Source organism: Macaca thibetana, chromosome 15, assembly GCF_024542745.1.
Source record: "Macaca thibetana thibetana isolate TM-01 chromosome 15, ASM2454274v1, whole genome shotgun sequence".
Taxonomy (NCBI): Eukaryota; Metazoa; Chordata; class Mammalia; order Primates; family Cercopithecidae; genus Macaca; species Macaca thibetana.
The window spans coordinates 31,441,716-31,730,073 of record NC_065592.1 but is presented as its reverse complement, the minus strand read 5'-3'; the positions used below and the strand labels follow the sequence as shown (position 1 = coordinate 31,730,073).

At 39.2% G+C, this 288,358-nt stretch overlaps 1 long non-coding RNA gene across 1 annotated transcript; it reads right to left on the bottom strand.

Moving 5' to 3' along the window:
• Positions 1-147,925: 147,925 nt before the first annotated feature.
• Positions 147,926-286,303, bottom strand: LOC126936806 (uncharacterized). The gene is made up of 4 exons (XR_007719578.1): positions 285,898-286,303; positions 213,282-213,536; positions 155,012-155,111; positions 147,926-150,562 (listed from the first exon to the last, which is right to left on the bottom strand). It is a non-coding gene; the product is annotated as an uncharacterized LOC126936806 (long non-coding RNA).
• Between the last annotated feature and the right edge of the window lie 2,055 nt (positions 286,304-288,358).

The following is a 288,358-nucleotide window of genomic DNA, read 5'->3' as shown; positions in this document are numbered from 1 at the left end:
CAAGCTTCTTAAGTAAAATGGCACATTCACAGAATTTTTGCTTTGTTGAATCCGAATGACCCAATGAAGCAGCAGTCCAGAGTGAGGCAGGAAGAGGCAGAGTTCCAGGCACGTCCAGTGACCCAACATCACCTCTATCCCAACCAGGACCTGCTGCTGCCAGGGCTACAGATGAGTCAGTCTCCTTCCAAACCAAATGGTAATTAAGAGGGGATGCATTTTTAGACTGCTGTGGTCTGGTATTCTTCTGGCAACTTTTGAAGGCTGTCAAAGCTCTGCAAAGATAAAGAGAAGGAACTCCTATTTATTGGTTGAGTGGCTATGATGAACTGGGCACTCTGCTAAGTGATCTACATACATGGTGACATTCAATCTTAACAATATTGCTGCAAAATAGGACCTTCTAGCCTCATTTTTTTAGGATGATGATATTATAATAGAGTTTGGAGATAAGAACTGAATTGCTCAAGGTCATCCACCTAGGACACACAGCTTTTGGAATTTAATTCTAGATCTGCCTAGCTTCATAACCTATTCTAATTCTACCACCACATCAATTCTTGTCAGCCCATGGAATTTTAATGCCCATGGAATTTCTCATGTGCTCTACGTGCTGGTTCCTTAAGAAAAGACATGGAAACAACAGAGGCCCAGGCATTCTAAATTAACAATGCTAACTCTTGTTTGTTCTTCAAAATTCAACATGTGCCTGCTCCTTTAGGATAGTACCCCTCAGTATGTAATTTATGGATGGTGCTGTCTGTAAAATGTTACTGATTGATATAGTCTGGCTGTGTCCCCACCCAAATCTCATCTTGAATTGCAACTCCCACAATTCCCACCCATTGTGGGAGGAATAGGGTGGGAGGTGATTGAATTATGGGAGTGGGTCTTTCCTGCACTGTTCTTGTGATAGTGAATGAGTCTCACGAGATCTGATAAAAGGGGAGTTTCCCTGTACAAGCTCTCTCTTTGCCTGCTGCCATCCACGTAAGATGTGACTTGCTCCTCCTTGCCTTCTGCCATGATTGTGAGGCCTCTCCAGCCATGTGGAACTGTTAGTCCAGTGAATCTCTTTCTTTTGTAAATTGCCCAGTCTCAGGTATGTCTTTATCAGCAGAGTGAAAACAGACTAATACACTGATCCATTATGATATAGGAACAGAGATTGAAAGTACATAAACTGGCTCACGCCTGTAATCCCAGCACTTTGGGAGGCCGAGGCGGGCGGATCACAAGGTCAGGAGATCGAGACCACGGTGAAACCCCATCTCTACTAAAAATATAAAAAATTAGCCGGGCGCGGTTGTGGGCGCCTGTAGTCCCAGCTACTCGGGAGGCTGAGGCAGGAGAATGGCGTGAACCCGGGAGGCGGAGCTTGCAGTGAGCCGAGATCACGCCACTGCACTCCAGCCTGGGCGACAGAACGAGACTCCGTCTCAAAAAAAAAAAAAAAAAAAAAAAAAAGAAAGTACATAAACATTTATAGCTATTGACAGAGCAATTATTTTTGTAATCAATCAAATAACAAAATATTTGGGTTTATACTATGTATGTTTTTAAAATTTTCCTTTTCTAGTAATTTATTTTTATTGTGATTTACAAAAGCGTCAGTATGTAACACACTGGAAATTAAAAAAATAAAAACTGATTCTTCAAGTTTGAGATGCACTGTACCCAAGTGTGAGAGATCTTTGAAAGCAGGGGCCATCTTTTAGTGTCTGGATAAGTGAGAAATATTCCATGCAAGGGATGAATTTTTGCTGAAAACAATTTCTGACCTATACCACTAGCTGCCTCTAGCATTTCTGATCTGAAGGGACACAAACCAGGGAGGCAATTAAAAATATGGACACTGGAGTCAGCAGGAAGTGGATTTGAATCTTGTGTCTGCAACTTAGCAACTACATGATCTTGAGTAAGTTACCTAGTTTTGCTGTGACTTAGTCTCCTCCTCCATGAAAAAAGAAACATACATTAGGGAAATGCAAATCATAACTACAGTGAGATACCACTTCCCACCCATTAGAATGGCTACTACTTTTTTTAATGGAAAATAATATGTGTGGGTGAGAGTTTGGAGAAAATGAAACCCTGATGTATTGCTGGGGGGAATGTAAAATGATGTAGCTATTATGGAAAACAGTATGGTGATTCCTCAAAAAGTTAAACATGGAATTATCATATATCTAGAAATTCTACTCTTAGGTATATACTCAAAGAATTTGAAAGCAGAAACTCAAACAGATATAGACACTTCCAAACTGATGATAGTTTAACTTTACCATGGTGCAAAAGTGGTACACATATCATCCTGCAAATATCCATACAACCATTCTTGTACACAATCTTCCATACACGTATGGAAACTGTACACATTTCCTCATCTTCCATTGAAATATGAAGAGATCTGGGTGGTACCAGAGACTAACTATGTCAGACACTTCTCTTGAACCATTACAAACCTGTTTGGGCCCACCACTTGCTCTAGCTGCTACTGTGGATTTTTTCTCTTTCAGTACAGTATTCAATAAATCACATGAGATATTCAACACTTTATTATACAACAGGCTTCATGTTAGATGATTTTTGTCAACTATAGGCTAATATAAGTGGTCTGAACACACTTAAGGAAGGTGAGGCTAAGCTATGATGTCCTATACGCAACATGTATTAAATGCAGTTTTGACTTATGATTTTTTGAACTTATGGTGGGTTGAAACCCCATCGTGAATCAAGGAGTATCTGTATTTTTACACCAATTTATCTTTATACCAGCACTATGTATCATAACCCAAAAGTAAAAACAGCCCCAGGGTCCTTCAACAGATGAATTAATTTTAAAAAGTGATATACCCATACAATGGAATATTATTCAGCATTAAAAAGTAATGAAATTCTGGCATACTCTATTAAATGTCACAAAGATTATGCTACGTGAAATAAGCCAGACACAAAAGGACAAACATTGTATGATCTCACTTATATGAAGCACCTAGAATAGGTAAATTCATAGACATAGAAAGTAGAATAAAAGTGACCAGGAGTTTGAGGGAGAAAGAAATAGGAGGCTATAGTTTAATGGATGTAGAATTTCAGTTTAGGATGATGAAAAAGTTCTAGAAACGGATATTGGTGGGACTGGTTGCACAACATCATGAATGTACTTAACGCCCCTGAATTGTACACTTAAAAAAAGTTAAAATGCTAACTTTTATGTTATATGTTTTGTTTTTCTTTTTGTTTTTCTATTTTTATTTTTATTTTTTCCACAATGAAGGGGAAGGAAGGGACGGAGAGAGAAAGAGTACAAGACTACCTTATAAGTTGTGAAGATAAAATGAGAAGGTGTATGCAAAATGGTTAGCTAAAAGAACACATTTTATACATATGTAAAATTTTATTATTAAATTTAAAGTCAGAATTTACTTCTTACAGGTAGTGAATTTATTTTTTATTTCAATAGGTTTTGAGAGAACAGGCGGTGTTTGATTATACAGGTAAGTTCTTTAGTGGTGATTTCTGAGATTTTGGTGTACCTATCACCTGAGCAGTGGAACTTTACCCAATGTGTAGTCTTTTATCCCTCACCCCCTCCCACCCTTTGCCCCAAGTCCCCAAAGTCCATTGTATCATTCTTCTGCCTTTGCATCCTCATAACTGAGCTCCCATTTATAAGAACATACGAAAGTTTGGTTTTCCATTCCTGAGTTACTTTATTTAGAATAATAGTCTCCTTCTCCACCTGGGTTGCTGCAAATACCATTATTTCATTCCTTTTTATGGCTGAGTAGTATTTCATGGTATGTGTGTGTATTTATATCTATATCTATATCTATCTGACATTTTCTTTATCCACTCATTGATAGATGGGCATTTGGGTTGGTTTCATATTTTTGCAATTGGGAATTGTGCTGCTATAAATATGTGTCTGCAAATGTCTTTTGTGTAATGACTTCTTTTCCTCTGGGTAGATGCCCAATAGTGGGATTGCTGGATCAAATGGTAGATATACTTTTAGTTCTTTAAGGAAACCCCATACTGTTTTCCATAGTGGTTGCACTAGCTTACATTCCCATCAGCAGTGTAAAAGTGTTCCATTTTCACCACATCTATGCCAACATCTATTATTTTTTTATTTTTTAAACTGTAGCTGTTCCTGCAGGAGTAAGGTGGTATCGTATTGTGGTTTCGATTTGCATTTTCCTGATTATTAGTGATGTGGAGTATTTTTTTATACATTTGCTGGCCTTTTGTATGTCTTCTTTTGAGAATTGTGTATTCATATCCTTAGCCCACTTTTTGATGGGATTATTTGTTTTTGTCTTACTGATTTGTAAGTGTTCCTTATAGATTCTGGATATTAGTTCTTTGTTGGATGCATAGTTTGAGAACATTTTTTTCCCACTCTGTGGATTATTTGTTTACTCTGCTGATTATTTCTTTTGCTGTGCAGAAGGTCTTTTAGTTTAATTAAGTCCCATCTATTTATCTTTGTTTTCATTGCATTTGCTTTTGGATTCTTGGTCATGAAGTCTTTGCCTAAGCCAATGTCTAGAAGGGTTTTTCCAATGTTATCTTCTAGAATTGTTATGGTTTCAGGTCTTAGATTTAAGTCTTTGATCCATCCTGAGTTGATTTTTATATAAGGTGAGAGATGAGAATCCAGTTTCATTCTTCTACATGTGACTTGCCAATTATCCCAGCACCATTTGTTGAATAGGGTGTCATTTCCCCACTTTATGTTTTTGTTTTCTTTGTCAAAGATCAGTCGGCTATAAGTATTTGGCTTTATTTCTGGGCTTTCTGTTCTGTTCCATTGGTCTATGTGCCTATTTTAATACCAGTACCATGCTGTTTGTGTGACTATAGTGTTATAGCACAGTTTGAAGTAGGGTAATGTGATGCCTCCAGATTTGTTCTTTTTCCTTAGTCTTGGTATAGCTATGCAGATTCTTTTTTGGTTCCATATGAATTTTATAATTTTTTTTCTAGTTCTGTGAAGATTGATGGTGGTATTCTGATGGGAATTGCATTGAATTTGTAGATTGCTTTTAGCAGTATGGTCATTTTCACAATATTGATTCTACCCATCCAGGGGCATGGGGTGTGTTTCCAAATATTTGTGTCATCTGTGATTTCTTTCAGCAGTGTTTCGTAGTTTTCCTTGTAGAGGTCTTTTCCTCCTTGGTTAGGTGTATTCGAAAGTATTTTGGGTTTTTTTTTGCAGCTATTATAAAAGGGGTTGAGCTCTTGATTTTATTCTCAGCTTGGTCACTATTGGCGTATAGCAGTGGTACTGATTTGTGTACATTGATTTTGTATCCTGAAACTTTGCCAAATTCATTTATCAGTTCTAGGAACTTTTTGGAAGACTCTTTTTTTTTTTTTTTTTTTTTTTTTTTGAGGCAGAGTCTCGCTCTGTCGCCCAGGCAGGAGTGCAGTGGCCTGATCTTGGCTCACTGCAAGCTCCGCCTAACAGGTTCACGCCATTCTCCTGCCTCAGCCTCCCGAGTAGCTGGGACTACAGGCGCCTGCTGGCCGCTACGCCCGGCTAATTTTTTGTATTTTTTTAAATAGAGACGGGGTTTCACTGTGTTAGCCAGGATGATCTCGATCCTGACCTTGTGATCTGCCTGCCTCGGCCGGGCCTCCCAAAGGGCTGGGATTAGAGGCGTGAGCCACCGTGCCTGGCCTGGAGGAGTCTTTAGGATTTTCTGGGTATATGATCATATAATCAGTGAATAGAGACAGTTTGATTACTCTTTACCAGTTTGACTGCCCTTTATCTCTTTCTCTTCTCTGATTGTTCTGGCTAGGACTTCCAGGTAGTGCATTTATTATTCAATCTGATATTGATCATATCAAAGGTGAAGGTAAAAGTTTGTGGTAAGGAGAAAAGGTGAATATAGGTTGGGGGAATAATGCCATTCACCAAGAGGCAGAGTGATTCATTTGAAGAAACTAAGCTAGTGTCTTGCACTTCCGTATGCCCTTATCTCCAATGTGCTCCCTTAGGCATAGGGAAGCCTCAGTTTTCTCATCAGTAAAATGGACAGAAGAGCCATGTTTTCAAAGAAAGCACCAAGCTCTGGAATTTTTTCTTTCAATTGTTTTGAAGACAATGGAGAGAACAGATGGAGCAGTAGCAGGAGCCAGCTATTTATTGAGTCCATGGAATATGAAAACTGCTCTTATTTTCTAATCTTCCACTGGAATAAGAAGAGATCTGGGTGGTACCAGAAATGGACTGTGTCAGAAACTTCCTGTGCACCATTTCAAGCCTGTTTGGGCCTACCACTTCTTTCAGCTGCAACTGTGATCAGCTCTGACAGGTGTCTACTAGCTTAGTTCAGCTGCAACCAGTCTGCAATACACCCAGGGCTTTTCAGTTCCCTCACTTCCTTCCCTGGAACTCCCATAGTACCATAACATGTGATGCTATAGGCACCCACCTGGCCTTCACACATGAACATCTGGGAAGTAGAGAAGCACTAATATGTGCAGGTTTGCCTTTAACCCCTGGGAAATGGGGTTGATGGATCAATGGCTTCCTCTTTCATTCCCCAGGAAGACCTGAGACTTATTTTATAACACTCCTCAGAAGCTCCCAGAGGCATCTCATCAGTGATCATCAGTAGTTGTGACCTACTGATGATAGTAGATGTGTAAAGTTTTATGCAATTTTAATCTAAATTTTGGTTGGAAATTGCCACATTTATTTTGATTTCAGTGACCAAATTGCTCACATATACCAAGATGCTCTACTTAACCCAGCATTGTTAGGGGACTCCTATCTGCCTTGGATACTTGAAAGTCGACATGGATCTTCTTTCTGCATATTTCTTATCTGTGTATTTCTGATCTAATATCATGGAATCTCACCCAGGCTGGATATTTAAGACTCACGTTCACTCTAGTCTATAGTCATGGAATTCTCCCTTCAGGTATATGTGGAATAGGAGGTCATTAGGGGAGGATGTGTGCACCAAAGGTGAGAGGATTCATTCTCAGCAGGCCCCCTTCTCTCTGACCCCCAAAGCTGAATTAGAGGTCTCTCATCCTCCCTCCTATCTGCCCCTATGATTGTGGTAAAATATAACAACATTAAATTTATCATCTTGACAATTTTTAGTGCACAGTTCAGTGGTAAGTTCTAATGTTGTCCAATCTCCAGAACTTTTCTCATCTTGCAAAACTAAAACTCTACAGAGTGAGCTCTTCACATACATGGACTCCACATTCCCAGAATCAACCAACCATGAATCAAAGACACTAGAAAATATTGTTTTTAAATACAAGAAAAATAATACCAACAAAAAACCAATAGAATATAACAACTTCCTACATAGCATCCACATTCTATTAGGTATTCTAAGTAATCTAGAGATTATTTAAAGTGTACAGGAGGATGAGTTATATGCAAATATTATATCATTTTATATAAAGGGCTTGCTTATCCTTAAATTACGGTAGCCCCTGAGGGTGTTAGAACCAATTCCCCCTGGTTACCAAAGGACAGCTATACCTATTAAACAACAACTCCTCATTCCCCTCTACCCTGACACCCTGTCAACTACCATTCTACTGTCTCTGTAAACTTGACTACCCTAGGAACTTCATATATACATAATCATACACTATTTGTCCTTTGGTGACTGGCTCATTTCCCTTAGCATCATGTTTTCAAGGTTTTCCATATGTCAGAATTCTCTTCCTTTTTAAGGTTGATAATATTCCACTGTATGTGTAGACCACATTTCTTTTATCTATTCATCCACTGAGGGACATTTAGGTTGCTCTGACTTCTTGGCTATTGTGAATAATGGGGCAATGAATATGGGTATGCAAATATCTCTTCATGTCCCTGCTTTCAATTCTTTGGGGTATAAACCCAGAAGTGGTATTGTTAATGCTAATTCTATTTTTAATTTTTGAGGAAGCACCACACTGTTTTTTGAATTGGTTGCACCATTTTATATTTCCACCCACAGTACACAAACGTTCTAATAGTTCTCTACATCCTCACAAACACTTGTAGCTTCTGCACAGCAAAAGAAACTACCATCAGAGTGAACAGGCAACCTACAGAATGGGAGAAAATTTTTGCAATCTACTCATCTGACAAAGGGCTAATATCCAGAACCTACAAAGAACTCAAACAAATTTACAAGAAAAAAACAAACAACCCCATCAAAAAGTGGGCGAAGGATATGAACAGACATTTCTCAAAAGAAGACATTCATACAGCCAACAGACACATGAAAAAATGCTCATCATCACCGGCCATCAGAGAAATGCAAATCAAAACCACAATGAGATACCATCTCACATCAGTTAGAATGGCAATCATTAAAAAGTCAGGAAACAACAGGTGCTGGAGAGGATGTGGAGAAATAGGAACACTTTTACACTGTTGGTGGGATTGTAAACTAGTTAAACCATTATGGAAAACAGTACGGCGATTCCTCAAGGATCTAGAACTAGATATACCATATGACCCAGCCATCCCATTACTGGGTATATACCCAAAGGATTATAAATTATGCTGCTATAAAGACACATGCACATGTATGTTTATTGCAGCACTATTCACAATAGCAAAGACTTGGAATCAACCCAAATGTCCATCAGTGACAGATTGGATTAAGAAAATGTGGCACATATACACCATGGAATACTATGCAGCCATAAAAAAGGATGAGTTTGAGTCCTTTGTAGGGACTTGGATGCAGCTGGAATCCATCATTCTTAGCAAACTATCACAAGAACAGAAAACCAAACACCGCATGTTCTCACTCATAGGTGGGAACTGAACAATGAGATCACTCGGACTCAGGAAGGGGAACATCACACACCGGGGCCTATCATGGGGAGGGGGGAGGGGGGAGGGATTGCATTGGGAGTTATACCTGATGTAAATGACGAGTTGATGGGTGCAGCACAGCAACATGGCACAAGTATACATATGTAACAAACCTGCACGTTATGCACATGTACCCTACAACTTAAAGTATAATAATAATAAATAAATTTTAAAAAAAAACTAAAAAAAAAAAAGAAAAAAAAAAAAAAAAAAAAACACTTGTTATTTTCTGGATTTTTGATAGTAGATATCCTAATGGCTGTAAAACCCTTATGCTTTTGTTCTGTTGATGATAAAAGCTGGAAATAGCCCAGGGCCTGGCACCAGTTATATGCCCAGCACAGGATCACTAAATGAATAAAAAAGACAACCAGGTATGGCCTGACTCTGACTGTGGGCAAGTCACTTTCCCGTTCCCAATCTCAGCATCCTCATTCCTCAGGTGAAGGAATATATCAGGTCATCTCTGATGACTCTGCCTGACCTCAGAAGGTCAGTATTTCTAAGACATAGAGCAGAAGGCAGACTTTGACCACTTCATTCTTTTTGCCAAGGCTCAGTCTCTCTCAAGGGTAAGACACTACAGGAAACAAAATAATCGTTGCACTATGTTGCTTTCTAGTTCACAAAACCCTGCCACAAAATTTTCCCAGCGAGCACTCACCATATGCACAAGTGACCAAAGCTCTACTTTGGTGAGATGATGTCCTTGCACCAGTTGGACTTTTTTTTTGTGGCATATCCTGAAGATTTAAGTAATCTTAAACATTTATTTAAATAAATAATTTAAATTATTATTATTTAAATAATTTTCTTAAGCACATATCTTCACAGATTTTCACATTTGAATACATTGATATAACCATGGCACAGATCAACACACAATATTTCTAGCATCCCCAGAGATTCCCTCATGCATTTTCCTAGGCAGAAATCATCCCACATCTACCCATGAGGAACCACTATTCTGATTACTACCATAATCAGTTTTATATGTTCTTTCATAAAAGTGGAGTCATACAGTCTTCATCCTTTTGAGTCTTGATTTTTTTTGCTTCATATAATTTCTGAGTGATCTATTCATTTTATTGTACATAGCAACAGTTTATTCTTTTTAACTATGGAGTGTCTTAGTCCACTCAGGTTGCTATAATAAAATATTATAGCAATCTGTAAACTGGGTAGCTTACAATGTAAACTGGATGGCTTATAAACAAGGTACCTTTTTGCTGTGTTCTCATATGGCAGAAGGTGTGAAGGAGCCCTCTGGGCATCTTTTATAAGGACACTGATCCCACTCATGGGGGACTCTGCCCTCATGACCTAATCTCCTCCCAAAAGTCCTACCTCCTAACACCATTACATTGGTTATTAGATCTTAACATATAAATTTTGGGAAGACACAAATATTCACACCATAGCATGTACTATTCTATTATATTAATATACCATAATTTAATTATTCATTCTTCTATTGTTGGCATTTGGGTTGTTTCCACTTTGAGGCTACTGTGAATAAAACCATGAAAACTCTTGTGCATGTTTTTTTGTACACATATGAACTATATTCTCTTGGGTTTAGATCTTGGAGTAGTTTGCTGAGTCACAGAGTAAGCTTGTGTTTAATTTAGTAGATACTGCCAAACAGTTTTCCAAAGCAGTTGTATGAATTAAACTCCTGTTGAGACTTTAAAGATTATATACTTGAACATACAGCTATATATATATAGAGAGAGACAGATAGATATAGATATATAAATACGTAGCTATAAATGCAGATGTGGATTTTCCTCCTTTTCCTAAAATGAGAACTTGAAACTCAACAAAATTTGTATCTAAGATATTGGTCACAACATTTGTATTTACAGTTGTGAAAATTTTGAAATGCCAAACAATTTAAAAATTATTAAATATTCTCCATCCAGAAAATGTGACTGAATCATTGGTAACATTCACTAACATAAGGTTTTTAAAATATGGGTGAAATGTTTTTGATGTAGAAATTAAGGGAAAATAATTTTTATTTTTATTTTTATTTTATTTTTTTTTTTTGAGATGGAGTCTCGCTCTGTCGCCCAGGCTGGAGTGCAGTGGCGGGATCTCAGCTCACTGCAAGCTCCGCCTCCCGGGTTCACGCCATTCTCCTGCCTCAGCCTCCTGTGTAGCTGGGACCACAGGTGCCCGCCACCACGCCCAGTTAATTTTTTTAATGTATTTTTAGTAGGGACGGGGTTTCACCGTGTTAGCCAGGATGGTCTTGATCTCCTGACCTCGTGATCCGCCCGTCTCGGCCTCCCAAAGTGCTGGGATTACAGGCGTGAGCCACCGCGATCGGCCGGGAAAATAATTTTTTAGAATGCAGCATTGCCTATCCAGTGAGATCTCCCTGATATTTCTTTGCCTAGAAAACAGGCCCAAGACACGTGCATCAGAACATTAACAGAGTATCTTTTAGGGGTTGGATTATGGGTGACAGGCATTTTTTTCCTATCTTTTCCAAAATTAGAATATTTTGTTTTCATAATCAGAAAAAAGTAAAAATATATGCAAAAAGGCAAGGCTCTCTTCTCAGAGTCTGGAGGGCTACTTTGATAATTCTCTGTATAAAAAGTAACGGCAAAACGACTGCATTTTCCCGCTCTTCTACTTCTTCCTAACTCTGCTGTTAGCATGAGTTGGATTGAGAGACTAGAAGGAAATATGCCAAAACATTCGAAGATGCTCTTTGCAATTTTCTGTACTTTCCAAATGTTCTCTAGTAAGCCAGTATTCATTTCATGATTGGAAAATAAAGAACATGTAAAAAAAGAGTTTTTTGTTTTTTTTTTAAGTAGGATTGAAAAAGTGATTTTTCCCCCCCTCTATCAGATCAGAACTGAGAGGGCTTTGTCTTCCCTTTGGGATCAGACCATAGAGCAGCTATTTTTATCCATTGACATCACCACAACCAGCTAAACCTAGCCCACATTTTGTGTATGTTCGGTGTGTTATGGACTATTTTTCAGAAGTCTAGATGATTGGAGTAACCCCAAAGGCGCTTATCTGGAAGATGTTTGCCCTTAATTCCTAACGTAAATTTAATGCACATGTATTAACCATCTCCCTCTAGTCCTCTCCCTTTGAAGTGGGCTTGCCACTGAACTCAACTTCAAGGTTTCCCGTGACGCTTCCTTGGTCTCCCTAATTCACTTAATGCGGGTGGCTGGTGGCAGAAATGCAGACAGCATTTGGAGAGTGCAACTAGATGTACTCATTCAACAAATTCCAGCGAATGAGCCATGCTGTCCCAGGCTCTAGGGATGCGCGGAGCACTGAGGGAGGGTTTCTTCTGAGGAAGAGCTCCCAGTTGACCAGGGGAGACAGAGGAATAAACAAATAAATAAGTGAAACAGGACTGCCTTAATTTTAGAGCTAGCAGAGAGATGTGAGATTACAGCCAGAGACTGAACAACTCAGGAGACCCCCCTGTAGCTACTCGAATGAATGTGTAAGTGTCTGGCAGCCCAGCCCTCTCTTTTTCTCCCACACCCTTCTGTCCTTGAATGTCACATCACCTTATATAACATCCTTCACTGCTAAAGCTTAAACCAGCCATCTTGTTTAGTTGTTACTTACACTGTGATGGCAGCTCCAGGAGCTAGGACGCCTTGTTTCTCCTAGTCACTGTGATGTCCCCTATCAGAATCGAGGTTAGCACTGGACAGTGACACTTCCAGAATTCCTGTCCAGGTGCTGTTTAGAGATAGCAACCTGAGCAGAATGAGAGTAGTACTGAAGCTCCATTTTCACAGCAAGTCCTGTGTTGCTTGTTTTGACCCTCGCAAGTTTATTTGGCATGGCATTGGTAGGAAGAGTGTCAGAAATTAGGGAAAAGCAGCTCGAAACACTCCTAGCCACCCCTTGAGACACCTCTGTCCCGTAGCCCCTTAGAAGTTCAGAGAGGCCCATTTTCACTTATTTTAAACTTGTAATGTAATTTTAAGATGAAGCAGTGCCAGAAAGAGATTACAAAAAATCATGCTGTTTTAAATATTTGCACATACAAATTAACATCTTAAACAGAACGCAATTTTATCTTTTTAATCACAGGATAATTCCAATATTTAAAAAAAACTGAATTACAGTGCACCTTGGACAGTATGTTCCAGTAACGAGACACAAATTTAAAATTGTAAAATAAATGACTTGTCTTAATTTCCTCTCTCTCTCTCTGTTTCTCTCTTCCCACGTGAGATGCTTTGCCTTCTGCCCTTCTACCCTTGGACGTTAGACACCAGGTTTTTCAGCCTTTGGACTCTGGGACTCGCACCAGCAGCCTCCTGGGGGCTCTCAGGCCTTCAGCCTTAGACTGGATGCTGCACTGCTGGCTTCCCTGGTTTTGAGGCTTTGGGACTTGGATTGAGCCACAATACCTGCTTTTCTCATTCTTTACCTTGCACATGCCCTGTCAAGGGACCTTTGTAATTGTGTGAGCCAATGATATAAACATTTATATAAACATATACCCTATTTGGTTCCGTCCCTCTGGAGAACCCTGACTAATATAGATTTTGGTACTGAAAGTGGGGTCTACCTATCCACGTGAAGTCCAGCCAAGCAATCCCCATGTCCCATCCTCATCTCGCCATTCTCTGTATAAACTCTTTCTGACACATAGTAAGTGCTTACCAAGTGGCTTATGCATAAATACTGAACAAATCCGCAAATAAAGGAATGAATGAATAAAGTTGGAAAAGAAGGGCACAAGAGTTGAGGCTACAAAGATGAACAGTAGCCCCAGAAACTTCGTGGTGGGAAGATAAACAGCCTGCTAAGCCCAGGAGACAGGTGTGCCTACGGATGGGATTGACAAGTAGAACCATGTGTTCTGGGAACTGCAAACAAGACAGAGCTGCAAAGGCTGCTGGGGACATAGTGCAATCTTCAGTGTGAGAGGTGGCAAGGAGCCAGATCCCACAGGGCTTTGAGAAGAGCTTGGAGGTGATGGGGAGGCACTGAAGGCCTTTAAGCAAGAAAGGAGTTGTGACTTGACTTGCCTGTTAGAAAGATTACTTTGGCCCTGGTGTAGATCAGGAGACGTGAACCTTGGTCTGTGGAACAAGTCTGGCCCTCTAACAGGTTTTGTGAATAAAAGTCTTGTTGGAACAGAGTCACACTCATCCATTTGTGTATTGTCTGTGGCTGCTTTTTCACCACAACAGCAGAGCTAAGTAGTTGTGATGGAGCCCATCAGCAGGCAAAGCTGATAATATTCACCACCTGGCCCTTTAGAGAAAAACTGTTGACTGCTGGTCTACAGGAAAAGGGAGAAGAATTCAGAGACAAGGAGATCAGTTACAGCTTGCCAGTAGCCAGTAGAGAGAGAATGGAGAGGAGGGGGAGACAGGAGAGATGCTAAGAGGTAGAATCATCAAGACTTAGGGCTTGGCGGGAGATAGGGGAAGGGTGTTCAGGATGACTCCCTGTTTCTCTCTTGCATTACCGGGTACATGTTGTATCATTTATTAATATAAGAAAGAAAACCAGGTTTAGGGATGGGGAAGGAAGAATTTGTCTTTCAATATGTTGAATTTGAGGCTCCTTAAGGATATTCAGCTGGAGCTGTCCTCCAGGTAATAGAATAACCAACACTGGAGCATCTTGGAGACACAACTCTCAAGTCGTCAGTGTGTCAGAGGAGGTGATTAAAGAGGCAGGAGAAAGGATATGCAAAGAGAAGAGCTGTGGACTGAGTATAGGGCTCTGGGAACTTTCCAGAGCTCAACTAGGGGCAGATAGAAGCCTGAGGAGCCCAGGGCTCTAGGGAAGTCTGTTTCCTACACAGGAGCCCAGAACCCTATGTTCTTCCTCTCCTACCAAGACAGAGCAGGGCTGGCAGCTGAGGGGACACCCCTCTCTGCCTCCACTCTGGGAGCTATGGGGAGTTGTAGGGAGCTCCCATCTGCCTCTCTGTTCTAGGGAACTCACCATTCCCACCTAATAATTGCCCCATTCTGAGAGATCCACAGGATCTTATCATTTTTCATATAACAACCTGAGCATTGCCGCCAGGTCACATCAAAGTGATGCCAAATGCCAGAATGAAAAGTGGACTATCTTGGTAGCCTGCAATGCCAGATCGACTTTCTCTCTTTTTATATTATATTAAATGTTAGCAGCAAAATATTATCAGTGGGCTTTTGCTCTATCTAAGGAACAGTCTACCCACTTTTTTTCAGGAACATTTCAGTTGGCTTTTCTCCCCAAGATCATCACCTTAGCTTTGGGCTTAGAAGAATTATATATATGAGACATATATACATATACACATATGAGCTATGTATTATATGCACATATATATGATATATATGACACATATACACACATTTTTTTTTTGGCTCAACTGACAAACTGATGACCAAAAGAAGTAGCTCCCAAGAAGCTCAACAAGCTTATGACAAAGCTGAAAATATCCCATGTCTTTTCACTCTAAACTTGATGCTCACTTTCCCCCTAACTCCTCATCCATGTTCCACCAAAGGCCTCCACCACCCCAATGTGGCTTTTGAAGGCTGTTTTTCTCTTCTTTCCCCATTTTGCACTCAGGCCCTCCCTTGCCCAGAATAGTGTCATGTACACACACAGGTAGGCATAATGTTAAGGTTTCAAGGGGTGGAAAGCTTATTCTCCACACCTCTGAATTTCCTTGGGCATTTTGGCATCCGGCCCTTCTCTGACTCCTCCCTTCGGTTCCCTCTGGGTGTCTTCATCAGAAACCCTGAGCCTGGGGGTTTGCTTGACTTCTCACCTCCAACCCCACACGGGATGAGGCAATGATGATAGCTTAGTGGGTCTGCTCTGCAAACTTGAACTTTCTCACCATTTAACCGCTCTGAGATCAGATGCATTTGACTCTAAACACCATGCATTTCAACAAGGTTTTATGGTATTGAAAGTCATATTTTGATATCCATCTTACTCCTTTGTCTACCTTTCAATTTGTTCCACCCATAGGTGGAAATCAGGGAGGGTATCCACTTTTCAGAAAACAAAACAAAACAGGGAAGCAGAGATTTTCAAAACAAAAACTGTGTCCATGTAAGGTGTGGAGAGAAGGGAGGTTGGCTCTGACATTTCATCTTCGTGGTAATTTATGTGACTTTCACATGCTTTGTCCCTCCAAGAAAGAGGAAGTCCAAAGCTGAGGCTCTTCTATTTTGTTGGGAATGAGTCACAATCTGGCCCTGGACTACCTATCTAGACTCATTCACCATGACTGGCTGTCCTGCAACCAGACTCATTTTTTCCCTAAACGTGATCCCATCCTTCCAGCCACCAGGCCTTGGCTCACACGGGGCTTCCCACATCTCCACTCTCAGTCTCAGTATGAGACTCGGTGCAGCAGGGCTTGACCCTGGTCTGCAGGAGACATAAAGAAGAATGGGCCATCACAAGACACAAACTCTCTGATCCTAGTTTTCTAGGACTGCCAGGACAAAGTGCCACAAACTGGATGGCTTACAACAAGAGAAATGTACTTTCACATAATTCTGGCGGACAGAAGTCTGAAATCGAGGTGTCTGCTGAACCATGCTCCCTCTGAGGGGTAGAATCCTTTCTTGCCCCTTTCGAGCCTCTGGTGGTGGCCGGTAATCCTCGGTGTTCCTTGTGCAGCAGCATCGCTCCCATCTCTGCCTCCATCATATCGTGGTGCTCTCCCTTTATAGGTCTGTGTATCTCTGTCTTCATGTGGCATTCTCCTTTTGTTATAAAGACACCAGTCACATTGGATTAAGGACCCACCCTAATGACCTCATCACAACTTGATTACATCTGCAAAGACCCTATTTCCAAATACAGTAGTCCCATCTTATACATGGGGGACACATTCCAAGACCCCCAGTGGATACTGAAACCATGGATAGTACTGAATCTGATTGCGATCAATTGGAACATCTTTCTGTTTATGTCTTCCACTCACAAATGCAATGCCTTTTTCATCTTAACTAAACACATCACATTCTGTGGCCATGACTTCTGCAGTTTGAGTTATGACGTAAAACCAGTGTGAATTTCTTTTTTCTTCCTCATGATTTCACTAATGCATTGGTTCTTACCATAGAGTTTAGCGATCTCAGGGTACAATTTTCTTTCTCTCTTTAACAAGTCAAGAACTTTCACTTTTTGGCTTCTGTTTGGCATATCCAAATTGCCAGCCTCATTACTCTTCCCCACTGGGGCCATGATTAAGTAAAGTAAGGGTTACTTGAACACAAGCACTGCAATACCATGACAGTCAATCTGATCTCCAAGATGGCTAATAAGTGACTCATGGGCAGGTAGCTTACGCAGTGTGGATATGCTGGATAAAAAGACAATTCATGTCCCAGGTAGGGCAGAGCAGGATGGTGCAAAATTTCATGAAGCTACTCAGAACGATAAACAATTTAAAACTTAGGAATTCTTTATTTCTGGATTTTCTGTTTCATGTTTTTAGATCGTTGTCGCCTGAAAGTAAAGGAAACCACAGAAATCAAAATCATGGAAAGGGAAATCTCAGACAAAAGGGAACCCCTGTAGGGTCATATTCATGTGTACCAAGAGTTGGGACTTCTGCATATCATTTCAGAAGATAGAATTCAACTCCTAATGGCTCTCATTTACTTTTCAAGGCTCAGACTCCTAACAGTGGGAAATGCTCCCAGAGGCTGCAACCAGGTAGGACCTTTCCTTCCTCTACTGTCCCAGGCATTGGTCTCCATCTTTTGATATTTGTACCGTGTTCCCTCATAGATGTGGTAATTTGAAAGACATGACAGAGAAATGAGGTGTGCAGGGAGAAAAAAATGTTACTTTGGGTCCATAAATACTCTTTTGTGCTTTGCATAGCCTCTCACAGATTACGGTTTCTGTCATCATTCTTTGGCCTGACCTGAAACTGTGGAGGGATCTGGCCCCAGGAAGCCTCTCACAGAATTCAGGATTGAATGAAAGCACTGGCACAAACTCACCACAGTTGGCCAGGAAAGCCCTGACCAATGGGCGTCCCCAGGTCCCTCTGTGGTGTGTGCCTCAGCCTGCTGCCAGCCGAGGAGTGTCCCCCCACTGATTTCTCCGGATAGAGCTGAATCCAGAAAGCAGGCTGTTCAAGAGAGGCATGTGGCTTGGCTGAGTCAGGCCCGCTTCCTTTCCCTACTCTGGTATTTATGGCTCCCTGCAGCAGCCTAGTTGGCAGGCCTGGACTGCTTCTCCACCTACATTCCTAAGCCACACTGCTTGGCCAAGATGCATACCTGCAGCCTTGCCTCCAGTGTTGGACGGTGTTTGTGGGAGTCTTGCTGCTCCTTTGGAGATCAGCACCTGGTGGCTGGGGGTGAATTTTGGACACCCACAAAGCCTCCAAGTTGCAGCCAATATTTTAGCCCAGGCCAGAGGGCAGGAGGACTTCATGCATCAGAATGAATACATTGGTGTTCCAGATCCCAGCTCTGTCCTTTAGGGAAGGCTGTGGCCTCAAACAGGTCATATGCCTCTCTAACCCACTGTGATCGATCTCATATTGAAAATGGGTTCATTGGCAATTTCCTTGCAGCATTACTGGAAGGCAGCTTGGTGGTAAAGGACAAGTGTTCTAGGATCAAGTAGTCTCAATTCAAACTCAGGCCACAAACTTGGAGCAAATCACTTACTCCATCCAGCTTTAGTCTCCTCAGTTGGAAAACTGTATTTGTTTCCTACGGCCATGCTAATAAATTGTCATAAGTTTGGTGGCTTAAAATATGCAAACTTATTTGCTTACAGTTATGGAGGCCAGAAGCCGGACGTCAGCTTTTTACTAGGCTGAAACCAAGGCGTTGGCAGGGCTGTGCTCCCTCCAGAGGCTCTAGGGAGAATCCATTTCCTGGTCTTTTTCAGCTTCTAGAGCTGCATTGCTCGAATTATGGCCATTTCATCCATCTTCGAAGCCAGGAGTGTAGCATAGCATGTTCAGATCTCTCTCTGCTTCCATCATCACAGCATCTTCAGCCTTCTGTGTCAAATCTCCCTCAGTCTCCCTTTTTTTTTTTTTTTTTTGAGACGGAGTTTCACTCTTGTTGTCCAGGCTGGAGGGCAATGGTGCAATCTCAGCTCACTGCAACCACTGCCTCCCAGGTTCAAGCGATTCTCCCGCTTTAGCCTCCCAAGTAGCTGGGATTATAGGCATGCACCACCACACCCAGCTAATTTTTTGTATTTAGTAGAGACAGGGTTTTACCATGTTGGTCAGGCTGGTCTCAAACTCCTGACCTCAGGTGATCCACCTGCTTCGGCCTCCCAAAGCGCTGGGATTACAGGTGTGAGCCACCATGCCTGGCCTCTGCCTCCCTCTTCTAAGGACACCTGTGATTGCACTTACGGCTCACCAGCATAATCTCTCCATCTCCAAATCCTTCACTTAATCACATCTGTGAAGTCTCTTTTGCCACCTAAAGTGACATTTACAAATTCCAGGAATTAGAACCTGGCTGTCTTTGAGGACCATTATTAGGTCTATAACAACGACATTAAAAATATGTATCAACCAGTATAGCATGACACAGATCCCTCAGCATGGTTCTCTGCTTTCCTGCCTCATGAGAGGGCAGAGACCACTTAGGGAGCTCACATTAGCAGCATTTACTAACCAGGTTTGAACTATTTCAATATTTTAACACCCAGGCATACCAGCTAATTATGAACACTGCTATTAGTAAATGCCTCAGAGAGCAATTTAACATGATTAGATGCCACAATCCATGTCAAGAATACTAAACACAATGCCTGGCATACAGTAAATACTTAAGAAATGCTAGCTATTAACATGGTTATCAATAGTGAGCTGGTGCCTCCCAGGGGCCTGAACTCTGTTCCGAGTGGATTAATTTCACTGAAAGATGAGAGCTCCCCTTCCTCCAGCTGCGTCTCCACTGTCCCTTCAGGCAGCATAGATATTCCCGCATGCCTGGGCCTTGCCCTCCTGGGTACCAGTCCTACTCATTCTTCTCTATTTCCTCCACCTTCTCCCTGGATATGCTGTCACTCTCAGCTCCCCCAGATTCAGGACGCAATCTGTCTTCTGCACTTGGCATTCTAATCAGAAAGTTGGGTCAACACACCCATTCACCAGCCCCCAGTTTGCCCGAAGAATAAATTATGCTTCCCACTTCCTCATCTACATAAGATGTGCTGTGGCCAAGAATGCACTGGATGCTTCCAGCAGCCTGGGAGGTGGCCAAGTATCCTGAGCCTGGAGTGTGTGCACTGGAGCCAGGCTTTGACAGCTGCAAGAAATCCCCTGCTGGAATATCCATTACTCGGAGCTGATTGGCCAAGCCCGGATGACGGCGCCAGGCCATACCCATTCCTGCGAGCTGACTATAAAGTTAGTACTCTAAAGCAACAGTCTTCTCTTGAAGTCAAGTAGATGAGGGCCTATTGGAATCCTCTGTACAAGGAGGAAGGTTCCAGGCCACCCTCAGTACCGATGGCTAATTAATCTTTGAAGTTTGGCTGTCCAATCACCCTCTCCAATTGTATTTTTCCACCTTTAATTTAAGAGTGTCAGTCCTGGGTCAGAAACCCGGCCAGGCTCTAGAAATTCAAACTCAATGATAATAGCTATTGCTTATTAAGTGCTTATTCTGTGCTAAAGAAGGGGCTTACATCAACCTTCCAATTGTAATAAGATGCAGAAAATGATGCTTAACATAGGTTAAGTGACTTGTAAATGATGCTGCCAAGTCTTTAACTCAGGATGTCAAAGTCTTACTGTTGTTGTTTTTTTCCCCCATGATGCCATACTTCCTGTGAATGAAAAGCAATCCTGACTCTCAGAAGGTTCAGTCCAGTGGGAACATGCTCCATAATGAAATAACTGCAACCTCCTATACCCTAAGCAAGATGGTAGGAGCAAAAAGAAAAAAACAACCTCTTTCCTATGCCAGTGAAGTCCTTGGAGACTATCTGATTCAACCCCTTACTGTGCAGATGGGGAAACTGAGTCAAAGGCCTCACAGTGAATATGTAGAACAGCTAGGACCAGAACCCAGCCTCCTGCTGCCAGGACCACACTACCCTCCCCAGTGGCCCTTCCTGCTACCTGGGCCCCCAAGGAAGGAAAGAGTTGGGATTAGGGTTGTTAGATTCAGCAAAAACTAAAACAGATGCCCAGCTCAATTTGGATTTCAAATAAACAACAAATAAAGGATTTTTTTTGTACTTATGTATGTGTGTGTGTATATATATGTATATATACATACATAAGCTAATATAATAAGCAGTAGCTATCACCATTTACAAGTGCGTCCCAAATATACTTGTAATGTCTCATATACACACACACACATATATATCCCCACAAATATTTGGGACATACTTATACCAACAAAATATTTATTGTATATATGACTATTTTCTTCATGTGACAATTCTGGTTGATCTGGATCCCGGGCATTCAGGGCTCTAGGAAGGGGGTTAAGCTAAGCAGGCCTGGGTTGTGGGGGAGTGGCATCCACTCTTTGGTTGACTTATGGCTGATTAGGTGAAATTCAAACAAATGGTCTATAAAGCCAATGCAAGAGGAAGACAAGAGAGAGACTCCTGTTATGTACAATAGGAACCTGCAGACTCCAGCCAGTCAAAAGGGCCATATTCACATAAGAACCATTCCAGGAAGGGAGAGGGGAAGGGATGTAGGAATGACTGACAAAGCAGCTACAGGAGCCCAATGAGGGCAGCACAGAGAAGGCAGAGAAGGACTCCGCCTGGGCAGAAAACTTCTAGAAGTGGAGCTTCTCCAAGAAGTGGTGATCACCAGAAGGATAGGGTAGTAGTAGCAAGGGGACATTCTACATGTTTTTATGCCTGCCCTAGCCTTCTTCATGTCTGGTAGCTTGGGATAGTACAAAAAATGCCTAAGATTTGGCTTCAGAATTTCAAGTCACATTAGCCCATGTCCCAGCTATGTGACCTGGACACATTTACAGAGCATTTCTGAGTTCAAATTTTTCCTTTATAAAATGGGATTCACTGGGCTATTGTTCAAATCAGACAAGAAAATGAGGATATGACTTTATAAAGTGCTTCTATAAATACTGGCACTTATTGCAGTAAATGCTCAGTGTCTACTGAATGAATGTTGTTTTTGTATTTTCTCTCTCTCTCCTCATCAAAAACACGTCAGGATCTTAAAACAAATCCCATTTGTGAATTCAGTCCTCTGTGCTTTATCATTCCCTTGCCCTTCCAGTTGGAGAAGAGGATAATTGAATGATCTGAAGCTGTGAAGGGGCCAGATTCCCCTGGCTTCGGGTTTCCATCGTCATTTGGGGGAGTTGCTTTGGCTCTCAGCAGCACACTGGGCACTATTAAATAATTTCCTATAGCAGGAGCTTGTATGAGATGGTCCCTTAGTGCATAATAGTTTTGAGGATGAGGTCAAGCAAGTATTATGGGTGTTAAAAAGTAATTATGTGGAGCCACAGAGGTGGAGGCCTAGACAGTGGGGAGCCAAGATAGGAGGAGGAGGGTAGGAGGGAGAAGGGGAATGGGAGGAAAGAGGAAAAAGAGATAGGCTGTTGCAGGATCTGGTTACTCTCTGCTTGCAAGTTCACCTTTGGGGATTAAAGCAAATCATTTGAACTTCCTGAATCATTTTCCTGATGTATAAAAAGAATAGACCCTGCTTACAGATGGGTTGAACTGATAATTAGCAGAAAGCACTGGACATTTTACTATATGTATGTAATAATGTCTTACGGTACTATAGCATCCTACTTGAATCTCAAATGACTCTGAAGTGGGCAGAGGAAAAAGCACAGCTGAAAGCCCTAAGATACAAAACTGCAAGGGCTCTAGTGTGGCCTGTATTTTTTCAAGTGGGGGGAGGTATTGTGAGATTAGATGGAGCATCACACAGAAAGCAGCTTGGTGGCCCTCAATACTGGCTTCACCTAAAAATCACCCAGCAGGGTTCTGGGTAAGGGGTGGTTGGAAAAGGATCAGTGTCCAGTACTCACAGGTAGAGATCAGAGTAGTTGGTCTAAAGTGGGTTATGGACAAAAGAATTTTGAAAAATTCTGTCCCCTCTAGATGATTTTTTTTTGAGACAGAGTCTTGCTTTGTTGCCCAAGCTGGAGTGCAGTGGCGTGATCTCGGCTCACTGCAACCTCCATCTCCCGGGTTCAAGCAATTCTCGTGCCTCAGCCTCCCGAGTAGCTGGGACTATAGGCACCCGCCACCATGCCCAACTTATTATTATTATTTTTTATTTTTAGTAGAGATGGGGTTTCACCATGTTGTCCAGGTTGGTCTTGAACTCCTGACCTCAAGCGATCCACCTGCCTCAGCCTCCCAAAATGCTGGGATTACAGGAATGAGCCACCATGCCTGGTCCCCTCTAGATGATTCTAATGTACAACCGTGGTTAAGACCCACTGGGCTAAACCTTTTAGAACAGGATAAGTTGTGTCAATTTATTCTAATGGGAGCGTATTGAACATTTTAAAGCAAGAGGTGGAGCGATACCTGATTTGCATTTTTAAGTGTCACTTAGGATGCTGTGTAAAGATCAAAAGTGGGGAGGCAAGTGAGCAAGCTTGCAATAGCCCACGTGAGAGATGTGGAGGCTAGGACTGGGGCTTCAGTGGATGGAGGTGAAGAAAAATGAAAGGAGTCATGATGTATTTGGGAGGTAGACTGGAGAGGTGATGGGTTTGTGTGAGAATCTTGGAGACATGATTTTCAAAATTATGGTATTTCTGAGATAATCATCTGGATGGATGGCAGCACCATTTATTGAGGTGGAGAGAATTGGAGAAGGAGCATGTCTGGCATGGTTTTGAATCTAAGTTTAAGATGCCTGCGAGACATTCAAGTGGCGCTGTCAAAGGCACAGTTTGATGTCCAATCCTAGAGCTCCAAAGAGGTCTGGGCTGGAGAGGTGAACTTCAGAGTTGTCGGTAGGTAAATAATCTTTAACGATCCACATAAGTGAATGAGATTACTTAGTGATTCTAAGAAGAACGAGAAGAGATCTTGGAACTGCATCTCCTAGGATCTCTAGTGTTTGGTGTTAACATGTAGGAAGACCTAGGAATGCTGACTGGTGGAACTAAGAAGAGGGAGAGGGGACATATCTGTGGGAATGTGGTACAACCAGAAGCAAAGGACAGGAGTGTTTGAGGAAGGAGGCGTCTAAGGCTGCTGGGATGGCAAGCTGGATAGCAGGCTCCATCCAACACATTCCACTGGATGCTGTAGCCAGGAGAGTTTCAACGACTTTTAAAGGAGCTGTTTTGGAGAAGTGAGGGGCCAAAAATCAGTGTGCAGTGGATAGGAGAGTGAATGGCACCCTGTGACTCAGCATGGCCACTCATAGTCTATGGGAAACCCTTGCCCACGAGCACAAAGACCTATGTAGAAGTATGTTTATCAAAGCAGTGCTTGTAACCAACTTAAACACCCATCTAGAGTAGAATGGAAAATTAAGCCAAGGCAAGAGAGGCAGCTAGAGAGTGCAGTGGTGAATGGCAAAGACTCTGGAGCCAGATTACTTGGTTTGAATCTTACATGTTCTTCTTACTTGCTGTGTGCCCAGGAGCAAGTTACTGGATCTCTCTGTGCTTTAATTTTCTCCTCTGTAAAATGGGGGTAATAATACCTATATATCTCATAAGGATGTTGTGAGGATTAAAATAAGTTAAAAATATAAAATTAGTTAACATAAGCATCTTGGGCCAGGTGCAGTGGCTCACACCTGTAATCTTAGTACTTTGGGAGGCTGAGGTGGGCAGATCACTTGAAGTCAGGAGTTCAAGATCAGCCTGGCCAATAAGGGGAAACTCCATTGCTCCTCAAAATACAAAAATTGGCCGGGTGTGGTGGCACATGCCTGTAACCCCAGCTACTCAGGAGGCTAAGGCAGGAGAATTGCTTAAACCCAGGAGATGGAGGTTGCAGTGAGCTGAGATCGTGCCACTGCACTCCAGCCTAGGTGACAGAGTGAGATTCCATCTCAAAAACAAAACAAAACAAAACAAAAAATCTAGAATTACTAAATACCATGGCATAACGCAAAGGGTCTCAAGATAATTTTTTTACCTCCCCATTTTACAGATGAGTGAAAGACAGTTATACAAGGGGAAAGTGGCTGGTTTAAATCATTGAAAGCGAGGAGGAGGCTTTTCCCCAGGTGCTTTCAGTACCCAGCCCCTTCACCACACCACTCTGCCCCCAGACTGCAGATTCGCGTCTTATGAGTCTTGTTCAATGCCTTGGTAAGGCAAAATGCTAAGGAGGCCACACAAATATGGCAAAAAAGTCTTAGTCTGAAAACACGATTTTTTTTTTTTGTCCTTTGTAGTTATTTAAGCTTGAGAGCATTTACTTTGGTGGCCCACTTGCTTGCTTGTTGGTTAAAGTCATCTGGGTTCAGCCTAAATTAAAGTGAGTTCATCCCCTCTTTCTTCATCTGCCTTTTACATTGCAGTGGTCCATTCTACTTCCAGATTCTCTCCCCACGCTTAGAGCCTCAGTTTGCCTATTTTGGAGCCTAGTAGCCTCCTATCCTTTCTTCCTTTCCCCAGACTCTGCCTTTTAATGCACCCTCCACACGGAGCACAGATAAATCTTTGTAAACACAAATCTGCCCATACCTCTTGTCTGCTTACTCCCTTCAGAGGTACTCTATGGTCCTCAACATGAAGTTCTTAGCTTGGCTGCTAAGACCTTCTGTGACTCCGCTTCTAGCTACCTCTTGGGTTCACACTTCACTTGTTGCTGTGATCCTCACCTCCATCACACCTTATGCTCCCACCACACAGAGGGACTCACCATTTCTTCACTAGGCTCTTTCTCACCTCCAGCCCATATACAGGTTTCTGTCTGTTTTTCCCCTGTCTTCACATGTGTAACTCCAGCTTATCTTTCAATCACGCCTCCCATCTTCAAGGAAGCCTTTCGTGGGACCCTAGCTGGTACACCTCACCCACCCCTCCAGGAGCTGGCTGCCCCCATGAGGCTCCCATAGCAGCATCCTGAGTTTGCATCTATCTTTAGCACTTACCACACTCAATTATCAGTGGTCTGTTTGTATGTCTCTCTTTCTCTAATAGCTTAGGAGCTCCTTAAGGCTGAGACCCTTTCTTATTTCTTTTTAATGTCTCTAGTAGGTCTGGAATGTGCTATGCACAGACATCATAGACTAGATACACAACTGAACTTTATTACAGAACGGAGGAATTTGCTTTGTAACTGGGAAGAGACCTGCAAAAGTCATGGCTTCCTGCTTTTCAAAGATTTCTGATTATACCAGTTACGCACCGCACTTATACTTGCTAGACATTGTGGAGGTGCTAAGAAATTTGTTTTGCCTATAACTGCATTTTTTTAAAAAGCCTGTGTTTATGTTTTCTAAGTAAGATAATTAGAAAGGCTTCACATGGTATAATTCCATAGATATTATGCTGCTCGCTAGTTATAAAAATAATCAAGTATGTCTCATAAAGATGACTTAATTTCATGAATGAGTTGTACTCAAGTAAATATTTACTTCTAAATGCAATTTTGTTGAAACTCCTTTCAGAACACTTTCATTAAACTTGTATGATGCATAGGCTGTGTAGTTATTAAGTCATTATTCGAAAGGATGATAATTTTTAAATAAAAAGAAACACACGCTGTCAATGCATCAAACACTTATTTAGAGCTACTTACATGCCAAACCTTGAGGTGACCACAATTCCTTTGATTTCTGGCATTAGTCTTTATTTTACACACACACATAAACACAAACACACACACACTCCATAAGCAAATCCAAAACAGAGCAATGATCTCTTCCTTCTCTCCATTTTATTGCTCCAACTCTGATCAATTACTACTTAGATAGATCTTTGAAGATTTCAATATTTCCTAATTCAATTTTTGTCATCTTTCAATTCATTTTCTGCATAATAGCCAAGTCAACTTTGTAAAAATTAAACCATATTATGACACTCACTTGCTTCATACCTCCCAGTGACTTCCCAAGATATAATTTGTTGTATAAGGTAACTTGGACACACCACTAATCCCTGAAGCTCTCTGTTTTTCAATTGCACTGGGCATTTCTTTATGCCTTCATCATCCAAGCCGGTTCTTACCCCAGCAATTCTGCAATCACTATTCCTCCTCTCTAGAATACCCCTTCCACAGATCTTTGCATGGCTGCCTCCCTATCATTTGGGCCTCTGAGAGTTTCCTTTCCTCCACTCACTGTCTTCATCACATAACCCCATTTCATTTCCTTCAGAACAACCACTTTTCACTGTCTGCAGTTAGCTCGCTTCTTTGTTAACTTTTTATTGTTTGACTCCCTCCCTCCACCCCTTTGAATAAATATTTCCATAAGAAGAAGGATCTGGCTTGGCTTGTTCATAGCAGTACCTCCAGAGTTTAGAAAGGTCCTTGGTCTATCACAGATGTTCAATAAAGTTTCTTGAATGAATAACTTAAGACATGATCCCTGCCTGAAAGATCATTCACTTTTAAAATTAAATTGAAAAGAAGGCAATCTGGGACTAGTGCTGGAATGGGGGTGAAAAAGCCCTGGAGCCTGTGTCTTCTCAATGTTCCTTCTCCTCCCTTGTTTGTTATGAGGTCCTCTGACAGCCTCCCTGCCTCCAGTCCTGCCTCCTCCAGCTCATTCTCTGCAATACAGTGGGTACTCCAAACTATGCTCATGGTCCTTAAGGATAAAGTATAATCTCATTAGCACCTAAATAAGGTATCTCAAGTTCTGGTTTCAACTGAGCTCCATTGTTTTCATTTTTCATCCCCTCCTTAAACATGTCCCTCAGTCTTCTGAAAACCCAGCACTAGCAGATGACAATCACCCTCTGTTATAAACAAATCACTTTTTGTTTATAACAAATCACCTTTTGCTATAAACATGCTGTTCTCTCTACTTTCAATTCCATTCTCCATGTCTTAACCTGGCTCACCCCTATTCCTTGTTCGAGGCTGAGCCCAGATGATTTCACTTCTAGAAAATCTTTACTGTTTCCTCACTTCTCCTCCTCTTTTCTTTAAAACTCCTGGTTCACCTCACCTCCATCCCCATTCCAGGACTCAACCTGCCTCTTTTTTTTTTTTTTTTTTTGCCTTTTTGTGGCTCAGTTTTAACCACCAGACTGGAAACTACAGGAGGCAATTTGATTTATCTGATTTATCACAGTATCATCCATGTCTAACACAATATACAATAAATATTTACAGATTAAGTATTTGAATCAATGAATGGGTAAAATAAAATTCTCAAGGGCAAAGAAGGAGAAAGCACTGGAAAGAGAAGAGGCCAACTCGGGGAGGCTTCCAGAAACAAGCAGAGCAGGTCTCTAGTCATTTATAAGTGATTCCAAATTCAACAGCTCTAAAAACCAAAAGTCTTTCTTCTCCCATTAGGTGGTAAAGCCTCACTTGGCCTACTGTGTCTTTACTTATTCCGCTTAGTGTGAGTACTTATATGTTTTGCTGCAAAACATTAGTACCCATTATTGCAAGGTTGCCCTGGAGTACATTGAATATATTTTGTAATATACAGTATATGAATTCTATTACCTTTCTTAAATCCAAAAAGATTCTGGGCTCCAAAACATGTCTGGCCCCAAGGGTTTCACATAAAGAATGATGGCCCAGGATTTGAACTGTCTTAGAGGATGAATAGGATCCCAATAGGCAGAACTGTACAGGAACAGAATGTGCAAGGGCAAAGCAGCCAGTGTAACAAGGAGTAGTAATTTGTCTGAAGTCATCAGGAGGCAGAATCTTTAAATTTACAGGAAATTCATGCTGGAAAGATGTTTTGAGTCTGATGGGGTCTTGAACATCAGGCTAAGGTGGCTAAACTTTATTCTGCAGGTGATGGGAAACTAGCAAATTGATTTTCTTTTTTTTTTTTTTTTTGAGGCAGGGTCTTGCTCTGTTGCCCAGGCTGGAGTGCAGTGGCATGATCACGGCTCACTGCAGCCTTAACCTTTTGGGTTCATGTCATCCTCCTGCCTCAGCCTCCTGAGTAGCTGGGACTACGGGTGTTCATTACCACTTCTGTTTACTTCTTTAAATTTTTTTTTTCGTAGGGATGAGGTTTTCCTGTGTTGCCCAGGCTAGTCTCAACCTCCTGGGCTCAAGCCGTCCTCCCACATGAGCCTCCCAAAGTGCTGGGATTACAGGTGTGAGCCACCGCCCCCAGTCAGCAAAGGGTTTTTAACAGACAAATGAGAGCAGGTAAAGCAGATGTGATGAATGGGAAGCAATCTGTACTCAGCTTCTTAGTTATGTGACATTTAATTGCTCTGAGCCTCAATTGCTTCATTTGAAAAGTGAGGATAATTTAAAATGAAAATCAAATGAAAAACGCATGTGAAAATTTTTTCTAAAATGTACAATTGTTTTAAGATATAAAGTGTAATTATTAACTGATAATGAAAACCGAAGAGTAGGGAGTGGGGCAGGGTTTAGGAGTTGAATGTTCCCCGTGCTGAGTTTGTGCGATATCTAAGAGGCAATGTTCAATAGCCAGGTGGCAATGTAGTTCTGGAAATAGGTGAGAGCCAGAGTGATAAGAATTGGCAGCTGTGTGCATAGAGGAACGAGTGGAGGGTACAAGAGTCGATGCATTGAGCCTTAAAGTAACTGGGATTAGTCATAAAAAGGCCCCTCCTAAATATCAAAAAGAAATGAAGTGTCCCTTTTTTCATTTACATGAACTGTGACATTTGTGTTTCCAAATTTTAGTTTCTTTTGAGAAATGGGTAAGGAAGTAATAACTTAAAAATATAAAATCTTTGAAAGGATATACTATGAAAAAGCTGGAACATTGAACAGGGCAAGCCCTTCATGCAGAGCATTTGTTGCTAAGTCATTTGCATTTTATTGAAAAAATATATTACAGGAAGTCACTGGATAATAAAGTCACTGTTGGAATTTGTATCTGTATTTTTTTCCCCTAAGTGAAAGTACTGAGGGTTTGGTTTGCTTCTGAACTCTTTTCTTTCAACTTCTTTTAAATTTTTTCTTCCAAACTACATTTGCAAGAACACATTGAAATGTAACAGATTGTGATAACTGGAAGGACTCTTACATATCAAATCCCAGCCATTTTATAGATGGCGATCAAGGTCTAGAGCTGGGGTGTAACTTGCCCATTATCACACCATTAGTCAGTATAAGAAAATGGTCTCATAGCCAACTAAAGCCTTTTCCATTTACAACAGTGCCAGAATCTATTGCACAGCTGGAGAGGAAGGCATGAGTTTGGATAAAAAGAAACAGATGATGTCAATCATCCTCTTCCCCAAACCAATGAGGAGGCAGGTGTTTCCCTTTTTTCCCCTGCATCTTCCAGCCTCACCTGGCACGTCGCATGACCACGCTTCTAATTGATTCTTTTCAGCCTAGTTGTTGCTTTCTTCTGAACAGCTTCTCCATGTTCAGGTGCCCACCCCTCCCAGATCCAACACAACCACCTGCTAGCTACAATGATGTCCTAGAGGGGACAGCTAGGAAAATCCTAGTGCATCATCATTTCCTGCTATCAAAAGATGTATGCTTAACGGCGACTCATTCTGTCCTGCACTGTTCTGATGTGAATATTGGAGGCTCGGGGTTCCACATGCATGATGATAACAAGTTCAACCAGCGTCCCTGAGGTTGGATACAGAGAGATTTGGGGTGTCTGGTAGGATGAATGAATGTGCCTGTGAGAGACCCACCCTGGTGGGAGAGACTGGGCTGATCCTAATCAGGGGAGCATGTGACAGCTGGTGTGCAGTCATGACAGGCAAATCTCAAAGATCCATGATCATGCAGGGAGGCATAGCACGATGGTGGAACAGAAGGCTCCACTGGTCATCCCCCTCCCCCAACCCTGACAAGGACACCAAGTTAACACCTATCTACAAAGAAACAACAGCTTCATAAGAACCCAAAATCAGGTGAGGACTCATAATACCTGGTTTTAATTTCATGTAGCTGAAAGAGGCAAAAAAAAAAAAAATACAGAAAAAAACATTGTGAATCACCAATGCCATCCCCTGCCCCACACACCAGCAGCAATGGTATGGTGCTAAGAGCTTGTCTCTGGGCACTGAGGAAGGGAGAACACAGCAATTATGAGGAATTGAACTCCGTGCTGTACTGTTAAAGCAGAACAGAGAACAGAACCAAACTCAGCTAACACCCACCCATAGAGGGAACATTTAAACCAGCCCTAGTCAGATGGGAATCGCTGATCCTAGTGGTCCAAACTTGAGTGCCCACACACCTCGCCACTGAGCTACAGTGCTCTGTGTCTCCAAGAAAACTTGAAAGGCAGTCTAGGCCATAAGAACTGCAACTCTTAGGTGAGTCCTAGCACTGAACTAGGCCCAGAGACAGTGGACTGGGGTGGACACACAACATACTAAGACACGAGCTTGAGCAGCCAAGGGAGTGCTGGTATCAACCCTCCCCTAACCCCAGGCCTCACAGCTCACAGCTCCAAAAGAGACCCCTTCTTTTTGCTTAAGGAGAGGAGAGGAAAGAGTAGGGAGGTCTTTGAGCTGCCGCAGCAGGATAGGGCACCAGGTAGAGTTGTGAGCCCCTAGCTCTGAGGGGACATTTCTAAACACATCCTGGGCCAGAAGGGAACCCACTGCCTTGAAGAAAAGAACCCAGCCCTGCCAGCATTCATCACCTGCTAACTGAAGAGCTCTTGGACCCTGAATAACCAGCAGCAGTGATATCCAAGTACTACATCAAGGACTTTAGTTGAGCCTCTGAGAGATGCTGGCTTCAGGTGAGACTCAGTACATAATTAGCTGTGGTGGCTACAGGGCAAAATTCCCTTTGTTTGAGAAAAACAGAGGAAAAGTAAAGGAGACTTTGTCTTGTACCTTAGGTACCATCACAGCCACAGGAGAGGCAGAATACTAACTGGGCTCTTGTTGTCCCCAATTCCAGGGCTTGACTTTCAGATGGCATTTCTGGACTTTCCCTGTGCCAAAGTGGAGCCCACTGCCCTGAATGGTGAGTCCTAGGCCAGGCAGCATTCACAACAACCTGACTTAGAGCCCTTGGGCCTTATGAGAGTTTGGCTGGTAGTCTGGAAGTACTCCTCACAGCCTTGGGTGGCAGTGGCTAGAGGGAGAGGCTCCTCTGCCTTACGAAAGGGGAGGGAAGAGTAGGAAGGACAGCATCTTATGGTTTGTGTGCTAGCTTAGCCATAGTACAACAGAACACTAGGTAGACTTCTAAGATTTTTGACTCTAGTCCCTGGCTCCTGGACAACACCTGTGGACCAGCCTAGGTCCTGGGGGTACTTGCCACCCTGAAGGAAAAGACATAGTCCTAGCTGGTTTTCCCACCTGCTGATTGTAGAGCCCCAGGGCCTTAAGCAAACATAGGTAGTACCAAGGGAGTGGTTACAGCAGGCCCTGGGCAAGACCCAGCACTGTGCTGGCTTCAGTTCTGACCCAGCACAATCATAGTGGTGATGGCCGCAAAGGTGCTGCGTCATTCTCCCCCCAGCTTTAAGTGGCTTAGAACAGAGAGACGACTGTTTGTTTGAGAGGGAGTAAGGGAAGAGAACAATAGTCTATGCCTGGTAATCCAGAAAATTCTCCCAGATCTTGTCCAAGATCATCAAGGTGGTACCTCTACAAATCTGCAAGAATCACAGTGTTACTGGACTTGGGGTGCCCTGCAAAGCAGATACAGCTTAGATCACAACACCCAAGTCCTTTCAAATATCTGGAAAGCCTTCCCAATAAGGACTACTACAAATAAGTCCAGGCAGTGAAGACACCAATAAATACCTAAGCCTTCAATGCCCAGATACTGAAGAACATCTACTAGCATCAACAACAAACAGGAAAACATGGCCTCACCAAATGAACTAAATAAGACACTAAGGACCAATCTGAGAGAAACAGAGATATGTGACCTTTCAGACAGAGAATTCAAAATAGCTGTGTTGAGGAAACTCAGAGAAATTCAAGATAACACAGAGAAGGAATTCAGAATTCTATCATGTAAATTTAACAAAGACATTGAAATAATTAAAAATAATCAAGCAGAAATTCTGGAGCTGAAAAATAAAATTGGCATACCGAAGAATGAATTATAACACAGAGAAGGAATTCAGAATTCTATCAGGTAAATTTAACAAAGACATTGAAATAATTAAAAATAATCAAGCAGAAATTCTGGAGCTGAAAAATAAAATTGGCATACTGAAGAATGCACCAGAGTCCTTTAATAGAATTAATCAAGGAGAATAAAGAATTAGTGAGCTTAAAGACAGGCTAATTGAAAATACACAGTCAGAGGAGACAAAAGAAAAAAAAAAAAAACCATGAAGCACACCTACAGGATTGGCATTGAAAATGGCATTGAAAATGGCAAATCTAAGAGTATTGGCCTTAAAGAGAAGGTAGAGAAAGAGATAAGGGTGGGAAGTTTATTCAAAGGGATAATAACAGAGAACTTCCTAAACCTAGAGAAAGATACAAATATCAAAGTACAAGAAGGTTATAGAACACCAAGCAGATTTAACCCCAAAAAGACTACTTTAAGGAATTTAATAATCAAATTATCAAAGGTCAAGGATAAAGAAAAGATTCTAAAAACAGCAAGAGAAAAGAAACTAATAACATACAATGGAATTTCAATACATCTGGCAGCAGACTTTTCAGTGGAAACCTTACAGGCCAGGAGAGAGTGACATGACATATTCAAAGGGTTGAAGGGAAAAAAATTTCATCCTAGAATAGTATGTCCAGTGAAAATATCCTTCAAACATGAAGGAGAAATACTTTCCCAAACAAAAGCTGAGGGATTTCATTAATACTAGAAATGTCCTACAAATGTTAAAGTTATTTCTTGTAGGACAGGTCAGAAATAAAACGACATTAATGAGCAATAAATAATCACCTGGAGGAACAAAACTCACTGGTAATGGTAGGTACACAGAAAAACACAGAATATTATAACACTGTAACTGTGGTGTGTAAACTACTCTTATTCTAAGTAGACTAAACAATGAACCAATAAAAAATAATAACTACAGCAATTATCTAAGACATAATACAATAAGATATAATTATACACAACAAAAAGTTAAAAAGCAGGGGGACAAAATTAAGGTATAGAGTTTTTATTAGTTTTACTTTTGCTTGTTTGCTTATGCAAATAGTGTCATTATCAGGTTAAAAGAATGGTTTATAGGATAGTATTTGCAAGTCTCTTGGTAACCTCAAACCAGTAAACAGAATGGATACACAAAAAATATAAAGCAAAAAACTAAATCATACCACCAGAGAAAATCACCTTCACTAAATGAAGACAGGAAGGAAAGAAGGAGGGAAGAGAAGATTACTAAATAATTAGAAAACAAATAACAAAATGGTAGGAGTAAGTCCTTACTTATCTATAATACACTGAATGTCAATGAACTAAACTCTCCAATCAAAAGACATAGACTGAGTGGATGAAAGACAAGACCTATTAATTTGTTGCCTACAAGAAACACACTTTACCTAGAAAGACACACATAGACTGAAAATAAAGAATGGGAAAAGATATTCCATGCCAATGGAAACCAAAAAAGAGCAGGAGTAGCTACACTTGTATCAGATAAAATAGACTTCAAGACAAAACCTATGGAAAAAGACAAAGAAAGTCACTATATAATGATAAAGGAGTCAATTCAGCAAGAGGATATAACAATTTTGAATATAAATGCACTCAACACTGAAGCGGCCAGACTTACAAGGGAAATATTATTAGAGCTACAGAGAGAGCTAGGCTCTGATAAAATAATAGCTGGAGACTTCAACACCCCATTTTCAGCATTAGACAGATCTTCCAGACCAAAAATCAACAAAGAAACATCAGACTTAATCTGCTTTAAAGACCAAATGGATCCAATAGATATTTACAGAACATTTCATCCAATGGTTGCAGAATGCACAATCTTTTTCTCAGCATATGGATCATTCTCAAGGACAGAACATATGTTAGGTCGTAAAACAACCCTTAAAACATTCAAAAAATTGAAATAAGGTCAAGTGTCTTCTCTGACCGCAATGGAATAAAACTACAAATTAATAACAAGAGGAACTTTGGAAACTATACAAATACATGGAAATCAAACAATATGCTCCTGAATGACCAGTGGATCAATAAATAAATAAAGAAGAAAATTGAAAATTTGCTTGAAAAAAATGATAATAGAAACACAACGTATCAAAACCTATGAGATACAGCAAAACCAGTACTAAGAGGGAAGTGTATAGCTATAAGTACTTACATCAGAAAAGAGGAAAAACTTCAAATAAACAATCTAATGATGCATCTTAAAGAACTAGAAAAGCAACAGCAAACCAAACCCAAAATTAGTAGAAGAAATATAAAACTCAGAGCAGAAATAAATGAAATTGAAATAAAAAACCAAAAAAAGTTGTTTTTTTAAGGTTAAACAAAATTGTTAAACCTTTGCTGGAGGCATCACGCTACCTGACTTCAAACTATACTACAAGGCTACAGTAACCAAAACAGCATGGTACTGGTACCAAAACAGAGATATAGACCAATGGAACAGAACAGAGTCCTCAGAAATAATACCACACATCTACAGCCATCTGATCTTTGACAAACCTCAGAAAAACAAGAAATGGGGAAACGATTCCCTATTTAATAAATGGTGCTGGGAAAATTGGCTAGCCATAAGTAGAAAGCTGAAACTGGATCCTTTCCTTACTCCTTATACGAAAATTAATTCAAGATGGATTAGAGACTTAAATGTTAGACCTAATAACATAAAAACCCTAGAAGAAAACCTAGGTAATACCATTCAGGACATAGGCATGAGCAAGGACTTCATGTCTAAAACACCAAAAGCAATGACAACAAAAGCCAAAATTGACAAATGGGATCTAATTAAACGAAAGAGCTTCTGCACAGCCAAAGAAACTACCATCAGAGTGAACAGGCAACCTACAGAATGGGAGAAAATTTTTGCAATCTACTCATCTGACAAAGGGCTAATATCCAGAACCTACAAAGAACTCAAACAAATTTACAAGAAAAAAACAAACAACCCCATCAAAAAGTGGGCGAAGGATATGAACAGACATTTCTCAAAAGAAGATATTCATACAGCCAACAGACACATGAAAATATGCTCATCATCACTGGCCATCAGAGAAATGCAAATCAAAACCACAATGAGATACCATCTCACACCAGTTAGAATGGCAATCATTAAAAAGTCAGGAAACAACAGGTGCTGGAGAGGATGTGGAGAAATAGGAACACTTTTACACTGTTGGTGGGACTGCAAACTAGTTCAACCATTATAGAAAACAGTATGGCAATTCCTCAAGGATCTAGAACTAGAAGTACCATATGACCCAGCCATCCCATTACTGGGTATATACCCAAAGGATTATAAGTCATGCTGCTATAAAGACACATGCACACGTATGTTCATTGCAGCACTATTCACAATAGCAAAGACTTGGAATCAACCCAAATGTCCATCAGTGACAGACTGGATTAAGAAAATGTGGCACATATACACCATGGAATACTATGCAGCCATCAAAAAGGATGAGTTTGTGTCCTTTGTAGGGACATGGATGCAGCTGGAAACCATCATTCTCAGCAAACTATCACAAGAACAGAAAACCAAACACCGCATGTTCTCACTCATAGGCGGGAACTGAACAATGAGATCACTTGGACTCGGGAAGGGGAACATCATACACTGGGGCCTATCACGGGGAGGGGGGAGGGGGAGGGATTGCATTGGGAGTTATACCTGATGTAAATGACGAGTTGATGGGTGCTGACGAGTTGACGGGTGCAGCACGCCAACATGGCACAAGTATACATATGTAACAAACCTGCACGTTATGCACATGTACCCTAGAACTTAAAGTATAATAATAAAAAAAATAAATAAAATAAAATAAAAAAGAAAAAAAGAGAAAAGATCCAAATAAATAAAATCAGAAATGAAAAAGGAGACATTACAACTGATACTGCAGAAATTCAAAAGATCATTAGTGGCAACTATGAGCAACTATATGCCAATAAATTGGAAAATCTAGGAGAAATGGTCAAATTCCTAGACACATACAATCTATTAAGATTGAGCCAGGAAGAAATCCAAAACCTGAACAGACAAATAACATTGAGGTTGTAATAAAAAATGTCCCAGTAAAGAAAAGCCTGGGACCATTTCACTTCACTGCTGAATTCTACCAGACATTTGAAGAAGAACTAATACAAATCCTATTCAAATTATTCTGAAAAATAGAGAAGGGAATACTTCCAAACTCATTCTATGAGGCTAATATTACCCTGATACCAAAAGCAGACAAATATACGTTAAAAAAACTATAGGACAATATTCCTGAAAAATATTGAGGCAAAAATCCTCAACAAAATACTAGCAAACAAAACTCAACAACATATTAGAAAGATCATTCATTATGACCAAGTGGGATCCATCCCTCAGATGCAAGAATGGTTCAACATACACAAATCAATCAATATGGTACTCATATAAACAACATGAAGGATAAAAACGTTATGATCATTTCAATTGACACTGAAAAAGTATTTGATAAAATTCAACATTGCTTTATAATAAAAACTCTCAAAAAACTGTGGATAGAAGGAATACATACCTCAACATAATAAGAGCCATATATGACAGACACACAGCCAGTATCATATTGAATGGGAAAAACTGAAAGCCTTTCATCTAAGATCTGGAACATGCCAAGGATGTCCATTGTCACCACTGTTATTCAATATAGTACTGCAAGTCCTAAGTAGAGCAATTAGGCAAGAGAAAGATATAAAGAACATCCAAATTGGAAAGAAATATGTCAAAGTATCCTTGTTTGCTGATTATATGATATTATATTTGGAAAAATCCAAAGATTCCACAATAAAACTATTAGAACTAATCAATTTAGTAAAGTTGCAGGATATAAAATCAACATGTAAAAATCAATAGCATTTCTTTTTTTTTTATTTTTTATTTTTTTATTTTTTGAGATGGAGTCTCGCTCTGTCCCCCAGGCTGGAGTGCAGTGGCCGGATCTCAGCTCACGGCAAGCTCCGCCTCCTGGGTTCAGGCCATTCTCCTGCCTCAGCCTCCTGAGTAGCTGGGACTATAGGCGCCCGCCACCTTGCCCGGCTAGTTTTTTGTATTTTTTTTTTTTTATTAGAGACGGGGTTTCACTGTGTTAGCCAGGCCGGTCTTGATCTCCTGACCTCATGATCCGCCCGTCTCGGCCTCCCAAAGTGCTGGGAGCCACCGCGCCTGGCCCATCAATAGCATTTCTATATGACTATAGTCAACAACATAAAAAAGAAATAAAAAAGTAATCCCATTTACAATAGCCATACATAAAATTAAATACCTAGGCATTAACTTAAAAAAGTGAAAGATCTCTATAATGAAAACTATAAGTCACTGATTAAAGTAATTGAAGAGGACACCATAAAATGGAAACATATTCCATGTTTCATAGATTGGAAGAATCAATGTTGTTTAAATGCCTAACTACCCAAAGCAATCTACAGATTCAATGCAGTCTCTATCAAAATGCCAATGACATTGTTCACAAAAATAGAAAAAAGAATCCTAAAATTTATACGGAATCACAAAAGACCTAGAATAGCCCAAGCTATCCCAGGCAAAAAGAACACAACTGGATGAATCAATTACCTGGCTTCAAATTATACTACAGAGCTATGTAATCAAAACAGCATGGAACTAGCATAAAAACAGACACATAGGCCAATGTAACAGAATACAGAACCCAGAAGCAAATCTATCACCTACAATAAACTCATTTTTGACAACGGTGCCAAGAACATACACTGAGGAAAAGACAGTCTCCTCAGTGCTGGGAGAACTGAATATCCATATGAAGAAGAATGAAACCAGACCCTTATCTCTCACCATATAAAAAATCAAATAAAAATGGGTTAAAGGCTTAAATCTAAGACCTCAAACTATGAATTCTCTACAACAAAACAGCATAGAAAATCTCTAGGACATTGATGTGGGCAAAAATTTCTTGAGAAATACCCCAAGCAACCAAAGCAAAAATGAACAAATGAAATCACATCAAGTTAAAAAGCTCCTGTACCGCAAAGGATACAATCAGCAAATTAAAGAGACAATCAAAAGAATGAGAGGGAATATTTGCAAACTACCCATCTGACAAGCGATTAATAACCAGAATATGTAAGTAGCCTAAACAACTCTATAGGGAAAAAAATCTAATAATCCAATTTTTTTAAATGGGCAAAATATTTGAATAGATGTTTCTCAAAAGAAGACGTACAAATGGCAAACAGACATACGAAAATGTGCTCAACATTCATAATCAGAGAAATGAAAATCAAAACTACACTGAGGTATCATCTCACCCCAGTTAAATGGCTTATATACAAAAGACAGATAATAACAAATGCTGGCAAGGATATGGAGAAAAGGAAACCCTTGTATACTATTGATGAGAATGTAAATTAGTACAACCACTACGGAGAACAGTTTGAAGGTTCCTCAAAAAACTAAAAATTGAGCTACTATATGATCCATCAATCCCACTCCTGGGTATATACCCAAAAGAAAGCGAATCAGTATTTTGAAGACACACCTGCATTCCTATATCTATTGCAGCATTGTTTACAATAGCTAAGATTTGGAAGCAACCTAACTGTCCATCAACAGATGAATGGATAAGGAAAATGTGGTACATATACATAATGAAGTACTATTCAACCATAAGAAAGAATGAGATCCAGTCATTTGCAACAATATAGATGGAACTGGAGATCATGATATTAAGTGAAATAAGTCAGGCACCAGAAAGACAAACACTGCATATTCTCACTTACTTGTGGGATCTAAAAATCAAATCAATTGAACTTGTGGACATAGAGAGTAGATGGATGGTTGCCAGAGGCAGTGAAGGGTAGTTGGGGGCTGGGAGCGAGGTAAGGATGGTTAATGGGTATGAAAAACAGAAAAAATGAATAAGACCTACTATCAGGTAACAAGAGAGGGTAACTATAGTAAATAATAATTTAATTGTACATGTTAAAATAACTTAAAGATTGTAACTGGATTGCTTTTAACTCAAAGGATAAATTCTTGAGGCGATGGATTAAAAAAAGATCCATGATCAAATGCCACTGCAAGGAGAGAGAGGACACAGCCTACACTAATACAGCAGGATGGGCAAAACTTCTGGAGTTACCTTCAATGTGGTCACCAAAGACATTTAGAACATATTTAGTCAGAACTCTGGAGGAACACAGTGAAGGCCTGGCTGAGTGGCCAAAGGAAGACAGAGGTATGAGCAATTGAAAGATGGCTCAGAAATAGAGCTCCTGACTTTAATTTGCTATCTTGAGGACTTGCTATCTTTTATGGACTTTGGGACTATTCTTAATGCAGCGAACCATGTGGAAGAAAGTGAACAGAAACCTGTTGTATCAGTCAGGGTTCTCTAGAGGGACAGAACTAATAGGATAGATGTATACATAAAGTGGAGTTTATTCAGGAGTATTAACTCACACAATCACAAGGTCCCACAATAGGCCATCTGCAAGCTGAGAAGCAAGGAAGCCAGTCCAAATCCCAAAACTGAAGAATTTGGAGTCCAATGTTCAAGGCCAGGTAGCATCCTGCATGGGAGAAAGATGTAGGCTGGGAGGCTAAGCCAGTCTAAACTTTTCATGTTCTGCCTGCTTTTTATTCAGCCTTCACTGGCACCTGATTAGATTGTGCCCACCTAGATTAAGGGTGGGTCTGCCTTTCCCAGCCCACTGACTCAAATGTTAATCTCCTTTGGCAACACTCTCACAGACACACCCAGGATCAATATTTGGCAACCCTCAATCTAATCAAATTGACACTCAGTATTAACCATCACACCTATCAAGGTAGTCTACCACAGGTGGCTGGGGTGGATGGAGTTTACTCTTCAGGTTACACAAAAATCAGTGCTGAAAGTAAGCCACTATTAGTATCATGCTTCCAACTGCTAGGCCAAGTAGAGCAGACCCTCTCTGCAACTATGTTCATTTCCACATATTATACACATGACACCTACCCCCACATACTTTTTACATATGCATATACATGTATTTTCAGGTCATATAATAAATCATTCATTCATTCACTTCATCAATATGTATTTAGAAGCCAAGTGTGGTGGCTCATACCTGTAAATCCCAGTGCCTGAGGTGGGAGGATTGCTTGAGCCCAGGAGTTCATGACCAGACTGGGAAACATGGAGAGACCTTGCATCTACAAAAAATATAAATTAAAAAAAAAATAGCCGGGCATGGTGGTGCACACCTATAGTCCTAGTTACTTGGGAGGCTGAGGGGAAAGGACCACTCGAGCCCAGGAATTCAAGGCTGCCATGAGCTGTGATTACATGGCTGCACTCCAGCCTGGGCAACACAGCAAAAGCAAGACTGTCTCAAAATGTATGTGCATATGTGTGTGTGTATGTGTGTGTGTGTGTGTGTGTGTGTGTGTGTGTATATATATATATATATTTTTTTTTTTTAGTGAAATATACTGGATGCTCAGAATACAAAAATGAAGAAGTCCTAGTTGAATATTTACTATGCTGTATTTCTTTTTTCTTTTTTTTTTTTTGAGACGGAGTCTCGCTCTGTCGCCCAGGCTGGAGTGCAGTGGCCGGATCTCAGCTCACTGCAAGCTCCGCCTCCCAAGCTTACGCCATTCTCCTGCCTCAGCCTCCCTGAGTAGCTGGGACTACAGGCGCCTGCCACCACGCCCGGCTAGTTTTTTGTATTTTTTTTGTAGAGACGGGGTTTCACCGGATTAGCCAGGATGGTCTCGATCTCCTGACCTCGTGATCCGCCCGTCTCGGCCTCCCAAAGTGCTGGGATTACAGGCTTGAGCCACCGCGCCCGGCCTACTATGCTGTATTTCAATCTTAAAGAAACTTAGAGGGTTTTTGTTGTTGTTCTTTGTTGTTTTTTGTTTTGTTTTTAATTACTTTGATGGGCTAATGGAATTAAGCTCTTAATTACCTACTGCTCTTTATTTAACTAAGAGTGTCCTTTGTCACATTTCACAATTTCAGGTAGGCCCCTTACTTTGTCCAAAGTTGGTTTAGTTTTGCATTTTCCAAATTGCTTTGTCAGTGCTGTAATGAATTTTCCTTCCTTCATAGAAATATCAGTCTCTGTAAAACTTTCCCTGCTTTTGCCCATCTCAATATTAATGACCTCAATATTATTTCTCACTAGGAATTTCTTCCTCAATGCCCCATAAATACCCCAGATATTGCATTTCACTCACTTGATTGACATGCATTTGCTTCCATGTCAATTGTGAAAATTAATTTCCCTCTAAGCTTCAGTGCCTATTCCAGGGTTTGTCAGACAGTGGGTCCCCAGTTACTGTGGTCCTGAATAAATTTAATCAGGGACAAATGTACTTGCTCTATTGAAGTCATTGCTGAATTCAAAAGAGCAAATCAGGTTGTCTTGGGAACAGACTTGTGCCAGCTTGTTCATCACCTCCAAGTGTGGGAAGGTCCTGAGCCTTGGTATAAGAACCTCGAAGAGATATAAGACCTAGCAGCTATTGATGTTTTGAGCCTCAGTCTTAGTCATCATGGGAAGGACCCTAAATGAGCCCCAGACCACAGTGAGTGGAACGAGAGGATGTTAATGAGTAGCCTGGATGAATTAGGCAGGTCTGGTTTGCTTCATATTCAGCCTGATCCAGTTTCCATCATCTTAGAAAAATAGGACAAATATTTAGGCAATGTTGCAATCCAAATAAAACAAAAATGTTTTGTGATGTATGTGGGGTCAGCGAAGGAGCATATAGAGTGCATACCAAATGCCCATCTGGGGGATTATTCGCAGGACTAGCAAGATGTCTTGGAAGACTTGGCAAGAAGACAGCTAAGAGCCGTGTGCAGCCCATCCATGCACCACGATTCTGTTTCTCAGCTTATGTAACACAGTGGAAACAAGGTCCTCGCCTTCCTCACAGAGGAGAGCAAGGCTGAAAGGCAGAGTAGGAATCACTTTGGCACTACTTAGTATTCCTGCCACTCCTTACTGCTTCTAATAAAATCCACAAGCTGGCAGTTTGTTTGCCATCTCACAAAAGGCGATCTCACCAGAGGAGAACAGCACATGGCCAATCTAACATTTCCTTTGCTTTAACTTGGTAAATATTAGGAACCTGAAATGAATCAGAGAAGCAAGAGCTTAATTAGACACATATTGTTCCACCAACTCATTGTTTATTCAATGTGGCTCATTCAAATGCAGGGAGAAAAATACTGAAAGGCAACCAAACAAAAGCGATCCTCCCTCTCCGCTCCCTCATTCATTCCATTGTACTTCTACAGAAGCCATGAGTGAAACAGAAGAGGGGCAAGAAGTGTGTTTTCTTGACTGCAAGGAAATGCACTGAGGTGTTTTCAACAGTAGAGTTGAGCAGTAGGCACATGGCGCTTTATTTTTCTTCTCCTAACTGTTATCCTTTGTGTTTTTTAAAAGATTTATTTATTGTGAGATGATATATGCACATAGATAAAGTGATTTAAACTTATACAGTATTTAGTGTTGTTGAAGGAATAACCACTACCCAGACCAAGAGGCCATCACCGGCATCTCAGAAGTACCTTTCTGAATTCCAACGGCTGTCTCTACAAGCAGCAGCCCTCTGGCTCTCAGGGTCATAATTTCATGTTTACTGCTTTACCACTTTTCCATACCTCCTAGAACAACATGCTCTTTGTCTATTTTATTGTTTTTTTGTTTTCATTTTTGTTTTTTGAAATGGAGTGTCACTCTGTCACCCAGTTGGAGTACAGTGGCAAAATCTTGGCTCACTGCAACCTCTGCCTCTTGGGTTCAAGCGATTCTCGTGCCTCAGACTCCCCAGTAGCTAGGATTATAGGCATGCACCACCATGCCTGGACAAATTTTGTATTTTTTTTAAAATAGAGATGAGGTTTCACCATGTTACCCAGGCTGGTCTCAAACTCCCGACCTCAAATGATCCGTCCACCTTGACCTCCCAAAGTGCTGGAATTACAGGCATGAGCCACCGTGCCTGGCCCTCTTTGTCAATTTTAAAGCAAGATTTGCTCTGTCCTTACTAACTTTGTGGCCATGGGCAATTAATGTCTCTGGGCTTCAGTTTTATCATCTATAAAATGAGAAAGGGAGTTAACAGTATTTCCTTACAGGGTTGTTTTGAGAACTGTGTGTGTGTGTATGTGTATGTGTGTGTACATATATATATATATACACTGCTTAGTGTGATCTTGACGTATATGTATGCAATATGTTAGCTATTTCATTTGTTACTGCTGTTACATCAGATAACCTCAAAGATAGCTTCAGATGCCCATGTTCTATTTTTCTGCAGAAGTAATGAGCAGAGCACAGACTTATTTGACAAAGACTGTGGCCTGCATTCTGGTTGCTCCATTTATGAACTGCGTAAGCATAGGCAAGTTCCAAGGCTTTCTGAGCCCCAGTTCCCTCTTCTGCAAAAGGGGAATGGTCATAGCTCTGCCAAATGGTGGCTGGAGGGACCGTGGGGTAAGCAATGTAAAAAGTGTAGCATGATCTTGGGATCCAAATGGCCTGGGTGCCCTCCTTGCTCCTCGGCAAGCTACTTAATTCCTGTGAAATTTTGTTTCCTTTTGATAAAATAGGCCCAATGATACCTGCTAAAAATTAATGGGTAAAGCTCTTGGCACAGGGCCCAGTCTGTAGTAGGGCCTCAAATCTTTTCTTTCCTTTCTTGGCCTTTGTTCCCCTTGTGGTGAAATGGAGAAAGTAGTGTCAGTCTTTCTGAACTCATAAAATTGTTATAAAGATCAGATAAGACAACGGACATGAAATCACTTTTTAAATTGTAGTGGCATGACAATAAAAACTCAAGTTAGTACCTAAGTTACCACACCAGGATTTATATTGCCCAGCTTTAGCTGACAAAAATGAGTATGAATAGAAACAAACATTCAAGAGTCCTCTAAACAGTGTATTCACTCATTAATTTATTCAACAATTATTCAGTGAGCATATACTACATCAAAATTTTTGCTAGCAGGATTCTTTTTAAAAATTATTCTGATCTAGTTAACAGGTAGTCTTATGTCAATAATTAGAGAAAGATGGATTAAAAAATAGGTAACAGAAGAAATTGGGGTTAAGGAAATATAAAGACAGAAAAATGAAATGAAGCCAAACATAAAAGTAACTCATGAGAACTAAGATATAATTCTATATACTGATAAAGATGGGCTAAATTTGTACTCATAGGAAACAATGCAAAGAGAAAGACAACCAGTTACTGAGTGTCTTTCAAAGTGTCATCCACGATTCCTGCATCACCATGATCATAGATGCCTGTTTCCATCTTCTATCCCCTGGCCACCTGAAATTCCACACCTGAATGTCTGGGAACATTTTACAAAAGCTCTAGTGCCAATGTAAGAAATTCTTGCTACTTGAAATTAAGGATGTAAGTAATGGTACCTATAGTAACACTTGGCAAAACTCTTTTAGAATATAATTTGGTAGATGTGGTAGCAATGTTAACCAATTTTCAAGATTTTAAAATCATATTTTCTAAGAAAGTGATTCAATCAAAAACAAAACAAAAAGGCCAAAGGATAAAGATGGTCGTTGCAGTTTTATTTATGACTGGTTATAATGAAAACAACCTAATTATGCAAAAATGGGAAAATAATGAAGTAAACTACAGAAGAGTCTTTCTTTCTTCCTCTTTTTTTTTTTTTTTTTTTTTTTTCCTGTTTTAACAGAGTTTTGCTCTTGTTACCTAGGCTGGAGTGGAGTTGTGCAATCTCGGCTCACTGCAACCTCCACCTCCCGGGTTCAAGAATTCTCCTGCTTCAGCCTCCCTAGCAGCTGGGATTACAGGCATGTGCCACCATGCCTGGCTAATTTTGTATTTTTAGTAGAGACGGGGTTTCTCCATATTGGTCGGGCTGGTCTTGAACTCCTGACCTCAGGTGATCCGCCCACCTCAGCCTCCTAAAGTGCTGGGATTACAGGTGTGGGTCACCACGCCCGGCCTGGGAAGAGTCTTTCTATTAATTACTTTAGAGACATAAAAATGATAATCATGACTGCCAGTTGGCTCACTTTCTTTCATAAAATTTGGAAGGTAAAATTCAAAATGATTGTGTGGATGTAAAATATATAAACTAAAGACAAGAAAATAAAAGTAAATATGTTTTATTATAGATGGATTACGGATGATTTTGCTTCTTATTTTAAAAATGTATCTTTCAGTTTGGTTTGGTTTGGTTTGGGGGTGTATTTGTGTGTGTGTGTGTGTGTGTGTGCACATGCACTTTTCTCACCGAAAATAGGGCAAGTTTATCTTTATTATCATATATCATTAGAAGATTAAGAATAAAACTTTACTTCTAGTCATTTCTTTCTGGACAGGGTTAAAATGAGAGTAAGCAGTGAGGGAACTAGGTAAACCTTATAACATCACTGAGAGAACCAAGAAAGACCATGAAAATATAAATTCTGTTCAAGAGAGCCACAACTCTTGACTTCTCTTGGACATTTTTTTAAAGCATGCTTTTTTTGGCAGCTCCATTTATCAGCATATGTGAAAATATTATCCAGTGTGCATTCTGTATTTTCAGAAATGTGACATGATAGCATCTCTTAAAGAAAGGGATGTGGTGGTGAACATCCATCAATTTTCACTCGTTGGACTCCCTGAGGCATGACCCTGTGTCATGTCAACATTTTTTTCCCTCTACCAGCAAAATTGGAAGATACAAAGAAAGATAGCACTGCAACATCCTGTCATCATTGCCTTCCTCTCCCTATTCCCCAGCCGCCTTCCCCTTGGTGCTGGCCAAAATGACAGGGGGAAAATTGTTGCTCGTATTGCCTTTTTATTTCAGGGAATAATGTCAAAGATAAACAATACTTACAGATTTAACCCAAATGTTAGTCATAAAATGATCTTCCAATACTTGGATGTGTAATAAGGCACCTAGTGCCAAGTTAATACTGTCAACAGAAACCCCATCCAACTTTCTAAACTGTCTTCATCTGAATGAGGCACAGCTCTCGGGATACTATGAGGGGTAACCCCATAAAACAAATCAAAGGGAGCATTTGCCTAGGTTTTATACTGCTAGATCCTAATCTGCATTTCTGCTATGACAAGAGAGCTTAGAGTTCTCTGGAGGATGGTATGGGCGGAGTGGGGACCCTTATTCCAGCTTCCTTTCCAGAAAGAATAAAGGATTTGCATTGGACTCCTCTTTTCAAGACCAACACCCTATTTGAAAGGCAAGTGAAGCTCTCTTTCTTGAACTACTGAAATATTTGACGTACTGCTTGATAGTTATGTCTAATTGAGGATGGTGCAAGGAAAAGACACATACTGGGAACTGTGAGGTCTCAGTATTTCCAAACCTGGGGTGGACAATAGGGTTACAGAAACTGCAAGCTTTACTCAATTTTGGGGGGGCAGGAGCCTGAGCTGAAGTGACTGCCCTTTCCCTAATTAACCAGGCTTTTACAGCTCTTTTCCCACAAAGAGGTTTCCACTGGCCCAATTTGCTACCACTCAGTACAAAATGTCCCCATTGGTCAAAGTTCCCAAGAAGACATCCCAGAAGTAGTTGGCCTCCCTCCAGCCCAGTGATTTTTCCAATCAGCTGTGTCCAGGAACAGAGTCAGTATTTCTCAAAACACAATGGAAGACTCATAGTCATTTCTGTAGAAAATATTCCATTTAAACACTCTTTCATCCTAAGGAACATGGGTACATGCAATTTTGTGGCTCCACAAACTCTCCCTAAAACCTCTTTATTGTAGAGATGGTTACATAGGTATAAAAGGATGCTTAGAGAACTTGAAGGATAGGTTATATTGCACACCCTCCCTGGCATACCTGTAAGGGCTTCCTATAACCTGTGTTGCACTGCTTGTAATACAAAAAAGGGAATAAGGCTTGGATCCCACTGGAATGGTGGGAGACAGTTTTAAAAGCTTCTTAAAGCAATTATAATAATAATACGAACTGCTTTTGTTTTTTCCCAGTCTAGTAGAATGAAAACAATTTATCTATAATAGAACCGACATTTAAATGGACTATTTCACTTATGTTTGGACTAATCTTATTGATAGGTACACTAAATAGGCACCCAGAGAGAAGAATATGTAAAGCTCTAAAAGCCTTCCTCATCCCCAATACACGTTTTCCAGTGGGAGGTGGAAATGTACACTCCTTTTCTTTATTTCTCTATAGTATTTAATACCAAGGAAGATGGTAACTGGAAAACAGGATGTAACTTCTCACTTCCTACATCTCTACTGAAATTATCAAATTATTACCTTTTTTTTTTCTTTTTGAGACAGGGTCTCACTCTGTCACTCAGGCTGAGTGCAATAGCAGCTAACTGCAGCCTTGACCTCCTGGGCTCAAGCATTCCTCCCACCTCAATCTCCTGAGTAGCTGGGACCACAGTCGCCCATCACCATGCCTAACTAATTTTTGTATTTTTTTTTTGTAGAGACGGGGTTTGGTCATGTTGCCCAGGCTGGTCTCTAACTCCTGGGCTCAAGTGATCCACCCTCCTCAGCCTCTCAGAGTACTGGGATTACGGGCATGAGTACCATGCCTAGCCAGATCATTTTTTAAGAATTAGAAAAAAGGCTGTATTCATGGAGCTTTAGGGGCAATCCCATCTCTATATCCCAGACTTCTGCTAGATGGGACTAAAATTGGAAGGAAATTGGTGAGAAGTAACTGGTCAGTCCTACATTGGAGAAAGCAAATAAATGAAGGCGATTGATGCAGGCCTCCCACATTTCCAAATGGAGAAAGGCAAGAAGGGGATACAGGATACACAGGAAGCTTTGTATTCAGAGCTTTTGTGGGAATTATCAGAGTTCTGAGGCAGCAGCTTTACCAGAAATTAGGAAAGGAGATGACTTTTCCTCTATTCACAAAGCTGTGGTACCTGGCGATTGCCACACCTTGTACCTGGATAAGAAACAAGATTGAATAAAAAAACAGATGCAAAAAAGGTGACCTTTGGATTAATGATTTAAACAAGCACAAAGAACAAGTGAAGATGAGATGGCTCAGGGCTTCAGCTCTTTTCCCTTTCCTCTCTGACTACTTTAAACATTGACTGGACATAAACATGTCCACTCACCCTGCAGCCTGTGATGTGAGGAACCAGGTGAAGAGTAAGGGGAACCTGGGCCACTCCTTCACCTTTGTTCGAGGATGAACGGGAAGCAAAGGTCCTCCATTCACCCATATGCAAGGTTGAATAAATCAATATTGGGAATGTTCCCAGTGAAATACAAATTGTAGGGATAATAATAAATAATTTAGTACTACAGAGGCAAAGAAAGCACATATACTTGAGAAAAAATGTTTTATATATAACAAAGGAACTGTATCTACTTTGTACTCTCAATAAAATTCTAGAGAAACTTGGGCTATAAAGTAAAAGATACAAGATGAGACCATAGTAAAACAGCCAAATACCTGTTCTAAATTTGGAAAATTTTGTCACCTACAGGAATCTCCCCTACTTAATTGCTTTCTCAGATGTGGGTTCAGAGTCAGGCATAAATAAATGGGAGCTGGATAAAATACGAAAATTCTAGAAAAAAAGTAAAATGCAATCGTAGCCTTAAAATTTGCTTTAGAAGCAGTAAAGGACAAAATTGAAATTGTGTGAATTCCGGGCTGTAACGTAGAAGGCAGAGGAAAAACATCTCTTGAAAAATGCAGAAGAAATAAAAAGGGGGAAGTGAGAGAAGAATGAGGAAAGAAAAAATGGTACATCTGTAAGACAAAGAACAGCGACACTTCATTGGTGTTTCTGAATAAAACAAAAGGGAATAAACACATCAAGTTATAATGAAAGAACTGAAGTTATCAGCATACTTAATGTGGAAAAACATACACACTTCTATTAAGGGAAAAACAAAGCCTGGGGAACATGGTGAGACCCCTTCTTTACAAAAAATCAAAAAAGAAATTACCAAGGGTGGGGGTGCACACCTATAGTCCCATCCACTCGGGAAGTTGAAGTGGAAAGATTGTTTGAACACAGGAGTTGAAGGCTGTAGAAAGCCGAGCTCACGCCACTGCACTCAGCCTGGGCGACTTTGAGACCCCTGCTGGTTTTGAGACCCTGTCTCAAAAAAATAAAACATGTAAAAAGCAAGACAAAGATACACCTCTCACAGCTTTTATTTTATTTTATTTATTTAATCTCTCTCTCATTTCACTTGTTTCCTTTTATTCCTACATCCAAGTCCCAATCCTCTCCTTCCTATAGATATTTGTTTTTTTTAATTAGCTTTATTAAGGGGGTAATTTATACACAGTAAAATTTACTGTTTTGAAATATACAAGTCAATGGATTTTGACAAATGCACACAGTCATGTGGCCACTAACAAAATCAAGATATAGTACACCTCAGTTACCCCCCAAATTCTCTTCCTTTCCTGTGCAGCCAACTCACACCCCTACTCTGGCTCCTGGAAGCTGCTGTTGTGCTTTTACTTGCTACAGATTAGCCTTTTCCAGATTTAATTTATGTGGAGTCACAGAGCATGTAGCCTTTTGTGTCTACTGTCCTTCATTTATGCTTTTGGGGTTGGCATAGGTTGCTGTATCAGTAATTAAGGCATCCCTTTTTGCTCTCCATCATGTTTGTGCTTCCTTGTTTCTTGAACAGCACCCCACTCTCTTTCCTTATACATCATGGCATTCACCCTGGGTTACAGGCAACCACCTCCTCATCAAGTCTATTGATCCCCTGCCCCCAAATCCCCACCCTTTCTGGTAAACCCCTGCCTTTCCTTTACCACATGGCTCAAAAATCCCTCTCCTTATTGAGGCTCCCCAGATTCCCACACATGCTTTCTTCCATAGGCTTGTGCCCTGGGATCCCTCTTTTACTACAGTTATCATAAGTTGTTTCCATGCCGGTTTCTTTACCAGGCTGTGCCTGTGTTCTGTCCCTGAATCCCCCACTGTTGCACAGTAGATGAAGGCAGCACGCCTTGCCCTGTGTTGCTGTTCCTGAGCATTCACCGTGACTTCTGAATGTGGCTTTGGACAGAAGCAGTCAGATGAAGAACTTGAGACTCAGAGATGTAGAATCTTGCTCAAGATCACACAGAAACCCAGATCATCATTCTTACACATATAACCCAGGACATCTTCCAGGAGCATAACTTTATCTCATATGTCCTGAAAGAGAATTGGGTGTTGGCCAGTAAGAGTTGAGAAGGAACAGTGAAGGAGTAGAAGAAAAATGTCTTTGAGCACAGGCCTGAATAGGTCACCCTAGGTTTTGTTGGTGGTAAGAGGTAGTGAAGCATGTAGTCATGGATTAAACAGTTTTTCTCAACCAGGGTTTGGCAAGAGAATTAAGCCCAATTGCCCTAAGGCATCCATTGTTTGTAGTGAATGAATTTCTCCCCAGTGTATCTAGAATGCCCTAGATGCAACCTTGGGAGAATGGAGATAATAGCTATTCAATTTATGTTCTCTCTCTTTTTTTTTTTTTTTTTTGAGGCAGGGTCTCACTCTATTGCCCAGGCTGAGTGTGCAGTGGCATGATCTCAGCTCACTACAGTCTTGCCTTCCCAGGCTCAAGTGATCCTCCCACCTCAGCCTCCAGAGTAGCTGGGATTATAAGCAAGTACCACCACGCCCAGCTAATTTTTGTATTTATTGTAGAGATGGGTTTTTGCCATGTTGCTCAGGCTGGTCTCAAACTTCTGGCCTCAACTATTCAGCCCGTGTCCGCCTCCCAATATGCTGGGATTACAAGCCACCATGCCTGGCTTCAAATAATTTTGTATATTTTGTGGTTCTAATGAGAAAGCCCAGTCACAAAAAAGAGCCTAGAGAGATGAGTTAATAATAGAACAAAAATAATGCATCAAAAAAGCCAGGAACCTATAGCTAGGAGACCCTGGTTTGAGGCCCAGTTTTAATATTCTCTGACATTAACTTCTCTGAGCCTCAATTTCCTCATCTATTAAATCTGATAATTACCACTACTGACCTCAGGAGGTGTGTGTCAAATGAGATAACATTTCTGAAAGTGGTTTGTAATCTGTCCTGTGTGGTTCAGATGTAAGCATTGTCCCTGAACTAGAAGGAATCTCAATGATTAGGCCAACAGCCAACTCCCAAACAACTCTTTTAATGATCAGGAAAATTTCACACACCTTCTGATTTCTTCTCTCCAACCTTACAACTCCTACAACACGCTCACATCTGAATACATATTTCTGCCCTAAACAAAAGACTGAGAGATGACAGATTTACCTTCTTCCTTGTTCAGGGAAGCAATGAAAATGGGGAAAAGGAGCTTATTTGCTTATCTTGGGAGGTGTAGCCTGTTAATGAGCAGTTACTTTGTCAAAGGCAGAGAGGGCATTGTACATTAGAAAGGGAAACCACAAAAGGCAAGGCCACCAGATAGAGTTGAAAGGTTGTGTCCTACACAAGGGTACCCAGCCAAGACAGTGAGAGGCCACTGAAATCCAGTCCATGTTCCTCTTGCCAAGCCATGTGCCCTAACTTAGGGCCACATGCTTTCAGAGGAATGGAGAAAGAGTTGCCTTTTTCTCTGGACAAAGGTACCACCTGCTACCAAGACTTACCCTTAACGTGGTGTGGTCCACTCAGGGGCTGGGGGGCAGGAGGAAGGGAACACACATTATTTTATTTTACAAAAATGGGTTATGGCTCCGACAATAGCCATAAATCAGGGCTGGGCATAGTGGCTCCTGCCTGTAATCCCAACACTTTGGCAAGCTGAGGCAAGAGAATGGGTTATGGCTCCAACAAAAGCCATAAATCAGGGCTGGGCATGGTGGCTCCTGCCTATAATCCCAACACTTTGGCAAGCTGAGGCAAGAGGATTGCTTGAGGCCAGGAGTTTGAGACCAGCCTGGGCAACACAGCAAGATCCCATCTCTAAATAATTAAATAAAAAGACATAAATCCGCGGGAAAGAGAGAGAGAAAGTTGAACAGAGACTTTAACAGTATTCCCTGACTTCCAGTTGGTAGCTCAAAATCAGCATGGTGAAATGTTTACATCACTGAAATAGGCAAAGGCTACAGATCAGCAGTCCCCCTCTTACCCTTGGGAGAGGCAGTCGTTAAGTATTTGCCACCACTGAATTAAAAAGCAAGCTCTAAGAGGAAGAGGAGAACTAAAATGTATAAAGCACCTTTGTTGTGATCCCTGACACTCATGCAACCTTGTGATATAGTTATTATTACCTGGCATTATAGAGCAAGTAGCTGAAAGTTTTAGAGAAGTTAAAATATTGTCTCAAGGTCCCACCCAGTTAGAAAGAGGCAGAACTTGGACTCCAATTCAGCTTTCTCTGGCTGACTCTTGAAGCCCATGGTCTTTTCACCACACTATGTGGTTTTGCTAAAACCCCAAGCCCGTGATTCTGAGATGGCTCACCGACAGCACTTGCCTATCACATTAATTCTCCTTAGCGTTTTTATTTCCCCCAGTGACATTCAGGCATTTGAAAGGCCACTGCGGCACTTCCAGCACATTCATCAGACTTGCTCCCATGGCTCCAACGTCAGCCTCCCCATTAAGATTCATCTTCAAAGAAGCCATCTGAGAGTCAAGCAAGTTGGAGTTCAGTAACCACTCTGCGCTTTCTGACACCGGGAAGATATATTACTGTACTCGGGTGACTGCAATGTTTAGAACAGCTTTGGAAGAGCATTGTATCAATTATATTGCCCCTGCGGGAGCCCTGTTAACATTAAAATGTCTTATGAGATGAGCTAAACACTTGCACAAAGAAAACCTTTCATATGAAGGCTTCTTCAAATTTATAGTTGTTAAAGCAAAAAAAAAGAAAAATCACCTTGCCTCTCCCTTGACACATGACACAAGGATAGATGACTCTTCTTAGACTATTTTAAGCAAATTATCTTAGAAAATGAGAGCCCATCTCAGAATATATTACTTCAGGCCAAAGGCAACACCGTGTAGGAGGAGACAGCATGGATTAAAATCACACACATTATCTGGGTTCAGATTCTGGCTCTCCTACTTAGAATATCAACAAAATGATGACAATTGTAGTAATAATTTAACAAGCAAAAATTGGAGACCAGGGGCTTTCTATAGTCCAAGTTGTTAAATTTCCACAATAACAGTGCAATGGGTATATTATTCTGACTTTAAGTACGGGGAAACCAAGGTTAAAAGAGGTTACCTACAATTGCAACAAAAGCAAAAATTGACAAATGGGATCTAATTAAAGAGCTTCTGCACAGCAAAAGGAAACTATCAAGAGAGTGGACAGACAACCTACAGAACGAGAGAAAATTTCTGCAAAGTAGGCATCTGACAAAGGTCTAATATCCAGCATCTATGAGGAACTTAAAACAAATTTACAAGAAAAAAAAAAACAAAAAATTTCTATTAAAAAGTGGGCAAAGGACATGAACAGACACTTTCAAAAGAAAACATACATGTGGCCTACAATCATATGAAAAACAGCTCAACATCACTTATCATTAGAGAAATGCAAATCAAAACCACAATAAGGTACCATCTCACACCAGTCAGAGTGACTATTATTAAAAAGTCAAAAAATAACAGATGCTGGTGAGGTTGTGGAGGAAAAGGAATGCTTTTACACTGTTGGTGGGAGTGCAAATTACTTCACTCATTGTGGAAGACAGTGTGAGGATTCCTCAAAGACCTAAACACGAAAATACCATTTGACCCAGCAATCTCATTGCTAGGTATATACTCAAAGGAATATAAATCATTCTGTTATAAAGACACATACACATGTATGTTCATTGCAGCACTACTACAATAGCAAAGACATGGAATCAGCCTAAATGCCCATAAATAATAAACTAGATAAAGAAAATGTGGTGCCTGGCTGGGCGCGGTGGCTCAAGCCTGTAATCCCAGCACTTTGGGAGGCCGAGACGGGCGGATCACGAGGTCAGGAGATCAAGACCATCCTGGGTAACACAGTGAAACCCCGTCTCTACTAAAAATACAAAAACTTAGCCGGGCGAGGTGGCGGGCGCCTGTAGTCCCAGCTACTCGGGAGGCTGAGGCAGGAGAATGGCGTGAACCCGGGAGGCGGAGCTTGCAGTGAGCTGAGATCCGGCCACTGCACTCCAGCCTGGGTGACAGAGCGAGACTCCGTCTCAAAAAAAAAAAAAAAAAAAAAAAAAAAGAAAATGTGGTGCCTATGTACCATGGAAAGCTATGCAGTCATAAAAAAAGAATGAGATCATGCCTTTGCAGGAACATGGATGGAGTTGGAGGCCATTATCCTTAGCAAACTAATGCAGAAACAGAAAACCAAATATTGCATATTCTTATTTATAAGTGGGAGCTAAATGGTGAGAACACATGGACACATAGAGGGGAATAACAGACACTGGGGCCTATTGGGGAATAAAGGGTGGGAGGAAGGAGAGGATCTGAAAAAATAACTATTGGGTACTAGGCTTAGTATCTGGGTGATGAAATAATCTATACAAGAAACACCCATGACACAAGTTTACCTGTATTACAAACCTGCACATGTACCCCTAAGATTAACAGTTAAATAAAAATTTACATTTAAATTAAAAAATGAGGCTAAGTAAATTCAACCAGCTCAGACAGGATGGTAGGCAGCTTCTGAAATGACCCTCAGTGACTTCTGCTTCTTGGTATTCACACCTTTATGTAATTTGCTGCCCTTTTGTGTGGGCTGGACCTAGTGGCTTTTACTAGTAAATAGAATACAGCAAAAGTGATGGGATGTAATTTCCAAGATTATGTTATAGAAGACTGTGACTTCCATCTTGCTTGTTCTCTCTCTTGCTCTCTCTCTTCCTCTCTCACTTGCTTGCTCACTCTGTTGGAACCTGCTGCCATGTTATGAGCTGTCTTATCAAGAGACCCACATGGCAAGGAACCGAGGGTGGCCTCTGGCCAACAGCCCATCAGGAACTAAATCCTGCCAACAATGACTGAGTGCTCTTGGAAGCAGATCTCACCTCCATTGAGCCTTGAGATGTCCATGACACCTGGGTTCCAGCGTTGTGAGAGGCCAGAGGACCCAGCTAAACTCTTCCCAGATTTCTGACCCACAGAAAATGTGAGATAATATATGTGTGTTCTTTTAAGCTGCTAAGTTTCTCAATAATTTGTTACACAGCAATAGAAAACTAATACAGGTGGTAAGACACAGAGATGAGGTTTCCAGCCAACCTTCTATCTTCAAAGCAAAATCTCATTTTCTTGCCCTAAATTGATTATTTACAAGCCATATGACCTTGGGCAAATTACTAGAACTCTGAAACCTCTTACCTACATTAATAAAATAGGAACGATGCCCATAGCACAGTGATACAGACCAGCTTAAATGAGGCGATATATCTCATTTCATGAGAAGAGATAATGCCTTTGGCTGGCCTGCCAGTTGAAATACGAAAGAGGAGAAAACAGGAAAATGTTGCCACAGGAGAATGTCTTAATAATGTCAACTATATACAATGGTGAGTTTTGAAGGGCAGCATCCTGGGAAGCAAAAATTTGGGAGGCACAGTAGCTACATGACCATGGTACAGGCATTCTACATCACTGATCTTAATCTCATTGGTAGAGCGATAACCATGCCCACATCACTGGGATGTTCTGAAGGTTAATAATATGACATCATGTTTGTAGAATACTTTGAACAGGACCTACATATAATAGATACTCAATAGATTCCAGCCATTATTGCAATAATTTTCTAGATAGTATTAGTTTTACTAATAAGGATGGCATTCAGGGGCCTGCTACAGGTGAGTAAAGAAGAATTTCTGGATTGAGGCCTATCATATTTTGCAGACCCTCATCATATTTTGACCCTCATCATATATTGAGACCCTCATCATATATTGAGACCCTCATCATATTTTGCAGTTCCTCTTTACTTCTTAAATGCATCAGCTAAGTCCAAGTATTTATACTTTGGTTCCCCATCTCAATCTCTTTTCCCCTACCTATATATCAGATCTTTTGTCTTTTTTTTTTTTTTTTTTTTTTTCTTGAGATAGGTCTTGTTCTGTCACCCACGCTGGAGTGCAGTGGCGCGATCTTGGCTCACTGCAATCTCCACCTCCCAATTTCAAGTGATTTTCCTGCCTCAGCCTCCTGAGTAGCTGGGACTACAGTCATGCACCACCACGCCCAGGTAATTTTTTTTGTATTTTTAGTAGAGACGGTTGGTCTCAAACTCCTGACCTCAAGTAATCCTCCCACCTCAGCCTCTCAAAGTGTTGGGATTACAGGCGTGAGCCATGGCATCTGGCTATGTGTCAGATCTTATTGCATAGTTTCTCTATCAGTAGCTATGCTCTACAAAAAAAATTTAAAAAGAGAAAGCCTCCATTTAAATTAAGTGCTTGATTGCCTACTCAGAGATGCTTCTGAGGGATCAAGCATCAAACATCTGAGCCATGGCTAATATCTATGACCACTATGAATAGAAAACTTGATAGAAAACATGTGGCACTTAGTAGGCACTCATGGTGATATCCTTAACTAGCAAGAGTAACCACATCTGTCTTGTTTATTTTTATGCCTCCAATGTCTAGCAGAGGGCCTAGCTTACAGTAGGTAATCAATCAACATGTGCCATGCCAATAAATACACTGGACAAACACTATGTCTTCTTATTCTCCCTAGACAATCCCTATTTGGTTTTCTAAAAATTACTTTGTTCATCCATCCAAAGTTTGGTGTATTTGGTGCAATTTATTGGTGTATTGGATACATGGGGGACAATTTTCCTTCCCCCCCCCATTATCTGCTCTTAGGTCCTGGCAAATCTGGTTAGAAAATACGAGAATTCCCTTCCCATATACAGACTCAATGTCCACTCAGTTTCCTAGGAAATGAAATAAAAGTAGACAAAAAAGTGAATAACAATTGAATAACAACTATGTGTGCTTTGCTGAGTTATGTATAGGGATCTACTTAGGTATTGGAACCACACAGGCTTATGTTAGCCAAGGCTCATTTCTACAGCCACAAAGGACCATCCTACTGAAGCGTGCTGTGCCCAGTTGCCTTGTTTTTAAACCACAGAAATAATGTGGATGTATTTAAAGGACACTGATGAGAAAAATCACAGATACTAAATTTTACATACCACCCATTTATTTCCCTTTGACTGGTACTCAAAATGATCTCTCATAAGACTTAAATGTGTAGACCAGAACAATTTGCACAGATGATTTAGAAATGATTATTTTATGAAGGTCATAATTTCACTGATTTCTCTTTTTTGAGCATTTGTTTAATGGAATTGAGAGCTAAGGAGTTAAAAACAGAGAAAAGACTTATTCAACTTTTAAAAACCGAGCAAGATGTGAACCATATTTTAGAATCGGAAACAGAGCAGTTGTATTAAAAGAAAAAAAACTCACAAGACTTAGAATCTGAAATGTATGTGTATGTGTGTGCACACCTGTTCAAATCCTTGCCTTCCTCTAACTCACTGAGTAAACCTGAATAAATCACTTCATCTCCTACAACCTCAATTTCTTTATCAAATGGACAAAAGCATTCTAAACCCTCTCTGGCCCATTTGTGAATCTTAAAGGAAACATTGCCCATCACAGCACCTAGCATAGCTCCAGGGAGATAGCAGGTATGTATTCAGCCTTTGTTAAATTTGCTAATGGCAAATGAAGCCTAGCTAGAAAGTAGCATTGCATAAACCAAACATTTGAGTGGTTAATGGAAAAAGAAATAGAAATCTCCTTTTCCTCTGCATGGTTTGGATTTGGTTTGGCCCCACCAAGTCTCATGTAGAAATTTGATCCCTAATGTTGGAGGTGGGATATGGTTGAAGGTATTTGGGTCACGGGATTGGTCCCTCTTGAATGGCTTGATGTTGTTCTCACTTGAGTGAGCTCTTACTCTTAGTTCCTGAAAGAACTAATTGTTGAAAAGTTCTTGGTACCTCCTCCTCTCTCTCTTGCTTCCTCTCCTGCCATGTGACCTGTGCACATGCCGGCTCCCCTTCCCCTTCCACCGTAAGTGGAAGAAGCCTGAATCCCTCACCAGAAGCAGATGTTAGGGCCATGCTTCTTGCAGATCCTACAGAACTATGAGCCAAATAAACCTCATTTATACATTACCTCATTTATACATATACATAATAAAATAAGGTTTATTATACAAATAAACCTTATTTATACATTACCCAGCCTCAGATATTCCTTCATAGCAACACAGACTAAGACATCTCTCTACTCCATTCTCTATTTAACATTGGATGTACTGTCACAATTAAGGGCCAGAATTTTGTGAAAGTTACTAACATAGAAATATGGAGCCAAATTGAAAAAACAAAAACAAACAAACAAAAAACACAAAATAAACAGCTATTGCATTCAAAATGTTTATGTTATTTAAATTGAACTTCAATCCTGTGGGTTTTGCTAAGAAAAACACACTGAAAATTTCCACTCCCTCAAAAGCAGTTTTAACTTTTCAGTATATATTTTATGTCCTCCATTGTTAGACCTAATAGAAGTCCCAACAATTGGAAAAATTGACACTCAGAAAACTGATGGGTTTACAATAATTCTGGTTCTTCATCCCCCAAAAGAAGTTCATTTGTATTTCAAAGAAGGAAGAGAAGCTGCAGGCTACCAAAGGGACCTCATGCTGTTAGGTGCCCTGCTTTATTCAGAGTTCAAGTCTCTACCGTGGGTTCACCTGTCACCTGTTCTGACGACCCTATAAATGCTGTGCACCCAAGGGTCTAAGAACTCAACTCTTCTCTCTCTACACACTTCTCTGAAGTGATGGCTTGAACAAACTCATATAGGCTTATGAATTCTAAATCACCTTCCCAGTGTGGTCAACTCCCCAGCACCTCATGTGCAGGGGCACAATGGACACTTGTCCCATTGTGTCCCATCATGTACTAAACCACTGTCACTTATCATTTTCTTCACTAAACCTGGTTCTATCTCCTTGAGAGTGGCACCATCATCTAGTCAGGGAACATGAGCCAGAAACTGGGGAAACTCACCTTTCATGCTTCCCATCTCCTTAATGCAAGTCGTATCAACTTTGCCTTCTACATTTTCATGAGTCAAACCCATCCCCACCCTGTCTACTGTCACTGCCCAGCTTCAGGTTCACAACATCTTTTACCTGCCGTATTGTAGAATGTTCCTAAAAGGTCTTCCTTCCTCTAGCCTTGCCTGCACCAACCCATTTGCCACATGGCAGCCATAGTGATACTCCTAAAAGGCAAGCCTGACCATGTCACCCTGCTCCCTACAATCACTGCATTGTCTCCTGGGTTGGAGGCAACTTGACTTGGTATCTTACATCTTACGCATGTTCATGTCAGATTCTCCAGCCGTAGCTTCTATCACTCTCCTCATTATAATTCTCAAATAATACTGAATTTCTTTGAGTAGCTTTCTCAACAATTCTTGCTACTTCACAGACATGTGCCCTTTTTCCTGGTGTTCCATTTCTTTGTATAGAATACCTTTTCTATACCAACTCAAGCTTTGCTTCCTTCAGGAATCCTTCAACGCACCCCACTGCAGTGGGTCCAACAATGGAGAGCATAAAAAGCATTCTGAAAAGTTAAAATTGCTTTTGAGGGAGTGGAAATTTTCAATACGTTTTCGTTATACACTCGCCTGATGTATGTTTTAGAGCAGATAACTAAGCAACATTGTAACCTTTAAGAATATAGGCTCCAAGTTCAAACTCACGGCATTAGAATCCTGTCTCTGCTAGTTACTAGCCAGTTATCAAACTATCTGGACTCTTTAAGCCCAGTCTCTTGATCTTTTAAAAGGTGATAATAATGACACTGAACTCAACGAATGATTATCAAAATTAAATGAGCTGAGACTTAAAGAATGAGAAGGAGTCAGCCATGCAAAGACGGAGGATGCATTTTTCAGGGAGAGAAAATGGTGAGTACAAAGGCCCAGCTGATGAAACATGGGACACTGAATACTTTACAGCCAACAGCCACATCCTTGCTGCAATATTCAGTCAGCCTCGGATTATAGTTTCTAAAAGAGAGCAGTAAAAGCCCCAGAATTAACATGTGGTGCTTGGCAGAACCTCATTAGCTGGGATCTGCTTCATTACCCCTGCCCCATTTGGCTTCTTTCCAGACTCTACTATCACATTTAAGCCTTGGGTGAAACTTGAAAGCCCTTAAACCTAGTGAAAGGGCTACACTGGTAGGAGCCTAAGGGATGAACTAAATGCTGAGTCCAGCACCCCTGCAAAAGCAGCTCCCTGAGGGCATTATCCAAAATGGTATGCCTCTAGATGAACATTGCAAAGTGCATACATTCAGAGAATGTGGACTTATTGTCAAACTTGACAGCAGGTTTATTTCACCATGAGATGCATTTGCCAAACGAACAGAGACTCAACGATCGTGCTGGTTCTAAAAACGGGTTTTGCTTTATAGTAGAGAAATAAAATGATTTATGAGTTTGTCAGGGAACGGATGTGGCCTTTTGGAAAAAAAATCCTCCCAGTTCCAGAGTGTCATGAATTGCAAATGAACCAATGGGTGATGTATGTGTGTGTATGTCTATACATGTACACACACATGTATCTCAGTGCGTGTCCCCTTTCTTCTTTGCTTCTGTGGTTTGGACCACTGTGTGCCTTCACTGACGCTGCAAGCAAATTGTAATTATAATGCTGAACAGTTACTTCCAAGACAAACCAAATCTGTGTTCCATTAAAGTCACGGAATAGTTAAACATTATTTTTTTCATTCCCAACCATAATAAAAAACAGGTTCCCCATTCAATTTGATGCTCCAGAAGTCAGAGGATTCCACATAGTCCCTTCTGAAATATTTGGAAATAGATTCGGATGGTGTCCCAAGCATATCAGCAGGTCAGCTTAACTTATGGTTTATCAGGCTTACTGTGGTTTGGACAGCAGCTGCATGGAAGTCCTCAAATGTAATAGATTTCCTCCCTAAGACACTAAGCCTGCTTGCCAACTTCTAAGCATATCCCTTTAGTGTGTCCTTTTGAGATGTTAGGGGAAGTCACAGAAATGAGAGCTATTCTTTCTTTCAATGAGAAAAGGGAAAATGCTGCCCTTCGGGATTTGCTTCAAAAGAAAAAAACAATGTTCCCACCTTTCTGTTCACTAGTATGTAACAATCGTTTTGATATGTTTTTGTAAAACTATCTTTGAAATGAAATTTTCCTCTATAATTCACCAGTTATTTTATCCGAATGCCCTAAATTTGTGTGCATTCAGGATACATTTTAATGGTAAAAATAACTCTTTAACAAATACTTGGATTAAAAAACACAAATATACTGCTCTGCAACCATTTACCTCCTACAGGAAGGAAGTCTAGCTTACATTCAATATGTATACTCTTCAACATTTTGCAATCATGCTGAAGATTACCAAGAGACTTTACACTGTAATTTTAAAAGACCATTTCCCCAATTTGCTAGATTTTCTATCCCCATGCCTTTGTCCAGGCCTTCCTACTGCATGGAACACTTCTCCCCCTCACTCTACCCTCTCTGTCTGAGGATTGTTTATTCATTCCACAAAACTCAGTTCAGCTCCTACTTCTTCCTTCCCCAGGTCATGAGGGAAGGTCCTCTACATCATGCCATGTTCTATTACAGCACTTAGCACATGGCATTATAACTGGCTGTCTCTCCCAGTCCTGTGAGATCCTTTCCACTTCTCAATTCTCAGAGACTAAGGCAGAATGAGTGTTTAGTGAGTATTACTTAAGGACTTAGGTAACGTATTAATTTGATACCAAGCACAGCCTCTTGTGCTAGCTTCAGGGCTAAATCACTTGAATTTTCTCAAATCGAAAGGATGTGAAGTGGATGTCCCTTTCTTTTATCCCGTGAAACTTGCTTGGTCTTTGCCTAAGCGAGCCAGCCTCCTGTTCCATTATGAGAGATTTCTTCAGCAATGCTGTGAATTGCTTCAGTGTCCTTTGGATTTGGATGGATATGGGTGTGTGTCTGCCTGTGTGTGTGTGCGTGCGTGTGTGTGTGTGTGTGTGTGTGTGTGTGTGTTTGACATGGCAGCTTGAAATAGTCAGTATCTCATCTTCCATTTGCCTTTAGATTCTTCAGTTTGAGCCCATGTCCAAAAAGTCAGCTTATCAACTCCTGGATTTATCTACATTTGAGGCAGTGGAATGTGGTCCAGATGGGGATTTGCATCCAAAGGGGAAAGTCCCTCCCCACAAACTGGAATGGAGCTCCAAACTAGAGCCTGTGGAGGGTGCAGAATTTCTTAGCTGTCAAGGAGATTGGGCTCACCATCAGTCAGTGGGGTCAGAATCACAGCCTATGCCTTCACTCCCCAGTCACCAAGCCCAGCACATTCTCCTTTTTCCATGTCTTATACCAGGCATCTTGCTTCAAAGATGGCCAGGGCCAGGTCTTGCCATCAAAGAACTCGAAAAGTTTGTGCAAGTGAAGACCAGTAAACAGGTAACTAGAATACAGTGTAATAATAGATGCATACGAAAGTAAGAAAGACAGAATAGAAGGCTTAACAAGGCCTGATGTAGGGAGAATAGAATTCACAAGATCAAGAGGGAGATAAAGTTTTTTCAGATGTATCATATGAAAAATGATTTTGGAATACCCAAAGTTGCCAAGGGCCCCAAATTTTGTCCCTGAGGATGTGCATGACACTTAACGCAAGACTACTTGGTACACTCTGGGGAATCAGATAGAACAGCTGAGCAGGTGGTAGAGAGAGAAGGCAAGATGGAAGCGTGGGTGCATGGAGAAGAGAGGCCTGGAAAGCTTCCTTCTTTACTATGCTGGCTGCTTGTTGAATAGAATGAAGGGAGCTAAGAAGAATTCAGTCTCATTATTGTGGAGCAGGAACTAGAAACCAGCCCCTATCACTCTAAATTCCCTGGTTGTCCTACTTTCACCATGGAAAATGTGGCAAATATGAATGAGAAGATAAACAAAGTGACTATCAAAGTTGCTGCCATGTAGTCACTCTATACTGAGACCACTGGCTGACTTCAGGATCTATTTTGTAGTAATTAAGGAAACTCTTCAAAAGTCAAAAGGTCAGGATGTGATTGTCTATGCTCCAGACAGCCCTGAAGCTGTGGAGCAGTTTTCCTAAAGTTGCTATTGATTGTTATTTCCCCATATACCTCCCTGCAACAAATAGTCACTAAACATAATTTCCTGTGGCTCAGTCCCTAGGCTTACTCTGGTTCTTTTATTTTTTAACATATGGCCTTCTCTTGGGATCATTTATATAAAAACTGCTACAGTGAGTTACAGGTTACCTAAGCGGGGTACAAGCCCTCACTGCACACATATGGGACCTTAGCTTCCAAGAAGGGAAGGGACTTCACTAAAACCACACAGTTTTGAGGAGGCTTATTCCTCCCTTCCACATCTCCTTGTCCCCTGATGCCAAGCCTTCATTTTGGGTGATCCAGTATACTGTCTTGAACATTCCTTTCTCAAAGATGATAGGATAGAAACTTGGGAAGAGTTTTGTTCCTTGAGTATGATCATACAGATAATAAATGATGGAAGGAAGCATTTAAACCTGGAATCTTTTATGCTACCATTTTCTCCTTGTATACTATATTGGGAAAACCTATGAAAACAGATCAATGCTAAGAATCACTCATGTCGAGATCATGGCGGATGGGAGGCAGAACCAGATTGCAGCTCTGACACGGATGGACACAGCAGCATGCAGAGGCTCGTGTCATGAATTCTAGCTCCAAATTGACTGCAAGAACAAACCAGCAATCCCAAGAGGACCCCCCAGATCCTCTGAAGGAAGCAGACTGCTCCTGCAGGATCCGGGAGATACCACAAATACTCTGCTGGTATCCACAGCTGAAAGACCCATAGACAGTTTACATCAAAGGACTCTATGCAGACAACCCCCAATACCAGCCTGGAACTGGGTAGATTTTCTGGGTAGGTGCAGAAGACAGGCAACAATCACTGCAGCTCAGCTCACAGGAAGCCACATCCATAGGAAAAGGGGGAGAGTACTACACCAAAGGAACACCCCTTGGGACAAAAGAATCTGAACAACAGCCTTCAGCCCTAGACCTTGCCTCTGACAGAGCCTACTCAAATGAGAAGGAACTAGAAAACCAACTCTGGTAAAATGATAAAACAAGGTTGTTTAACACCCCATAAAAATCATACTAGTTCACCAGCAATGAATCCAAACCAAGAAGAAATCCCTGATTTACCTGAAAAAGAATTCAGGAGGTTACTTATTAAGCTAATGAGGAAGGACCAGAGAAACATAAAGCCCCATGCAAGGAAAGCCAAACAATGATACAATAAGTGAAGGAAAACTATTCAAGGAAATAGATAGCATTAAAAAAAATCAAAACTTCAGGAAACATTGAATGCACTTATAAAAATGCAAAATGCTCTGGAAAGACTCAGCCATATAATTGAACAAGTAAAATAAAGAAATTCAGAGCTTGAAGTCAAGGTTTTTGAAGTAACCCAATCCAACAAAGACAAAGAAAAAAGAATAAGAAAATATGAACAAAGCCTCCAAGAAGTCTGGGATTATATTAAATGACCCAACCTAAGAATAATTGGTTTTCCTAAGGAAGAAGAGAAATCTAAAAGTTTGAAAAATATATTTGGGGGAATAATCAAGGAAAACTTTCCTGGCCTTGCAAAAGACCTAGACATGCAAATACAAGAAGCACAAAGAATACCTGGGAAATTCATTGCAAAAAGATCATCACCTAGGCATATTGTCTTCAGGTTATGTAAAGTTAAGATGAAGGAAAGAATCTTAAGAGCTGTGAGACAAAAGTACCCAGTAACCTATAAAGGAAAGTCTATAAGATTAACAGCAGATTTCTCAGCCGAAACCCTGCAAGCTAGAAGGAATTGGGGCCCTATCTTCAGCCTGCTCAAACAAAGCAATTATCTGCCAAGAATTTTGTATCCAGCAAAAGTAAGCATCATATATGAAGGCAAGATGCAGTATTTTTCAGACAAACAAATGCTAAGAGAATTCGCCTACCAAGCCACCACTGCAAGAACTGCTAAAAGGAGCACTAAATCTTGAAATAAATCCTGGAAACACATCCAAACAGAACCTCTTTAAAGCACAAATCACACAGGACCTATAAAACAAAAAATACAAGTTAAAAAGCAAAAACAAAAAACAAACAAACAAAAAACAACAACAAGGTACACAGGCAACGAATAGCACAATGAATGCAATGGTACCTCACACCTCAATATTAACATTGAATGTAAATGGCCTAAATGCTCCACTTAAAATATACAGAACTGCAAAATGGATAAGTTTTCAGGAGACTCACCTAACACATAAGGACACACATAAACTTAAAGTAAAGGGATGAAAAAAGGCATTTTGTGCAAATGGACACCAAAAGCAAGCAGGGATAGCTATTCTTGCATCAGACAAAAGAAACTTTAAAGCAATAGCAGTTAAAAGAGACAATGAGGTATATTATATAATGTTAAAAGGCCTTGTCCAACAGGAAAATATCATAATCCTAAACATATATGCATCTAACACTGGAGGTCCCAAATTTATAAAATGATTACTAATAGACCTAACAAATGAGATAGACAGCAACACAATAATAATGGGGAATTCAATACTCTACTGACAGCACTAGACAGGTCATCAAGACAGAAAGTCAACAAAGAAACAATGAATTTAAACTATACCTTGGAACAAATGGACTTACAGATATATACAGAACATTTCATCTAACAACCACAGAATATACATTCTATTCAACAATGCATGGAGTTTTCTCCAAGATAGACCATATGATAGGCCATAAAATGAACCTCAATAAATGTAAGAAAATTGAAATTATATCAAGCACTCTCTCAGACCACAGTAGATTAAAACTGAAAATCAACTCCAAAATGAACTTTCAAAACCATGCAAATACATGGAAATTAAATAAACTGCTCCTGAAAGAGCATTGGGTGAAAAATGATATCAAGATGGAAATCAAAAAATTCTTAGAACTGAATGACAATAATGACACAACCTATCAAAACCTCTGGGATAAAGCAAAGATGGTGCTAGGAAGAAAGTTCATAGCCCTAAATCCCTACATCAAAAAGTCTGAAAGAGCACAAACTGACATTCTAAAGAACTAGAAAGTCTAAGGACCTCAAGGAACTAAAGAAACAAGAACAGGCCAGGCGTGGTAGCTCATGCCTGTAATCCCAGCACTTTGGGAGGCCATGGTGGGTGGATCATGAGGTCAAGAGATCAAGACCATCCTGGCCAACATGGTGAAACCCCATCTCTACTAAAAATACAAAAATTAGCTGGGCATGGTGGTGTGTGCCTATAACCCCAGCTACTCAGGAGGCTGAGGCAGGAGAATTGCTTGAATCTGGGAGGCAGAGGTTGCAGTGAGCCGAGATTGCGCCAGTGTGGTGACAGAGCGAGACTCCATCTTAAAAAAAAAAAAAAAAAGAAACAAGAACAAACCAAACCTAAACCTAGCACCTAGCAGAAAAAAAGGAAATAACCAAAATCAGAGCAGAACTAAATGATACTGAAACAACAACAACAAATACAAATGACAAATGAAACAAAAAGCTGGTTCTTTGAAAAGATAAATACAATTGATAGACCATTAGCAAGATTAACCAAGGAAAAAGAGAGAAAATCCAAATAACCTCGTTAAGAAACAAAACAGAAGATATTACAATTGACACCACTAAATTACAAAAGATCATTCAAGTCTACTATGAACACCTTTATGCACATAAACTAGAAAATCTAGAAGAGAAGGATAAATTCCTGGAAAAATACAACCCTCCTAGCTTAAATCAGAAAGAATTAGATACCCTGAACAGACCAATTACAAGCAGAGAGATTGAAATATTAATTCAAAAATTGCCAACAACAAAAAAGTCCAGGACCAGATAGATTCACAGCAGAATTCTACCAGACACTCAAAGAAGAATTGGTGCCAATATTTTTGACACATTCCACAAGACAGAGAAAGAAGGAACCCTCCCCAATTCATTCTATGAAGCCAGTATCACACTAATATCAAAATCAGGAAAGAACCTAACCAAAAAAGAAAACTATAGACAATATTGATAACTTTGATGAACACAGATGCTGAAATTCTTAACAAAACACTAGTTAACCAAATCCAATCACATATCAAAAAGATAATCCACCAGGATCAAGTGGGTTTCATACCAGGGATTCAGGGAAGGTTTAACACAGGTAAGTCAATAAATGTGATACACCAAATAAACAGAATTAAAAACAAAAATCACATGATCATTTCAATAGATGCTAAAAAAGCATTTGACAAAATTCAGCATCCCTTTATGATTAAAACTCTCAGCAAAATTGGCATACAAGGGACATACCTCAGTGTAATAAAAACCATCTATGACAAACCCACAGCCAACATAATACTGAATGGGGAAAAGTTGAAAGCATTCCTTCTGATAACTGGAACAAGACAAGGATGCCCTCTCACATCACTCCTCTTCAACATAGTACTGGAAGTCCTAGCTAGAGCAATCAGACAAGAGAAAGAAATAAAGGGCATCCAAATCAGTAAAGAGGAAGTCAAACTATCACTGCTTGCTGACGATATGATTGTTTACCTTGAAAACCCTAAAGACTTTTCCAGAAAGTTCCTAAAACTGATAAATAATTCAGCAAAGTTCCCAGATACAAGATTAATGTACACAAATCAGTAGCTCTTCCATATACCAATAGTGAGCAAGCAGAGAATCAAATCAAAACTCAACCCCTTTTACAATAGCTGCAAAAAAAATAAAATACTTAGGAATATACCTAATTAAGGAGACAAAAGACCTCTACGAGGAAAACTACAAAACACTGCTGAAAGAAATCACAGACAGCACAAACAAATGGAAACACATCGCATGCTCATGGATGAGTAGAATCAATATTGTGAAAATGACCATACTGCCAAAAGCAATCTACAAATTCAATGCACTCCCCATCAAAATACCACCATCATTCTTCACAGTTAGAAAAAACAATTCTAAAATTCATATGGAACCAAAAAGGAGCCTGCACAGCCAAAGCAAGACTCAGCAAAAAGAACAATTCTGGAGGCATCACACTACCTGATTTCAAACTATACCATAAGGCCATAGGCACCAAAACAGCATGGTACTGGTATAAAAATAGGCACATAGACCAATGAAACAGAATAGAGAACCCAGATATAAAGCTAAATACTTACAGCCAACTGGTCTTCAACAAAGCAACAAAAACATAAAGTGAGGAAAAGACACCTTCTTCAACAAATGGTGCTGGGATAATTGGCTAGCCACATGTAAGATAATGAAACTGGATCCTCATCTCTCACCTTACACAAAAATCAACTCAGGGTGGATTAAGGACTTAAATCTAAGGTCTGAAACTATAAAAATTCTAGAAGATAACATTGGAAAAACCCTTCTAGTCATTGGCTTAGGCAAAGATTTCATGAACGAGAACCCCAAAACAAATGCAATTAAAAAAAGATAAATAGTTGGGACTTGATTAAACTAAAGAGCTTTTGCAAAGCAAAAGGAACAGTCAGCAGAGTAAGCAGACAATGCACAGAGTGGAAGAAAATCTTCACAATCTATACATCTGGCAAAGGACTAATATCCAGAATCTACAATGAACTCAAACAAATCAGTAAGAAAAAAACAAACAATCCCACCAAAAACTGGGCTAAGGACACGGGTAGACAATTCTCAAAAGAAGATACACAAATGGCCAACAAACATATGCAAAAATGCTCAACATCACTAATGATCAAGGAAATGCAAATCAAAACCACAATGTGTTACCACCTCACTCCTGCAAGAATGGCCATAATCAAAAAGTCAAAAAACAGTAGCTGTTGGTGTGGATGTGGTGATCAGGGAACACTTCTACACTGTTGGTGGGAATGTAAACTATTACAGCCACTATGGAAAACAGTGTGGAGATTCCTTAAATAACTAAAAGTAGAACTACCATTTGATCCAGCAATCCCACTACTGGGTATCTACCCAGAGGAAAAGAAGTCATTATATGAAAAAGATTACTTGCACAGGCATGTTTATAGCAGCACAATTCACAATTGCAAAATTATGGAACTAATCCAAATGCCCATCAATCAACAAGTGGATAAAGAAACTGTGGTATATCTATATGATGGAATACTAATCAGCCATAAAAAGGAATGAATTAACGGACTTTGCAGTGACCTGGATGAGATTGGAGACTATTATGCTAAGTGAAGTAACTCAGGAATGGAAAACCAAACATTGTATGTTCTCACTGATATGTGGGAGCTAAGCCATGAGGACGCAAAGGCATAAGAATGATACAATGGACTCTGGGGTCTTGCGAGGAAAGATGGGAAGGGGGCGAGGGATAAAAGACTACAAATAGGGTGCAGTGTACACTGCTTGGGTGATGGGTGCACCAAAATCTCACAAATCACCACTAAAGGTATTACTCATGCAACCAAATACCACCTGTACCCCAATAACTTATGGAAAAATAAAGCATTAAAAAATACATTAAAAATAAATAAATAAATAAATAAGAATCACTCATGTCTCTTGGAGGAAATACATCTCTTAAGTACCTTGAAGTGTCCTCAGACATGCAAGAGGATGTAGCTTGTTGTGCCCTTCAAACATCTAAGATAATGATTTTTAACAGACTTTCTCCCTTAAGAAAAAAATAGGCATCGCTCTATGGGAATATTTTCTTGTCCATTCTTCAAGGAGTTTTGTATGGCTGGATTACATATTATAATGGCCAGAGTGCCTCGGGGAGTGTTAAATATTTGAATTGCTGCAGTAACTTATGCTGTCTGAATTGCATCCAGTACTCTGATTCTTTACATAGCTGGAAAAAATTGTCATATGTTTATGCTATTTTGACAGTAGCTGGCCTGAAATAATTCAGAGACAAGCCATATTTTTGCTTCACTGACTGACCTACCATGGAGCAGGGAGGTTCTTAGCGAGTCATTTAATGGCTGGAGCAAATAGCTTAGATAAAGGCATGTAGTGGGGCTATAAGAGAATCTTGTTTGATGGGTGATAAGGGCACAGGAAAGCAGAGGTTGCCGTAATTGATAAATGCCGAGCACCAGTGAGTTATTTCATGCAGTGTCTGGGCAAGAAGAAACCTAAAAGTTCATCTAATCTGGAACTCCGCATTTAAAAATGGAAAGACTTCAGTGTAAGACTTGAAACCATAAAGCTTCTAGAAGAAAATATAGGGAAAAAGCTGCATGACATTTGTCCTGACCATGAGTTTTCTGGATGTCACCAAAAGCACAGGAAACAAAAGCAAAAATAAACAAGTGAGGCCACATCACACTAAAAAGTTTCTGCATAACACAGGAAACAATCAACAAAATGAAAAGTCAACCTATGGAATGGGAGAACATATTTGCAAACCATCTATCTGATAAGGGGTTAATATCCAAAATATATAAGGAACTCCTACAACTCAATAGCAAAAAACCAAATAACCCAATTAAAAAGCAGGCAAAGGACATGAATAGACTTTTTTCCAAAGACATATAAATGGCCGCTAATCATCAGGGAAATGCAAAGCGAGACCATAATAAGATATTACCTCACACTTGTTGGGATGGGTGTTGTCAAGACCACAAAAGATAACGAGTGTTGTCAGGGTATGGAGAAAATGAAACTCTTGTATATTGTTTGTGGACATGTAAACTGGTACAGCCATTATGGAAAACAGCATGGAGATTCCTTAAAAAATTAAAGATAGAGCTACCATATAATTCAGGAATTCTATTTTTTGGCATTTATCCAAAGGAAACAAAATCAATATGTTGAAGAAATAACTACATTCCCATATTCATTGCAGCATTATTCACAATAGTCAAGATATAGGAAAAACCTAAATGCCTGTCAATAAAAGAACTTATAAAGAACATGTGGCATACACACACACATATATACACACACATACACACATATATATACACACACACATGTATATATAAACACATAATGGAATATGTGTTTCCTTCTTAAAAAAAGAAGGAAATCCTGTTATATGCAACAACGTGGATGAATGTGAAAGACATTATTCGAAGTGAAATAAGTCAAACACAGAAAGTCAATTAACTGCATAATCTCATGGATATGTGGAACCTAAAAACATCGAACTCATAGAAACAGAGTAGGAAGGTGGTTATTCAGGAGTTGAGGGAGGGGGAAATGGGGAGATGGTGGTCAAAGGGCACAAACTTTCATAAGATGAACAACTACTGGAGCCCTAATATACAGCATGGTGATTAAAGTCAATAACAATGTAGTATATACTTGAAGTTTTCTAAGAAAGTAGATATTAAGTAATTTTCATCACAGGGGGAAAAAAAAGATAACTATATAAAGGATGGATGTGTTAATTAGCTTGACTGTGGTAATCATTTCACAATGCATACATGTATCAAAACCTCAGATATATACTGAAATAGATATTATTTTTATAAATGATACATCAATAAAGCTGTAAATAAAAAGAATTTTAAACTTATCTTACCCAAAGTTTGAACCTCTGACTCAAGCATTTTTAGGAGCTAAGTAGGGTCAGGTGCAATCTCATTTACAAAGAAGTAACTCAGTGGTCTGAGAGATTGTACTGTCACAGGGTTTGCATACAGTTCTACCGAGTCAGGCATGCAGACACTGTTGACTGCCTAGTCCAACCGCCATACCCCACTTCTTCCTGGCTAACAAAACTCTGATTTAGTTCACGTAGCCAGGTGTACAGGCTCAGATAATCAATTGTGTGTGAACCAGTCATGACAACCCCATGTCCTTTCATCAGTGATTTACTCAGAGCTAAGCAGGTGATTCAGTTCTGACCAATGAGACATATGGAAAAGTTACTGTGGAGTTCTGTAAAAGGAATCTCCACCCCCATCCCCACTTCCATTAGCACAGAGATACAGGGGAAGAAAGTCATTTTGCTTTCTAACCTGCACCCTCACTTCCTACTTTTAAGATTATTCAGTTAGAAAATGATGCTTGGAGCTGCAGCAGCCGTTTTGTGACCATGAGGAGACACTGAGTACAAACTGAGGATGGTAGAGCCAAAGAACCAAAGGAATCACAATCTTTGATGGCATTGTTCGGCTGGAAACCAAACCTGAGTCCTCACAACCCTAGAGAGCCCACTAATCCAAAAGCAAATGACCTTAGAGTTTCAGCCATCATGCAGAGATTTCTGTTACTTGCAGCTACCCTTATTTTAAGTAAATACTAAGAAAACTTCCAATGATGACTAAAACTTTGACAAATAATTTCCTTGTTATTGAGTCAGTATGTTCTTCAAGAGCCAGGACATTTGGGTCCTTCACCTAAGTCTTAGATCAGGATCTAGCACGTTGTGGATGCCTAGGAAATCTGTGAAGCATACATGCATGTACTTACATAGACATGCAAATTGCACAGTAAATTTTGGGGTGAATGTGAGTACACTCTAAAATGTTTAAAGAAGGGAAACTAGCATTTGTTGATAACCTTATGTAAGAGAGCCCTTGTCCTGCTGGATTTCCCAAACCAATGTAGTACCAAGGGCAGGATGGTGTGAGCAGTCTACCCTGGGTGCAGGCACTGAGGGTTGCATTGACTGTAAAGAATTCAAAAACAACACTGAAAAATGGACTGAAAAGTTGCTCTGCTCTTTATTATCACCTGAGCTAGAAATTTTAAACAGTATCTGTGATAAAATGTTTCACCTCAAGAAAAATGTTTTGTTAGCCTAAATTCTAAACAATTGTTGTAGTTATTACTAAGTTTTAATAATACATAAGTAAGCTTTAAATTAACACTTTCTGTTGTTACCTATCCTTTAACAAACATTATATTCTACACAGAAGTTAATTCAGAGAGCTCCCAGTTATACAGTTGGCCCCCAACAAGCAGAGACCCCGCCATGGGCATTCGTGTTGAGACTACATTTGCGATCATTTAAAATTAGCACTTGTGATACCAACTATCTCTATAGTGAAATAGGTGACTCTGAATGAACATTGATAGCACAGTGACTGAAGAAGATGAAGAAGCAAAACTGGAGTTGTTTCATTTCTGACACTCGATGTGACTACTTAGAGATAATTTACATTTAAAAATTAAAACAGCAAAGCACAGTAAAGGAACAGAGTGTTATGTTGTCTGGTAAGTGCAAATTTCAGTTCAGAAATAAAATATTTTTCCAAATTTGAATATTTTCTGATGTGAAGTTTTATATGACATTATTAGATGCCAAAACCACTATTTACCGATAGCCAGAATCAGCCTGATTAAACGTGCAGTAAAACACCATGCTTTAAAATGAATGCTTGAAGTTTAGCACAGATCTAATGGAGAAGGCCATTGAGTATACAACAAAATGTAAAGAAATAGACTTTTGACATGGGAAAGAGATTCAAATTTCTAAGAAAAATGCCAGGAGAAACAATACAATCTGCTGGTTTTACCTTGCTAGAATAAATCAAAAAGACAAAAGGATGTTCAACTGCCTCAATCAGCTTCACAAAGAACTGGACACTTGTTCTAAAGCAATTAACATTAGTTATCACACAGTAATTTTCCCTGATCTTTACAGACAATTTTTCAAAATATAATAGATACTTTTGATAAATTTTCTGGTGAAGGTACTTTATTTTATTTTTATTTTTGAGACACTTGAAAGCTGATAGAATTGATCCCAAAGAAACAAAGACGTGGCCAGTATAACAATTTCTGGAATGTCATCAGTCTACCATATCTATCCTTATGTTTGATAGTTATCCTATTTGTGTATCTGTTGATTCTTCCAAAAAAATTTTGAACTTAAAATTAATAAAAATTCAAATTTTAATCAACTATCAGGGATGACAGATGGACAAGTCTGGCTATGCAGTTCATTGAATATAAATAGGCAAAGAGGACCAGTTTTGACAGTCATTGACAAATTTGGAGAAGGCACAATAACAGAACTTGTAATGTTGTTATGTACATATAAGTGTAAGTTTCTTCCCTTCTTAACAAATACATAAATGTAATTAGAAAGTATGACTCCTTTAACTGTTTCCCTTTTTTGGTAATGTCACTTTTTTTCTTTTTTACTGGCATAATTATATATATGTTCATAGTAAAGTCTTACTGTCTGCACTTCTTTTCTTGCCACTGTTATTATTCATTAATTTCATGATTATTGTGGAGGATCATTTTGTCACTTAGAGGAGAGAGGTGTTAAAAATGATCTGCCTCCATGTGTCAAGCATGCTAGGCATACCACTTTCAGCAGCAGTGTTTTCCAAACGAGAAAACCAAAACTCAGTGAAGTTAGGTGTTTGAGGCCCCCAATTTAAGAACTATCATGAAGAGAGACCTTCATTAGGATTAGATGATTGCCATCCTTAGAGCCTACGGGGCACACTAACTCAGCTCATGCACGGGGTAAAGTTAACCATATGTTGTTAGAGGAAACATTGTGGTCAGTTGCACGTATATTCGTAAATTTTACTTAACTATCAGTCAACTCCATTCTAAAGCCCAGACTCCCTGACTTTACCCAAACAAATTTTTCCACTAAAAAAAATAAATATCAACTGTGAAACAGCTTATTTATGTAAGCAAAAACATTATCTAACCCCCATTTATTATGATTCATACATGTACAATAAACTTGATTATACTTTTTGGTAATGTTACATTTCTAGTTAAGTTTATTAAAAACAGAACTCTGAGAGATGCAAAGAGAATCACTGTGAAAATCCACAATAAACCCCATACCCCCAGACTTACTCCCCTAGTAATGTCATTCTTGAAGATATACACAGGAAAGGCATAAGGGGCCCCTTCTCAGTTGTGTTATACTATATTCTGTTTCCATGGGAATACATACTAAGGGGATGAAATCATATAGTACTCTAGGAGGTGCTAATAACTCAATGGGGCATAATAACCAGCTGAAAATATCTGCATTCACTAAACTATAGCAAAGGGGAATAATGGAAATTTGGGGGAGGGGAAAAATGAGCACCACAGACATGAGACTAAGCTGATACTAATGCCATGCAAAGTTTGACGGTGCAGCTCACATGTAATAGTATTTTATAACTGTGGATCACATGTAATATTAAAACATCACCAATTGCAATTTAATTTGGTTAAGGTCAGTGTTTATCCTTTAAAGGTCCAAGTACCTCTTTTTCTTCAGTCTCTCTCCTCTCCTAGAAATTTTCAAACCAATAGATTTTTTGATCATTTTTCTATTATTGTTGTTATCCTCCAGTTTATCAAATTTATCTGTCAGTTATTGTGACCATTAAATGCCAAGTAATTTGCAAAGATGATCTCATTTAAATTTCAGAATGTGCTTGTTGTGTAGGAATTACCTTTTTTTTTTTTTTCTATTTTGGTACTGGGGAAATTAAATCAGAGATCAGCACAGCTCATGAGCAGGATGTAGGACTCGAACCCAGGTCCTTCTGGGGCATTCTCCACTAAACTGTACTTCCTCATTGCTCATGCTCCTTATTCATTTGATTCAGACTTGGCAGTTTATAAACATAAAATAAGACAGCTTTCTGCAGGCATAACAGGAATCCCAGCTCCGTCTCAAGCTTTCTAGCATAGCTAACCAACTAAGAAGAAGGTGTATGAGGAGTTTTCTCTACGGGTCAAAGACCATGATGATTTTGGCAGGAAAGATAGAAAGTTTATAATAGGTGTACCAATGAGAAAGTGAAAGAGGAAGGGAGAATACTACAGTGAAGGTATCTGAGAATGTTCCCTGCTAGGACCGACGAACTCATATGTGAGTCTTGCAGACAAGGGGTGAAGCCCCAGCTGAAGGACCTCTTTTCATGAAGAACTGTGATATGCAGGGTGTAAGCTGTGCTGACCAGGGCATACATGTAAACCGGAGTGGGAGAAAAGGCACTGCCCCAGCTCTGCACAGAAAATTATATGGCTTTGGTGTCAGCTGGGATCAGCTATTTCCAATCACAAATAGACCCCAAAAAAACCAAATGGGTCAAGTATAGAAGTGTTTCCTGTTGTTGCTTTTTTGCTTTTATGTTTTTGGTTTGTGTGCGCACGTGTGGAGGTGCTCAGAAATAATAGACAATTCTAGTTTGGCAGGCAGCTGTGTTCACAAGATCTAGGCTCATTCAAAGATCTAGGCTCTGTTACCTTCAACACATGGTTTTCAAAGTCACCTCAGGCACTGATGTCAGAGGATGGGAAAAACGCAGAGAACCACACATGAAGGTTCCAATGCACCAGGCCTGGAAATGATGCCCCTCACTCCCACTCACATCTGCTGGCTGGAAATCAGTTACATGACCAAATCTAACTGTGAGGGAGCCTGGGAAATGTAGTCTTGCTAGGTGCTCATGAAAGGAAAAAAAGAAAAGGAAAAAACAGGTTAGTAACCAGCTAATGACTTCAGGGAATTTAGCCCACTGGCATTAGCAGCTTTGAGAACATCAGATAATTTAGATATCGGCATTCTGAAAGAGGATTCCAGTTCGTGTGGTGGGAAAGCAACCCCTTGCTGTGGCTTCATAGTCAACAAGAAAGGCCCAAGGTAGGTGACATCTGCTAATAAAAGTCAGAAAGAAAATGGCTGTTTTTATAAAGTAGCAGAGATGTCTGCTCAGGGCTCACAGAAAAGGAGATTGGGTAACAATTGGGAGAGCAAGAGCCAGAAATACCTAAAATTAATAAGTGCTTATTTCTAAATATTCAGGCAATAAAGCAAGGAAATAAAAAGAATATAAATATTACTAATTTCAAGCAGTGACTAAAGTTATTAACATTTTTGTATGTAGCCTGCCAAAACACATTCCTCTCCTTCCCTCTCTTCCCCTCCTCTCCCCTCCTCTCCTCCTGTTCCCTCTCCTCCTCACCTCTCTTTTCCTCTCTCCTAGTCTGTAAGTGTAGATCTATATTTTTACTATTAATGACTTTTACTCCTGCATAAAATGGTTGAATAGTGAATCCTTCATGGCTGGAAACTCAATTGTTCTGTTTCTTCTTTCTTCTCTGTATTCTTTTTACATATAAATAAAGCATCAATGAATATTCTTGCTCATATATCTTGAGTCACTGATCTAACTATTTGCACAGGAAAATTTTCAAGGCAAAATAATTGATGCACCATGCATCATTTGTACCTATATACTCGGGAACATAACCCTAAGAGCATGCACATTTAAAATTTTGAAATACATTGCCAAATTTATCTCAAGAAAATTATACCCATTTAACCTTAGCCGTATATGAATGTTTGATCCCCATAGTTATCAATACTAGATAACTTTATATTTTGTATAGCAAGAAAAGGAACTCGCATTCTTATTTCAATGTGTGTTTCTTTGATTACTAGTGTAGTACAGTATCTATTCAAATGCTTTTTGGCAATCTTTTATTTATTGCATTTAAATATCTGGCAGCTCAGTGCTCTTTCCAATTGTTGCTACTTTCCGAATGTTTTTGCTATGCCAATATTTACATTTAGTTGAACTTTAAATAATTTATTTAAAAAATGTTAATCGAGATTGTGTTTAACATATAGATTTTCTCAGATAATAACAGCATCACCAGAACAAATATTCACACAAGAACAATGTGTGACTTTTCCTTTATTCTCTCTTTCTTATGATCTTTGATTCAGTTTTATAGTTTTCTCCATGTAAATCCTGAACCTTTATTTTTTCATATTTTTTCTAAATATTTTATGCATTAATCTGTCTTTTGCATTAGAATGTTCTCTATTATATTTCTTACCTGCTCTTTCTTGTTAGATGAGAGCTTTTCTAGTTTTGTATATTCATTATTTAATCAGCTATCTTATTGATTTCTCTTTTAATATCTAAGAATTTTTAGTTGATTTCTTGGGTTTTTATGAAATTGGAAATTTGACATTTTAAACATTTTATGTCTTACTTTATCTTCTTAGCTACTTGCATCACTTTTCCAAAATAACGTGAAGTAATAGTGGCCATAACAGACATACTTGACTTGTGTCTGCCTTTAATGGAAATAACATTGTATATAAATCTGTGTCTTTATGGTGTGTGTATGAATGTGTATGCATATATATGTTTATCATATTGAGGAAATAGCATCTTTTAAATAAACTATTATTTTATTTATTTATTTATTTATTTATTTATTTTGAGATGGAGTCTTGCTCTGTCACCCAGGCTGCAGTACAGCGGCGCGATCTCGGCTCACTGCAAGCTCCACCTCCCTGGTTCACACCATTCTCCTGCCTCAGCCTCCCAAGTAGCTGGGACTACAGGCACCCGCCACCACGCCTGGCTAATTTTTTTTGTATTTTTAGTAGAGACGGGGTTTCACCAAGTTAGCCAGGATGGTCTCAATCTCTGACCTCGTGATCCACCCGCCTCAGCCTCCCACAGTGCTGGCATTACAGGCATGAGCCACTGCGCCCGGCCAAATAAACTTTTAAGTTCTAGACTTGATTCTGTTCCTTTTAGGCTTTTAATATGGAAAGATTGATAAAAGTTATTACGTGCCATTATCTGTCATGCTACTTGCAGGAAGTAATTCCTACCACTAGGCTTTGCATTTGACAGGGAGTTTCCAAGAGAAATGGGAGAATAACTTTGGTTATATTGCATTCATTGCTGGTAGCAGGAAAAGAAAAGACAAATCTCTCTTTCATTCTGTCAAGACACATCTCCTGTAATCTCAAGTTTAGCCACATTGTGAAAATGTTAAGAGTATTTTTAAAAGTAAATGATAACATATAAACTGTTTAAGGAGGGCAAAATGACTGCCATAAAATTTAACAGAGTATTTATGTGGAAAACCTCAAATCACATCATCTAACGGGTTTATAATGTGAAACCAAAATAAAGATGCCATAGGCAGGTAAGAGATAGTTGTACAGTTGCTTTTAAAATTGATGGGATCCTTCAGAGGGATGAAAGAGTTGGTCTTTCATGTCTCTTTCACTTCTTTTAAGCAAATATGACAGTCTACTAGAAGTAGAGGGAGCCAGCAGCCATTGGAAATGTGGCAGGCAAAGAATGCCAGAGCAGAGGAGCAGATAGTTTTGATTTGAACTAACTGACCTGAAGGACCAACTTGCCCACTGGGGAATGGGGACAGAGTTGCATTTGCTCCAGAAAGCCTTTCTCTACTTCCTCTTCCACCTCCATTCCTAGTAAAATTGAACTCTTCCTTCTAAGCCCTATACTATTTAATCGCTTTGGTACTTTCTACTCTGGTTATCTATGTGCCTATTTGTTTCCCAACCGGAAAATAAGACCATTAAAAGCAAAATCCATGTGTTTGTATCACTCCCACACACACCCTATAATGCCCAGCACAGGATCCTGTACAGCAGACACCGTGCAGTAAACTCTCATTGAATGAATGAATGAATGAATGATATGTACAACCTTAACTCAGGTCACGTGACAGTATTAACTACCTATAGTAAGAAGAAGAATAACAAAAGCTAATTTTTATGAGGCGCCTGCTATTCACCAAGATTTAAATACGCATTACATTTTTTATCCTTGTAATGATCCTCACAGGCAAACAGCATTATTCCCACTAATAGATGAAAAAATGAGGTTCTGTATGTCATTTGACTTGCCAAGGCTCACATAAAAGAGACTAGAGGACCTTTCTGACATCAAAGATCATGCTGTTTCCACTGTGCTAAGTTGTCAAGTGTGGATAAGAATTTCAACCCTTATTACATGATCTGTTTGGTGTTCCTATTTTGCAAAGATTACTTTGAAGAATTTTAGGAGAAAACAAAAGTGTGGTCAAATGCAAGTGGGATTTCCAATGAGTTTTGAAATTGGAGAAAATGCATTACCAAGCACTAAACAAACATTGAATCTGTTTTATGAGTTAATGGATTAAGTTGGATTTCAGTGGCATTCCTGTATCACACACAGCATACACATGCTCATGCCTTTCTCCAAAGCTTAGTAGCAGTTGGTGTTGATCACAGATGCAACCAAATGGCTGGATTGTTTCAGAAGAATGCTGCACATAGAATTTGTATCTGAGACTGTTGCTTATCCAAAAACATTTATGAAAGAGTCCAGACACCCCAAACAATTCTCCTGAAGACAGCATAAATAGTTCCCACAGTATATTTTCTTTTATTTTAATAGAAGGTTTTGAAGGCAAGACTCCGTCTTTTACATTCTATGTAAAGAATAAGTTGCCATGTAATACATGCTCAATAATCATTTGTTAAATTAGCAAAATTTAGCACTATGGAGTTTAAACCCATCTATACTGGTTATTCTGTAAGTATTACCAAATCTGGTGTCATTTAAACAATTCTAAAAGTCTCATAAGGAAAACTTCAAACTGAGAAGTGTGAGCAAAAACAGAAGAAAACAAACAAATAAAACCCTTGGATACCAGCTCACAAAGAGCCTCATTTATCATGACCAGAAGGGGGAAAATCACTAGAATAAGCACTTTTAGGAAATTAGACAACTAACTTCAAATGGTGATGAAATCTAAAGCAAGGATGGAAAATTGTTTCAAGTTGCATTTAATCTTGATCAATCATTAGTAGCTTTCTGGAGCTTCTTGCTGAGAAGGGTCTGAAGCCAGATGCAGGCTTAGGGAAGAAAGAGCTATTCATAGTGTCTTATGGTCATAGTCACATAGTCATAGTCACATAGTCAGTCATTGTCCTGGTTCTCTTGCCATGTATGTATTTTATAATCTAGATTTAAAAAGAAAAAAGAAAGATTATGACTTCAAGATATGGTTGGGTCTGCCAGAGTCATTTATTCAGCCATAAGACTTAGGAAAGATGCCATTTCTTTCTCTAGCCGACAAAATATATTTGTTGAGACATTGAATTGTTAGAGATAACTTTTATTGAAAACTAGTATTCTCTAGGACTGTGTATAGGCCAGAAGTAAACATAAATGAAAAAATCAGTCTGATCCTTTTATTAAACAAATAATATGATATATAGGAAGACAATTTTTTAAATCATCCCCTGGCCTCAGCCAATACACACTCAATCATTTGTGTTTGCACAGTCACTTAGACAAAAGTGGGACTAGCTAACTCACCAGAGATGACTCCTAGCATGAGGAGGCCAGCTCATGGAAAACTCTAAAGAAACATGGCACAATTGTGAGAATTCTGAATGCCAAACCACAAACAGTTTACAAAGAAGAATATTGGTCCTGTGGTCCTTCAGTTTTCCCACACTTAAAAGCACCGAGAGTTGGGAATTTCCCGAGAGGAGAAAAAAAACCTAAAGTCAAATGCTGCCTAATAGCAGTTGAACTTAGTGAAAAAGATGTTTGATTTGAACCTACCTATTTGCATGTTATAAATTCTGCTCCAGGTTGTATATGTATTAAGTTTGAAAACAATGGTAGATGCTTAGTGATTTATGTTTTTTCATTAAAAAATAGTATTGGCTAAAATCTGTGTTTTCCCTCCTTCTCTGTTATGCATAGTAACAAGGAGCCTCTCCATAGAGGCTCATTGGTTACCCTTTTTTCTTTTTATTTATTTATTTTTTGAGACAGGGTCTCACTCTGTCACCCAGGCTGGAGTGCAGTGGCACAGTCACAGCTCACTGCAGCCTCGACTTCTCAGATTCATGTGATCCTCCCACCTCTGGTCAACCTTTTTATAGGCACCTTTTGTCCAGTGATAGTTAAGAAAATTGCCTGCAAATGCTCAGAAGAAAACCCCACAAAACCTAGCCTCTAAGTGACACAGAAAATATCAAAATATGATGAATTATATAAAACATACCTATAAGATGACTCTTTAACTGTCTGACCAGTTTGAGAAAATATATCCATTGTCTTAAGATATAGAGTATTAGAGAAGTTCACTAATGAAGAAAAAAATACTAATCAGAATTGGAATTTAAAATAGATATCTATGCTTCTTCATCATTGGCTTTCAAAATTTTGCTTATTTGTTGTCCAACTTGTGGAAAAATATTTTATTTAGGGTATTGCTGGATTTTCTGCCCTTTTAAATAAATTGGGTAAATAGAGAACAAACAAAGATCAACAAAATTGATAGACCGCTAGCAAGACTAACAAAGAAGAAAAGAGAGAAGAATCAAATAGACACAATAAAAAATGATAAAGGGGATATTGCCACCAGTACCACAGAAATACAACCTACCATTAGAGAATACTATAAACAGACAAACAGAGAGCCAAATCATGAGTGAACCCCCATTCACAATTGCTTCAAAGAGAATGAAATACCTAGAAATCCAACTTACAAGGGATGTGAAGGACCTTTTCAAGGAGAACTACAAACCACTGCTCAATGAAATAAAAGAGGACACAAACAAATGGAAGAATATTCCATGCTCATATTGGTAGGAAGAATCAATACCGTGAAAATGGCCATACTGCCCAAGGTAATTTATAGATTCAACGCCATCCCCATCAAGCTACCAATGACTTTCTTCACAGAATTGGAAAAAAACTACTTTAAAGTTCATATGGAACCAAAAAAGAACCCACATTGCCAAGACAATCCTAAGCCAAAGTAACAAAACTGGAGGCATCACGCTACCTGACTTCAAACTATACTACAAGGCTATAGTAACCAAAACAGCATGGTACTGGTACCAAAACAGAGATATAGACCAATGGAACAGAACAGAGCCCTCAGAAATAATACCACACATCTACAACCATCTGATCTTTGACAAACCTGACAAAAACAAGAAATGGGGAAAGGATTCCTACTTAATAAATGGTGCTGGGAAAACTGGCTAGCCATATGCAGAAAGGTGAAACTGGATTCCTTCCTTATACCTTATACACAAATTAATTCGAGATGGATTAAAGACTTAAATGTTAGAACTAAACCCATAAAAACCCTAGAAGAAAACCTAGGCAATACCATTCAGGACATAGGCATGGGCAAGAATTTCATGTCCAAAACACCAAAAGCAATGACAACAAAAGCCAAAATTGACAAATGGGATCTGATTAAACTAAAGAGCTTCTGCCCAGCAAAGGAAACTACCATCAGAGTGAACAGGCAACCTACAGAATGGGAGAAAATTTTTGCAATCTACTCCTCTGACAAAGGGTTAATATCAAAAATCTAGAAAGAACTCAAACAAATTTACAAGAATAAAACAAACCACCCTATCAAAAAGTGGGCAAAGGATATGAGCAGACACTTCTCAAAAGAAGACATTTATGCAGCCAACAGACACATGAAAAAATGCTCATCATCACTGGCCGTCAGAGAAATGCAAATCAAAACCACAATGAGATACCATCTCACACCAGTTAGAATGGCGATCATTAAAAGGTCAGGAAACAACAGGTGCTGGAGAGGATGTGGAGAAATAGGAACACTTTTACACTGTTGGTGGGACTGTAAACTAGTTCAACCATTGTGGAAGACAGTGTGGCAATTCCTCAAGGATCTAGAACTAGAAATACCATTTGACCCAGTCATCCCATTACTGGGTACATATCCAAAGGATTATAAATCATGCTACTAGAAAGACACATGCAGACATACGTTTATTGAGGCACTATTCACAATAGCAAAGACTTGGAACCAATCCAAATGTCCATCAATGATAGACTGAATTAAGAAAATGTGGCACATATACACCATGGAATACTATGCATCCATAAAAAAGAATGAGTTCATGTCCTTTGTAGGGACATGGATGAAGCTGGAAACCATCATTCTGAGCAAACTATCTCAAGGACAAAAAACCAAACACTGCATGTTCTCACTCATAGGTGGGAATTGAACAACGAGAACACTTGGACACAGGAAGGGGAACATCACACACCGGGGCCTGTTGTGGGGGGTGGGGGGAGTGGGGAGGGACAGCATTATGAGATATACCTAATGTAAATGATGAGTTAATGGGTGCAGCACACCAACATGGCACATGTATACATATGTAACAAACCTGCATGTTGTGCATATGTACCCTAGAACTTAAAGTATAATTTAAAAAATAAAATTTACCAAAAAAAGAAAGAACAAACAAAAAATGCACCCTAATCTTAACCAACAGCAGTGTTCAATTTGCCAACAGTATCTAAGTTGAAAAGATTTTTATTTTACTCTATCTGAGATTTCTATTATAAGGTGCTTCAAGTCTGTTTTGACAATGGTCAGAGTACAAATATGCAAAAAACATAAAGGATCATTGTCTGGGCTTTCTAAGTCTAATCCCAGAGCTCCACAGGATGGCTGATTTTGCTAGACTATCTTGTATACTCTTGAAAAGAAAGGTGAACATTTTATTATTAAGCCATTTCAGACAAAGAATAATTTATTCCAGCTACGTAAGTGTTCAGGAGAAAGTGGACAACCTTTTTTAGCAACATATTTCAAAGCCAGAAGGTCACACAGTGCTTCCGCACAAGGCCCAGTCCTAACATGTATCCTTTGCTGCCGGTGACGACCCAGAAGCATCATTCTCTGGTCCTCCCCAGCCCAGGCTTCCCATACTGTTTACAGCACACACACCATCCCAACCCATTGCCCACACATCATCCCAACCCACTGCACACACACCATCCCAACACACTGTACACACACCATCACAACACACTGCACACACAGCATCACAACACACTGCATATACACCACAACACACTGCAGACACACTATCCCAACCCACTGCACACATACCATCCCAACACAATATATAACACCATTCCAATCAACTGCACACACACCATCCCAACCCATTGCATACACACCACCCCAAGCTGCTGCACACACATCATCCCAACACACTGCACACCTACCATCCCAACACACTACATAACACCATCCCAATCCACAGCACACACACCACCCCAACCCACTGCACACACACCATGCCAACCCACCGCACACACACCATCCCAACATACTGTACACACACCACCCGAACCCACTGCACACACACTATCCCAACACACTACATACACACCATCCCAACACACTCCACACATATCATCCCAACCCACTGCCTACCTACCATCCCAACACACTACATAACACCATTCCAACCAACCGTACACACATCATCCCAACCCACTACATAACACCATTCCAACCCACCACACACACCATCCCAACCCACTGCACACCTACCATCACAACACACTGCACACACACCATCCAAACACACTACACATACACCATCGCAACCCACCACACACCTACCGTCCCAACACACTACATACACACCATCCCAACCCACTGCACATACACCATCCCAACACACTGCACACACACTATCCCAACACACTGCACATAACACCATCCCAACACACTACACACACACCATCCCAACACACTGCACACACACCATCCCAACACACAACACATACACCATCCCAACACACTGCACACACACCATCCCAACACACTGCACACACAGCATCACAACCCACTGCACACAGACCATCCCAATCCACTGTATGGATTACACACAATTACAACCCTACTCTTCTCCCAAATATTATCTTATGAGTTATGAAAGCAAATTTTCTACTTAAATTCACTCCACCAGCTTTTATAACTCTGGAGTCCTTGATCCTGATGATGATATTATCTAGATAACTCACTGATTTTACTTGCTCTTAATGGATGTTTTAATGGAACAGCATAGCTGTAGACATGTTAGGAGTAGCTCTACTTGCTGTTCTTCAAGTCATAGTTGACTTGTATGATTGCCAACTCTGTATTTTGGCTTACCTGCCCCTTGTCCTGCAATAGCCTTACTCTTGTGTTCAACTTCAATGACTGACTCACCTTTCCTTCATGCCTTCTGTGCCTAGTGAAAGCAATCCCTCATTCCTACTGAAAGTGATCGCTCTCTCCCCTTTGAACTTCAGAGTAATCAACTCTACTCTCCGCTTCCTTTTTTGTTACCAGGTAAGACAGTTTTTAGCTAAATGTCTTTGCTTCCCTAAAAGACTCTAAGTTTCTTTAAAGAAGGATTTTTGCTTGATTCATGAGCTGCTAAGAACCTAATAAAAGCTGTATAAATTATAGATTTGAAATATGAATAAGAGGACAGAATTTTAAAATATATTGGTATTAGACATATATATTATTATATTATGGATTGATACTGGGACTAACAGTCAGTTTTTAGAATTTTTAAAGCAATTAAAAATGATTCCCAACCTTTTCTAACACACCATATCCTCTTGTTACTTGATTTTGCAGTAACACCTCTTCATAATCTGGAAAATGATTAATGGCATGATTTTTTATTTAAAATAATAGAGATTGGGTTTCCATTAAAACATTTCTTTGGATAATTTTATTAACGTGGTTTTAAGAATTACGAGTCATGGTAAGAAAAGCAACACTTACAGGTGTGAACATACCCACACTCATTATTCGTTTCCCAGGGATGCCATAACACTGCAAGTACATTGGATTGGGATATGTGTGCCAATTTAACTAGAGATAGATAAGCAATGGCTACAATTTGATAGTGGGAAGGTGGAAAGTGATAGTTAATTGTCTGCTGAATGCTCAGAAGAAAACCCCAGAAAACCTATCCTCTAAGTGATATAGAAAATATTAAAATATGATAAATTATATAACACATGCCTATAAGATGACTCTTTAACTGTTAAAGAGTCAGACAGTTAAAGAGGGCATGCTTGCTTCAAAGCCTCTAGGAAGAATCCTGCCTAGTATCTTCCAGCTTCTAGTAGCCCCAGGAATTCCCAGACTTGTGACAGAGGCCATCTGTGCCTGCCTTCACGTGGCTGTCTTTCCTCAGCATGTCTGCATGCTCAAATTTTCCTAATTTTATAAGAATACCAATCATTGGGTTAGGGTCCACCCTAATCGCATATGAACTCATTTTAACTGGATTAAATCTGCAAAGATCCTATTTCTAAACAAGGTCACATTCACAGGTACCGGGGGGATTAGGATTTGAAGATATTTTTGTTGTTGTTTTCTTTTGTTTTAGTTTTTTGAGGACACAATTCATTCCATTATATAGGCCATACTTAAGATTTTTGCCAGTTGTAAAAAATAATAGATGTTTTAAGGTTTCAAGGATGAACCATGCATAGATGACTTCAAAATGAAGTTTATAATAAGATACATAAAGAAACATTAAGTAGCAAAGGAAGTTTTCCTAGTAACTCTGTGATCACTTCAGGTTCCTAGGATTAAAAACTGTGATGTATGGTGGACTCAGTAGAGATTCAGGGCAAATGATTAATGTTGGGCAGAGAAGAAATCAAGTTCAAATGGCCTGCTATATCTTTACTTACTCAACATTTAGACTTTCACAATGAAAAGATTTACTGTGCCTTTTTTCACCACCCCATATGGAGCAGAGGTAATGGGTTGAATTCAATTTAAATCCTCTGAATAGCATGAGTTGGCTTTCCATCTTCCCACTATCAAGTTGCAGCCATTGCTTATCCATTTATCTCTCACTAAATTGGCATATTCTATTTTCAGTTAATAAAGACTTTTTAGCATCAGAAATTAAAGATGAATGTTATCTTTCTCTGACTTAGGGGAAATCATAGAAATGCCCATATATCATTTTCTCCTCTTTGGTTCAATGATTGACATGTTGTTAGACCAATGCCATGATGTCCAAGGGATGTTTAGTCAAGTCAGTTTCAATGACTCAGTGACGTTATCCAAGTAAGTTATCCCACTGCACCTATCAGTTACTCTACGGGCTTTTCCACCTGCACCTTACATGTGAACTCTCCATAGCCACCCAAGTGCCACACTCCTGCCTACCTCCCGTCCATTTTTCTAATGTAAAATTATTCTTACATTCCTTTCAAAAACTCAAGTTGGACATTATGTATGGTTCCTTTAATATTCTGCTGTATTTACTTTCCTAGTGTTTTGTATATGGAAAATTTTTAAAATTTCATTTATACGTGAGATAGGTCTGAATTTTTTGGTGTCTGTTACTTTTGTCTAGGTTTCAATATTATAATTATGCGATTTTATAAAATTGAGTTTTATATCTTTCAGGTTTTGAAGCATGTTTTCTGTATTTGTTTTTTAAAAGTTTAAAGTCCTTTGAGTAAATACAAAGGAGAACAATTGCTGGGTCATATATAAGAATATGCTTAGTTTTATAAGAAACCACCAAATTGTCTTCAAAAGTGGCTGTGCCATTTTGCATTCTCATCTGCAATGAATAAGAGTTCTGGTAGCTTCACATTCTAGCATATGGCATTGTCCGTGTTCTGGATTTGGGCCATCCTAATAGGTGTGAAATGATATTTCATTGTTGTTTTAAGTTGCATTTCCTTGATGACATATGAGATAGACCATCTTTTAATAAGCTAACTTCCCATCTGTGTACCTTTTATTTTTGGTGAGATATTTGTTTAGGTCTTTGTACCATTTTTTAAATTGGTTGTTTTCTATTGTTGAGTTTTGAGAATTCTGTTTATATTTTAAATAATAGTCCTTTATCAGATATGTTTTTTGCAAACATTTTCTCCCAGTCTGTTGTTTCTTTTTTTATTTTCTTGACAATGTCTTTCACAGAGAAGAAATTTTTAGATTTTAATAAATTCCAGTTTATTAACTGTTTCTTTCATTGATTGTGCCTTTGCTGTCATACCTAAAAAGTCATCCCCGTATTCAAGGTCATCTCAATTTTTTCCCATTTTGCCTTCTAGAGGTTTCATAGTTTTGCATTTTTACATTTAAGTCTGTGATCTATTTTGAGTTAATTTTTCTGAAGGGTGCAAAGTCTGTGTCTAGATTTTTTTAAAATGTGAATATCTAGTTGTTCTAGCACCCACTTGTTAAAAAGACTGTCTTTTCTCCATTGTATTTATTGCCTTTGCTCCTTTGTCAAAATCCAATGAACTATATTTGTGTGGATTTATTTCTGGTCTCTGGTCTCTATTCTGTTCCACTGATCTTTTTGTTTGTTCTTTCAACAATATCACACATTCCTGATTACTGTAGCTTTATGGTAAGTTTTGAAGTCAAGTAGGGTCAGTCCTACAACTTTGTTCTTCTCCTTCAATACTGTGTTGGCTATTCTAGGTGTTTTTTAAAATCTTCATATAAACTTTAGAATCAGTTTGTCAACATCCATAAGACAAGTTGCTGAGATTTCAAATTGGATTGCATTGAATCTGTAGATTAAGTTGGAAAAAATTGACATCTTGACAATATTGAGTCTTCTTATCCATGAACATTGAATATCTCTCCATCTGTTTACTCAAAGGAGTTTAAAATGTATGTTTATATAAAAACCTGCACACAGAAGTTCCATCTTTATTCATAATTGTCAAAACTTGGAAGCAGCAAAGATGTTCTTCAGTAGGTAAATGGATACATAAACTGTAGTACATCAGACAATGAAGTATTATTCAGCACTGAAAAGAAACGAACTATCAATTCATGAAAAGACATGGAGGAAACTTAAATGCATATTTCTAGGTGAATGAAGCCAGTCTGAAAAGTCTATATCCTATATATAGATATAGGATATGATATTCTGGAAAAGGCAAAACTATGGAGTTAGTAAAAAGATCAGTTATTGCTAGGCATTGCGAGGGAGAGATAGATGAACAATTAGAGCACAGTGGATATATGATACTATAATGTGGATACAGGTCATTATAAATTTGTACAAACCCAGAGAACATACAACACCAAAAGTGAGCCCTAATGTAAACTATGAATTTGGAGTAATGAGGATATGTCAATACAGGTTCATCAAATGTACCACTCTGCTGAGGGATATTGATAATAGACGAAGCTATGCATGTGTAGGAGCAGGGGATCTATGAGAAATCTCTATGCCTTCTGTTCAGTTTTGAGGTGAGCCTAAAATCGCTTTTTAAAAAAACCTATTAAGAAACAAACTGCAAGCAAAAAATATGTAAGTAAAAAAATTATTTAAGTTTAAAATTTGTGACAATGTTCAGATGAATAGTATTCTTATGTTTACTAATTTGATCACATTTTTTCCTGGCTATTTATCTATTTTTCCACTTCTCCTTGAGTTTGTTTTTTCCAATTATTCTTTTCTCTACTTTTACTTTATTTTGTGTTGCTATTGCAATTCTTGCTTTTCTTTTAATTGCCCTTTCCTCTTATTTTTATCATTCTGCAGTATATGGTTTAGATGTATCTCTTTTAGATAAGGTATGCTTGAATTGGGGGGTGGAGTCTCTAATCTGAAAGTCTTTGTTTCTTAAAGAGAGAACCTTGGCTCTTTTCTGTTTATGCTTGTAAAGTACATTAGGTCTCACTGGATAATTTTTCAAGAGTTGGTGATTTAAATGTTTATTTGCTTCATTAAAAATCTGTCTTTATATGAATTATGTTTTCACTGGTAATTTTTTCCCTGGTGATTAGAAAGGTAGAAAATGGACTACTTATTCTGTGTCTTAATGACTGAGTAGGCAGATTCGGTCAGCCCTGCTCTGGGAACTCAGCACTTTGTTTGTTTGCTTGCTTGTTTGTTTCACAAATAATACCAAAACCCAGCAAAGCTAAATAGTCTAAAGTTTCATGACTAATTAGTACTAGAGTTGACGCCAAAACCTAGTACTCCTAGCTTCAGAACAGTGCTTTCTACTCCTCAATGTGCTTTCTACTGCCTCAAATTTTGCCCTATTCCATGTGGATGAGCTTTTTCCACCTCAACAATCCACACCCCAAATGTTCATATTTTTTTCTCTTGAAAGAAGCATTTTCCTCTCCGCATCTATGTTCTCTACAATCTTAGCAGGGCGTTGAGGCTGTACACCCACAGAAGAACTCAGAATAATGTATCAGTTGGAGTTGTAATCCAGTGAATTATCAATAAGGTCATTATCTTTTCAAAATCTTTTTCATTTCAACTTAATACTGGAATTGGTAAAAGGAGATTTAGGCATCATTTTTGACATTAAGGAGCTCACTCCTCATTCAAGAAGGCAGATGCATGACTAAGTAACTATAATACATAGCAGACTCTAATAAGCATTACAATTGGAAAACATATTTGACATAATAAAGATGGCATTCTGTGAAGTTTACAGGTAATTTTCTCCCATAAGCAGTATAATTTAAAAAACATCTTTGACGTAATAAACATGGCATGCAGTGAAGTTTATACGTAATTCCCTCTCATCATCTCTCTTTGAAGAAAATGTGTATTTCAAAATACTTTTAATAGAGATTGATTTACTCATCAGACTTATTATGGGGTTGGTATTTTCACTGAAAAAGAACAAGTACCTCTGTACAAAAGCACACACACAGGCACATACTCATATATTAAGAGACCAAGTTTTTTGTATTTTATCCATAGGGTGGTTCACTTGCTAAAGGAAAGAAAGAAGAACAAAGGAAGGGAGGGAAAAGTTTTTGTGTATGGGGGGTGTGTGTGTGTGTGTGTGTGTGTGTGTGTGTTTAAGAGTTGAGATCTCACTTTATCACTCAGACTGGAGTGCAGTGCAATAATGGCTCACTGCAGCCTCCAACTCCTAGTCTTAAGCAATCCTCCTGCCTCAGTCTCCCAAAAGACTGGGGTTACAGGCATGAGCCACCACTCCCAGCCTAATAAATCTTCTTTTTAAATAATAATGAAGAAATATGACTCAAGAAAAAAAAAAAGAGCAGAACTCATCCAATCCATTTCAGTCTGTGTAGTCTCTGAATGAAATTGTTTTGAGTTTGGATTGTCTCACTTGTAACACTGTGATCACGTTAACTTCCTGATAGGGTTTTGTGGATTTAAATTAAATAAGACAGCAACTAGAAGCTGCTGGCACATGGCAAACCCTCAATAAATAGTATAATTGATTGTGACTCACATTAATTGAGCATCTGCTTTGTGGGAGCTGCCTGTCATCTCATACTCTGCAGCATTAGCTGATGAATTCATCTCACTAAAAATCTGGTTACAGAAACTCCCTGATGTCACAGACACAAACGTAAAAAACAATCAATGATTTAAATTTTTACCTTTTGACAAGCTCTTTTGATGACATTGACAACTTCCTTTTTCACGTGTCTCCAGGCACTTACATTCTCTGAAATTAACTCATATTGCCTTATATACAACATAAATAAAACAGCAAAAAAATCAATTCATCCTATATTTCAAAGGTGATTCCATAAATAACATAGGAAGTTATGGTCTTGTCTTAAAGGAAATACCATATATCAGAGATATCTTTTAAAAAGCAAATAATTTATGTTTAAAATAGGTTTTGAGTCACATTTTGAAAGCATATCCACAGCCTAATTATCACAGTAATCTGGAGATGATCCAGATTCGTGCTTAGAAATGTTTTCCAAAAGGTTTCTGAAAATTGCTTTATTAATGATGCTGCATAAATGCAAAGCATTATCCTAACTGTCAAGTCACAGCCTCACTTTGGAGATGTTCTATTGTCCTTTCCACAGGAGGCAAATTAAAAGTTCTTTTTTTCCTCCTCAAACATATCTTTCCCATGTGTTCTCTCTTGCTGCCATGCTACGAATTTTAGGAGAGAGCTGAATAAATACTCCAGGTCATTATAATTTTTCTTAAATAATACATTTTCATTTTTAGAATAACATTTGATCATTTACTATAAGCTGGGCTTCTTGCTAATGACTTTTATTTATTTATTTGAATCTGCAGTCTGCTGTTACATATATTTTCTCATTTAATCCTCACAGCAACTCTATGTAGTAGGTCATGTTTTTATCATCATCTTCCAGGAAAAGATCTACAACCTAGAGAATTGAAGTCACTTGCCCAAGTTCTTATGATGGTGAAGCTACAACTCAACCCCAAGTAGTCAGATAGCAGAAGCCGTGCTTTTAACCCCAGTTCTGTATTGTCCCCTGGCTATCCATAATATATGAAGGGAAAAAAGCAAATTTCAAAACAGCAGATATACAGAAGGATCTCTATTATGATATATTTCTTTGGTATGTGTTTATAGATAGATAATATGATATATAACATACATCATATATGTGTATGTATACATGCATATGTTTTTATGTAATGTAAACACCAAATACAGTGAGAGTTATTATGTAGTACTTTCTGTATACTACATATTTCCTATGTGCTAGACATTTCATATCCATTTTCTCATTTATTTCTCGCAATAACTCATTATGATAGGTATGAGAAGCACAGAATGGTAAAAAAACTTAACAAGTTCATAGAGTAGCAAGTGGTTAAGATAAGAATCAACTAGATAATTTTATTTATAATGTATATTTATAAATACATGTTTACTTTGCTAAATATATATTTGTGTGTATACACACACATATATGTATATATGCACTTTTTGAAGCTTTTTTTTTTTTTTTGGAGACAGAGTCTTACTCTGTCACTGAGGCTGGAGTGCAGTGCTATGACCTCTGCTCACTGCAACCTCCGCCTCCTGGGTTCAAACAATTCTTGTGCCTCAGTCACCCGAGTAGCTGGACTACAGGCGCCCACTACCACACCTGGCTAATTTCTGTATTTTCAGTAGAGACAGGGTTTCGCCATGTTGGTCAGGCTGGTCTCGAACTCCCGACCTCAAGTTATCCATCCACCTCGGCCTCCCAAAGTGCTGGGATTACAGGTGTGAGCTACCATGCTGGGCCGAATATTTCTTTTTTAATTAAAAAATGTGTATGGTGAAACCCCGTCTCTACTAAAAATATAAAAATTGGCTAATTTTTATAGTTAATGTGCCTGAAATCCCAGCTACTTGGGAGGCTGAGCCATGAGAATCGCTTGAACCCAGGAGGTGGAGGTTGCAGTGAGCTGAGATTGTGCCACTGCACTCCAGCCTGGGTGACAGAGTTAGATTCTGTCTCCAAAAACAACCAACCAAACAAACAAAAAAGAAATAAATATTCAACTAATGTCATTTGAGATATCTTTTCCCGTTACAAAATGAACTCTTAAAAATAGTCTCAATATGTGACCTCCACTGGCTAAGATGACCTTTCCTGAGTCATGGTGGAACGGGCACTGCTCATGATAGCCTTGGGACTCTCCTTTGTCTTTTCTTCTGTGGTTGCTTTGGTTGACCAGATCCCCATCAGGTTGGCATGTTTGTATTTTAGAGGTGGTGATATCTTCAGTTATATGACTGTCTTGCTAGCCTAAAAGACAGTTTGTCTCTTTCTGGTGACCATTCCTCTATTTCAGGGGTCAGCAAACTATAGCTTTGTTTCATGTTTCCTTTGTACAGCCCATGAACTCATAATGGTTTTTACTTTTCTAAATGGTTTCAAAAAATCAACAAAAGAATAATATATCATGGCATTATAAAGTTATATATTGGCCGGGCGCGGTGGCTCAAGCCTGTAATCCCAGCACTTTGGGAGGCCGAAACGGGCGGATGACGAGGTCAGGAGATCGAGACCATCCTGGCTAACCCAGTAAAACCCCGTCTCTACTAAACAATACAAAAAACTAGCCAGGCGAGGTGGCGGGCGCCTGTAGTCCCAGCTACTCAGGAGGTGAGGCAGGAGAATGGCGTGAACCCGGGAGGCGGAGCTTGCAGTGAGCTGAGATCCGGCCACTGCACTCCAGCCTGGGCAACACAGCGAGACTCTGTCTCAAAAAAAAAAAAGAAAGAAAGAAAGAAAGTTATATAAAATTCAAATTTCAATATTCATAAATAATGATTGGAACATAGCCATGCCCATAATGGCGCCATTTTAATAGGAAAAAGAATCGTCATAGAGATCTGGATAAAGATTCCACTGAGAGGACACTATGGCAGAGCAGCAAGGCCCGTGGGTGAGACATCAGAGGCTAATTGTGAGTTACAGCTGCCACCTCCGACCCTGAGACATCGAGTGTGTTATTTAAATTCTCTAATTCTCATTTCCTCATCTATAATAACTAGCTTGTAAGTTATTCAGAGACTCAAACTGTAATGATGTAGGTATTTATGCTGTTCATATGTAAGTCGTTAGTGGCACACTTCTAATTCAGAGGACAAGCCATTATATAAGCAGAGTCAGCCAGAGCCTGGAAACATGTCAACATTCAAAAACTCAGCCTAGGCAGTCTCAGGCCAATAAGTACTAACTTGTCTGTCTCTTAGTGGAGCGCAAATATTTACATTTAAGCAGGGAGCAACTTCCTGCTCATTTTGGTTCAAGGGTAGACCCAGTTTTTAGACAATGAATTGGCGGGCGGGTATATTCTTTAAGAAAAAGAACACTAAATTATGACTACAATGTAAATTATAAAAGTGAGGATTTATCTGGAATGAGAAAGAAAATCACAACAAATCACAAAGCTCTTTCTTTGAAAATATTACAAAATCACATGAGCACATGAAAGGGGCTTGAGCAAGTGAGTTGCTCTGAAGTTTAAGCTTTGGCAACTTTGGAGTAAATCCTTTTCTGCTGTTGTCTGTTCCAGTGTAAAAAAAAAAAAAAAAAAAAAAAAATCCACAGGTCTCATCAACATCACGATTACACCCACCTCATTGCATATAAAATAACTTCCCTGTTTGCAAAAGCGAGGTGCTAAATATACTACCAACAAATGTTACAAATAAATGTCACATGGATTCCGTGGCTTGCTGGGCATTAAACATTCCTGCTACAAATTTGTTTCAGTCCTGCATTAACAAAAATCTGACTGGTATGATAATTCTTTCTAAATTCCAAACAGAGTCATGGGGAAAAGGAAATGTTTATTCCTTATCAAGAGAAAGTTAACTGTGGAAATCAGAAATGAATAGATAATAGGTCCATTTTTTATAATGAAACTCGTGAAGTGAATGTCTCCAACATAGGATCCCGTCCAACACTGTTTCAGATCAAAGGCCCCATTTTCCAGCAAAGGAAGTACAGCAGTGGGTACCAAGGGAATCCACTGTTTCTTTCACAATCCATCTCACCCTCATTCCGCCAGTCTGATGGAATGAATGGCAGAATGGCCTCTTGAAGATGCAGCAGAGTGCCATCTCAGAGAGGAGACCTTGCTAAGATGGGGCACCATCCTCCAGGAGGTGGTCTATACTGTAAGTCAATAATCTTTTTGCAGTAATATCTCCTCCACAGGTAGAATATATGGGTCTAGGAGCCAAGGGTGGAAGCAGAGTAGATACAATTATCGTGATCCCCAGTGACCCAGTTGGGGGATTTATGCTTCTCATCCTTGAAGTCCTAGGCTCTGCAGATCTAGAAAATCCTGCTCCTTCACAGAGAGTAAATACTCCCACCAGAGAACACAATGAGAGTCTGTTTCATTGAACTTTTAAGCTCTGGCTGTAACTGGCCACTTCCGGGTTCCCATACCAAGAGAACAGTAGATGAAGAAAGAAGTCACCACACTTGTAGGAGTAATTCACATTGACCTTCAGCAGAAAGAGATTGTTAAGAAGTCAGCTGCCAAGCTGTCAGTTCTTGGATGATCTCTCTTTTTTTTCCTATTTGATTTTAAGATATTTAAAATCAAATGTAGAAACCCAACTAAACATACATTGGAAAATACTGACCAGGGACACATTAAACTAAATTTTTTACTTTGGGGCTTTTGGGGCTTCTGGTCCAAAGACGTAGAGTGAATTCTAGTCCCAATATGGACATAGGTAGGCTTGTGGTTAGAAATTCTCAAAGGAGACGTATTACTGTCCCTTCCACCCCTGCCTGGCCACTCCACCAAGAATCAAGCCAAAACAATCCCTCTGTGGAGCAACTTTTATTTTAAGTCACACATTTTGGGCATCTTGGGGAATTTCTTTTTTCTTTGCAATAATTGTAATAATTCCTGTTGTCACATCTCACTGTGTTCAAACCCTGGACTTTGTCTCCTATGCTCTGCCTTCCTGGCCCATTAAAACTAAGAAGCTAAGATCTTCAAATTTCATTGGGCAATCTGAACTTGTTTATACTTCTGGAATCATACTTTTGTGTGTGTGTGTGTGTGTTTTTCTTCTCTCCGTGTTTTTCACACTTTACCATGCACTCAGTCTTGTTTGACACAGCTACTTGATCTATCTTTGTGTTTCCTGCACTGGGAATGTTTCTCTGCATCAATGTTCTGCCATGTTGTTACAAACAGATGTCAATAATTCCTCATTTGCATCATTTCTGAAATTCCCAACTAATCTTTTTTTGATATTCATAAAACCTTACTTAGAACCTACCTCGACGACTGTCCAGCTCTACAAATGAGAAAAGTTATTTCACCTGTCCTTCCCTCAGCTCCCTTGTCCATAAAGGGAAGAAAAGATGATCCTGTTTCACAGCCCACCGTGAGAACTAAATGGCCTAATGCCCATACCAGCACTCACAAGGGTCATAATTTTATGACCGAGTCTGAGTTAGGATTTTAGAGTAGAAGGAATACTTTGTGTCTGCCCAAGGCCTCTTGGCCAACTCCCCTCCTCTAGCCATTACAGACAGGCTGGGCAGGATCCACTGCATGATGGACTTTGACTCATTCACTAGAATGACACTGAGGTTGTTACCAGGGCATATGGAGCTAAGACCTCAGCAGGCCACTTCTGGCAGAGGCTTTAATTTTCTCAATGGCAATAAAGTGAGGGCATTACAAGGCATTTGGTAAATGTTTATGGTCTTTGCAAGTTTTTTCCAAAGGTTGTTATGAGATTCAATTTTATCTTCTTGTCCTTTTTTCCTCTCTATTAAAAAAAGCTGCAGTTGCACACACTTCTTGTGTATCATTGGAACTGCTAAAGTTTCACTCTCATGTTGTGACCTGTTCATGCTGAAATGACCATGCTGTTCTTTTCAAATCAGGCCAAACTATTCCCATATCAAGAGGCTTTTTGGAGTGATTAATGATCACATCGTCTCATCTTGACTTAGTTCAAATATAGACGAATGGTAAGTACATGCAAGGGCTCCTCATTCCCTAAGACCCAGCTTAAAAGCCAACTTCTCTTTGAGAGTTTCCCTGACCTTCCCCTACCACCCCAGTGTCAGTCACTTTCTCCTCTGTGCTTCCTCGGCACTGCATGCCAACATCACCTTAAAAGATCTTACCACTGGCTTGGTGTCCCGTCACTATTTGTTCACAAGTCCTAGGAGATGGTAAGTCTCTCATGAGGAAAGAGACTATTCTTCCTGGTAACTTCAGCACCTAACATAGTACCTGCCATATAGTAGGTACTCAATAATGTTTGTTGCATCAATACAAGAAGCATTTTAAGTTATTTTACATGTGAATAATTACATGATATTTACTGTGTGAACAATTACATGATATTTACTGCTTAAATTAAATGAAACTAAGATTTTTTTAAATGTCAAAGCATAATTATCAAATCCTAGTTAAGGGATGGTTCTTTATAACATGTACATGGAGGGCTTTTAGATACAGCATTTCCTGAACTTCTTTGGTATTATTTAGGTGGCTAAACTGTGCGGTGTTTTTTAAAATGAGGAACTGACATCACAGAGTCTACAAATGTCAGAGCTGAGAAGGGGACTTGGAAATTATGCAATTTAACAATCTGTTTTTCCTTTCCTTGCTTTATTTTCTTCAGAGTACATATCATGAATTCAAATGATTAATTTTAATGTTTTCAGGCCCCTTTCTAGCTCATGTGTTAGGTTATAACCTTAAGTACTGCACTCCAGCCTGGGAGATAAAGAAAGACCCTGTATCTAAATAAATAAATAAATAAAGATTATAACCGCCAGTAAAGCTGGACCCTTGCTGTCATATTCACTGTTATGTTTCCAACTCCTAAAATAATGCTGGAGGCATAGAAACTTTTTAAGAAATATATATTAGATGGATGACTAGGTGAGTGGACGGATAGATGGATGGATGGATGGATGGATGAACAGATGATGAACAAATAAATAAATAAATGACACATGCAGATGTGGAAAGGGGTTTGCAGGACTTAAAAAGTCTTCTGAGGCCCTGTCCAGCAGTGTTATACCACAGAACACTACCCAATCCTTATGTGAAATCGTTCAAGTTCTTCGAATTGAATCTCAAATTTCCCTATTTTATTCCTTTTTTTGAATTTCTGCTGCCACTACCATATTTCAGGGTACTTGCAATGTGTTTCCATTTCTTAGACATTTTAATAAGATGTCAATGCAGGATGGTATCAGTCAAGCATCTGAGGAGTAAGTGGTCAGGAACAAGATATAGTAGGTACCTTCTGCAGATGTCCCCAACCATAAAAAAAGTACAGGAGCACTCATCCATCCGTTTATTCAACAAATACTGAGTGAATACCTACTATGGGCCAAGCAAAACTCCTAGGTACTTGGTTACATTAGTAAACAAACAAACACAACAATTCATTTCTTGGTGGAGCTTAAATTCTGTTGAGTGGAGGTCTGAGAAGCATTTTAAGGGGAAATAGGTAAAAATAATAAGTACTACGAGTAAATTAGATAGTTCAACTAGACAGTGATAGATGAAAAAATAGAAAAAAATAGAGCAAGGGGATTAAGGGTTCTGGGAAATACCATAACTTATGTTACAGAATCATTGTGATGCCTACAGAGTCAATTGCATAATAGGGGCTCATTAAATATTAGTTTCTTTATCTAGGAACTAATTTGAATACCATATTTACCAAAATAAATAAAGCACAGGTTTGGCTTCTACTCCTATGAATGTCACTTATACCTTCAACGGTGCTAAAGTATCCTTACCTTTATATATACTTGGCTTTTTCTGTTTCTGCTCATCCAATTGCCTGGCCTTTCCCTATTTAGAGATTAATTAGATCAAGAAAGTATGTTTTTGAAAAACTGCCTTTGATTTCAGGTTGGATAAGAACAGCTTGAGACACCGGACCATCTGGACTGAGATTCAGGAGTCCAGGGGACCCTGGTCCAACTCTATACCCAGCTCTCGTATGACCTTGGTCAAGTCACTTTGCTTCTTGGGTACCTGGTCGCCATATTTGTATTGTAAGGGAGTTAGATAAAATATTTTGTACACTTTACGAGCTGCAGCTCAGGTGCTCCAAGATTCTACAAATTGTATGTGGAGGAGAATGCAGGGAGGAGAGATGTGTCCTGAACTCTTGCAGTGACATACCAATTCTTTAAATAATTACAGCTTTAAGCAGAGAAGTGTTCTTGACATTTTTATAAGCATTCTCACTTTATTATTTTGAAACTTCAGCAAGATTTCTAAGTGGTAATGCAAATAGTCTTTGATTAATACTGGGGAACATTCTTTGAGCCTCTCGCTAACCATCTATAACTATAATTGTCTCTTCAAAGAAAATTTGCTTCTTAATTACAAGATCATGCACTAAAAAATAAAATGGAATGTAGCAAGTGGACTGAGTAAGAGGTGTGTGTGTGTGCACGCGTGTGTGTGTGCATGTGCGCGCGCTGTGGGGTGTATATGTGAGTGTTCATGGGCATGTCACATTTGTCTAATTTTAGGAAAATTAGTCAGAAGCCATTTAAAATTCTCACCAAGATTGTATGACCAGAATTATACTTTAAAAGTTTAATGAAAATTCAGACTTAAACTGGCAAGATCCATTTCCAAAAGCTACCTTTGCGTTGAAGCAAACGGCTTTTAGAAGTCCAAACTTGCCTCTCCATAGTGATTGCTCAAGTGTTTCTTTCCCTAGGAAGGGAATGAGAAGGAGCATGGCAGTCCCTTGAGGAGGGTCACTTTCAGGTAAGGGATATCATTTGGTTTGGGTGTTTTAGCCATGAGCAAATTAGAGGAAGCCATTGCATCACGAGTCCCCCTAAGTGTTTATGGGAAAATGACTGTAGATAAATTTTGAACATTCTTTTGAAAAACAGCCCTTTCATAAAAGAAAAGGAGGTTGGGGACTTAAAACGAGCCACTATCTGTTCCTGGCCTCAATTTCCTCAACTGTAATGGTAGGGTAGGTGATGCTGTGAGAAATCCGCAGGGCTTAATCTGAATACTAATAAAATATGGGAGCCACTTCCCACACCAGGAAAATTAAAGTAGACCGTGGAGATGAAAGTAGGTATCCTGAGGTCAGTAGGATTCATGGTCCAGGATGAGAAGACCGATGTCCCCCACCAGGAGGAAAGAATTGACATGCTGAAGACTTAGATACCTGGATAGGTTCATAGTGAGGGGGGAAGACATTTGCTGCAGCTGTAGAGAATAGCTCCAACTTCCTCCTGGACAGGCACCACAGGAGAGGAAGTGCTAATGCTAGAACCTTCCATCGAAGGACTGAACTCACTCTTTGGCCCAAGAGACCTACCTACTCTCATTTACTGAGCCTCAACCTCCAGAATCCCAATAACAGAAAAAAGCCCAACTGCAGAAAACTTCTAGATCCCCAACTCACCATTTTCCAAAATCAGGAAGAGACAGACATAGAGACTGGGTGTGAGTTTGGTGGTTGTTGCCTAACTCCCTTCACCATTCCTTGAGATTTGGGAAATAAGGATTGCATCAGAGCTTCTAGAGTAAGTGAGGACGGTGGGAAGTTAACAGGGATTTCCCTTCTGGGGTCCCCTTCCATTCATTCCTGTTCTGCTAAGGCCTTGCTTAAATAGATCTCACAGGACTGGCTCAGCCTCTGCTGTTCCTCCCTCTTGGTTCTGTCTCCTTAGTAACAGCAAAGAGGGAAGGCTCTTTTGGTGTCCAGGGCTCCAGGATAGCCAAGGAGCAGAGTCAGGCTGGGGAATAATACATAGTTCCCCTATGGTGGATGGCAGGATTAGATGACCACACCCTTCACTGCAGGTCAAGCTTCTCCATCTCTGCAGGTGGCCTCAGAGCCACCTCAATGGGGAGCTATGCATGTTCCCTATGTTCACACCAGAAAAGCCTAGCAGTGAATGCTCCAGAACAAGAGGAGGTGGGCTCTGCTAGAGCAACAGTCTTCCGTTTCTGGTCTTTCCTTCAGGTTTGGGGTGTTGCAACCAGTCTCAAGGCAGGAATATTCATAAAAATACTATCAGTTTTTCTGAGTGGTCCTGGAAAAGGAACCACACTAACTTGACCACAGAAACCTGATGAAGACAGTTTCTGGTTTTGGCCTGTGTCAAAGTGGTTTTCCAAATTTCACCTGAAATGTTAGGTTGCATTATTTTCCCAACTTCAAATTTCCTCTTAAAAGATAACTTTCCTGGCTGGGCACGGTGGCTCACACCTGTAATCCCAGCACTCTGGGAGGCCGAAGTAGGTGGATCACCTGAGCTCAGGAGTTTGAGACCAGCCTGGCCAACATGGTGAAACCCCGTCTCCACTAAGAATACAAAAATTACCTGAGCGTGGTGGCACATGCCTGTAGTCCCAGCTACTCAGGAAACCAAAGCAGGAGAGTCTCTTTAACCCGGGAAGTGAAGGTTGCAGTGAGCCAAGATCATACCATTGCACTCCTGCCTGGGCGACAGAGCAAGACTCAAGCTCAAAAAAAAAAAAAAAAAAAAAAAAAAAAAAATAGATAACTTTCCTATGCTTCAGATGACAGACACCCTCCCTATAAGTGGTTGTAAAGCCTATAGCAACCAGAGATTTGGAATACCTGTTTTGATTAAATTGAGAATGGGATAAGCCAGCCCAATGAATCATGCTTAAAATGTATTTTATATTAGATCTGCAAAAGTAATTGCATTGTAAATGTCTGTTGAAAAATCTTGTAGCTAGTAATAGGTTTATGTAAGAAATGGTAATTAAATGAATTGATTTCGTTGCTTCCCAAGTCTTCCCACAGCCTACAAGGCCTTACTTGAGGTGACTCACTGATTCCATCTACTAGTGGTTTTCCCGCCCTTGTTCTGCCCAGCCACAGGCTTCTTGCTTTTCCTTCACCACCAGGCAGCATAATCTGGTTTCAGAGCCTTGTTCCTTCGCAACCTGTGAAAATTCCTCCATATTGCTTTATTTAAAAAAAAAAAATTTAGTTGATATGTCATAGTTGTCCATATTTCTCCATAATGATTTATCTTTGAGTGTTTTTCCAACCTGGTCCTGCATGGCCATTCACGTCTCCATGATCACATGAGTAAAGCCCCCACTCACAGCCTTCCTGGGAGCAAGACACATACACAGATTTCTCCATTGGATCTCTCTTTGGATTTAATTATCTGTCAAACAACAGAAACTTAAGGGACCTTGGAAGAGACTACCCTCAGTCCAACACTTAAAATATTATTTCAACGTTCATTCCTGTTTTCGTTATTTCATTTTGTTATTCTCAAAAGAAGGTTTCATCTTCTGCATGATTCATTTCTATCTGTACCTCACAATCATAAAATAAAATATTTCTTCACAACTAAACTACAATTCTGCCTGTACAAGTTAGTTGAGATTACTTAGGGGATCAATTAATCACACCCTCTCCCATTTGAGTTCTGAATCCATTAGGAAGGGACCACTGGTGTCAAACAGCAGTCTGAATAACAGTATTATCAATGGAAAAATGGCATTAGGAAATGTGAGAGGGGAGACCTACATGAGCTTCTACTCTTTTTTCCTAAATTCTAGATCTTGGGACCCACATGTGATGTGAGTTGAGCCTGCCACCTCCCAGTTTCCTAGAGCACCTTAACTTGCCCTGCCGAGTGTATAGAATCCAAGGGGAAAGACTACTCATGAGAAGCATTGTTTATCCCATCCAAAAGAGGAATGTCCACCAAAGAATGCTTTCAATATCTCAGCAATCAGAGGCAAAAGCTAGGAAGCAGAGCAATACTTTTAAGTGGGAAGAAGTTTCTAAGTCATGGCTGGCAGAGAAAGGAGGGGAAGCAAGGGATGTTGTTCTGGTTGTTCTGCTCACTTTGTCCTGCCTGAGAAAACCCCGGGCCTCTCATACATTCTCCTTTTACAGTATCACTGAGTATATGGCCTCCTTCTGTGCCAATTCTAATTTAAACTTTATTCAGTTCCCTTGTCTCTTCCTCACATTATCCCTTTTAGGACCATTAAACTATTTTTGTCAGCTCATCCCTAGGTCCTGTCTAAATTTCATATTTCCTGAGCCAAAGAATCCCAATAAATAACTCCTATGACCAAAATCACCTCTATGAGAATTAGATTTTCCAGCAATGGAAAAACCTCCCCACTATGTCTCCTATACAACTCGTGACCCACTGCAATTCTGAGCTCTTCTTTCTTCTTCAGTAAATACTTTATTCCTATCTCCTGAGTGACCACTCTGTGCTTTCCCTAATGGCCTCCACCTATCCATTTGGCCATCCCCAAGGGTCAAAAACATTCCCATCTGTAACCCAGCTTTCACAGGGGCTTGCTCTCACATCAGTTTACACCAGAAGACAATTGAATGAGTATATCTGCCATTTGCGTATTTAAAATGTTAATGAAATTGCTGAATGCTCCAACTGCCTCCAATTCCCTTGAGGAAGAAGAGACCCCCCCCATTGTTTCGGCCAATTTCTCCCATTTGGAATGGCTGTATCTACCTAATACCTGTACCCCCATTGAATCTAGGAAGTAACTAGCTTGCTTTTGATTTTGCAGGCTCATAGGTGGAAGGGACTTGCTTTATCTCAGATGAGACTTTGGACTGTGGGCTTTTGAGTTAATGCTGAATTAAGACTTTGGGAGACTGTTGGGAAGGCATGATTGGTTTTGAAATGTGAGGACATGAGATTTGTAGGGGTCATGGGTAGAATGATATGGTTTGGCTGTGTCCCCACCCAAATCTCATCTTGTACTCCCAGAATTCCCATGGGTTGTGGGAGGGACCCGGTGGGAGGTAATTTGAATCATGGGGGTGGCTTCCCCCATACTGTTCTCGTGATAGTAAGTCTCATGAGATCTGATGGTTTTATCGGGGGGTTCTACTTTTGCGTCTTCCTCATTTTCTCTTGCTGCTGCCATGTAAGAAGTGCCTTTCACCTCCCGCCAGGATTCTGCAACCTCCATAACCACATGGAACTGTAAGTTCAATTAACCTCTTTCTCTTCCCAGTCTCGGGTATGTCTTTATCAGCAGTATGAAAACGGACTAATACAGCATCACACATAAAAAGCCTAGGAGATTGTCTTTTAGCTTGACTAGCATGAAGTTTTCCCTTTGGATAGCCACAGGCTCTTATCAGCAGCAATGCTTAAAAGCCAAGTTCTATTATGTAGGACAAAAGGGTTTCTCTTAGCATTTAAAAACAAGCATTTTGAAAAAAGAAAAATTGATATGACATGAACAACTAAAAGGCCTGGAGCTGAGTGACAGGGCATCCCAATCCTTCCTCTGGTCTATTCCAACAGCAAAAAGGAAGAGCTTAATCAAGATTGAGTGAGGGTGTACCCCATGTTTCTGGGCAGCATGACCCTCCGATCCTGTCTGCCGGCTGTCTGGGTTCCCTGTATCTGCCCCAGGCTGGTGGAATGAAAAGACACCATTTGTCAGAGGTCTCTGCATAGTCAGTGAGACAATGTGGTTTAAAACTTGTTCTAATTCCTGGAGAAAGGAGTCTTTGGGCATCAACATTTCAGCATAGCCGCAGGCAGAGAGCCTAGCTCTGATCTGAGCAAAGGAGTGATGTGGGCATGTGGGCGTATGTATGTATGTAATATGTGTTTATGCATGTGTGTGCTTGTGTATATGTACATGCATGCACACCTGTGTGTGTGTGTACACACACTCTCCTGCACAACGATTACACTTCCCTAAAGCCCTGCTTGCTGCCCCAAGGCAATGGTGAAGAGAAAGGCTGAGGATGGGAGCCGGGAACCATGGGGTACACCTGGCTGAAGGATCCTGGACTCTGCTGGTTTCCACAGCTCCCTCTACCTGAGACACTCTGCCTTTCCCTCTTCACCCAGTGAATGTCTCATCCTGCCACGCTCTAGTCAACAGACCTTGACCAGGGAAAACATCCTTGTCCTCCAGGACTTAGTCAACGCCTCCCCTGTTACAAACTCCAAAAGCTGTTGTGGTTCTCTCTCCTGAGTAAAACTTCCTCCTTCATGGCATTTATTTGGAGTGTGACTTGACATTTATTTGGGTGATTGATCACAGTCGACCTCACTCACTAGGCTGAAACCTTCATGACACTAGGGACAATGTCTATTATTATTTACTAATGTGTCCAGACACATGGTGGATACCACAAAAATACTTGTCAAATGAATGAATGAATAGGGAGTTAATTAATAAACCAATGAACCAATGATTTGCTGAGTCAATGATCTGCTCTCAGAGCATTTTCTTCACTTACAAAATGGGACCCATAAAGTCTATTCTGTATCACAGAGAACAAACAACAGGCACACAGTCAGAATGCAGCTGCAGAATGTTAAAGGCGTTCTCCATTCTCCTTAGGAAACTTGAGAATGGAGGCCCTAATTGCAGCTCTGTTCTCCGGAGATTCTGATTTAATTGATGTGGAGAAAGACCTAAGTGTTGGAACTTTCTGGCAAGTTCCACAGGTGATTCCAAGGTGTAGCCAGGGTTAAGATCCACTACGCTTGATATTCAGGGAGCCTCAAGTTGAGTCATTCCTGGTCTCTGCCTTTCAGTATCTCCTTGTCTAGTGGGCAGGGGAAGCCTGCAAATGGATCCTGGCATTACAATGTGCTAAGGGCTAGAATGAAAGACTGGACGAGCAGCTAAAAGGTTAGAGAAAGAGAAGAAAAGGAGCTCTGCTTGGGTAGGCTGTTCAGGGATGGCTCTACTGGGATCACGGCATGAGTTCCATTCTGACATCCAATTTGGAATTTACCAGGCAAAGCCAGGGAGGCCTTCCAGCCCAGACAGCAAACAGCAAGTCCAAAGATACAGAGGTGTGAAAGGGAAAACAGATTAGGGATTTTTCCAAAAAACAAACTGAAACTGTATAGGCTGCAAGAGGGTATGGAGAATAATACCAGATAAAGCAACTTCATTTGCATTCTTGCTTGTGAGGAGAAAGGCATTCCTAAAACTCTGTGGTGGAAAAGGGGAACAAACTAATAGCTAACCACACACACACACACACACACAAATGTGGAAAGTTCCAAAAGAAATCAGCCACCAGCAGCTCTGCAAACTCAAGCTGCGGTGAATGGTTTAGGCAAGTGTTTCTCTAAGTGTGGTCGCCTGAACAGCAGTACTAGCATTACCTGGGAACTGGTAAGAAATGCACATTCTCAGGCTCCACTCCAGAACTACTAAGTCAGAAACTCTCAGGATGCAGAGAAACCTGTGTTCTAACAGGCCCTCCAGGTGGTTCTGATGCACACTACAGTTTGAGAACTACTAATTTATGGGTAGTCACCAGAGGGCTGTAGCTTTAAAGAAAAATAGCATATAATTCAGAGGCTGATATAGGAAGGAACCCTTAGTACACATTATTTATTTTCTTTACTGGCAAATAAACACAGGTTTTGAGATAGTCATGAGGCCTTAAATCCCAAGGAACTTCCCCTTAAGGGAAACTGAGCTCTTCCAGCAAAAGACAGCGCCTCCTGTGGGGAACAGGTGCTTCTGCCTAACAGTAGAGCAGGAGGCCTTGCTCAGGGCACCAGAATAAGCATGGGGTCTTCCCCTGCTACAGCCTGCAAGCCTGCCTATGGTCTGGAAATCAGGGCAAGGCAAGATTCCCACGTACAAAATTAGATCTTGGAAACAGGTTAGTTATCTTGGACTGACTTAGCACGAAGGAATGTTATCGCTGTACAGATCTACACACAGATCTATATGAAACTGAACTGAAACCATGCAGTCTTTCAAAGAGACGGCCACCAGCCAGAGAGAATAGTAGAATTATCAGATGCCTGTGCTATTCCTTGCACAGAAAAATCAGGAAACTGGGTTTCTGCAGATTGTCTGAAGCCAACCCCTCCCCTACCATCTGCCATAGCCTACTATCTCCTCCATTCTGGGTACCCAGAGAGGTGTGTCACATCCATTATCTCATTTAGTCTTCACAGTGATTCATTACTTTCGGGGGCACTTTTAAAGGTATAGGCTTTTTGCAACCACCTGTCCAAAGGAAGTCACAAAGTCCTAGAGACAGCAGCCAATTGCAGTATTTTATTTTTCAGAGACAGACTCTAATTACTCTGTGAAATGATTGAATCAGCAAAGTACTATGATGTTGCATGACAACTGTGAAAGAAGCATATGATGTTGTGTAAATATTTCTTTCCTTCACCTAGGTCATTAGTTTTTAGCACCTCATCATTTTGCTGCCTTGCTTTCCACGTTGATCCTGCCACTTCTGTGTCATGGGATCTAGAGATGTCGAACCAGAATCACCCGAGCTGGCTCCAACACTCACCAATTGGGTAATCTTGGACCCCGGCCTTCAAAATAGGAAAATAACCCACCAAGATGATTGGGAAAACTAGGACAGTGAATGGCCCAAAGAGATCAATAAATGTGGTGCTTTTCTCTTCTTCAAGGTTGTTGTCAAGATTACCTAAGATCATATATGTGAAAGGCACTTTGTCTCTTGTGAGTGGGTTACACTGGTGTTGACTGTTATTATTCTTTTACTTTCCTTTCCTTCTAATTTTTACCTCCAAGCCTTTTTTAAAAACCATAGTTTAGGATTTTATAGGAATTATGCAATTACTTTTATAGGAATTATGCTTTAAAAAGACACCTACAAAGTATCACACCCCCAGCGAGGTGTGCCCATTCATTATCTCATTTAGTCTTCACAGCGAATTCATTAACTCTCCCGTTTTTTACAGCAAAGCAAGTGCAACTCTTAATAGTTGCCGGTGATTTGAGGACTTTGCTGTTTACTAGTGTCAGGACAAACTTTTGAGCCCAGCTTGGTCTAACACTCCACTTTGCCTACCTGGGAGAAGCCTCAGAGACCCTTGTAGCCCACATATCCTGTTGTATCCACAAGGGACTTGTCCCAGGTCACAGAGCAAGTCACAGGCAGCACTGGGGTTAGAACTCACATCTCCTGAAGCTCAAACCAGCACTTCAAGTTCTCTGCTGTTATGTGTTTCAGTCACTTTCCCGACCCAGGAGAGGCACGATCTAAATCATCCTTTCCCAAACCATCACCCAGAAATCTCTATTTGACAAACTTCCGAGACTGCTTTCTTTGTGCAGCTTCTAATCCTCATGCGTGGTGAGGAAAATGGCAGGTAGGGGAAAAGCTTAGGAGCTTAGTTCCTGTTTATCCATGTGTCATTCTTTTAGTCCCTGAGGCTACAATATCCATTTAGAAAGATTAAATAAAATGGAGTTGGGGACAGAGAAAGGGGAGCTCAGGGGGAGGCCGAGCGAAAGAAGAAAGTGGAATTCCCTAAGCATTAAAGAGCCTAAGACATTACTCATTCTCAAATGGGTCTCACTTCTTAAAGACAAACTGGCTTCTCGGGAAATCGTAGGCAGGTGAAAGCAGCTTGGGTGATTCTTTTTCTGTCCGTGAACTTGGCTTTTCTTTCAGCATTCTCAGGTGCACTCGGGGCCCTGGGAAGAGATTGGGCTTTTTCAAAAGACATTTCCACCTCCTAATCTCTGTGCCTACAAACCAAATATTGATCTATTTAGTAAACCAGCCCGTGGGAGGAGAGATTATAAAGCCCTGTTTACTCAGCAGTTGGGCCCCCCTGACAGCTGTTCAATGAGGGATTATGATGTCACAGTGGTAATTACACTATAAACAGGGGATAGGGGGAGAATAAAGCATGAAAGGGAACCCTGGGCTTGTTACCAGGCAACACAAAATATGCAACCTGAAACCAGGCAAGCATGTAAATTTCCTTACAGGCCTCCCAGATGTCCTCACTTTATGGCCAAAGCTCAGTTTCAGTTTCAATTTGTTTATTTGCCCTTCTTCAATCATAAATGTGGAGCTGAGAATGTTGGAAGAGAGAAGAGAAAGCAAGGAAAAATCAGACGAGGATAGCCCCTGCTTTCTCCCCCAGAGGCGTAAGTGGGTGCTGAGAAAGAGAAGGGGCTGGGTCTGCTCTGTGCAGAAAGCTCTAGAGGTCAATGTCCCAGAAGGAAGGTCAACCCAGTAAAGAGGCTAAAGGCAGCTAAGAAAAAGAGCCCAGGAGAGAGGAGAAAGAGAAAAGGGGAGTGGAAAGTGACAAGATAAAACTGGCTACGTAGGAAAAGGAAGAAGAGTCTGTTGCAGGATCAGACCCCAGGAACTAGAAGGGGCCCCTGGAGTCCCCACGGCCACAGCCCCACCTAGTGGGTGCCCTATGTTCTTTATGCTATTCTTTTGGTGATGGCATCCCTCATGGTGCCAGGCAGCTCTGCCTTTCTCTGGGTGGCTTTATCTGAAAAGTCCTAGGTTGAGCTGAAATCAGCCTCCCACTTCTAGACGCCTACCCATCCCATTCTTTCAGATTCCACGCCTCAGGAAAAGTATCTTACAGCCCCACAGAGATCTGGAAACAATGGCCAGGATACCTTGTGTTTTTCTTCCCCTGGATTCTCATTCCAGCAATAGCTCACCCGGTGGGTTTTTCAGATGAAATTGCTTCTTGCCCAAATCGAACAATTTTCAGTGTGCCTATGTTCCTCTTACACTGTAGGCTTTGAAACCAGACACACCCTCCCAGGTGTGGTTTGACTTCACAGAATTAAACAGAATCAGTTACATCTCCCCTCTCTAGTCTCATCCACGAGGCCCTGCTCGTTAGAGAGCTACAGAGGTGGGCTGGAAATGGCTGGAGCAGGCGCATGAGAGTGGGCTGTGAATCCTTGGTAGCTTGAAATCCACCATGGGGAAAGTATTTACACCACAGATATTGGGCAAATTCAGGAAACCAAGGCTTTCCTTCACCATCCCCTAGAAAGTGGGTTTACCAGCACACCACCATCCCTGACCAACCACTTTCCACTTCTTTTGGGATTCAGTGCCTCACAGAAGATAGGCAGAAGCCTGAAGCCAGAGAGCCTCACAAACAACAGGCCTTCCTACAAAAAGCTATTAAAGAAGGACCCACTGCCTCAGTTAGATCTAAAGAACATAGGACAGGAGTTTAATTCCTTTGACTCTTTGCTGACTGAGAACATTTCTTTTGGGAGAGGCTCATATTATGGCCACACAATTTTCCACAGGGCACTCCAAGAGGCAGATGTCGAATGGCCAGGTTGCCAAAATAAATAAGTAAATAAAGTCACTAAACTGAATTGCAGAGGTGGCTGCAGTTGCTTGCATGGACATAAACACAACAGCTCAATCAGTGGCTTTTCTGCAAACTTGGGAATTCTGTCAAATTTCTTCTTTTTTAAAATTCTAGGAATAACTGTCTAGAATGATGGTTTTGCCAGAGCTAAGTTTCCATCCTGGTTCAGCCCCTCCCTTGGTGATTGATGGGATGTTCATTACTTTCCCTCGCTGGGCCTCAGTTTCCATATCAGTCAGTAGTATGGGTTGAGTCTTAGGATGTCTAACTGCAGATGAGTTTTGCAACTGACTCCAACATGGGCTGTAGCATTCATATTCTGACGAGTGCAGTAAGCAGAGCTGAGTTGGTTGGGCAGTGTTTTTGTACAAGTTAATCCTCTGCCTTCACTCCTCCTGTTGTCCTGGGGATGGTTTGTTTGTTGTGACCAGCGTCTCCTCAGATGCACTGTCAATGCTGATGAAATTGTCCTCAGTATTGCAGCTCTGGGCCAGGTTATCTCCCAGAGAATCTCCTCCAATCTCAAGCTGATTTTAAGTCACTTCCCTAAAAGAGGCACCCTCAGGTGCCCACCCTGAAGCTTCAGATGAAGTAGAGGTCTGGGGGCCTTGGCAAAGCCTCCACCCCTTTGCAAAGATTCTTTCTTTGGATCTTACTGGAACATTTCCCAGGAGCAAAAGCACACAGTCTTTTTATTTTGCCAACCTTATGACAACTTAGAATGCATCCCAGTGCTGATACTGCATCCTCATCCCATGTTCCTTTCGAGAGCCCAGGTTTTGAAGTCCGAGAATATTACATCATTTGCCAACCCCAGTCTTTATCTCATCTCCTCTCTGCCACCCCCAACTCCAGCCATCCTGGTTTCTTGCTCAGCATCTACACTGCATGTTCTTACTTCCCAAATTGCTCTTTCCACACATGTCCGTATGAATTGATTTCTTTGAGCATTCAGATACTACCTGTCAGGCTTCCCCCTGACTACCCAGTATGAATAGCGTCCCCTCCACTAATCCCTCCCTACTCCACTCCCAGTGTAATCTGTCTCCATAGATTATCACCATCTTGACCATGATGTACTTTACTACCTGCATTTACCCTTTCCCCAGAATGTCAGACGGAGGCTTTGTTTTGTTCACTGCTGAATCCCCAGTGACTAGAACAGTGTCTGGCACATAATAGGGACACAATGAATATTTGCCCAATGAATGAATGTACAATCGGCTCTCACTATTCTTGGATTCTACATTTGTGAATTTGTTTACCCGCTAAAATTATTTGTAACCCTAAAATCCGTATGGCAATTTCGAAGTTATTCGTACATGTGCAGAGCAGTGAAAAATTTGAGTTGCCCAAAACACCTGTTCTCAGCTGAGGTTGAAGAAGAAGACACTGTCTTCTGGTTTCAGCTTTCATGATGTAAACATGTGACCTCTTCGCAGTCTGTTTGGTACCATGCTTTTCCCATTTTTTTTTTTTTTTTTTTTGGTGATGTCACTGTTTAAAATGACCTCTAAACATAGTACGGAAGTGCTATCTAGCATTCCTAAGTGCAAGAAGGTTGTGATGTGCCTTACAGAGAAAATACGTGTGTTAGATAAATTTCATTCAGGCTTGAGCTTATAGTGCTATTGGCCATGAGTTCAACATCAGTGAATGGACAATATATACTAAATAAGGTGTCCTTAAACAGAAGCACACAGAAAACAAGGTTATATTAATATATTGATTGGTTGATGAAAATATTGTGAACAGAGACTTCCAGGAACACAAACCTGTATTTCCCCTAAGGGCAACTGTTCAGTATTTACTAATTCAGTGTTCAAAGAGACTGAGACTTTATAGATCATAACTACTATCACAACAAAGAACTACTATAGCAACAAAGATCAACTGTTCATGCATTTGAATCTTGAGCACTAGCCCATTAACAGCGGTAGTGATCTGGCAAGTGACTTTAACTCAGCCTTGGGTTCCTAATCTGTAAATTGGTAATGATAGCACCTATCTGCATGGCTGTTCTGAAAAGTAAGTGAGATGATTAATATCATCAAATGCCTAGCACGGTGCCCAACCCATAGAAGGTATACCAACGATGTCTGCTCCTCTTATATTTATCTTGTTCGCATACGTATTTGCAATCCACAGAGCAAATGCTTTTTGCTTTCTTGTATTATCAAAAACATTTCTCCTTGTAGTTCCCATGACTGAAACAGCCCATCTGGTCCATTCTCCAACTGTTGGCCATTGAGCTTACATCAAATTTTGAATTACATGATTAGCAACTTTTAAAAAATGTAGTTCTTTCCTTCTTCCCAAGGAGTATATTTCTTTACAGTAAACTCCCAGGAATGAAATTACTAATTTGATGGGTGCCAACAATTGTATGGCCCTAAGAGTAGGTTTTGATAGTGGTGATAAGAGGAAGCTTCTTGGCAGACACTCAGCCAGGACTTAGAGGTTTGCCAAGTGATTCACCCATTCTCCAGCAGCATTCAACTTCTGGGAGAATTCAGATTTGTGAGAAATCCTATCGATAATCTCATCATATCAAGGAAAGAAATTGAGACTGGAGAAAAGAATTGAGTTGTCCAAGGTGCTCTGACCAGTCAATATCAGACAAAGACTGGACCCCAGGTCCACTGACTCTCAGGTCATCATTCTTCCCACCCACCCTTTGGCCAAGATGGTAATTAGGATGTTCCTACCGGGCTTAGTAATGCTGCTTCCTCAAGCTTTTAGGACCCATGATTTTAAGGAAAGAAAATGTGATAGATATGCTTTATTTTCTACTGATAAATTTAAATATGCTATTTCATTCACTCCTTTCCCCTTTGAGATTCCAAGTTGACATAACAACAAGCAGGATAAAGAAGAGGATTTGTGCTTGTCTTTCATACAGTATCAAAAGACCAAGGGAGAATCTGAATCTGACCAGCACAGCATTGTCCCCAAACCTGTCATTTAAACTCTTCCCATTCAACTGTTTTCTGTAGGAGGTACAAAGACAGCAACTTCTCTCACAAGACTTTGAAGCAAATACTGAGCAGTACTTTTCTGATATGAAGATAATGGATGCATTCATATAAATCATCATGACAGTAATTAATGGTTCCTAGAGAATGGAATGGCCTCAAAGAGTTACCCACTCTTTCAGTACAATTTTCAAACCACTCTAGAACTTAGCTGTCAACTTTGCATTGAAAAGTTCCTGATGATATCTGAATAGAACAGGCTAGGAGTAGACTAAGGTTTCATACAGAGCTTTGTTTATTTCATAAAGTATAGTTCTTGTACACTTTCAACCAAGAAAGAAAATTCCCCTTCATGGACCTAGTCTCCATGTTGGGCCAAGGAATACAATAATCCTCACATTGGCATTAAGAGAAGAGTTTTACAGAAATATCTATCTCAGTTATAATCTTGCATTGATGATGAGATGGCCTAATCTGCCATTAGAAGAATTTTACTGACATGTTATCAGATTTTCCACGTTTTCTTTATAGAAGCTAACAGCCCTGTGTTTTTGCCAAAGATTTCCAGGAAGGAAGGAAGGAAGAAAGAAAAGCAGGAAGGCAGGCAGGAAGGAAGGACAGGGTGGTCCTAGCTACCCACTTCTAACCCTGAGCTTTTCTTCCTCAATGAACTGATTCACAATCTCACGGGGTGAAGGAAAGCAGAAATTGCTCCCAGATTTTCTCTGGGCCTGTTGGATGGCTGCCTCTTTGGCTGGGAAGGGATGTTAGCAGAAATCAGCACAGGCTGTCTCACTGCGGAGCAGATGCCAAGGTGAGACTTCATGGCCACCAAAGACTCTGATTTGGCTCTTGTCAAATACAAGGTGATTCTGCATGGAAATACTGAGGAGCCAGAGAGACATGATCTTCTTCCTTCTCTGCTCTTCCTCTAAAAGCCAGATAAGCCTGGACACATGATGCTTGCTTGATGGGTTTCCTGAGACAAAAAAGATGATCAGATGATGGGAGCATCCCAGGGTAGTGCTTTGGTAGGAAAGCTACCATCTGACCCTCTGCTGCCTAATTTAACACATTATGTATGCCCTCCTGAAAATGTACACATTCAGAAAAGCTGAAAAAGGAAAAGTACATGAAGAAGAGACTAGAGACCAAAAATGGGAGGAGGAACGCAGCTTCTATGGCACTTAAACTTCTCTTTCTCTTTATTCCCATGGGTACTATCAGATTCTCCCTAATGAAGCAAGCAGAAAATCCCTTTTGTAGCCTTAGGTGGAAGTGACGAACGCCTTATAAGACTAGGGTAACCGCACTGTCTCTGCTGAATTCTGTCCTAAAAGTTCAGAGGGCATGAGGATAAATTGGCTTTGGTAAACAATGGCGCAAACAAATAATGAGGCTAATAAACCATCATTCTATGTGATGCATGATGGAATATACTAGGGGCATTGTTAAATTTTTTATTAGACCACTCTTTGAAAGAACATGACTTGTAATTTTAATTTCAATTATTGTAACTCACGTCACTGGATTCTTGTTATACCAGTCCTACTACTAAAAAGTATTTACGACAATCAGCAATTCTTGTACTTGAAGGCTCACAAATTACACTTAAAAGTATCAATAATGTCTACTAATCTTTTATTTCGAACAAGACATGAATGGAGATGAACATGGAAGTGAAATATCTTATGAACCTTCCAGTTTTGATCTAAAAGACAGATTTGTCACCACATGAAAGCACAGTGGGTAATTACCAGGTGGTTGAAATGACAATTAACTCCATCCTTAATAATTATAATTTGACAGACAATAAATCAAGATGGCAGCCATCTGTAAATAAACACCCACAGAGCCAGCTGAACAATATTGCACAATAGCTTAACCTCATAAACTAGCAAACTAGTTCTGACTAGTGAGTGAGTAAATCTCCTAAACACCAGAGAGAAGCAAGTTTTTGGGTCACCATGTTCCTACATTTGTCAGCTGGACACAATTGAGGGCCTAGTGTTGTTTTGTTTTGTTTTGTTTTCGTTTGATTTTTTTTTTCTAGGACAATTATTGTTATTTTCCACAAAACATTAGCCTATTTTAAAATATGGGATTTATGACTTTTTGGTTCAAGTGAAACTGTTCTCACAAATAGCTCTATCCTGGAGCCTTATGAATCTCCCAGCATACTGTGCCTCAGCCGCAGACCAACAGCCACCATTTACTGCCTCTCTCTCGAAAGCCTCTCCTCATTTAGCTTCCATTACATATCCTTTTTTTTTTTCTTTTCAGGATTCTTTCCTGGATTTTGAGAATGTGATGGTATTAGTATCAACAACAAGAACTTATGTTCTTTCTTAACTTCTGCTAACTGGTTTATACGCAGTTTATTGGTTAATCCTCTTAACAGCACTCTGAAGTGGAAATCTTATTTTCTAATTACCCTTAAGAAGAGGGAAGCCAAGAATGGTCCAGTCACTTTCCCAGGGTCCTACAGCTAGTAAATGGGGAAGCAAAGATTTTTAACACAAGTCTATAACCCTGAGGCTGTGGCTCTCAACTCTGCTGCTTCATCTGCAGAGTCTTTATTATTTTTTTCAGGTTTTATGTTGGTTGTTTTTTTTTAAAATCTCACTAAAATATCCTTTTCTTGGTATGTCAGCTACTCTCATGCAGCTGTCATTTCATTGCTAAGGATTCCCAAATCTATCTTTAACTCAGGTCTGCCCTGCAAATACCAGATTCTTGTAGCAACACATTGCTATAACTCCCACCTGGATTTATTCTTTCATTCAACAAATATCTATTAAGTATTATAACTTGTGGTCAGGCATTGTTAGGTACAAGGACTACAGTGGAAAACAATGCAGAAATCAGTGCCTTTGTGGAACATATATTATCGATGCAAGACAGTGGGAGAAATACAAACAATTGATAAAATTTAAAGGTAAAGTATAGAGTAAGACTGATGGTGATATGTACTAAAGGAGAAAAAACAGAAAGGGGATTGGGAGATCAGAGGCAGAAGGGAACCTACCTTTTAGGGAAGGTGGCCATAGGAGACCTCACTGGGGAGGTGATGTCACAGTGAAGACCTGAAGGAGGAGAAGGAGCTGCTTAGGTGGGCACCTGAGGAAAAGCCATTCCGGACTGGGGGACGGTTGCTGGAAGGCTCCTATGCAGAGCATGCCAGGCGTGTCTGAGGAATGCTAAGCAATCCAAGATGGCAGAGTGGTGCAGAGAAGTCTGGAGCAGGAGAATAGGAAGCCCCAGAGGCAATGGGGCAAGGCTGCAGGGTTGGGAGGGGTGCATCATGCAGACCAGCGCTGTGAATACTTTGGGATTTTACTCTGAGCGAAATGGGCTGGCCTTGGGAGGCTTTGGACAGAGGAGTCAGGATCTGACTTCTCTTTAAAGGGACCATCCTTGCCACTGTGTTCAGAACAGGCTGAAGGAGGGCAAGGTAGAAACCAAGGGGCAGCTTAGGAGGCTATTTCAATAATCCTGCAAAAGATGATGGTGGCTCTGATGAGTGTGGTAGCCATTCAAGCGATGAAAAATGATCAGATACTGAATCTATTTTGACGAAAATGGCAGCAGAATTTTCTGAAGGATCAGATGTGGGGTGCAAGGGAGAGGAATCATGGTGGACACTTAAACCATTTGCTGAGAAGCGGAAGTGTGACAGAAGCAGGTCTGGGGGTGGGACTGGGGAAAAGATTGGAAGTTTAGTATTCAATATTCCCAGGTGGTTTTTGTATGCATGTATACAAAACAGACACCGATTGTTTCCCATGCACATGCACACACACACACGCACACACTTTCTCCTTTATACCCTTCATCTCCATTAACAAAACTATCCAACCAGGCATTCATGCTAGATTTAAGGATCCTATTCCCTCTTCCTCATTCCAGCATGTAAGCATTCCCTCTAGGTCATCCCTGTCAGCATTACACAGATTCTCATTCCATGAGTACACCTTGTTTTCTGTGTCAGGGTATAAATCTTTCCCTCAATACAGGTGATACACTTGGTCACCTTCTACCTGACACTGCTTGACAAATATCAACTCATTCTTTAAGGCACAACTTAAATATTCCTTCTTCTCTGTAGCCTTCATGAGCCCAACAGCAAAATTAGCTACTCACTCCTGTCATTCAAGTGTTTCTTATTCAACAAGCCCATGTGACTTTTCTACTTTGGGCATCCCTTGGTACTTGTAGTATAGCATGTATGTGGACATGATGAGAAACGAGGCCACAGGAGGAATGGGGAATGGGTTCATAAAAGACCTTGAACATCATGCTTTGAGGATTGTACTTATTCATCAAGTTGACAGAGAACAATGGCAGAGTTTCAAGAAAACAGAGGGTCTAGTTTAATGTGAGTCTTCAAGAATTCACTCCAGTAACCATATGAAGTGTGAGCTTGAGGGTAAAATAAGTCAGGCAAGACTTGATGAGCTCCTGAAAAAGGCAGGTTTAATGGGGATGGAGAATATAGAACAGATCCGGCTTTTCTTAACTAGACTTTATTGGGCTTATGGATACTATTTATTGAGCCTTGCCATTTACCAGGCACTATTTTAATTATTACACCTGTGTTAACTTAGTTCTCTCAACCATCTCATGAGGGAAATAGTGTTCTTAGCTCCATTTTACATAGGAGTTAAACTAATATCTGGATAGGATTGAGTAAGCCACCCAAGTCACATAGCTATGAAGTAAAAGGGCCTAGATGTGAATATAGGAAGTTGCTCCAGAGCCCATGCTCTTCTTCCTCGCTGTTCTACCTCCTAAAACATAGTGTATTCATATAAAACTATATTTAGCTGAGAAAGCACATTTTCCAACCCATATTAATCCAAATTTAATGTCTACTTTAATAACTTCTGCAAAATCTCCCTTTCAAAAATATACCATTTGTGAACAGTACATGCTATAACTTGTGTTTATATGGGTACTTAGCCACTATGTGATTTTTTCTTAGTCTTTTTTCCCCTTCAGTCAAATGAAGGGAAACATCTAGCATATGGAAGCATTTCCACTCTACAAGTTGTGCTGAAGGGGAATATTAGGCAATTTGCAAACACTGTCAAATAAAATATAAATATGCATTAGAAAAATGCTGTGTGGAGACAAATATATCTTGTATCGATGATTCATATGGTCAATCATTTTTTAATTCAATAAACATTAATTAGTCACCTACGTTATGACAGGAGCAGTGGTCAGCAGTGGGAAGAGAGAGACTTATCCCTTGTCATTGAGGAAAACTCACAGGCTTGTGATTTATATTTTTAAATGATCATGGCTAGATAAAAATTTTTCAATTGACTCTCATTACTCATTAACCATCTTAAAGATAAAGAAAATCCTGTGTTTTGATTCATGTAGACCTATGGTCTTTAACCCAGTTCTGCCTCTTAGTACCTAGACATGTTGTCACATCTATCTGAGGCTCAATTTCCTCAACTTAAAATAAGACACTATCTTACAGAATGGTGGTGAGAATCAGGAATATGCCTAGCATGTAAGTACTAGTATGAATCAGAGTAGTTAAATAAATGACTAATGTGGCTTTTTATTTTTCAATCACTGGTACCATTTCCAAGGGTCCAGTCAAAAGTCATACCTGTTCCAAAACTAGCAAACAACAACAACAACAACAAATAAAAACCTCCCTGGTGGCTTCAGGTAGAAAGGAGATGGCCTATCAGGAACTGAACTGGTCAAGGTTTTGCAAAAGCAGACCTGGAATATGCTGACATACCTTGTCAACAGCTAATACACCCAAGGAGGAAAAGCAAGTTTTTTGAGCATCAGCTTATGAAGGGGGAATGAAACTTGCTAAAGAAATGGTGAAGATTTGTACAACAATGAAGAGAACAGCTACTTAAGAACCAGTGTCCCCGGAGAGAGAGAAAATTGTTCTCCTGAAAATGTCCCAATAGGTTTTCTTCTGTGGAGTGACACCAGCAAAATGGTTGGTTCCTTCCTGACAGGGGGGCCACAGCAAACAAGGTTCCAGGAATGAGACAGTCCCACTCATCATTGTAGTTGTGAGTCAACAGGGGATTCCCCACAGAAACCCCATAATAATTAAAAAAAAATGGTCAGACTGGTTCTCTCACCTCAACATGGCAGGCAGCTTACCCTATAGGAGTACCAGATGGAAAGAGCTAACAGGGAAGGAAACCAACAAATATCACACACATTTCATGTGTCAAATATTTTGTCAGGCTCTTTTCCTTGGTTAACTTATCTAATATTCCCAATAACTCAATTAGATAGCTCGTTATTATTTCTAGTTAACTGGGTGAAGAAACTGAAACTCAGAGATGTAAGTTGGATTTCTCCTGAAGCTGTTCAACAGGTTTTCTCCAAAAAGATACCAGCATCTCACTACTAGTAGGTGGAATTTGAATGTAGATCTTCCTGACGTCAACACCTATGTTCATTCTGCCACTCTGTGTCTTGGAGTAAATCTGAAATCAGTTGGTTTAGGCCATCTGATTATTTTCCATTTGTCAGACCACTCCGTTTCCCCCAAGACAAGTCTCTTACCTTCTCTTCTATCTGCCATGGATCCCCAGGAGACTGACCTCTATAATGAGTATCACAAATCTCCCTGCCCTCTGGTTTTTGGTTGGGCTTCGCCAATGAGAAGTGCCAGCAAGTGATTAGAAAGTGAAAGGAGAGAGAGATTGAGGTATTTATTCTTCTCTATCCTCGCAGCCTTGCACTGAGCTGTGGCTGCATTTCTACCACTCTAGGTCTATTAAGCCATGCTTGTTCTAAGACTCCAGCATTCAAGTTCTATCTTTGGCTCTTCTACCTGGGACAATAAGACCTTCCTGCTATTGACAATTCCTGGATGTCTAAACCATTCCTTGTTGATTCTTTTAACGTTGCGCATGTGTCTGTAGATCCTGTCTTTATGAAATTATATTCAGCTAAACCCTTTTGAGTATACCATTTTGTTCCCTGCTAAGACTCTAATGATACAGTATTGAGCTAAAAACTAGTGTATGTATAATTCCACCATAGTTTAGAGACTTAAATTGGTCTTAAGATATCTAGTAAATAGCATCGTCTTGCATCTTATGGAAACGAATCAGCTGAAATTGCAGTGAACACATTTTGTTTGGAGCTGATGAGCTTGCCGGAGGGCCCATAAACTCCCCACATGTTATTGGCAACCACTATGGTGAATGAAATTTCCCAGTCGCACTTGGAATGTGATGTTTTTCCATGAGGCTGTGCTACAAAGATGAAACCCAAAGAATATGAAAACACGCTTTATGGACCATGCCAAGAAGTTCTCTAAAGTGTATGCAAAATGGAGCTAAAAGCATTTGTAACTCTGTCATAGAAAGTAGGGCTTTGGTTGGGAGCAGTTTGACTGAAATCACTTGAGCCCTCCCGATGCTGGCTTTTGGGAATGATGAGTGAGTACTTTGTAAATGAACTGAGAAATGTTTCACCCTTAATTACCTTTTTGAAGCTTTCAGAGGGCTCCTACACAATAGCATTTTGTCCATGAAACACATAAATCAAAGGGCCAACCGTGAGTCCTGAAGTCATACCTCAGTAAGTCTGTTAGGTGAAGGCCAAGACTCTGTTTACACATGCAAAAACAAGGTTGAGATTTTAGCTCCTTATCCTAAAAAGTTTGCCTCCTCCGTCCCCAAAACAGTGCACCAAACAATTGCCAGCTACCTATCCTGAAAAGTGTCTGTACAATAGTCTTATTATCTGCCTTAATCCACATACAAAGACCTACCTTATGTTATTTACAGGCACAACATGCAGGAGGTGCTTCTCTCTGGGAACATTTCAGGAGATGCCATTGTTGTTGTTGGGGTTCTTTGGTCTTGTGGCTTTTGGCACTAAGGCAAACATGGTAACTGCAATTTTCACGCATTCGCCCCAGAAGAACGTTTTATAAGAGATTATGTTTGCTCTTCTAAAGCTATCTATGAATTATTCAGTATCTATAGTCTCTCCCACAACTCCATCCCAACAAAGTTTTCCTGCACAAACTTTTAGGGCTTTCCACTAACAATAGAACACCGAGTAGGTGATCTGATTTTTGCATGAATAAATATAAGTGCTTCATGAATATATTTTTATTTCTAGTCTGTAAGAATTTTTTGTGGGATGATAATTACATTTGTTTGAATTGCTCTGAATACTGGGGATGTTTTTGTTCATCCACCTCCTAGCTTACGTGGCTTCAGACAAGTTACACAGCATCTCTGGCTTTTCCCATCCATAGAACAGGGACACGAGCTTTTGCTTCATTGCACTGTTGTGCTGATTAAATATTATAATCTTTGTGAGCAGCCTAGCATGATGATGGGCATATTGAAGATGTTTACCAATGTCCAGCCCATGCCCCATGCCATTCCTTCTGAACTGTAAGCATGAACATATCATGTAAATGGATATAGAGAAGGATGGAAAGGGCCAGGGAAGATTCTCTCTTTGGAGGAAACCTAGATTTAATGGTTTGGTGGACAATCTGGTTTTACCCTACCCAAATCTTTGCTGATGTTTTAGATCTTGTACTCAGGCCGTCTTTTTCAGGCTTCCCTAGTGGGCAGGTAGTTTTATTACTAGAAATATTTCAGATGATGAACTTTATATTTTATCCATTTTTTTTTCTATTTGTAGATCCTCTCCTAGCTCTCCAGCAGATGCCATTTGGTCTTGGATAGTTTAATAAGTTTCTAATACCATATGTGTTTCCAATACCATTTGACTTTTCCCATTATTCTTCTATTTTACCATCATTTGTAAACACTTTCTGTGTGTCAGGCATAGTGCTATGTACTAAGGTTGTAGGAATGAATAACTTGTCGTTCCTCAGCTACAAAAGTTTACATTTCCATAAGGGAGACAGATCAACAAATAAATTCTACAGTGTAATCATGATAGAGGGATATGAGATGTTGTTGAAACCAGTGCCAGGATAGGGTAAAGTAAGTTAGGTGACTAGGATGCAAAACTTCAGAAGACCTGTACTCTCAGTGTCATGGGACTTGCAGAGTTGGTACTTATACCACCCTGAGAATGAGGGTTTCCTTAAATTTTGTACCCAAGATGCCTCACTTACCTCACCTTTGTCCTGGCCCTGGTAGAAAAACAACAGAGAAAGACCCAGTTCTCCTTTGTGGAATCCAAAAATTTTCCCAGAGCGGATGTCTTGGAATCCAAGCCTTTGAGAAAGGGCAAGAGTTAGCCAGGCAAAGAAAGAAGGGTGGGAAAGGTAGGGCTGTCAGCAAATGCACAACCATATAGGAGAGAGCAAGCATAGCACGCAGATGCACTTGCAAGTAGACTGATATGGCTGCCTCAGTGCAAGGTGGCTTGGAGAAGTGGGCGGCAGGACAGGGATTGCCTAAGGATGAAGAAAAGGGCCAGTTCACAGAACCCAGGAGAGAAACATACTGTTTATTTAGGAGGACCAGCTAGTCTATCATTGAACTTGGACACATTTGAGGGTGAAAGAAGGTATTACCCATAATTGCTAAAGCAGTAAGATCAAACAGGAATGTGTATGTATATAATACATCTGCAGTACACAGCAAGCTTATGTCTCCTGACATTGTCCTCAATGTAGTGCTTCTTCCACTTTCCCTAGGTGTTGGAGTTATTTTATTTTTCTTTAGTATAAGGGGAAGACCTCAGGGAAACAAAGAATGTCAGGAAAATTGCTTGTGATTAGGAACCCAGTAAGATCCCTTTATAAATGTGAGGTTTCAAACCATGTTTGGGCCAGTATCACTACTTGTGTGGAAGGACCATGGGACCAACTTAGCAAAGATCTTTCCACTTTTGAACACTTCTACGCTTTTGAACATCTGTATGAGTTTTGATTTACAAATGCTAAAAGGATTGCGGACTTTCTGTCCACAGTAGTGAATGAGCCAGGCATTTAAAAAGTTTACTTCAGCAAGCATGATGCCAGTGTCAACTGAAGAATGACAAGGTTCATAAATTCATAAAGAAGATTTTTATTTCTCATAAGGAGCAGCAGCCTGCAGGATAGCCCTTCTGGTAGGCTGGGAAGCATAGCCTCTGGTCAGAAGCTGAGAACAGACACTTGGAGATGAGGACAAAGGGAACAGGAATTTATGCTGAGCAGAGTGGTTGAATATGCATATTTAATAAGCCATAAGAGGAGTCATGAATATTTATGAAAGGAGAAACACACGCATGTGCAATTAAGATTCATGCCCCATTCATAGGTCCCATGTATAAAAAACAGCAGCATTAGCATTATTCGAGGGTGTAGTTTTCTGCCTTCTGATGTCAAAAGGTGAGGCAGAGGATAGGAAAACTCTTACTATGCATTATCTGTAGGACAACTCCATGATCAGTGGTCTCTTATCAGGCCAAAAGGCAAGGCACTCTCAGATAGTTGGTTACTACCAGTGGTAAAATCTTCCCACCACTTTGGGAGGCCGAGATGGGTGGATCACGAAGTCAGGAGTTCCAGCCTGGCCAACATAGTGAAACCCCATCTCTACTAAAAATACAAAATTTAGCCGGGCATGGTGGCACGCACCTGTAATGCCAGCTACTTGGGAGGCTGAGGCAGGAGAATTGCTTGAACCCAAGAGGCGGAGGTTGCAGTGAGCAGAGATCACGTCACTGCACTCCAGCGAGACTCGGTTTAAAACAGACAAACATAAAAAGCTGGTTTCTGTTTAACCTTAGAGAAGAAAGGTTACTGGTGACAGGAGGTCTAAGGTGTTTCCGACCTCTCACTTCATCATGGCCAAGAACTCAGTTTCAGGGTTACCTTTGGGTCCCCTTGGCCAAGAGAGGGTCCATTCAGTTGATTGGAGAGCTTAGAATTTTACTTTTATTTCTCACCAGCAGGCCAACTCATATCCATGTTACCCTCCAAGGGGCTCCAGAGATTTCTGGCCAACTTTTGCTGATAGAATGCAATGAGATTCTGGACTTGACTGAGGTTTTGATGCACACACTAAAAGAAAATTGTTATGAAAGAGAATACTCATTTATTTAATGATATTTCATCCAAATTAGGTCTTTTTGTACACGTCCCTTATGCTTACAACATCGTAGTATGGATATAATTTTATCTTTCACTTTTTATTACTAAATGCAGAAAAGTAGAGGGACTAGTGTAATGAACCCCCTATGTATATCACCTGGCTTGAAATAACAGTTAATAACCCTTCGTAATATTTTAGTTCATTGGTATAATCACATGCATACATGCACACACACACACACACACACAACTTTCAAAGTAAAACAGAGGTATCAGGATATTTGTCCCTTAAATACCTTGTCATAGATTACTAAATGGTAAGATTTGTTTCCTTCAGATAATAATATCTAATAAAATTAACAACAAAATCAACAGCAACTTCCTAATATCATCTACTATAATTTTCATATCCACATCTTCACATTTGCATCCCAGTTTTATCTTCAAATTTAGACCAATCAGGACCACATATGGCATATCTGTTATGTCTCTTGTCTCTTAACTCTTTTTCAATCTAGAGCAGCCCCAATTTCCTAGGCCAATTGAAGAGGTCAAGCCAGTTATCATGTGGAGTGTCCATTTTCAAATCCTGTTCCCTCATGGTGTCGTTTTCTTATGATGCCTATTCCTTTTGCTTCCAGCAAGCTGGAAGTTGGATCTAAAGGTTAGGTTATATGCTACTTAAAAGTTTTTGGCAAGAATATATCATAGGTGAGGTGAGTCTTTTTTCTTCATCATCTGATTGCCCATAAAGATATTAGTGATACTAACATCTATCAAATTGGGCCCATTTAGAGAGGAGAACCCTGAAGTTAGGGAGGTTATTTGTGTGCCTGAAGTCATACAGTTAGTAAGAGACTGAAGCAGAATTCAAGTGTTAAGAGACTGAAGCAAGTCCCCAGCTGTAAGGGTCCACATAGGTCATAGTCAAGTCAGGGAGTGAGGGCTGATGGACATATTCTCAAACTATCCTAGATGGACAAAGTAGAATTTAATGATGAAGCAAGAAAGTAAAACCACAAGGCACAACCATGGACAAAGTATTGCCTCCAATAAAGGAAATGAGGCTGTGGTGTTGTGACCAGCTCAACATTTGACTCAAGAAAAGTTTAGTGGAAAACTTTTAAAAAGCCTATATTACAGTCAATTCAGTGTCAGAAATAAAGTAAACTTTTCAATGTTTTCTTACAGATTTGCACTACAATGTTTGAGGGGCTTGTATAAGGCATCATCCTCACTCACCTGTCACATAACAGGCAGTTGATAGCTATTTGTCAAATGAATGAAGCTATTTGTGTTAAGTATTGATACCATATTCTACTTCAATCCAGCAGCCAATCAATCCTAAGGGCCATTGATCCTACTTCCTCAACATCTCTTGACTCCATCTTCTGCACTGTTTCTCTCACTGCTTTAGAGCAAGCCACCCTGTCTCCCAAAAAACACTGCGACAGCATCCTAATCTATCCACTTGGGCCCCTTTCCAATCCATTCTCTACTTTCCAATCCATTTAAATCCACTGCAAATTGGATTTAAAATTAGGCCTGAATCCTTTCAGTGGTTTCTAATCACACTTAGGAGAAAATGCAAGAGTTTTACTTTGTCTCATGAGGCTCTGCATAATCCGCATTCCATCTGCTTCTCCAGGCTCATGTTCTTCCTCTGTATCTTTTTTGTTATTTTGCTCCATGTCCTATGGTTTTCTCTGATTCCTTGAACATGTCCTTTTTTTTCCTGCTTCTTAGGCTTTGCATATGCTGTTCTCTTTCCTGGTATGTTTTTGCTCATGCTCTGCTTTGTAGCACAGATATCTGTACTATTTCACCTCCAATAGCAGTTTTTGTTTTGTTTTGTTTCATTTTTTGAGATGGAGTCTTGCCTTGTCACCCAGGCTGGAATGCAATGGTGTGATCTCGACTTACTGTAACCTCTGCCTCCCAGGTTCAAGTGATTCTCCTGCCTCAGCCTCCTGAGTAGCTGGGATTACAGGCATGCACCACTCCACCCAGCTAATTTTTTGTATCTTTAGTAGAGAAAGGGTTTCAACATGTTGGCCAGACTGGTCTCGAATTCCTGACCTCGTAATCTGCCCGCCTCAGCTTCCCAAAGTGCTGGGATTATAGCAGTTCTTTAGGGGTACTTTCCCTGACTCTAAGATTGGGTTAGAGCTCCCTAGTGAAGACCCTCATTCAATGTCTTGCTTTTACTTTGTAGGTCTAATCAAGTGTGTGAGTAAAAATAATTGCTTGTATATATGTATGTCTCTTTAACTAAACTGCAAGTTCCAAGCTGTAAGGGTCCACATAGGTCATAGTCATGTCTATAATCCCTAGCACTCTTTATAGGCCTAGAACAAAGTACATGCTTAATAAAAATCTATTAAAAGTATAAATGAATGAATGTGTGAATTTATCATTTCGTATATCTAATTAATACATCATTTCTAAGACTGGCTAGTACTTGTGATCTTCGGTCTTCCATACAGTTTCAGCTTTGCAAGCCCTCTTTTGTCAATCAGGTATGTTCCATATCAGGGTGTTGGATGCCCTCAGATGGGTTCTAACCATTGGTATGGAGCAGATTATTTTTTCATTCATGTCAATTGTAATTGGTAAGTGTAAGTATAAGAGCCAGGGAAGCTCAAAAGATGTATCTCTCCAGATTGAGGGGGTGAAAGTGGGGAAGAAAGGATGTCAGAGAGGACTCCCTAAATGAGAGGATTCCTGACATGGGTTGTAGAGTTGTTTATGAGTTGACCATGGAAGTAAGGATACATATGATGGGCATTCAGGGCAGATGGAACAGCATGTGCAAAGGCATGAGACGAAGACAGAATATGGCATTTTCAGGGCATTGCAAGTAGTTTGGTATGGCCAAAGAACTAACAATGGAACGAGAAGCTACAGGGCTGAGGTCTGGATCACAAAACATCTTCTACCCATGTGAAGGTGTTTCAACTTCATGTGAAGGGCAATGGGAAACCAATGAAGGAGGAATGGCAAGGAATAACATGACCAGATATAAATTTTAGCAATTGCACAAACAATGGTTCAGATAAAAAGAAAGACACACACTCCAAATTCAATTTGGTAAGTATACTGAATTTGATTTAATACTTGACTTTGTCAGGACGTGTTTTTATGCTTCTTTATCCACTTGCCAAATCAAACATGCCTATAGCACTGTGTGGAAGTAGCATAATCTGCTCTTTAACCCTTTTCTTCTCTAGTGCAGGGAAGTTTGAGTTAATACACTGCTTGATTACTTACACATGGTGAAGGGCCCTTCTCGAGCTGCCCCAGATAGTTGGGTTCTGCTGCTGGTTTTATAGGCTTTATTTATTTAGCCAGAGCTAGAAACATGGAAAACAACAGTCTCTGAGCACGTGGATGGGTTTCCCTGCAGGAGTCTGAGCTGGCAGTTATTTTAATTAGCAACACATTTTATAAGGGCAGAATCAGAAATGGAAACATGTCAAGGCCTCTTTAGTTATTGAGTTTGGCAGGTTCCTATGAGTGTGCCCGGGCATGGTAATCAGCTCTCAATTACTCTCCATCTCTCCCAAGGAAACCACGTGCACAGAAAAGTTCTCTATGCATAGAGCCCCCTTGAAAGTTGGAGAACTTACCAATACGACACACAAAAAGTGGAGGATTCAGGAGTCCTTCTGGAGTCAGTTCTGGGAAACACAGTCTTCTCAAGATAGACCTAAAGTCATTCTTCTTTGATCTGGCCCCAGACCAGTTTCTCAGTTCTCATAACCTTTCTAGAACCAGTCCTTCTAGCTATGCAACCCAGTTTACTAAATTCATCTGTCTAACATCCACTATGCAACAAAAAATTGATTTCCCCTTTTTATTGCCATGATGGTTTTGAGCATCCTAAATATATGTGTGTGCATAATGTAAACACACACACACATATATAATATATAATTATTGACTTCAGATATATCTAACATAAACCAAAATACAGTAGTCCCCTCTCACATGTGGTTTTGCTTTGAATGGTTTCAGTTACCCACAGTCCACCAAAAATAGGTGAGTACAGTACAGTAAGATATTTTCAGAGACAGAGAAACCAGATTTACCTAACTTTTATTATAGCATATTGTTATGATTACTTTATTTTCTTATTATTGTTATTAATCTCTTATTGTGCCTGATTTATAAATTAAACTTTATCATAGGTATCCAGATATAGAAAAAACAACACAGTATAGGGTTCAGTACTATCCACAGGTTCAGGCATCCACTGAGGCTCTTGGAACATATCCCACAAATAAATGGGGGACTACTGTACACTCGTACATTTCAAAATGAGTGGTAACTATATACTGTTCTAACAAGAAGGTCTCTTAAATGAATGCATTAAGCTGATAGGCTACTATCTTCTATTCACTTATCCATTTCTGTAATCACTGTGCCAGATATAAGCTAAATGCAGGGGATATGAAAGAAAACAGGTCTCTGACTATGAGAAAATCTCAATTTAATGGGGAAAGTGACCCAGGGACTAAAACACAAATTTAGGACAAAGTAGCAAGGGTGGTGACAGACATGCACACAAGGCTCTCTGGTTTGCAAGTGGCAGAAACCAACCTTGAAGCAACTTCACAGAGAGGGAGAATTTGCTGGATGGATAAATCTATTGTATTAAGTTCAAAGTCTCGTTTTGGAAGCAACCAGGCCCCCAAACCATAAACACAGCTACTTTCTCAGGATGGGGAAGAAGAGAGAGGAAAACAAATTCTTATATCCTAAAAAAAGAAAATGCCCTGCAATTTCATATATATATTTAGTGAAACACGACTTTTGCAGCATCTTCAGTTTTCAGGTCAAAGATGTCAGGATTGGGACCCATTGGGTGAGGATGCCTGAGCAACAAGTGACAGAAGCCTATAAAAAGAATTCTAATTTCTAGTATCAAACAAGCCCTTATTCTGCCCCAGAAACACCTCCTAAAAACTATAAACTAATGAGCTTTTCAGGAGCACTGCTTTGTCAGACCATCAACCTGAACACCTAAATTATTGTTAAAACAAAAAAACAAAAACAAAACAAAACAAAAACTCTTCCATCCTGGTTCAGCAACACATAAATAACATCTGTCCCAGTGCTTCAGGAACCAAAACCAAAGGATTATAAGCTCTTGTTACTCGGAATTTTGGATCATACTTGGGTTAAAATAGAATAGAACAGCCTCCATTTTGGGGGACCTAGACTCGAATTTAATATCTGTTTTCTTGATATTATGATATTTAAAAACACGTTTTAAAATATGAGGTTGCTTTCACTTTGAGAAGCTGGTATTCACAGCCAGAATTGCTAGCAGAAAATCCAAGTCTTCCCAGGAAGTGGCTGCAATAAAAAGCAGAGATGATACTGGCTGCAAACTTAATAGTCATGTTAGGTGGCGCCTACCTTCTTTCACTTTCAAGCATTCATTCAACCAACATGTGGCTCCGACTGAGGCCTTCCTGCCTGTGAGGCTCTGTGTAGAAGCCAAGGACGGGCAAATCACAGTCACTAAACATAAATTAAGCCCAGAAGGAGGGACAGGCAAGAAACCAGATGGCAAAAGAGCACAGCAGAGTATACTAAATAGGCACAGAGTACTAAAGAAGCAATAGATAGCTGACCTTCACCTCGAGCCAGCATTGACTTCATGGGCATGCAGTCTGTGCTCAGAAAGGCCCTAGTTGTCACCATCTTGAACTTTTAAATAATTTTATCTTTGAATTTGAGTTTCATAAGTGAAGTCTGATAGGACAATAGAGCATGTTCCTGGAGCTGGGAGCGTCCAGCTCCTATGCACTCTCAGTTCCCACCACGTCCCTATCTGCCTGAATGCATCTTGGCCTCCTGCTCCCTGACTCTGGCTCAAGGCTCCTCTCTATATCCCAGAACCACTGGGTACTTCATCCAGGGCAGCAAGATCTGCCTTCTGTCCTTGCCTGACCTTCTGCCCTTGCCTTCCAGCCCAGCAAGGGCCTGCAGGTATGGAGAGGGGAGGTACCCGGCATGTGCCCTGCAGTCTCTCTGAATGGGTCAAGGCAGTGACTGTCCTTGCCATGAACTAGTAGCATTTCAACACCTCTGGCAGGTGACTTGGTGGAGAACTGTCACCCACTCCTATGAGGGTAGGGAGAATGTCACTTAACAGAGGTAGTAGGCCTTTAGAGGACACCCATGCACACTTGGGATAGCAATCCTGTGGGAAAGGGAGATTGACTTCCCCTGTTGGGGCCTTGCGTTTTCACTTTCCATGGGCTCTGCAAATTATGTGACCGTCTCTACTAGGAATCCAGATCAGAATGACCTCAAAGCCTCTGTTTCCTGCAATGTCCCACAAAGATGGGGATCATGCAGGGCAGGGTATGAGTTTGAGGTCAGAGTGCTTCAGCCAGCCTCACATTAAATGTCTAGGCAGGATCCTGGCAGCTCAGCTGCAGCAATGCTGGGCCCCCACACCAGCTGCCAGGGAGAACATCCACCACTCTCCTTGCCCAAATGGCAGCTTTGATTGTGTCCACTCTGTTTTAGTGTGCAGAAGCAATTCTCCACCTACACTATGTTTTAGAGAAATCACACTGGTGGTGACAGGTGGGTGGGATTGAACAAGGACAGACAGGAGAGGTCTTGGAAAAGCTTGTGTGCACAATGGGAAAGAACTGAACCAGGAAGGAGGCAAAAAAAGAAATAAAGGGGAAGGTTACCAACTGTCCTGGCTTGCACAGAACTTTGGGGTATGAAACCCAGGATATGAAACTTTTGGTGCTAAGGACAGTCTGGGGCAAACTAAGATGGTTGATCACCCTAGAAGGTCAAGTCATCGAGGTAAGCAGCAACTAACGGTGCCAGCGTTTTACAGACTCCAAAGCTCTTTCTCTTTCATTATCAGATCTCATCCTGGCAACAATCATGTGAGAAAGACAGAGCAGTTTACTGTTCCATTTTACTTATTGAAGAAACCTGGGGCTCAGAGAATGCAAGTGACTTACCAGAAATCTAATAGCTAATATGTACTGGAATAAGACCAAAATCCAGATCTGCTAACAAATACAAATAATAGGGCCTGAGAAGTGATTGAATGTGTTGAGGAACAAAGAGAAGATATAGGCTTTTTCATTGACTGAGAGAACATTTCCATGAAAAGAAATAAGAAAATTAGGAGAAAAGAATCTTTGGGACAGGAAAGATGGGTTTGGTTTGGACAGTATCGTGCTCTGAATTCACTGAGCAACATGAAATTTCTCAGGAGGTTGACGTCTTGAAAGCTATCAGCCAAAATTATGTTTACTTAATAGATCAATCTGTCTTAGATACTGCAGAACTCTGACACACACCTTGGCAATGACTTTCTGCTTCTACTCAGAAAATATTCTGGGTCACCTTCCTGAGAAGATAAGCAAAGAACTGACGTAAATTACTGTGACTGTACAGTGGGCAGGAATAAGCAAGATGGGGCCAATTCTCTGTAAAGGACCTGAGTGTGGGAACTACAAAATAGCGTAAACTCAGAGGAGGGGAGCAAGTTGGGATGCCGTCTTTATAATTTTTTTTCATTGACCTTTGAATTTATTTATATTTTATTTTGTTGAGACAGGGTCTTGCTCTGTTGCCTAGGCTGGAGTACAGTGGTGTGATCTAGGCTCACTGCAGACTTTACCTCCCACCTCGGCCTCTGAGTATCTGGGACTGCAGGCACATGCCACCATGCCTGCCTACTTTTTGTATTTTGTAGAGACAAGGTTTCGTTACGTTGCCCAGGTTGGTCTCAGACTCCTGGGCTCAAGCAGTCTGCCCACTTCAGCCTCCCAAAGTGTACATGTGTTTTTTTTTTTTTTTTCAAATGAAATAATTTATTTATTTATTTATTTATTTATTTTTTTTTTTATTTATTATTATTATACTTTAAGTTGTAGGGTACATGTGCATAACGTGCAGGTTTGTTACATATGTATACTTGTGCCATGTTGCTGTGCTGCACCCATCAACTCGTCATTTACATCAGGTATAACTCCCAATGCAATCCCTCCCCCCTCCCCCTCCCCATGATAGGCCCCGGTGTGTGATGTTCCCCTTCCTGAGTCCGAGTGATCTCATTGTTCAGTTCCCACCTATGAGTGAGAACATGCGGTGTTTGGTTTTCTGTTCTTGTGATAGTTTGCTAAGAATGATGGATTCCAGCTGCACCCAAGTCCCTACAAAGGACTCAAACTCATCCTTTTTTATGGCTGCATAGTATTCCATGGTGTAAATGTGCCACATTTTCTTAATCCAATCTGTCACTGATGGACATTTGGGTTGATTCCAAGTCTTTGCTATTGTGAATAGTGCTGCAATAAACATACGTGTGCATGTGTCTTTATAGCAGCATAATTTATAATCCTTTGGGTATATACCCAGTAATGGGATGGCTGGGTCATATGGTACATCTAGTTCTAGATCCTTGAGGAATCGCCATACTGTTTTCCATAATGGTTGAACTAGTTTACAATCCCACCAACAGTGTAAAAGTGTTCCTATTTCTCCACATCCTCTCCAGCACCTGTTGTTTCCTGACTTTTTAATGATTGCCATTCTAACTGGTGTGAGATGGTATCTCATTGTGGTTTTGATTTGCATTTCTCTGATGGCCAGTGATGATGAGCATTTTTTCATGTGTACATGTGTTTCTTTAGCAATCAATATCCAAAAACTGTGCTACACTTGGGGAATGCAAAGTCACAGTGCTGCCATTGAGAAGCTCATAACCCATCTCTGGGGTGCATAGGCTGAGACTCATGTTATAATAACAGGTCTGTACAATGTTTTGAAGGAAATTGCCAACAGAAGTAATGCAAGTGGGGGCTTGAAGAATGCATTAAAAAATTTCCAGGTAGAAAGGCATAAGAAAGCGCAACCCATTCCTTTTTCACTTATTAAACAAATATTTATTTAGCCTCTTTAGTGAGGCTGGTCCTCTTTTAAGTGAATTGTCTCAAGGAAATACAGCTCAAAGATTGAGCTCAAGATACATGCATGGCTCCTATTTCCACTTTCCCGTGACTCCTCCGAAGAAGACCATGACTCTCTGGAAAAGGGTAAGGACTGTAAGTGAAAAACAGGGGACGGGTCCAAAGATAAATTCTCCTCTATATTTCTCTGTGGCATACTTGCCTTAAGGGTTGGGTAGACACACAGGCCAAGAATTTATGGAATGGGTACAAAAAACGTGGATGCTTACCATTTGGTAAGCATACACCATATTCTCAGCACATTTTAAACTCATTCTAACTTTGCTTCTGATGCCAAAACAGAAACTCAGAGAGGTTAAATATGCCCTCAAGGCCACACAGCCAATAAGTAAGAGAGTCTAGTGTGTTTCTGACTCATCCTATGCTCCTACCACAGCACTGAATTCCCCAGAGCCTGTAACTAGAGTGTAACTACTTAACCATGAAATTTTGAATCCTTCAGATCTTACATTCCACCCGTTGTTCTACTTTTATAATTATCATTACTCTTTCATACTAGTATACAAATTCATAAGTAGTGAGTAGGACTTTCGTGGCAACCATATTTCACAATTGAACTACTCTTGGGTTCTTTTGGGCTCTTCCAAATAGGGACGAGCTAGATGACATTAATTATTGGATGAACTTTAAGATCTCTCCTTCATTTGAAATGCTGATTCCTTGAAAACTTCAGAATGAGGCTTCAAATCAATCTGTTGACTTTCACTGGTCACTAACATACTTGCAATTTCCCCTCCCACTCTCCCAGCTTTGTTTGTTTGTTTTTTGCTTTTGTTTGTTTGAGTGATTGTTTTACTGTGTATAATTCTCCCAAAATGCTAGTAGAGATTAGTAAAGTTATGCTAGACCTCACATTATCAATCTAGGCTATTCAAAGCATATGCTAGCACTGACTGTTTTGTGGATATTATTCCTCTTGGTTACAATTTATGACAACCAAACAGAGCTTTTCCTACAAACAAAGTTGCAACTACAAAATAAAGTTTTGAAAAAGACTGTCTGGGCAAGGCACAAGGAAAGACTGTGTCTCTGAAATTGACTCTTGGATTTTAGAAACAGAAGTGGGGCAGGGGGAGGGAGAGAAGAGGGGATTGTGCCTCCTGAAATTCAGACAATCAATCCAGAGAGGCAGCCCGGCCTCACTTCTGTGGCTGAGAACTTTGACTCCAGCTTCCATCTGGTTTCCATAAGGCAAGAGAACTTGGCAAATGGCTGGCCACGTAACTTCAGCACGTGCACATCCTGACCACGAGCACCAGTAAAAAGAGCCAAAGGGAATAGACAAATTTCTCTCTGTTCCTCTGTACAGTCTAGGGAAGAAAGAGTTGCTTTAAAGAGAAACAGAGTGCTCCACAACCCTATGGGGCAATGTCTTAGTCCACTTTCTGTTGCTATAACAGAAAACCACAGACTGGATAATTCATAACGAAAATAAGTTTATTTAGCTTGCTGTTCTGGAAGAAACTGGGAAGTCCAAGAGCATGGCTCTGGCATCTGATAATTGTCTTCTTGCTGTGTCATAACATGGCGGAGGGCATCATACGGCGAGAGGGCAAGAGTGTACTCACTCACGTCTCTCTTCTTCTTTTTATAAAGCCACCAGTCCCATCATGGAAGCTCCACCATAATGTTTTTATATAATCCTAGTTACTTACCAAAGGCTATACCTCCAAATACCATCAACATATGAATTTGGGGATTACATTTTCAGCACATAAAATCTAAGAGGCCCATTCAAACCACAGTGGGCACGTTCATAAAGAACTGCCCATTTAACTGCATCAGAAATGCCCACCTCCCACTGAGATGATGTTACCAGTTATTCTAAAAATGCCTGGTAAATGTTCTAACTCCACTGCTGCCTTTAATTCCATATGGTGTGTGCACAGGCAGCAGGATCTAAGTGAAAGAGCCTAAACTTGGATCTAGATGGATACGGCATAAGTCAAAAATTCTGTTACTCATAACTGTGAAGCCTTGAACAAATTACTTAAACTGCTTGAATAACATACAGAGTATTCTGTAATTTATGAGATTTTTGTGAGATGATATATATATATAAAACATCCTGTACACAGTAGATGCTTAGTAAATAGTATTTATCATTAAGTTTGAGGTGATGCTTTCCTCGAAGATTTTAATTATTCAAACACGATCACAGTGTATCTGGCTCTAGGAGACTGTACATACATCATCTCCATTAATGTTTTGAACATACCTTTGATGTTTTTATATTATGCCACTTAAAATGCTTCAGTTCAAATAATTATGGAATATCTATTTAAAGGGAGTCTTCAGCTCCACGGCCTTACAGATGAGAATGTTGAAGCTGGAAAAAAATGCCACAGCAAGTCAGTGGCAGATCCAGGCCTATCCCAGTATCCCAAATCTCAGTTTTCTGTCTACTATTTCACTTGCCCTCATAAATGTTTCTGAAGCTAAAACAATTACAGTCATCCTTCCAAAAACCTCATCATAGAATTGTAGAGCTGGGATAGAAAAGTTTCTTCCATTGCTGTCTGGTAGGCTGAATTATAGCTCCCAAAGATGCCTGAGTCCCAGAACTGGTGAACATTACTCTGTATGAGAAAGGGTCTTTGCACATGATTAAGGATTTGGAGCAGAAGTGATTATTCTGGATTATTTGAGTGGGCATGATACAATCACAAGAGTCCTTATAAGAAGAAGCAGAAGACACCAGAGTCAGAGAGAGAGGAACATGTGAAAATGGAAGTGGTAACTGGATGATGGGCTTTGAAGATGGAGGAAGGAGCCATAAGCCAAGGAATGCAGGTCACCTGTAGAAGCTGGAAAAGGCAAGGAAACAAACTCCTCCAAAGCCTCCAGAGGGAACCAGCTCAGTGACACATTGACTTTAGCCAGTGACACTGATTCTGGACTTCTGACCTCTGGAACTGTAAGAGAATAAATTTGCATTGTTTTAAGCCACTGAGTTTGTGGTAATTTGTTACAGCAGCAATACATAACTAATATAACCGTGTAGTGCACTGTATCAAAAATACTGAGTGACAGCTAAAATGCCCAACCACTGGGAATTACAAGTTATAAAGGAATATAATGCAGCCTTTTAAAAAGTGTTGATTCAAGTTTATTGAAGAGAATGTGTATATTTTTACATGAAAAGCAATTTATTAGGCAGCGTATATAGTAGGACCCCGTTGTGAGAGAGAGAAAAAATAAGATTGAAAGTATATATTCATTATTTAGAGTAATTATCATCAATGTTGGGATTTTTCTATGTTCTATGTACTTTTCTGTATTCTCCAACCATGATGCACTAAATGTGTTGATTCTATAATTAGAAAAAATATATATTCTTTAAACAAAAGCCTATTTTTCACCAATCCTTTCATTTTATAAAACAGGAAATGTATATGTAAACCAGAGGAGTTGCTGGCTCAGGGAAGGGACCAAATTTCTCCTCAGTTCAGAATTTGGAAGCTTATTCTTATATTATCAAAGGTATAAAAAGCACAAGACTGAATCTCGACTATGAACGCTCAGAGAAATGACACACACTTCCCTCTCCACTTTTAATTTCCCTTCAATGGACTGCCCTTTCATATTAGGAGAGCCAGTAAGTGATTTCTTCCGTAGATAAATCATGAAAAAGCATTAGAGAGCATAACTGCACGTGGCATTTTGGAGCTTCTCACAGAATCTCCCAATGCAAATGCCATGTCAAAGGATTCCAGGCTGAGAAAAGCTGAAATGCAGACCCTGATATTGTTGACAGCTTATAAATCCATGAGACTTAAGTGCTTACCATTTTTTTTTTGAAACTCATTTCTCTTCTACTCTTATGAATCTTTTGACTCTTTTTTCTCATCTGTGTCTCCTTATGGCATGGAGACTCCCTTAACCAGCCATCCCAAGATATCTCTTACTGTAAATCCTTTTTCCTCTCTAATAGCATGGACTATTTCTGAGCTGCTACAATATTCCAAACACTGTACTAGGTCCTGGGGTTACAAAGATGAATAAAACAGAGTCCTTGCCTTCAATCACCTTCCAATCTAGTGGTACCAATAAGCATAGTCAAAAGAAGTAGATCTTATGTAGGAACGATGTTAGAAATAATCATAGAGATTCAAACAGCATGAAAAAGCGATTGGGTCTGAGTATAATTCCAATAGAAAATGGGTGATTTCATGAAAGAGGTACATGCTAGTTATCTGCCTCTTTATGATACATTCCTCATCCTTCCCCTACTCTGCCCTATATCACAGGAAGGTTGACTCCTGAAAACTGCATTTCCCAGCTCCTTGACACCTGGCTCTAGGCTAGGTTTTGCCAATGGGAGACTCATGCAGGAGATTAGAGGCAGGCAGGAGGCAAACATATTTCTGTCTTTCTCTATGCTTCAGGTGGCTTCTCTGGCTATGGTTGAATCTCCATCATGCCTCCATGCCACTGGAGAGCCCCATCTCCTCCAGTAACACCACCTCCATTTGTTAGGAATCTCTCTGCTAATGCCACGTCTATCTAACACTGCCGGACCTAGGGAGTCCCTGAGCACTTCCCGTTTGTTATCCCTCCAGCCCCAGAGATGGTGGCAGCTTCCTGTTGATGCTAGCCCCTCACGTACCTGACCATCTCCTGTTGGACTTTTCATCTTTCCCAACAGCTTTTTGATTCGTTCCCTAGAGTAAATGTCCTGGATGTAACTACCAGGCATGGGCTCTGTCTTCCAGACTCAACCCTCAGAAGAAGTTTATAGAACCAGAAGATTCTCTGTTGGCAATGCAAGGAAGAACATTCTTGGCAGAGATTCTAAGCAAAGCAATGACCACAGTCCAGAGTGGAGAAAAGCGACTAATGCAAGGCAGCTATGTCTTGAGGGTCACCAGGAAATATATTGGAGAAGCTGACTGGCAGTCTAGGCAGAATGAGACCACAGAGGCTCTTCAGTTATCAGATGGGTTTTATTCCACATGCCTGGAGAGTTATTGAAGGTTTTGAGCACAGTGAGATGACCAGATTTGTTCTTTTGGAAATTCAATCTGGACATGGCAGAAGATTAAACTGCATAACATTAAGAGCCTAACAAAAGGCAACAGTGGTGTAAATAGCAAGGAAGGGTGGATTTAAGCAGAGTCAGTGTGACTCGGCAAGAGAAAAGGGAGGTGTTACAAGTGCGTGGGAGGTGTTGAGTTAGAGTGGCTGTCCCTGTGACCAGGAGGAAATCATGAGGTGAGTGTGGTCTGGGCTGACATGGAAGGAAAAGTACCCATTTGAAAATGTGGGTTTGAAACTCACAGTAGGAATAATCTTGAGGGAGGTTATTTTAAAAGACATTCTCACCCCAATGACAAATCAGTTTGTTTGATTTAATTGAAGGCAAAATTTAGAACCTTTATGGCATGAAGCAACACCTCAATTAAATTAATACATTGTAATTATTAATATTGCAATTTTATTAGTGACAAATTTACAAGACTACAGCATTTTCATGACACAACTGCATTAACTTGTTTTTATTAGTATTCCATGTTTTCATGACCTATATTTTAAATACCAGGATGAAATCATCAGCTCACCGTGGGGATAAAAGAAGGAAGGAAGCTTGGCCTGATCTGATTTCTAGGATAAATCAGTTTTTGTCCTTTTTTTGTATTCCAGACCAGCATTAAAGGTGCAGAAATAATATCTGTGTACACATGTATATTATAATCTTCTAAACTTTTAATCTATCTTTCTAGAACCCCAAATATATCCACTTTGTAAATTACTCCCAAATGTCATTATATGACTAAGCACTCTAATTAGAAACTAAGTGCTAATAATTTGCCCTATTAAAAAGTTAGCATTTTTAAAACGAATGATTTATTTACCTGTAATGCCACTGGAGCATGATCTGAAAGACGTGAAAGACTGAGGTTTTACTTTTCTTAAGAGATTATAAAAAATCAGTGGACTTTATAAACATGAGCTCCCGTCTAGTAATCTGAGATTGCTTGTGTGATTCCGGGGTCCCAAATAATTCCTAGGTGAATCCATTCATTCCAAAGTGTGCAGGTGCTTTATGATAATTACTGCTTAAACAGTGTGAGTGTTAGAGCTGGAGAGTACCTTTGAGATCTTTTCATCCATTTCATAGAGCAGTAAACTGAGATAGCAGGGGGCTAAGTGAATTGTCCAAAGAGGCACAGTGAGTTGGTTGCAGAACCCAGCATGATTTGCTAAACAGTATTACCATCACATGGCCTTTAGCCCTCCAGGATTGTGGCAGCCTTTGGCACCACCCTGCATGAACCCAGAGCTTATTATTTGAGCCAGGGCAGGGAGTCTCCCAGATCCATCAAATTTCTTGCCTCTGATGACAGGTAGACGTCAGAGCAGAGCAAAGTCACAAAAGCTTTGGCTTTGGGGAAGACAGAACCTTATTAGCTTTGTCAGACACTCCCTCCTCTGGTTTTACAACTGTAGCTTTCTATATATGGCCCGCCAGACCCCAGTGGATTTCCCTATCAATGCCATGTCTATCTAATAGTGGCAGACCTAGGATGGCGCTGATCATTTCCCTGATGCAAACATTTAAGCACAGACATGCCACAGAGCAACACACTGTACCTTCCGTGACTTGTGCCAAAGTGAGCCCCTTGCTCACAAATATAGCAGTACGGGTGTGAATTATCAGATGCACCCAGCTATAGGCCTACATGGCCTTCCCTAATAGAAGTTCTTTCTTGCAGGTCGTGCACCCCTAAAATTCTAGATCTGTCACTGAACACAGTAAGCATGCTGTTTGCTTTCCCAAAAGACTCTTTCAGGAGGGTCTTTGTATGTTACCTCTGTGGCATGTTAGGGTCAAAGAGAGATGAGTGGCTCTTCTCTGTGCTTCTTCTCACAGGAGACTTGAATCTTTCTTTGTCTCAAGGACCAGAGAGCTCTGGCTCTAACATAAATCACATGTAATCTGCTGGTCACTCCCTTCTGCCGAAGGAGGCAGGAGAGAATGGAAGCATTAGTGGACAGACTCAGATGCTCAGGTCCTCTTAGGGGTGTTATGGGTTTATTTATGCCCCGGCCTCCCCGCCACCAAATTCACATGTTGTAGTCCTAATCCCCAGGATCTCAGAATGTGACTGTATTTAAATATAAGGTATTTATAAAGGTAGTTAAGGTTAAGTGAGGTCATATGGATGGGCCCTAATCCAATATGTCTGGCCTCCTCCCAAGAAGAGAGAAAGAAACCAGGAATGTACATGCACAGAGAGAAGGCCACAGGGGGACATAACAAGAAAATGGCCATCTGCAAGCAAATGAAAGAGAGAGAACTCAGGAGACACCAAGCCTGCCAACATCTAGGTATGGGCTTCCAGACTCCATAACTGAAAATAAATGTTGTTTAAGCCACCCATTTTATGATATTTTGTTATGGCAGCCCTAGGAAACTAAAGCCAAAGGCAATTCAAAAAGTAACATGGAGCCAAATCTTGATTCTAGAACCCAGCACCCAAAGGGTGGGGATAAGCTTCATGTCTTTTGTTGCTTCCCATGACCACATCTGACCCATTTCCCTATGAAAGAAGCATAAGCCAAGGTAATCAATCTCTCAAGTAATGGAAGGGAAGAATGGTGGCCTCATAGCAATGCAGATTTCTTTTTGGCAGCCATACAGCAGGGTCATATTTCAGGGAGCAACCCATATCCAAAGATTCTCTCACCCAAGGAAATATCTGTCATATCAAATCTCCTTAGTCTATTTCTTACAGTCCTAGCATAGGTAGTTAAGATCTCATTAATTCGAACCTCCTACATATTTGGATTTTGTGATAGAAGTGTATTAAGTTCATCTTTATATAGGGTATAAATGAGGTTATAAAGAAAATCAATCATTCAACTTCAAAGAAACTGTTATATTTACTTTGATCGGTTTCAAGTATGTTTGAAACATACACTTGAATGTAAGTAATGGCTGTATCAACTTCGAAGCAATTATCTCTCTCCATAGAGCAGCGCCTTCTTTCCCTTTCTCACCCTAGAAGAGTGGTTCTGAGACTTTGCTCGCTTCGAAGTTTGGTTTAAATAAATTAGAAGGATGAATGACAATCCATCAGATCCCATGGGAATGAGAGGGCAGGACCAGTATGATTTATTCTCCTTAAACATCTCCCAATATACAAAAAATATCTAACACACAATAAGCACTCTGTAAGTGTCAATTCTATTCCCCTTTCCCAATTAATCTAAATAATGAGTTTTTAACTATAGTAATTGATTTAAGTCCTGAAGGATAAAAAAAAAATTTATAATGTATTGAGTTGAGAAACAGAGGCCAACAAAGGTTAAGAGACTTCTTCAAGTTCATTCACTCATCCTAGTACCTTTTATGTGGCAAGTTCTGAGCTTTGTTGTTGACAAAGTCAGACCAGGACCCGGGACCTCTGACCCAGAGTTCCTTCCAATCTTATTCCAGTGCTGCCTTTGAGCTAGTTTTGTTTCAGAAATCACTGTGTGAGCACAGGTAAATCTTGCTGTCTTTTTCTGCATGTATTTAAGGTTGATTCTCCTTCCTTGAGTATAGTAAAAAAAATTTTTTTTAAGTTACAAATAAACCCTAAGTATGGACAGGCTCACACTTAGAGAAAAAAAGACAAAAGCAATCTACAAATGCTACTTAGGGCATTTGAGAACGCCTAAGAAGTCTCATTGACCCCCTATTTTGAGCATAACTGGGACACAAGTAACACTTGTTTTTTTTGTTTGTTTTTGTTTTTTGAGACGGAGTCTGGCTCTGTCGCCCAGGCTGGAGTGCAGTGGCCGGATCTCAGCTCACTGCAAGCTCCGCCTCCCGGGTTCACGCCATTCTCCTGCCTCAGCCCCCCGAGTAGCTGGGACTACAGGCACCCGCCACCTCGCCCAGCTAGTTTTTTGTATTTTTTAGTAGAGACGGGGTTTCACCGTGTTAGCCAGGATGGTCTCGATCTCCTGACCTCGTGATCCGCCCGTCTCAGCCTCCCAAAGTGCTGGGATTACAGGCTTGAGCCACCGCGCCCAGCCGACACTTGTTAAATTGAATTAGATATACAAAGCATTATAATGGGAACATCAGGGAGATGTGAGCCAAGTTATCTGGAGGGGAGTTGTGCAGCTGAAGGTGGGGAGGTTGGTAACAGATCAAGCTTATTTTGAAAAAGGACTAAAAGATCAGAGAAAGAGGGGAGGGTTGTTCTAGGCAAAGCAAACAGAATAAACATACATGCACAAGAACATATGTTCAATGTGGAATCTGAAAATGCTTTAAAAAGCAGAAGGTAGACCGGGCACAGTAGCTCACGCCTATAATCCCAGCACTTTGGAAGACCGAGGCAGGTGGATCACCTGAGGTCAGGAGTTCAACACCAGCCTGGGCAACATAGTGAAACCCCCTGTCTACTAAAAATACAAAAATTAGCTGGGCATGGTGGTGGGTGCCTGTAATCCCAGCTACTCGGGAGGCTGAGGCAAGAGAATCACTTGAGCCTGGGAGGCGGAGGTTGTAGTCAGCTGAGAGCTGAGATTGCACCATTGCACGCCAGTCTGGGCGACAGAGCAAGACTCCATCTCAAAAACAAACAAACAAACAAAAGCAGTAAGTAGAATACAAAAATATGCCATTAATACTTTGTAACCCTCCTGTCTGAGAATTTACGTAGTTCTTTTTAGTGTGACTTTAGTATGTTCTATTTTGCTCATAAACTGTCTTTTTCAAGTTTCCAAGAGTGCCTTGAATGCAAATACAACGACTTTGTGGAAGAAATCAATATTTGCCCTTCTATGTGCTTTCTAATTTAAGCTTAGTAATTCAGCTAATATTTCAGCAATGTCTCTAAACTGGTCATAAGAAAGGCTGAGAGGCTTCCAAGCTTGTAAATGAACCAAACATACACAGTATAATACCTGCTGTGCTCACAGATTGTTCTTATTTCACTGGTGCCAAAAAGTAAAAAAGTGTGGGTGGGGGGCAGGTAGAAAGTTGTCAGTGATAAATTTCTTCAGAAGAGAACTTATGATCCAAGCAGCAGCCACAAACACAAACACACACACACACACACAAACACGCACACACATATACATACACATACAACCTACTCATCTGCTTAATGTTTTGGAATGTAACAGAGACCAAAAATACTCTATTTCATGCAGAATCCTGGAAACATTTTTAAAAGAAGAAAAATATCAATTCGGGAGGAGATGCTTCAATTTTTCCATAGTTATTACTAAAAAGAAAATCTTGCCTCTGGCTATCATACAATATCTGGTACCAGACAAGCTCTCCCACCACAATCCTTAAAAGTAGCAACAAACAATTAGAAAATTAAATTTAAAGTACTATTTACAATAGTACAGAAATATAATATTAGAAATAAATTAATGAAAGATATACAAACACTCTACATTTAAAACTATAAAATCTCCTGAGAAAAAGTTTTGTAATTTTTGTTTATTTATTTTTTAAGAGTCAGAGTCTTGCTCTGTCACCCAGGCTGGCGTGCAGTGGCACCATCATAGCTCACTGTAGCCTCAAACTCCTTGGCTCAGGTGATCCTCTTGCTTCACCTTTGTGAGTAGCTAGGACTACAGTTATGCCACAATGCCCAGCTATTTAAAAATAAATAAATAAATTGTAGAGACAAGGTCTTGCTATGTTGCCTAGCCTGGTCTCAAACTCCTGGGCTCAGGTGATCCTTCTATCTTGACCTCCAAAGCATTTGAATCACAGACACAAGCCACTGCACCCAGCTAGAAAAAATTTTAAACATCTAAATACATGTATAAAAGTACTATGTTTATGCATCGGAAAGCTCAGTGTTATAAAACTCAGTATTGTCAATATTTGAAAGTCTAAATAAAAGTTTAGGGATACTATGTTTATGAGTTAGAAAATTTAACTGATTTATAAATTAATCCATTGATGTAATGCAACCAAATTTCTAGCAGGCAAGATGATTAAAAAATTTATATGGGAACGCAAAAAAAAAAACAAGAATAGCAAAAGCAGTACTGAAAAGATCAAATATTGGGTGACTCATGCTACTTAATATAAAGATTTACCATAAACTTCAAGAGGCAATACATACTTCTATTGGCCAAAGATATAGACATAGTTTAACTAAATAGTCCATATATGAATACATATATTGTCAATTGATTTTTGACAAATGCAATAGCATAATTCAATAAAAGTCTTTTCCATATAGGCTTCTAAAACAGCTGAATATCCATGTGCAAAAACAGAAAGAAAGAAAGAATCTTACTCCTACCTGTTGTCATATGCAAAATTTAATTCAAAATGAACCACAGACCAAAACATAAAGATAAAACAACACAAGTTCTAGAAGAAAACATAGGAGAAAATATTCATAAACCTTGGATAGGCAAAGATTTCTTAAAACACAATATGCAAGGATCATGAAGGCAAACAATAATAAATTTATCTACATAAAAATTAAAACTTTCTGCTCTTAAAAATATTAAGAAAATGAAAAGATCAGCCACAGACAGGGAGAAGATATTCACAATACAGATATGTGACAAAGGACTAGAATCTAGATTATAAAAATAAGCCTTCCAACTCGATAATAATAAGAGAAAAATTTTAACAAATAACATAAATAAATGGGCCAAAGATTTGAATAGGCACTTAATAAAAGAAGATATATTAATGGCCATAGAGCAGAAAAAGAGCAAACATCTGTAATCATCAGGGAAATACAAATTAAAACCACAATTAAATCCCATTACACACCACTTAAATGACTAAAATTTAAATAGTGACAATAACAAGTGTTGGCAAAGACATGGGGCAATTCATACATTGATGCTTGGATTGCAAAATGGTGCAACCACTTTAGAAAAAAAGATTGGTAGTTTCTTTTAAAGTTAATCATACACTTAATATATAATTCAGCAGTTTCAATACTAGGTATCAAAGAGAAATAAAAACACATTCACTTACATGAAAAAAATATTCATTTACATGAATATTTAAAGCAACTTTATTCACAACTACACCAAACTGGAAATAGCCCAAGTTCATCATGGGAAATAGCCCAAATGTTATCTACTGGTGAGTAGATAACTGAACAATGGTATATTCAAATAATGGAATACTAATCAGTAATAAAAAGCAACAGACCACTGATAGGTACAATATGGACAAATCTTAAACACTATCCTGAGTGAAAGAAGAAATGAAAGAGCACAACCAGGATGATTTAATTTACATAAAGTCCTTGATCACGTAAAACTAATTTATAATAACAGAAATCAGATAAATCTTTCCCTGAGGCAAGGAATATATGGGGGATCAACTAAAAGGGCCATCAGGGAAGTTTCTGGAGCAATGAAAATGTTATGTGTCATGATTGACGTGGTGGTCACACTTGTGTATACATTTCTCAAAAACTCATCAAAATGTACACTTAAAATGTAAGCACTGTATTATATATCAATTACAGTGGAAGAAATTTGGTTCAAAAAATAAAGATCATAAAAATAACCCCGTCTCTACTAAAAAATACAAAAAACTAGCCGGGCGAGGTGGCAGTCGCCTGTAGTCCCAGCTACTTGGGAGGCTGAGGCAGGAGAATGGCATAAACCCCGGAGGCGGAGCTTGCAGTGAGCTGAGATCCGGCCACTGCACTCCAGCCTGGGCGACAGAGCGAGACTCCGTCTCAAAAAAATATATAAATAAATAAATAAATAAATAAAGAGGGACTGGGTGCAGTGGCTCATGCCTGTAATCCCAGCACTTTGGTAGGCAGAAGTGGGTGGATCACAAGGTCAGGAGATCGAGACCATCCTGGCTAACACGGTGAGACCTTGTCTCTACTAAAAATATAAATAATTAGCCAAGCATGGTGGTTGGCACCTATAATCCCAGCTACTTGGGAGACTGAGGCAAAAGAATTGCTCGAAGCCGGGAGGCGGAGGTTGCAGTGAGCTGAGATCACACCATTGCACTCCAGCCTGGACAACAGAGCAAGATTTCGTCTCAAAAAAATAAAAATAAAATAAAATAAAGAGGGACATACATACTATTTTATAGTTTACAAAGGGGTTTGATTGTTTGCTTGATATTGATCCTTACCACCACCTTGTGAAGTAGGCATGCATACAGGCTCCTATTGTGGAAAAGTCACAAAATTATGTGTTTTGTTCCTGAGCTACAGTGTCTCACTTGGCTCTGGAATTCATCCACACACCTTGGGGGAATAAGAACAAAAAAAAAACCACCAAAAAACAAAAAACAAAAAAAACCCCACTCCCTATGCACACAAATTATAAAGATGCTTTGAATGGTTCATTGCCTAGATATGGAGGAGGGTTGCCTATGGTAATAACGGTTGTACTGATTATTTTTTCTACTGCACTATCAGCCAGGCATTGCACCAAGATCTACTCATGTAATTCTCAAAACAGTCCTGGGAGGTAGGCATTATAATCTCCATATACAAATGAGAACATTGGGCCTCAGCAAATTTAAGAGACTTACCAAAGTTCACACAGGTAGCAAGTGGCAGAGCTGGGGATCTAGGTCTGATGGACTCGAAGTTCCAGCTCTTTCCATACCACCATATTGGCTCCATATTTCAGATAAATGGGACTATTTTTATTTGCACTGACTAAAGTTATTCCCCAGTAACTAAAGTTATTCAGGGGTGCTGGCTAAGAGTGGTCCTTTGGAGAAGATTGAGATAGAGTCAATAGAACTTCAGGTCTAGGACAATGTGGTCTGCACCCCAAAAATCACGTCGAGGCCAATGCCTCTCTTATCTGGTGGATGGACATTGAGTTCCAAAAGAAAGAGGGATGTCAGTCTGTGAAGGAACAAGGAGCCACATTTGGGCATCTGCGACAATGGGTGCGGATGGGGAGAAGTGGGGGAAGCTTCAGCATGGTGTGCAGGCAGCAGCCCCCTAAGTGAGATGATAGTTCTGGTAGGGGATCCGGAGCCACACAGTTCTTGATGCAAAGTATTGTAGGATGCAGATTTCATGTGGGGAAATCGTTCATGAAGACCCACTTCTCATTTAAAGATGAAAAATAAAAGGGACATCAGAGCGTAATGGATTATTAGGATTGATTTGGGGTTGAGTGCCAACTCTAACATTTGGTGAAAACAGGTTTGAAGCAGAGAACGCTGACGTAAAATCCTGGCTCTGTACTTACTAGCTGTGCAATCTTGGGCAAGTTACTGCACCTCTCTAAGCTTCTCTCTTCTCAGTTGGCAGATGCAAATAATGATGCCTACTTTACAACACAGATGGAAGACCGACGTTTGCAAAGTGCCTTCCTCGGTGTCTAGTGCTAGGTTAATGTTTGACCCTCTCCTTTTGTGGGTAACCCATCAGGAACCTTAGGCTTCAACCTTGATTTGAATCCCTAAATTTTAGCTCTGCTGGCACTTACTTGTCTGAAATTGCAGCTGCCCCCAGGGAGTGGAGCCTGTTGGAAGCCAGTCCTCTTCCTGTTCCTTCCTGCTCATCCTGTCTCCCTAGGTCCTGGCATTCCAACTACTCCCAGGATTAATACTGTCTACCCCTTGCTTCTGGATCTCTGAGGTCTTCCCAGACTCTGTCACAGCTCTCCATCATCAACCTGCCCAGGGGGTCTGCCCTAACATTCCCTGCACAGGTTCTGATGACAAGGGTGGAAACAAGTTTCTGATCTGATAAAAACTCAGTCACAAAGGTTCCAGGCATTTCTGCTGAATCTCTGTATAACTGGGCTTAACAAAAGATAAACCTGATCATGTCATGTTCTTGATTAAAATCTGTCTCATATTTCCTCAAGATAAAGTTCAAAATCCTTAGCATGGCCTGCCATGTCCCACAGGACACAACACATGGCACTCTCTCTAACTTCCTCTCTCACTACCTGCCCCTCCACCTGCCACAACCAGCACCACAGGCATCCTCTACTTTCCAGCCAGATTGAATTACTTGCCCTTCGAAAACACGCTCCACCCTTACTTGCCCCAGGGACTTTGTACATCCTATTTCTCTTGCCTGGGATCCTTGCCTCCCATCTCCTTCAATACCCTCTTCCCGGCTCATCTCTGTCCTTCGTAAATCAGTTTAGCCATCATCCGAGAAGTTCTCTCTGACTTCCAGGACTTATTTGAGGCCCTTCTTGGGTGTACCCCTGGCTTGCTAAACTTCTGTTTTAAGACTAATCACCTTTAGTTGATTTTATTGTGTCTTTCCCATTAGACTGTAAACACTCTGAGAGTGGACCTGCATTTAGACTCCTGTACTCCAGCACTTACCAGAGTGCCCAGCACAGAAGGGGTACTCAGGGAGTGCTTATAGAACAGATACATGAAAAGAACTATAGAGCAAGTCAGGAAACACACTTGATGAATAACAACCACATATCTGTGAAGCAGGTGATGGGCCTTGGAAAAGACAACCCCTAGAGGAAAGAAGACAAGAGTAAGAATTTCTGTAAATAAACTTTCCGTGAGATTTTCCAAAAGATCTGAGCACATGGAGCCGACTGCAATCCAAGACCACTAGACCACCCTGGAAAAGCACTGCCTTCTTCTCAGAATTGCATGGGAACCCCCGTCTGCTCACATTATGCTCTGAGGCCACACAGTCTGAAAATGGAGTGTCACATTTTTTGGTCTGAGCTGTGTGCTGGCCTGCTCCAAAGCTGAAGGGAACAGCATTCTCTAGGCACAAAGAATGCACTCAGACCCACTGACTAGGAATGTATTTTTAAACCAAAAAGTTTGGGAAGAGTTAAGCAGCCTGCAAGGTTTCAGAGATCTGTAGCAAATGGGATTCAGCACAGAGACCTCCCAGGATGAAGGATTTGTACCAGACAGGAATCAAAGTTGTCCCAGATCTGGTAAAGATTTCAGAGGGCTTATGTAATTGTCAAAGATCTATTTGCAGCGGGTCCCCAAGGTGGGTGCTAAGATGCAATGTCTGTTCTCATGCAAGACCTGCAAGTGCAGGCTTCTTTGCCCCAGCTGATGGGCAAATTTTCACAAATAATAGGCTTAGTGGACAATACCACTGAATCATTGTGATACTGTTGAATAGAAAGACTTCAGACTAATGTCTGGCTGTGACATGGACATGTTATTAATGACTGTCTCCTGCTAGCTCTATTTTTTTTTGTCTCTGAAATGTAGACCCACTGAAACTGTATTCCCAGGGGACCATACATCAGGACAATGGATCTAACAGCTGATTGATCTAGCACAGTAGTTGAGTGGGTGGTTTGGAGAGTCTGGATTCCTGGATTGAATCCTGGCTTCACTACTTGTTGTGTGACATCTTTTCTTAAACTCCAAGTCTCAGTCCCCATACCTATAAAATGGAAATAATGAGAGGACATACAAAAGTACGCACTCAGTAAAGTGAAGATTCAACATAAAACCCTTGCAAGTTCTTGTCACACAAACAAATCAATAAATGTTAAGCATCATTAGTGAAATGGGACTATCCTTGACAGTCTAGGATACGCGGTAAACTTTGTCCTTAAGGACAGAATCTTTGTTTCAGTGGTTCCCCTTACGATATTCCAAAACAACCCTGCAGCTTCAACTCGAAGATAGTCACTGATTTGGCTTTGTCCTCCATTTCAGTCAACACATATTTACTGAGATGATGTGTCCAGCCAATGCTGGGCCCTGAGGCTCTGAGGCTGCAAAGATGAAGAAGAAATAGTCCCAGCCCCTTCTGAACTCACAGATGGCTGGGAGAGTTCGATCCAAAAAGACATCATCACCGAATTAGCTCTATTTTATTATAGTGTGATAAGTCAAGTGAGAGAGGGAGACCGAGAGGACTGTGGACACACACAGAAGAGGCCTGAGGTATGTGAAAGGCTTTCTAAAGGACAGGAGGTGCAAGGGGGTCCTCCAAATAATGGGAGGCAGAATTTGGCAGCTGGAGAAGTCAGGGTAAGCAAGTTCAACATGGGAAACAGCCAGGACAAGGGCCCAAAGATGCCATGCCATCTGGGAACAATTGGAATGACCTGGGGATGTGAGAGTAATTCACTTAAGCTAGAGGCTGGAGTGCGAAGGCAGTGATGAGTTTGGGGCTTGGTAGGTAGAGGCCTGTTAGGGAGAACCCATGAGCTGAATGCAGATTTCTCAACCTTAGCACTATTGACACTCTGGACAGGGTGATTGCTATGAGAGGCTATACTGTGCATTGTAGAATGTTTAGCCATGGCCTCTATTCACTGGATGCCGGTAGCAAGTCCCTCTAACACACCACTGTCATGACACACCAAAATGTCTCCAGATACTATAAAATGACCAGCAGAGGTAGGGGTAAATTCACACCTTCCCCTTCCTCTGTTGAGAATCATTGGACTAAACTAAGGACTTTGAGCTTTAGGCCGGTTTAGAGTCTCTTAAGGTGAAGTGACATGGTCAGATATGCAGTTAACTCAGATTATTTTGGATTAGAAACACCACACAAAGACAGCCAATCTGGTTCAGGAGCTATTGCAACAATCTAGAGAAGAAATTATAAATGACAATGGAAATATTAACCAAGGGATGTTTTCTCTCTCTCTCTCTCTTTCTGTCCATCTACGTAATATAATGCATTATTAGTATATATACAAATATGTCATAATGTATATTATATATAGTAGTATATTAATGCACACACACTAATTGGTGCTATAAAAAAGCGAAGGGTGACTCTAAGAGAAGAGAGTGATAAGTCTTTATCTCTTCTCCCAGGATAAGTAGAAATTTTTTTTGAATTGTTTATAATTCTCCTGAATAATTATAAATACCATCATTGCACTTTAATATTGCTAACAACATTTTACAAACATTAGCTCATGGAATTCTCACCACAGCCCCATAAATTAGGTTTTATAATCCCCATATTAAAACGAAGAAAGTGAGGTTTACAGAGTTAACAGTTTACACAAACTGATGCAGCCAGTAAACTGTGGAGCATGGACTCACTTCTTGAGTTCAAATTTCATTCTCTTTCCACTGTATCCTGAAAGATGTTTCATAAACACAAGGCTTATTGTACTCTGATTCATTGCAATCAGTTCGATCTGGGGCATGTTAAAAGAACTCCATTTAGTTTTTTCAAACAATACATTTCCAAGCAAATGATCTCATAAAAATACAAAAGGAAGAGAATCCCCCAAAGTGGAAAGTTTTATATGACTTGTATGCTTGCTTTCTTTTTTCTCTCTCTGTTTCTGTGTTAATGAAGGACATGCTCTTTCTTTCCTTACTCAGTCCAGGCTCTTGTTACTATGCTCACCAGCCCTAGCTGAAGCACAAACACCACATGCTCATTTGTCCCTAGAAACTCTTCAGGCTTCCATGAACTTGACACCTGAAGTGAATGTGCAGTTTGCCACACCAGGTGGCCACTGAGGAAGTGGCAGAGAGGATCAAATCCTTTACTTAATTTGTTTGAATGTCCCTTGTCACCAACAAATCCTTCTTGTTTATGTAGAGAAGAAGAAAAATAAGTGGGTTATTAACATTTATTTGGTTTCTTTTTGAATTAATAAATAATAATTATATCTAGGTACATGTTACAATGTGATGTTTTGATATGTATTTCCAATGTGGAATGACTAAATCGGGCTAATTAAACATATCACCTCACATACTTAACATTTTTGGCAGGGGTGAAAACATTTAAAATATTTTTGTGATTTGGAAATACGCAAGGCATTATTATTAGAGTCCCATTCTGTGCAATAGACTAAAGTTTATTCCTACTGCCTAACTGAAATGTTGTACCTTTTGATCAACATCTCCCTTTCCCCACCACCCCTGTTCCTTGCCTTTGGTAACCATCATTCTACTCTCCACTTCTATGAATTCCATATTTTTAGATCCCACATATATTTGAGATCATGTGGTATTTGTCTTTCTGTGCCTGGCTTATTTCAGTTAGCATAACGCCCTCCAGCTTCATCCATGCTGTCAAAAATGATAGGATTTCTCACCATTTTAAGGCTGAGTAGTATTCCATTGTCAATATATACCCTATTTTATTTATCAATTCATCTGATGATGGACATGTGGGTTTTTCCTATAGTTTAGCTATTGTGAATTATGCTGCAATTAACATGTGAGTGCAGGTATCCCTTCAGCATACTGATTTTAATTCCTTTGGATATACAACCAGAAGTGAGATTACTGGATTGTGTGGTAATTCCACTTTTAGTCTTCTGAAGAACCTTCATACTGTTGTCCATAATGCCTGTGGGGTTTTTGTTTTGTTTTGTTTTGTTTTTTGCTGGTGCAAAGTTTACAGCTGATAAATCTGTCTAAATGTTGTTAACAGGTCAAGTGCACCTGTGGGCTAAACGTGATTCAGCCAGATTTGTGAAGAATGAGTGTGTTTTCCCTAGTTGCATCCACATATCATTTGTTACACTGTCTGAAAGGCTTGACTGGTGGCTGTACCCAGACCTGTCCCCACCCTGAGTTTTAAAGCTTGCTCCATTTACAGAGTTTTCCAGCAATTCTAGGAAAAAAATTTTCTGGAAAGAGCATCAGTATTGTTCTGCACACTGGGCAGGAAAGAAATGTTACAGAATGTATTCAAACTACATAGTTGCTCTATCTTTTTAACATAAATTTGCTTGAGAATTTGATTAAAAGTCAGAGGCTAATTTGGCTACAGGAGGTTGAAAGAAACAAATATTTATTCAGAGCTTATTAAGGGCTAGGATTTGTGTTAGACACTCTGCTGCTTATCTCTTTAATTCTAGCCACTATTCTGTGAGAAATCATCCCTTTATCCTCATTTTTTAAAAAGACACTTGGAGGCTCAGAAAGTACAAACAACTCGCCCAAGACCACTCAGCAAGTAAGGAGCAGAACTGACAATATTTACTCACTCTTTAAACCATCATTTGAGAGTCTGCCATTGCCATGCACTGTTCTGGGCACTGAAGATACACCGGCGACCAGACAAAACCCTCTGTGTACAGACAGCACCTGGATGGAGAGACAGACAATAAGCATAATAAACATGTAAAATGCATGGTATGTCAATTAAATATAAGGTAACAGGTGCTGCAGTAGTCATTGATGCTGTTTACCAAATATTTCCAGGGCTTGGGTTTCCATGTGCCTGGCTCTGGCAAATGAATGGTGAGCAGTTTCACTTCTGGGCTGGAGTGTGTAATTGCTAGTTTAAGACCCTCCGACCCCCTTTCTGCCTCCTGCCATGCTGATGGGCAAGAGTCCAGGTGGTGCTCACTCCATCAGCCTGACTTACAGGTAAGCACCACAGAGTCAGCCTCTGTGGTAGGGGACCACTGGATTAGAGTGAATCTGGAAGGAGGAACAAGGCTATATGAAAGAAAAAGAGAGAGGTCCACTGGGGTAAGTAATGAACACTGAATTCTGAGCATTGCAATAAGGGTTACTGTGAGGTCCTGCCCTGGGGTTCAAGATCAGCTGAGCAAATAGCCCAGAGCCAGCAGCCAGGGGAATAGGGTTCAATGGGCTACCTTCCATTATAGGAGGGAGCATGGTACAGTGAAGGAGACGGATAAGATGTCATGTGGACATGGGATCAAATCTTCATTGTCCCATTAACCAGCTGAGGAAAAATCTTAACCTCAAAATAGTTCAATTCTGAACTTCATTTTATTTGCAAAATGTAAGTCACAAACTTTTGCTTTATGGAATTACTATATTAAGACTGAAATCAGGTGGAATCTGTGAAATGAAAGTGTGCAAGCTGTTCCTCTGTTGCCCCCACCCCAGTGCTCTTCCTTAGACACCTGGTCCTTGGAATTATGAACTCTGTGTTGTCTGCATCTGGCTTCAAGCATGACTTTTCCCAGCTAAATTAGATCGCCTTTTCTTTTAAAAGGTAGGTTCTTTTTTTTTTTTTTTTTTTTTTTTTCCCAATTCGATTTCTTTGTTTTGTTTTGTTTGGGTGTTTTTTGCTTTTCGTTTGTCTTCAAAGAATGGTTTCTGCACCCACTGTTTAACATTTCGAAGACAGGACACTCTTCTCAAGATAGTTTTGTGTTGTGTAACAAACGCATTGCTTCTCACTTCCCATGAGAGCTGCTCTATCTTATTCTCCTCTCCTTTGCTCTCTTTCTTTCCAACAAAGAGTGAAGAAGAAGGTTTCCTAATGGCCCCTGTCTCCTGAATCACCCTCCCTTCTCTTGCGACCCCGCCTGTTGATGGAAATATATAATTGGGTTAAGCAGGTTTATGTCTTCTCATCCTGTTTCCTGTGTAATTTATGTCCTTCATCACACATCTGTTTAAAAAAAAAAAAAGGAGAAGAAGGAAGTGTCCTCCTTGTTCACAGAGAAAAATCAATTATCCTCCCCTCTAAAATGAATTCATATGTATTTATTTGGTGGGAAATCTTCAAAGAAACTAACAGGATCTCTCTAAAATATTCAGGCCATCCTTACAACTCACCCCCAACTCCTGTGTCTGCTTTGATGTTTGATTAATCAAAAGTATGTTAGTTACACACTGGGCACTATATCAAATATGAGCAAGACATGATCTGATCCTTTCCCACAAGGAGCACTGAGTCTAGAAGAGGAACTAGACGTGCACATTGCAGTACAGTGTGACTCACAGTGCTGAGAGCAATGGTCAGGGTGGCCCAGGGAATGCAGTAGATTTGAGGCTCTGGTATAGCTAGTGCCGAAGGGTAGGGGCAGGAGGGGGTCCTGTGAAGACAGAGAGGTGGGATATAAGGTTTGAGTGGCTAGCCAGCCATTTCATACAGAGCTCCAGTTCAACAGGGGGAAAAAAGTGTAGAGTTTATTTGTTTTCCCCAGGAGAGAAGAGGATTAGAGCAGGGATCTCCAACCCCTGGGCCAGGAATCGGTACTGGTCTGTGGCCTGTTAGGAACCAGGCCACACAGCAGGAGGTGAGTAGTGGGTGAGCTTTACTTTTCATCTGTACTTTATAGCCACTCCCCATCACTCACATTACAACCTGAGCTCTGTCTACTGTCAGATCAGCAAGGGCATTAGATTCTCATAGGAGTGCAAACCCTACTGTGAACTGTGCATGCAAGGGATCCAGATTGCACACTCCTTATGATAATCTAATGCCTGATGATCTGTCACTGTCTCCCATCACTCCCAGATGGGACCGTCTAGTTGCAGGAAAACAAGCTCAGGGCGCCCACTGATTCTACATTATAGTGAATTGTATAATTATTTCATTATATATTACAATGTCATAATAATAGAAATAAAGTGCACAATAAATGTAATGGGCTTGAATCATCCCGAAACCATCCTCCCACCCCACCACCTCATCCGTGGAAAATTTGTTTTCCACGAAACCAGTTCTTAGTGCCAAGATAGTTGGGGACCACTGGATTAGAGGATTTTGGCTTTGGAGATTGACTCCAGAGTGAATCTGGATTAGTTCTAATTCAGAAATGGAAAATAGAAGCAGAAAAAGAATGGAATTAGACACTGTGCTGGGAAATAAAACCAGTTATCTCATTGATTCTCACAATACCCCAGCAAGGACCTGCTTCACCAGAAGCTATTATTCCACTCAGTTTATACTTGAGAGGACTATGGTTCAGAAAGGCTAAATGGGAAAATGGGTATCACTGCTCTACTTCCCACCAGGGTTGACCACTGGGGATCAGCAGTGTGCGTGGGGTCAGAGCATCCCTGCATGCATCACTCTAGGCTGAGAAGGGCTTATGTGCAGTGGCCCAGGGCCAGGTGCCCTGTATCTGTCTGATGGACTGAGAGCCATGGCAAAGCTCTTCCCAGTGATGGTTGGAAAACCAAAATGATATGTCCTTACTATGTGGGTTTTTTTCCCCACACATTTGTCCACTCCATGGGCTTTTATAATTATGGTGCCCTGAACCTGACAAAAGCTAGATGTTATGATAGATAAGCCAATGGTAGCTGGAGGAAAGATGCACTCCCAGTAAAATGTACAATTACCAGGGATGGCGCAACCCCAACCAAGGGTCCTAAAGCACCTGAAACACTTTTGCTTTCTCCCATTTTTGGGGATTTCAACATTGATATACAAGTGGAGTTTAGACCCTAGAACATCACAATTGGATGAACAGGGCTTGCATAAAAGACACGTGGTCTTCATGAATCTTTGCCTTGAAATCTAGAGAAGCACGTCATAGGGGGACCAGGGCCATCTTCACCAACTACTCAAATGGTGTTTCCCATATTACTATCTGAGTAAGAAGACAGATGCTGGTATTGGGGCTCCAAACAACTCCCACTGGCAGGCCATTTCTCCAACAGCCTTCCTCCCTGGGGTGGACTATGTTGAGTGCATGGATAAGGACATGAAGCCTACTAATGACCTGAGAAAGGAGACTCCCTCACCCTCGCTTCTATAGAGTCCATCAGAAGGAGTTTGCCAAAGACCTTGGTCTTTGTCTCAAGCCCACATTCTCAAAACGGAATGTGATTTTATTTTTTGGTCACTTGCAGACTCACCAAGGCCTGTCACCAGGTAAGAATGGTTGAGAAAAATAAATAACAATGTGGATGTTGGGCAAAAGCAAAGCCACTTGAACAAGAACCTGGTTCTCCAGAAACCAGTTGATACGATTTGGCTGTGTCCCCACCCAAATCTCACCTTGAATTGTAGTTCCCATAATCCCCATGTGTGTGCGAGGGACTGGTGGGAGGTAATTGAATCATAGGGGCAGTTACCTCCATCCTATTCTCATTATAGTGAGTGACTTCTCACAAGATCTGACAGTTTTATAAGGGGCTTTCCCCCTCTTTGCTCTGCACTTCTCCTTGCTGCCACCATGTGAGGAAGGATATGTTTGCTTCTCCTTCCACCACGATTGTTAAGTTTCCTGAGGCCTTCCCAGCCCTGTAGAATTGTGAGTCAATTAAACCTCCTTCCTTTATAAATTACCCAGTCTCAGCTATGTCCTTATTAGCAGCGTGGGAATGGACTAATACACCAGTCAAAGCCATTTTCCTGGATTGTATGTGGGATAAAGAGCTGCCAGGCTGACCTGAAGAAGCTCAGAGATGTAGCCAAAGAATCACTATTTAATATGTTTAAAGGGCTAGGCTTCCAAGAAGGACTGAAGTAGTGCAGGGAAAGGTGTGAAGGATCTTAGTAGGAGGGCTATCCATCCTCCTTACAGGGCAGCCTCATTGGGTCCAGTTTTCTAAGATTAAATGTAACTCCTCTTCTTTTTTCTGTTTCCTTGAAAACTGTTGCACAAATATAGCAATTCTCAGCCCCTACCATGCTTGGACAAAACTGATTCTTTGGCTCAAGCATTGAAAGTGGAAATTCCTAGGGTTGCCTGGCACCATTCGTCTCCCCTTATCACCCTAGCAACCCTTGAAGATGGATGGACTAGATAATACCAATGACCTCTCATCTGACAAATGAGTGTTCTGACAGAGGGTGGCTTTTCCAGAACTAGAAGGGAGGCTGCCTGACACATCCAGGCAACTTTCTCTGTCAGTGTGCTGTGTGGTTGGACAGAGTGGCCCTCGTTCTCACTGCTGCACATTCATATGTTGTCATTTTAAGCCCTATTGCCCTCTCCTTTCAAAGTGCCATAGGGCAGTTGTTTAATAACACTGAGGAACTCCGTAGAATTTAGATTTTACTGATAAGATGGAAGGTCTTCTTTGTATGCATGCACAATGGGAAGATTCAAATCAAGACCACCTTCCTGACTGTTTTTTTGTCTGTGTCAAGGAAATGTTGGGTTCCTAAAAAGAGCAAAGCAGTTGTTCAAACTCCTTTGAAGGAAATTGTTGTTTTCGTTGTTATGCTCCTTCTTATTGATTGGCTCTCTGGTGGTAGTGATCTCTGGCTCCCTCTTGATCTCTCAGTTCCTGATGGAAACTTTGCTCTCAGTTCCTAACGGAAACTTGAGTTTTTCTTTTTCTTCTCCAAGAACTTATAGTGACATGAAATGCATCATCTTTTTGCCCCTGCTTCGACCCACCAGCCATCCTGTCCCTGATTTTTTTTTCCTTATTATGTAAGTCAGAAATTCTCTCCCTTAAAGCCTCTATCCCTTTCCTATGGTTTGCAAAACTTCATAACATCAGGGTTATTTTCCAGCCATAAAGTGCTCTGATTCAAAAGAAAATGCTCCTCTCTGTTAGTGCTGAGCAACCTTTTAACTCTCAGATAATTCCAAAAGAGTAATGTCGACAATCCCTTTTTTCTCTACAATTCAAAATGAAGATAGCTATATTGGGTCCTAGACAGTCCACTGCTAGAAGAGCCCTGGGATTTTTTCTGACCCGTCAGGTAGGATGGGAGTCAGGAGTTACTCCAGGGTAGGTCCCTCAATATTTATTCCTTCTTTGAGGGCCACAAGCTAGGAGCCCTTTCTGGGCACTACAGTCAGGTACCAATGGGTTCCAGAAACTCTTGTGTTATTGTTGTATCTTAATTTGTTTAACAGCTACTTCTAAGGTAGTTTGCTAATAAAATACAGTCTTTTCATTTATCAACTAACTTTATTTGAAAGTTTCATTGAGCATATTTCTGTGGTGAATGATACATATAAACCTACAATCTGTCCTTGGGACCCATTTGACTTAACATGATTTCTCCTGTGGCTATTTTGCAATACTTTCCATTTATGAAGAAAGTTTTTGTAATTTTCCCATTGTTCTTTTCTGACAATGAAGTCAACATGCTAAAGTTGCAGAAGCAGGGTTTACGGCATCACACGCCTCTTGGCAAAGTAAACGAGAGAACAATGTTTGTTGTGATTTCTTCATCAATATGATTTTGGGAGATAATGAATTGGTTAAAAAATTAGATTAAATTATTTGCTCCAGAAATACAGCCGATGATAACAAAGAGGGCTTGAATCAAGTCTAATTTTGTTCCATAGCTTGAGCACTTCACTTGGTTGGATTAGAAAGCCAGAAATATATCTGCTGTGTTTCTGGGGCTTGATTTTACATTTTCATTTTATAAATGGGAGAACAGAGGTCAGAGTAGGATAGGACTTCCCCAAGGTCACACGAATCAGCAGCTGGGCTGCAATGAGAAGCTAGGCCTCCTCACTCCCCAGGCATGGTACTGTCCACTCTCCCAGGGGCTTAAGGTCATTTCCTTTTCCTACTATGCATTGGGTACTACTTAGTTCTCTCTCTTTCATTACATTAAATGGCTGAATACTGAGGCTCAAAGCAACACACAAAAATGAAAGTTCCACATCGCCACACACACATATTCTTGCCACTTCCACCTAGGAACGGAATCTTTGAAAGTATGATGCAAAAACAGACAATCTGCTCAATTGGAAGGCACCATGGTAAAGTAAAAATATTTTGGCTTTAAAATTAGACCAATCTGAGTTTTAAACCTGGCCCTATCTCTGACTAGCTGCATGGCCTTGAGCACACTACAGAACCCCTGAGCCTGAGTTTAGTGTTTGGCCCAGGGAGAAGTTCCATGTACATACATTAGCACCTCTTTCTGGTTCATAGCAGTCTACACCAGATGAGGCAGTAGATAGATCTACTGAAAATTTGAAAATTTAGAACAGAGAGGTAGCCACTAAACTTCTGAAATGTGAGGAAAGTTTTATAAAGTGAAAGAAATTTTCATGTGCTATTCCTAATATCTACTGCATATGTACAATATGGAATATTGATTCAATGTACAGGTAGTTCTTGGGACATGTGTAGATTTCTCAAATCCTTGTCACAACTTCACAGGTAATCTGACCCTCCCTCCCCACCAACAACCATCCCACCTCACACCGATTCCCAAGATGATGCCCTTCTGGGAAATACTTGATTACTCAATAACTACTGGTACGTATTTGTATTTTCTGTAAAGACATACCAATACAGAATATGTAGTATTAGAAAATATAATTTCTTCTACAATAAAAATCTATTACTCATTTAATAAAAGAATAAAGGAGCAACTTCAATAACTGAGAAAATGCATTTCTCAGACAATACAAACATAATTTCTTAGAAAAGAAAATGCATTTTCCCAGTTATTAAAGTTGTTCTTCTATCCTTCCAGCTGTTAATAAATTACAGTTAATAAAATAAGCTTTTTACAAAATGATAACAATTTTATCCTTTAGAATGTAAAAACTATAATGTTTTTGTATATTCCTTTTTTCTGAGACATTCTGATAACTTCTTTAGTCTTCATATTATTCTTGTCAGGCAGGACAGATATAGTAGTTATTGGATCTACTCAATTGAGGCACAAAAACCTATGTTTTGCTTCCTAGTCAAGAAAGTCAACCTAGTGTAAACAGCCCTGAAGCAGGCAACATGTAGGCATCTCATAATTTCTCACCTCTTTGGCTCCTTGCCCCCCATAGTCATGAAGAGGAGCTGGTGATCATAGTGGTATCATTCTCTGGAATCTGACCCAAGACAACAGTCCTGTAAAACAAGCCTGTTCAAAGTCTCCAATAACCAAACCAGATTCTCTTCTGTTGTCACTTTTTAGATGGTCACAAACCCTTCAAGTCCTTGTAGACTTTAAGGTTTAATTTAAGACTTCTAGTCAGTGCTTCATTGTTTTTCTAGAGTCAACTACTTGAAGTTCCATCCAATTTCCCTGTCACTTCTAAGTTATTCTAAGGGAGTTGTTACTGCTGAATGACTATTATATTAAATGGAAACAGTCCATACCCATGATGATTTGATCTAAATAGGCCACTTTCCCTGATCGTGTGTGTCTCTGGGTATGCTAGTGTCTTTGGGATGGAAAGGGTGTATTGAACGAAAGCTTTCCCATGAGAACTCCCACGTCAAGACCCATACTGCCTAATGCCAGTTCTCAGGGACAATTCTCCACCGCCAATCTCAAATTGCATATTGTTAATGTGTGCCATTAAGATTAATCTTTGCTTTTGCTGTCAGTTCTTATTTACAGACCCAAATTTTCTTTGCTGCAGTTAAATCTAGTTATGAAATCTTCCTTGATTCTGAAGCTGTCGCGCCATCTTAAATTGACTGGCCTTAATTTGAGGATTGAGTGTGAGAAAGAGATTAAAATCCATCTGAATGCATAATTCAGTTAATACAGATGAAACTGGATTATTTTATGGATTCTTTGAAGAAAGTATGGCCCCAGAATTTTATTACACATAAATTTATAATGTACTTGGTCAAATATATATACACAAGAGAAGAAAACTACCATTGATTGAAGACCTATCATAAACGGACCTGGTGTATGCTCACAGCTTTATATACATTGACTCAGTTATAGCAACCCTATGGAGAAATTCATATCTTCTCCAGATTATAAATAAGGAAAATAAATATTACAGAGATAACTAACTAACCCAAAGTGACAAGGCTATTAAGCATAATGGCCAAACAAAAAGAAAAACAAACAGGAATTTCTGGTTCTTCTGCAGGTGATTTTGTCCCTACAATACACAGAACAAGAAGTTAGGAGCTTTCAATGTTATTTCTCATTTTCCTAACTAATTAATGTCCATAAGAATTATGGCCTACGAGCTCACAAAATTTAGCACATAATGCTAAACAATTGTTTTTAGACATGTATAGAACATGTCTAATTCCAAAGGATGTAAAGAGTTAAGCAGCTGATTCATTAGGATTCATTTATTACTTATCTCAGCAGTCATTATTCATTAATTTCAGCTAAGGAGATTCTGTTTTCACCATATAGTCATTCCTACCAAAAAAAGGATTGTGGGTAGGAATTTTCACTGGTGTGCTTAAGGGTCTATTTTACTATTTATATTTCCTCTAGAGAACATGAGCTCTTCACACTCATTGGAGATGGGCATCCTAGGTCTAAGTCTTAAGGAAATTCACAGGTGACCAGCTCCCTCTAATTCAGAAATATGACTCTGAGTACATGGTGGCAGCAGTTTGGTTAACTCTTAGCACGGTGTACAAAAGATCGGACTTGGGAAGAACAGAGATATTTCTTACCCTTGCTGAGGCTATGTAGACTCAAAGACACCAAGGCACAACTTTATAAACGTAAAGTCTGGGATAGTATAATTATCCAATTCACGCTTGCGGAAAAGAGGCAAAAGGGGAATGGAGGAAGAGAAGAAAGATACAGTAGTTTAACTTCAAAGATACAGCAGCTAGAGAGGGTGGAGCAAGATGATAGAATAGAAAGTTCTACCCATCACCCTTCCTACAAGGACACCAAGTAAACAATGATCTACACAGAAAAAACACCTTCATAGGAACCAAAAATCAGGTGAGCACTAACAGTACATGGTTGTAACTTCATATCACTGAGAGGCACTGAAGAGACTGAAAATAAAAAAACCCCTCCCCCTCCCCTGGCAGTTTTGGCGTGGTGCAGAGAGCATCTCTGGGCACTGAGGGATGGAGAACATAGCAATTGTGAGGCACTGAACTCAGTACTGTCCTGTTAGAGCAGAAAGGAAAACTGGACCAAACTCAGTGACACTTGTCCATGGAGGGAGCATTTAAACCAGCCCTAGCCCTAGACAGAGGGTAATTACTGATCCCAGGTATCTGAACTTGGGTTTTTGCAAACCTCACCACAAAGGGCTATGCTCTGTGTCTCCAAGTAAACTTGAAAGGTTGTATAAACCATAAGGACTTCAACTCTTTGGTGAGTCCTAGTACCAAACTAGGCCCAGAGTCAGTGGTCTTGGGGCCACTGGACATACAGAGACACCAGCTGGGGCAGCCAATGGAGTGCTGACATTATCCCTTATTAGACCCCAAGCTGCACAGTTTGTGGCTCCAAAAAAGACCCTTTTCTTCTGCTCGAAAAGAGAAGAATTAAGACTGAGTAGGACTTGCATCTAGGATATCAGCCCAGCTATAGCAGGATAGGGCACAAATCAGAGTCATGAGGCCCTCATTCCAGGCCCTAGCTCCCAGATGACATTTCTAGACACACCCTGGGCCAGAAGGGAATCTGCTGCCTTCAAGAAAGGACCCCTAGTCCTGGAAGCATTTATCACCTGCCAGCTGAAGAGCCTTTGGACCCTGAATAGCCAGCAGCAATACCCAGATACTATGTCAAGGGCCTTGGGTGAACATCTGAGACTTGGTAGCTTCAGATGAAACTCCGCACACAACCAGCAGTGGTGGGTATGGGGCAAAACTCCTGCTTGAGAAAAGCAGAGGGAAAAGTAAAGGGGACTTTGTCGTGCACCTTAAGTACCAGCATGGCCACAGGGGAGTAGAGCACCAAGCGGGCTCTTGGGGTCCTTGATTCCAGAACTTGACCCTTGGACAGCATTTCTGGATCAACTCTGGGCCAGAACTGAGCCCACTGCCCTGAAGGGTGAGTCCAAGGCCAGACAGTATTAATGACAAGCTGACTTTAGAGACCTTGGGCCTTAAGAGAACATTCGCAGTAGTCTGGCAGTACTCTTCATGGCCTCGGGTGGGAGTGGTTATGGGTGAGGCTCTTCTGCTTTTGGAAGGGGGAAGGAAGAGTGAGAAGGACTGTTGTGTGGTTTGAGTGCCAACACCAGGTAGACTTCTAAGTTTTTTGACTCTAGTCCCTGATTCCCAGATGGCACTTCTGGACCCACCTGGGGTTTAGGGGACCTTACCACCCTGAAGGGAAAGACACAGGCCTGGCTGGCTTTGCCATCTGCTGATATCTGCTGATTGTAGAAATCCAGAGCCTTGAGTGGGCACTGGCAGTAGCTAGGAAGTTATTACAGCAAGCCTTGGGTGAGACCCAGCACTGGGCTGATTTCAGGTCTGACACAGTGCAGTCATAGTTGTGGTGGCCACAAGGATGCCTGTGTCACTGTACCCTCAGCTTTAGGTGGTTCAGAACAGAGAGAGAGAGAGAGAGAGAGAGAGAGAGAGAGAGAAAGAGAGAGAGAGAGATTCTCTATGATTGGGAGAAAGTAAGGGAAGGGAACAAGGGTCTCTGCCTGGTAACCCAGAGAATTCTCCTGGATCTTGTCTAAGGATCAAGGTGGCACCTCTACAAGTCTGCAAGAACCACAGTGTTACTGGGCTTGGGGTGTCCCCTGAAGCAGATATAGCTTAGATGACAACATAGAAGTCCTTTCAAATGTCTGAAGAGCCTTCCCAAGAAGGATGGCTACAAATAAGCCCAGACAGTGAAGACTACAATAAATATCTAACCCTTCAATGCCTGGACATTAAAGAACATCTACTGGCACCAATATCATCCAGGAAACCATGGCATCACCAATTGAACTAAATAAGACACCAAGGACCAATCCTGGAGAACAGAGGTGTGTGACCTTTCAGACAGATAATTCAAAATAGCTCTGTTGAGGAAACTCAAAGAAATTCAATATAACACAGAAAAGGAATTCAGAATTGTATCCGATAAATTTAACAAAGACATTGAAATAATGAAAAAGAATCAAGCAGAAATTCTGGAGCTGAAAAATGTAATTGGCATACTGAAGAATGCATCAGAGTCCTTTAACAGCAGAGTTGATCAAGCAGAAGAGAGAATTAGTGAGCTTGAAGGTAGACTATTTGAAAATACACAGTCAAAGCAGACAAAAGGAAAAAGAATAGAAACAACAAACACATCTACAGGATCTAGAAAATAGCCTCAAAATGACAAATCTAAGAGTTATTGACCTTAAAGAGAAGATAGAGAAAGAAACAGGGGTAGCAAGTTTATTCAAAGGGACAATAACAGAGAACTTCCCCAATCTAGAGAAAGATACCCATATCCAAGTGTAAGAAGGTTACAGAACACCAAGCAGATTTAACCAAAAGAAGACTACCTTAGTATTTAATAATCAAACTTCCAAAGGTCAAGAACAAATAAAGGATTCTAAAAGCAGCAAGAGAAAATAAATAAATAGCATACAATGGAGCTCCACTATGTCTGTCAGCAGACTTTTCAGTGAAAACCTTTCAGGCCAGGAGAGACTGGCATGACATATTTAAAGTGCTGGAGGAAAAAAATTTTTTTTACCCTAGAATAGTATATCTGGTGAAAATATCCTTCAAACCTGAAGGAGAAACAGACTTTCCCAGACAAACAAAAGCTAAGGGATTTCATCAATACCAGACCTGTCCTACAAGAAATGCTAATCGGAGCACTTCAGTCAGAAAGAAAATGACATTGATGAGCAAATAATCACCTGAAGTTACAAAACTCACTAGTAATAGTAAGTACACAGAAAAACAGAATATTTTAACACTGTGACTGTGGTGTGTAAACTACTCTTATGTTAAAAATAAACTAAACAATGAACTGATCAAAAATGATAACTATAACTTTCCAAGACATAGTCAATACAATAAGAGATAATCAGACCTAGAAAAAGTTTAAAGTGGGGCAATGAAGTTAAGGCATATAATTTTCATTTTTGCTTGTTTCCTTCTTTGTTTATGCCTATAGTGTTAGGTCGTTATCAGGTTAAAATAGTGGGTTATAAGATAGTATTTGCAAGCCTCATGGTAATCTCAAACCAAAAAACATACAATGGGTACACAAGAAATAAAAAGCAAAAAAGCTAAATCATGTCACCATCAAATTTACTAGAGGAGGACAGGAAGGAAAGAGAGAAGGAAGAGAAGATCATAAAACAACCAGAAAGTAAATAAAAATGGTAGGAATAAGTCTTTACTTCTCAGTGACAACATTGACTGTAAATGGAGTAAAGTCGCCAATTAAAAGGCAGGGACTGACTGAAAGGATGAAAAAACAAGACCCATTGATTTGTTGCCTACAAGAAACACACTTCACCTACAAAGACACATATAGACTGAAAAGAAAGGAATGGAAAAAGATATTTCATGCCAATGGAAACCAAAAAAGAGCAGGAGTTGCTATACTCAGACAAAATAGATTTCAAGACCAAAACTATAAGAAGAGACAAAGAAACTAACTGTATAATGATAAAGGAGTCAATTCAGCAAGAAAATATTACAAATTTAAATATACATACACCAACACCCAGATATATAAAGGCAATATTATTAGAGCTAAAAAGAGAGATAGGTCATGACACAATAATAGAATAGGGTATGCACTTCAACACCCCATTTTCAGCATTAGATAGATCTTCTAGACAGAAAATCAACACAGAAACATCAGACTTAATCTTCAGTATCAATCAAATGGATCCAATAGATATTTACAGAGCATTGCATCCAAGAGCTGCAGAATACACATTCTTTTCCTCAGCACATGGATCATTCTCACTGATGGAAAAATTCTCAACAAAGTGCTAGCAAATCAAATTCAACAATACATATCAAAGATCATTTGTCATGACCGAATAGAATTTATCCCTGGAATGCAAGGATGGTTCAATAAATGCAAATTAATCAATGTGAGACATCACATCAACAGAACGAAGGATAAAAATAATATGATCATTTCAATTGATGCTGAAAAAGTATTTGATAAAATTCAATGTCCCTTCATGAAGAAAACCCTCAAAAAACTACAGAGAGAAGGAACATACCTCAACATAATAAAAGCTATTTACAACTGACCCACAGCTAGTATCATACTGTATAGGGAAAAACCGAAAGCCTTCCCTCTAAGATCTGGAACACAACAAGGATATTCACTGTCAACACTGTTATTTAACATAGTACTGGAAGTTCTGGTTAGAGCAATTAGATAAGAGAAAGATACAAAGGGTATCCAAATTGGAAAGAAAGAAGTCAATTTATCCTTGTTTGCAGATAATATGATCTTATATTTAGAAAGACCTAAAGACTTCACAAGAAAACGATGGGAACTGATAAACAAATTCAGTACAGTTGCAGGATACAAAATCAACATACAAAAATCAATAGCATTTCTACATATCAACAATGAAAAATATGAAAAGGAAATCAAAAAGTAATCCCATTTACAATAGTCACACATAAAACTAAATACCTAGGAATTAACTTGACCAAAGAAGTGAAAGATCTTTATAATGAAAAAAAAATGGGCAAAAGATTTGAGTAAACATTTCTAAAAAAAGACATACAAATGGCAAACAGGTGTATGAAAGGTACTCAACATCATTGATCATCAGAGAAATGCAAATCAAAACCAAAATGACATATCACCTCATCCCAGTTATAATGGCTTATATCCAAAAGACAGACAAAAACAAATGCTAATGAGAATGTGGAGAAAAGGTAACTCTTTCTGTTGGTGAGAATGCAAATTAGCACAACCACTATAGAGAACAGTTTGGAGGTTCTTCAGAAAACTAAAAATTGAGCTACCACATGATCCAGCAATCCCACTACTGGGAAATACCCAAAAGAAAGGAAATCAGTATATTGAAGAGATAACTTCACTTCTATGTTTATTGCAGCACTGTTGACCATAGCTAAGATTTGTAAGCAACTCAGGTGTCCATCAACAGATGAATGGATAAAAAAATATGGCACACAACATAATTGAGCACTATTCAGCCATAAAAAAGAATAAATGGAACATGGATCGAACTGGAGATCAATATGTTAAGTGAAATAAGCCAGGCACAGAAAGACAAACATCACATGTTCTCACTTACTTGTGGGACCTAAAAATCAAATCAATTAAACTCATGGACATAGAAAGTAGGATGGTTACCAGAGGCTAGGAAGAGTAATTGGGAGTTGGTGGGAGAGAGGTGGGGATGGTTAACGTATACACAAAATAAAGAGTAAATAAGACCTACTTTGTGATAGCACAATAGGTGACTATAGTCAATAATAATTTAATTGCACATTTAAAAATAAAGAATATAATTGAATTGTTTGTAACTCAAAGGATAAATGCTCAAGGGGATGGATACCTCATTCTCCATAATGTGCTTATTTCACATTGCATGCCAATATCAAAACATCTCATGTACCCCAAATATATACACCTACTATGTACTCACAATTTTTTTAAAAAAAATTTAAAAAGATACAAAGGTAACATTTTTCCTTTAACAAAAAGTCTAATTAAAGCCCTGCTTAAGATATCAGGTTGAACACACTCACCTAACCTCAGCTCTCTCTTTCCCAAAATCTACTTAAATGCCATTAGACACTAAAAAGTTTTTGTTATTGTTTGTCTGTCTACCTATTAATTTTTTTAAGGTATAAAGATTCAAGAAAAAGGAAAAGAAAGAGGAGCTAAGAGTAATAGCATTTTGAAAAATGGAAAGTAACTGAATGAGTTAGTGACAGACTGAGCAGAATCCCAAGCTGGAAGAAGATGTAATTTCAAAACAATAGGAAAGAGGAAAGATCCCCCAAGTTTGCAAAGAAGAAACGGAGTTTTCATATAAAAGGCCAATAATTATATTGGCATCCTAATTGTAAACAGAAATCTTAGAACCAAAGGAAAATTGTGCAATGCCTTTAAATTTTAAGGGAAAATGTGTCCTTTCCAGATAATTATACCCAACTATCAATTAAATGTGTTGACAGAACAAAGCCATTTCTAGACATACAAAACTTCTTTAAAAATTGGCCGGGCGCGGTGGCTCAAGCCTGTAATCCCAGCACTTTGGGAGGCCAAGACGGGTGGATCACGAGGTCAGGAGATCGAGACCATCCTGGCTAACACGGTGAAACCCTGTCTCTACTAAAAAATACAAAAAAACTAGCCGGGCGAGGTGGCGGTTGCCTATAGTCCCAACTACTCGGGAGGCTGAGGCAAGAGAATGGTGTAAACCCGGGAGGCGGAGCTTGCAGTCAGCCGAGATTGCGCCACTGCACTCCAGCCTGGGCAACAGAGCGAGACTCTGCCTCAAAAGAAAAACAAACAAAAAAAATTATCTACCATATTTTATTCCTCGTGACACCACTACAGCATGTGCTCCACCAAAACAAGAGAATGAAGCAAAGATAAGGCATGTGACCTGGGAAATAGTGCCACCAACATTACAATGCACACAGAATGTTGAATACTGCATGATTCCATGCCTATGAGTCATCTAAAATAATCAAACTCATAGAAGCAGAGAATAGAATGATGGTTGCCAGGGCTGGAGAAGGGGGAAATGGAGAGTAGCTGTTCAATGGATGTAAAATTTCAGTTAGGCAAGACGAAAAGTACTGGAGATCTGATGTACAACATGGTATCTGTATTAGTCCATTTTCACACTGCTATGAAGAACTGTCTGAAACTGGGTAATTTATAAAGAAAATAAGTTTAATGGTGTCACAGTTCTGCTTGGCTAAGGAAGCCTCAGGAAACTTACAATTATGGCAGAAAGCAAAGGGGAAACAAAGACCTTCTTCATATGACTACAGGAAAGAGAGAGCTAGCAAGAGCTGGGGAAACTACCTTATAAAACCATCAGATCTCTCAGATCTCATGAGAACTCATTGACTATCATGAGAACAGCATGGGGGAACTGCCCCCGTGATCCAATCACTTCCCACCAGTTCTCTCTCTAAACACTGGGAATTACAATTCAAGATGAGATTTGGGTGGGGGCACAAAGCCTAATCATATCAGTATCTGTTGGCAATACTGTATTGCAACTTAAAATTTTATTAAGCAGGTAAATCTCACAGTAAGTGTTCTTGCCACAATAAAAACCACCTCAGCAAAACCAAGAGAATCTCAGGTTAACAGTGAAGGCAAATTACCAGCTGACTCCTTGCAGAAGCCCTGGAGAATAACTATTTATTTTAAGTGGGGTTCTCCAGAAACAGATGCGGAGAAGGAACTGGGATGCAGGCTATTTATTAGACACTATTTATTGCTTCTAAGGGATTGGAAAGAAAGGAGAGGGCAGAATCGAGATTGAGCAGAGGGAGAAGGTGAATTATGATGTAGACACAACAAAGCGTCAGCCAACCCCTCAGGGAGCTCTGGAGCATTACAGCCCAGTAGAGTTGTCCCACAGTGGGCTGAAGTGACTTTTATAGCCTTCTCATTATCACTCATTGGATATGGGTAGGGCATGCTCTAGGGCAAGAGAGCTGTTTACAGCCAAGGAAGAAGATGAAGAAGCTAACATCTGCCTGTTGACTCATTCCCAGCAACTGGAATAACAGGTCCCTCCTAGAAGGGGCTTCTAGACAAGGCATCTACCACATCCACCACACTGGTCTACATTGGAGCTGGTGAAAAGAGTACAGAAGAACATTCTTCTAAGATATGAAATTAGTAGAATGCCTAACGTGTTTTAAATTTACACAACAGGGGATAAGACTGGGGATGAATTAATGACGATTACATAGAAATCTAAGCAAAAGATAGAAACAAGATTAATTCCAAGGACAACAAAATACTGTGAATGAAAAGTAATCACACAATACCTCATGCTCAGCTATAGATCATCTTTATATGGCTATAAAATTATATTGAGAGAATGGGGGAATGAGAAATATGAATAAAGGTAAATCCTCATATACAATAGTGGGGAATCAATAATCATACCTAAAATAATTTTTACAAATCAAGATGTAGCGACATAAGCTTGATTTACATATATAGAGATATATGCTAAAAGATTCTATTAGAAGGGTTGCAGGTGATGACCTCTGTGTGCAGGAACATAGGAACAGATGTTTTTTACAGAAATATGTACTTGTTTAGCTTTGATAAAATAGAACCTAAACTTCTATTATATTCTGGGCTTCCTGATATGGAAAATGTTAGGGTCTGGCTCTTACTCTATTTTCCCTACCCCATTTCAAAAGGGCAGCCAGAGTCATTCTCTTGCCTACAGTCAATCTTCTCCCAGGCTCTTGGCTTCCAAAAGTGAGACCTCAAGAAAGCTTTGCTGAGGAGATTGGAGCAGTGAGTGCCTTTGAGTGGAGAACAGAGGATCACAAAAGTATAGAGGAGGCCGGGCGCTGTGGCTCATGCCTGTAGTCCCAGCACTTTGGGAGGCTGAGGCGGGCAGATCATGAGGTCAGGAGATCAAGACCATCCTGGCTAACACAGTGAAACCCCGTCTCTACTAAAAATACAAAAAATTAGCTAGGCGTAGTGGCGGGTGCCTGTAGTCCCAGCTACTCGGGAGGCTGAGGCAGGAGAATGGTGGGAACCCGGGAGGCAGAGCTTGCAGTGAGCCGAGATGGCTGCTGCCACTGCACTCCAGCCTGAGCGACAGAGCGAGACTCCGTCTCAAAAAAAAAAAAAAAAAAACCCCCCAAAAAAAAACGCATAGAGGAGAGAGGATTTCTATAGCACAAGAGGTGATGAGATCTGAGAGGTCCTGTGAGTGTCCTGTCACTGGAGCTCCCAGGCAAAGCAAAGATTTTGGAATCAAGCTTGCTATAGAAGCTTCAGGTCTCTCCGAACTAAGATATTTTGTGGACTTGGATGATGAGAACATCAACAGTATCCATGAGAACCTGAGGAAATAGATCTCAACCCCAATTCCCCAGCTCCACTTAATAGTCTAATATTTCCTTGACATTCTGTGAATTACAAGTGTACTATATAATAACTATGGTATTATTGTCATTATTGTTAATTATAATAACAAACAAGAGGGCGGAATAGTTTTTATTTAGTGACTATTAAACCTGTTTTAGAGAAAATTCTGCCTGCCTATACATAATCTTCTGGACTACCTTGTACCAGAATATATTAATATATGACTAGCAAGAGTCACGTTCCACTTTATCAGCTCTTATTAAGTGGAATGATCAAAGAAAAGATTATCATGCCCCTGAAAACAACCTGGATATTTATCAAATTTCTCATATTCCTGGACTTAGGGCTTTGCACATGTCTTCCTGGCTTCCTGAACCAATCTTATCCCACTCACTGCAGAATTGCAGCTTAAATGTTACCCTACACCTGGGTTTTCCAGGACTGGAATCATTCTGTCCTAAGTTCACTGTTGCTCTCAGCTGAGCTACTCAACATGTCAGACAAGCTCTAATTATTTTGTGTATTCATTTATCTCTCTCCCTGCTCAAAAGCCATTTCCAGGCAACCAAAGGCCTTGCCTGTCCTTTTCACACTATATCCAGGGACTTGGTAGGTGCTCAATGAATATTTATTGATTTTAAAAGTAAATGAGTTTCACAGTTAACAAGATGAGGTAACCTCCTGATTTTCTGGCTGTATTTCAAAGTTCATAGTTAAAATGTCAATAATGGTAGCTGTCTTACTTAGTTACCATAAGCGTGTGACTGAGCACTCTGCTCTTTGCACACTAAAAAAAGCAGTTGAACTTTTAAGGCTACTATACAGATAAGAGCTCCTGTATCCTAAACTATGCCTTCCTAAATTCCAAAATTCAGAGCCACAGTTTTCATCATTTACCATGTGCCAGCCATTCTGCCAAAGTAGGAACTGATACAGCAAAAAGCAAAAATATGAATAAACTATTACTATCATTTATTGAGCATTTGCTGCATACAAGGTACTTACTATATTTGTCACTTTCTTTTTTAATCTGACTCTAAAACAAGAAAACAGAGACTCAGAAGTAAAGAGTCTTGTCTGAAGAACACATAGCAAGTAATTATCCGAGTGTTGAAGATGAAAACTCAGGTCTGTCACTTCTAATGATGGTGCTCTTTCCACCCTAAAATGTCATTTCCAGAATCTACATTTGTACCTCTTCACACAGAGAGGATCAAGTTAAAATTGTGCCATTATAATAACACAGTCCTTTTATAAAGAGAAAGTCTAGCAAACCAATTCCTTTAGTTTGTTGTCAAGAAGTTTAAGGAAATATTTTTGCTCATGGAGCACTTACACAATTTTATATAATGATTCTGAGAATTATGATTCAATCACTGAGGTTTCAGCATAAATCAAGAGGGAAAATGATAATAAATGTCTGTGAGCTAATAATGGAAAACTACCAAAGTCTTCAAGAGATTACAGGTTAGCAGGAAAAGATGTGAAATCTAAATGACACTTCATTTACTGTAAGAACAAGGAACAAATGTTCAGAATAATTTCTTTCCACCATGAATTCCTAATGAAATGTTGAGATCAAAGTCAAGCAGGGTATTGAAACAGGACATGGAATAGATGCTAAAATAAGTCAAACTGAATGAAGTAAGTTAGAGGAAACAGAGCTACATGATTCTTTGTCTTTGATTTCAAGAACAAAGAATCACTTTTTCTTTTTTTCAAAGCAGCAGTCTTTTATTAGTCATGATGAAAATGTCAAATTCTTCAAGTAGAGTTACAGCTCCAACAGGTGTTGGACAAAAAATAATGTCCCTCTAAAAAACCATAATAATAATTCTTAAAATTTTCTCTCTCAATTTTCTTGATACACCTATCAGGATAACAATTAACACATTAAATTTCAAGTTTTCACATAAATTATTATTCTGTTAGGTATATCAAGAAAACTGAGGGAGAAAATTTTAAGAATTCTTTATTTGTTATAATATATCCTCAATTTTCTATGTTCAAAAAAATTGTAATCACATTTTTCTAATTATAAAATACATGCTCATTATTTGAAACTGGAAAAATAAGCCCTCCTACAATCTCATCAACCATGTTTTTTTGTTTTTAACAAATAAAAGTATGTGTACATGCTACGTATGTCATACGTACATGCTCAATTTTAGAATGCTCATAATCTTTTCTCTACTTTGTGCTTTGGGTGGTAATTAGGGTGTTCCAGGAAGATACTGATTTTATGTAATTATTTATTGAATTAAGGTGGATTTTATTCAACATATGGTTGTACATGATTTGATTCACATGGCTTTGTAAAGTTTCTCATATAAATACATTTGGGAGTCTTTTGCTGGATGTTGTCTTCATATTGAGTTCAAAAACCAGGTTACTAAAATCCTACAACTATAATCATGCTGCCTGTGTTATCAGACACACCCTCTTGCTGGCCTTATCCAGCAATACATGAGTTTAGGTTATAGAAACTCCCTTTGGCGACACCCCACCTCTCAACACCGATCCTTTCCTCATTGTTCAATAGTCATCCACAGAAAAGTTGATTTTAGACTCTTGAATTGTGACTCTCTGGGAAAAGGAAGTGGTCTCACCTTTGTGCAGTCTTATCATCATTAACAGCTTCCTGTGATGTCATAACCCTTAGTCTTTTTTAAAATTTTTTGAGGGAGGTATATAATTACCCCAAACCATGGAAAAGAGGGACCATCCACAGAGGGCACTTTCACAGCTCAGCAAGGTCTTGGATGAAGTTGGAGACAGTCATTCTGTTGAGCCTGCCCTCCTTTCCGTGGGCACCCAAATATGACTCTCTCCTGTCTAGGACCACCAAACTCCACAAGGTAACTTCACTTCCTTCCCTCCAGACCATGCCCCAGCCCAGGAACTCTTCTCCAGAATTGAGACAGGGAACTATTTCAAATTAACTGTGTGGCATAAGTTTGCACCATGCTTCCCTCAAACCTTCCGTTTGGGTATCAAAAGCCCATTTTGAAGGTCAAAAAGCAAAAACAAAAAGAAAAGCTCGCTGGTATTTTTCACCCTTTCAGTCCTGCTTCCCCCAAAGACACTGTGAATGCTCCAGTGGAAAGGCTGCCTGCAATGGCACAGAGAAAGGAAAGCACAATGATGATATTCCAAAACGTCATCACATCATTATCATTGAATTATCTGTCTGCTCTCCAATGAGTGTGGGCAATTTGAAGGCAGAATCTCTATACCTGATGCTTGCACCCCAGTGCTGAGTGTCACTTCTAGAACATTGCAGCCTCAGGAACTCCTCACTAAGTGGACACACCTGTGAGCTATTACTAGTTTTGATGATCAGATATGGAGATATTTGACCACAATATGTGGTATTCTTAACCACTTCCAACAGCGCAAAGTTTTAATCAAGCAGAAAAACAGTTTACTTCCGAGTGGAATACTGGAGTACTTCATGTAAACTGTTGAATTAAACAGATTTATGATAGTTCTGCAAAAGTGAAAGTTTATAAGGTGTTTTAAAGAAACTGATATCACAGGCCCTATAATTTCCATAGCATTTAAATGTAAGACTGTAATTTCCCTGCATCTGATGATGATGTAAGTGCAGGCATTGAACACTCTGCCCTCCACCCTCAGACATATGAGATGACCAGTGGATATAAAATTAGGGAAAAACCAGCATCAGTGTTGGAAAATAGGAAGGGTGCCACACATATGCCTGCCACACCAGGGAATGTATATTTCATATAGGCTGATGGTAATGAACCTAAGATACTGTTCAGACTCTATTTATGATTGTCCTTGTGTCAAAGAAAGTGGCAAGGGAGGGGAGGGACCTAGACAATTTATGTCAGACCAATTAATTTGAAAAGGGAAAAATAGATATTGGCAAAGGAAAATCCAACAATCAAAATGCCGTTCTGAGGCTAGGCATTTTCCTTAAGCCAGGAAAGCTTCAAGAAGAAATTGCTCACAAGAGAAGCAAGAGACCACTATAACATTGGAAGGCCACCAAACAGGGCCACCTTGGGGATCCTAGGTACAGAAAAGATATTGCAGGTCCAAATAAGAAGATTGTCTTGAAGAGATAGAAATGCTTCTTTTGAAATAAGTACTCTAAGAAATAAGCACACACACACGTTAATTTGTATCTCAGAAAGATTCCAGGGTTTTTCTGAACCAATCACTGATAATAGAGTCATCAGTGGAAGAAAAAAAAGAAAAAAAAAAACCCATAATTGTCTACCAAAAGTTCATGGTTTACCTTCCACGATTTTTCTGGGGGCCACCTGCCCCTTCCTTCAGGCTACAGCTATATGAACACTTCTTGCCAGAGACACATGAGCAGAAGTGAAGATCTCTTGTGAGCTGGGGTTTTGAAGCAGCAAGTGTGCCTTCCCCACCACATATTTCCATTTTGGCTGGCTGGAGAGGGAGGGCTCCGAGGTCCTCAGGGATAGAAGGAACCTGAACCCTGAATCATCAGGTGGAAGGAGAAAAACTTCTGTTTGTTGAGCTGAATGTTGGGGGATTGTTGGTGTGGTAGATTGCTTAATGGCTGCAAACTCCTCCCCTCCCAGGCTACCTGCACCTTTGCAATGTGACTTTGCTGCACCTTCTGTCCAGAAGTGGAAGAAATCTGCCTGCCCTTGTGACTTGTTTAGACCAATAGAATGTGGCAGGCGTGATATTGCGTGTGGAGCTCAGCCCTTGAGCTCTTGACCTCACCTCTTGAACACCTTCCCCTCACCAAGTAAGGACACTAGGAAGCTAAAAGAATGGATAGAGAAAGACCCTGTGACAGCCAGTACCAGCCCCAGACTGTGTGTAAGGCCACCTTAGACCCCTAGCCCTGCAAGCCACTGATGACTGCAGCCATCGGAGTGAACCTAGGAGAAACCAGGAGAAGAACTACAGAATTGTAAAACTCAAGAGAAAATGGCATTTAAAAATACAATAGAGATAAGATTTCAGCTAGTCATAGATGCCCCTGTGTTGCAAACTTCCAGGAAAAAAAAAAAAGTGATAATCTCTGGAGCATTTAGGGGAAAAGATGTGACAATAAATCCTACAACTAAATAATTGCTCTGTGTATATGGCTGACAAAAATTGTACCTAGGGATATAAGACACATAAATTATATCATCTATATATGCTCCCAGCAAAGCATATATGGATAAAATTATTTGAAGATTTAACCAAGACATAAACCAAAATTTAAAAATTTAAATTGGAGGTTGTGGCCAAAAGCCTCAGTGGTACAAATGAAATGAAATAGTTGCTTAAATAATTATAAATACAGTTTCATAAATTAATACAGATTTTTTTACGATTTTTTTTTTTTTTTTTTTTTTTTTTTTTTTTTTTTTTTGAGACGGAGTCTGGCTCTGTCACCCAGGCTGGAGTGCAGTGGCCGGATCTCAGCTCACTGCAAGCTCCGCCTCCCGGGTTTACGCCATTCTCCTGCCTCAGCCTCCCGAGTAGCTGGACTACAGGCGCCCGCCACGTCGCCCGGCTAGTTTTTAGTAGAGACGGGGTTTCACCGTGTTACCCAGGATGGTCTTGATCTCCTGACCTCGTGATCCGCCCGTCTCGGCCTCCCAAAGTGCTGGGATTACAGGCTTGAGCCACCGCGCCCGGCCACACGATTCTTAAAAGAGAAGCTGTGTAATGAAAATGATAATCATCTGGGCCAGAGTCACAAATTATTATCAATAAAAATTAGAACATGTGGGCCGGGTGCCGTGGCTCACGCCTGTAATCCCAACTCTTCGGGAGGCTGAGGTGGGCGGATCACGAGGTCAGGAGATTGAGACCATCCTGGCTAATATGGTGAAACCCCGTCTCTACTAAAAATACAAAAAATTAGACGGGCGAGGTGGCAGGCACCTGTAGTCCCAGCTACTCGGGAGGCTGAGGCAAGAGAATGGCGTGAACGAGGTGGAGCTTGCAGTGAGCCAAGATTGCACCACTGCACTCCAGCCTGGGCAACAGAGCAAGACTCCATCTCAGAAAAAAAAAAAAAAATAGAACATTTGGGAAAGCTACAGACAAGTATATTACATTTCTTACACAATGAAAATAAATAGTTTAATTTTCAGTATCACCAATTAAAGAAAATATATTCAAAATGTTTAAGAAATCAAAGGGAAAAAAAAGACCAAATAACAAGATTGCAACTTTTATTTTTATTAGTAAGACTTTTTAAGCAACGTATACTCACTTTAGTGATTTCTTAATACATTGTATATAAATATATGTACTATTGTATATATATGTATATGTGCATGCATTATAAAATATATAATAAAATCATTATAAAGATGAAATTAACACTAGTTTAAAATAAATGTATTTATTAATAACACAAACAGCATTTTTCTTTCACTGAAATAATAGTAACACTCAGTGAGAACAGAATGATTAAATTTTTCAATGTTTTTAAAACTGTTGGTTACATATCTTGCAATATAGCAATCCAAAGGTATGATTCTGGGTCAATTTTTATTTCAAACTTGGTTTTCATGGCTGTAGTAACTGAATAAGATCCTTCACAGAGAGAGAAACTCAAGGGAAAGAAGTATGTCATTGGCTGTACTTAATAATCATGACATTTATAATCAATTCCACCCATCAATTATGTAATTGTTCTTGTTGAAATTTGGTAGTAAATTTCCATCTTCCAGGATCAATTGTTCTTGAAAAGGAATCAGTATGTGTTATAGTTTTATGCCTCAATGAAAAGGTTTAAAGTTCTCTAAAAACTTTCAAAGATTATAAAAATTCTATGTTAAATCCTTTAAGTGTGTTGATCCGACAGATTATTTTTTATAGGTGTAACATTTCTATCGTTTTCAGCAATGTATCACATAGCAATGGAAACACTGAGAAACATTTCCAAACATCCGTTTTGAAAATGCTCTCTATTACCTCATAATGTGGCTGATGGTGCACTCCTGCCAGGAAAATGGAAAGCATTAGCTGGGCCTTTTGGGGTGGGGGTGGGAGGGAGGGGGTGGGGAGACAGAGGGGTTGTCATTTTTGCTCTTCTGTGTTTGTATTGTGGGCATTACTTTCAACCTGCTGCTGCTTTTTTTTTTTTTTTTTTTTTGGAATTATCTTAAGATTCGTGTCAATTTTGACAATTAGCTTACAAAAAAGCAAATTAAATAACTCTTAAATCCACCTAACTGGGCACACAAACTTCAGTGAGTCAAAGGTTTGCAGAATGTAAAAGTGTCACTGTCATTCACCCCCACCCTCTGGAAATCACTCCCTTCCACATTGCTTGCTGTGAATAAACAGAGAGCATCTGTCTTATTTGTGGACCTGCTCAAAGTGCCAGTGCCAATTTATATTAAATGTAAGTCAAGTTTAATATCATTCTTAATTTTGAAATTTAAAACTAGTATTTTCTTCTGGGACTCCAACTGATGTTCTATGCATCCCACTTTGGAGAACAAAGCTATAGCAAATAAATCAGTACAGAAGCATCGTGGAAAGAAGACTGTAGAAGTGAGACCAAGTGTATCAATTGTCACAACAAATACAAATAATCAGAAATTAAAACTTAACTATGGAAGATACTTCCAAAACTAAAATATTTAATTTACTTTAAATATTAAGAACACACACAGAGAGAGACACACTTTTGTTCTAGTAAGCGCAAACAGAAAGGAAGTAGGGGCCACAATATTAATATCAGACAAAAGAGAATATGCAGCAAGTAGGATGACACAGGGCAGGGAATATCACTGAATATTAATAAAAAGCAAAGTCTGTAATAAAAATGCCATATGCTAGAAACCCTAGGCAAAACGTACAGATACACAGTAAAAAGAGACTTCAATATACCACCTTTACCTTGGCCATTTAAGTAGATAAAAACCAACCCAAAGATATAGAAGATTTGAATAATAAAGATAATAATTTATGTACACATGATTTCAAGGGAAGAAGCAGAGAATATACCTTCTTTCCAAGACTCTATGAAACATTTACCAATATAAATCATTATTTGGCTGCAAAAATAAAGCCAAAATAAATTCCCAAAGTAGTAATTCTCAAAATAGGAATTGTGTAGATCGTGTTTTACAATTTTAAATGTCAAAATTGGTAACTTACTCAATGTCACTGGTCTTTTACTATAAGCAATTTCCCTAAAACCATAGCTTTTCACCAAAACATCATAGAAATTACTATAAACTAGAAATATGCAAATTTATTATGTTCTTGAAATATTCCTGTTCTACTAACTTTATTTTAAAAAGATGATTCAAAGCTTAGACCATTTTATCATTAAGGAAGTACATACTTATTATAAGAAATTCAAACAATAAAGTCTAAAGAAAAATGATAAAAATCATCCATAACCACATTACCCAGAGATGATTTTATCACTTCATTTTATTTTTACACACACACACACACACACACACACACACACACACACACAAATCAACAACCAAAAAACAAATAACCTATTAAAAAATGGGCAAAGGACATAAAGAGGCACAAAGTAGCCAGCAAACATATCAAAAATTTTCTCAGTATCACTAATCATCAGAGAAATGCAAGTCAACACCACAGTGAAATGCCATCTCACACCAGTCAAAATGACTATTATCAAAAAATCAAAAACCATGGACGCTGGTGAGCCTGCAGAGAAAAGGAAAGGCTTATATGTTGTTGGTGGGAGTGTAAATTAGTCTAGCCACTAGGGAAAACAGTCTGGAGATTTCTCAAAGAATTTAAAACAGAGCTACCATTTGACCCAGCAATCCCATTAGTAAGTATACAGTCAAAGGAAAACAAATCATTCTACCAAAAAGACGCATGCATATGTTCACCACTGTGTTATTCACAATTTCAAAGACATGGAAACAACCCAGGTGTCCATCAATGGTGGATTAAAGAAAATGTGGTATATATACACCATGGAATACCACACAGCCATAAAAAAGAATGAAATCATATCCTTTTTAGTAACATAGCTGCAGTTGAAGACCACAATCCTAAGCAAATTAATGTAGGAACAGAAAACCAAATACTGCATGTTCTCACTTATAAGTGGCAGCTAAGCATTGAGCAAACATAGACATAAACACGGAAACAACAGGCACTGCGGACTACTGGGGAAGACAGAGGGAGGGGTGGCCTGGGTTGAAAAACTATCTATCAGATACCATGCTTAATACCTGGGTGGTGGGATCTGTACCCTAAACCACAAACCCATACATGTACCCCTTGTATCTAAAATAAAAGTTGAAAAAATTTCTAAATGTGTTTTTTTTGAGTAGGTGTGCAAGCATGCATTGCCTCCATTTGATTGACAAGGCTCGAAAAGTCTCAGGAGCTCACAGCAGTAAAAAGCAGTGGAATCCAGATTTAATCAGTTAAGTCACAAAATCCACACTCTTTTTATTATACCTTGCTAATACAGTAAAGAGGCATTAGCTAGACCATCAGGAGGTATAAATGTGAATTCCAGTTCTAACCTGAACTCATGTTTCCTCCATTTGGGGCCTTGGTTTCCTTATCTTGACTAGCTCATATGCTAGGTTTCTTCCTGCTCTGATTATCTGAGACACTGTTTAAGATTATTTATCATCTTTAACATGATCTCAAAATTTAGGCTACTTTACTATGTTCCCAGGATATCACCCACATATTTGCTTCAATTTGCCTTTAATTAATATGTGGTTAAGTAGTCTCATTAAATGAATAATGTCATGACTAATAAAAAAATTACAAAAAGGTCATTGGTATTTTGTCCCCGGTTCTCAGATGCTTATACTCGCAGACAATTGAAGAAGAAAACATAAGTCTCCAAGATGATTAATTTTGTTTGTAAAACACCAGTCTTGTTCACTAACACTGGATCTCAAAATTATGCACTTTCTTAAGTAATTCAGATCTGTGGAGTATTTTAATGCTTTTACTCTCTTCAGAGAAAAAGCTATGGATGCTTAAGTCCAAATCAACACCTCCTAAAATATCAGTTTTTTAGGATGACTTTGCATAGCCTACTCTTACAGTTTGAAATGCCAAATATTTTCAGGTGGCATATCTTTTGTTTCCACACCATTATGTTTATTCAGGCATCAGCAATGCTATGTTCTTTTCCTGTGACCCTTAAAACCATATACAAATATACTTTCCCACTCTATGGGAAAACAGAGTGTGAAAGCACTTCTGAATGAATGAAAAAGATTAGGGTAAAGACCTCAGATTGGAACTTTAAACTGAAGCACCTGATACAGATATACTGAGCTAACGGCCAAAAGCAAATATATAACCGTAGTCAGGAAGACATAACCTCCCCCTAACACTTATAAAGTACCAGGCGGGAAATTCCTGTGCCTTTGGGTGTGTACTAACTAATGCTCAGAGCATTCTCTCTGCTGAAAATGGGCAGACATTATGTTTTTTCTTTCTTTCAGAAATTGCGTAAAACCATGTTAGAACTGAATTTGAGAGGGATTTTGAGCTAAACTTTGTGACTAATTAAGCTTTTAAAATTTATTGAGGCCACAATACCTAAACTTTCACATCAAAGGACCTAAACCTGGGTGCAGCTCTCCTACTCAGGAAATGTGTGTCTTTAGGCAAGTCACTCATTTTCATAGGCCTCCATTTCCATAAAAAATTAAATAATATATAAGAAAGGTAAAGGATATCTTTGAGTTTCTATTCAGTTATAGTTCAGTGACAAGAACTAAACTTTCAGGTAAGGGATGTGAGTTCAGTATTCATATATACTATCTGCAGGACCTTGAAAACATCATTAAACTACTTCCATTTTCATACCTATAAAGTAGTGACAGGGAAACCTACATCACAGAATTTATGTATTAGTCCAGATAGCGAGAAAATGACTGAGCATTATTTCATGTTTCCCCAAAGGGAAATATATATACACAATATACAAACTTTTTTGTCCTATAGTGTTATTTGGTTTTTGGTGATGATGATGATGATGGGTAACCTCTGTGTTGTTTTAGAGTCAAGTAACATCTAGGAGAATGTGCACAGTTGTGTTATCTATGATAATTAAATAAAATATACTCAAAAACAATTTTAGAGATTAAATGTTTTCTACCAACCTAGTCACATTTTCACCCATTTCCTTAGCTATTCCTGTTCTATTTCATGGTGTGCATTCCAAAAGCAATAAGTAATCTTGGATGTCAAGAAATTCTACAAGCAGTGGCAATGTTCTCTTTCCACAGCGTGACTATAAACAGAAATCTCATTACATGCTGACATTTATTTCTATTTCGTATTGCTCTTAACCTGGAGACAAAATGCAAATATGTATTTTATTATGAAATTCTTTTCCAACTTATATAAGGCATGTGTAACAGAATTTCCCACTGTTGTGAGTGTTTTGTTTCTTTGTTTGCTACAAAGACTTTTGAGGGTCTGCTGAATGCCAGCCTTTATGTAGGTGCTGGGATGAAAAAATTAATAAGACACAATCTCCTGCTTAAGGAACCCTAGAGTTAAACAGGTAGACATATTCGAATAGTTTCAATGCATTTGAATAATAATATTGTATCTTACTTCTTAGAAATGAGTTAAAGGTATAGAGAAGGCACATAGAAGGGAAGAGCAGGAAACTCCCTCTGGGGTTCATGAGGCCTTCATTGAGTATGTGACGCTTACTGAGGACCTGACAGATGAGTAGGAGTTCATCACTGCTCAATGAGAGCAATATTGGAAGAGAGGCAGACATGAAAAAAAGTTATGAGGTGAGGAAAGCAGGGCATATTTGAGAAACTGCACATGATTTCATATGCTAAGTATTCAATATACTTTTCATGCTGAGAAAGATATCTTAGAACCTCAGTATCTGAATACCCAATCAAACCTCTCACCCAATAAGCCATTCCTCTTCTCAGTGTCATTTTCTTTCCATATCATTAATTCCTTAAAGTCTTATCTCTCTTCTGACTTGATACTTCTCTGATTTTCTTCTTTTATGAAAAGGCCAGGAATATCCTGAGCAGAAAAAAATCCAGAAACATCTTCCAATTTCTCTTTTGCTGAGGTGAAATTTCTCTTTTGCTGAGGCTTACCCACCTGTACTAGTCAATTGGTAAGTGTGGAGTATGCCATGTGGCATTGGCGCGTCCCTCATAAGGGAAACAGTCTCTGTGTTTTGGGAGCCTACCCAATTCCTAACTCCTTTAATGAAGCTGGATGCAGGGCCTGGGTCTTTGCATCACCTCCTCGAGGAAAGGGCATACTGAAGAGTCTAGGCTTTGGATGCTAGACACATAGGCTCCTATTCTAGCTCTGCCATTTCTTCTCCGTACAATCTTGGCAAGTCACTCATCTTTCTGAGCTTCAGTTTCCTTGGCTAGAAAAATGGATGCCCAGGGATTTGATTACCTGGGTGTCTGTGAGGAAAAATAATGAATAATGTTCATTAAAAGTCTAGGTAAACTCTCAACTTTGGGGGGATGTTTTAAGAACAGAGAAAAATAAAGTCCTAGAAGTGAGAAAAGTGTGACCATCCCCAGTTCATTAAAAATTACCAGTCTTTGAGTGGATTTTATTCTACCACATTGATAATTCCATTTATAAAACTCTGCTGCAGCACATACAGTATGGTAAAAATCTCAATTCCTGAGCAGCAAATGTTCCTAAATTGTGTACCCAATGATTTTATAATTAGAAACAACACATCTGGGAAGCAGAGATGAAATGTCTAACAATTGCTCAAAACACCTTTTGGGAATCCGCTCCTTTAGGTCATAGTATGTTCCGGGTAGCATCCAAAAAGACAAGATCAGGGGCTTGCAGATATTTCTCCACAGACGCTTATCTTCTGTGCACGCTGATGGGAGTCATCATGGTGTATGTCTGACTCTGGCATCTCCATCTCTGTCTCCTTTTCTGCTTTGTTTTGCCTCTCTTATCCCATTAGTGCAGCCAATATCTAGAGTTGCAATTCATAGACTCATTTTGGCACATATTTCTATACATGTCTATATATTTCTTTTCCAGGGATCAGATCTTCAGATACTCTGTCATCTTTCAGGAGTAGAGAATGAAATGAATGTCTGAGACCTAATAAGGGTGAGAGCTCTGAAGAACTCTTGTCATAAATAAATCATGACTGGACCCTTAAAACCTCTGGCCTAAGATCAAGTATTCCCAACCATTTTTGGCTACAGTCTCCATAGTTGTGAAATGTCAAGTACCTACCCTTTCTAGATATTAGAACAAAGAAGGAATTCTTAGTGAGTTTTTATTTTCTTTCTGTAGTTATATGGGAAAATGGCGACTCTACACTAACTAATGTACTTCACTCCTTTGAGTGTCCTTATTTTTTTCATGATAAGTGGCTTGTATGCAAATTGTAACCTAAGTTCTTTCTCCCCAAGCTTCTACAATTTTTCAGTTTTAAACCTATTATTTACTGCAATCTCATAATAACCTGTTAAACCCAAGCTCTTGCACAGTTTGTGCCAAGATGAGATTTTTTAAAAATCGTATCTAAATTACTTCATGAAATAATGTTCCTATCTGCCGCCAAGCGGCTGTCAAGGCTGGGACAAAAAGCCTTGCTAAGAAGAAGAGAGTAAACTGAGCCAGGTGTCTCCAGGGAAACAGCGGAGTGGAAACCAGCTCTGGGAAGGATCCTCAGTAGACATCTTCTTACTTCATATTTTCTTCTAAATGGTGTAGGTGTTACCCTTACAAAGTGCATTTTTCTTTTCATATTCTGATTCTACAGAGAAACAAAAGCACAAAACCTTGTACCCTGGCTCTCATCTGAACTTCTATTCTGATGGAAATGAAGTATGAGAGAAGCATCTGTGCATTCTTAGGCTACATAACATGACCTTTAATGTACAATTTTGTCATTCATTCAGTTAGCAAACATTCTCTGAATCCCTGCTAAGTTACAGGGCATTGTACATAAACATATGCATAAAAGACTCAGTCTCCAGTTTTAAGAAAATCACCCTCTGATGGCAATAACCATACAAACAGATTGTGACAGCACGAAGTGACAAGAGGTATTATTGTCTACAGGTGGACTCATGGTACTATGAGAATAGATGATATACTGTCCTTTTTGTTTTCATGTTTTTATTCAACTATTCACTCAGAAAACTTTTACCAAATAGCCATAGTATGCATTGTTCTATTCATAGCTCTGGGATCAACAAAAATGAATTGGATAAAATTGTATGCCAAGAGTTTTATTTAGAGAGGCAATGCATGTGCTGGATATTTTCTGTTGCTCTCCGGATCTGTCATTCATGTTTCCCACTCCACTCTGTGACCCACAAAGTTCACCTTTAATAGACTTAAATATGGATGGACTGTCCTCCAAAATATGTTTTCTATAAGCAGCCCACTAAACCATTTGAATTCCTTGATAGGTATTCTTCATAGGAGAGTAAGACTAAATGTACTTTTATATTTTAATATTTACTATACTTAATATCCACAGGCTATTTTCTATGTATATCATAATAAGGACATTTTTTAATTTATCAGGTTTTTTCTTGTATTAAATTTTACATATCTTCTGCCATTGTGATTTTGTTGTTGTTGTTGTATTTATTTATACCAACTCCATTTTTTTAATCTGAGTAAAATTTTACAGATAAAAATCTCATTAAGGTAGTTCAATCTTCCATCAATGTTTAATCAATAATAAGATTAAATATATGTATAGTTGCTATTTTCAATGTTACTTTATGTTGGTTGTCTCTACCCACAATATTTACTTCTGATTTCATCACCTAAAATAAAATGACTATTTACAGAGATTGCTTAATTTCAGAAGAACTTTTAATTTTATCTAGGTAGGATTAAAATGGCAACATCAAAGTGATGGGATCAAAAAATCTTGCTTTACATTTTGCAGCTTCCTGGATTTATACATTTATAAAAGCACTTGGCACAGTATATTGAGATTCATGTCTGCCTCTCTCCAGAAAATGTGAGCTCCTTGAGGGTGGAAATTATGTATTATTCACCTCTGTGAAGCCCGTGCCTTGCCCAACCTGCCCAAGATGCTGTTAAGTAGACACAGGTTCATTGTAGAGTCATATATTTTTTTAATTTTCTTCATATGCTAATCAATGTGATGGCTTTTCAGGTGTTTCCTCTAGCAAAATGATCAATATAGTGTTGTCAACATTCTTAGATGCAGGGAACCTTGTGATACATCTCTGGTATCTGCTTACTTTCACAAACTCTGTTCCTACTCTTTTCACAATTTGTTCTCATTTGTAAAACCCCTTTCCAAGCTCTATGGCTAAAAAAAATTTAAAAAAGGTCAAGGGTGGCCACTGAGCAAAAACATTCAGAGTCTCACATACCAATCCTACTGGCCTTCAATCTCTCACTCCTGGAGTTAGATTCTATGCAACCAGGACCTGCAACAGTTTCCTGAGAGCAGGTGGGTTAAAGAGACGGGGGGAAAGAGGAAGGCAGAGAGAAAAGGAGGGAAGAAAATATAGTGTCTGTGGATATTCATTCATTTATTGCAAGCTCCATAAAGGGAGCAAATGTATCTGACTTTTTCACTTTTCTGTACCTACCTCCTAGAACACTACCTGGCTCATGTAGGTGCTCAATAAACACTTTTAACAGATGGGAGACCTATATAAACAACACTTGGATTTACTGAGAATTTACAATTTGACAGGTTCTGTGTTAATTCCTTTTGCATGTGATCTTGCTTTAAGTGTAATTCTCAAGCCATCTTTGTTACCCTTGTTTTACAGAAAAAGAAACTGAACTCTACTATTACATATGGGCTGTTATTAACTCTTCGCAATTAGGTATCATTGAGGAAAAGATCTGTCACAGTGAAAAGGAGCTCAGAGATGATCTAACCGAACACTCACGTTACTGATGGAGAAAATAATCCCCAGGTAGCCAGAGTGACTTTGTCAAGGTCTCACAGGAGTTAGGGTTGGAGGCTGGACCTGGACTCAGCTCTGTGACCTCAGTTGGGGACCTGCTAATCCCTAAATCCTCACCTTCTAACCCTAACCATAAGCTCTGTTTTGATGCCTCTTGTTGTTCTGTTGCTACCACGTGTAGAGAAGACTGAAAACCACCAGCCATACCACCAAATTATCAGCTCAATCCAAAAGAGAGCTAATGCTAAGTGTTCTTTAAATTATGCTTCACAATTACCCATGACACCACCTTCTGACCCCATCAGCTCTGTGAATTTTGTTTGTCTGCCCACGGTGGCCTTGCATACAGCACTTGGACTTTTAAGACACCAGCTTTGTCTATGGCCTTGAAAACTGCAGATCTTCTAGACTTGGCAGAGCAGCATCTACCAAACAACACAAGGTGCTTTGTTTCATGTTTTAACTTGACTCCATTGTTCACCAAATATATTTTTCTTTCTATGAAGTGTAGCTGAACAGTTTATGACAGGATTTAACATTTAAACCTGTAACATAAAGATCTCTCTTTGTCCCTGCACTCTGACGGATTGTCAAATAAGGTTAATGTGGATTGCTAAAAGCATGACTACCTTATTAGATAATTCCGCAGGTTTGCCTTTTGAGTCTGTGCATGTTGCAGATGGCAGAATCAACAAGAGTGGAGGTCAGGAAGAAGGAAAGGGACATGCAAATATGAACTTGTACTTCTGATGGGCGCCGGTTCTTGCTGCTCTGAAGGACTGCCATCCGGATTCCCGAGGATGGCCTCACACAGTCTACCTCATATCCTGGGCATGCCCCTACCTTGCACCTCAGGTAACCACTTCCCTATTGCCCTCACCTATCTCCTTCTGTGTTGATCTAGCAAAGTGAGATTATTTACCTCTCAGAACTGCATGATTTGATTATATTTATCATGCATAACGCAAAGTAGGTGTTTTACCAAGCAAATAAGACAGTAAGTAAATGCAACTGACTCTGGTTAGTAGTGAATTCACACTCACATCATCTCCTGGTGGGATTGTTGCACAAGACTCTCGTGACCAGTTTTCCTGCCTCTCTCTCACCTCCAAAGGATCATCTCAGAATGATCTTTCCTGAATATAAATATCTTCATGTTGCTCCTCTGCTGAAAACCCTTGATGCTACTTTAAACCTAGAGACTAAGGTACCAACTCATCAATGTGGCAGAGAGATGGGGGCTTGAAAATCTGGTCCCAACCTACCAACCTGATGTCTCCCACCTTAAACCACATGTCTTCTCCTCCAACATTACTTGACAACTCACTTCTCAATAAGACAGGCTATTACTTTGCAAGGATTACTCTCCTGCCTTTTTTCTAACTCATAATCTCTTAAGCACACTTCAAGACCCAGTATATGGAACCCATCCCCTGGGAAACCATTGAAACACTTCCAGATAAAGCTAGTAATGTTTTTCTTTCATTAGAGCACTCATTGCTATCTGGGCACAGCAGCTCATACCTGTAATCCTAGCACATTGGGAGGCCAAGGAGGGCAGATTGCTTGAGTCCGGGAGTTCAAGACCAGCCTGGGCAACATGGAGAAACTCTGGCTCTACAAAAAAAACACAAAAATTAGCTGGGTGTGGTGGCTCATGCCAGTAGTCCCAGCTAAGAGGGAGGCTAAGGTGGGACGATCACTTGAGCCTGGGAAGTCAAGGCTGCAGTGAGCCATGATTGTACCACCGCACTTCAGCCTGGGCAACAGAGCAAGACCCTATCTCCAAAAAAAAAAAAAAAAAGGAACACTGATTGCACTAAAACCTAGCCATCGGACTTCTAATCTTCTCTCTACCTCATCAGATTGTGAGCTGTTCAAAGTGTAAAATTTGTATCTTACACTCACTTTTCACTCTAGGATTAACAAAACATGCTCATCAAAGTAACATCCATTTTGTTAAAGACACTGGGCTAAATTCTATGAGGAATGCAAAGACAGATTATTCAAAGCCTTTGTCCTTAGGGAGCGTGTTCCTCATTAGGACAGCTGTTACCTACACTAATATGTAGACTTTTTGCACAAATACATTTTGGTGGCAAATTTTTATGGCACCCTGCTGGAACTAAACTACATTCATGGTTATTGCATTTTTGACTTTGTCAACCTTTAGCACCCCTTGAGAATTTTCACTATTCTGATTGTACATTCATGAGGCAAATCACTATGAGGGTATACAAGAGTGTACCCTCTCTTATACACTCATGAGGCGAATCACTCTGTGTATTCCAATCAATTCAAAAACATGTTTCAATGCTGCTTGATTTTTCTCTTTACTAGATTTCTCAGAGTATATATTCACAGTTGAAGCAAACATAACTGTACACACTGATCAAAATTTGACATAACATCTGAGATGGGGTCATGGTACATTGGGGTACTAGAGACACAGCAAATGGGCAACTCCCACCTGCCCATGTAATTCTCCTATGCATATAGTTTTTAAACCAGGAATGTATCTTACAGACACTGTAATAAATATGTCTCCAAAAAGGTCTAAATGGATACAGAAAAAAATAAACAGGAGGATCAAGGAAGGCTGCACAGAAAATAATGTCTGAATGTACCTGGCTGAAGTACAGAAAAAAAAATGGTATAGTATGGTTTGGATTTCTGTCCCCACCCAAATACCATGTCGAACTGCAATCCCCACATGCCAGACGAGGGGCCTGGTGGGAGGTGCTGTGCTTGGACCATGGGGGCCGATATCCCGCTTGCTGTTCTCATGATAGTGAGTGAGTTCTCACAAGATCTGATGGTTTAAGTGTGGTGCTTCCCACTTCATGCTCTCTCTTTCTTCTGCTTCACCATGGTAACATGTGCTAGCTTCCCCTCTCCTTCCGCCATGACTGTAAGTTTCCTGAGGACTTCCCAGCCATCTGAAACTTTGAGTCAATTAAGCCTCTTTTCTTTATAAATTACCCAGTCTCACGTCATTCTTTATAGCAGTGTCAGAGTGAACTAATACATGGCACTAACTTTTAAACCTTGTAAATAATTCATAAATTTTATTTTAGTCACTTTTTGGCATTCCAGTAAGGTGACTGTCACAAAATACTCTACCAATAGCAATCTGGTGGATAAATGCATGGAAAAGTAAATGGGACGTCAATCCAGAGATGTAACTAAATAGCACTAGAAGGAATCTTTTCAGCAGCTCAGGCTTGGTCAAAAGATTTCACCTAGGAATTAGGTGCTGTGCTTGGTAAAATAAAAATCACAAAATTGATTCCAGTTGAAAGTGCTAGAGATGAATGATGAAAATGTTTTCAGGACAGAAAAAAAAACTTTATTTTAATGAGTAAGAATTTATGGAACTCCACTTAGGACCCAGAAACTGGATGAAGACTCAGGTATTCAAAGGTTAATAGAACACGGCCCTGCCCTACCCAGTCTCACCTGGAAACACACTTTGATAATCAAAAAATGCTTCGCCTTGGTAGTGGAGAAACAGTATTCCTGAACTAAAAGCTGCTCTGTCCCACCTAACAAAACTTAAAAGCAAGACCCAAAAGGATTAAACTACTTTCAAGCAATTAACCACATCTCAGAAAAAAATTCAAAAATACTTGAAAGAATATAAAAATATCCAGCACTCAGCAAGGTAAAATTCACTGTCTGGCATCCAATAAAAGAAAAAGTAGCAGAAGGCAAAGAATAAAAAAATGCAATGACAAGAAGAAAACTGAGTTCATCAAAATTGGCCCAGAAATAACACAAATGATAGGATAAGTAGATAGGGATATTGTTCAAGGGTTATTGTTGTATTTCATCTGTTCAAGAAGATAGAGGGAAAGTTGAACATTTTATGTGGAGGCATGGAAAAATATATGTATCTCTCCAATTGAACTTATAAAAATGAAGTCTACAATACCTGAGATTAAAACATGCTGCAGGGAACCAGTAGCAGATTGGACAATGCAGAAGAAAATATTATGAACTTGGGCCAGGCATGGTGGCTCATGCCTGTAATTCCCAGCACTTTGCGAGGCTGAGACAGGCTGATCACCTGAGGTCAGGACTTCAAGGCCAGCCTGGCCAACACAGTGAAACCCTGTCTCTACTAAAAATACAAAACAATTAGCTGGGTGTGGTAGTGCATGCCTGTAATCCCAGATACTCAGCAGGAGGCTGCAGCAGGAGAATCACTTGAACCCAAGGCAGAGGTTGCAGTGAGCTGAGATAGCACCACTGTACTCCAGCCTAGGCAATAGAGCAGACTCCATCTCAAAAATAAATAAATTATATATATATATATGAAACCTGGAGCTATAGCAACAGAATTCCAAAATGAGACATAAAGAGAAAAAAGATCAGAATTAATTGAACAAACATCACTAGGTTGTAGGACAATTACAAGTGGCCTAACGTAAGATTATTTGAGTCTCTAGTATAGAAGGAGGTGTAGAAACAATATCTAAAGATATAATGGCCAAAATTTGGTCATATATGATGAAAACTATAAACCCACACATTTCCAAAAATGTTTTTGAAACTTAAGCACAAATAAATGAAGAAAACTACAACAAAGCACACCATAAAATCAAACTACTTAAATGATAAAGAGAAAACCTTATAAGCAGCTAGATCAGAATTACATATTACCTACAGAGGAACAATTATAAGGATACAGGGTTGATTTAATATTTAAAAATTCAACCAATGTGAATTTAATCAAAAATTCACATATATTGGTTTCCTAGGTTTGTCATAACAAAGTACCATCAATTAAGTGACTTAAAACAGAAATTTATTCTTTTACAATTCTGGAAGCTAGATGTCCAAAATCAAAGTGTTTGCAAGGTTGATTTCTTCTCCAGGCTTGGAGGGAGAATCTGCTCCATGTGTCTCTCCTGGCTTCTGGTGGTTACCAGCAATCCTTGGCGTTCCTTGGCTTGTGGCAGCATAACCTTTACTCTCTGCCTTTGTTTTTAACATGTTATTGCCCCCTCTATGTCTCTGTCTCTGTTTTTCTCTTCTTGTAAGGATACCAGTAATTCAACTGGGGCCCACCATAGTCTTGTATGACCTCAGCTTATCTTAACTAATTACATCTGCAAAGACCCTATTTCCAAATGAGGTTTTGGGTGGACATGAATTTTGAGGGGACACTATTCAACCCAGTTCAATATGGCAAAAGATCAAATTGGATATCTGCCTAACACCATATATAAATAATCATGTTAAGAATCATGTTAAGAATTTGTATGTCAAAAATGAAACTTTCAAAATACTTTGTAGCAAATATAAATGAATATAATTTAGACTTTGGAATAGGAAATGATTTCTTAAGCAAGACACAACTTTGGCTATTCCACCTAGTATGCCAATATTAATAGACTGAAAAAGAACCTACACAATCATCTCAATAGATGTGAGGGGAAAAATATTTGAAAATATTCCAAAATCCATTTCTGTAAAACTCTCAACCACGCAGAACAGAAAGATCTTCCTCAACCCCTGATAAAGGGCACAGGTAACCTCATACTTTGTGGTGAAAATGAATACTTTTCCCCTAAGATCAGGAGCAAGGCAAAGATACCTCTTCCCTGTCATGCTTCCATTCAACACTGCTTTGTGTCTTCCTCCTCTATACCACAAAATACTTTCAAAATTGCTGGTGAGCTCAGAGCTGGAGCCAAGCCCTCACCTTGCTGTTGGACTCAAGGATACCCAGCTACTTCCTCCATCACCCTGGAATGTGTGATACACTACGAAGCCCCCTCAGTTCCTGCCACCTAGGCATTGTTACTCAACTTCTCATTTGTTGACTTGAACGCCAGATTTCATTATGAGTTCTGTAGTTTCAAGATTTAATCCTGGGAAGCAAAGTAGTGTATCTTTTTGCTCTGGGATTCCCAACAAATTATCTGGGAACTATGAAAATCAGGTATTCAATACACCATCCTCACTGCCTTCCCAAAAATATTTCAAGCAAAAAAAAAAAAAAAAAAAAAAAAAAAAAGATGCTGGATCACTTTTCATGATTCTACCAGCAACCAAGGTAGTTTTTCCTTCTCTAATTCTTTTTCTATCTCCTGGTCAAATATTTGTTTCTTTTTGGACATAAAAGGCTCACTCTTCTCATTTTGTATATATTTAATATAAATTTAATGTTTTGAATCCTCCAGGATTTAGCTCGTCATATTTTAAGTCAACTTGGGAAGAAAACAAACAATAATGTGCCATTTCTTTTCTCACTTCAGCACCTAGCTCTTGCAATTGAAAGATACAATTTTCAAGACATGGGTCTGCTATTGATTCACAAATGCCACATCAGAGTTCAAAGATTAATAATTTGATGACTTATTTGTCTCTGAATTGCTCCTACATTTTTTGGCAATGCATACAGAAAACTACTGCTGCTGACTGACTGGTACCTGAAAGGCAGGTCCTACAGGAAATGAAAAATGCATAATTAATAACAAAATATTCCCCTACTCCAATTACTTAAGGTGATGGAAGCAATACTGGAAGCAACAATAATTTTTAAATTGGAAAAGATTATTATTAATGCTAAAACATTTTTAAAGCCACCTAAGAACAATGCATTTGTCTTCATAAATTACAAATACTCACATGTTACACATATTCTCACATATAATATGGAGTGAAATTTATGAGATGGATAATTACATGTATTGTATAGGTAAAATACATATATAGAGAAAGGAATTGTAAAGATTCTCAGCAACCCAATCCTTCTTTGTAAAATAGTCTCATTCTCTGAAGGCTGACTTGAGTGAATTCCAAAGTTGGCTAGTATCTAATTTGAGGCACCATAAAATGTTATTCAGATGTGTTAGAAAATAAGAACAAATGATGAAAACAGTGTTTTATGGTATGGTAAAATAACCCAAGTGAAAACATTCTCCAGGAGGTGGAACTTAACATGTTTCCACTGCATGAGCATGGCTTGTGCTTAATGGTTTACTTTTAAAGAGTAGAGATTATAAAGAGTGGGGAAGTCATTTACAGTAGAGGAACCTGACAAATACTACCTTGTTTGGGTGATCAAGCTTAGCATCATAAGTGATAGCATGTTGATTGCAGGGAGCCTTGATATTATCTAATGGGAATGGCATTTCATGTCTATAGTCTTCTTCCCTAAAACCCATAAGCCCAATCTAACGATGAGAAAAACAGATGAGAGACATTCGACCTGACCAGTACTTCTCAAAACTGTCAAGGTAATCAAAACCAAGGAAAATCTGAGACATTGTCACAGACCAGAGGAGACTAAGGAGGCATGGCAATGAAGTGCAGTGCAGAGTCCTGGATGGGATTCGGGACGGAACAAAGACGTTAGGGAAAAGCTAGTGAAATATAAATAAAGAGTAGGATTTAATTAATAGTAATGTACTAATAGTTAATAGGAATGTACCAATGTTGGTTTCTTAACTGTGGTAAGTATGCTATCATGATGTATGATGTTAACAATTGAGGAAACAGGATGAGAAGTATATATTAGGTTGGTACAAAAGTAATTACAGTTTTTTGTCACTGAAAGTAATGGCAAAAACGAATTACTTTTGCACCAACCTTTGTAACTTTTATAATCTTTATAACTACAGAAACGTTACAAAGATAGTACACAGATTTCCTTCTCTATGCGCCATCTTTGTCACTTTTCTGTAAATCTAAGACTATTCTATACTTTTTAATTTATTAAAAAACAAATTCCCCCAATCCTTTTTGAAATCTGCTCAGTGATATAGTCAACTTACAAAAAACCAATTTCTACGTGAGATAAACATGAATGGGCCAGTGAAAAGTCACAAGTTCAAATCCATCATGGGACCCTACCATTTGAGTGACCTTAAAACTTGATAAGCCACCATTTTCTCCCATATAAAACAGGATTAGCAGTACTCGTCCTGTCTACCTACTTCAGAAGACAGGAAAAAAAAACTATATATTGGGTATCAATTATGTGTCAGAGAACTTAAATGTCTGTATATCTTAATCCTCACAATGATCTTGTAACATAGGTAACCTTGTATCATACAGGTAACATGGACCTATAAATCTATTTTTCAGATGTAGGAAGCTCAAAGAGGCTGTGTAAATTGACTAAGGTTGTATGATTAGTAAGGGTTAAAGTCAGATTTTGAACACAAGTTCCTCCAAACTGCCACGTATGCACCGTAAACATAAATGCTTTGTAAACTGTCTGGCAACTATATATACTTCCCTTAACACTACACACAAGACAAATATCTGAGAGCCCAGGTGAGTGCCCAAGTACAGTCAAAAAGGGCCTCTCACCACTTGTAATTACTGAGAGAAGAGCCATTCAGGCAAAGGGTACTTGAGCAGCCTTTTGAAGCACCAAGAGCCTGCACATCCCATGCGCTCTCATGTTCCTCTTTCTAGGTCTTGGGGGCTGCTCTGGGGAATTCTTAGCCTGCCTTTTGGCAGCTCCACAGACCTTCTTTCTGCCAGAGTGCTTTGTACCAGGGCTGTCCAAGGTAGAAGCCTGAGAGGCTTACCGGTAATGCTATGTGATAACAGTGTATCAAATTCATATTGCCACTTCTGCCAAATGAATTTAATTAAGCAGAAAAATGGGTTACTGAAATGAAATACACATGTGCTCTTTAAAGTCATGCGTGCCTTGGGGTATTTGGAAAGTGCCCTAAATGCATGTTATTACATGAATTGTGTTAACAGCCAGAAAGCAAGCTTTAGATCCTCAGTATTTGCTTCGAAATATGTGAGCATCTTGGAATCTCAGTGTTAATGTGTCAGTTTATCTTCATGAGATAAACGGCATTTTGTGCCAGGCCAAGGCAAAATCTCCCCACTCACTAATCAAAATACAATAAATTTTGCTGGTTTAAAGTTTCAGCTTTTTTTGCAAATTCAGACAAAGCTCTCCAAAGATCTAGGCAACTAAGAGAATTGTTATTACTATTCTCACTCTTAATAAGGACATTAATTGCCTTTAAACACAAGTATTTGTTATGGATTCATTAAAAATCATGAATGGTTTAACTGAGAGGACTATTAAAGATCATCTAACTCAATCCCTTCCTTTTATAAATGAGGAAACTGAAGCCCAGAAGGATGTCTAGCCAGGAATGGCCCAAGGAGTTCATGGCAAGGCTGAGCTCATAACTCAGGCTCTAGGCTGGTGACACACAGCTCATGCAGGTATTCTGTCTTGGATAGGGAGATTCTTTAGGTTATTTTTGTTTCAAAGAATCTGTGATACATACATAACCAAGTCTCACTTAAAAGTCATGCATCTGGTGGTGGGGAATGAATAACCTGAATCTAACTGGGGGAATCATCACGTATACGCAGAATGAGAACCATTTTAATTTCCAAAGGAGAAATAGATTGTTTTTCCAAAAATATCAACGTCATAAAAGACAAAGAAGGGCTGAGAATTATTCCTGACAAAAGGAGACTGCTACTGACTGAATGTTTGTGTCCTCACCAAATTCATAGGTTGAAATTCCAACCCCAATGTGATATTTTCAGAATGTGAGGCCTTTGGGAGGTGATTAGGTAACAAAGGCAAAGTCCTATGAGTGACATTGGCGTCCTTATTTAAAAAGACCTCAGGTGAGAGAGGAGAAACTACCAACAGAGTAAAGAGACAACCTACAGAATGGGAGAAAATTTTCACAAACTATGCATCTGGCAAAGGTCTAATATCCAGCATCTATAAGGAACTTAAAGAAATTTACAAGAAAAATGAAATATTAAAACTGAGTAAAGGACATGAATAGACACTTTTCAAAATAAGACATACAAGTGGCCAACAATCATATGAAAAACAGCTCAACATCACTGATTATTAGAGAAATGCAAAAACCACGATGAGATACCATCTAACACCAGTCAGAATGGCTACTATTAAAAAGTCAAAAAACCATGGAAATACTGGTGAAGTTGCAGAGAAAAAGGAATGCTTACACAGTCTTGGTGGGAGTGTAAATTGGTTCAGCCATTGTGGAAGACAGTGTAGTGATTCCTCAAAGACCTAAAAACAGTTCAACCTAGAAATTCCCTGAGTATATACCCAAAGGAATATAAATCATTCTATTATAAAGACACATGCATGTCTATGTTCACTGAAGCACTATTTGCAATAGCAAAGACATGGAATCGGCCTAAATGCCCATCAATGGTAGATTGGATAAAGAAAGTGTGATACATATACACCATGGAATACTATGCAGCCACAAAAAAATGAGATCATGTCCTTTGCAGGGACATGGATGGAGCTGGAGGCCATTATCCTTAGCAAACTAACACAGGAACAGAAAACCAAAAACTGCATGTTCTCACTTATAAGTGGGAGCTAAATGATGAGAATACATGGACACACAGAGGGGAACAACATACACTGGGATCTATTAGAGGGTGGAGGTTGGGAGGAAAGAGAGGATAAAAAAAAACTAATGGGTACTAGGCTTAATACCTGGGTGATTGTATTAGTCTGTCCTCATGCTTCTAGTAAAGACATACCCGAGACAGGGTAATTTATAAAGGAAAGAGGTTTAATTGGCTCACAGTTTCACATGACTGGGGAGGTCTCACAATCATGGTAGAAGGCAAAGGAAGAGCAAAGCCATGTCTTACATGGCAGCAGGCAAGAGAGCATGTGCAGGGGAGCTCCCCTTTATAAAACCATCAGATCTCATAAGACTTATTTACTATCACGAAAACAGCACAGGAAAGACCCACCTCCATGATTCACTTACATCCCACTGCCTCCCTCCCAAGACATGTGGGAATTATGGGAGCTAAAATTCAAGATGAGATTTTTGTGGGAACACAGCCAAATCTTATCAGTGATGAGATAATCTGTACAACGAACCCCTATGATGCAAGTTTACCTATGTAACAAACCTGCACTTTTACCCCTAAACTTAAAAGTTAAAAAAAAAATCCCAGGGAGTTCCCTTGCCTGTTCCAACACAACAGGACTCAAGAAGAAGGCATCAGCTACAAACCAGGAGACAAACCCTTGACAAACACCAAATCTGCCGGCACCTTGATCTTGGACTTTATGGCCTTCAGAACTGTGAAAAATAGTTTCTGTAATTTGTAAGTCTCCCAGGCTATGGTATTCTGGTAGAGCAGCCTGAATGAGCTAAGATAGAAACTTAATCAGCATTACAATGAAATACATAACTAGGTGAGATGGTGCTAGAGGAGGAAGTGTCATAATGACATTATTGGGTCAATTGATAATTAGCATATAGACCATAAATTGGATAAAAGTACTGTTGTCACTATTACATTTACTGAGGTTGATAACAGTACCTAGGAAATTGACACTGAAATATTTAGGGGTGAATAAATATGGCATGCAACATACTCTTAATTTTGTCAGGAAAAAAATAGAAAGAAAACAATCAAATAGAGCAAAATGTTAACACTGATGAAACTGGATATAGAGTAGAAGGGTGTTCTTTGCTCTATTTTTGTAACTTTTCTCTGTAAGTCTGACATTATTCCAAATAAAACGTTTTTTAGAAAAACAAGCCATGCAAATGATTACCAACAACACCACAAAATTACAACCACCCTCTATTCAAGAGCAAAGAAGGGCATTTAAAGAACATCTCCAAAAATATAGTCTTTTAAAGTCATGGCATCCTTTATGCATATTTACCACAAAACCAAACTTTCAGTAAGTACAAGCAATGAATAGGGTCACCCCAGAAGGGCTTCCAGCTTGGTGTTTGTGCCTTGATTTTGGGCTGGCTTAATGCCCTATAGGCCTGCTGTCATTGATCGATTTTGTTATGATCTTTCATAATGAAGAAAATAAATATAATAATTTTCTATTATCTTAAAAGTTGCAATGAGAAAACTGATACCTCTTTAATGGAGCCAAATAATTAACTCACATATTTTCTCTTTAAAAAAAAGCTACAAAAACTGTAGGTTACATTCTTGAATATGAACAGGAACACGGTCACATTAGGCCACTCTGAGGGACCTCATTCTAATGAGGAAAGACAAAAACCATTTCCCTGATGGCTTGAACAATGAGGTTCATGACAGTTTTATTTACACAGTCTTATTTACTCAGGCCCAGAATAGCAATGCCTGCTCATCCCAGGGAAAGCAAATCCTTTTCTCTGAATTTGCCATTTGATTCTGGGCACTGCCTGTCAGCTGTCTGTTTCATGAGTCTATGCCAATACAGATTGTACACGAGGGCAATCTGCACACAAATCATGTGGCTTTTGTGTTCCCCATGGATAAAAACAAATTCTGGTCACCACTTCATATATGTGGGGTATTTGGAGAACATATTAATTGACATTTTCTGCTGATGAAAGGGTAGCTTTACTATTATAAATCATTCACAGATAAATGTATTCCAGTAGGTATTGCCCAGTATGATTGGAGTTCTTGACATGTGCTCTGTTCCGGAGATGGAACTAAGCCCAAAGTCTGGATCCTGCCCTCAGGGAGTTTGTAATTGAGTTGGAATCACAGGAGCATATAAGGGCACTATAGGAAGCCACAAGTCACGCACCATAGTGCTCAAGAGGCTCTATGCACAAAGCAAAAGTTGTTCAGTGTAATAGCCCTGACACAGAAGGCACCTGCACAGCAATTTCCAACATATTGATTAGCCAGCTATGAATTGCAACCCAAATATGCCATGCTCTCTCTTGACTTCTTTGTACATACTATTCCTTCTGCCTAGAACATTCTCTGCCATCCTACCCTCATCACCCAATATCCCCCTTTTCCACCACTGACATTCCTCCCTTTCTTTGTCTAACTCACAGTTTCTTGCTTGGATGTTATGACTCCTGAAAAGTTATTTGTGACCCTTTTCTCCTTGGTCTAGGTTAGAGGTCCTTCCTGTCTTCTCCCTCTAGGCCAGGCAATGACCCATTATAACCTTTATCACATTGCATAGCAAGGTGGTTATAAGGCAGAGGGGAGGTGGGGAGGGACCTAGAGTCAGGCTGCTTGAGATCAAATCTTTTTTTTTTTTTTTTTTTTTTTTTTTGAGACGGAGTCTTGCTCTGTAGCCTGGGCTGGAGTGCAGTGGCCGGATCTCAGCTCACTGCAAGCTCCGCCTCCCGGGTTTAGGCCATTCTCCTGCCTCAGCCTCCGGAGTAGCTGGGACTACAGGCGCCCGCCACCTCGCCCGGCTAGTTTTTTGTATTTTTAGTAGAGACGGGGTTTCACGGTGTTAGCCAGGATGGTCTCGATCTCCTGACCTCGTGATCCGCCCGTCTCGGCCTCCCAAAGTGCTGGGATTACAGGCTTGAGCCACCGCGCCCGGCGAGATCAAATCTTGAAACTGCCACCTACAGGCTTTGAGGCCTAAGTCATTTTGGTTGAGTTCCATAACCCCTCTGTATCTCCTGTGGTTTATTATTTCATTTAGTCTCAAGCCAGTCCTCCAAGGGATACTGCTCTCACTTCACAGATGAAGAAACTGAGTCTCAGAGAGGTTACATAACTGACTCAATGTAACCTACCCAGGGAGCACAGATTCAAAGCCAAGTCTAGAGGATGTGAAAGACATCAGTTTTAAGCACCATGCCGAACTTTCTCCATCAAGTGATTCTAAAAGTTCTGCTTCTTATTACTAAGGAGTCTGGGCAGGCACTGGGTCTGTCTTTCTGAAAGAGGCCACAAACAAGTGTCAAAAGACTGTGCTGTGTCAAAAGTTTGACACAAGTTTTCGACTCTGTCAAAACCTCTTCCCTGAATGTGCCTTCCAATGGCTGAACTTCAAGTTGACAATTCTAAGAAACTCCTTGGGAGCCATTAGTTGAGCTTTCACATCACATTTAGTGACACAATATTCAACTGTTTTTCATTTCCATTTTTACTTTTATTAGGAGTAGGAGAGTGTATTGGTTCATTTTCACACTGCTGATAAAGACATACCTAAGACTGGGTAATTTATAAAGAAAAAGAAGTTTAATGGACTCACAGTTCCACATGACTGGGGAGGCCTCACCATCATGGTGGAAGGTGAAAGGCACATCCTACATGGCAGCAGGCAAGACAGAAAATGAAAGCCAAGCCAAAAGGGAAACCCCTTATAAAACCATCAGATCTCATGAGACTTATTCAATACCACGAGAACAGTATAGGGGAAACCACCCTGTGATTCAATTATCTCCCGTGGGGTCTCCCACACAACACGTGAGAATTATGGGAGCTACAATTCAAGATGAGATTTGTGTGGGGAGACAACCAAACCATATCACAGAGAGAAAGAAATGAATTATGCTGGCTCAAGCAGGCCCGGACGCCCCTTCCAGCAGGAGCTTGGAATATGTTCCCCCTTTCCTAGAGAACAGAAAGGATGACAGTTACACAGAAATCCGTGGGGAGGTAGTTTATAGTTGAAATAAGAGGCAGTAAAGCACAGAGCATAAAATTATGGGTTTTGGAGTCAAATCTAGGTTTGTCTTGACCCAGCCACTTTCTAGCTATGTAAGCTTAAAAAGTTATTCAAATTTTTTTTCTAACTCTAGATCCAGAGTTAAGCCAGGTCTTCCAAGTCAAATGGGTGTGTTAGCCAGGTATCAAGGAAGAAGAGGAGAGAGGATGGCAAGCAAGAAGGAGCAGCATGTGCTAAGATGGGGTGTCCTGTTCGTCTGGTCATACCTCTAAACAATGCTGGAAGAATGCCATGCCTGTCTATCATGATGGCATCCACTTCTATTTCAAAAGTTGACCCCAAATCCTTCTCTAGTAAACATACTGCTGTAACTTCATCTCTACTATTTGTTTAGAGGTTTCGAGTACTAAATTTTGATGCTGAGGTTAAATTATCCTTTAAAAATAGTTTCAAGATGACTTTACTTGTGCAGCCACTGAAAGGGAATAGTTGTTTTAGTGTTTTAGTGTTGTAAGCTTTCTAATAAAACATTAAGGTCTTCTTTTAAAAGACTTTCTTCTATCAATAATCTATCTCCAGAGATCTATATCTTAATAATATTTATTTTCTATATTTGTGGAATTATTATTACTCACTGCTGAGGAAAAGAGAAGCAAGGCAAATGCCTTGGTTGGTTTGGCCAAATAATCTCATTTTCTGAAATTTGTTTAGTAGGTCTTGTAGGACCAACACATTGCCCAGTACCTAATTGGCAATGGTAATGAGAGAGGGACTATAAATTGAGGCTTCTGGGAATGGATGCAAATAAATGGTGGGCATGGACCAAAGGGAGAGCATTGCTAAGGAGGAACTTATTGAGATATATCAGGAGGCCACTGGCAGACAGAATTCAAGCATTGAATCCCTGCTCAATTGCTATGGTATTGACCCCACTCCTGAATGTAACGGGAGCCTTTGGGTAGCTGGCACATTCCCCTAAGCCTGTGTCAGTGCCTTTAGTAAAAGTGTCACTTGATACTCCTGGGAAGGTAGGTGAGATGGGGCAATTTGATAAGTACTGACTTCATCTATTCTCCCACAGCATCAATTGAGTAAGTAAAAGTAACAACCTGAGTAGCAAAGCATTTTATTTTTCCTTAATTGCCTATATATTAGCACCAACAAGGTTACAGCAAGTACAGTGTTAATAAGCATTGATATGGTTTGGCTCTGTGTCTCCACTCAAATCTCATATCAAACTGTAATCTTCAGTGTTGGAGGAAGGGTTCGGTGGAAGGTGATTGGATCATGAGGGCGGACTTCTCTCTTGCTGTTCTCATGACAGTGAGTTCTCATGAGACCTGGTTGTTTAAAAGTGTCTAGCACATCCCCCTTTGCTCTTTCTCTCCTGCTCAGCCATGTGAATATATGTCTGCTTCCCCTTCACCTTCTTCCATGATTATAAGTTTCCTGAGGCCTCCCCAGTCATGCTCCCTGTACAGCCTGTGAACTGTGAGTCAATTAAACCTATTTTCTTCATAAATTACCCAGTCTCAGGTTCCTTATAGCAATGCAAGTACCAACTAGTACAAGCATGGAAACATTATCCTTCTTTTTAATTGTGATATAGAAACACTTTTTGATGTGTAAGATATTTTAAATTATTAGGTAACCAGTCAAATTCCCAAATATTGCTGAGACAACTCTTTTTCTATCCTTTAATACATACATCCTTGTTCAATTTACTGTCAGTTTTCTACCTCAAGTTGTCCCTGCAAAAATTTCATCAAAATCAATGCACAGAGTTTCAAGTATCTGTCAAGTAACTATTGACTTGGGCTCACTTTTGAAATGATTTGTCTTTTCTGACCATGTCATGTTAATGCATAATTGTCAAAGTGTTTCTCACAAAGGCTCAGTTCTGAGCTTAGAAGCTCTGGAATCTGCCTTGCTTATGAGCTACAGCACCAGGACCTTTCAAGACAAGGTCAGGAATGTTGCATGGCCTATATTTTGAGTCAGACCCACCCAGATAGAGGTTTGAATTTGACAACAATATTTTTTCAGAGACAAAGGACTTTATTTCTCGTGGCAAAAGGAGTAGCCACAATTTCATGTTGGTTTGTATCTGCTGATTCCCCATGCCCACTCTTCCAAATCTCGTGAAACTGACAGAGAGAGGCCTTGGGCATGTCTGAGCATGCTATGGGTTGCATTATAGGAAGGGAACACTGAAATTAAAGGATTCACTGCTTTTATAGTCAGTGGAAGCAAGCCTGTGCCTTGTCTGGGGTAAGATGCTGTGCTAGTTCATTTGTGTTGCTATAAAGGAATACCTGAGGCCACATAATTTTTTTTTTTTTTTTTTTTTTTATAAAAGGCTTATGTGGCTCAGTTCTGCAGGTTGTACAAAAAGCATGGCACTAGTATCTGCTTCTGGTAAGGGCCTCAGGAAGCTTCCATTCATGGTGGAAGGTGAAGGGGATGTGCAGAGATCACATGGCTAGAAAGGATGCAAGTTTTGGGGTGCCATGCTCCTTTTAACAACCAGTTCTTGGGGGAAGTTTTATGGAAACTAGAGCAAGAAGTTACTCATTGCTATGAGGATGACACCAAGCCATTTAGGAGAGATCTGTCCCACAACCCAAATACCTCCTAATAGGCTCCGCCTAAACTATTGGGGATCAAATTTCAACATGAGGTTTGAGGTGACAAACATCCATTCTCAAGATTTATGACTGCACACACGACTCTATGAAATGGCCCAGGTAAAGAGTGGCCAGACCCTTGCATTGTTGACATGCCCAGTAAAAAAATGTAGGGAGACTCAGGGACATGGTAGATTGCTTCTGCCAGCATCAGAGTCCTTCCTCTGGCAACACTGAGGTCTTGATGCCTTCTTGTCTTCTTTAACTCCAATTTCATTCCTTCACTTCCTATTGAAACCATTGTCACACAGATTTCTTCTAGCTGTTTCTGTTTTTTTGTTTTGTTTTGTTTTGTTTTTTAAATTTCAATAGTTTTGGGGGGAACCAGTAGTGTTTACTTACATGGATAAGATATTTAGTGGTGATTTCTGACATTCTGATGCACCCATAACCCAAGCAGTGTACCCTGTACCCAACGTGTAGTCTTTTATCTTGCACCCCCTCCCATTCTTCCTCCTGAGTCCCCAAAGTCCATTGTATCAGTTGTATGCCTTTGTACCCTCATAGCTTAGCTCCCACTTACAAGTGAGAACATACAATGTTTGGTTTTCCATTCCTGAGTTATTTCACTTAAAATAATTGTCTCCAACTCAGTTCAGGTTGTGGTGAATACCATTATCTCATTTCTTTTTATGACTGAAGGAGTATTCCATAGTATATACACACCACATTTTCTTTATCCACTCATTGGATGATGGGCATTTAGCCTGGTTTTATATTTTTTGCAATTGCAAATTGTGCTGCTATAAATGTGTGTACAAGTGTCTTTTTCATACAATGATTTACTTTCCTCTGGGTAGGTGTCAAGTAATGGGAGTGCTGGATCAAATGGTAGTTGTACTTTTAGTTCTTTAAGGACTCTCCATACTGTTTTTCATAGTAATTGTACTAGTTTACATTCCCACCAGCAATGTAAAAGTGTTCCCTTATCACCACATCCACACCAACATCAATTTTTTTTTCATTTTTAAATTATGGCCATTCTTGCAGGAGTAAGGTAGTATTTATTGCACTATGGGTTTGATTTGCATTTCTGTCATAATTAGTGATGTTTAGCATTTTTTCATATGTTTATTAGCCATTTGTATATCTTATTTTGAGAATTGTATATTCAAGTCCTTAGCCCACTTTTTGATGGGATTATTTGTTTTTTCCTTGCTGATTCGAGTTTCTTGTAGATTCTGGATATTAGTCCTTCGTCAGATGCATAGTTTGCAAAGATTTTTCTCCCACTCTGTGGGTTGTCTGTTTACTCTGCTATTTCTTTTGCTGTGCAAAAGCATTTTAATTTAATCAAGTCTTATCTATTTTTCATTGTTTTTGTTGCATTTGCTTTTGGGTTCTTGGTCCTGAAGTCTTTGCCTAAGTCAATGTCTAGAAGAATTTTTCTGATGTTATCTTGTACAATTTTTATGGTGTTAGGTCTTAGATTTAAGTCTTTGATCCATCATGAGTTGATTTTTGTATAAGGTGAGGGATAAGGATCCAGTTTCATCTTTCTACACATGGTTTGCAAATTATCCCAGTACCATTTGTTAAACAGGGAGTCCTTTCCCCACTCTATGTTTTTGTTTGCTTTGCTGATGATCAGTTGGCTGTATTTGGCTTTACTTCTGGGTTCTCTATTCTGTTCCATTGGTCCACACGTCTGTTTATATACCAGTACCATGTTGCTTTGGTGACTATAGTGTTATAGTATAGTTTGAAGTTGGGTAATGTGATGCCTCCAGATTTGTTCTTTTTGCTTAGTCTTGCTTTGACTATGTGGCTCTTTTTTGGTTCCATATGAATTTTAGGATAGTTTTTTTCTAGTTCTCTGAAGAATGATAATGGTATTTTGATAGGAATTGCACTGAATGTTACAGATTGCTTTTGGCAGTATAGTCATGTTTTATAATATTGAGTATACCCATCCATGAGCATAGGATGTTTCCATTTGTTTGTGTTGACTGTTTTTTTCCAGCAATGTTTTGCAGTTTTCCTTGTAGAGATCTTTCACCTCCTTGGTTAGGTATATTTCTAAGTGTTGTGTTGTGTTGTATTTATTTATTTCCATATCTGCTGTAAAAGGGGTTGAGTTCTTGATTTGATTCTCAACTTGGTCACTGTTGGTATACTTCAGTGCTACTGATTTGTGTACATTGATTTTGTGTCCTGAAACTTTGCTGAATTCATTTATCAGAGCTAAGAGCTTTTTAGATGAGTCTTTAGGTTTTTCTAGGTACACAATCATATCATCAGTGAACAGTAACAGTTTTACTTTGTCTTTACTGGTTTGGATGCCCTTTATTTTATTCTCTTGTCTGATTGTTTTGGCTAGGACTTCCAGTACTACGCTGAATAGAAGTGGTGAAAGTGGGAATCTTTGTCTTGTTACAGTTCTCAGGAGGAACGCTTTCAACTTTCTGCCATTCAGTATAATGTTGGCTGTGGGTTTGTCATAGATGGTTTTTATTATCTTAAGGTATGTCTCTTCTATGCCAATTTTTTAATCATAAAGGGATGCTGGATTTTGTCAAATGCTTTTCCTGTATCTATTGAGATCATCATGTGATTTTTGTTTTTAATTAAGTTTATGTGGTGTATCACATTTGTTGACTTGCGTATGTTAAACCATCCTTGCATCCCTGATATGAAACCCACTTGATCATGGTGGATTATCTTTTCGATATGCTGTTGGATTCAGTAAGCTAGTATTTTGTTGAGAATTTTTGCATCTATGTTCATACTGGTTTGCAGTTTTCTTTTTTTGTTATGTCCTTTCATGGTTTTGGTATTAGGATGATACTGGCTTCATAGAATTTTTTAGGGAGGATCCCTTCTTTATCTTTTGGAATAGTTTCAGTAGGATTGATACCAATTCTTCCTTGAATGTCTGATAGAATTCAGCTGTGAATCCATCTGGTCCTAAACTTTGTTTTGTTGGCAATTTTTTTTATTAGTGTTTCAATGTTGCTGCTTGTTATTAGTCTGCTCCGAGTTTCAATTTCCTTCTGGTTTAATCTAGGAGTGTTGTATATTTCCAGGAATTTATCCATCTCCTCTAGGTTTTCTAGTTTGTGTGCATAAAGGTGTTCATAGTAGCCTTGAATGATCTTTTGTGTTTCTGTAGTGTCAGTTGTAGTATCTCCCATGTCATTTCTAATTGAGCTTATTCAGATGTTCTTTCTTCTTGGTTAATCTCACTAATGAGCTATCGATTTTGTTTATCTTTTCAAAGAATCAGCTTTTTATTTTATCTTTTGTATTGTTTGTTTTAATTTCATTTACTTCTGCTTTGATCTGTATTATTTCTTTTCTTATGCTGGGTTTGGGTTTGGTTTGTTCTTGTTTCTCTACTTCCTTGAGGTGTGAGCTTAGATTGTCTATTTGTGTTCTTTCAGGCCTTCTGATGTAGGCATTTCATGCTATGAACTATCCTCTTAGTACCACTTTTGCTGTATCCCAGAGGTTTTAATACATTGTGTCACTATAATCATTCAGTTCAAAAAATGTTTTAATATTCATCTTGATTTTATTGTTGACCTAAAGATCATTCAGAAACAGATTATTTAATTTCCATGTATTTGTATAGTTTTGAGGGTTCCTTTTGCTGTTAATTTTCAATTTTATTCCATTGTGGCCTGAGAGAGTACTTGATATGATTTTGATTTTAAAAATTTATTGAGGCTTGTTCATGGCCTATCGTATGGTCTATCTTGAAGAATGTGCCATGTGCTCATGAAAAGAATGTATATTCTGTAGTTGTTGTGTAGAATGTTCTGTAAATATCTGTTAAGTCCATTTATTCTAGGGTATAGTTCAAGTCCATTGTTTCTTTGTTGACTTTCTGTCTGGATGACCTGTCTAGTGCTATCAGTGGAGTATTGAAGTCCTCCACTATTACTGTGTTGTCTCCTGTCTCATTTCTTAAGTCTAGTAGCAATTGTTTTAAAAAATTGGGAGCTCCAATGTTAGGTGCATATATATTTAGGATTGTGCTATTTTGCTGTTGGACTAATTCTTTTATCATTATATAATGTCCCTCTTTGTCTTTTTTAACTATAGTTGCTTTAAAGTCTGTTTTGTCTGATTTAAAAATTGCTACTTCTGCTTGCTTTCGGTTTCCATTTGCATGGAATATCTTTTTCCACCCCTTTACCTTAAGTTTATGTGAGTACTTATGTGTTAGGTGAGTCTCCTGAAGAAATCAGATACTTGGTTGGTGGATTTTTATCCATTCTGCCATTCAGTATATTGTAAGTGGAACATTTAGGCCATTTACATTATACATTAGTATTGAGATATGAGGTACTGTTCTATTCATTTAGTTGCCTGAAGACCTTGTGGGTTTGGGTTTTTTTTTTTTTCATTATGTTATTGTTTATAGGCCCTGTGAGATTCATGCTTTAAGGAGGTTCTATTTTTGTGTATATTTTGAGGGACAGTTTCAAGATTTAGAGCTCCTTTTAGCAGTTCTTGTAGTGCTGGCTTGGTAGTGGTGAGTTCTCTCAGCATTTGTTTGTCTGAAAAAGACTTTATCTCTCCTTCACTTATGAAGCTTAGTTTCGCTGGATACAAAATTCTTAGCTAATAATTATTTTGTTTAAGGAGGTCAAAGATAGGACCCCAATCCCTTCTGGCTTGTAGGGTTTCTGCTGAGAAATCTGCTGTTAATCTGATAGGTTTTCCTTTATAGGTTACTTGATGCTTTCACTTCATAGCTCTTAAGATTCTTTACTTTGTCTTGATTTAGATAATCTTAATTACTATGTGCCTAGGTGATGATATTTTGTGATGAATTTCCCAGGTGTTCTTTGAGCTTCTTGTATTTGGATGTCTAGATCTCTAGCAAGGCCAGGCAAACTTTTCTCGATTATTCCCTCAAAGAATTTTTCCAAACTTTTAGATTTCTCTTCTTCATTGGGAACACCAATTATTCTTATGTTTGTGGTTTAGCATAATCCCAAACTTCTTGGAGGATTTGTTTATTTTTTTAATTATTTTTTCTTTGTCTTTGTTGGATTGGGTTAATTTGAAAGCCTTGTCTTTAAGCTCTGAAGTTCTTTCTTCTACTTGAGTCTATTGTCGAAATTTTCTTGCATATTTTGCATTTCTTTAAGTGTGTTTTTCATTTTCAGAAGTTGTAATTGTCTTTTCATTATAATATCTCTTTCTCTGGAGACAATTTTATGCATATCCTGTATTTATTTAAATTTCTTTAAGTTGTTTTTCACCTTTCTCTGGCACCTCCCTGAGTAGCTTAATAATCAACCTTCTGAATTCTTTACCTAGCAATTCAGAGATTTCTTCTTGGTTTGGAGCCATTCCTGGAGAGCTAGTGTTATCTTTTAGGGGTGTTAAAGAAACTTGTTTAGTCATATTGCCAGAATTCTTTTCTGGTCCCTCCTCATTTGGGTAGACTGTTTCAGTAGAAAGATCTAGAACTCAAGGGCTGCTGTTCAGATTCTTTTGTCCCACAGGGTGATCCTTGATGTGGTGTTCTTCTGCTTCCCACAGGGATGGGGCTTCCTGAGAGCCAGACTGCAGTGATTGTTATTGCTCTTCTGGGTCTAGCCCCTCAATGAGGCTAGTAGGCTGTGGGCTCGTTCTGAGGAATGTCTGCAAAGAGTCCTGCAAAGAGACCTGTTTGTCTTCAGGTCTTCCAGCCATGGATACCAGCACCTGCTCCAGTGGAGGTAGCAGGGGCATAAAGTGGACTCTGTGGGAGTCCTTGGCTGTAGTTTTGTTTAGCGTCCTGTTTTTCTCAAATGCTGGTTATGCTAGCAGTGATGCTGTCACAAGGACAGACTCAGGACCTCTGGTTAGCCAGGGTGGTGCAGGTGATGGAATTAGCTGTGGTTTTCTCTTCTTTGGATCAGGGTTGTCTGGTATGAGCTGCTGTAATGGCTTAAGTTGGTTGGCCTCCAGCCGGGAGGTGGCACTTTCAAGACAGCACTAGCTGCAGTGGTAGAAGGGGCATATACACTTGCCCTACATTGTCCAGGATAAGTACTCGGGTTTCTCAGGTGATGGGTGGGGCCACAGAACTCTCAAGAGCTTATGTCTTTTGTCTTTGGCTACCAGGGCAGGCAGAGAAAAATGATTAGGTGGGGGCAGAATTAGGTGGGTCAGAGCTCAGACTATCCTTGGGCGAGGCTTGCTGTGGCTACTGTGGGGAATGGGGGGTGGTTCACAGGACAATGCAATTATGTTCTCAGGGTGATTTGGGCTGCCTCTGCTGCACCATGCAGGTCACCAGGGAACTAGGGGAAAGCTGGCAGTGATAGGCCTCACCCAGCTCTCATGCAACAAGGCCAGTCTCACTCCCTCCATGCCTCACTAACAGCACCAAGTTTACATCCAGGCAGCTGGGGAGCAGGGCTGAGATCTTGCCCCAGGCTACAAGTCTTCCTGTTGAGAAAGCAAGCATGGTTCTAAGGCCTCACCCCTTACCCCTACCCCTCCACCCACACTCTTGGCTGCAGTTTCTGTACTCATATCTGCACTTCCCATTTGTGCCCCTATTTCCCCTCTCCCCACTGCTAGATTCTGCTCAGAAAAATTTGTGCTCAGTCAAAATTATTACAAAATTCCACTGGAAGCTTTCTTCACCCCGTGTCCCCTCCTGAATTCCACTAGCTGCCTTCCTCCAAGGACCCCTGTGAGATAAAGCCAGGAATGGCTTTTCTGGGCTGAAGCTGGAGACTGGGAGTGCCTATAGGGCTCTTCCCACTGCTTCTTCTATGTTTATATTTCACCCAGCTCCTTAAATCCTTTTCAACTCTAGGTATGATTAAATCCTTCTCCCATGACCTGGATTTGCAGGTTCCCCGGTGGCAATGTGTGTTCAGAGGCAGACGTTTCCCCTCCTCTCACACTTTGGGAACTCACAGTTTTTTAGCTGTCTCATGGAGTTTGGAGTGGCAAGTCACTTTTTTCAAAGGGTCTCTGAATTCTTTTGGTTCTTCTGGTATTTTCCTGAGGGAGTTCTTGGAGCAAAAATTCACAACGTGAGTCTCCACATGCTGTTTGGTTTATCCAAGTGGGAGCTGCACTTTAGTCCTGTCTCCTATCAGACAATTTCCCCTAAATATTCCAAAGTACTCCCATTTGCCAAGAAGTTTTATAGTCATTTTCATGAGATACCTGCAAAGAAAAAAGAGGCCAAAAATTAATTTTACTCATAGATATATTTTTAGGTTAATAAAATTTGTTTATACCTTTTATCCTCCTCATCACGAACTGTTAGGATACAGAAATTGTGCTTAGAGATACACAGAACTTGTATTCATAACACTATTTACATTTTTATTGTAAAAGGAGTAACAATAAGGACATTTTAAAGGAGAAAAATTATCTCTAATCCCAACACGACATCAAAACAATTTATTTTTACTATATCCCTCATCCTATCTTAGTTTATATAATTGCAATCATAGAACACATAAATTTTTATAATCTGCTATTTCACTTAATTCCCAGTTGTAAACATTTTCCATGTTGATGTATAATTTTTATTTTTTATTGCATGTTTGGTACAAATCGACAATTTTTCTGGCAGAGTTCATCAAATACTGCAACATAGTCAGTCCTCTAGTAAGTTAAATACGCATTTGTTTTCAATTTTGTGTTATTTCAAGAAAGTTGCTGTAGATATCATATAAACATTTTTTTTTTCTTAAAATGAATGCCCAGTACCAAGATTTGTTACATAAAGGTAAGAACATTTCGTGGCCTTTGGCCCAAACCATTCATTGGCAGCTCTGGATGAGCCCTTACTGTAAGCTTTGCCAGTTCTCCTCTCCTCAATCTGAGGCATGACTTCTTTGGGCTCCTAAAGTCCTCTTGACTCTCCTGCTCCCTATCCGCTCCCAGGCCCAGCCCAGGCAAATGAAGAATGCTGACCAGCAAATCCCAGTCAACTTCACACTTCATTATTTTATCTCTGCCCTTCTTCCTTTCAAAAGAAATGCCATTTCTTGTTATGAATGTGGTGTGTATGAGCCTCAGTTGTTTGGGGTACACTTTTAAAAATTCATAACCATGGCTACCTAGCAAGTTATCTAAACTATGGGTGTGACTGATGTACCTGCTGGGCTAATACTACTCCACCCATATTGAATAGGGCTTGGCGGGGAACAAAGAAGAGAAATACAGGAAAGTTCTTTCTAAATAGCAATGGTACCTGCAGAAAATGGAATTACTATGCTATGCCTTTAAATCTGCCTTTATGTACGTGGTATCTTGAGAAATATATATTTAGCCTTTGTCCCAAGTTCATAGCACAGAGCACCTAAAACCCTAGAAATTTCCTGAATAAGATTAATAGGGGCTTCTTTTGTTTTATTATTCATAAAAAAGCCCTTTACACCATACTGAAGTTTATGCTAATGAGGTAACTCTTGGTGGGCCCCAAGATAGCATCAGGATGGGGACTGGACACTGGGAAGACCATGCCATGACTAGAGGACTGGAACTGCAGCCCCACTCACTGGCCTCCTGGAAGAGGAGAGAGGACTGGAGAATGAGTGCAATCACCAGCTGCCAATGATGTAATCAATCATGTCTACATTAAAAAAAAAAACTCTAAGTAACAGGGTTGAGGGAGATTCCAGTGCTGGGAGGGTGGAACACCCAGAGAGGTCATGGAGGCTCCGACTTCCTGAGTTGTGTTGAAGAAAAGAGTCAAACTCTATAAAACATTTCAAGAGATTTATTCTGAGCCAAATATGAGTGACTGATGGCCTGTGACACAGCTCTCAGGTGATTCTGAGAACATATGCCCAAAGCAGTCAGGGCATAGTCATAGCTTTATATATTTTAGGGAGATATGAGACATCAAGACATCAATCAATACATGGAAGACACATTGGTTCAGTCCAGAAAGGTGGGACAACTCAAAGGCAGGGAGCCTTCCCGGTTATAGATAGCTTGAAATTTTTTCTGCTTGGAAATTGGTTAAAACAGTTATTTTCAACAGAAAGGAATGTCTGAGTTACTGTAAGTGGTTGTGGAGACCAAAGTCTTATCATGCAGATGAAGCCTCCAGGTAGCAGGCTTCAGAGAGAATAGTCTGTAAATGTTTCTTATCAGACTTAAGGTCTGTGTTGATGTCAAATGTTGGTTGGCTTTTCCTGAACTCCAAAAGGGAGGGAGGGATAATGAAGCGTGCCTGACACCTCTTCCCATCATGGCCTGAACCAGTTTTTCAGGTTAACTTTGGAGTGCCCTGGCCGATAGGAGGGGTTCATTTAGATGGCTGGGGAGCCTTAGAATTTTATTTTTGTTTTACAGTTGTTTTACCTAAGTTTTATCCTTTATAATAAATACTAACAGCAAATAAAGTGCTTTCCTGTGTTCTATTATTTGTCAAAGTAAATTGTTGAACCTGAGGGGGATCTTAAAAATGCTAAAATATGCAGTCCACTAGGCAGAGGTGGGAGTGTCCTGGAAACCCCATTTCCATCTGGCATCTGAAAGGGGAGAGTCTTGTGGGACCAAACCCTTTGATTTGTGGGATCTGACACTAACTTCAGGTAGAGTAGTGTTGAAAAAGATGCCACGTGTTTGGTCCTAAGGGAAAGAATCTCTCAACATGTTATTCCATTTTTTAAATTCTTTGCAATCCTAGGCAATTTTCCCCAGGCTGGTATTTGTTGAAAGTAGTTTTCCATTACAACTTTGATAAAAAAGAAATTCCATAATCATTCCAAAAAAATTGGCTCAGTAATGTAGAACAGTTCTTCTCAAACTTACATGTGCATGTGACTCATTTGGAGGATCTTGTTACAATGCAGATTCTGCAAAGCACTTACAACTCAAAGTGTGACCCATGATCAGCAGCATCAGCATCATGTGGGAGAATCTCAGAATCTATCCTAGACCTACTCAACCAGAGTCTTCCTCTTAACAAGATCCCAAGATGATTCACATGCACAGCAAAGTTTGGGAAAACCCGGTCTCAGCCTCAGTTTTCTTGTCCCTAAATGCTTTCTACCTGGAACACAGTACATATGCAATGAGTGGAAGCTACTATAGAAATTGCTTCACGTTCAGTGTTCAGATTAAGATGAGCATTGCTTATAAGTGAACACAAAGTAACTGCTGATGGGTTTGAGATTTTGTGAGCAGGTACAGGGATGGACTGTAAACTTGGTGCTCTGTGTAGGCTCTGCATATTCAGCACAGGAGGACTCAAACTGCAAAGGTAGCTGCTTGGCTCTGGGGAAGAAGGGATATCCAGGAAGTTCTATTAAGCTGAACATAAAAAATGTCCTTCTCAGGGGCACCCTACGAACCCTATTAGGTGAAATGAGGCTGCAGCCATAATGCCTGAGACATCAACTTATAATCTCAGTCTCCAGGAAGGTAGAGCTGGGCAGAGGCTGGCTTGAGCCTCCTGTTTGTCCCTCCAGACCAGGCCCTACACCCAGGAGCTGGCCAGTGTCAAACATATGCTCACCACTCAACCTCTCTCAGCTGCAGCTCAGGACTTCCAGAAGCAACTGTCTCATCATGATCCCCTCTTTATTTTCATTACAATAATCTTTTTGGCCAAATACTTCTTCAGAGTTAAATCTAAAAAGTAAATGGGACCGTTGACTGTAATCTAAGGCTTTAGGACTGTAGCCTTAGTCTAACCACTTATGCATGCAACTGGGTCATGTGACCATAGGCTCAGCCTCACAAAATAATTGGAGACCCATCCAGATTTGAGGCAAGGGGGATTTACGCAGGTCCTGCTCAAAAATAGGAAACATCAAATATCCTTTGTCCTTTCCAAGCTCTGATTTTGCTATGATCTGAATGTTTGTGTCTACACAAAATTCATATGTTGAAATCCTAACATCCAAGGGGATGATATTAAGAAGTGGAGCCTTTTGGGAGACAACTAATACTTCTGAATTGGATTAGTGCCCTTATAAAATAGGTCCAAGGGAGCTCATTAGCCCTTTCCACCATGTGAGGCCACAGTGAGAAGACACCACCAATGAACCAAAAACTGGGCCCACACTAGACACAGAACTGCCAGTGCCCTGATCTTGGACTTCCCAGGCTCCAGAACCATAAGACATAAATTCCTGTTCTTTACAAACCACCCAGTCTACTCAGCTATCTCTGCCTGAACAGACTAAGAGATTTCTGAACATATTGTGATGTTGGAGTTAATCAAACATGGTTGTAAATGCTTGCTCTGCCTATTTCTAACTGTGTATCCTGTGGAAAGTTCCCTCACCATTTTACAACTTGTGTGTCTCACCTAATAAAACAAGGACAACAATAGTTATTCCAAAAGACTATTGGAAGAGTTAAAGAGAAAGCATAATTATAGTAGTAGCTAACATTTATTCAGGGTATAAAATGAGCCGAGTTCTGTACACAGCTCTTTACACTGATTCACTCATTCACTTGGTGCATATTCATTGAATACCTACCATGTATTGGGCATGGTTTTCTGGGGTCTAGAAGAATAACAACAATAGTTAATATTATTGAGTGTTTACTATGTGACAGGCACATTCTAAAGAAGTTGTTTCTGAACAGTTCACATTTCTAACAGGTTAAATTTTCACAATTGCTCGTGTGAATTATTTTGTTTAATCATTGCAATTATCTAATGAAGTAATATGTTCCCCATTTTTACAAATGAGGAAACTGAGGTATAAATGTAAGTAATTTGTGCAAGGTCACCCTGCTAGTCCATGGAGTCCCCAGAGATCAGACTGTAAAATATTGAGCTATACTGTGTGATATTTGAGGTTAAACTCTAAGAAATGCCAATTTCCCACCACTTTTGATCTATACAAACAATTTTATGTTTTTCCTAATATTTTAAGAAGAATTTGTAGAGACTGAGACATAAGCAACCTGCAGTGAAACATCTTTTGCCTTCTGTTTTGTTTTGCTTTGCTTTTATCTTTGGACTGCCTTTCTGTCACATTCCCCAGACCCAATCTTGACTTCATGCCCCAAACCCTGTATCAAGCCTCTGCCTTCCTTTATGTCCTAGAGTTGTGTCCTGAGATAGGCTTCTACCTTTCTCCAGCCCATCAGACCTCTTGACTCAGCCCCCAGGGATTAGAGTCCCTGCACCTTGCATTAATACTAAAACCATAGTAATACTAACATGAAAAACTAATAAACACTGAGGGCTTACTCTGTAGTTGGCCCTGTTCCAAGAATTTCACATGTATCTATACATTTAATCCTCTCAACAATTATGTCAGGTAACTACTATTGCTTTCCTCTCTTTACAGATAGAGAAAATGAGGTATTCAGAAGTTAGATGATTTGGCCAAATTTACTGCCTTCAGAGAGATTTCTTTGTCCAGCTCTATTTCCAGACATCACCTGCTTCCAGATTCCCAACCACCAATGTGGACTTCTGTGTCTCTAGGCACTAGCTGTTCCCATGCCCCCTTCCCATTGTTGCCTTATCCATTCCATATATCACTCTGCTGGCCAGCATGAGCATACTTGAGAACCATCTCCAGCTCCTGCCTCACCCACTTGGCCAGTCTAGGGCACAGTCCAGACCCATCGCCATCAAACTGGGCCTCAAGCAGTTACCCACACCTGCCCAGCCTTGTCCTAAGCCAACTCCTCAGGACTTGGAGTTTTTATAGCTTTCACAGATGAAAGCTAACAAGTGAAATGTTCAAAAGGCTTCAGGAAATGAAAGAGGTAAACAAACTATTAAAAAGACGACTCAACTGTGCAGGTGCACCCTAAATAATTTAGAGTACAATCACTTCCTAGGGAAAATTAAAGCATTTTTAATCTTCTCATTCATCCTTCCATTCCAAAAAAAAAATGTACTGAGGATCTACTCCATACCAGTCCCCAAACTAAGTAATGACTGTCCTTTAGGAATTCCCAGCCTGGAGTGAGGAGGTAGACTAATGAATAAAGCATTCCAACCTCGTGTGTTAGGTGCTGTAATAGAAAGGGACATTAAGTACCTGGAGGCCCAAGAGAAGAAGTAAATGACTTCATGGAACACCAAAGGGGATTTCTCCAGGGGCTGGGCCTTGAAGATGAAAAGGCACCCACCAAGTAGGTAAGAGAGAAGAGCATTGTAGGCATTGGAGGGGAGGAACAGTCCAGGGAGAGGGAACAGTATGAGCAAGGGTGGGGAGGTGTGTGGGAGCCAGAGTGATCTAACTAATATGGTGAGGTCAGAACCTGGAACTAGCCAAGGGAGAGCTGGAAAAGCCAGCAGGAGCTCGGGTGCAGCAGACTTTGTGCCACTGGCTGAGGAACTTAAGGATAATGGAGAGAGGCTCTTTTTAAACAAGGTAGTGATATTGCCAGGTCTGCATTTGGGAAGGTAAATAGAAGGGAAGACATTGAGAGTCATTGGTATAGTCCGTTTAGCAGGTGATGACATGACAATAGCCTGAATGGTGGCTCTGGGTGTGGGACAGGGGAGGGGACAGACAGGGAGGAGAACTCTAGAGATAGAATCCACAGGTTTCAGTATCCACAGGGCAGAGCATGAGTAACAAGAAGAAATTTAGGAAGACTGTCTTTTTATGTCTTTATTAAATACTTCTCTATCTAAATAGGATTAATTTGATAAATTAATTATAATCACTGGAATAAAAGTCTATCAGATTAGCCACTGAACAGCCCTTTTATCCAGTTGTAGAAGTGAGGAGACCCCTATCTGTCTGAGAAGGGCAGGTCATCATTTTCTCATAAAATCTCAGACTTAAGGGTTGAAAAAAACTTCAAAAGGCTATTTCTTCCTAATCTCTATATTAGTTATCTATTGATGCATAATCAATTACTCCAAGTTAAAACAATAAATATTTATTATTATACTTCACAGTTTCTGTGGGTTGGGTGTTCAGGAGTGGCTTAGCTGGGTGTTTCTGGCTCAGAAAGTTGTAGTCCGGACGTCATCCATGCTGCAGTCCTAGGAAGCTTGACTGGAACTGGAGGGTCCACCTGGCAGATGGCTCACTCACACATCTATTGGCTGGATTCCTCAGTTCCTTGCCACATGTCCTCAACACATGCAGGCTGACATCCAGAGCAGGTGTTTCTAGCCTTGAAATTTACACACCATCATATCCAGAATATCCTATTGGTTTACACAGGTCAGACCTATTTAGTGTAGGAGGAGACTAAACAGGGCTTACATAACAGCAGCTGCAGCTAATAGGAAACACGGTGGAGGCTTGCCAGCACACTCCCTGACATCAGAGACGTAAGTCACTATCATGAAGCCCATTTTGCAGATGAAATAGCAGAGATTAAATGCAAAGACGATATGGAGTGGCGGAAAGAGTACTTGAACAGCAGTCAGATGGCCAAACCTCAACTCTGCGGCTATCAATTGGACCCTGAAGAAGTCACTTCATTTCTCAGGCCTCATGTTCCTCAATTATAAAATCAGGCTAACAGGCTCACTTTGCAGAATACCAGAGGAAGAGGTTGAGAAGTTATCCCGTTGGCAGCCAGTGAAACGTAAAGGTTTTCAAACTTAGGAACACAGGAAAACCTCATGTATTTTGAGGACTACTCTGGAAATAGTGTGGAGAATTAAGTTGAGGGACTGAGACAAGTAAGCAGACCAATGCCACATAATATGCAGGAAGGAAGCCCAACAGCCCATTCTCAGTTGCTGGTGACAAGGGTAAAAGCAGGGCCTCACCCCAGAATCAGAAGGGCTCGGGAATGCACCCATCATGTCACAGCCCTATTTCTATTTGTGTAGTATTTGCAAGGAAAGATCTACTTAGTGTCAGAAAGATTGTAAATATCTATTCTCCCTCTGCCTTTTTCTGAAATGACAACTTGAGTCCTGGAAAACTTCCTGGGTTTATGGAACCATTAATCTCTGCCTTAAGACCCAGGATATGCTGAAGGCTACAAAATCAACAGAAAGAAAATAGGAAAGAGAATGTCTTCATTGGATGGTCTGCATTGGATTTCAAGTATTTTATCACAGTCTTAGCTCAAACTTTTACTCTAGTCATTAAAATATTAAAAATAACACAATTCTAAATGGTCAAATAGAATATGCCTATCATTCCAGCAGAAAGAAAAGAAAGATAAAAGACTAGAGTCTATTGTCTGTTGAAAATATATGCCAATTTTTCACCTAAATTCAGAAAGAGTTGCAATATTTGCTATGGACAAAGTGCCAAAAATGAGTGGATAGGGTCCATATTTTAAAGACATAATGGAGACAAACATGAGTTCAGAACTAAAGCCTTTGCTATGAGTACAACTAATATTATAGGCTTATTTTTTTTCTTATTTGTGGTGTACATAAGCTACCTTAATAGCTTTTCTTTGAATAACAGGAATGTCGTCTACTAAATGCAACTCTGAAAGATTAGAGAAGAGACATAGAAAAAGAATTTTAAGAGCTGTGATTCCCTGCCCTCCTACTTAAATAAACTCTGCCTATTCTATTAATTATTGCATTATACCATAAGCTGCAGAGCTAAGAAACTCCCACTCTTTCCATAGACTCACTCATGCATGGAGCATTTGTGATTGATGCACCAATGAGGTTAAAATGTGCAAATGGAGATGAAACATCCCAAGATTAAACAACTCCAGGGTAGGACACTGGCACTTTTCCAGCATCTTAAACTTGGCCAAACTCTTCAGGGATAAGTATTCAAGGAAAGATGCTTGGTCTCAGCCAGATACTGGAATAACCCCTCCCCTTCCTAAGCCTCTCAATATGTCCCAACAAACTTCCTCTTTTATGATCTATACTCATTTACTCAACAAATATTGAATTGGGGCCTGGAGAACCCACTCTAAACATGGCCTGGGAGAAGAAACACTAAGAATATAAAGTTAGTTAAGAAAAGGCCCAAGATCAGAGGAACTTAACAGTTTGGGGCAGTGTTTCGTAAGCCAGATGCACAATAAGTTTACCTACAGCTTTGAAAAAGTACTGATAGGCCCCCCTGCTAATGGATTAAATTATCATCACTGGGGTGAAGCCCAAAGTAGAGCCAAACTTGAGAATCACTCAAGAAGAGACAGACGAACAAATGACTGTCCTATATTGTTATTGAGGGAATTCAAGATCTACTGTAGCCCAGAGGAAGGACTCCATCCAGAGGGAGCTAGAGGTTGGTTGTAAGTCACCTGACCCATGCATTTTCCTTGAAGAGTAAAGGAGACAGCAGAGGAAGGCAATTTAAGGAAGGAGGGTTAAGGGAGCAGTGTGTGCAAAATGAAAGATATTGTGACATTCCTGGAATTGCAAGATGTGTAGTATACCTGGAGCAAAGGGGTCTCTTACCACTCTTATAAGTGGTAAGAGATGAAGCTTAGAAGTAGACAGCAATCCAATTTAATTCATCCTAGGCTCTTGACCTTGTCAAATATATTCAAACAAGGAGTTTGTACTTTATACTGAAGGCTATGGGGATGAAGACAGGGTTTTGGCTGGGGAATAACTTACTGTCTGAATTAAATTTGTATTTTACAATGACTCTTCCGACCCCACCACCAGCCAGGAGATGAGAAGTGATACTTAGAACAAGGGTTATGGGAAGGAGTGAAGGATAGAGGAGGAAGAACAGTTAAGACATCTGTGATAAAGAGGGGTCAGATGATGTGGGACTGAATATAGGAGGGGAGATGAAGAAAGAGTGGATCTCAGAGGCAATAGTAGCAGAATAGGTGAAACTGTGTGACTAACTAGATGTGAAAGTAAAGCAAAGAGAAGAGTAACTCCCAGACTCCTGCACTGGGTGACCAGCTGCCTACAAGAGCAGCAAGAGGAAAGGGGTGCCCTTTAATCTTGCTGACACATTGTCTTGCTGTGGCTCTTACCTTTCTTTCTCTTTGACCATTTCCTAATTAGTCATGCTTTCCAATATTATTGGAGGAAAAGACAAACAGATTTTGTATCTGTAGATAATACAATAAAAAACTTAGGAATAGATGCTCTTAAATGGATTTCAGTCCTTTCAAATAGTTTATTACAGCTCAATCCTCACCAGGGCCTCACTATCTATAAAACAAAAGGTATTTTAAACCTATTTTGAACAAGTGTATCCTTGTCTACTAGACAAGAAGGTTCTGGGTGATAAGGATCATAAGTCCTGTTATTATTCACTTTTTTAGTCTCTGGGCCTTAGAACAATGACAAACATATGATGTATGTTTAATAAATTCTTATTAAATGCTTGTCAAATTTATTTATTTATTTATTTAATGTATATTGACGCTTGAATTTCCTAAGATGTTTTCAAAAGCTTTTAGACTTCTGGGTTCCTGAATTGTGAGAGAAAAGAATTCTCATTGTTTTAAGTCGCCAAGATTGTGATTTGCTGTGGCAGCCCTAAGAAACAAATACACATGGAAACTAATTAAGTGGTTATTGCTCTGGTCAAGGAGAGAAGATAAATTCTGAATTAGGGTGGAAGTGAGAGGACTGAGAGGAGAGGCCAGACTAAGGGAATGAATAACAGATAGATAGAGATTGGTCACTGGTTGATTGAGGAGGAGATGGGGAGAGAAAATCAAAGATGGTTTTGTAGTTTCTGTCTGAGTCATTATCAGACTGAGAACATAAGAGGAAGCACTGATGTGGAAGAAAGAGGTCACACATTGAAAATAAAATTAATATAGTTTATTGTTCTTTAAACTTTGCAGTAGAAGGTAGATAGGTAAGGCTATATGATTTTCTCCAAGTACATTAGATTAAACAGAAGGAAGGAAGGGATAAAAGAAAAGAAGGAAGGATGAGAAAGTTCCTCAAAGTCCTGCAAATTTTGATATGATGTGGTAGAATTTGAAGAACAACATCTGGTTCATAGTAAGTACTCACTGGATCATAGTCCAGAAGCCAAAGTATAAAGCTGAATATTTTCCAAGAAGATCCAGACATCTCCTAATTTTATTTCTCCATAACAACCACAATTATGGTATGCACATGAGATATATCTGTGTTGTTGGAAAAATAACACTCACAACATCACTGCCATATTTAGTGTAGGCATTACAGTAAAATGAGAGACAGAAGACTGCTGTGAAAATAATGGCAGAAAGTGGGTCCCAGGCATGAAGAGGGAGAGGTGGGAAATAACTGGCTAAATGGTGTGAAGAAGACTGTTGGTGACCTGTTAGGGAAACTGGAAAAGAGATGGGAGTTTTCTTTTCAGACTCAATAAAACTGGGTGGATTAAACTACCCTTGCTCAGCCCCAATAGTGTCTGTCTGCTCACCTTGGATACTTGCATGACTGCCCATGATTCATGCAAAGACAAGAAAAACAAGAAGAGGAATTACTATGATAATATTTGTAGTCAATGAAACTAAGGGCTTCTTCATTTCAGATTTATTTTAACTCCACTCCACAAATCATATTCAAAGCCTTAATGACTCAGACAATACTTTAAATATGGTTTTCATGAGCATCCTTGGGATTACTATGGAAGATTATGCCAAAACTATTTTTTCTGGCATGCGACCACATACTAGAGCATATATTAGGACAAATAATTATGAATTTTATTCACTGGGACAAATGACAGATTTGTACAAACCTCTAAATTGGAAATGTTTAAATAATTAGGGGTTTTTCTTTGCCTTCTTTTTGGCATGAGCCATACACGGCTACATGAATTTTCCTCTTCTGACTACTTTCTCAGAAAACAGAAAGATAAAAAGCATTTTTACTACATTGGAAAAGCAGAACTTGCTTATTCATGAACTAAAAGTTACATCCAGAGAGAATGTTTTTTCTAAATCTTCTGCACTTCTCAATTAAATATTGCTCCTTTCAAAGACAAACTCATGAATAATATTGATTTCTATTTAATTATACTTGTTACTGTCCAAACTAAATTAATGATAGCTAAAGTCTCCTCTTCTTGCATGCATTTCTCATAATAAAGGAAAGTGTTAATAAGTATCAAGTGACCATGTAATTTAAAGGTGAATCTAGGTAGAAAATTAAGCCATTTTATCCCCTATTCTCCACCTTCAGCACCCACAGCCCCCCAACACACACACACTGCCACAAACACACACAGTGCACACAGTGAGATGACCAATTGTCTAGGTTTGCCTGAGACAGAGAGGTTCTAAGGACACATGACTTTCATTGATAAACTAGGGAAGTCTTGAGAAAACCAGGATGATCTGGTCACTCTAACATACACATATACATTTTCCTCTAATTTCAATTGCTTTAAACTGCTCTAACTACATAACACTTAACTTATAGTCGACTCTCTCCACTCCTATACAGCCTCATATTGGAGGTCTTAGTCAGCTCAAAAAGGAAAGAAAAAGAAATAAAAGGCATATGGATTATACAAAAATAAAGCTATTTCTCTTCACAGACAACATGATTGTCTGTGTAAAATGTAGGCATCTTTTAAAAAACTACTAGGACTAATAAGTGAGATAAGCAAGGTTATAGGATATAAGGTTAATATCACAAAAATAAATTGTCCTTCTATATACTAGCAATGCACAATTAGAAATTGAAATTGAAAAATAATAAGATTGAAAGTAGCATCAGAAAGCATGAAAAACTTAAGTATAAATCTAACAAGATATATATAAAATCTGTATATTGAAAACAACCAAATACAGATTTAAAAAATCAAAGAAGGACTAAGTGAATAGAGTTATCATATTGACATATTGGAAGACTATGTAGTTAAGATTATAGTTCTACTCAAATTGATCTACTGACTCAATGCAATTGCAATCAAAATCTTGGCAAGATATTTGAATTTTAGAATTCACCAGCTGATAAAATTTCTGTGCAAAAGCAAAGGAACTAGAATAGCCAAACAATTTTGAATCGGATGAATAATGTTGGAGAGTTCACATTATCTGATTTGAATAATTATTAAAAAGGCACAATAATCAGTACAGTGATGGCAAAAGAACAGACACATAGATCAGTGGAGTCAAATGGGGTCCAGAAACAGACTCACACATTTGATTTTCAACAAAGGTGAAACAAACTTCAACAAATAGTAGTTTCAGCAAATAGTATTGAAAAACTTGTATGACCATAAGGAAAAAGTAAACCAGGATTTATACTATGCACAACATAGACAAATTAAAATGAATCATAGAACTAAAAATGAGACCGAAAACTGCAATACTTCTAGAAAGAAAACACTGGATTAAGAAAATGTGGCATATATACACCAAGGAATACTATGCAGCCATAAAAAAGGATGAGTTCGTGTCCTTTGTAGGGACATGGATGCAGCTGGAAACCATCATTCTCAGCAAACTATGGCAAGAACAGAAAACTAAACACCGCATGTTCTCACTCATAGGTGGGAATTGAACAATGAGATCACTTGGACTCTGGAAGGGGAACATCACATACTGGGGCCTATTATGGGGAGGGGGGAGGGGGGAGGGATGGCATTGGGAGTTATACCTGATGTAAAGGACGAGTTTATGGGTGCTGACAAGTTGATGGGTGCAGCACACCAACATGGCACAAGTATACATATGTAACAAACCTGCACGTTGTGCACATGTATCCTAGAACTTAAAAGTATAATAATAATAAAAAAAAAAAAACAGGTCAAATCTTGCCACCTTTGGTTAGGCAAAGATATCTTACATATAATAAAAAAAATCCACAAAAGAAAAAATTGAACTCCATCAAAGTTTAAAACTTCTGTTCCTCAAAACACTGTTAAGAAAATGAAAAGACAAGCCATAAACTTAGAGAAAATATTTGCAAAATACATATCTGATAAATAACTTATATCCATAATATATGAAGATTCTTTGACATGCAATAAGAAACAAGCAGCCCAGTTTTTTAAATGGCAAGAATGTAAAGACCCATCACCAAAAAAGAAAGGCAAATGGCAAAAACATGAAAAGATATTCAACATCATTACTCATTAGGAAAATGAAAGTTATCATCACAATCAGACAATGATTACACATATCCCCATCTCCCACAAACAGAAAAGAAAATCAAACACTTAGGCAATACCAAGTGCTGGAAGTGCTGTACAAATTTAAAACATGTGGAACCCTCATACGCTACTGTTGGGAATGCAAATTTAGTACAGCTACTGCTCTGAACCACAGTTTGACAGTTTCTTATGAAATTAAATATACAATTGCCATACAACTCAGTAATCACACTCCTTCACATTTATGAAGGAAAATCTATGTTCACACAAAAACTTGAAATGAATGTTTATAGCAGATTTATTTATAATCATTCAAAAAGTATAAACAGCCCAAGTGTCCTTAAATCAATGACTGGATAAACAAATCGTGGCACATCCATACAATGGAGTACTTCTCAGAAAAAAATAATAATAATAATCTAATATGTGCAACAGCATGGAGGAATTTCAATGTGTTATGGTAAGTGGAAAAAGAAAACCAGACTCAAAAGGCAATACATGCTATTACATTTATATGACACTCTGGAAAAGGGAAAATTACAGGGACACAAAACAAATCAGTGGTAACCAGGGACTGTAAGTCATAGGAGAAGCTGACTGCAAAAGGACACCAGATAATTTTGGGGCGTAATGGAATTTTACCAAATCTTGATTAGAGTGCTGGTTACACAACTGTATGCATTTGTCAAAAGTCCTAGAACTATACGGTCAAAAAGGTGAATTTTATTATATAGAAATTATATCTCAATAAACATAAACTTAAAAAAAAACACTTCAAGTTAAAAAGGTGCTTTTGGTGGGGATTATCATTTTAAAGAGTGTTTGTCTTTATTTTTAACTTATGCCAAATAAATGTAAAATAAAAACCTGTGTAATTAGTTGGAATTTTGATAGATAGAAAAAGAATGGTATCAACATATATTTTTTAAAATATATTATTTTAAATTGAGACAGGGTCTCACTATGTTACCCAGCTGATCTCAGACTTCTGGGCTCAAGCAATCCTTCTGCCTCAGTCTCCCAAGTAGCTGGTATTTACAAGTGTGTGCCAGCATGCCTACCTCAACATACTTTTGTAAAAAATGTAAAACTTACAGGCTGGGTGTGGTGGCTCACACCTGTAATCCCAGCAGTTTGGGAGGCCAAGGCGGGCGGATCATGAGGTCAAGAGATCAAGACCATCCTGGCCAAGATGGTGAAACCCCGTCTTTGCTAAAAATACAAAAATTAGCTGGACATGGTGGCACACGCTTGTAGTCCTAGCTACTCGGGAGGCTGAGGCAAGAGAATCGCTTGAACCCAGGAGGCGGAGGTTGCAATGAGCCAAGATCACGCCACTGCACTCCAGCCTGGTTACAGAGAGAGACTCCATCTCAAAAAAAAAAAAAAAAAATTAAAACTTATTTTCTGGTTCTAAAAATAATATCTTACTGAAGAAAATGTAGAAACTATGGAAAAGAATACAGTAGAAAGTGGAACTTCCACAATTTCACCACCCAAAGGGAACCACAATTAATCTTTTATTTCACTTACTTTTGATTCTTGCTCTTAACATTGAAATACATCATGAAATCTGAGATTAGTGATTTGGAAAATAAGCTTTGGAGTCAGGTCGACTGGGATTCTCTCTGAAAATGGAATCTCAATTCTGTCATTTGTAAAATCAATAACATCTAGTTCATAAATTATGAAGATTAAATTAATATAAAGTATTCACAGTTTCTGGCATATATAATCCTCAGCAGAAATATGGAACACAATTTTCCATTTCAGTAAAAAGTTTTTGCAAACAAAACTTTATACAAGACACTAGGATCTGAAAGTACTATACCATTCTCTGTTTTCCAGTTTTTTTCCAATTGTTGTTTATCATATATAAAATTATTTTTCAAATATTTGTGTTTGAAACTTTTCCTACATTTTGGAATATTTTCTTAGGATAGATTCCTCAATTGAAGTATGTTAATATTTTTAAGGCTCTTGATAATTCTTATCAAAGTTACCTGCTGAAAAGTTAGCACCTAATTATATCTCCACCATCAGGATCAGTTTCATTGCAACCTTCACAATATTATTTTTAATTTACACACTTGCTGTAGAAAATTCGATTACTATAGAGATGTTTAAGACTCTGGCAAGATAGTGGTCTGCTAATGAGGACCTATCTGACTAGAAAGGCAGAAAAAAAAAATGCTCTACTTAATATAACAACTAGAAAAATATACATAGCTAAGCTTGAAAGGAAGAAAAAAAGGAAAATCTAAGAGTCAGAAATGAAAGAGAAACCCAAAGCCTAACTAGAATGGTTCAGTAGACACCTTGGCATTCCGTGAGTACTAAATGCAGAAATAAGCCAGAGGGCCAAGAGATGGGAATTTAACATCCTTGTGAGGACAGGGGACATGGCCAGGTGGAGAGGCATCTGCACTAACTGTACACCTTTAAAGAGCTGCCCTTTTCATGAGAAAATAATTAAAATAATCCTAAGCAATAACCCTCGAAATATCAAGGGAATTTGCTGTGTGCCCAGTAGTCAAAAAGGAGTAGCAGGGCGGGGAGGGGAATAGAACTTATAACAAATTTAGACTTCAAGTCCATACTTCAATACTACACATGGGTGTGGCATTTGGGTGACCAACTCATCTCATCCCATTGTGCTGAAACTTTCCCAGTTTTAGCACTGAAAACCCAACATCCCAGGCAACCTCTCTGTCCCAACAAAACCTAAAAACCTGGTCATATCATGTAGCATCCAAATCTACACGATTTTGAATTATATATTTTGTAGAAATCCCAAGCCAAGAGAGTATATAAAAACTGGTGTGACCCTTGGGAATCCCTGAGGACTCAACAGGACTCAACCAGACTTCACGGAGAGACTTCCTAAAAGCAGGTTGTAAGATAGGCTTGCCAGATAAAATACAGTTTGCTCAGTTACATTTGAATTTCAGTTAAGCAACAATTTTTAAGTTGCAATTTGGGGACATAGTTATTCTAAAAAAATCATTTGTTTTCCTTTCAGAAATTCTAATGTAACTCAGTACCCCTGTATTTTATTTGCTAAATCTGGCAATCCTCAAGTGCCAGAGACAAACAACAGCAAAGAGTAGCAACAATGTATCCTGGAGATAAGATCATGCCCCAAATTTCTAAATTACACATACACACAAAATGAGCCACTAGGATAAACAGTTAGAAGATATAGGAAATGCACTCCAAGAGCCAGAAATTGGAAAGCAAAATTTATTCTGTAGTGTCTGAACACCACAAAATCTGTAGTGTCTGTGAAGACACTATTTACTGTCTGTAAAGATCCAAACAAAACTTGTAGAAATGGAAAATGTAGTCACTGAAACTAAAAACCTTAAGGTCTAGGTTAAACAGCAGACTGGACAGCTGAGGAGAGCTATATGATCTTAGGCAAGTTCAATAACCTCTCTGTGCCACAGTGTGCTTATTTGAAAAGTAGGGATAATAATAATATCTATGTTATAGGATTGAGGTGTAGAAATAAGTATAATACATGTAATAAATAAATAAATCGAATACACTCAGAATAGTGCCTGGGCTCTAGTAAGTTATCAGTCAACCTATCGGTCAAGAACTATTGTTCAGTCATGAGTTAAATAAGTATCTAGAATATTCTTCTAGGGTATCATATCCCAGGTGCGTGGCTCAAAAAGTTAGTCCCATAAGGTTCTCTGAGAGGTAAAGTACTGTACTCCATAATAAAATATGTTTGAGAACTCCTATATTCATGTAACCATCTCCTAGAGATTCAGTGGACATTAGCTGTATTAAAGGCCCTGGCAAGTCCTACTGAAAAGAAAACTGTTTAGTCTTGTTGTTGGGATCACTCAAAATATGATGAAACAGAGGCTCAGAGTGGTCCTGTCATGTGGCCAAAGTTCTTCAGCTGACAAGTGACAGAACTGGTCTGCAAACCAATGTGGTCAGGCTCCAAAGCCCAAGATCTCAACGACTCCACAACATTGTAAGATTAAGAAGGAACTTATTATTTTCATGAGAAATCTTCTTCCCAAAAGTCCAGGAACACAGAGGTGAACTTGCTCAGGTGTCCCTCCATTCCTACTGCTGTATGGGGCCAGGCCCCTGAATCCCAGACCCAAGCCAGGCCCTGGAATCCCAGCGCACAAGCAAAGTGTCCTTTGAGCTTGTCCTGTCTTCCTGAGGCACAGGCAGATACCAGCAGGAGAGCGACTGGCTTCCAGGGCCCTGTGTCTGAGAAGTCCCCACTCTGTAGCATCATGGTTTTTCTACCCCAGTCCACCTCCTATGCTGTGCTGATGCAGAGTGATGCCTTTCTCTGCAAGGGTCCCCAGTCACATGTATGTTTGGAGTCTTCTAATAAACAGTATTGAAAACCAAAGAACAAAATGTGAATCCACTAATATTCTTGGCATTTTTCACCCAAGATTTCAAAAAAATAATTTTTTAAACTAGTTCCATGGCTGTTATGTTCTTACTGTCAGGGTCATTGTCTTCTTCTTGCAAAATATTTGCATACTCTGCTTGAGGGAAATCAAGGTGAAATTTTCTTCATTTAATTTGATTCAAAACAGGAATTTGAATTTCATAAGAACTGATAGGATTTGAGCAACGCTATTGACTGATATCCATTAAAGGTTAAGCCTACCTGGGTTGTGAGTTAAGTCAGAATTTATGTGCTGGGTGTATCACTTTTGTTTCCCTAAAGCTGAACTTTAAGTAGGACTATGTTAAAACCTTTTCAACTATGCTCAGAAGTCCTAGGGTAATGACAGTTTTGACTATGATTCTTTCGTTTTAAGTTGAAGCTGGAAAAGCTAACTAATGATTGTCAAAGATTCTGAAAACAGAAATTTTTCCTAAGTGAATCCTGAATCCCATAATAAGCAGCTGCTTCCTTTAGTAACATTTCATTCCTTTTGATTCAACAAAACTTTAATTGAAGAATTAATATTCATATCATATTTCAATCCTCAACACAAAATACTTAAGCACTTTATAAGTGCCAGCCTCTAAACTTGGCTTTGGAGATTCAAACTTAAATAAGACAGATCTAACCTTCAAGGAGTATAATATGGGTAAAGAAACAAATTAAGCAGTTGGAAGTAATCAACCAATTGCCTAGCCAGTGTAGACACACCAACCGAAATGCATCTTAAAATACATGTTGCTGAGCTAATTTAAAAAGGATGATGCATATAACACAATGGTATTTATGTAAATACAAAATGCATTAGTACAAAAATAAAATGAACATTTAACAAAAATATACAAATAAAAAATACATAAAGCCCGTTTGAATGGTTGCTTATGGAACAAGAGGGAAATAAAGTGAAGAAAGGAAGGAAAGAAGGAAGAGAGGGAAGGAAGAAAGGAGGGAATAAAAAACAGTTTGAACATTAAAGCAGCTGGCGTAGCCATCTGCCACATAGATGTATTCCTTAGATGTCACTTTCTTCCTTCTTTGTTCTGAATCCCTAATTCTGAAGGATTTTCTTAATTGGAAAAGTGTTAAAGAATAAAGGCACAGAGGTCAGTGGGAAAGTGGCTGGCTTCCAGTTAGTGTGTGTGACTGGTTGCACTAATAAACCGAAACCATAGAAGTGGCTCGTATTTCAATTTTAAGATAAGGTGAGCTTGTGGGTGAGCAGTCGGACTTGTGTATTTACCAAGTAGACACCTGGTGCCCTAAGATTCAATCATCATAGCATAGCAAGGGGAGTCCCACCTCTTTCCTCTATTTCCCCTATATTCCCTGAGTCAGGTTCTGGCTCAGGATGAAACCTGCACTTTTTGGGGAAAGATCATTCTTTAACCCCATCATAGTACTCCAGCAATTTGAGTTGTTCTTCCTCATAGCTTTAAGTTTGTGAGAGACCAGGAGAGAGTCTTCCTGAGCCAGTCAACCTTTGCTTTCTCCAAGATTCAACACAAGTATCAGTAAACATTTATTAACTCCTCCCCTCTGCCAACAAAAGCAAGTGGGTGCCCAGACAAAATATCAGACGCTCAGTTCAATTTGAATTTCAGATAAACAACGAATCATTTTTAGTGTAAGTTCTTTCTAAATATTGCAGGTGACATATGTATACTAAAACACGATTCGTTGTTTATCTGAAGTTCAAATTGAACCGGACAGTCTGTCTCTTAATCTGCTAAATCTGACAATCCTACCCTAACATGAAAGAGCAATGGCTAGAAAGCTTGGTCCTTTGGGATTGCTGACTATCTTACAGGGGAATAGCAGGATGGGGCTAAATTCCAGAACCAAAATATTTCAGATCATTTTGTTTTATTTTTCATTGGTTATACAAGAAATTACAAATAAAATAAAACCGTGCAATCCTATAAATGAACAACAACATTTTCACATTAGACACACCTAGGAAGAAAGGCAGCATGGTATGAGGTGGAAAAAAACACTAGCTAGAAGCCAACTAAGGCTAGTTACTGTGCCAGGTCTACCTCTAAGCATGTCTGTGGAATCGGGTTCCTTCTTTCCCCTATATGATTCTCAGTCTCCACATCTAAAGAATGGGAGTAAAAGAGCTAAATTATTTGTAATGATTCCTTCAGCTCCAGGCTTCAATGGCTCCATGGTATTCATCACATTTACTTAATTTAGTGAAGCCCATTTTGTTGCTCTTAATCCATGCAGGAACAATAAAAAACCTAACACATATGAGGATTACTTCCTCTTTTTGTATTCCAGTAAAAATTTCTCTGTGAGGTATTGTGCTTGTTCCAAAAACTGAAACCTGAAGTTTAAGTTCAGTGAGGAGACTGACGATTGCAAATGGCCTGTTACCAAAATAGAACCAAAGCAGAGCCTTGGATCTTAGCAGCATTGCCTCTCCCCAGGCAGGGAGAGATTTGGTCAGAGACATTAACATGGCTTAACTGGGCTGCTGCTGCAGGCAGGGAGGAAATTTTAGGAGCTCCCAAGCAAACCATTCATTTTTAAAATAGGTCTAACAATCACTCCAACATCCTTAATGGAATTGTTTTAAAGGTTAAACAAGATCATAGGCATAGGCATTCATACACTATGAAGTGTCATATGAGAGTCCTTGTTATGATTTGAGTTCAACCTGATGCCTGATGTAGGCATTTAATGTTCATTGGCAATGAACATCTTTTCCCCCTTTCTTTCATTGGGCTGGTTTTATATCTGGGGGAATCAGTCACTCCAGCATTCTCTTGCAAAGTGGTTTGCAGGGAGTTGAATCCACATAGATTTTCAGGAAAGGAAATGTAACTGATATAATGTGGATATCTGTCCCCAGAGAAATCTCACGTTTCATTGTAATCCCCAGTGTTGGAGGTAGGGCTTGGAGGGAGGTGACTGGATCATGGGAGTGCTTTCTCATGAAGGGTTTAGCATGACCCCCTTGATACTGTCCTCATGATAGTGAGTTCTCAGGAGATCTGGTTGTTTAAAAGTGTGGTACCTCCTCCATCTCTCTTTCTTGCTCCTGCTTTCACCATGGGAGGTACCTGCTCTCCCTTCACTTTTTGCCATGATTGTAAGTTTCCTAAGGCCTCACCAGACCCAAGCAGATACCAGCATCATGCTTCCTGTACAACTCGCAGAACCATGAGCCAATTAAATAAACTTCTTTTATTTATAAATTACCAAGTCTCAGGTATTTCTTTATAGCAATGTAAGAATGGACTAATACAGTAAACTAGGACTTAGCCAATCAATGCATTACATTACTCTGGCCACAGCAATTGGTAAAAGGATAAAACTGTGACCAAATATGAGCCAATGCAAACAAGATCCAGGACTTTTTCTTCCAATTATTTTTAAGAAAGGGAGGATTCATTTTCTCAAGCTTCAGAATTTTGTAAATGCAAGGTGGGAACTATTTGCTGCTATTTTGCCCCTATGATGGAGAGATTGAGAATGAAAGCAATCCAGAGGGAAGCAGAGGAGAGATGGAGAGACTGGGTTCCAGTAATATCATTGAGCCCCTATATCCAGTCTTGTCAAAAGCTGTATTTACTCCTGGTCTTCTCAATTGTGTGAGTAAATAGATACCCTTTGCTTGAGCCAGTTTAATGAGATTTTTCTCTCATTTGCAACTAAATAGTTTTCACTGACAAATCCTACACTTGATATGTCTGTCTCATGCAGCACCAAGTTCTATCTCAAAAGCCTTGCACAACAAGCAATTGCTTGTTAAGGAAGCTAACTACACTTGGACTTTGAAGCCCATGTATTTCCAGAGCATATATCTTAATTAACAGTTTGAAAGAGCAAAAGTTGGATTCACCTATTTTTTTTTTAAAAGACTGATAAACTATGTTTGTCCCAATATTGCAGGCCTAAATTATTCTGTGTATCTCCTGAATTTTGTAATATAGTCTAGAAAATATTTTCCATTGGAAATATTTAAAATCAGAAATGTTGTGCCATTTAAATGGATAAGTTTCAGAAATCTAGGAAATTAACTTATTCACAATAAATTTTCCATGGATTAATTTTTTTATATTTTTTAAATAGCAATAAAGATGGATTAAATTTGACCCATCACTGTTCTGTGGCTGAAGGCATAAAAAATATATAAATGTAACTAATTTTGATTACTATACTCCCAAAATATTTTATTATGACCTAAAGATTCTGGATTTAAAGATTTTTCTCATGTCCCAAATCTAATTTTCAGTCCTGTTGAGACCAATGGGGGCAAAGAACTAAGAGTGTCCAAAGGAACAGATAGATTGTCACATCTATTTGAGATCTATCATTAGTCACTGAGTCTTCTGCCTCAGACTTCGGTCACACAGAGAAGACAGATTGGTGAGCTTCTGTACTGGGTTCTGGATCTGGTTTGCATTGGTTTATATTTAGTCACATTTCCATCCTTGTAGCAATTGCTGTGGCCAGAGTAATATAATGCACTGATTGACTAAATCCTAGTTCATTCTCACATTGCTATAAAGAAATAACCTGAGACTGGGTAATTTAATAAGAAAAGAAGTTTAATTGGCTCATGGTTCTGCAATTTGTACAGGAAGCATGATGTTGGCACCTGCTCAGCTTCCAGTGAGGCCTCAGGAAACTTACAATCATGGCAGAAGGGAAAGGGAGAGCTGACGTCCTTCCCAGCACAGTTGTAAGTGAATGTAAGCAAGGAATTCCCTCTGAGGTCACATTGCTGAAGTTGAAACTATTTCAATTCAGGACACACGAGTAGGAAATACTATGCATATTCTCTATAGATTTCCCCAATTTTTTCAGATCTTATTTCTTTGTCTCAGATTACAGCGAGTCATCAACTACACTGAGAAATTAGGAATGTGTTGTGCTCATGGGCTGTTTCTATATTAAGTCACGCCTAGAGCTTAGGAAGTGTGCCATCTGCTCTGAAACGTACATATTAAATACAAAAGCATCCTGCTGTGTAGAAGCCTCCTGTCTCAGTAGCTCTTGCTAGCATCATGAAATACAATGGAATAATCCACCATTGGGTTATGTATGACAATCTTGTTTTCATTTTTTTATTGATATAATTGGATAGAGTTAGTCATATAGTTCTAACTTTCATTCTGTCTCATTAATTTTTATTCCTGGTATATTCCATAAGTATCAGAATATCATTTAAAACAAAACACAATACATGCATTCTTCAAACTTAAGAAACTTTCAAAAAATAAACATCACCTATTTGTTGTAGTGATGAGGTGTAATGAAAAAATATCAGTTGGTTTGAATCCCAGCTCCATTTCCTAGAGCTATTTTGTCTCCTTAAGCCTCTATTTCCTAAACTATAAAATGCATTTTAAAATATTTGTTGAGTACCTACTGTATGTTCTGACCCCTTGGCAATCCACCGGTGAATAAGACAAAAATTGCTTCCTTCAATGAGCTTATAGTATATGGAGAATATATTAAAATAAGTCAACAAATCACACATTTTGATATTACTCCAACAGCTTCCTTATTTAAAAATATCATGAGTATTTGTACATTACAACAAAAATATAAAATATTTTACATAAAGTGAATAATAAAATAAAACTATAAAAGGGAAAAGAAATTAGTTTTATAATTTGCTTGTAAGTTATTTTTCACTTAGCAGCCACCATAATAAAAACTGTCTCATGCAAAAATATCAATGAGTCCTAAAACAAATGTGTGATAGTTTGAAGAGAAACAGGATATTTATATAGTCTCAAAGTATTTTCACACAAGATACTTATTAATTAAAAAGAAGTTAAATAATTTTATACTGAAGTAAGCTAGAAGAGTCCCCTTGAACAAGAAATCAAATATAACATCTCCAATAATGGGTAGTAGTAGATATTATATGCCTGCTAATGTAAGGCACTGGGAAGAGCATAAAAATACCTTCTGTGGTATTCTTGTTAAAAATGCATAACCTATATCTAATCATGAAGAAACAATAAGGAAACCCAAATTGGGGGGCATTTTATAAAACAACTGACTAATATTTCTTCAAAAATGTCAAGGCCATGCTAAAAAGTGAAATATTGTAGAACTGTCTCAGATTAAAGGAGACTAAAGAAACATGACAGCTAAATTCAGTATGTAATCAAGATTGGATCCTAGACTAGAAAAATATATTCTTTTGCTCTAATGAATATTAATAGGACAATTGGTGAAATTATATGGATAGTAGATTAGATGATAATATTGCATCAGTGCTAATTTTCTGATTGTGGCATTATACAGCAGTTATATTGAAAAAAAGTCCTTGCATTTAGGAAATACACACTGAAGCATATAGGAAAAAAGAGACACAGGGAAGGAAACAATGATGCAAACATTTTTAAATACCAACATTTAGGGAATCCAAGTGAAATTTACATGGGAATTCTTTACATTCTATTTTCAACTTTAGTGTTGACCTGATCTGACAGTGACCAATCTAATTAATCAAAATTAGCTGGCTAACACGGTGAAACCCCGTCTGTACTAAAAAATACAAAAAAACTAGCCGGGCGAGGTGGCGGGCGCCTGTAGTCCCAGCTACTCGGGAGGCTGAGGAAGGAGAATGGCGTGAACCCGGGAGGCGGAGCTTGCAGTGAGCTGAATCCGGCTACTGCACTCCAGCCTGGGTGACAGAGCAAGACTCCGTCTCAAAAGAAAAAAAAAAAAAAATTAGCACCAGTAATAGTAGGACAAGCTGATATTTTGTGCCCCTTGGTGTGTGGTGATCTGAAACATATAACATCACCAATGATGGATTCTTGCCAAAAAAGTCTGACCTGAATATAATTAAGTCTTTATAGTTTCCAATGTACAGGAAATAAAAGGGATAGATCAATGAGTTAAGTGACACTAAGTGGAAATAATTAGAGAAGTTCAGAATGTGGGACATTCTATAAGATGACTGACCTGAACTTGCAAAATATCAGAGGTAAAGGAAGGTAATGGAGGGAAGAGAGGAGGAGAGAGAGGTATGGGGTATGATTATTCCACATATAAGGGGTCTATGAGAAATAACAAGAAAAGGCACTGTGTGATCCTAGACTGGATCCTATTTTCAAAAATGTTTTAAAAGCACCAAAAATAGTTTTGAAACGTGCAAAAATTTAAATCTAACTTGGGTATCAGATGACATTATGAAATTATTGTTAATAGTCTTATGACTCATAATAGTATTATAATTATGTAGGAGATTGCCCTTATCTTTAGGAGATGTCTGCTCAAGTTTTAGGAAATGAAGTGTCATGATGTATACAATGTACTTTCAAATGGTATGGAATGTTTTATAAAGCAATAAAGAGAGACACAGAGAGAGACAGTAAATAGAACAGCATATTTACAATTGTTGAATCTAGATAAAGAGTAGATAGGTGTTTATTATACTGTAATTCAACATTGAGGGAAAATAAAATAATAACACTTTACCTTCATAATACATTCCTATGAGTTTTCTTTTAGAGGTTTAAAATTTTTTAAATGGACAAAGAAATGAAAAGGTAAAAGTATAACAGTTTACTAAAGTTGGTTCTAAACTCTCTCAATTTAAGAGGATTAATAAAATTTATCTCTCAGATTGTGGTCGTAGCATAGATTAGGGAGAGTTGTTCAACTACAATGATCCCCTCAGTGGCCAGCAGGGTAGAAATGGGATGAAGCAGTGGCTACCCCAAAAGTAAACTCTCTCACAGTCCCTGGTAGTGACTGTGAGATTTTCTAACCTGAGACTGCCTCCTGTCTGAGGAGTATAACTGAAGTGGATGGAAATTTTCTTCTATAATTCCTTTCCAGCTGGTGGAGTCATTCTATTTATAGATAAGATTCTGCCCCCAGATCATTCTTAAAGCCATCCATCTGTATTGAAAATTCATACACTTAACTTCCAGTGGTATTGGATATCTGTGTGTTTTCTTATGTTTTCATGAGTATTTTTATCGTAAGATGTATGTGGTTTTATCACTGGGCAACAAGGAGACAACACAGCTACATGCTTTGCTGTCTGTGTGAGAACTAAATGACAAATTCATGGTGACCAATCACTGAAAGACACTGAAACAAATGACATCACCGGTAACCGATCATAATGCTCACCTGTTATTTACATAGTTATTTGTGCACTGAAGAACTAGCAGCAATGTCTGTACTTTATACAATTATTAACAATTAATATTTCTTGGTAATTGAAATTTGAACCAGCACCACAAACACAGTGAATATAGTAGGTACTCAATAGACACTTTATAATTAAGGATCAGTCATCTAATCATCTAAGACACACAGATGGAAAATAACATACCTGCAGCCTCCTGAATCAATATTACTGGACACTAAGAGAGACTGGGCGGGAAAAAGTTTGAGTAACACAACTCAAAACTAAATTATTTCTGAGTACTTTCACCAGGTTAACCCATGAAATGTTTTGTGTGTGTGTGTGTGTGTGTGTGTGTGTTTTGTTTTTTTTGTTTTGTTTTGTTTTGTTTTGTTTTTGAGATGGAGTTTCACTCTTGTTGCCCAGGCTGGAGTGCAATGGTGTGATCTTGGCTCTCTGCAACCTCCGCCTCCTGGGTTCAAGCGATTCTCCTCCCTCAGCCTGCCGAGGAGCTGGGATTACAGTCAGGCACCACTGTGCCCGGCTAATTTTTTGTATTTTTAGGAGATACGGGGTTTCTCCATGGTGGTCAGGCTGGTCTCGAACTCCCGACCTCAGGTGATCCACCCTCCTCGGCCTCCCAAAGTGCTGGGATTCCAGGCGTGAGCCACCGCGCCCAGCCTTGTGTGCCTTTTTGAAGGATAGTTGTGAAGTTTCACAACAAGACAAGGCCTTGGGTAGACCAAAAACAAATAAACAAAAAAAAAGCTCATGAACAAATGGTAGTCTACCAACAATGTACAATGCATTAGGATTAATATATCATCTATCTATCTATGAAATCTATCTACATACTTAAAAGTTACTAAGAAGAGAAAAGAGGAATTAAAGAGAGGAAGCAGACATTCACATTCTATAATGATTTAAATGATTTTGTACTTAAAATAGGGACTTTTTATATATAAATTAGCTAGGAGTTTTTTCGTTAAGTTCAGTTTTTTGTTTTTTGTTTTATTTCTTTAAGACAGAGTCTCACTCTGTCGCACAGGCTGGAGTGCAATGGCGCAATCCCGGCTCACTACAATCTCCGTCTCCCAGGCTCAAGCGATTCTCCTGCCTCAGCCTCCTGAGTAGTTGGGATTGCAGGCATGGGCCACTGCGCCCAGCTAATTTTTGCATTTTTAGTAGAGACGGGGTTTTACCATGTTGCCCAAGCTGGTCTTGAACTCTTGACCTCAAGTGATCCACCCGCCTCAGCCTTCCAAAGTGCTGAGATTACAGGTGTAAGCCACCACACCTGGCCTTAAATTCAGTTTTTTATAACCTTCCTGCTCTTAGCTAAGTTTCAACTGAATGTGGCTTTCACAGAATCATGTAAGTCAATGAAGACACAAGCACGTAGCAATCAAGGGAAAACTATTTTAGCTAATCTATAAATGCTGACAGTAACAGGTGACAGGCAGGTAGTGATGACTATAAGCATTGAATATTTTATATTAACTTAATTTTTTAAGAACTAATTTAGAGTTAAATATATGCCATCTATTTTGGTCATAATACAGTTCATAAACATGTTTATTACAATTCTGTGTAATCTAGAGTTGGTCAAAGGAACCAATGTGGTTGAATCCATTTACAGTTCCTAAAATATAGTCAGCAATGGATTAGTATTCATTACTTTCTCAGAAGAATAGTAAGAGTACTGATTGTATCTCAAGTGATCTATATGAACAAAATATCTTTAATATTTTATTAATAACTGTGAAACTGCATAAATTAATCCAGGTAGAGCTTATGGCATAGGAGCCTCCTAGGCATGCTTCACATTCTTGGTGCTAGAATTGCCAGTGTGCCTCAGCTTCCTCCAAAGCAAATCAACATGAATCCAGGTGCTTTCTTACTACATTGCAGTGATTGAAGAGGAAAATTCTTTGACTTGACCAATTCTGTTATTCATAAAAAGGGAGGAGTAGAATTATCCAGTAACATTTCTTTCAAAATACATCAGTCTGCTGGTTTTGTAACCATCAAGAACACTAAAGAGAAATATCCTTTGTTTAAAAGATCTCAGGAAGGCCTTGTAAATAATACCGAAGTCTCAACTCAGACATTATTTCTTGGCCAGTTCTTTCACTAATCTTCATTGTGATGTCAATTATAAAAGTCATGGACTTGAAACTAAGAGATGTAGGACTTAGACCTCAACCTGTCCCTTACCAACTATGTGACCTTAACAAATTAGACTTCTGTGAGTCTTAGTTTTTTCCCTGTACAATAGGACAGCACTTCATCTTCCTCAGAGCTTCATGATGAAGAACAGATCACTGTAAGATCTAAGTAGTAGGATTCTATGTGAATGTGAACCACAGAAGGAGCCTTCCTCACTATGTGAACCACTGTGAGAAATTAATAAAAATGCAGTCCTTGCTTGTGAGGATTCATAAAAAATTAACAAAATTTGAAATTGGTGATATACATGTTAATGAACTACTGCCTGAACTAATCAGCTCTCAGAAACATAACCCATTTCCTGACCTTTGAAATATTTCATTTGAGACCCAAGAATCCTCCAGGCAGAGTGGTGGATTTTTCCCCCAAAGGGGGGAAAATCAACATGAAAACATGTTGTAAACATCAACATGTTGAAAACATGGTGTAAACATCAACATGAAAAATTGTTTAATCCCATACAAAAGGTACATTATATGGCTGATATAACCAACTGTCTGTATCTGTTGCCACTAGACGCTGACTTCTTCAGTGATTCTGGGAGTGTAGGATGGTTATGAAGCCAATTTCAACTGTGTTGCCTACTCAGTGTTGGCTGTTTCACTTGTCTCCCATGTGTGTGCTTCTCTTTTAGGGAAAACTGTCCTTACTACAAAGGTATCTCTGTAATTGTACAATGCACATCAAAGATATGCAGGCAAAAGGGAGGAAGCTGGATTTCGTTTTCATACCTGAAAAAGGTCCAGACAAATTTCATAGATCATATTTTTAAGACTAGTTAAAAACTGCCAACTGTCAGAGCCTTAGTGAAGATGTGAAAGACAAGTATCCACTTCTAAGTCTTCTGTGAGTACAGCCCATTGCCAACTGGCAGAATTAGAAAATTTATACAAGTTGTCCATATGCCTAAGCTCATAACTCATTGTCCCCTGAAGCAGAGTTGTCATTTTTGGCTAACTAGCACCTAGATGCCCTTCATATATAGAGGTGGGAAGTCAGGAGAGAATCACCACTGGGTGAGTCCCCAGGAAAGGTCAGAACTTGCTTCTGCTACTATAGAATTAGCAGCTCTTCCCATCTGCCATCCCTGTATGCTAGGACAGCTGCATGTGGTATAGGCCTGGATTATTCAATCAAAGGATGCACCTCTATGGAACACTGACTTTCAGGGAAGAGATGAAAGCATGACCCCCCAAAGCATGCAAGCATGGGAAATTATTCACAAACGTAGTAAGAGTATTGATAATCCAGAGACACAGACTGAAGGTGTCAGATCAGTGGTGCCAGTAGCAGAGGCCTAAGGACATTGTTCCTATAGCTGTTCCCCATTGCTAATCCTCCAGGGCTCCTGTCCGTCCTCTGAGCTTGACTCTCTGGCCTTTCAATGATTCTGCATGCTACCCTACATCCAGTCTTTCAGTAACTTCTCACCCCACTGAAGTAGCCAAAGACAGACTCTTTATGTAACCAAAAGGCCCAACTGAGACAAACCTAATAAAAATAGTTCAATAAAATTTAGTCAATCCTCCCTGACCCGATCTCATCTTCCCCAAACCTACATTTCCTTCCTGCATCTAATATTTATGATCATCCTCCCATGTTCCAGGCTTTCTATTAGGGAATTAGCTGGGAGGGGCTGCAGATATAAATATAAATAAGGCATGCTTTTTGCCTTGGAGAAAAGCAATATGGTGAGGCTGATAATGAACTAAAATTCCATTCTGATTCCACTTCCTCCTGGATCCCTGTCCTCTTTTTTCCCTCTGGACTTCCAGGTTCTAAAATTGGCAGCTTTCTCTTCAAACATATTGCTTTTTATTCTGTTTTATATGTATTTATTGTCAGCCCCACAAGATTGTAAGCATAGTAGGTGCATCATCCTTACAGGTTTTATGTTTACATTGCCATGGCGCTCAGTCCCATGTCTGAAATGCAGGAGGTTCTCCTCCCAGAAGCCGTTACTGCCAGTTGCCCTAAACATCCTTTGAATCCTAGTGGTGAAGCTTCTCTGCACCAGCCCACCTTCTTAAAAAGAGTATCATATTTCGAGCAATTCAATTATGTGAGCACCATAAATGTCTTTGTGTTAGGTTCTCACTTTAGCACAGCTGATGAAAAGCCTCTGTAATCTGACAATCATTCACCCCATAAACGCATCACACTGCCACCTGCTGAGTGCAGACCCTGGACTAGGAAATGGAAACAGAAAGACACATCAGAGTGCTTCCGCTCAAGGAGTTCACAGTTACGTGGAAATCAAAATGTTCCCCACTCCCAACTTGAAAAACAGAAAGGTAATGGAGTTTATTCCAACTGCCAATGCAGAGACAGAATGGGAAAGCTGAAAATGGAAAAGAACAGTCATAAGATACTAAGATGACAAGACGAAACCAACAACTTTTGAGGGGAGTCAAGCAGTTGCTGTGAATAAATGAAGGTCAACTCCCAAATCTAAGACAAAGGAACCTTCAAGACCAAGCAGAGACAAGAACTACAACCAAGACCAGGCACGGTGGCTCACGCCTGTAAATCCAACACTTTGGGAGGCCAAGGCAGGCGGATCACTTGAGGTCAGGAGTTCAAGACCAGCCTGGTCAACATGGTGAAACCCTGTCTCTACTAAAAATACAAAAATTAGCCAGGCGCGGTGGCACGTGCCTATAGTCCCAGCTACCAGGAGGCTGAGGCAGGAGAATTGCTTGAACTGGGAGGTAGAGGTTGCAGTGAGCCCAGATCGTGCCACTGCACTCCAGCCTGGGTGACAGAATGAGACTCCATCTCAAAAAAAGTAAGAAATACAACTAAAAGCCTGGGACAAGTTCATGACCAGAGCTGGCAGGACTGGCTAGGACTAGGGCAAGGAAATGTGAATGTATAGGCTAATAATAAATTCCATCGTCGTAAACTAAATAAAATCCTAAGCCTCCCCAGCCTGCTTTTGGCCAAGAGGACCTGAGAGAAACCTAAAAAACTGAGTTATTGGCCATGACAAGAAGGGAAGTAGGACACGCCTTATTATACCTCCTTTACTTCTGGAGTAGGCACAACTGACCAGCATTAATGTTAAAATAGAGATGGTAAGACTAACAAAGTAGACTCTTTGTGAAAGTAAGATGTCAAATTATAAATAGGACCTATGGCCATGCCAAACCCTGGTTAAGTCATACACCCCTACAGGTCACTCTGACACAGCGACTTGGTTAACAGACTTCCTTAATTTAAAACACGTGTTTCTGCTGACTTCAAATGTTTAGACAAAGTTTTACTCCTTTAACCAATTGTAAATTAAAGGATCTCTGACTCCACCTGTAACCTGTAAGTCCCTGCTTCAAGATATCCCACCTTTTCTGGCGAAACCAATGTATACCTTCCAAGTGTTGATTATGACTTTGCCTGTAACTCCTGCCCACCTAGAATGTATAAATCCAAACTGTAATCCGACTGCCTCAGGCATACTTTCTCAGGACCCCTTGAGACTGTGTTCTCTGAGGCCATGGTCATTCATTGGCTCAGAATAAACCTCTTTAAGATATCTTACGGAATTTGGTTTATCTGTTAACACCACGGACAGCATATTGGGCTTGTATAGCAGAATGGGTGGGTCAAGGTCAAGTTTCTCTGAGTTCATCAGCTGACATCAAGTAGGGTGGTCAAAGAAAGCACAAGATACTCTAGGAGAACCATGGAAGAAACTGAACTTCAAAAGTGATATTTCCATTAAGAATTTATCAGGTAGATAAAAGATGAACAAGCATCAGCAGAAGGAGAAACATACAGAATAAAGCAATGAAATAGAAAAAGTACGTCATTTATCATGGGCCTACGGAAAAGTGACTCTTGGCTGAAGTTCACAAGCAGGAAATTCTCAAGAAGAATGCTAGAGAAGCAGTTTGGGGTTAGACTGAGATGGGCCTTGGAAGAAATGCTAATGAATTTGAACTTCATCCTGGCGTCAACAAAAAGTCCATCTAGGCATTTAAGTAGAAAGATGCTGTGTTACAGGTGGGGTTCCCTGGGAAGCTGCTCAGAGACATGGATCTGCATGCAGAAGATTACTGGGGAGTTCCAGAAGGCTCTCTGATTTGGGGGAAGTGAAGGAAGCAGGACTGGGCAGAGGGAGAAGCTGTGAGTCCCTCACAACAAAGGCCTCAGCTGGTTCCAGCTGCTGCTATGAACAAGCAACAAGTCAGTCATTGTTGGAAGCCCCAAAGTTGCAGGTGACCTTTGCTCACACTATTCATCCCTATAAACAATGCAGAGCAGCAAGCTGAGTTCCTTATATGTGCCAGGGACTCTGCTAAGGCACGTTCCTCGACATATTATAACCTTGTTTAATCTTCCCCAAATCCTGTACATGATGTCCAGTTAACAAGCCATAGTGTCAAGGACCTGAGAAGTAAATTCAGGTAAGATCAGTGAGTAAGTAAGAATGATACTGAGAACGCTATATAGCAAACGGATTTAGAAAGAGCACTCAACAAAAATATGTGTGTGGGAAAATTTTTTAGAGAATTATTTGGAATTGTGGGACAGTAGAAAGGGGGTGGTAAGTTTTGAGTTTTCTTTGTGAGTTTTTTTGGTTTTCCCTTTGTGCGCATAAGATGAGGAAAACAAAGAAAATTCCTTTGCAAATAAACCACTGCAAACAGTCAGCTGGCTTTTCCTTAAACAAACAAAACAAAACAACAGTACCAAAAAATAATTTTTAATGACAACAAGAACTAAAGCACTATTCCAGAAAAGTCTTGAAGCCATAGTCTAAGAGAGAAAAAAAATTGATATATGAAATTGCTAAATATCATTTTACTTAGATTTTTGCCCACAGGTACATGTATATGTGGGTGATATGTATTATGTCTTGCCACAGAAGTTAATGGTTATAACAACAATGACTAACATTTACTGAGCACTTATTTTGTGCCATTTACTCAGCTGAGATCTTTATATACATCTCCTCATTTATTGCTCACAGCATCTCCGAAGGATATGTGTTTGTTTTTATCACCATTTTATAGATGAGAAGACCAAGTCTCAGGGAGGTTGGAAATCTCGCCCAAAGCCTTTCAGTCCTGCAGCAAATAAGTGGCTAAGGCGATACCTTTCTGACTAGAGAGTCCACTCATTCAACCACTCTGTCACTATTCCTAAGGAATTTACATTGACAAAGCACCTGTCCAGTCTTCAATTCATGTTCCCCTTACAACTAGGCGTGTAGTTGTGCACTTTGTAGACAAGGCCCAAAGAACTTGAACACTTTGTCCTGATCACATAGCAGGTAAATGAGGGAAGCAAGGCTTGAACTCCTGATAATAAACGCTGGACTTTTGCTACGTAAACCACATTGATAATCTACTTAAGAAAGACAAAACAAAATACAAATTTGTAAGTCAGATGATTTAATGATACAAATATCACAGGTGATTGACAACTGGCACAGGCAGATGATAAAAATGTTTAGCTGAGTCATTCTTGAGAGATATCAGTAATATAGATTCAAAAGCACCCCTGGGAAAAACAACTTCTGGCTGACAGAAGTGCAGATCAGTACCAAGTTTTTGGAATGCTATTCAGTAATATATATCAAGAGTTTTAAGTGTGCAGATTCTTTGGCACAATCATTTTATTTATGCTTTACGATGGCATCTGGCTACCAGCCCCAACTGGAGCTGCTGCCATTAAAATGCATGTAAAGTCGGAGAAAAAGAGGAAAACTTCCAAGCTTACTGAAAATTAAGCTTGACAGGGACAACCAGAAAACTTGAAAACCCCACTCTGCAGTATGAGAAGTAACTAAAATGCTGGTTTATATCTATTTGAAGACTAAAAGTCCAAGTAATCTCATATAGGAACATGGGGGTAGGGTAGAGGCATGGTGAATGCTAGGAGGTGAAGCCCACACCTGAACACAGTGGGTGCTATAACCGGATCAGGAAGAGGAGGAGCCAGAGAGCAATGCATGCTGGGCTCTAAAATGTCATGGCTCCCATGAGTTCCACATGTCAAATGGCCAGGTGGTAATGGAGAACATTCTACTTCAATCCCACAGAATCATGCCAGCTAAAGTACAAATCCCTGTGGAGCTTTCTTAATGAGGAAAATTAAAAGGGAAAGTCAGCCTAGAGCTGCTGAAAAATTTTACAGAACAACCCCCAAAATATTATCTTAGCAGCTCAGAGAATAGGTTACTTCCTTAAAATGATTTATGATAGGAATCAGAAAACAATTCTAGAAAGCTATTTGGTATCTTCTGTAGGATGAAGAAGCAAGACATGGTTGCTCTGAAATGGGATGGGGATTAAGGGACAGGAGCGTAAGCCAACGAGGAAAGAACAGGATGAGATGAAAAGAGAGAAGAATGAAATGAAAGGAAAGAATGAGCTGAAAAAATGAAATGACAGAATTTTCCAAAAATACACAAGGAAAAGAGGACTTAGCTACACACAAACTCACAGACAGAATCGACAGTCTCGTGGAGAAAAACTTTAGAAAATTAAAATTACAAAGAAAAAATACTGCATTATCTCATTTCTATGTGGAGTCTAAAAAAGTTGAACTCACAAAAGAAGTGAATAAAATGGTGGTTACCAGGAACAGGCAGTGAAGGTAAGAGTTGGACAGAGAAATGTCGGTCAAAGGGTTCAAAGTTTCAGTTATGTGGAATTAATAAGTTTTAGAGATCTAATGTACAGCATAGTGACTACAGTTAATAATACTGTACTGAAATGTACTAAGTGGATCTTAAGTATTCTCACCACAAAACAAGTAACTTACATAAGACAGCTTGATTGTAGTAATCATTTCACTATGCATATGTGTATCAAAACATCACAGTGTACACTTTAAATCTCAACATTTATTTTAAATTTAAATTTAAAAAATCAAATCAAACGGAAAAGAAAAAAAGAGAAAGGTAAGAGATTAGGCAATAAATATGAAGAACAAATGATCCAACCTAAGCATTTTAGGTTTTCTCAAAGAGGACACCAAAAAACAGTAGAGAAAAACAATGAAAACATACACACTCGCTCTCACACTCTCACATACTCACACACATACCATCGAGAGTAAAAGCCAAGCCAGTTGCATCACTCATATCAGGCAAAAGTAAAATTAAGGCAATTATTTCTACACACACCCTGGCAGCTATTTTTAAAATTTAAGCATCAAGAAAATAATCAATCAAACATTCAAGGTAAAATTAGTAGATTAACACAAAAATAATTAGATAGATAAGTAGATAAAAAAGCTTGTCTCAGACTTCAGCACATCATTAAATTATAGAAAACTGTAATGTCTACAGAGTACCAAGAGGGCAAACATTTAGAGACCAAGAATTTTTACACCAAGTCAAAATGTCATTCATCTGTGAATAGAAGAGAAAGTTATTCTCAGATTTGAAAATTATCAAGCAAAATCTTTTTAAAGATTTTTTGAAGATATACACCAGCCAAGAGAAAGATAAGAACTCAAGAATGAAGAAATCAGGGTATATAAAAAACACTGCTAACTACTGAAAAGTAAACATAGAACTAAGTTAAGAACTGTGAACATGGCTCCAAAACAAAGTGACTGTACCAAAAAAAAAAAAGTATTCAAACATAAAAAACGTGAGGTAAAACTGTTAATATCTGTAATCTGGTAACCAAGGCTATGATTATGTTAATAAAGTTTATGTATGAGGAGAAAGGGAAATTAGTGAGGAAGTAAAGGATATTAAATGCTTCATGTAAAATGTTTGACTCCCGGGATTCAAGGTAGGGGAGGGGAGAGTCTTAAAGATCCCTGACCCCAAAGCTGTCATTTTACAGCTAAAGACACGAAGCTCCAGAAAAGAGAAGTACTGGCCCAAGGTTGTAAACGTATTTCAGGAATTGTGAAAACACAGTGCTTCTTTAATTTTCCACCTTCTAGTGCCAAAAGTTCCATTGACAGAATTTTTTAGAAGAAAAGAATACAAGACGTGCTTTTATTGATCTCTATGAAATCACTGAAGAAGTGTTAATAAGATGAGAAGTACTGACGTCAAAACTAACAAATGAAACAGGAAACGTTTTTCATAATTTATTTTAGCTTAGAAAGTGATCACAAGTATGACCAGGTCTTTTTCTTTTATCCTTTCCTCCATGTGTTACCAAAACTAAAAAAGCTTTTGCTTTCCCCATAAAACACATTTATTTTGGGAATTGCAGAAAAAATACCTATACGTTAAAATTTATTAATTAGCACAGAGGCTTCCTATATATCTGGATATTTTCATTAATTTGCCATCCAGTACCAAAAAAAAAAATTCATAGATCACTTTTGGTTGTTAGAATCTTTTATTTTAAGAGTTAAAAGAAGATAAACTGGTTTCTTGATTCTATGCCATACCTTAGTAGCATATAAAAAGACATGCATCTCTATTTAATGAAACAGATTCCAAGTGTAATTAGTTGTTGCTTATATTATTTTTCCATTATTTGATGATAAATATTAACTTGAGACACTTTCATTAGCAATTAATAATCAAATCAGCCCACATTTTGGTACCCATCAAATGGCCCAAAACTACTTAAGATATTTTATGCCTCTAAGTTTCTCATTTTCTCTAATTCTTTGCTGGCTCTCCATTTCTAACCTCACTGGGACTTTAAAAGACGTCAAATACTGTAGTATGTTTTTAATTTATTTATACTTAAATCATAAAAATGCTCTTTTGTAAGAGTCATTTGATGTCCAACTTTCCTTATGGGGCCTTTTCATTAGCCTTGACTCTGCCCCGGAAAAAAACAGGAAGTCACAATTTGCCACAATTAAAAAGACTGAGCTGGACAACAAGGTTTGAATTCAGTTCCACATTGGTCTCAGAACACTGCTGTCTCTCTCCAAGTAGACTTCTTGTTTTTAAAGAAGCTTTGAACGCAGCAGGCTCCTTTAAATTTAAACCCTACAAATGGAAGGCAGAATTTATATTAAGTGCACTTGGGTTACAGTTTACCTTCCCATCACACAGGGGAAAAAATATGATTCCTTAAAGCTGAAGCATATAGAGAAGTAAAGTATTTTAACTTTGCTACCAAGGTACATTGATTTCTTCTGAGCGTAATCAAAGTGATTCACTGCCAAAATACAATTCTAGCAATATGTTGTCAAGAAAATAAAATTAGTAGAAGGAAGTTTCTCAACTTTTAGTCTTTTTCCTCCATGGATTTAAATTAGATCTTTGACTTATTATTAATTGTTAGTGGTAAGCTAAGACAATTGCAGCTGATAAAGAAAAAATGGTGTCTTCTGTCAGTATAGATGAAATGTAACAGTCTTTCATAAGACTTTGATCCAAATATTTTAAGCTCCAGGTGCTCTGCTTCCTAAACAAGTCTGTGACTTTCTAAATTATCAATCAGGATCCATCCAGGAAACAGAAGCCACACAAGTTGTCTGAACATAGATAATAGAGAGAATTGTTAAGAAGGCCTAACACTGTTAACTAGGATACTGAAAGTATAAGAAGGGATGCTAAGGTGTCACAGGGGAAGCAACTGCAAGAAGCAACTGTCACTCTTCAGGCTGAGAGAACGAAAGAACATGTTTGGAAATACCAAAATTTAGGAGTTCAGAGGATTCCTTTGGAATGAAACTCATATTTCTGCACAGGGTTCCCCGTGGTCAGTGCTGGTGTCTCTGATCTCTGCAGATGAGCTGGGAGGGGCTAGACCAAGACTCTGAGGAGGGGACATCAGCTGACAAGTGCTGATATATCTGAGGTGGACACCATGCAGCTGGATCTGCCAGTGTTGGAAAATTCTGACTCGCATTCAGCTACTCCTACAGGAAGAACTGCTGCTGGCCAGATGAAGCAGCAAGGCTGGGGTGACTCGCAGGAGCAGGAAACAGACAGGAAGGAGCACGTCTCTTCCCACAAGCGCCCCCTATGGACAGAACCTCTTATGGAGCCTGCTGGCAAAGCAGAAATGAGGTTTGCAGGCTCCCAGTCCCAGCTCCACAAAGTGGAATGTAGAAGGGTGGGTTTGGAGATGAGAGATAGTCTTCTGAGATATAAAAGAATTTAGAAGGATGCTTGACCTGAGAGTTAAAAGGCTTAAAAAAGTGATTGCTGCAACTGGATTCAATATCTAGCAATAATATCGATATTTACCAAATGTGTATGTGCCACGCATAGTTCTAAGTGTCTTATATATGTTATTTCTTTACAATAACCTTTAAGTCTTTGTAATAATCCAATGAGGTAGGCACTACTATTAGCACACGTCTACATGTGAGGAAACTGAGGAACGGAATGGTTGAATAACTTGGCCAAGGCCGCTCAGCAAATCAGAGACAAATCAGAATTTACACCCAGGCAGTCTGGCTCAGAAATCTAGGGTCTTCACCATGACACAGTGCCACCGTTCCAACATCTGCCTTTATGTATTAAGCTGACTTACTAAAACAATAATAGCTAATCTTTATTAAATACCTATGGCTGGGCCCTGTTCTAGGAGTATGTACGATACGAGAACTAATTCTCATAACAATTCTATGAAGTAAGTACTATTATTTCCCTTGCTTTACAAATGAGTAAACTGAGACACAGAGAAGATAAGTCAGGCTGAGTAAGAGGGTAGGCTGTGATTGAATCCAGTCTGTCTGGCCAGAGAGCTCATGCTTTTCAACCACCATACTAGGATGCATGATAAATTAAGCCTCTGTAATGCAGAATTTATGGTAGCTCTCCTTAAAAACTCTGTGGCTAGTTACAGTAAATGAGCCTATAGATAATCAAATTTCCATCTTTTTAGACATATTCTATAATGCAGATTTTTACTAATCATGACTGTCCTTCCTTTCAATGGGAATTAAACTAGCTTTGCTGTATGTCATGGCCCATGAAAAGGGAGTTTCACTAAAGATTATGCATTTAAGAAAACAAAAAATGTCTGAGTCAGTGTTTCTTTTTGACCTCAGTCACCCTGATAAGGCTCTCCCTCCCAGCAAAATCAGACTGGAGCAGTGACATTCCCTTGATTCCCCCTGGCTCCGCTCTAGTTCTAAGACATTTGCCGAGAACCCAGACACCAATTGAAGTGACCAAACATGCAGCTCTCATGTGCCATTTAGCTTATTTTGAGGAGAGCAGCCCTCCTTGGCAGACATCCTTTTGGAACTCCACTATTCTGCAAATTAAATGAACTAGCCAAATTGTTTTCCCTTCATCCCTGGCCTCTAGCACAATGCCTGGCTCATAGTAATAGCTTAATAAGTCTTCAATGGCTGAGAATGAATTAACAAATGATTTTTCCAGAACATGCAACTATGTATATAGTTGAGAGTTCTGGAAAGAGAACTCTTTAGTGAGGAAAGTAAAATCTTTGAAATTACAAAAGTATTCCCAGATAAGGAAGTACTTTCTTCTCAAAGGAAGACTCCCAGCTAAAACCCCAAGGGCAGTGATTTACTGAAAATCTAAACTGTGAGTATTACCATGATTTAGAGGAGAGTTATGTTTCTATATCCCCCTATGGATTATTCACTCTATTCTTAGTAGAGAATGTAGCTAACAGCAGCCAAGATCTTTACCAGTTTACACATTTAGCTTTGAAATAATGTCCATTCCTTTCAATGCTTCTTATTTAGCAATATCTTTAACACGTATTATTTTTAGTCTTTTTTGAAGTATTTATTTAAGAGCCATTTTTAATCCTTTTCTGTTTATATACATACATGCAGACATGTGTGCACAAATACCTAATAATTCACTTTTTCTGCTAAATTATATGTGATCTGTACATACTTAAGTTCTTTCTAATCATTTTCTTATTTTATTGAGCTATATCATTACCTGCTTAATAATGAAAAATTAATATCCAAAACTTTAAAGGAAAGTTTTATATGAAAAACTCGTTTTCTTTATTTCCAAAGGAAATATTTTTCATTGTTTTGCAAGAAGAGCATATTTCTCTAAAGCCCTATATATTTGTTAAACCTTATCTACACACAGCATATCAGAAATTTGTCCACTCTCTAAAGTGAGGTTATACCTGCTTAATGACACATATTCAAACAATTTTAATTTAAAATTAAAACAAAACAAAATTTTAAGGAAGACGCAGCAAAACATCTTTTCATAATTGAAGTGCAAAAGGCACATAATCAGAATTTTAGTAAAACTAAAAACTGGTAATAAAAAATAAATAAAAGAAGACAGAAAATAATATAAGGTTCTAAAAATTCGTACGAAAACCATGCCAAATTACCGGTTTTTTAATATATTGCACTTATTATAGTATAAGTGTTCTTTCCAGAAAAGTGAAACAGCACATTACATTACAAAGAATATAAGAAAAAGAAGAATGTGAAAGCATTTATGATCCAGTAAAAAACACCGTTGAAGCTGTGTAAGTATCCTTCTAATCTCTTATCTATGCACACACATACATATGCATAAATAAATGCATAATTTCCCTTCCCAACATTTAGCTCATATGGGACATACTGTTTTGTAACCTGCCAGGCCTTTTTAGGCCCTGAAATTCATAACTCAAGCCCTTGAGGCAAACTCTTGAAAAAAGGGAGGAACGGGCTTCAATAGAAATCTTACAAGAAACAGCAAAGGAAGGAAAAATAGAGGGAGGGCAAATGAGATCAAAGAAGACAGAGGATATGGAACTAAAAGGATATCACAAAGAAAGCAAAAGATAAACGGACTTTTTCAATTTAAACCCCATTTTCTAATTTTCTTAATTGCATCAACATTGCGCTATTGTGTGTTTTTAGAAATTCTACTCCTCAATTCAGTCTTCCTCTCCTCCTCTTCCTCCCCCATTCCCTGTGGCTGGGTAGTACACAGCACAGTGTAGAGATGCCAACCGCTGGAGCCAAGTTCAATTCCAAATCCAAACATAAGCAACATTTGTGAATCGAGATGCTTTGAGGTTCACCCAACTCCAATTTTACCAATTCCCTCCAGGGAAATATTTCTCTTTGAAGCTTCTGTGTACCCAAGTGCATTCTGGGATGTAAGTTTGGGTTTCTGGTGTGGGGCAATTTACGTATAGAATGAATACACTCTGCACCTAACCCTCTTATTACCTCCTGTGTTCCACAGTCTGTGACAATGTATAGTAAAATCAGCACTTGAAGGCATGGCTGGATATAATGCCCATTTTTGTTCATATGCATCTAAATTAAAATTTAAAAGGCAAATAAAGAATATTGAATTAGCCCAGATGTTGTAAAGTTAGTATCCATCTTAATTTCTTCAGAAATACTCTTAAGCTTCAAAAAAATAATAATAATAAAGGGAAGAGCCTAAAATGAAATTCATTTTAAGTTTTAAAACTGTTAATTGTATCAAACATTGTCTTGCTGATAAATGTCACAGGCCACAAATTGAAACAACAACAAAAATATTTTCTTCCCAAAGAAAATAAGCTATTAAATTGTGTGAGTTGGAGCATGTTTCTAAATATATGGAATGGGTGGGGGTGCAGTTGAGCAAGTTTAAGGGAATCTACCTGGCCTGAAAGGTCTGAAAGCCCAACTAGAAAAAGAAATAAGCTTGAGCTTAAAGCAAACCTGGAGTTTGAGGAGAGCTCAGACTTGTGTCTATGCTGAGAATGACATGCTAACAAAGCCACCTGTCAAGGAGGCCAGCAGCATTTACTACTGGTTACATTATCATTTTGAGGGACACACTGAATTGGAGGAGCAGTCTCTAAACCCAGCTAGGAACCTGAGCCCCTTCCTTTCCTGGTCTCCCAGGAGCCACCTTCCTTCTCCTTCTTCATCACCAGGATAAAATAACTTGCAACCAAAACAAAAGACAAGGCATTGACACTTTCAGTCGGGGTCTCGGATGACTCCATTCTCAATCCCTTGTACCGTACATGCCTCTGTCAATGTCTTCTCTCATATTAGAATTCGGTGGAAGCTGAGAGTTTGTCATCTTGTTTAGCCCTTCGATACTCCTCCCAGTGTTTCTCATGATGTCACACCCTTAGTGTATACTCAGGAAGTATGGCCGACATTATCATATCCTTCTTAAATTACTAAAAACAGATTTGGGGGTGAGCCTGCAGAATTATGTCTCCTGGGCCTCCGAGCACCTTTGATTTTATACTCAGTTATTTTGCATTATCCCAGACAATTTCATTTAGGTATTTGATTAAAAAATAAATACCATTTGGTCGATCCACCATCATGATCTTTTCCAAAATGTATGAATACACAGAAAATAAATGCCTGTTCTTGGTATGATCATCCTTTCCTCCCTTTGCAGATCCTAGCATTTGCTTGTCAATTTGCAATCTGCATCCTAATAAATATTCCCATAGTACCCCCATTTTCTTTTTAGTTATGATTCTCCCTGGGCTTCCCTAAAACAAATATGCGTTTGATACAATATATGTTTGTAAAGTGACAGTCTGCACAAAGAATTCTATAAATAAATGTATTGGGTAAATAAAAATGTACTTTTATGATAGAAGAATTAAGAATATTCATACCCTTAAGAACTATACTAAGCCTGTGCTAGTCACTGTGCCATAAAAGGTGATAAAGAATAAGACATAACTCCTTTGCCATCCTAAGCACACTATATACATACATATATACACACACACACACATATATATACACACACACATATATATACACACACACACACAGGCTTACACACACACACACACAGAAACACACACACACACAGAAACACACACACTTTTTATGTTTAAGGTCAATAAAATTGCATGTGTATCATCCTATCGTCCTGTTATGAGTTAACCTTAGCATGGGTCCAAGTTTTACCTAAATTAGGCAAGAGCCCATGAGAAGACAGATGACAGGATTGTTGCTGGGTAGTAATTCAAAGCTATGAAGTAAGGTTGCTATTAGCCCACACGTGATGAGTGACAATACAAGATGTGGCAGTTGGTGTTAGCCTCCCTATGAAATTCAGTCATGTGAAACAGCTGTGGCACAGAGGAAAGGGCACCAGCTTTAGGCGAATGGGTCTTGCCACTTTCTGGCCCAGCATATAAGGAGCTTAGAAGTGGCCACTCTGTCCTAACAAGTAAAAAGCTGAACAAACAGAACAATCAACAATTCTTCTTATTCATCAGAAAAGTGAGGTCACAGGGCAAAATGCTGTTCCCCAAATTTGAAAGACAGGTACGTAGACACAGAGAATCATAACTTACCAAGTAGAAACCCACCAGAAGAAATCTCCTTGGAAACTAGTGCCAGAGTAGGGAAACTTGAACTGTAATTAACAATTTGTTGGAGGCTCAGGACAACTCAGAGGACAACTCTGAGAATTAAAAACTATGGGGAGATTCAGTCACAGGGGGTGGCCCCCACACTTTTATGAGTGTTATCTCCAGGAGTTCAACCGGGTCCACATGGTAAAAATTGGAGAAAATCTTGCCCTTCTGACAGGGGAAGGAGAAAGGCATTATTCTGAAATGTGCCAGAGCGTTCTGTTCTTCCTAGCAAAGCCTGACCTTAGGAGAAACTACATTTTATCAGAGCCTAACCTACCTGCGGGAAGGGAAATACCAAATTCAGCTCCCTGAAGCCTTTCTGTCCCACCTAAGGGGTGAGGGGTGCTGAAAATCACTGGTGAAGTTCACCATTCAGGGCGCCGGTTCACCAAAACCCTGAGACTTGATCATAAGTCTATAGAACACTTTCCCTCCCTTTACATCTTACTACTACATTTTTAAAGGCCTATTTACTGTAGTTGCAAAAAAACAGAATTACCAGACCAGGAATTTTTTAAACTATAATTAATATGCTAAGGGCTTTGATGGAAAAAGTAGACAAAATGCAAAAACAAATAAATAATGTATGTAAAGGGATAGAAATCCTAAGAAAAAGTTATAAAGAAATGCCAGAGATTAAAAAAAAATGTAACAGAAATGAAGGATGCCTTTGATGGCTCATTAGTCGACTAGACATAGTTGATGAAAGAATTGCTGAGCTTCAGGATAGGACAATAGAAACTTTAAAAATTGAAAAACGAAGAAAAAAATACTGAGAAAAGGGCCAGGCACAGTGAGTCATGCTTGTAATCTCAGCATTTTAGGGGTCCGAGGCAAGGAAGATCACTTGAGCCCAGGACTTAAAGACCACCGGGCTATATACTGACACCCTGGCTCTACAAAAAATAAAAAACAAAACAATTAGCTGGATGTGGTGGCATGAACCTGTAGCCCCAGCTACTCAGGAGGCTGAGGTGGGAGGATTGCTTGAGCCCAGGAGGTCAAGGCTACAGTGAGCTGTGATCATACCACTGCACTCTAGCCTGGGTGACAGAGTGAGACTTTGTCTCTAAAAATACATAAATAAATATTAGGGAAAAAAACAAACAGAATAGAATATCCAAGAACTGTGGGACAACTACAAGATGTATAACATACACACAATGAGAATAACAAAAGGAAAGAGATAAAGGAATAGAAGCAACATTTAAAGCAACAGTGACTGAGCATTTCCCCAAAATTGATGTCAGACGTCAAACCACAGATCCAGGAAGCCCAAAGAACACCAATCAGGATAAATGCCGAAAGCACTACACTTGAGAATAGCATATTCAAACTTCAGAAAATCAAAGAAAATAATCTGGAAAAAGTTAGAGGAAAAAACACTTAACCCTTTGCTGTAGTTTGAATGTGTCCCCTTCAAAATTCAGATGTTGAAACTTAATAGCCAATGTGAGAATAGTAAGAGGTGGGTCCATTAAGAGGTTGATCAGGCCATAAGTACTTCTCTCTCATGAATGGAACTAAGGCCCTTATAAAAGAGGTTTCATATAGTATTCAGCCCTCTAGGCCTTCCATTTCTTCCACCATGTGAGGACACAGCATTTCTTCCTTCCAGAGGATGTATGATCAATGTGCCATCTTGGAAGCAGAGAGTAGCCTTCACCAGACACCAAACCTGCCAGCACCTTGATCTTGGACTTCCCAGCCTCCAGTACTATGACAAATAAATGTCTGTTCTTTGTAAATTACCCAATGTATGGTATTTTGTTATTGCAACACAAGCAGACTAAGACACTTGCAGAGGAGCAAGATAAAAATTACGTCTAATTTCTCAAACTGTGCAAGCAAGAAGAGTAAAGTGAAAAATGTTAAGTATTCAGAGAAAGGAAAAAGACACCAGTCTAGAATTCCATACCCTGAAAAATTATCCTTCAAAGGTGAAGTAGAAATAAAGACTTTTTCAGACAAATAAAAATTGAGAGATGTAGTGTTCAGGCCTGCCTTGCAAAATATTTTAAAAGAATTTTTTCAGAGAGAAGGAATATAATATAAATTAGAGGTTCAGATCTACATAAAGAAAGAAAGAGCATTGGAAAATAAATGAGTGAAGGTAAAATAAAATTATTCTTTTTCTTAATTGACCTAATAGATAAAAGTTTGTTCAAAATGATAATAATATCAATATATTCAATTATATATGCATATATATATAAGTGAAATGAATGATAGCAATGATACAAGAAATGGGAGGGAGAAATTATAAGTAATTTATTATTATACAATACTTGCACTACCCATGAAGTGGTATCGTGTTACTGGAAAGTGGACTTGGATTAGTTGCAAATGTATATTGCAAACTCTAGGGTAATCATTTTAAAAAGTTTTTTAATGTATAATTGTATGCTAAGAAAGGAAAGAAAATTGAATAAAATAAAATGCTTAATAAAACCACAAAAAGCAGAAAAGGTATGGAAGACAGATATAGGAACAAAGAACAAGACCAGCAAGTAGAAAAGAGTAACAAATATGGTAGATATTAATCCAAGTATATAAATAATTATCTTAAAAGTCAATGATCTACATACAACAATTAAAAGACAGAGATTGACCAAACCAAGACTCAAGTATATGTTGTCTTTAAAAAATCCCTTTAAATATAAAAACACACACAGATTAACAATAAGGGGACAGAGAAACATATACTATGCTAACACTAATCAAAAGAAATCAGGAGTCTGGGTACAATGTCTCACACTTGTAAACCCAGGACTTTGGGAGGTTAAGGCAGGAAGAAGATAGCTTGAGCCTAAGAGTTTCAGACCAGCCTAGGCAACATAACCAGATTCTATCTCGAAAAACAGAAAGAAAGTAGGAGTAGCAATATTAATTTCTAACAGAGCATACTTTAAAACAAGGAAAGTTATGAGGAATAAAGAGGGCATTACATAATAACAAAGGGGTCAATGTTCCAAGAAGATATAGCAATTGTTAATGCGTATGAACCTAACAATAGAGTGTCAAAATATGCGTGGAAAAATTAAAAGAACTTCAAGGAGATATAGATGAATTCACTGTTATAGTTGAAGACTTTAGAACTTCTCTTTCAAACAAAGAGGTAGACAGATCTGGTAAGAAGAATATCAGTAGGGACATAGTTGAACTAAACAGCACCATTAATCAACTGGATGTAATTGACAACTATAGACTACTTCATCCAACAATAGCAGATTATACATTATTCTCAAGCCAACATGGAATAGTCATCACATGATAGAATTCATCACAAGATAGACTAGGACACATTCTATCTTGATGAAAAACATTATTTTTTTTTCCTTTTAAAAAAAAAAATTAGTAGAAATAAAGTTTCCCTATGTTGGCCGGGATGATCTTAAACTCCTGGCCTCAAGCGATCCTCCAGCCTCGGCCTCCCACAATGCTGGGATTACAGACATGAGTCACCACACCTGGCCAACAAATTCTTAAAAATAATAATCATGCAATCTCTACCCTCAGATCACAATGGAATTTAGTTTAATTTGTAGTTAGAAATCAAAAACAGAAAGATAGCTAGAAAATCCCAAAATACTAGAAGCTTACACAAAACACTTCTAAATAACACATGAATCAAAAAAGAAATCCAAAGAGAAGTTTTAAGATATTTTAACTAAATAAAATTAAAAATATGACTTATCAAAATTTGTGGGATTTAACAAAAGCAATGCTTAGAAAGAAATTTGTAGCACTGACTGCATTTATTAGAAAAGAAGAAATATCTCAAATCCATTATCTAAGTTTCCACCTTAGGAAACTAAAAAAGAGAAGAGCAAATTAAGCCCAAAATAAGAAGAGTAAAAGAAATAATAAAAAGTTAGAGCAAAAATCAATAAAAATCAAAACAGAATATCAATACAAAACTCAACAAACCCAAAAGTTGGGTCTTTGAAAAGATGAACAAAATTAATAGCCTCTAGCCAGGCTAAGTTAAAAAGAGAGAAGAAACAAATTGTTAATACCAGAAATTGAAGAGAAGGCATGACTACAGATTCCATAAATATTAAAGGGAAAAGTTTTAAAATTATTATGAATAAGTCTACCTCCACAAATTTGATAATCTAAATTACATAAACTAGTTCTGTCAAAGATGTAATCTGCCAAAACTCACATAAGAAAAAATAGACAAAATGAATAGGCTTGTATCTACTAAAGAAACAGAATCAATAATTAATAGCCTTCCAAAAGAAAAAGCACCAGGCCCAGATGTATGCAGTGGTGAATTCTCCATTTAAGGAAGAATTATCTAATTCTCTATAATCTTTTCCTGAATATAGAAACAGAGGGAACACTTCCTAACTCATTCTATGAGGCTAGCATTACCCCAATACCAAAACAAGATGAAAAGATTACAAAAAAAAAAAATAAATAAAACTACAGACCAATATCTCTCGTGAACACAGATGCAAAAATCCTCAACAAAATAGCAAATCAAATACAACAATATGAAAAGAATTATATACCATTACTAAGTAGGATGTATCACAGGTATACAAGACTGGTTTAATACTCAAAAATCAATAATGTAACATCAGCAGGCTAAAGAAAAAAATAACATGATCATATCAATACATGCAGAAAAAGCATTTGACAACATCACACACTCATCCATGATTTAAAAAAAAGAAACTCTCAGCAATCTAGGACTAAAAGGGAATTGCCTCAATTTGGTAAAGAACATCTACAAAAAACCTACAGCTAACCTTACACTTCATTGTAACAAACTCAAAGGAAATATACAGATGGCAAATAACAGGCATATAAAAAATGCTCAGCATCATATATCATGAAATTGTAAATGAAAACAAGATACCCCTACACACCTATTAAAATAGCCCAAATCCTAAACACTTGGCAACACCAAATGCTGCTGAGCATGTGGAGCAACAGGAATTTGCTGGTGGGAATGCAAAATGGCACAGCCACTTTGGAAGACACTTTGGAAGTTTCCTGCAAAACTAGATAGACACAACTTACAATCCAACAGTCATGCTCCTTAGTATTTACCCAAAGGAAGTGAGAATTTATGCCCACACAAAAACCCGTACATGGATGTTTATTTGTTTTATTCATTATTGCCAAAACTTGGAAGAACCAAGGTATCCTTTATTAGGTGCATGTATAAACAAACTGTGATACATCCAGACAATGGAGTATTATTCAGTGCTAAAAAGAAATGAGCTATCAAGCCATGAAAAGACATGGAGGAATTTTTTTTTTGTTTTTGAGAGGGAGTCTCACTCTGTCGCCTAGACTAGAGTGTAGTGGCACGATCTCGGCTCACTGCAACCTCTGCCTCGTAGGTTCAAGCGATTCTTCTGCCTCAGCCTCCTGAGTAGCTGGGATTACAGGTGCCCACCACCATGGCAGGCTAATTTTTGTATTTTTACTAAAGATGGGGTTTCATCATGTTGCCCAGTCTGGTCTCGAACTCCTGACCTCAGGTGATCCACTCGCCTCAACATCCCAAAGTGCTGGGATTACTGGCGTGAGCCACCGCGCCCGGCCTGACATTGAGGAAACTTAAATGCGTACTGCTGAGTGAAAGAAGCCAGTCCAAAATGGCTCCATACTGTATGATTCTAACTATATGACATTCTAGAAAAGGCAAAACTATGGAAATATTAAAAATGTCAGTGGTTTCCAGGTGTTTGGGGAAAAAGGAAGGAGTAATAAATACAGTAGTTTCTTCTTATCCCCAGGGGGATACACTCCAAGAGCCCTAGTGGATGCCTGAAACTGAAGATAGTACCAAACCCTATATATTGTATACTATGTTTCTATGATAAAGTTTAATTTATAAGTTAAGCACAGTAAGAGATTAACAATAAAATAGAAAAATTATTTTATACTGTAATAAAAGTTATGTGACTGTAGCCTCTCTGTTCTCTCTCTCTCTCTCTCTATTCTCTATCTCTTTCTCTCTGTCAAAATACTTATTGTACTGTACTCCCCTATTTTTGGACTGTGGTTGTCTGAGGGTAACTAAGACCAGGGAAGGTGAAACCACAGATAAGAGGGACTACTTTAGTAGAGCACAAGGGATTTTTAGGACAGTGAAACCATTCTGTATGATACTATAGTAACAGTGGATACATGACATTAGGTGTTTGTCAAACCCATAGAACTTAACAACGAAAAGAGTAAAACTTAATGTAAACTATGGAATTTGGGTAATAATGATGTGTAAAATGTAGATTCATCAATTATAACGAAAGTACCCTTCTGGTGGGAGATACTGATAATGGGGTAGCTGTGCATGTTTGGGCAGGTGGAAAATGGGAACTCTGTACTTTTCACTCAAGTTTTGCTGCAAACCTAAAACTGCTGTAAGAAATACAGTTTACTAATTTCAAAAAAAAAAAAAAAAAAAAGCACAACTCCTGGCTAGCTCTGATGCTTACTAGTTAAGTTGCCCTGAGCTAGTCAACTTTTTTCAGCCTCGTAAACTGCTGGTACAAATGGTATTTACTTCCCAGGCTTGCCAAGAGACTCGTGAAACATTGGGTGTGAGAACACTCTGTAAAGTGCTACAGACCCGTTCCTTTGGCTCCCTAAAGAGGCAACCAAGCAATTTCTCATCATTTTCCACTGAGCAAGCATTGGTGGTTGCAAATGTGGAAATACGTCATCCTTTTACGATCTTAAAGAAATTAGCATGAGCTCCAAGAAAATCCCAAACAAAAGCTGATGAAACTTCACTGGATGCCAAGGAAGCAGCTGGCACCATAAATGCTGTGGGAGCTTCACTGGCGAACCTCCCTCTACAGGCTGCCTAATGTCCGTGCCGGGGGACCTGGCATTGCACTGGGGAAACAAACACAGGAGAGGAAGAGAGGCCATCTCATCACCTGTGCCTGCTCTGAAACAAGAGGACACCTTTGGGAAATGCCTCATTCAGATTCCACCGGGCTCAGGTGCATATCCTGTGCTGCACACCCTGAGGGAATGCAAGGCATGGCCCAGATCCTTCAGGATAAAGCATCCAGTTATATAAGCATTGTTTTAGTTTTAAAACATGCTGTTAATTACCATCCTTCTCTACTTATTTATATCTCTGGATAGAAACACAATGTTTAATGCTCCCTAAAATTTGGTTGTTTTGTTTGTTTGTTTAACATTTGCCTGGCTATCTTGTAGGACATTTGCCAGGCAATTTTTAATGAGCCTTAAAATATTTCCATTTTGAAGAGATACCCAACAACTATCCTTGGAAAAAGGTGAGTGTTGCCAAATCAAACAAGGAGGCAGTGACTCTATTTTCCCACCACTAGGCACACTTTTTTCCATCTCTCCCCCTTTCTTTACTATCTTAAATGGGCTTTATATAGCCTGTTTAGGATGGTACAAAAATCCCGCCTTATAAAAATGAGTGGTTTTTGCCTCCCTGTGTAAATGGCATGCTGGGAAAGAACAGGAAGTACAACCCCAAATTGTCTTTGGTCAGTCATTTTACATTCCCTTGGCCTCATTAACAGAGACACTGCCCATCTGTCCTGGGCAAGGAGGCAGGCATTTTCTCAGGCACCTTTCCTGAATCTTGGTCCATAGCTTGGCACTGGTAAGGCCAACACAGGGTGTACCCCCATCCCAGGTTCCCAGGCTGAGCAGCACTAGGTTTTAAAGGGGAAACACAGGAGAGAGAAAGAGAGAGGAGAGAGGTGGGGAAAGAGAGACAGACAGACAGAGAGAGAGAGAGAGAGAGAGAGAGAGAGAGAGAGAGAGAACTAGCAATCACAGAGGCATGAAAGTGGGAAAGAACATGACAGATTTAGAAAGCTTAAAGTGCATTCGAGTTCTAGATTTCTGTTTATAACAGTTCCTAGACACTTAGCTATGAAAATGGTGGTAGAAAACACATCTATGTCCCTGATGCTGGGTCTCTAGAATGTTGCAGAGTGATCTTTTTTAAGTAGGTGCTCATTAAATATGCTCACTGATCCATTCATTCTTATGCAACAAATGGGACCATGTGGTAGGTAAGGACCAAATCATGAGTGGATTTATATGCTAGACTAAGGTGTTTATTTTATCCTATGGTGAAACAAAAGCTATTAAATAACTATGAATAGAGGAAGGTTTTTGTTTATTTTTTTGTTTGTTGCCTTTGCTCTTCTTGACAGCAAAGTGAAGGATACCCAGAAGGGGTCAAGATTACAGAATTGTTTAGGCATTCATGGAAAAACAGTGTTATCACTGACTTGGAAAAACTCTTTTGGAAGCATGTTACCGGTTGAGTATCCTTTATCCAAAATGCTTAGGACCAGATTTCAAATTTTTTCAGATATTTGAATATTTGCATATACATAATAAGAAATCTTGAGTATAAGACCTAAATCTAAATGTAAAATTCACTTATATGAATCTTTTATATAAACCTTACAGACATGGCCTGAAGGTAACTTCATATAATATTTTTAATAATTTTGTGCATGAAACAATTTTTGACTGTGTTTTGACTATAGCTTATCACATGAGGTCAGATGTGGAATTTTCCCTTTGTGACACTATATCAGTGCTTAAAATATTTCAGATTTTGGAGCATTTCAAATTTCAGATTTTCTAATTAGGGATGCTCAACATGTATTTGTGTTCACTGATGAAAAATAAAAATCATTAAGTTTAGCCTTGAGTCCAGAACAAATCGTAACTGGAAAGAACAATTCTGTACATTTGTTTCCTCATGTGCTTCAATAAATGTAGGTTCATCTAGTTTTCTTTCTCCCTCTTCCTAAAATATTCCAGTCTCCAAAATTACCTAAATTTTTTTCATTAAAAACTCAAAATGTGACTATTTATGGATCTGAGTCAGAAATTTACATTCTTTTTTTAATTAATGGACTTTGCTTTTTAGAGCAGTTTTAGGTTTACAGAAAAATTGAGCAAAAAGTATACAGTTCCCATATTATCTGCATTTATCCTACAGTTCCCCCTATTATTGACATCTTGCATTTGTATGGTACATTTGTTACAATGGGTATAATACTGATACATTACTGTTTAAAAAAGTACATAGTTTACATTAAGATTTATTCTTTGTGAGACTTAAATGTAAAACACAGAACTATAAAAACCATGGAAGACAACCTAGGTAATACCATTCTGGACATAGGAGCAGGAAAAGGTTTCATGATGAAAGCACCAAAAGTAATTACAATAAAAGCAAAAGTTGACAAATGAGACCTAATTAAACTAAAGAGCTTCAGCACAGCAAAGGAAACTATCAACAGAGTGAACAGACAACTGACAGAATAAGAGAAAAATTTTGCAAACTATGCAACTGACAAAGGTCTAATATCTAGCATCTATAAGGAACTTATAGCTTTATAACTTTAAAACACATTTTTAATTTTTTTTAACTTTTATTTTAGGTTCGGGGGTTCGTGTGCAGGTTTGTTACATAAGTGAACTCATGTCACAGGGGTGCATGAGTTTATTATTTTGTCACTTAGGTACTAAGCCTAGTACCCAATAGCTATTTCTTCTAAGGAACTTAAATTTACAAGAAAAAAAAAACAATTAAAAAGAGGGAAAAAAATATGAACAGACACTTTTCAAAAGAAGACATATATGTGGCCGATAATCATGTGAAAAACAGCTCAACATCACTGATCATTAGAGAAAGGCAAAACAAAACCACAATGAAATATGATCTCGCACCAGTCAGAGTGGCTATTATTAAAAAGTAAAAAAATAACAGATGCTGGCAAGGTTGTGGAGAAAAAGGAATGCTCTTATACTGTTGATGGGAATGTAAATTAGTTCAACCATTGTGGGAGACAGTGTGTCGATTCCTCAAAGAGCTAAAAACAGAAACAGCACTCAACCCAGCAATCCCATCACTGGGTATACACCAAAAGGAATAGAAATCATTCTATTATAAACACACATGCAAGCATATATTCATTGCAGCAATATTCACAATAGTTAAGACAGGAAATTAACCTAAATGCCCACCAAAGGTAGACTGGACAAAGAAAATGCAGTATTAGGTTGGTGCAAACATAATTGTGGTTTTTGCCATTGGAAGTAATGGCAAGAACCGCAATTATGTTTGCACCAACCTAATACATATACACCATGGAATACTATGCAGCCATAAAAAAGAATGACATCATGTCCTTTGCAGGCACATGGGTGGAGCTGGAGGCCATTATCCTTAGCAAACGAACACATGAACAGAAAACCAAATATCACATGTTCTCACTTATAAGCAGTAGCTAAATGATGATAAAACATGGGCATATAGAGGAGGACAACACACACTACGGCCTACCAAAGGGTGGAAGATTGGAGGAGGGAGATAATCAGGAAAAATAACTAATGGGTACTAGACTTAATACCTAGATGATGAAATAATCTGTACAACGAATCCCCATGACACACACTTACCTACATAACAAACCTACACATGTACCCCTGAACTTAGAAGTTAAACTAAAAAATAAGTAAGAATAACAAATTCACAACATTCTATAGGAAAAAAAGATTTATTCTTTGTGTTGTTAAATTCTATGGGTTTCACAATGCATAATATCATGTATTCACCATTACAGTATCACACAGAACAGTTTCACTGCCCTAGAAATCTCTTGAGTTCCATTTATCTCACCATCTCTCCCCCCAAACCCCTGGCCACCACTGATCTTTTTACTATCTCATAGTTTTGCCTTTTCTAAAATGTCGTATAATTGGAATCACAATCATACAGTATGCTGCCTTTTAAAATTGGCTCCTTTCACTTGGCAATCTGCATTTAAATTTCCTCCATATATTTTCTTGGCTTGATAGCCTATTTCTTTTTATTACTAAATATTCAATTGTCTAAAAGTATCACAGTTTGTTTTTCATTCACCTGAGAAGGACAACTTGGTTGCTTGCAAGTTTTGGCAATAACGAATAAAGCTGCTATAAAAATTCATGTACACATTTTTGTGTGGGCATAAGTTTTCAACTCATTTGGCTAAATACCTAGGAGTGTGATGTTGGATCATATGGTTAGACTATGTTTAGTTTTGTAAGAAACTGCCAAAGTATCTTCCAAAGCCGTTGTACCATTTTGCATTTCCATCAGCCATGAATGAGAGCTTCTGTTGCTCCACACCCTTACCAACATTTGAAGTTGTCAGTGTTTTGGATTTTGGCCATTCTAATAGGTGTGTGGTAGTAGCTCACTGTTGTTTTAATTTGCAATTCCCTGATGACAAAATGATGTTGAGTATCTTTTTATATATTGATTTGCTGGACATATATCTTCATTGATTAGGTGACTGTTCATATATTTCCCTATTTTTCAAATAAATTTTTAACTTTGAAATCATTTTAGATTTCCAGAAAAGTTGCAGAGAAAGAGACTTCCTGTATATGCCTCCTCCAGCTTCCTCTAGTGTTAGCATCTTACATAATCATGGTATGTTTTTCAAGACTAAGAAATTAACATTGGTGCAATAATATTGACTAAACTACAACCTTTATTCAGACTTTGCCAATTTCTTCAATAATATTTTTGTTATTATTTTTTCAAGATCCAATCCAGGTTACCATTTTGCATTTGGTTATCCTTAGTTTCTTCTGATCTGAGATAGTTTCTCAGACTTCCCTTTTTTTTCATGTTCGTATTCTTTTTGGTTCAGATCAGTTTGTACGGAGTTGAGTGAAATCAGCAAAAACGGTGGAGAAAGGGTCTCAAAAATTTTTCTATTCCATAGAAGCAATAAAAACCTGGCAAAAAGAAGTCTGAATCAACTTTTTCAGAACTCTGAATTTAACCTAAAACTTGCAGCACTCAGGGAGCATTAACTCAAAAACCATCTGAATCTCAATAAGAACAATGAGCTTTGTGACACTTTTAATATGCTCTAGTCCCATCCCTTTCTCCAGCTCTATGATTTTCTTGAAAACCAACAGCCTGACAGCCCCTGAAAAGGAAATAATAGCCTGACAGCCACTAGAAGGAAACAATAAGGTTAGAGCTGCCTCAGAACCTCATTCCCCCCAAAACTGCCATTATTTATACTGTCCTGTGGTTCCCTGGAAGAATGTCTATTTGACCTAACTTGGAACTTTCCCAGTGCAAAAAGAGTTGTAGCTGGGAGCATCTGTCAGAAAAAAAATATTAGAGGCAATTGTTTAATTCTGCAGCTGCCTGAGGTGGTGGATAACAATTAGGGCAAACAATAGACTAATCAAAAAGCTCAAAAGAAAAAGCTGGGGAATGAGATTCCCATAGGGGCTTTGAAAAGCTCTGACACATTTCTGGAAATCTAGAAGGCTAAGCACTAGGCTAGTGTATGTTCAAGAAAAATCTGAGAAGGCCCTAAGCTCTCATCTCTGGTGTATCTTGTGGCTCTGCACAAGCAGGAAGTGAAGATCAAGGCTGAATTATTAACCGATTTGCTGACTGTGGTAAAGAGAGCTCCTGAGTAAAAACAGAGACATTAGGTCGAAGCATTTAAGAAAATCTCTGTCCAATCATTAGCTGACCAGTAAGCTAATGGAGCAGAGACTTCAGAGGCCACAGATGGCAAATAATATCGACTTTACAGTGTCTGGTAGTTTGGAAAAGTCATTAAACAAACAACAGAGTTAGTTTCCAAGTCATTAAACAAACAGCTACTATGACAAGCAGCAACAACAAAAACCTCAGGAAAGGTGGCAGAATTTTATTTCCAGAGTAATCACATTATATTAAGTATCCAGTTTGAGACAAAAAAATATATATAAGATGTGCCAAAAAACCCCACCCCCTAACACATACAAGAAAAAAAGAAAGTATGGACCATAAACAGAATAAACATAAATAAAGCAAACAATAGATACTGTCCCTGAGGAAGCCAAGAGAGTAGGCTTACAAGACAAAAACCTTAAGTCAGTTAAAATTTAAAGAGTTCAAATAAGTTAACAACTAAATGAAAATGTGAGAACAAGGTTTCACCAAATACAGAATAACATTAAAGATATAGAAATTGCCCAGGTATGGTGGCTCACACCTGTAATCCCAGCACTTTGGGAGGCTGAGATGGGTGGATTGCTTGAGTCCAGGAGTTCAAGACCAGCCTGGGCAACATGATGACGCCCCATCTCTACAAAAGAAATGCAAAAATTAACTGGGCATGGTGGTGCATGCCTGTACTCCCAAGCTACTGGAGGCTGAGTGGGAGGATCACCTGAGCCTGGGAAGTGGAGGTTGCAGTGAGCTGAGATTGCACCATGGCAGTCCAGTCTAAATGACAGAGTGAGACCCCCATCTCAAAAAACATAAAATAAAATACAGATAGACAAATTATTCTTTCATGAATCATATCAAAATTCTGAAGTATAAAAGTAAAGTAACTAAAACGAAAAATGACTTGAAGGACTCAACAGAGTTGAGCAAGAAGAAAAAAGAATCATGGAACTTGATCTAGGTCAACTGATTATCTAGTCTGAGTAACAGAGAGAAAAAGGAATTAAGAAAGTGAAAGTCTCATCAACCTGCGGGACACCAACAAGCATCTCAACACATGCATAGGGGAGTCTTAGATGGAAAAGAGAGAGACAAAGGGACGGACACCATATTTGAAAAATAATGGCCAAAACTTTTCCAAAATTTGATGAAAAATGCTAATCTACATATTCAAGAAGCTCAACAAACTCCAAGTAGACAAAATTCAAGTATATTCTGAACTAGCTATATCATATCAAACTGTTGAAAGTCAGTGACTGACAGAGAATCTTGAAAGCATACAAGGGACCCTCAGTAAGATAGCTAGTTTCTCTTTGGAAACTATAGAGAACAGAAGGCAGTGGGATGCCATATTCAGAGTGTTAAAAAACAAAACAAAACAAACAAACAAACCTGTCAACCAAGAATTCTACATTCAGCAAAACTACCCTTCAGAATGACAGAGAAATTCAAAATCCCCAGATAAACAAAAACTAAGATAAGTTATTGCTGCTATATATGCTGTACATGAAATACAGTCCCTCAGGCCAAAATGAAAAAATGTTAACCAGTTTAAATCATTTAGAGAAGTAAAGAACACCAATAAAGGTAGCTACCTAGGTAAATATAAAAGACACTCCAAAAATTATTTTTTGTATATGACATTTTTGTCTATCTGATTTAAAAGACAATTACATAAAGCAATAATTATAAATTTGTGTCGATGTAATATGTGGAATAAAAGCACAAAGAAAATGGGGGAGAGAATAGAGTTATATAGGATTGAAGTTTTTATATAATACTAAAACTAAGTTGGTATTAATACAAACTAGATTGTTATGAATTATGTTCATTGTAATCCTAGAATAACCACTAAAAAACTGTAAAATAAATATGCATATATGGAAAAAGAAGGGGGAATTAAAATTGTACACTAGAAAATATCTATTAATGCCAAAAACACAATAATGGAGAAATACAAGAATAACAACAACAAAAACTCCATTAGATATAGAAAATAAATAGTAAATGGCAACTGTAAATCCTACCCTATCAGTGATTACATTACATGTAAATCGACTAAACATTATAATTAAAAGGCAGAGACTGGAAGAATTAATTTTTTTAATGATCCAGTTATATGCTGTCTACAGGAGACACACTATAATTCAAAGACACAAATAGTTTGATACCAGAATGATAAAATATATATATACAGTGCAAACACTACCCAACAAGCATCTGAAGTGACTTTAATAATATCAGACAAAATAGACTTTAAGTTATATGTTGTTACTGGAGATAAATAAAAACACATTATGATGACAGAAGAGTCAACCCATCAGGAAGATATAACAATTATAAATCTATGTGCACATAATGACAGAGCTCCAAAGTACATGAAGCAAAAACTAACAGAACTAAAGGGAGAAATGAACAATTCAATAATAATAAAGTCTTCAATATCTCACTTTTGATAGTGAACAAATGGAAGATCAACAAGAAAATGGAAGACAGGAACAACCCTATATGAAAATATATCTAACATTTAACAGATATCTACAAAATACTCCACCCAATAGCAACACAATACACATTCTTCTCAAAGGCACATAGAACATTCTCCAAGGTAGAACATATTTTATGCCATAAAAGAAGTCTCAATGGATTTTAAAGGATTAAAATTATATAAAGTATGTTCTCTGAACCCAATGGAATGATATTGAAAATCAGTATTGGGAAGGAAATTCAGGAAGTTCACAAATATGGTAAGATCAAACAATATACTTCTAAATAACCAGTGAGTTAAAGAAGAAAACAAAAGATAAATCAGAAAATATTTTGATAAAGGAAAACCAAAACACAACATATCAATGCTTATGTGGTGCAATAAAAGCTATGCTTAGAGGGACTATTATAGCTATAATAGCCTATGCTAAAAAAAGAAAAACATTCTCAAATCGATAACCTAACCTTCTATCCTAGGAAACTAGGAAAAGGTAAGCAAACTTAACCGAAAGCAGGCAAGAGGAAGAAAATAATAAATATTAGAGAAGAAATAAATGAAATAGAGAACAAAAAAAAAAGAGAAAATTATTGAAACAAAAGTTGGTTCCCTGAAAAGATCAACAAAATTGACAAAACTTTAGTTAGGCCTACCAGGAAAAAAACAAAGATAACTCACATTACTAAATCAGAAATGAAAGAGTGGACTCTACTCTTGGCTTTGCAAAAATAAAAAGGAAATACTATAAACAATTGTATGCCAACAACAACAATAAAAATCTAGATGACATGGACAAATTTCTCAAAAAATACAAACTACCAATACTAACTCAAGAATCAATAGATTATCTGAACCTATAACAAGAAATGGAATTATTGTTAATCAAATAGGCTTATCAGAATTATCAAATATGCTGCAATATTTTTAACTATAATTCTGTGGCCACTTGTAAAGATTTGCAGGATGCAATATGAAATGTACTGCCCCTCTGGGTAGGGTGAATAATATTTATGTGAACAACACAAAGACATGGTTATCAAAATTGAATACCACACTATTCAAATTTGCTAAAACGTTTTGTTATTTCGTTCTCCCAAAAATAAGCAAATAAGCATTTGTAATTTTCTCCCAGGTTTCAGGACTTGAAAGAATTCCAGTTGACTGGCCTAATGTTTAATCTTCATGAAACCAACAAGATGGTGGCTTTTAGAGTCAGGCCTGGGAGAAAATTCTAGCTCTTTTGCTTGCATTGCCTATGAGACCCAAGACAAGTCTCTGATAATCTATTTCTTCATTTTATGGGACTTTTGGGAATAATATTGCTTTCTTCTAGTATTGTAAAGAATAATTGGGTTAGAATAAGTACATATCCTTGCCATCCATGTAGCAGGTATTTATTGATCCCCAATTTATGTCTAGTACCCTGCCAAGTGATACAATTGTAAGCAAAACATGGCTCCTTCTTGGATATGACAGTGTTGTAAGGAAGGTACTTTCAAAAACAATTAATATCCTTTTCTTCATTTCTGTGCTTAAAAGCAGAACTTTAAGTTAAAAGCTATATCTCATTCTGGTTAACAATGAAAATGATGACTATTTTAAAGGTGATGAGATGTAGATATGATTTTTATCCTCCTTTTTGAGCAGTTATCTTTGTGTGTCTCCTGAGTATGGAGGGTTGAAAGAATACTTTAAAAGTTGAGTACATATACAAAATTTCTGTACTTAATAAATGAAAACAAAATGTGTAGAGGGCTTACACATTTCCTAACAAATTATAGATACTAAATCAGGTTTTCAAAACTCTTGTCTGTACGAAATGTTTTGAAAATAATTCACTAAAGTATTCTACAGCTCAGAAATTCAACTATAGGAACAAAGAATGCTGGCATCCAAAGAGCAATGATTAAGGAGTGGTCACAGGATAGAGGATAGACACCTTCCAAATGAAGTATGACCTGTGGCAGAGTTCAATGGTGCAAAATATATGGTAAGATCTTTATCAGGGAAAACTCCACCCCCAATATTCAGTGTGGGTCCTTTTCTATTTCCCTAAGTGTTGGCTGGTCTGAGAAATAAAGGGAAAGAGTATGAGAGAGAAATTTTAAAGCTGGGTGTCCAGGGGAGACATCACATGTCGGCAGGTTCCGTGATGCTCCCTGAGCTGTAAAACCAGTAAGTTTTTATTAGCAATTTTCAAAAGGGGAGGGAGTGTACAAATAGGGTGTGGGTCACAGAGATCACATGCTTCACCAGGTAATAAAATATCACAAAGCAAATGGAGGCAGGGTGAGATCACAGGACCACAGGATGGGGCGAAATTAAAATTGCTAATGAAGTTTCAGGCACACATTGTCATTGATAACATCTTATCAGGAGACAGGGTTTGAGAGCAGGCAACCGGTCTGACCAAAATTTATTAGGTGGTAATTTCCTCATCCTAATAAGCCTGAGAATGCTACAGGAGATCAGGGCTTATTTCATCCCTTTGTCTTTGACCATAAAAGACAGCCGCTCCCAAAGGGGCCATTTTAGAGGCCTACCCTCAGGGGCACATTCTCTTTCTCAGGGATGTTCCTTGCTGAGAAAAAGAATTCAGCAATATTTCTCCTATTTGCTTTTGAAAGAAGAGAAATGTGGCTCTGTTCCGCCCGGCTCACTGGCAGTCAGAGTTTAAGGTTATCTCCCTTGTTCCCTGAACATCGTTGTTATTCTGTTCTTTTTTCAAGGTGTCCAGATTTCATATTGTTCAAGCACACATGCTCTACAAATAATTTGTGCAGTTAACGCAATCATCACAGGGTCCTGAGGTGACATGCATCCTCCTCAGCTTACAAAGATGACAAGATTAAGAGATTAAAGTAAAGGCAGGCATAGGAAATCACAAGGGTATTGATTGGGGAAGTGATAAGTGTCCATGAAATCTTCACAATTTATGTTCAGGGATTGAAGTAAGGACAGGCATAAGAAATTATAAAAGTATTAATTTAGGGAACTAATAAATGTCCATGAAATCTTCACAATTTATGTTCTTCTGCCATGGCTTCATCTGGTCCCTCCATTCAGGGTCCCCGACTTCCCGCAACAATGACAGAGAAAATTTAAAGAACTTTCCACCACTGGGGAAAGTCATGCTTAAAGCAAGTGCCAAATGACAATCTGTCTTGGTGAGCAGCTTTTACAAATCCCACCAACAAAGGCATGGAAAATAATAAAGTCAATCAGAATGTCCTAGTTTTGATTTGACAACTTCTGGTCATAAGAAGTGCTTTCTTCTGAGGATTCCCAGGTTTTTTAGCTGACATTTGTCCTAATGCTTGATTATATTAATTACATATAGCACCATCTAGTGAAATAACTTAGAATACTTGGGCTTTTAAAAGACAAAGAAATGGTTAAAAACATAAATCAATGAAAGTTGTGTTTTTTAATGATGGGATGGGCAAGAATTTGCCTATGTTCTTACCTGAAATATAGTTTTAAATGCTTAGATTATTTAAGGATGCTTTTGATTCAATCAGTCACTCTATATAGTGATCATCTCAAGTTTGGTTTGGCATTACGGGGAGAGAAATGCTGGAGTAAGGAAGGATGGAAAAATACTGGTTGTGGGGGTAATAATTGGGGATAAACTAAGGGCCCATGAATTCCTGAAAAGAAGAGAATGTGTAATGGTGTGCTAGAGCCAGCTGGTACCACTGGAGAGAGCCAACTGTGTGTATCTTTCTTTCTCCAACTTCTGACGTCTCATTGGTAGCTTCAGGTCAGCTGGGGTGAGATTATTTACATAATGGATATTGGCAAATGCTATGAATCACGGCAACCCATTCCCAGAGAAGCAGTTATTAAACACTTATTAGCACACCGCCGGAACATATCAGCATCTGATCCTCCCAACTGACCACAGTCCTTATAGATAGAGGCCAGGTAGAGGGACTGGTTGTGGCCAGGGACACACTAGCAAAAGATATCTGTGTCTAAATGGCATGTGGTTGTTGTGCTAACTAGTGACTGTAAGCCCTTGTCAATATGTCAGAATTACCCAAACTTATGAACAACAACAACAACAACAACAAAAAAACAGTTCAAGCTAGTTCATATTTCAGCAAGCAATGAAAAATGTCTCCAACACCTTTGAGAAGAGATGAATCAGGTGCTGATTATTAGCTGGAGGCGGCTAATGTGGAGGGTGGATGCAGGAAAGGGTGTGGAGGCAGCAGAGTCAGATTGCAGACAGGGCTTGACCTTCACCAATGGGTAGCCTTGGGCAATTCAGATGCTGGGCTGCTTCTTCAACTAAAAGTCAAAATGAGACCACTGGGGCTTTCTTTCTTTAATTAATGAAATCTTTTCATCAAATCACCTCTTACATGTAATATCAATACTCTCTAGTAAAGATTAGTGTCATTTAAAAGACCAGCCCCCTTGTGAGATCCCCAAAGTCCTCTGAAAACCTCAGAATCCCTTGTAAAAGTTATTGAGTTAAACTATTTCCAAGAGTCCAATTTCCCTTCCAACACTGATATTCTAAGCAAAGAATTGGCTATCAGCTTCACTACCTTATTTCCCCATTTACCCAGAGGTGTGAGCTTCCTCTTCTCTACCCAGTGTAAGGAATCTGGAGGGAGTGGAGACAAAAAGCTGTTTATCTCCATAAATGCCCCCACAGACTCTACTCCAACTGGGTTTTCAACCTACTAATTTCTGAGCATAGATAGGTGTTCAAGTTATAAAGACTTGATGCTGATGGAAATCATATCTGGACAAGACCTCTCCATCCCATTCTAAAACTCTGCTTGTTTTTGAAAGTCTGGATGTATAAGTAGATTACCTATCCTAATTTAAAGTATCCTGATCCTACATGAACCTGGTTTGAAAACTATAATATTTATCAAGAGATAATGGTCAAGGAGGGTTATATTTTCTTATGCTTTAAAAAATTATTTATACTCAAGAACAGAAAAGATATCTGATCATTTCAGAGCTAAAATCCTCTCTATGAAGAGTCTGTAGTTTTTTCACTTGAAAGTAATTATGATTCTAAGTGACCCAAGATTGTGCAGATAAAGGTAGTATTTCCCTAATCCATAACAATTACTAGGGGGGCACAGGTGGAACTGCATATCAGAGAATGCACACTGGTGGGCCAGGAGCCCATTCTAATTTCCACAGAGTTAGCAAGAAATTTAGATTAGTTGCCAACATTTAAAAACTGAGAAATATCCAATGAAAATTCAAATTTGTGGCTTTGCATGGGGAAAACAAACAGAGCGTAACAAAATTGGGCCAAATTCCTGCCTGGCAACCATCAGCTGTGCTGACAGCTGCCATCCTTTAGACAGGGCACAGGCCTGCTGTGGGCCATAGTGCCCATGCTGTACATCTCCCAATTTCCCACCCTCAAACCCCACCAACAACACCCACTGGGTTACTTCCCTGTCCCTGCCTGAGTTTGCACTCCTTGACTTAGGGCCATACCAGACTGAGCAACAAGTGACACTGGGCCTGTCTGAGAAAAGTAAGGAAACATTTTTAGACATAATACCCTTAGAAGCAATATTTGCTGGGGCCTGAGCCCCGCCTGGGCCCTGGGCCCTAAGAGATAAAGATGCTCCTTGCAGGCAAGAAGACACTCAACTTATGTGCACACTGAAAACCTGATCTGCCTTGAAGACAAAATGGGAAGTTTGTGGTTGAGCACATTTATTTCTGAACTTAATGACATGGAGAACCACAAGCCTACCCACAGTATCAATTTTTCATAAAAAAGGAGAAAGGCGATTGAGTCAAATGTTCCAAGAATGGCTGGTGCAGGGAATGGTATATTTATAACTTGTATACACTGACAGGAATGCCTTGTTCAGTGGAGAAAAGTAATAAGAGCTACTGTTATTGAACACTTGCCTTGCATTCTTTCTGTTCTCACACTTACTCAGAAGGGTTTTATATTTACAGATAAAGAAATCAAAGCTCCGAGATGCTAGTTAACTTGAGCAAGTCACACAGTTTATTACATGGCAGAACCAGCATCCAGTGCACTGGCTGACTGCAAATCCATGCCTTGTCTGCTATGTCATGCTGCCAATTCACATTTAAAATGGCTCTTTGTGCTCTTCAATGCAATTGCTTAAAGATTATTTCCATTGAGCCCTTTTACAAGTTTATGAGACAGAGGAATCATGATCCACATTTCACAGATTAAAAGTTGAAGCACAAAAAATTTAAGTCTTAGTAATTAGTAACTAAGAACTAGTAGACGCTGGTTTTCTAACTTCTAATCAAGAGTTCTTTCCACTTCATAAGATGAAACATCTACTTTGGACTGAATGTTTGTGTCTTACTCTTCAGATACTTAATGTTACAGAGTTGTTATGCTTTTATATTATATAGATGATTTGCATATCTTTTAATGAAGGATTTAATTATTTGAAAAGAGGGCTAGAAAATTAAAAAAAAATAAAACTTTTAGATTATTCTACTCATTAAAATAGCCATGCCTCTTTTAAGGTAGCCAGTAAAACTTGTCTATAACTAAGGTCTACTTATAATTTCAGAGATAAATTTAGTCTTTTGTGGCAAAGCAGTTGACAAGGAAAATAGGTCTGGGTAAAATACTTTTTTGTTTTTCAAAATAGTACAACCTAGTTTAGAAGCAAAAGAAGTTACCAAAGTGAAGCCACAAACTGGAATTTTTTTAAAGGTGGTATGGGGGGTGGGGAGAATCAGTGGTTTCAACAGATTGATTTTTAGTGTTGGAGAATATACTTTTCTATGGTTTTACTGGTCAGACATTCCCACAAATAGGAATGTAAAAAAGGCAACTCTGAACACTAAAGAAATGAAATAAATCGTTATAGTACTCTGGAGAAACAGTTTCTCTATAGGCAGTTATGCCAGGAGAATGTCTTTTAACTTTCCCTAGAGTGTTTCCACTGAATACATAGATTATCCCCAAGTTGGAAGGAGCCATCTGTTCCACCCGCAGATTCACATGCCACTTTCTTCTTTCATGACAACCCTCAGACAACCGATGCCTGAAAGTCCAAATCCAATTTATTCTATAAAAAGGAACAATTTTTATTCCCCTCATTTGATATGAAGGCAGTGCTTCGAAATCTCTTCCAGAGGGGAGGCAGAGGCGAGGGGTGGGCTGCTCCAGGCTTTGGAGGATGTGAGTAACAATCTCATGCAGGGGATCAACACTAAGGAAAACCCACAGGGGCCCTGGAAGCAGAAAGACTAGAAGATGGCAATATTAGGGTGGGGACAGGAAACAGCAATCTGATCATGAACCCTGTGCTAGGAAGATGGCAGAGAACAGGATGGAACTCCATTTTGGAAGATTCTTACAAGGATGATCACTGAAAGAAGAAATTGGTAGAACTGGGGCATGGCTTCAAGGTGAGTTCTGGAATCTAGAGCTACAATTTCTTAAACATTGTCTATCCTTCCTCTTCTTGTCCCAGAGGTTGAAACAAGGTTGAAACTGCAATGGGAACTCAAGAAGCTCCCCAACTATAATCCGGGAATGATTGCAGGGATAGGACGCCAGGCACATCATTGTACTGCAACAGAATCATGAAGCACTGAAAATCACCGTCTTCCTGAGTTGGCCTGACAAGAACATTGGCTCTGAGCTCAGCTGCAGAGAGCTGAACAGAGTTCGTGGGGGTAGTACGCATACCCCAAGAGCATGGATACAGTCCCATTGTTACAGCAGATGTCTCTCACTGCATGCACGCAAGAGGCTAGGAATGGTTCCAAGCCTGTCTCCTGTACTAATTCACCCCATCTTCGCCCTATTAATATGAAGTACTGCTATTATTCCCATTTTTCAGATGAGAAAACTGAGGCACAGAGCGAATGAGTAACTTGCCTTATAGCTACTCACTAGATCACATAGCTAAAAAGTGACAAAGCCAGGGTGGGAATCCATTTTGGTAGAGAGAATAATGGGCTCCCAAAGATACCTATGACTGAATTCCCAGAATCTATGAATTTGTTACCTTTTATGGCGAGAATAACTTTGCTGATGTGACTAAATTGTGGATCTTGAGATGGGAAGAGTATCCTGGATTATTTAGGTGTATCCAATGATCACAAGGATCCTTATAAGAGAAACGAGAAAGTCAGAGTCAGTAATATGAGATGTGATGTCAGAAGCAAGAAGTTGAGTGATGTAAGCAAGGGTTCATGAGTCAAGGAATGAGTGCAGATGGTCTCTAGAAGCTGAAAAGGCAAGACAGATTGATTCTGCCATGAAGCCACTAGAAGGAATGCAGCCCTGACAACATCATGATTTGAAACTTCTCACCTCCAGAACTGTGAGGGAATAAATGTGTGTTGTGTTGTTGTGAGCCACTAAGTTTGTGACCATTTGTTACAGCAGCTAATAGTTATAGGAAACTTATAGATGCAAGCAGCCTAACCCAAGAGACTTTATTCCTAATTATTCAATTATATTATCTTTCCAGTGTTAGATGTTAATATTTCTAGAAAATACTCCATAAGAGGAGTTTCACGTTGGTTTCAAGGTCTCTCTTGTTTAGCCCCATAGTGGCTGGTGTATGTAGGAATTTATTACTATATTAGATTGCCTGTGATGTACACAGATCTGATATTCATCTCATACATGCTAGTGAGACAGTAGCCATTATTAAAATGTTGATCCTTTTCTTCAGCTGATAAATTGTCCCATAGATCCTTTCTGCTATCCTGGACACCTTGGTCCCTTCCTTGGGGCCCCCCAGAAGTTCCCATAGTCAATCCTCTGAAGGGTTAAAGCTGTACAGGGGAAGGGTCCTCCCCAACTCAGCCCCAACTTCAAAGCCTGGGTCCATGCTAACGGTCAGTTGCCACACCAAAGCAGATATTTAATATTTTGAACAAAACCCTAGGAGACATACATGCTGACTAATAATTCAGGATGCCCTAGAATGTTTACTTATGACTAGAGTTTAACAATATTTTTATTATCAATGAAAGAAAATAAGCCTTTTTAGCAAAACAACTTTCTATAGAGCACAACGGTTAAACTCTCAGAAGCCCAGATCTTGGCCTCTAAACTCCACACTTGAATCATGATGTCCTCGACTGAAAAGCAGCCACTCCCAACAAGCCATATCAGTGAATACCTCAAAGGTTTGACTTCATTATGTGTCTCTTTTTCAAGTGAAACTATGTGGGCATCACACCCCTTATTTTGTCCTCTTAACTAGGACAAGAGAACTTTAAAATCAGATAAGTACACTGTGTATAAAGTATTATGAAATGTCATTAACAACTTTTTCCTCTGACATCTCTGGCTTCATTGTAAAGGAATTTCACGTCCACTCATGCCTCATATTCTTAGTCTCCACTGAATAATATAACCGGGTGAATCAGTGTTTTCCTCAGAATATGCATGCTCGGCTATCGCCTGAAACTGTTCAACTGATGATAATCCTAAGCTGTGAAAAGAATCCTTTCAGGAAAAACGATTAAGGGAATATGTCAATATCCCTTACTCTCCTAAAGATGTATCATAGAAGGTTATAGTGTGCTGGTAAATAGGATGGAGTACCAGGCTTTGGAGTTATACCAACTTCAGACCATCCCTTGCTTCCCTATTACCAACAATGTGACCTTCACAAGTTAGCTGACCTCTAAAATCTGTTACTAGAAAATGAAGTAATCATTTTCTTACACATTGGTCAAGGGAACTAAATGAAATAATGTATTAACATGCCTACCATAACACAAGTGACCTACAGCCTATCAATCCTTGTTAGTTCACTTCCCAGTGTGTTCATGTGAGACACAAGTGAGAGGCCTAGGTGCTAGCCCAGTACTTTCCAAATTGCTAAATGATGTTTTTAAATGATAAAGCATAAAACCCATCTCTCCTTGATAACTAAGCATGCTTTGCTTCATAGTTCCAAGCAAAAGGAGCAAAACCCATGCATAGGAGAAAGGACTTGTAAAAATGTTTTTTGAACCCAAACTAAGCACAAGCATATTTGGCTAGTAAGAAGAGAAGAACTATGCAATGGAGAACTCCAGGCAGAGATAAAGTCAAGTATAATTAAAATCTCCCAAAAGCTGTATCCAGTGGTCATCCTGAAGGTGGAGACCGCCATCCATCTTTGCCTGCTAATCAACCTTCTGCTTCTCCATCAACGGTTTTTTCCATTTTCCATAAGTTCTAGAAAAGGAATTCAGAGGCCCAAGGTTGTCGCTTTTGCCACTTCCAAGTAAGACTTTTAGAAAGGTGATCATAGCTCTGGGATTCTGTTTCTTCCTTTTTTTCTCCAAGCACACTACAGGGATGATAAGATGAAAGAACAGCCGCTTTGCAAAATGATGGGGAACTGGAACCAGCCATGACCCCCAAAATAGACATCAAGATACAGAGAGTGTATTTTTCTACCCAATAGCCCAAGGGAGAAACTCTTCAATTAATAACACTTTTGATACAAAGCCAGACTGCCCAAGATGACTGCCTAAAAATACACAAAAATCTAGGAAAAACAAGCTCTCCATCCTGGAGGGAATGTCAATGGAAAATAGTTGCTAGGCTTTTCCAGTTACCAGTAATAAAAGAAAAATAGGCTCCCCATTATGAATCCAGTGCTGGAGGGCTCGTCAGCTGGTTCTGAGCCAGCTTTGGTATTTTCTGAGTGCGTTACAAATTACAGGAACAAAATGTGGACTTTTCACTCTAACCATGTTTTCTAAGACCAATTTATTATTAGGTTTACTTCCTAATGGTCTATAGTTGGAAAAGATGTCTCCACATATGGATAATATTTTTAAGCTTTTAAAGCACACACATTCTTATTTTGAACAGCAATTATACAATGTGCACAGATTTTAAATGAAAGAATTAAGAGAAATTCAAACAGAATAGGACATGAATCCCTTCATTATTAAGCATTACAGTATGCATAAATATTTGTTGAACTATGTGATTTTTTAAAAATAAGGACTGAGTAGGAAGTATTAATCTCAAAATACAACCTACATACATATTCTGCATTGAACTTCCTCATAGAGACATCTTCAAGGGATCTCTATGCCTCCAGTTATTATTAGGGTAACTACAACAAACATCTCTTAAGAAGGCTTCTGCCCATTTAGTTAGTTGTGTATTGCTTTTCTCTGCTAGCAGATTATGAAGTCCCTTGAAAGTAGGGTCTCATCTTACTCATCTTTGTCCTAATCCTTAATACAGCGTCCAACTTATAGGAGATTTTTAAAAATGTCTGATGAAGGAATTCCTCTTATGTGAGCTGCAGGTGAAGGCATTTTCCACTATGTTTCTCATGGAGTCATATAAATACCCATAGAGTTAATTCCCCTTAGAGTTTAATGTTATGAGGGAAAACAGCCTTCTGGGGTATTCTCTTTCTTCATGTAATAATAGTAATATAGCACCCTGTGTTCCCCTTTTCTACTGGGATCTCAGGATGCTCAATGACAAGTTTTAAGCTCAATTGCAGTCTTTCTCATTGCCTAGAATTTCGATATGAAACCTTCCCTCCTTACTTTCTCTTTTTTGTGGCTCTTTATCTTTTATCCTTGTTTTATGTTAATGTTATAAAGCTGCCTCAGATCCTTGAGAGAAGAAAATAGGAACTGAGTAAAACATAATGAATAAAGAACTAAGATGAGAAGTTAGCAAAAATTTCTTCCCAGTGACTTCTTGTATATGCTGCAGAAATATCCTCAAAATGCTATTATGTTATATCCATGAATATTTCATAAGTTTCAATAGAAATAAGCAGAGCAAACATGGGGTGATATCAAGGAAAAGACTATTGGACTGCAAAACCAGCAGTACAGGTTAAAGTTCAGTCCCTGCCCTTCACTAACTGTGTGGCCTTGAACAAGACACCTACATTTGTGAACTTCCATCTCCTCGTCTCATAAATGGACTTCATTTATTCTTTCACCAGACATTTATTGAGTCCTTACTATACAACAGGGATAGGGTAGGTGCTACAGATGTCAAGTAAATAAAACAAGAGCCATGCAATCAAGTTAGCGCACAGTCTAGTAAGAGAGACAGAAAAGCGAACAGATTACAGCAAAATGTGATCACAGCCACACATAAGGTATTGGAGCAACACAGAAGGAAGATGTCTACATCAGTCTGGAGATTTCCAGAGGATTTGAAAAGAGGCAGCGGTTGTGTTGATTTTTAAAGCTGATTGGAAATTAACTAGATGAAAAATGGGGCAGGGGAGGGGAAAGAGGGCATTCCAGGACTCAAGAAGAGCACGTGTGAAATCACAGAGACATAGAACGCCATGACAAGTTGGGGTAACCAAAAATTGTTGGAAGATAATAAAATACATGTTCTGTCTACCTCCCAGCGTGATTTTAAGGATCAGTTGAGGGGATGTATACATTGAAAGTGCTTTGTAAACTGTAAAGCAACATACATGTATTCAAATGTTAAAGATTATTATAAGACACTTGCTTTTTTTTCTCCCTGCAAATTAGAAACATTTGCTGAAGTAAACACTGTTGATGCATTAGCTGTCAGGATAGTGTATTATATTTAGAAAACATTTGCCAATGCCTGTTCAGTTTTTGAATTTCCAGTCACATGTGTTTTTTGTTTGAGCAAATGCATCAAATAATAATGGATTTATTGTTAATTGTGCAACGTTGGAGCTTCAAGGTTTAAGTAATCTCCATTTCATGTTGACTTTATTCCATGATGACTGTAGAAGTTTGTAGTCATTTATTGATTAATGAAAAGTGATAAGTGAGCACTATTACCACCTTATATTGATCAAACTTTTATCAGAGGAAATTCAGGATTCTTCATGTGGACAAGTGTGCCAAGAAAAACAAATTCCCTCTGAAAAAAGGAGGGAAAGATGTGTAGTTATCTCCACTTAAAACAGCTTTCCAAAGAGCTCCAATGGAGCTCGGATTCAAATACAAACTTCCCTATTTAACACTTCAAAAATGAAATACTTCCTTCTTAGGAGCATTCTCCCATGGTTAGAAAAACCAACAAAAAGCATTTGGGATAGAAAAATTGGGATGGATAACTCATGTTCAAAATTCTTGACATTCATACACTATCCGTCATTGGAAGGTTTGAATCACTATGTTGAAAAAGTGTTTTCACTTTTTCCCTCCTGCCTGTAGGAGGAAGATATGAGACAGAGAAGGATAATAGGATTTTTTTTTCATGTTGCAAACAATTTGCCTGGGCTCTAACGTTTCATATTAAACTCTCAGAAAATAACTGTTGTATCTTGCCCCAACTCCTCCTTGCAAGAGAGAAACACTTCTAGTCTTGGAAGATCTGTATTTGTCATGACATTTTATTCTGAGTCATGATTAAGCCACGTACTAGCAATATTGGTCATCAAGATCTCATGCAGCACGTGGATGAACTAAGCAATATGTACATTTATGTCCTTTTATGTAAAGGAAAACTTATCAAAGCTGGACAGGACCTGAAAGGTTATTCTGTGCGACACTACATTTTATGGATGAGAAAATTTAAGAGAAATGTCAGCTCATTTGTTTAAAGCCAGGCAGCGAATACATGGCACAGTTGGGATTAGGAACCTCCAGGGCGGTTCTCCCACACCTACCTCGTTGTGGATAGAGGCTGACATCCAGGGAAAAGGCTTGGGAATTGCAGTTGCATGGGGTGAGTGGCCTCAGGCAAGCAGCCCACCTGCTGCCACTCAATCTCACCACTTGCCGGGGCTGTCAAGTCCCTTCTCCCAAAGACTAGTGTCCAGAGGACTGGTCCACAATGCCCCTGAAGCAGGTGGCCCCTGCTAGGTGAATTGAGTGGTGTTGCAGCTTTGGCAGAGTTCTCAGGCAAGCAACAACCCCCGCTGTGCCTTGACAAGAGCCGTGCCTGAACCTCCGGACAAAATGACTTGCTTTAGAGACAAGCTGGGAAAATATGATTTGTTGTAGAATTCCTGTTAGTCCAGTCAGCTCCCATCCTCTTGTGAAACCGGATTTGTAGGCACATGCACTGGCCAATGAGTCAGCCCTCAAAAAGTCATTCATAATTTATGTATAAACAAGAATAGCTTTTGTTTCAGCAAATTTGGGAGGTTTTTGTAGCCTGCTTTCTTCCAGTACCATTTTTGAAGAACTGTTCCTGTCTCAAGGCGGTTCCTATAGGCCTATAAATACTTTGATGTTCAGACATCTGGAACTTATATTTGGTGTTGACTAATGAGCATTATTATTTTATTATGTATTTATATATGATCTGAAAGAAATCTGAGGTTATATGCCACATAACTCTGTATACACACTGAACAATGACAAATTCTTTTTACTCATTACACTTATGATTTATTACTTGGGCAGAAGAGGTTCTGAGTCATGCAATTGACATATAATTGTGTTTTGGAAGATAGTAATGGGATAGAGAGAATGTAAAATTGCCCTTCACATATATTGTTAAAATAATTTGTAAGTGGACAAAATGGACTCCAGAGATATTACTTCTCTCATTTTAAAAATATCAAAGGAGAGCCAATATGGCAACAAACCCCTGCTCTCCTTTTGAATGAGTAAAGAAGAGCCTTGGTCTTAGAAATACATGTGGGTATGTTTGAAAGGGTAATAAACAATGCATAATGGATCTGACATCAAAGAATGCCTCTTGGAGAACCAGACCTAGTTCAAAGTCGAATGCTCAATACTCAGTTTGCCTTAGTACCAATAAGCCACAGGTAAACACTGTAAGATCAAAGGGAAAAGTGGGTGTATGGAGGGGCGTGTGATGACATTACTTTCTCAGCAAAGCATTTCCCTCCAGGGACACTGGAGACGGTACCTTGTAACAGCCTCTGTTGTATATTCAGGAATTTATTTTAAAGGAGTGTCAGAGATATTTTAGTCTTTAAGAATTGCAGCTCAAAGACCATTGAACAAGAGACACACTGAAGGTGGCATGCACTGAGGGAACAGGATACTGGGAAGGAAAGGGATAAATGGCCCCATTATGGGCCATACCAATCCTGTCTGCCTTCTTCTCCCTCCCACAAGCAAGATCAGTGTAAACTGGTTTGGCCCATCAGCAGGCCGTCTGGCCCTTCATGGAAGAATGAGTCCTCTGTGCACGCAGGCAGAGCAGTTGCCAACAAAGGCCCATTGCAATGTTTGAAAGCCCGAACTTGCTACTGAATCAAAGCATTTCCAGAGGCTGAAGCTGTGAACAGGATAGGCCATCAACAGTGAGAGGAGCCCTGTGCAGCTTCCCTAGAGAATCTTTAAAATTGACATATCTGTTTGCTGACAGTCCCCAGTTTCAATGCCACAGTGTGGGTAGTATTCATTTAAAGTCATTCCCTGGAGTTCTGTTAAATCATACTGAACTGCATTTCAGGGTCTTCATCTAGGAACCAGCTGACTCCATAGCAGAAGAAAAGTGGAAAGGACCCAATTGATCCCACAACAGAAAAGGAAAAAGTCTTGAAAACAAAACAAAACAAAAAATCAAAATATGCTTTAAAGAATGTCATAAAATGAAGCAATATTTTCAGTCTCTTCCCATACACACACCTTTTTGTTTATTTCATTGTCCATGATAAAGAGATTAAACTCTTACTCAGGAGCCCAAACTTAAGAAGAAATGTTAGCCTTAATTTAAATGAATGCAAAAGCCTGAGACGAAGGGATAAGGCTTTTAGACTATGTTTAGATTGCATGAAAATTATCTGTCCTATATATTTTACATGTGTCACAATATTTTCCTTTGACTGTCTTCCAGTGAATATATTTCTTGTCCAAAGGATTATGTGAGGGTTAGTCAACTAGAAGTAAACAAGAACTAGATACACTGAAAGTAAACAGAGCAACAGATTCATGAGAAGCATGAACCAACCTCATTATAAATGATGGAAAATGGATGATGTCAGATGGTGCCACTGATTGCCTTGTACCTCCCCAAAATGTTCTCTTCCAGAAGAGCTATTCATATCCCAGTGGCTAAGCCAGTACCAGCTAAGCAAATCAGTACAGCAAGTCATCTTCCCTATCACCCTTTCCACTTTACTGCAGTATGCCAGGTCTTGGGATTAT